General features: G+C 41.7%; 2 protein-coding genes and 88 non-coding genes across 90 annotated transcripts; 89 read left to right on the top strand and 1 right to left on the bottom strand.

The window, feature by feature from the left end:
• Window positions 1–10,633: 10,633 nt before the first annotated feature.
• LOC110527619 (uncharacterized) lies at window positions 10,634–47,320 on the bottom strand. Its single transcript, XM_036983121.2, is given in 7 exon segments — window positions 10,634–12,917; window positions 12,919–12,975; window positions 12,977–13,817; window positions 16,659–16,995; window positions 36,629–36,898; window positions 42,473–43,773; window positions 46,746–47,320. Coding segments are annotated over 7 exon segments (3,315 nt in total). The 5' UTR covers window positions 47,071–47,320; the 3' UTR covers window positions 10,634–12,733.
• Window positions 47,321–91,713: 44,393 nt separating this feature from the next.
• On the top strand, window positions 91,714–98,812 carry LOC110527632 (uncharacterized). The gene is made up of 2 exons (XM_021609036.3): window positions 91,714–94,927; window positions 97,459–98,812. Exons 1-2 carry the CDS (start codon window positions 94,612–94,614, stop codon window positions 98,574–98,576), a joined length of 1,434 nt encoding a protein of 477 aa, XP_021464711.2. The 5' UTR covers window positions 91,714–94,611; the 3' UTR covers window positions 98,577–98,812.
• A 2,803-nt stretch (window positions 98,813–101,615) lies between these two features.
• Window positions 101,616–101,688, top strand: trnar-ccu (transfer RNA arginine (anticodon CCU)). The gene has a single exon. It is a non-coding gene; the product is annotated as a tRNA-Arg (tRNA).
• Window positions 101,689–103,940: 2,252 nt separating this feature from the next.
• trnar-ccu (transfer RNA arginine (anticodon CCU)) lies at window positions 103,941–104,013 on the top strand. Its single transcript has one exon. It is a non-coding gene; the product is annotated as a tRNA-Arg (tRNA).
• Window positions 104,014–106,007: 1,994 nt separating this feature from the next.
• On the top strand, window positions 106,008–106,080 carry trnar-ccu (transfer RNA arginine (anticodon CCU)). Its single transcript has one exon. It is a non-coding gene; the product is annotated as a tRNA-Arg (tRNA).
• Window positions 106,081–109,188: 3,108 nt separating this feature from the next.
• trnar-ccu (transfer RNA arginine (anticodon CCU)) lies at window positions 109,189–109,261 on the top strand. The gene has a single exon. It is a non-coding gene; the product is annotated as a tRNA-Arg (tRNA).
• Window positions 109,262–112,647: 3,386 nt separating this feature from the next.
• Window positions 112,648–112,720, top strand: trnar-ccu (transfer RNA arginine (anticodon CCU)). Its single transcript has one exon. It is a non-coding gene; the product is annotated as a tRNA-Arg (tRNA).
• Window positions 112,721–113,880: 1,160 nt separating this feature from the next.
• Window positions 113,881–113,953, top strand: trnar-ccu (transfer RNA arginine (anticodon CCU)). Its single transcript has one exon. It is a non-coding gene; the product is annotated as a tRNA-Arg (tRNA).
• A 1,716-nt stretch (window positions 113,954–115,669) lies between these two features.
• On the top strand, window positions 115,670–115,742 carry trnar-ccu (transfer RNA arginine (anticodon CCU)). The gene has a single exon. It is a non-coding gene; the product is annotated as a tRNA-Arg (tRNA).
• A 2,273-nt stretch (window positions 115,743–118,015) lies between these two features.
• On the top strand, window positions 118,016–118,088 carry trnar-ccu (transfer RNA arginine (anticodon CCU)). Its single transcript has one exon. It is a non-coding gene; the product is annotated as a tRNA-Arg (tRNA).
• Window positions 118,089–120,918: 2,830 nt separating this feature from the next.
• On the top strand, window positions 120,919–120,991 carry trnar-ccu (transfer RNA arginine (anticodon CCU)). The gene has a single exon. It is a non-coding gene; the product is annotated as a tRNA-Arg (tRNA).
• Window positions 120,992–125,210: 4,219 nt separating this feature from the next.
• On the top strand, window positions 125,211–125,283 carry trnar-ccu (transfer RNA arginine (anticodon CCU)). The gene has a single exon. It is a non-coding gene; the product is annotated as a tRNA-Arg (tRNA).
• Window positions 125,284–126,720: 1,437 nt separating this feature from the next.
• On the top strand, window positions 126,721–126,793 carry trnar-ccu (transfer RNA arginine (anticodon CCU)). The gene has a single exon. It is a non-coding gene; the product is annotated as a tRNA-Arg (tRNA).
• Window positions 126,794–128,508: 1,715 nt separating this feature from the next.
• On the top strand, window positions 128,509–128,581 carry trnar-ccu (transfer RNA arginine (anticodon CCU)). The gene has a single exon. It is a non-coding gene; the product is annotated as a tRNA-Arg (tRNA).
• Window positions 128,582–129,740: 1,159 nt separating this feature from the next.
• On the top strand, window positions 129,741–129,813 carry trnar-ccu (transfer RNA arginine (anticodon CCU)). The gene has a single exon. It is a non-coding gene; the product is annotated as a tRNA-Arg (tRNA).
• A 1,437-nt stretch (window positions 129,814–131,250) lies between these two features.
• On the top strand, window positions 131,251–131,323 carry trnar-ccu (transfer RNA arginine (anticodon CCU)). Its single transcript has one exon. It is a non-coding gene; the product is annotated as a tRNA-Arg (tRNA).
• A 3,728-nt stretch (window positions 131,324–135,051) lies between these two features.
• trnar-ccu (transfer RNA arginine (anticodon CCU)) lies at window positions 135,052–135,124 on the top strand. The gene has a single exon. It is a non-coding gene; the product is annotated as a tRNA-Arg (tRNA).
• A 5,372-nt stretch (window positions 135,125–140,496) lies between these two features.
• trnar-ccu (transfer RNA arginine (anticodon CCU)) lies at window positions 140,497–140,569 on the top strand. The gene has a single exon. It is a non-coding gene; the product is annotated as a tRNA-Arg (tRNA).
• A 6,609-nt stretch (window positions 140,570–147,178) lies between these two features.
• On the top strand, window positions 147,179–147,251 carry trnar-ccu (transfer RNA arginine (anticodon CCU)). Its single transcript has one exon. It is a non-coding gene; the product is annotated as a tRNA-Arg (tRNA).
• Window positions 147,252–148,132: 881 nt separating this feature from the next.
• trnar-ccu (transfer RNA arginine (anticodon CCU)) lies at window positions 148,133–148,205 on the top strand. The gene has a single exon. It is a non-coding gene; the product is annotated as a tRNA-Arg (tRNA).
• Window positions 148,206–149,086: 881 nt separating this feature from the next.
• trnar-ccu (transfer RNA arginine (anticodon CCU)) lies at window positions 149,087–149,159 on the top strand. Its single transcript has one exon. It is a non-coding gene; the product is annotated as a tRNA-Arg (tRNA).
• A 1,159-nt stretch (window positions 149,160–150,318) lies between these two features.
• Window positions 150,319–150,391, top strand: trnar-ccu (transfer RNA arginine (anticodon CCU)). The gene has a single exon. It is a non-coding gene; the product is annotated as a tRNA-Arg (tRNA).
• A 1,158-nt stretch (window positions 150,392–151,549) lies between these two features.
• trnar-ccu (transfer RNA arginine (anticodon CCU)) lies at window positions 151,550–151,622 on the top strand. The gene has a single exon. It is a non-coding gene; the product is annotated as a tRNA-Arg (tRNA).
• Window positions 151,623–152,778: 1,156 nt separating this feature from the next.
• Window positions 152,779–152,851, top strand: trnar-ccu (transfer RNA arginine (anticodon CCU)). The gene has a single exon. It is a non-coding gene; the product is annotated as a tRNA-Arg (tRNA).
• Window positions 152,852–154,009: 1,158 nt separating this feature from the next.
• On the top strand, window positions 154,010–154,082 carry trnar-ccu (transfer RNA arginine (anticodon CCU)). The gene has a single exon. It is a non-coding gene; the product is annotated as a tRNA-Arg (tRNA).
• Window positions 154,083–154,682: 600 nt separating this feature from the next.
• trnar-ccu (transfer RNA arginine (anticodon CCU)) lies at window positions 154,683–154,755 on the top strand. The gene has a single exon. It is a non-coding gene; the product is annotated as a tRNA-Arg (tRNA).
• A 1,159-nt stretch (window positions 154,756–155,914) lies between these two features.
• Window positions 155,915–155,987, top strand: trnar-ccu (transfer RNA arginine (anticodon CCU)). Its single transcript has one exon. It is a non-coding gene; the product is annotated as a tRNA-Arg (tRNA).
• Window positions 155,988–156,868: 881 nt separating this feature from the next.
• Window positions 156,869–156,941, top strand: trnar-ccu (transfer RNA arginine (anticodon CCU)). Its single transcript has one exon. It is a non-coding gene; the product is annotated as a tRNA-Arg (tRNA).
• A 1,390-nt stretch (window positions 156,942–158,331) lies between these two features.
• trnar-ccu (transfer RNA arginine (anticodon CCU)) lies at window positions 158,332–158,404 on the top strand. Its single transcript has one exon. It is a non-coding gene; the product is annotated as a tRNA-Arg (tRNA).
• A 1,980-nt stretch (window positions 158,405–160,384) lies between these two features.
• Window positions 160,385–160,457, top strand: trnar-ccu (transfer RNA arginine (anticodon CCU)). Its single transcript has one exon. It is a non-coding gene; the product is annotated as a tRNA-Arg (tRNA).
• A 1,159-nt stretch (window positions 160,458–161,616) lies between these two features.
• Window positions 161,617–161,689, top strand: trnar-ccu (transfer RNA arginine (anticodon CCU)). The gene has a single exon. It is a non-coding gene; the product is annotated as a tRNA-Arg (tRNA).
• A 1,390-nt stretch (window positions 161,690–163,079) lies between these two features.
• Window positions 163,080–163,152, top strand: trnar-ccu (transfer RNA arginine (anticodon CCU)). The gene has a single exon. It is a non-coding gene; the product is annotated as a tRNA-Arg (tRNA).
• Window positions 163,153–164,866: 1,714 nt separating this feature from the next.
• On the top strand, window positions 164,867–164,939 carry trnar-ccu (transfer RNA arginine (anticodon CCU)). Its single transcript has one exon. It is a non-coding gene; the product is annotated as a tRNA-Arg (tRNA).
• A 1,159-nt stretch (window positions 164,940–166,098) lies between these two features.
• Window positions 166,099–166,171, top strand: trnar-ccu (transfer RNA arginine (anticodon CCU)). The gene has a single exon. It is a non-coding gene; the product is annotated as a tRNA-Arg (tRNA).
• Window positions 166,172–167,608: 1,437 nt separating this feature from the next.
• On the top strand, window positions 167,609–167,681 carry trnar-ccu (transfer RNA arginine (anticodon CCU)). Its single transcript has one exon. It is a non-coding gene; the product is annotated as a tRNA-Arg (tRNA).
• Window positions 167,682–171,410: 3,729 nt separating this feature from the next.
• On the top strand, window positions 171,411–171,483 carry trnar-ccu (transfer RNA arginine (anticodon CCU)). Its single transcript has one exon. It is a non-coding gene; the product is annotated as a tRNA-Arg (tRNA).
• Window positions 171,484–176,855: 5,372 nt separating this feature from the next.
• trnar-ccu (transfer RNA arginine (anticodon CCU)) lies at window positions 176,856–176,928 on the top strand. The gene has a single exon. It is a non-coding gene; the product is annotated as a tRNA-Arg (tRNA).
• A 6,609-nt stretch (window positions 176,929–183,537) lies between these two features.
• Window positions 183,538–183,610, top strand: trnar-ccu (transfer RNA arginine (anticodon CCU)). Its single transcript has one exon. It is a non-coding gene; the product is annotated as a tRNA-Arg (tRNA).
• Window positions 183,611–184,491: 881 nt separating this feature from the next.
• Window positions 184,492–184,564, top strand: trnar-ccu (transfer RNA arginine (anticodon CCU)). The gene has a single exon. It is a non-coding gene; the product is annotated as a tRNA-Arg (tRNA).
• Window positions 184,565–185,445: 881 nt separating this feature from the next.
• On the top strand, window positions 185,446–185,518 carry trnar-ccu (transfer RNA arginine (anticodon CCU)). Its single transcript has one exon. It is a non-coding gene; the product is annotated as a tRNA-Arg (tRNA).
• Window positions 185,519–186,677: 1,159 nt separating this feature from the next.
• trnar-ccu (transfer RNA arginine (anticodon CCU)) lies at window positions 186,678–186,750 on the top strand. The gene has a single exon. It is a non-coding gene; the product is annotated as a tRNA-Arg (tRNA).
• A 1,158-nt stretch (window positions 186,751–187,908) lies between these two features.
• Window positions 187,909–187,981, top strand: trnar-ccu (transfer RNA arginine (anticodon CCU)). Its single transcript has one exon. It is a non-coding gene; the product is annotated as a tRNA-Arg (tRNA).
• A 1,156-nt stretch (window positions 187,982–189,137) lies between these two features.
• Window positions 189,138–189,210, top strand: trnar-ccu (transfer RNA arginine (anticodon CCU)). The gene has a single exon. It is a non-coding gene; the product is annotated as a tRNA-Arg (tRNA).
• Window positions 189,211–190,368: 1,158 nt separating this feature from the next.
• Window positions 190,369–190,441, top strand: trnar-ccu (transfer RNA arginine (anticodon CCU)). Its single transcript has one exon. It is a non-coding gene; the product is annotated as a tRNA-Arg (tRNA).
• A 600-nt stretch (window positions 190,442–191,041) lies between these two features.
• On the top strand, window positions 191,042–191,114 carry trnar-ccu (transfer RNA arginine (anticodon CCU)). Its single transcript has one exon. It is a non-coding gene; the product is annotated as a tRNA-Arg (tRNA).
• A 1,159-nt stretch (window positions 191,115–192,273) lies between these two features.
• Window positions 192,274–192,346, top strand: trnar-ccu (transfer RNA arginine (anticodon CCU)). Its single transcript has one exon. It is a non-coding gene; the product is annotated as a tRNA-Arg (tRNA).
• A 3,342-nt stretch (window positions 192,347–195,688) lies between these two features.
• On the top strand, window positions 195,689–195,761 carry trnar-ccu (transfer RNA arginine (anticodon CCU)). Its single transcript has one exon. It is a non-coding gene; the product is annotated as a tRNA-Arg (tRNA).
• Window positions 195,762–197,742: 1,981 nt separating this feature from the next.
• trnar-ccu (transfer RNA arginine (anticodon CCU)) lies at window positions 197,743–197,815 on the top strand. The gene has a single exon. It is a non-coding gene; the product is annotated as a tRNA-Arg (tRNA).
• Window positions 197,816–199,796: 1,981 nt separating this feature from the next.
• Window positions 199,797–199,869, top strand: trnar-ccu (transfer RNA arginine (anticodon CCU)). Its single transcript has one exon. It is a non-coding gene; the product is annotated as a tRNA-Arg (tRNA).
• Window positions 199,870–201,028: 1,159 nt separating this feature from the next.
• Window positions 201,029–201,101, top strand: trnar-ccu (transfer RNA arginine (anticodon CCU)). The gene has a single exon. It is a non-coding gene; the product is annotated as a tRNA-Arg (tRNA).
• A 1,390-nt stretch (window positions 201,102–202,491) lies between these two features.
• trnar-ccu (transfer RNA arginine (anticodon CCU)) lies at window positions 202,492–202,564 on the top strand. Its single transcript has one exon. It is a non-coding gene; the product is annotated as a tRNA-Arg (tRNA).
• A 1,158-nt stretch (window positions 202,565–203,722) lies between these two features.
• trnar-ccu (transfer RNA arginine (anticodon CCU)) lies at window positions 203,723–203,795 on the top strand. The gene has a single exon. It is a non-coding gene; the product is annotated as a tRNA-Arg (tRNA).
• Window positions 203,796–204,692: 897 nt separating this feature from the next.
• trnar-ccu (transfer RNA arginine (anticodon CCU)) lies at window positions 204,693–204,765 on the top strand. The gene has a single exon. It is a non-coding gene; the product is annotated as a tRNA-Arg (tRNA).
• An 881-nt stretch (window positions 204,766–205,646) lies between these two features.
• On the top strand, window positions 205,647–205,719 carry trnar-ccu (transfer RNA arginine (anticodon CCU)). Its single transcript has one exon. It is a non-coding gene; the product is annotated as a tRNA-Arg (tRNA).
• An 881-nt stretch (window positions 205,720–206,600) lies between these two features.
• trnar-ccu (transfer RNA arginine (anticodon CCU)) lies at window positions 206,601–206,673 on the top strand. The gene has a single exon. It is a non-coding gene; the product is annotated as a tRNA-Arg (tRNA).
• Window positions 206,674–207,276: 603 nt separating this feature from the next.
• On the top strand, window positions 207,277–207,349 carry trnar-ccu (transfer RNA arginine (anticodon CCU)). The gene has a single exon. It is a non-coding gene; the product is annotated as a tRNA-Arg (tRNA).
• Window positions 207,350–208,223: 874 nt separating this feature from the next.
• trnar-ccu (transfer RNA arginine (anticodon CCU)) lies at window positions 208,224–208,296 on the top strand. Its single transcript has one exon. It is a non-coding gene; the product is annotated as a tRNA-Arg (tRNA).
• A 1,776-nt stretch (window positions 208,297–210,072) lies between these two features.
• trnar-ccu (transfer RNA arginine (anticodon CCU)) lies at window positions 210,073–210,145 on the top strand. The gene has a single exon. It is a non-coding gene; the product is annotated as a tRNA-Arg (tRNA).
• A 1,776-nt stretch (window positions 210,146–211,921) lies between these two features.
• trnar-ccu (transfer RNA arginine (anticodon CCU)) lies at window positions 211,922–211,994 on the top strand. Its single transcript has one exon. It is a non-coding gene; the product is annotated as a tRNA-Arg (tRNA).
• A 1,776-nt stretch (window positions 211,995–213,770) lies between these two features.
• On the top strand, window positions 213,771–213,843 carry trnar-ccu (transfer RNA arginine (anticodon CCU)). Its single transcript has one exon. It is a non-coding gene; the product is annotated as a tRNA-Arg (tRNA).
• A 3,091-nt stretch (window positions 213,844–216,934) lies between these two features.
• On the top strand, window positions 216,935–217,007 carry trnar-ccu (transfer RNA arginine (anticodon CCU)). Its single transcript has one exon. It is a non-coding gene; the product is annotated as a tRNA-Arg (tRNA).
• Window positions 217,008–220,005: 2,998 nt separating this feature from the next.
• On the top strand, window positions 220,006–220,078 carry trnar-ccu (transfer RNA arginine (anticodon CCU)). Its single transcript has one exon. It is a non-coding gene; the product is annotated as a tRNA-Arg (tRNA).
• Window positions 220,079–220,431: 353 nt separating this feature from the next.
• Window positions 220,432–220,504, top strand: trnar-ccu (transfer RNA arginine (anticodon CCU)). The gene has a single exon. It is a non-coding gene; the product is annotated as a tRNA-Arg (tRNA).
• Window positions 220,505–221,441: 937 nt separating this feature from the next.
• trnar-ccu (transfer RNA arginine (anticodon CCU)) lies at window positions 221,442–221,514 on the top strand. Its single transcript has one exon. It is a non-coding gene; the product is annotated as a tRNA-Arg (tRNA).
• Window positions 221,515–223,064: 1,550 nt separating this feature from the next.
• Window positions 223,065–223,137, top strand: trnar-ccu (transfer RNA arginine (anticodon CCU)). Its single transcript has one exon. It is a non-coding gene; the product is annotated as a tRNA-Arg (tRNA).
• Window positions 223,138–224,074: 937 nt separating this feature from the next.
• On the top strand, window positions 224,075–224,147 carry trnar-ccu (transfer RNA arginine (anticodon CCU)). The gene has a single exon. It is a non-coding gene; the product is annotated as a tRNA-Arg (tRNA).
• Window positions 224,148–225,697: 1,550 nt separating this feature from the next.
• On the top strand, window positions 225,698–225,770 carry trnar-ccu (transfer RNA arginine (anticodon CCU)). Its single transcript has one exon. It is a non-coding gene; the product is annotated as a tRNA-Arg (tRNA).
• A 927-nt stretch (window positions 225,771–226,697) lies between these two features.
• Window positions 226,698–226,770, top strand: trnar-ccu (transfer RNA arginine (anticodon CCU)). The gene has a single exon. It is a non-coding gene; the product is annotated as a tRNA-Arg (tRNA).
• Window positions 226,771–228,267: 1,497 nt separating this feature from the next.
• trnar-ccu (transfer RNA arginine (anticodon CCU)) lies at window positions 228,268–228,340 on the top strand. The gene has a single exon. It is a non-coding gene; the product is annotated as a tRNA-Arg (tRNA).
• A 336-nt stretch (window positions 228,341–228,676) lies between these two features.
• On the top strand, window positions 228,677–228,749 carry trnar-ccu (transfer RNA arginine (anticodon CCU)). The gene has a single exon. It is a non-coding gene; the product is annotated as a tRNA-Arg (tRNA).
• A 2,802-nt stretch (window positions 228,750–231,551) lies between these two features.
• trnar-ccu (transfer RNA arginine (anticodon CCU)) lies at window positions 231,552–231,624 on the top strand. Its single transcript has one exon. It is a non-coding gene; the product is annotated as a tRNA-Arg (tRNA).
• Window positions 231,625–239,755: 8,131 nt separating this feature from the next.
• On the top strand, window positions 239,756–239,828 carry trnar-ccu (transfer RNA arginine (anticodon CCU)). The gene has a single exon. It is a non-coding gene; the product is annotated as a tRNA-Arg (tRNA).
• Window positions 239,829–245,680: 5,852 nt separating this feature from the next.
• trnar-ccu (transfer RNA arginine (anticodon CCU)) lies at window positions 245,681–245,753 on the top strand. Its single transcript has one exon. It is a non-coding gene; the product is annotated as a tRNA-Arg (tRNA).
• A 2,792-nt stretch (window positions 245,754–248,545) lies between these two features.
• trnar-ccu (transfer RNA arginine (anticodon CCU)) lies at window positions 248,546–248,618 on the top strand. Its single transcript has one exon. It is a non-coding gene; the product is annotated as a tRNA-Arg (tRNA).
• An 883-nt stretch (window positions 248,619–249,501) lies between these two features.
• Window positions 249,502–249,574, top strand: trnar-ccu (transfer RNA arginine (anticodon CCU)). Its single transcript has one exon. It is a non-coding gene; the product is annotated as a tRNA-Arg (tRNA).
• Window positions 249,575–250,457: 883 nt separating this feature from the next.
• On the top strand, window positions 250,458–250,530 carry trnar-ccu (transfer RNA arginine (anticodon CCU)). The gene has a single exon. It is a non-coding gene; the product is annotated as a tRNA-Arg (tRNA).
• Window positions 250,531–251,413: 883 nt separating this feature from the next.
• On the top strand, window positions 251,414–251,486 carry trnar-ccu (transfer RNA arginine (anticodon CCU)). Its single transcript has one exon. It is a non-coding gene; the product is annotated as a tRNA-Arg (tRNA).
• Window positions 251,487–252,368: 882 nt separating this feature from the next.
• Window positions 252,369–252,441, top strand: trnar-ccu (transfer RNA arginine (anticodon CCU)). Its single transcript has one exon. It is a non-coding gene; the product is annotated as a tRNA-Arg (tRNA).
• An 883-nt stretch (window positions 252,442–253,324) lies between these two features.
• Window positions 253,325–253,397, top strand: trnar-ccu (transfer RNA arginine (anticodon CCU)). Its single transcript has one exon. It is a non-coding gene; the product is annotated as a tRNA-Arg (tRNA).
• A 1,836-nt stretch (window positions 253,398–255,233) lies between these two features.
• On the top strand, window positions 255,234–255,306 carry trnar-ccu (transfer RNA arginine (anticodon CCU)). Its single transcript has one exon. It is a non-coding gene; the product is annotated as a tRNA-Arg (tRNA).
• Window positions 255,307–256,466: 1,160 nt separating this feature from the next.
• Window positions 256,467–256,539, top strand: trnar-ccu (transfer RNA arginine (anticodon CCU)). Its single transcript has one exon. It is a non-coding gene; the product is annotated as a tRNA-Arg (tRNA).
• A 1,973-nt stretch (window positions 256,540–258,512) lies between these two features.
• On the top strand, window positions 258,513–258,585 carry trnar-ccu (transfer RNA arginine (anticodon CCU)). The gene has a single exon. It is a non-coding gene; the product is annotated as a tRNA-Arg (tRNA).
• Window positions 258,586–260,002: 1,417 nt separating this feature from the next.
• On the top strand, window positions 260,003–260,075 carry trnar-ccu (transfer RNA arginine (anticodon CCU)). Its single transcript has one exon. It is a non-coding gene; the product is annotated as a tRNA-Arg (tRNA).
• A 2,252-nt stretch (window positions 260,076–262,327) lies between these two features.
• trnar-ccu (transfer RNA arginine (anticodon CCU)) lies at window positions 262,328–262,400 on the top strand. Its single transcript has one exon. It is a non-coding gene; the product is annotated as a tRNA-Arg (tRNA).
• Window positions 262,401–264,352: 1,952 nt separating this feature from the next.
• trnar-ccu (transfer RNA arginine (anticodon CCU)) lies at window positions 264,353–264,425 on the top strand. Its single transcript has one exon. It is a non-coding gene; the product is annotated as a tRNA-Arg (tRNA).
• Window positions 264,426–266,120: 1,695 nt separating this feature from the next.
• trnar-ccu (transfer RNA arginine (anticodon CCU)) lies at window positions 266,121–266,193 on the top strand. The gene has a single exon. It is a non-coding gene; the product is annotated as a tRNA-Arg (tRNA).
• A 1,695-nt stretch (window positions 266,194–267,888) lies between these two features.
• trnar-ccu (transfer RNA arginine (anticodon CCU)) lies at window positions 267,889–267,961 on the top strand. Its single transcript has one exon. It is a non-coding gene; the product is annotated as a tRNA-Arg (tRNA).
• Window positions 267,962–270,469: 2,508 nt separating this feature from the next.
• trnar-ccu (transfer RNA arginine (anticodon CCU)) lies at window positions 270,470–270,542 on the top strand. Its single transcript has one exon. It is a non-coding gene; the product is annotated as a tRNA-Arg (tRNA).
• Window positions 270,543–271,958: 1,416 nt separating this feature from the next.
• Window positions 271,959–272,031, top strand: trnar-ccu (transfer RNA arginine (anticodon CCU)). Its single transcript has one exon. It is a non-coding gene; the product is annotated as a tRNA-Arg (tRNA).
• Window positions 272,032–278,969: 6,938 nt separating this feature from the next.
• On the top strand, window positions 278,970–279,042 carry trnar-ccu (transfer RNA arginine (anticodon CCU)). The gene has a single exon. It is a non-coding gene; the product is annotated as a tRNA-Arg (tRNA).
• The last annotated feature ends 3,051 nt before the right edge of the window (window positions 279,043–282,093 follow it).

The raw sequence follows: 282,093 nt of genomic DNA, 5'->3' as shown, positions 1-282,093 counted from the left end.
TGTATTGAGACATACAAAGACCTGAATGTGTTGATTGATTAGTGCGAATAAAAATGTTTACTACAGCACATTTAAGGCAGCTTCATTAAGTCAAACTAAATCTAAATAAGTAGCCAGCTACTGGTCAGTTCTATACTGCTCCTACATGGTGTAACAATACATCATGTAGATAGATGTATACTACGGTTCAAAAGTTTGGGGTCACTTAGAAATGTCCTTGCTGTTAAAGAAAGCACTTTTTTTTGTCCATTATAATAACATAAAAATGATCAGAAATACTGTGTAGACATTGTTAAGGTTGTAAAAAAAAAAAAAGTTTAAATATAAAAAAATTAACCTGTATTTGGCCAGGTGGCCATGATGTCATAATGATAGTTTAACCAGGTGGCCATGATGTCATAATGATAGTTTAACAAAAATATTTGTGTGAGCCTTCTTGTTCTTTATCAAAGCTTTTGTAAACAGTGTTGTTGCATAACAATCAGGCAGTAGAACAACAATAATCATCACCCTCTTCACCAATCTTCCCTCCCCTTAACATTGGGTTTGATTCAGACCCTGCCAGTATGGCCAGAAATGTATTCCAAGGTCAGAAACTTATAACCACAGAACCTTTCATGCATGACTAAAAACACATAAGAAATTAAATATACTGCCATGGTCTAGTTTGTCACTGCCTCAGACACCATTCACAATGCTGGCTGAGGTATGAGTAAAACATGACATTATTTCCTAACCATTCACAATGCTGGCTGAGGTACGTAAAACATGACATATTATTTCCTAACCATTCACAATGCTGGCTGAGGTACCAGTAAAACATGACATTATTTCCTAACCATTCACAATGCTGGCTGAGGTACGAGTAAAACATGACATATTATTTCCTAATTGTAAAATAATCCCCACTCCTTTAGTCCATAATCAACTAGTCTCTCACTGTTTAACCAGAATAACATGAGTTGTGTCCTTCAAACTGTTAGACTGTTAGTCCATAATCATATTCAGCTACTTAGATATAATGTATTGTCAGGTTATGTTCTCTATAATGAAACATCTCCAAGTGAAATAAAGTTGATAAGACTAAATATTTCACAATCATTACCACTGCTGATATTCACAGAGAATAATTACAAGGATCATATTTCTCAGTTGCATTGACCTGCAGACATCAGACACCACCTCTCTCTTATGCACATGTGACTGAAATGGAACCAATCACAAAAACCCCGGAGACAGAGCTAATAGCCCAATAAAAAAACAGCACGTTACTGCCAGTCATTGAAAATAATTGCAAGGAACATATTTGCATATTGCACAGTGACCGTAAGAAATCCTGAATGTATTGAAATACCTGGGCTCGCAGGGGATGTGCTAATTCTTAACACATCATTTATACCTGTTAATTCATAACCCATCATTTATACCTGTTAGTTCATAACCCATCATTTATACCAGTTAATTCATAACCCATCATTTATACCTGTTAGTTCATAACCCATCATGTATACCTGTTAATTCATAACCCATCATTTATACCTGTTAATTCATAACCCATCATTTATACCTTTTGCTTGAAAGGGGCGGTTCAGGCAGGCTGGCACGCTCCCTGACCTTACTTCTTACTAGGCAGGAACAAATGGGGATCCACAATAAACCCCAGGAAGAGTAGCTGCTGCCTTGGCAGGAACTAATGGGAATCCATCATAAACCCCAGGAAGAGTAGCTGCTGCCTTGGCAGGAACTAATGGGGATCCATCATAAACCCCAGGAAGAGTAGCTGTTGCCTTGGCAGGAACTAATGGGGATACATAAAAAAACAGGAAGAGTTGCTGCTGCCTTGGCAGGAACTAATGGGGATCCATCATAAACCCCAGGAAGAGTAGCTGCTGCCTTGGCAGGAACTAATGGGGATCCATCATAAACGCCAGGAAGAGTAGCTGCTGCCTTGGCAGGTACTAATGGGGATCCATAATAAACCCCAGCAAGAGTAGCTGCTGCCTTGTCAGGAACTAATGGGGATCCTTAATAAACCCCAGGAAGAGTAGCTGCTGCCTTGGCAGGATAATAGGATATAGGATAATAATAGGATAATAGGATAATAAATACAAATACTTTATCAATATATTTGTCTCTCTTTACTCTCGGATTCGAAAATGATAATTAGCAGCAAAGTAGACTACAAATCCCTGCAAGCTCCTGCATGTCATCTCTAGCCGACACCTTTCACAGAACAGTTCACAGAATTGTCAATTGAAATACATTTAGTCAATTTAATCAATGCTACATAAAGGTCTGATTGATGGAGTGCTGCAGAGATGGTTGTCCTCCTGGAAGGTTCTCCCATCTGTAACGTTCGTCGTCTTCCTCTGATGAGGAGTCAGAGAGGTCGGACCAATTTGCAGTGTGGTATGTGTCCATTTTAATAAGACAAACTGAACACTACAAAAATACAAAATAACAAAGTGAAACAAACGAAACGGTCCCGTCTGGTAACAAACACTAACACGGAAAATAATCATCCACAACTCAGAAGTGAAATCAGGCTACCTAATTATGGTTCTCAATCAGGGACAACAATAAACAGCTGCCTCTGATTGAGAACCATACCAGGCCAAACACAGAAATCCCAAAACATAGAAAAAGGAACATAGACAACCCACCCACCTCACGCCCTGACCATACTAAAACAAAGACATAATAAAAGAACTAGGTCAGAACGTGACACCATCTCCGCAGAGGAAATCTGGAGCTCTGTCAGAGTGAACATCGGGTTCTGGTCACCTCCCTGACCAAGGCCCTTCTCCCCCGGGTGGCCAGCTCAAGAAAGTCTTGGTGGTTCCAAACTTCTTCCATTTAAGAATGATGGAGGCCACTGTGTTTTTGGGGACCTTCAAAGCTGAAGACATTTTTTGGTACCTTTCCCCAGATCTGTGCCTCGACACAATCATTTCTCAGAGCTTTATGGACAATTCCTTTGACCTCATGGCTTGGTTTTTGCTCTGACATGCACTGTAAACTGTGGGACTTTATATAGACAGGAGTGTGCCTTTCCAAATCATATCTAATCAATTGAATTTACCACAAGTGGACTCCAATCAAGTTGTAGAAACCACTCAAGTATGATCAATGGAATCATGATGCATCTGAGCTCAATTTCGAGTCTCATAGCAAAGGTTCTGAATTTTAGAATAAGGTTGTAACGTAACAACATGTGGAAAAGGTGTAGGGGTCTGAATACTTAACGAATGCACTGTATTCCGCTGGCAGAGTATTCTACCACTGGCAGAGTTTTCTACCGCTGGCAGTTTTGTACATGGTCACTTGATACATGGTATAGAAAAGTCCAATCATAGGAGAGTACATGGGAGGCACTATACTGTGTGTCTTCAGGTGTCTATCTGGTCAAAACCACTGATACAGGTGCCCCTCCACCCTCTGGTGGGATGGATCATGTCTACAGAGAAACCTAGATTCAAATACTTAGATGTGTGTGTATTGGGTATTTGTTGTAAAATTGTGAGATATTACTTGTTAGATATTACTGCACGGTCGGAGCTAGAGCCACAAGCATTTCACTACACCCGCAATAACATCCGCTAAACACGTGTATGTGACCAATAAAATGTGATTAGATTTTGATTTGAAATAAACGTCCTATTTATCGAAGGTGCTTTTGGCTGGGGTCAAAATGACCCCAAAGGATTTGAATTTTTTAAAAGTCCATATTGATACAGAAACACTAAACAATGATTTAGATTTATTAAGAACAAGTTGATTGACAAAGTCATGAAAAATTGGAAGAATTGAATAAATCACATTTTGGCTATGATAAAAGATATGCCTCTGGGGTCAAAATGATCCAGGTCAGAAGTATGGTTCAATGAAAATATGTAGTGGGTGTAAAGTTTGTTTTAAATTCTCACTCATTAAAAACGAATCAATCAACACATGCTTCTCTTTGAATGACTTAATATAATATTAAACTTTTATGAAATAAATGGAAAATAAACTTTTGGCTCCTCAACTGCGTTGCCCACTCAAGTCAGCAGATGGCAATGTGCGTCTTTTAGGTTCCGGCGACGCTGCTAGTGTGACGTATAATCTAGTGGACGGGACGCTCCTTCAACAACAACAGCTAGTCAGACACCTCGGTAGCTTTCTAGCAAACATAGCTACAACATTCACGCTTTTTACACTGTTTTTGGTGTATATTAGTCTGACTTCTTGTCGTATGTACTTGTTGGCCTATTTAATGATATATTTACGTTGTTTGTCAGTTAGCTTAGAGCTAGGCTAGTCGCTAATGCTAGCTAGCTAACATCCCCGACCATGAGTTCAGTAAGCTACTCTCCGTCTGCTGGATGGAGAAAGGAGCTCTTGTGAAAGAGGAGGAGGAAGAGAAAGATGTACCAATACAAAAACAAGTAAAGGGTGAGGCTGTTACAGTGAAAGAAGAGGAAAATGCGTTCAGTGAAAGAGGAGGGGGATACTTCAGTAAAAGAAGAGGAGGATGCAGTTTTTGGAGTGAACGAGGAGGAGGGGGAGATGACTGTCACATTGGAGGAAGAGGAGGGGGTTGGAGATCTGTTTAACATCAGTAAGTAGCGTCTCTGCAGTCGTTGAACCAATATGCAGTAAAGGGGTTCTACACTTTAATGTTGTTCTGTAGGATTGGCTGAAGCCACACTGTAAAGTGTTGAACATCAAGAGTGGACCATCAACAAAACATTAACAATTGATCAAAATGCATCCAATTACAATTCCTGAAATACTGTAGTCCTCAATATCTCCTATTAGATTAGCCCAAAATGTAGTCTTAAAGGGGCAAAAAACACTGGTTCCAACCAGCGCAACAGGACTACAAAATATCTAATAAATTACATGTAATCTTTGTATAAACATAACAACTTTCCTAATACACCTTTAGGTATTTTTTTACGTAAATAATCGATAAAATTTAAGACGGGATAAACTGCGTTCAAAAGGGGATAAAAAAAAAGTGGAGCGAGCTTTCAGGTCACGTGCCCCAACCACAACAGTACACTAGACTCGACCCTCGTTCTGGACAGGGCTACTTCTTCATTTCTCAAAGGAAAAACATCATCCAATTTCTAAACACTGTTGACATCCAGTGGAAGCGATAGGAACTGCATGCAAGTGCCTTAGAAATCTAGATCCCCATAGAAAACCCATTGAAAAGAGTGACCTCAAAAAAAGATATTCCTGGATGGTTTTCCCTCGGGTTTCGCCTGCCAAATAAGTTCTGTTATACTCACAGACATAATTCAAACAGTTTTAGAAACTTCAGAGTGTTTTCTATCCAAATAGAGTTGGATAGATTTGGGGTAGCCAGGAGGAAAGCATGGCCAGCCATAGAGAAAGGCTTATTGAAATACTTGATTATCGTGTATTTATTGGTGGTGTTTCCTAGCCTCAGTGCAGTGTGCAGCTGGGAGGAGGTGCTCTCATTCTCCATAGACTTTACAGTGTCCCAAAAACTTTTTGGAGTTCGAGCTACAGGATGCAAATTTCTGTTTGAAAAAGCTAGCCTTTGCTTTCCTAACTGACTGTGTGTATTGATTCCTGAATTCTTTGAAAAGTTGCATATCGCGGGGACTATTCGATGCTAGTGCAGTACGCCACCAACATTTTTGTGCTGGTCGAGGGCAGTCAGGTCTGGAGTGAACCAAGGGCTATATCTGTTCTTAGTTCTAAATTTTTTGAAAGGGGCATGCTTATTTATTAACTGTTGTTGTCTTACCCATTGTTGTCTTAGCTAGCTCTCCCAATCAAGACCTGTGATTGCTTTATGCCTCGCTTTATGTCTCTCTAATGTCAATATGCCTTGTATACTGTTGTTTAAGGTAGTTATCATTGTTTTATTTTACTGCGGAGCCCCTAGTCCCACTCAACATGCCTCAGAAAACTATTTTGTCCCACCTCCCACACATACGCTGACCTCACCTAGCATAACTAATGCCTCCAGAGATGCAACCTCTCTTATCGTCACTCAATGCTTAGGTTTAAGTCCACTGTACCCGCACCCTACCATACCCGTCTGTACTTTATGCCTTGAATCTATCCTTCCACACCCAGAAATCTGCTCCTTTTATTCTCTGTTCACAACGCACTAGACGACCAGTTCTGATAGCCTATAGCCGTACCCTCATCCTACTCCTCTGTTCCTCGGGTGATGTAGAGGTTAACTTCTCTAGGGTAGGGGGCAGCATTCAGAATTTTGGATGAAAAGCATGCCCAAATTAAACTGCCTGCTTCTCGGGCCCAGAAGATATGATATGCATATGACTAGTAGATTTGGATAGAAAACACTCTAAAGTTTCCAAAACTGTTAAAATAGTGTCAGTGAGTATAACATAACTGATTTGGCAGGCGAATGCCTGAGACAAATCCATTCGGGAAGTGGTTTGTTTTGTTGGTTTTGTCATTTTCTATTCAATGCCATTACAGTATCCATTGACTTAGGACTCAAATTGCAGTTTCTATGCCTTCCACTAGATGTCAACAGTCATTAGAAATTGTTTCAGGCTTGTATTCTGAAAAATGAGGAAGTAAGAGCAGTCTGAATGAGTGGACCCTAAAGTGTCACAGAGCTTTTTCATGCGCGCGACCGAGAGAGTGCCTTCCTTGTTTACCTTTCATATTGACGACGTTATTGTCCGGTTGAAATATTATCAATTATTTAGGAAAAAAAAAAAAAAAGAGGATTGAACATAAACATCGTTTGACATGTTTCTATGAACTTTAAGGATACAATTTAGATTTTTTTGTCTGCCTGTTTTGACTGCATTTGAGCCTGTGGATTACTGAAGAAAACGCACAAACAAAACGGAGGTTTTCTGATATAAAGAGACTTTACGAACAAAAGGAACATTTACTGAGTAAATTCATGTCTGCTGAGTGCAACCATATGAAGATCATCAAAGGTAAGGGATTAATTTTATCTCTATTTCTGACTAACTCTTGGCTGGTTACTGTTTGTAATGATTTGTCTGCTGGGCTATATTTTCAAATAATCGTAAGGTATGCTTTCGCCGTAAAGTATTTTTAAAATCTGACACCGTGGTTGGATTCACAAGATTTATCTTTAAACCTATGTAAAATATGTTTTCTGGATTTTTATAATTAGTATTTCTGTATTTGAATTTGGTGCCCAGCTGTTTCACTGGCTGTTGAAGAGGTGGGACGCTAACGTCTCACGTACCCAAGAGAGGTTAACCCAGGCCCTGTGTGTCCCCAGGCACTCTCATTTGTTAAATTCTGTAACCACAAAAGCCTTGGTTTCGTGCATGTTAACATCAGAAGCCTCCTCCCTAAGTCTGTTTTTCTCGCTGCTTTAGCACACTCGGCCTACCTTCATGTCCTTGCCGTGTCTGAATCCTGGCTTTGGAAGGACTCCAAAAATTCTGAAATTTCCATCCCCAACTACAACATTATCCGTCAAGATAGAACTGCCAAAGGGGGAGGAGTTGCAATCTACTGCAGAGATGGCCTGCAAAGTTCTATCATACTTTCCAGGTCCATGCCCAAACAATTCGAGCTTCTAATTTTAAAAATTAATCTCTCCAGAAATAAGTCTCTCACTGTTGCCACTTGTTATAGACCCCCCTCAGCTCCCAGCTGAGCCCTGGACACCATATGTGAATTGATTGCCCCCCCATCTATCTTCAGAGTTTGTTCTGTTAGGTGACCAAACTGGAATATGCTTAACACCCTGGCCGTCCTACAATCCAAGCTGAAATCCCTCAATCTCACACAAATCATCAAGGAACCCACCAGGTACAACCCTAGATCCGTAAACATGGGCACCCTCATAGATATTACCTTGACCAACTTGGCCTCCAAATACACCTCTGCTGTTTTCAATCAGGATCTCAGCGGTCACTGCCACATTGCCTGCATCCGTTATGGGTCCGCGGTCAAACAACCACCCCTCATCACTGTCAAACACTTCTGCGAGCAGGCCTTTCTAATCGACCTGGCCCGGGTATCCTGGAAGGATATTGACCTCATCCCATCAGTAGAGGATGCCTGGTTGTTCTTTAAAAGTAATTTCCTCACCATCTTAATCAGCTAAGACAACAACAGGTAAAATGGCGATGAATGGGCAGAGAGGGTCAGTTAACTACACACAGGGCCTGAGTTCGAGGCTGGGGCCGACATATGAACAAAATAGAGTATCGTGATTAATGAACAGTCCAACATGCATCAGCTACTTTGGGGAGAACAAGTATTTGATACACTGCCGATTTTGCAGGTTTCCCTACTTACAAAGCATGTAGAGGTCTGAAAGTTTTACCAGCGACAGCCCCGAAACCTGAAGGATCTGGAGAAGGTCTGTATGGAGGAGTGGGCCAAAATCCCTGCTGCATTGTGTGCAAACCTGGTCAAGAACTACAGGAAACGTATGATCTCTGTAATTGCAAACAAAGGTTTGTGTACCAAATATTAAGTTCCGCTTTTCTGATGTATCAAATACTTATGTCATGCAATAAAATGCAAATTAATTACTTAAAAATCATACAATGTGATTTTCTGGATTTTTGTTTTAAATTCTGTCTCTCACAGTTGAAGTGTACCTATGATAAAAAATTACAGACCTCTACATGCTTTGTAAGAAGGAAAACCTGCAAAATCGGCAGTGTATCAAATACTTGTTCTCCCCACTGTATATAGTGTTATAAGATAAACCGTTTTTTTTACAAATCCGTCAAGACACCAACTTAGACTTTACCGTGAAATGCTTTACTTACAAGCCCTTAACCAACAGAGCAGTTCAAGAAGAAGAAAAAATTTACCAAGTAGACTAAAATAAAAAGTAATAATAAAAAGTAACACAATGAGAATAACGAGGCTATATACAGGGGGCACCGGAACCAAGTCAGTGTGCGGGGGTACAGGCTAGTTGAGGTAATCTGTACATGAATGTGGGGGCGTAGTGGCTATGCATAGGTAACAAACAACCAGCGAGTAGCAGCAGTGTACAAAAGGGAGGGGGGTGGGGGTCAAAGTAAATTGTCTAGTGGCGATTTTATGAATTGTTCAGCAGTTGTATGGCTTGGGGGTAGAAGCTGTTGAGGAGGCTTTTGGTCCTAGACTTGGCGCTCCGGCACCGCTTGCTGTGCGGTAGCAGAGAAAACTGTTTAAAACTTGGGTGACTGGAGTCTCTGACAATTTTGTGGGCTTTCCTCAGATGGCAGGAAGCTTGGCCACAGTGATGTACTGGGCTGTTCGCACTACCCTCTGTAGTGCCTTACCCTCTGTAGATGCCTCTGTAGATGCCGAGCAGTTGCCATACCAGGTGGAGATGCAACCGGTCAGGATGCTCTCGGTGGTGCAGCTGCATTACCTTTTGACGGGGGCAGCAATCAGCAGTAGAAACAATAACAAAGCGTACTCCCTGCCCATTTCGGTAAAAATCTGAGAGATGGGGCTGGAAAAATGCAACCCTCCATGATATCAACATTCTAGTTTTAACCATGTTTTGAGGATATACAGTGTTTGTTTATATTTAATGACAAACATTTTTAAAAAAGCTTATATTCTGGGTTCTGGTGGGGTACGACAGTTGATCTAAGCTCCTGAGGCATTTCTAAGTGAATTCTTCAAGAAACAGATGGGTACATGTCATTAAGCTGCAAAATGGATGTAACAACTGCTGATTGCCCCTCTAAGAGTACATCTTGGGCTAATCTAATATGAGATATTGAGGACTACAGTATTTCAGGCATTGTCATTAGATGCATTTAATCAATTGTTAACATTTTGTTGATGGTCCACTCTTGATGTTCTACACATTACAGTGTAGCTTCAGCCATTCCTACAGAACAACATTAAAGTGTAGAACCGCTTTACTGCATATTGGTTCAATGACTGCAGAGACGGTCCTTACTGGTGTTAAACAGATATCCAACCTCCTCTTCTTCTTTCAATGTGACAGTCATCTCCCCCTCCTCCTCTTTCACTCCCAAAACTGCATCCTCTTTCTCTTCCTCCTCTTCTTTTAATGTAACATCCTCCTCCTCTTTCACTCTGAACGCGTCTTCCTCGTCTTTCACTGAAACGTCTTTCTCTTCTTTTACAGTAACAGCCTCACCCTCTACTTGTTTTTGTATTGTAACAGCCTCCTCTTCCTCCTCCTCTTTGACCAGAGCTTCTTTCTCCGTCCAGCAGACTGCCTCTACTTTATCAGGAGGAGAGTAGCTTAGTGAACTCATGGTCGGGGATGTTAGCTAGCTAGCATTAGCGACTAGCCTAGTTCTAAGCTAACCTAGCAAACCAGCTAGCTGACAAACAACGTAAATATATAATTACATGGGCCAACAAGTACATACGACAGAAGTGTGTTTAATTCACAGCGACTAAAATACACCAAAAACAGTGTAAAGAGCGTGAATGTTGTAGCTATGTTTGCTAAAAAGCTACCGAGGTGTCTGACTAGCTGTTGTTGTTGAAGGAGCGTCCCGTCCACTAGATTATACGTCACACACGTCGCCTGAACCTAAAAGACGCACCTCGCCATTTGCTGACTGTTGTGGGCAACGCAGTTGAGGAACCAAAAGTTTATTTTTCATTTATTAAGTTTATTAAGTCGTTCAAAGAGAAGCATGTGTTGATTGATTCGTGTTTAATGAGTGAGAATTTAAAACAAACTTTACACCCACTACATATTTGCATTGAACCATACTTCTGACATGGATCATTTTGACACCAGAGGCATATATTTTATCATAGCCAAAATGTGGTTTATTCAATTCTTCAATTTTTTCATGACTTTGTCAATCAACTTGTTCTTAATAAATCAAAATAATGGTTTAGTGTTTCTGTATAAATATGGACTTTTAACAAATTCAAATCCTTTGGAGTCATTTTGACCCCAGCCAAAAGCACCTTTGATAAATAGGACGTTAATTTCAAATCAAAATCAAATCACATTTTACTGGTCACATACATGTGTTTAGAAGATATAATTGTGGGTGTAGAGAAATGCTTGTGGTTCTAGAGTCGATATTACTGAACTATCTAACAAGTAATATCTAACAATTTCACAACAAATACCCAATACACACAAATCTAAGTATTTGAATCTAGGTTTCTCTGTAGACATGATCCATCCCACCAGAGGGTGGAGGGGCAACTGTATCAGTGGTTTTGACCAGAGACACCTGCAGACACACAGTATTGTGCCTCCCATGTACCCTCCTAAGATTGGACTTTTCTATACCAAGTATCACATGACTGTGTACAAAACGGCCAGGGGTAGAAAACTTTGACAACACTCTGCCAGCGGTAGAAAACTGCCAAAGGTATACAGTGCATTTGTAATGTATTCAGACCCCTTCATTTTTCCCGCATTTTTTTTAACGTTACAGCCTTATTCTAAACTTGAAGATTTTTTCCCCCACATCAAATCTACACACAATACCCCATAATGACATCACAATACCCAATAATGACATCACAAAACCCCATAATGACAAACCAAAAATACATTTGTAGACATTTTTGCACATTTATTAACTTAAGTATTCAGACCCTTTACTATGAGACTATGGAGCTCAGATGCATCCTGATTCCATTGATCATCCTTGAGATGTTTCTTCAACTTGTTTGGAGTCCACCTGTGGTAAATTCAATTGATTGGACATGATTTGGAAAGGCACACACCTGTCTATATAAGGTCCCACAGGTAACAGTGGATGTCAGAGCAAAAACCAAGCCATGAGGTCAAATAAATTATCCGTTGAGCTCTGAGACAGGATTGCGTCGAGGCACAGATCTGGGGAAGGGTACCAAAACATTTCTGCAGCATTGAAGGTCCCCAAGAACACAGCGGCCTCCATAATTCTTAATTGGAGGAAGTTTGGAACCACCAAGACTCTTCCAAGAGCTGGCCACCCGGCCAAACTAAGAAATCGGAGGAGAAAGGCCTTCATCAGGGAAGGGAACAAGAACCCAATGGTCACCCTGACAGAGCTACAGATTTCCTCTGTGGAGATGGGAGAACCTTCCGGAAGGACAACAATCTCAGCAGCACTCCACAGATCAGGACTTAATGGAAGAGTGGGCAGACGGAATCCACTCCACAGTAAAGGCACATGACTGCCAGCTTGGAGGTTGCCGAAAGGCATTCAGGCCAAAGAGTTCAATCTTGGTTTCATCAGACCAGAGAATCTTGTTTCTCATGGTCTGAGAGTCTTTAGGTGCCTTTTGGCAAACTCTAAGCAGGCTGTAATGTGCCTTTTACTGAGGAGCGGCCTCCGTCTGGCCACTCTACCAAAAAGGCCTGATTGGTGGAGTGCTGCAGAGATGGTTGTCTTTCTGGAAGGTTCTCCCATCCCTACAGAGTAACTCTAGAGCTGTCAGAGTGACCATCGGGTTCTTAGTCACCTCCCTGACAAAGGCCCTTCTCCCCCGATTGCGCAGTCTGGCCGGGTGGCCAGCTCTAGGAAGAGTCTTCCAAACGTCTTCCATTAAAAAATGATGGTGGCCACTGTGTTTTTGGGGACCAATGCTGCAAACATTTTTTGGTACCATTCCCCAGATCTGTGCCTCGACACAATCCTGTCTCGGAGCTCTAAGGACAATTTATTCGACCTCATTGCTTGGTGTTTGATCTGACATGCATTGTCAACTGTGAGACCTTATATAGACAGGTGTAACCATACACAATATGATTTCATGTGGCCTAAACAAAAACACAAATTCTCAGTCAAAAATATAAGTCAGAATACACTCTTTCTATTCTCTCATTTGATTTCAGGTTCTCTGAATTCCACACAGACAGCAGTGGTAGGACTTTTACCGTGTTTATCCTCTTATGCTCCTTCAGGCTACTTGACCAGGTAAAATTCTTTCTAGACTGGGAGCATTGGAAAGGGTTTTCTCTTCTGTATCCTCTCATGAGCTTTAAGTTCTGCCATTCGTGAGAATCTATTTTTACACTGGGAGCAGAAAATGCTTTTCTCCTCTATGTATTCTCTCATGCCTTTTCAGGTTAGTTAACATGGTAAAACTCTTTTCACACTGGGAACATTGGAAAGGCTTTTCTCCTGTGTGTATCCTCTCGTGAGCTTTCAGGTGCCCTATCTGAGTAAAACTCTTTCCACACTGGGAACATTGGAAAGGCTTTTCTCCTGTGTGTATCCTCTCATGAGCTTGAAGGTCCCATAACTGAGTAAAACTCATTCCACAGTGGGAACAGTGATGAGGCTTTTCTCCTGTGTGTATTCTCTCATGCCTTTTCAGGTTAGCTAACACAGCAAAACTCTTTCCACACTGGGAGCATTGGTAAGGCTTTTCTCCTGTGTGTAGTCTCGCATGCTTTTTTAGGTTTCCTATCCGAGTAAAACTCTTCCCACAATGGGAACATTGGAATGGCTTTTCTCCTTTGTGTATTCTCTCATGTTCTTTTAATTGCCCTATCTTAGTAAAACTCTTTCCACACTGGGAACATTGGAAAGGCTTTTCTCCTGTGTGTTTCCTCTTATGAGCTTTTAGGTCTCCATCCTGATTAAAACTCATTCCACATTGGGAACAGTGATAAGGCTTTTCTCCTGTGTGTATTCTCTCGTGTCTTTTCAGGTTAGCTAACACAGCAAAACTCTTTCCACACTGGGAGCATTGGAAAGGCTTTTCTCCTGTGTGTGTCCTCTCATGCAGTTTTAGGTTCCCTAACCAGCAAAAACTCTTTTCACAGTGGGAGCAGTGGTGTTGTCTGGCTGGTTTGGGCATCTCTGGGTCTGGTTCCCCTGAAGGACTCTTCCCACTGTCAGAGTGAGAGTCTGGTTTCTCTCCTGCCAAAGACAAACAGAGTATCTAGTTAAACAGAGACCTGCATGAAACCTCCACATGATTAAACTGTCTTCCTATGAGGTTTAATCTAGACTAGATCCCTCAATAAAAGAGCAGAACTGGTCATCACAGAGTTGCTGTAGTGCTTTGTAGACTGGGTAAATCCATTTCAATTCCTTACATTTTTGACAGCATCCCTTTTGATTTAAAAAAACCTTTCCTTACATGTTTGCCTTTGGAAGAAGTGGTAAAAACATTAATGAGATATACAGTACCAGTCAAATGTTGACACACCTACTCATTCCAGGGGTTTTCTTAATATTTACTATTTTTTACATTGTAGAATAATAGTGAAGACATGAAATCCATGAAATAACACATATGGAATCAAGTAGTAACCAAAAAAGTGGTAAACAAATCCAAATATATTTTAGAATATTCAAAGTAGCCACCCTTTGCCTTCATGACAACTTTGCACACTCTCAACCAGCTTCACCTGGAATGCTTTTCCAACAGTCTTGAAGGAGTTCCCACATATGCTGCGCAATTGTTGGCTGCTTTTCCTTCACTCTGCGGTCCAACTCATCCCAAACCATCTCAATTGGGTTGAGGTCGGGTGATTGTGGTGGCCAGGTCATCTGATGCAGCACTCCATCACTCTCCTTCTTGGTCAAATAGTCCTTACACAGCCTGGAGATGTGTTGGGAGATTGTCCTACTGAGAAACAAATGATAGTCCCACTAAGCTCAAACCAGATGGGATGGTGTATCGCTTCAGAATGCTGTGGTAGCCAGACAGGTGTGTGCCTTTCCAAATCATGTCCAATCAACTTAATTTACCACAGGTGGACTCCAATCAAGTTGTAGAAACATCTCAACGATGATCAATGGAAACAGTATGCACCTGAGCTCAATTTCAAGTCTCATAGTAAAAGGTTTGAATACTTATGTACATAATAATATTAAATAAGTAAATAATAAATAATAATGTTTTTTCTTAAAATAAATGTAGATTTTTTTCTAAAAACCTATTTATGCCTTTTCATTATTGGGTATTGTGTGTAGATTTATGAGGATTTTTATTTATTGTAGAATAAGGCTGTAACGTAACAAAATGTGGAAAGACTTTAGTGACAAATAAAAATAGTTTTTTATATATATATATATATATATATATATATATATTTGTTATTATATCGCTCAGATACAGGACAGACACCTCAGAACAAACTTCGTTTACATTTTTTGGGGGAAACAATGTTACTATGGTTATTGTTGTTCCATGTTGTGAATGTTGTCCAATGTGTTACTATGGTTACTGTTGTTCCATGTTGTGAATGTTATCCAATGTGTTACTATGGTTACTGTTGTTCCATATTGTGAATGTTCTCCAATGTGTTACAGCAGTATGAACAAATATTTTATTGACAAAACAATTTAAAAATATTTTTTGCTGATACTTACAATTCAAAATTAAATAGCAAAATTATCCATGGTATAACCTTAAAACATTTCTCATTCCGTTGTCGTTGGAGTGAGGCCTAGCCGACTGGTGAAGGGGGTCTCATTCACATTGGGAAATTATTTGGCAATCCTTTCTTTGGGGAAATTATATCATTTGGGAAAATGTATTTCAATTTATTTACCTGTTGGACCCACCACTATGTCATTTCTCTCCTGTTCTGTTAGACCCACCACTATGTCATTTCTCTCCTGTTCTATTGGATCCACCACTGTCATTTCTCTCCTGTTCTGTTAGACCCACCACTGTCATTTCTCTCCTGTTCTATTAGACCCACCACTATGTAATTTCTCTCCTGTTATATTAGACCCACCGCGCTATGTAATTTCTCTCCTGTTCTATTGGATCCACCACTATGCCATTTCTCTCTTGTTCTATTAGACCCACCACTATGTCATTTCTCTCATGTTCTATTGGACACACCACTGTGTCATTTCTCTCCTGTTCTATTAGTTTTCATATCAAAAGTATTTCGTTGTCCAGAAACCAAAATCCTAGTTGTTGCAGCTTTAGACTCCGCCTCTTTCTAAGTTTCTAAAAGAGGTTTTCATCTGTCAGATATGAACCTCTACCAGATGGACTGTATAGAACGGTGTGTTCATCTCTGTCAGATATGAACCTCTACCAGGTGGACTGTATAGAACAGTGTGTACATCTCTGTCAGATATGAACCTCTACCAGGTGGACTGTATAGAACAGTGTGTTCATCTCTGTCAGATATGAACCTCTACCAGGTGGACTGTATAGAACAGTGTGTACATCTCTGTCAGATATGAACCTCTACCAGGTGGACTGTATAGAACAGTGTGTTCATCTCTGTCAGATATGAACCTCTACCAGGTGGACTGTATAGAACAGTGTGTACATCTCTGTCAGATATGAACCTCTATCAGATGGACTGTATAGAACGGAATGTTCTAATAAAACACTATAGGAGTGGTCTCCAGATGCATATTCATGCCATGAGGCTAGTAGCTTAGCATTTCTCTCCATTGAATACAGGCGGTTGACGTCAACAACCCTCAGACTGGGGGCATTGTGTGTAGTAAATTGTGGGCATTGTGAGTAGTAAATCATCACAACACAAAAATCACTACATGTCGTGCCCCCAGTCTGCGGTCAGCATTTAGACCCTTCTCAAATATGTATGTTAAGTCACTTTTTGGAAACGGAACGGAGAAAACAAGGGGTAGCTTGCTCTCTACGTCGTCTGATGATTCTAGACATATCAGATATCATCCCAGGGCCCTCCGTTGAAGAGGTATTGACAAGCCAACTCCGAATATCCAAAGTGAACAAAAACTATTTAAGGCGGAACTTACTGGTGTTAATCAGATCTCCTATCTCCACCTCTTCATCTTTCAATGTGACAGTAATCTCCCCTTCCTTCTTCACTCCAAAAACTGCATCATCATCTTTCTCTTCCTCCTCCTCTTTCACTCTGAACTCGTCTTCCTCTTCTTTCACTGAAACGTCCTTCTCTTCTTCTTTCACTGTAACAGCCTCACCCTCTACTTCTTGTTTAACTGTAACATCCTCCCATTCCTTCTCCTCTTTCACGACAACGTTCAGCCCCAGAGCTTCTTTCTCCGTCCAGCAGATCTCCTCTTCTTTAACAGGAGGAGAGTAGTTTAGGGAGCTCATGGTCGGGGATGTTAACTAGCTAGCTATAATTAGCGACTAGTCTAGTGCTAACTTAACCAGCCAGCTACTATAGCTGACGAATAAAGAATACCGAAATATTAAATTAAATAAGTTAACAAGTAGATACGACAGAACTGTGTCTAAAACAGGGTAGCTAATATACTTCGAAAGCGTAGAAATAGCTTGAATCTATCGGCTATGTTGTCTAGCAAGCTACCGAGGTGGTTGACGAGCTGTTTCTGAAGAACCGTCCACTAGATTATACGTCACGTTGGCAGCGTCGCCTGAAGGACGCACATCGCCGTCTGCTGACTGGAGGGGAAACGCAGTTAAGGATCATATTTTATTTTCAGATCAAGTTCATTTTAAATGTATTTAACTTTTTAAATATTTTTAACTTTAGTTTACAGCGCATTCTGAAAGTATTCAGACCCCTTTACTTTTTCCACATTTTGTTACCTTACAGCCGTATTCTAAATTGGATTAAATAGAAAATGTCCCTTATCAATCTACACACAATATTTTTTATTTAACTAGGCAAGTCAGCTAAGAACAAATTCTTATTTACAATGACGGCCTACCAAACCTGGACGATGCTGGTCCAATTGTGCATCCCTATGGGACTCACGGCCAGATGTGATTCAGTGCCTTAGACCGTTGCGCCACTCGGGAGCCCGTAAAGCAAAAGTAACTGAACTAAATGACTACTAGTAGCACTTACTTCCGTCATCATGAAATGCTTTGAGAGACTAGTCAAGGATCATATCACCTCCTCCTTACCTGTCGCCCTAGACCCACTTCAATTTGCTTACTGCCCCAATAGATCCACACACGATGCAATCACCATCGCACTGCCCATCTGGACAAGAGGAATACCTACGTAAGAATGCTGTTCATTGACTATAGCTCAGCATTCAACACCATAGTACCCTCCAAACTCTTCATTAAGCTTGAGGCCCTGGGTCTGAACCCCGCCCTGTGTAACTGGGTCGTGGACTTCCTGACGGGCCTCCCCCAGGTGGTGATACCCACAAGGATGGGTGCTCAGCCCCCTCCTGTACTTCCTGTTCACCCATGACTGCGTGGCCACGGAAGCCTCAATCATCAAGTTTGCAGATGACACAACAGTAGTAGGCCTGATTACCAGCAATGATGAGACAGCCTACAGGGCGGAAGTGAGGGCCCTGGGAGTGTGGTGCCAGGAAAATAACCTCTCACCAAACATCAACAAAACAAAGGAGATGATCGTGGACTTCAGGAAACAGCAGAGGGAGCACCCCCCTATCCACATCGATGGGACCGCAGTGGAGAAGGTGGAAAACTTCAGGTTCCTCGGCATACACATCACTGACAAACTGAAATGGTCCACCAAACACAGACAGTGTGTTGCCCCCCCCCCCCCCCCAGTGGGGCAAAAAAGTATTTAGTCAGCCACCAATTGTGCAAGTTCTCCCACTTAAAAAGATGAGAGAGGCCTGTAATTTTCATCATAGGTACGCTTCAACTATGACAGACAAAATGAGAAGAAGAAAATCCAGAAAATCACATTGTAGGATTTTTTATGAATTTATTTGCAAATTATGGTGGAAAATAAGTATTTGGTCACCTACAAACAAGCAACATTTCTGGCTCTCACAGACCTGTAACTTCTTCTTTAAGAGGCTCCTCTGTCCTCCACTCGTTACCTGTATTAATGGCACCTGTTTGAACTTGTTATCAGTAAAAAAGACACCTGTCCACAACCTCAAACAGTCACACTCCAAACTCCACTATGGCCAAGACCAAAAAGCTGTCAAAGGACACCAGAAACCACATTTTAGACCTGCACCAGGCTGTGAAGACTGAATCTGCAATAGGTAAGCAGCTTGGTTTGAAGAAATCAACTGTGGGAGCAATTATTAGGAAATGGAAGACATACAAGACCACTGATAATCTCCCTCGATCTGGGGCTCCACGCAAGATCTCACCCCGTGGGGTCAAAATGATCACAATAACAGTGAGCAAAAATCCCAGAACCACACGGGGGGACCTAGTGAATGACCTGCAGAGAGCTGGGACCAAAGTAACAAAGCCTACCATCAGCAACACATTACGCCGCCTGGGACTCAAATCCTGCATTGCCAGACGTGTCCCCCTGCTTAAGCCAGTACATGTCCAGGCCTGTCTGAAGTTTGCTAGAGAGCATTTGGATGATCCAGAAGAAGATTGGGAGAATGTCATATGGTCAGATTAAACCAAAATAGAACTTATTGGTAAAAACTCAACTCGTCGTATTTGGAGGACAAAGAATGCTGAGTTGCATCCAGAGAACACCATACCTACTGTGAAGCATGGGGGTGGAAACATCATTCTTTGGGGCTGTTTTTCTGCAAAGGGACCAGGACGACTGATCCGGGTAAAGGAAAGAATGAATGGGGCCATGTATCATGAGATTTTGAGTGAAAACCTCCTTCCATCAGCAAGGCAATTGAAAATGAAACGTGGCTGGGTCTTTCAGCATGACAATGATCCCAAACACACCTCCCGGGCAACGAAGGAGTGGCTTCGTAAGAAGCATTTCAAGGTCCTGGAGTGGCCTAGCCAGTCTCCAGATCTCAACCCCATAGAACATCTTTGGAGGGAGTTGAAAGTCTGTTGCCCAGCAACAGCCACAAAACATCACTGCTCTAAAGGAGATCTGCATGGAGGAATGGGCCAAAATACCAGCAACAGTGTGTGAAAACCTTGTGAAGACTTACAGAAAACGTTTGACCTCTGTCATTGCCAACAAAGGGTATATAACAAAGTATTGAGATAAACTTTTGTTATTGACGACCAAATACTTATTTTCCACCATCATTTGCAAATAAATTCATTAAAAATTCTACAATGTGATTTTCTGGATTTTTTTTCTCATTTTGTCTGTCATAGTTGAAGTGTACCAATGATGAAAATTACAGGCCTCTCATGTTTTTAAGTGGGAGAACTTGCACAATTTGTGGCTGACTAAATACTTTTTTGCCCCACTGTAGGTGTGCATGCGTATATAAAACTTCAGCTGACAATTTGTTATGTTCTTTGTTAATTGTATGTGTATTCATCTTTTCTTTCTTTTGTTGACACAGATTTCACTGCTCTTCACTCCTTTACTGCACATCGGCGGAAATCCATTTCACCGTCAGAGTGAAATCCCGCTGGCCTTTGATGGGGAGAAAATCCACACCCTCGAGGACGTCCCCATGGGACTGTATTTTTTTACTTTCCCTTAAATTTCCGAAACATGTCAGAAAAACACTTATGTTACTGTGTTCTTTGGGACAAGAGAAGTTGGGGTGAAGTTACCAGGGCCGGTCATAAAGATGGCAAACTTCCTAACATAACAAAGTGGATACGATATACACACTAAAGCTGAAAAATCTGTATTTAGCATCAAGTCTACAATATTGTTAGTTTACCAATGATTCATTTTTAATGTATGTTGTTTTTATTGTACATCATTATTTATATATATTTGAAATGTCATGAAAAGCACTACACAAAGTAAATGTATTATTTATTATGGTCTGACATGTCTGTCGAAATGTTTTGTAATGTGTTTTGTTTGGTAATATGTTTTGTAAATATGAATTCACATTTGTGGTGCCACTAAATAAACAATTAATGATTTAAGTCAATATTGTTATTAAAATATGTTTTTATAATGGAGGGAGGGTGGACAGGGAGTTTAAAAAAAATGAACCCCAAAAGGTTCTTAGAGGAACCATGATAATGGGTTCTTCATATAACTTTTAGGGGTTCCCCCATTTTCAATTTGAAGAACCCCTACAGCATACTCCAGGAACCTTTAGTTTTTAGAGTGTATATTGATAAAAGTCACCTTGTCCGAGAGACATTTACATAGTTATAAACAGCCAAATTTGGGATGAGTATTTTGGGGCGAAATAGCGGCCACAACAAACAGACCTGATATCGGCCATAATTCGACATCATTGGACGTTACAGTGCCTTGCGAAAGTATTCGGCCCCCTTGAACTTTGCGACCTTTTGCCACATTTCAGGCTTCAAACATAAAGATATAAAACTGTATTTTTTTTGTGAAGAATCAACAACAAGTGTGACACAATCATGAAGTGGAACGACATTTATTGGATATTTCAAAGTTTTTTAACAAATCAAAAACTGAAAAATTGGCTGTGCAAAATTATTCAGACCCCTTAAGTTAATACTTTGTGGCTCCACCTTATGCTGCGATTACAGCTGTAAGTCGCTTGGGGTATGTCTCTATCAGTTTTGCACATCGAGAGACTGAATTTTTTCCCCATTCCTCCTTGCATAACAGCTCGAGCTCAGTGAGGTTGGATGGAGAGCATTTGTGAACAGCAGTTTTCAGTTCTTTCCACAGATTCTCGATTGGATTCAGGTCTGGACTTTAACTTGGCCATTCTAACACCTGTATATGTTTATTTTTGAACCATTCCATTGTAGATTTTGCTTTATGTTTTGGATCATTGTCTTGTTGGAAGACAAATCTCCGTCCCAGTCTCAGGTCTTTTGCAGACTGCATCAGGTTTTCTTCCAGAATGGTCCTGTATTTGGCTCCATCCATCTTCCCATCAATTTTAACCATCTTCCCTGTCCCTGCTGAAGTTTGACAGTGGGGTAGGTCTGTTCAGGGTTATGAGCTGTGTTGCTTTTACGCCAAGTTTTGCATTGTTGCCAAAAAGTTCAATTTTGGTTTCATCTGACCAGAGCACCTTCTTCCACATGTTTGGTGTGTCTCCCAGGTGGCTTGTGGCAAACTTTAAACGACACTTTTTATGGATATCTTTAAGAAATGGCTTTCTTCTTGCCACTCTTCCGTAAAGGCCAGATTTGTGCAATATACGACTAATTGTTGTCCTATGGACAGAGTCTCCCACCTCAGCTGTAGATCTCTGCAGTTCATCCAGAGTGATCATGGGCCTCTTGGCTGCATCTCTGATCAGTCTTCTCCTTGTATGAGCTGAAAGTTTAGAGGGACGGCCAGGTCTTGGTAGATTTGCAGTGGTCTGATACTCCTTCCATTTCAATATTATTGCTTGCACAGTGCTCCTTGGGATGTTTAAAGCTTGGGAAATCTTTTTGTATCCAAATCCGGCTTTAAACTTCTTCACAACAGTATCTCGGACCTGCCTGGTGTGTTCCTTGTTCTTCATGATGCTCTCTGCGCTTTTAACGGACCTCTGAGACTATCACAGTGCAGGTGCATTTATACGGAGACTTGATTACACACAGGTGGATTGTATTTATCATCATTAGTCATTTAAGTCAACATTGGATCATTCAGAGATCCTCACTGAACTTCTGGAGAGAGTTTGCTGCACTGAAAGTAAAGGGGCTGAATAATTTTGCACGGACAATTTTTCAGTTTTTGATTTGTTAAAAAAGTTTGAAATATCCAATAAATGTCGTTCCACTTCATGATTGTGTCCCACTTGTTGATTCTTCACAAAAAAATACAGTTTTATATCTTTATGTTTGAAGCCTGAAATGTGGCAAAAGGTCGCAAAGTTCAAGGGGGCCGAATACTTTCGCAAGGCACTGTACGTGCTGACTGGATATGACCAAAGTTATTCTGTTTAGCTACACTTTGTAGTATATTCTTACACTATAATAAATGTTTCTGATGCCACATAGCCCGTTTTCAAAGGGAGTCAATGGTTTTTAGGGGCAGTCGCTTTTTAGCTTTTTGTCTGAAAGTATTTTCTCAACTGCGATACCAACTCCAGTGAGCAGATGGTGATGTGCATTTTTCAGGTGATTCTGCCACTGTGACATATAATCTAGTGTACGGGAGGCTTCTTCAACATCAACAGCTAGTCAGCCACCTTGGTTCATTCTAACTTTATGGAAAAATACATCTAGCAACTCCACTCATACTGGGAAAATACAGGAATACAAACTCAGAGCCTACGAGGCTTTTCTAAAAACTACACTTTGCGTCTTTCGCTCACCTCTTTTTTTAAAAACTACATTTGAGATTTGGTATCCACTCGGCTCACTGCCTCTCAGATCTGCTCCCTTCCCAAAGTGTGGTCTCCCTGAGATCCCAAGTTTGAGGGATCCCTGGTGCACCATTTACCCAGGTCGTCAAGAGCGGTCACCAAATGAAGATTAACATCCCCAAATGTGGTTCATTTCTTTCATATCAAATGAGACAAACTTATCACACAAGACATAATGTTGCAGTTTTGCTCTCAGTGTCCACTGAAAGTTGCCTAGTAACAACAACTGGGACATGAAAGACACCCACTATGAGACCCACTAAATCTGCCCAAGAAGAGGCAAACAAAAAGAAAAACCCACACCAAACTTAAAGACAGGATGTGGAGCAACTAAAGGTGTTGACTCTCCACATCTATCAAGACAACTGGAGCACTGGGCCAGACACTCTTAAATAGAACCTGGACCAGCTCAGGTGAAACACCTTCCCACTAACGAGATGGACAAGCCAGCACAGGTGTAATACATCCTGACTAACAGAAATGGAAAAACCAAAAGACTAACACCTTAAGAGAATGCTTACCACCAACAGAAAACAACTTACATTTCACATTATAATCAACTACATTGCTTCACCAATATAAACATGGGGTCTACTGGCTGTGAACAATTAAAAACAAGGAAAAAAAACATTTTCTTCCTAAAACTCACTATCTTCTAGAACTCTCATCCCCTTGGAACGAGCCCAAACAAAAAAACAAAAAATCTCCAATACGGAAAAACGTGCAGTCAAAGTAAATGGAAACGCACTGGCTAAATGCAAAACACAGAACTTTTTGACTGCCCACCCTTGAGACAAACAGCAACCAAGTTGTCCTCACCACGGACATGTCTAATTTCAAGAGGAAACTCCTGCAATATCCATAATAACTTTCAACCTCACCGCGGAGCTTCTCTCTCTTTTCAGGTTTCACTAGATAGGTATGTTGTTGGATCGGAGCCCAGTCCCCAATGTCATGCTCTAGTACATTTGGGTTGGCACATCTGAGAATTAACCTTGATATTCTAAAATCAGGGCAACAATGTCAATATAATTTTACCCAAAAATCTGTCAGTTGGTTGCATGAATAATTATCATTACTAAATGTTTCATGAAATGTAAATATGAAATATTTGATTGCATAGTCAAATTTTCAACATCTTTTCAATTACATTTTCTAGGTGGAATAGCCTAGGAATAACATGTCCAAATCAATAACCAATGTGCAGAAACAGTTTGGGATAAATTGAAAACCTAAACATAACATGTGCAATGTACACAAATATCTGTATTTTTTAAAACAAGTACCTTATAAACTGCATAAGCACCAAAAACCAAGTTGTCCTCACCATGGACACAAGCACCAGAAATGCTGTTGTTTTGACAAGTAGCAATAAATCACTGATATCAATTAGGGGGGAAATCAGATTGTTCGTGCTTTTGAAACTAACACAACTAAAAAAAAACACATGGAAATGGAAGATATCTTTTACCTCACTGGTTAGAGGACAACCTGTAGAAGACAGTCAGCTACATTTTGGAGTGATGCATTTAAATTTAGGGGTCACTAAACAAAGGAACGCAACACTTATTTGTCATCACTCAACGAAATCATGTTGAAATCAATTGTGCCAAGAGGAGGGAGATGAGGTTGCAAGTCCTGTTAAAACTAACAGCTCAAAAACCACACGGAATCTGGGAGTAATGTGTACATCACTGGTTAGATGACAACTTGTATAAAAAAGCTAGCTACATTTTGAAGTGTTGCATTGATTCAAGTGGGTCACCAACGGGGTAAGTGTAAGACAGCTCTTTTTGTGTTATACACTTTTTGTTAAATCACATAAACAGTAACTCTTTCATTTCAGAGCCTGGATTTTTCCCAAGGCTAATATCCATAATCACGCTGAAATCAATTGAATGGGGCAAACGTTCAGGATTCTACATTGTGAAATACATTAAAATACTCAAACTACAATGTTAAAAACATTCTAAATTGTGAAATTATTTCATTGATAGCATGAAACAACTCCATGTATTTTCTGACGTTTGATCAGAGATATTTTATTAGAGTATCTCTTGTCACACTGAACACAGCTATAAGGTTTTATGAGTTTTACTCATTTAGCTGAGTAAAACTCTTCCCACATTGATTACAGCTGTAAGATTTCTCTCCTGTGTGTGTTCTCTGGTGTTGAGTCAGATAGCCAGTTCTACCAAAATTCTTCCCACATTGAACACATCTATAAGATTTATCTCCTGTGTGTGTTCTCTGGTGTAGATTCAGAGTGCTAGATGCAGCAAAACTCTTCCCACATTGACCACAGCTAGAAGATTCCTCTCCTGTGTGTGTTCTCTGGTGTAGATTCAGAGTGCTAGATGCAGCAAAACTCTTCCCACATTGACCACAGCTACAAGGTTTCTCTCCTGTGTGGATTCTCTGATGAATTTTAATGCCTGATGTGGAGGTGAATCTCTTCCCACAGTCAGAGCAGCAGTGAGTTCTCTTCCCTGTGGATCTCTGCAGGCGTTTCTTGAGGTGTTTTGATATGTGGAGACTCTTCTCTGCCTCTTCTCTGCCATCATGAGGTTGTTGAGGCTCCCCATAGGATCCACGGTAGTCCTGTCTCTCCTGTGTGAACAACAAAGTCAGACAGATGGTTAAAGGCCCACAACAGCGGTAATTCACTGTAAAAGGTGATGCCAACAGCATAGCCATGATGTTGTACAATAATTGACATCTGTAATGATTGTTAAAATTATTTGACATTTGCCTTAAAATGAGCAAGAATAGTCATATTTTTTTCTTGTTTTCACATTAGTAGTAACATCTAAGATTGTAGACTAGACATAAGTTATTCATGTTGTTGAAACTCTAAGCAGTGTGCCAGACAACTTTTTGTCTCCAATATAGGCCCCTTTCTGTGTTTGCTAAAATTGCGGCACGAGGGCAATGCACATGCAATTTAGTCGTAGAAACTCCTCCCAACTAATGAGGAAACCGATAGTTATGGATGTAGTATATCTGCGTGGAGCAAAAATGGTGAGCAAAGATTTTAGTTTTCACAATGTATTCTGAATGTGAATGGGGGAAACTCAGGGGAGAAACCTCCATTTACAGGTTGCTTATGAGTGCATTTCACACTACTTTGGATTATAATTGTAAGGCTGGTTTGAATGTCCTGTTTAATATAATGTTTGCTACAATATTAAGAATTATGTGTAATTATTGAAGAACTGCATTAATGACACTATCAATTTGGGTGTTGTCAATAAAGTTAAGATTGTATTTTATTTTTATTTTTTTAAATTTCACCTTTATTTAACCAGGTAGGCCAGTTGAGAACAAGTTCTCATTTACAACTGCGACCTGTCCAAGATAAAGCAAAGCAGTGAGACAAATAAACAACAGAGTTACACAAGGGATAAACAATAGTACAGTCAATAACACAATAGAAAGTCTATATACGGTGTGTGCAAACGGAGTAAGGAGGTAAGGCAATAAATAGGCCATAGTAGTGAAGTAATTACAATTTAGCAGATTAACACTGGAGTGATAGATGTGCAGATGATGATGTGCAAGTAGAAATACTGGTGTGCAAAAGAGCAAAAAAAGTAAATAAAAACATGGGGATGAGGTAGGTAGTTGGATGGGCTGTTTACAGATGGGCTGTGTACAGCTGCAGCGATCGTTAAGCTGCTCAGATAGCTAATGCTTAAAGTTAGTGAGGGAGATATAAGTCTCCAACTTCAGCGATTTAAGCAATTCGTTCCAGTCATTGCCTGCAGAGTCCTGGAAGCAAAGGCGGCCAAAGGAGGTGTTGGCTTTGGGGATGACCAGTGAGATATACCTGCTGGAGCGCGTGCTACAGGTGGGTGTTGCTATGCTGACAAGTGAGCTGAGTTAAGGCGGAGCTTTACCTAGCAAAGACTTACAGATGACCTGGAGCCAGTGGGTTTGGCAATGAATATGTAGCCAGGGCCAGCCGACGAGAGCATACAGGTCGCAGTGGAAGGTGGTATATGGGGTATTGGTGACAAAACGGATGGGACTGTGATAGATTCCATCCAGTTTGCTGAGTGGAGTGTTGGAGGTTATTTTGTATATGACATCGCCGAAGTCAAGGATCGGTAGGATAGTCAGTTTTGCGAGGGTATGTTTGGCAGCGTGAGTGAAGGAGGCATTGTTGTGAAATAGGAAGCCGATTCTAGATTTAATTTTGGATTGGAGATGCTTAATATGAGTCTGTAAGGACAGTTTACAGTCTAACCAGACACCTAGTTATTTGAAGTTGTCCACATATTCTATGTCAGAACTGTCCAGAGTAGTGATGCTAGTCGGGCGAGCGGGTGTGGGCAGCGATCAGTTGAAGAGCATGCATTTAGTTTTACTTGCGTTTAAGAGCAGTTGGAGGTCACAGAAGGAGTGTTGTATGGCATTGAAGCTCGTTTGGAGGTTTGTTAACACAGTGTCCAAAGGGCCAGATGTATACAGAATGCTTTCCAATCTTTAGGAATCTTGAACGATGCGAAAGAGGTTGAACAGACTAGTAATAGGGGTTGCAACAATGGCTGCGGATAATTTTAGAAAGAGAGGGTCCAGATTGTCTAGCCCAGCTGATTTGTACGGGTCCATGTTTTGCAGCTCTTTCAGAACATCAGCTATCTGGATTTGGGTGAAGGAGAAGCTGGGGAGGCTTGGGCAAGTATCTGCAGGGGGTGTGGAGCTGTTTGCCATGGTTGGGGTAGACAGGAGGCAGCCGTAGAAAAAAGCTTATTGAATTTCTCGATTATCATGGATTTATCGGTGGTGACAGTGTTTCCTAGCCTCAGTGCAGTGGCCAACTGGGAAGAGGTGCTCTTATTCTCCATGGACTTTACTGTGTCCCAAAACTTTTTGGAGTTAGAGCTACAGGATGCAAATTTCTGTTTGAAAAAGCTAGCCTTTGCTTTCCTAACTGACTGTGTGTATTGGTTCCTGACTTCTCTGAAACATTGCATATCACGGAGACTATTCGATGCTAGTGCAGTACGCCACAGGATGATTTTGAGCTGGTCAAGGGAATTCAGGTCTGGAGTGAACCAAGGGCTATATCTGTTCTTAGTTCAACATTTTTTGAAATTTGAAATTTGTGTGAGATTGAGGGCATCTAGCTTGGATTGTTGGACGGCGTTAGCCACAGCTACAGTTAAGCATATTCCAGTATAGGTCACCTAACAGAACGAACTCTGAAGATAGATGGGGAGCAATCAATTCACATATGGTGTCCAGGGAACAGCTGGGAGCTGAGGGGGTTCTATAACAGGGGGCAAAAGTGAGACTTGTTTCTGGAGATTCATTTTTAAAATTAGAAGCTCGAATTGTTTTGGCATGGACCTGGAAAGTATGATAGAACTATGCAGGCCATCTCTGCAGTAGATTGCAACTCATCCCCCTTTGACAGTTCTATCTGGATCGAAAATGTTGTAGTTGGGGATGGAAATGTCAGAATTTTTGGTGGCCTTCCAAAGCCAGGATTCAGACGCGGCAAGGACATCAAGATTGGCGGAGTGTGCTAAAGCAGCGAGTAAAACAAACTTAGGGAGGAGGCTTCTGATGTTAACATGCATGAAACCAAGGCTTTTACGGTTACAGAAGTCAACAAATGAGAGTGCATGGGGACACGCAGGGCCTGGGTAAACCTCTACATCACCCGAGGAACAGAGGAGTAGGATGAGGGTACTGCTAAAGGCTATCAGAACTGGTCGTCTAGTGTGTTGTGAACAGAGAATTAAAGGAGCAGATATCTGGGCGTGGTAGGATAGATTCAAGGCATAATGTACAGACAGGGGTATGGCAGGGTGCGGGTACAGTGGAGGTAAACCTAGGCATTGAGTGACGATAAGAGAGGTAGAACCTCTGGAGGCACCGGTTATGATAGGTGAGGTCACCGCATGTGTGGGAGGTGGGACAAAAGAGAACTCTGAGCCATGTTGAGTGGGACTAGGGGCTCCGCAGTAAAATAAAACAATGATAACTACCCTAAACAACAGTATACAAGTTATATTGACAGAGAGAGACATAAAGCCAGGCATAAAGCAATCACAGGTGTTGACTGGGAGAGCTAGCTCAGACAACAACAGGTAAGACAACAACAACAGGTAAAATGGCAATGAATGGGCAGAGAGGGTCAGTTAACTACACACAGGGCCTGAGTTCGAGGCTGTGGCCGACAGATAAACAAATAAACAAAATCGAGACCCGTGATTAATGAACAATCCAGCAGGCATCAGCTACAGTATGTAGCCAAGTGATCATAGGGTCCAGTGAACAGGAATATATGAAACAGGGAAGCCGTTAGGTAGTCGTTACTATGCTAGCAGGGAAATGCTCCTGGCTCGAGGCTAACTGGTGCTAGCTCCGGGACAAGGGCGTCACGACGTCCTGCAAAGGGCGGTTGAGGGCACATCGGGCGGAATTACGTCGGCAGACCAGTCATGATGGATTGGCGGGGTTCCATGTTGACAAAGGGTCCAGGCCAATTGGCAAAAGAGGTATTGTAGCTGGAGTAATTTTGTTTGCTAGCCGGGAGATGCACCTGGCTCGGGGCTAACTGGTGCTAGCTTCGGGACAAGGGCGTTAGCCACTATAGCCACTCCGGTGCAAAGGTCCAGAGCTCACGGCAGGAATCCGGTGATGAAGTGGCTTCTAGTCGTCTTGGTGAAGTGTCTGGGAGGCATCAGCTGTGTAGCCGAGTGATCAGGCTGGGAGATGGGCCTGGCTCAAGGCTAGTTCGAGGCTGGGCCACTCGGTAGCAGCTAGCTAGCTGTGATTATCCGGGGTAATGGTCCAGAGCTTACGGCAGGAATATGGTGATGTAGTGGAGAAAAATAGTCCGATATGCTCAGGGTTGATATTGCGCTGTGCAGACTGGCAGGTATTATCCAGGCCAAAAGCGGCTGGTGTCTGAGCTAAAAAGGCAAAGGCCTCTAGCAGTGGCTAACAATGACTAAATAGCTAGTAGCTAATTAGCTGGTTAGCTTCTGATGGCTAGGTTCTGATGGAGGTTCTAGCTATAAGGTCTAAAAAAATAGCAGATCCGTATCACATTGGGTGAGCCGTGTTGCCGGAAGGTATATTTAATTTAAACATGGAAAAAGATATATACAAAAAATGACAGATTTTTTTTTACCATTTACAACTACTAACACGTCATACTGCTACGCCATCTTGGATTGCAAGATGACTCCGTTAAAAAACATTGGATATATCAAACTCTGAAATGATTTAGTATTTCTGTGCCCACAAACTGTTTTCCCAGCGTAACTTAATTAAGGAGCACTAAATGATACGCAGGTCGATTGCATTTCAGAATAGAAAAAAACTGTCCCACAGCAAGATCCGTATTTAAGTTGAAGTTCATCATATGACAAGCGTACCGTTATGACTATGACTACTGTTCACTGAAGGAGGGAAACTAGGTACAACATACTATGAAATCCACATGTTATGACTATAACTACTGCTCCCTGAAGGATGGAAACTAGGTACAACATACTATTAAATACACACGTTATGACTATAACTACTGTTCCCTGAAGGAGAGAAACTAGGTACAACATACTATTAAATACACACGTTATGACAATAACTACTGTTCCCTGAAGGAGGGAAACTAGGTACAACATACTATTAAATCCACACGTTATGAATATAACTACTGTTCCTTGAAGGAGGGAAACTAGATACAACATACTATTACAATTCACGCCTCGCTGGAAGCCCCGCCTTCCACAGGTGATGAGCGTGAGGCTCGGATTTATTCCTTACATTTAATACCGTTCTTCACCGACCCAGGAAGGGGTTGGGCCAAACAGGTGTTCTACCCCGTTTCCCTCCTTCAGGGAACAGTAATTATAGTGTTAGGTTCTAATTTTTCAGAGTAAATAATTCACGGACACTAGAGAACCTTAACCAAGTTTTAAAAATCCCAAAGGGTCGTTACAGCTGTAATTCAGACAAAAACATGTTCTCACCATCACAAGTATATATACCCCACTTTGGACACTCCTTCTCTCCAATTCTTACATCTTCTGGTTCGACAGGAAGAGGGTAACAGGATTCTAAACCCTTATTACTCCCTTCAGGGGATCTGACCTGACCTCCTGACCTCAACCCCTCCTTCTCTGCAATCCTTACATCTTCTGGTTCGACAGGAAGAGGGTAACAGGATACTAAACCCTTATTACTCCCTTCAGGAGATCTGACCTGGCCTCCTGACCTCAACCCCTCCTCTGCCCAATCCACAGACGTCCATCCACTTCCCCTATAGCAATCCTGTTATCTCCTCCCGTCCACCCAGTACATTCCACAGCCACACTGTCTTTCTACAGATCTCAGTCCTTTATTTACTATGCGTCTGATCTATCATGTCTTTAATATCTCAATGTTCAAAGTTTAGAATCCAACAGTCATAAAGTTACACTCCCTTTCAGTCGGTCAACTTCGGTAAAACATACTATGGGAAAATACAATCATTCCCCATGCCGACCCAAACGGATACTAAATGAAACGGCCCAATGGCAGACCACCCAGACCTGACCCCGCAAGATGCGTCAGTTTTGTCAATGTATTCATTGTCTTTTGTTTGAAATACTCCTGTCAATGTTGAGTAAGGACGCACACCTAACTACGCATATAGAAGTAGGACTAGTCTACCTGGCCTGCGCGCAAATGTAGGCCTATAAATGTGCCCAGTTGGTGATGTCTGACAGTATTTCTCATTGTCTTAACGCACCTCCACTAATGAGCTGTGGAGCTTCTTAAAGTAATGTTTTATTCACCTCAAACAGCAAGTAAACAAAGTCTAATCAAAATCAATTGCGTACGACAATAGTTCCTCAAAGTATTTTTGTAAAATATTTCCACTCGGCATGAAAGGAAAAAGTGTAATTATCTGATCCAGTGGAAATGTCATAAAATACCTGTTACTTCTTAACCTTTGCACAACTAGTCGACAGCTGCGTCTGTCCCGAACTCACTGGCGCAGGGAACTCTGAGGGCCCAGAATATTTCATACAATGTTGCAAGCTTGCTATCACAAGTTTCGGAGGACCCAGTTGAAAGTTGATATGTTTCAAGTTTGTTGTAGACAGGCCATGAGCAGCCAAAGTGATTTATTTTTATCAGGATATTTTCTACCTGCAGGCTGCAATGTTTTTATTTGTAATGTAGGTTATTATTTTACATAGTTGGCAATAGCAATAAGTTACTTTTAGATTTGTATAATTTTCATTTAGATTTAGATAGAATGTAGATTAATCACAGACAATGATTTTGAGATACTATTATAAATTAAACTGTTCCACAAAAATGTGCATATGAAAATCATAACTGGCACGCAGATCGATAGAAATGGTAAGATACATTGTCACTCTAAATGGAAAAGTTTGATGACCGCTGGTGTAGTTAACTACTGAACACTTTAGGAGCTTAACGGCAGAATTTACAGCAGCGGGGGGAGGGAAGAGTTTTTCTCGGTTATATTGATGACTGGCTCCCTCGAGTAACTTGTGTATCTGTAATTATTTAATCAAACAGCATGCTTAAAGCATCAGACAAGTTACGTACATATAGGTGATTTTATTAAAACACATGGAGCGATTGGTAGAAAGAACAGATAAGAATTTGTTCTTAACGACCTGCCTAGTTAAATAAAGGTTACGTTTAAATAAATAAAATAGTATTTTTTGACAAACCGTTTTTACAAATCCGTCAAGGCAACAACTTTGAGAAGGGTTTAAAACAAAGGTTTCAAACCAATTCATGAATGTAATTGAATCTAGGTATGTTTCACCTTTAAAGTAATGGCATTAAATAAGTTGGCTGAATATTATACAATGACTTATCAACAGCTCTAATAATTTGACCCCCACAGGAAATTCTAGAATATACTATATATCCAAGACACCTGGTTAAACTATCATTATGACATCATGGATGAATTCTAGAATATACTATATATCCTAGAAACCTGGTTAAACTATCATTATGACATCATGGATGAATATACTATATAGCCTAGAAACCTGGTTAAACTACCATTATGACATCATGGATGAATTCTAGAATAAACTATATAACCTATAATTATTTTTAAAACAATAATTTTGACCTCATGGATGGCCAGTCTTTGTATTCATAGTGTAGTGAACTCAGGGGATAGCCTGAAGGTTGCGACAATAGCTTTCTCTATGAATTTGAGAGTGGTTACATTTCTCCAGCCCCATCCCTCAGCTGTTTACCAAACCAAGTTTCTGAGCAGCCATTTTGTTGCGGTTTTTAAAAAATCAACACATCAATCAATCTGCAGTTCAAACACTGTTTTGGTAATAAGATGATGGGGTTGGAGAAATGTAACTACAGACAGACAGACCCACGGATGCAAGGACTGAACATCCATGATATCAACATTATAGTTTTAACCATGTTGATGCTATACAGTATTGGTTTACATTTACATTGTTTCTAGACATTGGATTAAAAAAAGCTTATTTGGGGTTCTGATAGGGTACAACAGTTGAACTAAGCTCATGAGCCATGTGTTATATTCTTCAAGAATCAATGGCTATATTTAAATCATTTAAAAGTCCAAAAATGGATTTAGCAATTGCATATTTTCCCTTTAACACCACACATCAGTTCAACAACTGCTGAGTTTGGTATTTAAGACAGCACTTATTAGTATTAATCAGGACGCGGTTTCTCAAAAACATCTTACGGCTAATTTCATCGTTGGATGCATTTGGGAAACCGGCCTCAGACATCCAGTTTCCTCGTTCTACTTTTTAGATGTGACAGTCATCTCCCCATCTCCCCTTCCGAGGTGTCTGACTAACTGTTGCTGCTGTTGAAAGAAGCGTTCCGTCCACTAAATTACACGTCACACCAACAGCATTGCCTTTAATTCCCACACCGCCATCTACTGACTGGAGTGGGTAACGCAGTTGAATAAAACGTATATTTAATTTTCAGACAAAAAGTTAAAGGGGAGGAATCAGAGACGACGCTAGCCCTAAAATATTAATTAGCCTCCCTAAATTAATCAATATTAGTCTATATATTTTTCTGTGATTTATTTTTTCGTCAACCGTTCCATCGTATCTTAAACTTCCTACCGGTCCGGCACTAGGACCTGGGGAGGCTGCTGCACTATTGACTGTTAGACTTTCTTCAGCAAAGACGGCTGAAAGATACTTCGAGAGAGGGGTACCACTACACAGAACGGAACTGGATCAAAGATGGTGGACAGAAATACTAGGAGAGAGGGGTACGCCTACACAGAACTGAACTGGATCAAAGATGGCGGACAGAAATACTAAGATGCAAATGTAAGGGATTGTAATGTCAAAACGAATCATGCAAAAACATGCACAGTTGCCAGGAATGTTAGTTAATAAGGTAGAGACTAACGATTATGCATTTTTTAAATCATAAAGATCATTTCCAAAAATCGTGATTTAGCAAGCTAGCTGACTAGCTAACATTAGCCAGCTAGCTGACTAGCTTTATGGATGTTGTGACATGATTATGACATGACATTGTAATTCAGCGAACCAGGCTGTCATTTTGTGAAACAGTGGATGTATAGAATCTAGCTAGCTGAAGAATTTACTGCAAATTGAATGTACAATTGCGTAAGCTTGCCTTGCTGATAGTTGCCATGCAGATAGATGAAATAACGTAGCTAGCTATGTTTTTGCTTATTGTGCAGTGAATGATTAAAATCCCTGTATGCCCATGGATGTTTAGCTAGCTACCTAGCCGATCTGTGTATGGACCCAAACGTTTGGTATACATATTAGTTAAGAACCTAGCTATGAACCTCAGCTATCATAGCCAGTTGTATCAACTTCAAAACAGCCTGAATGACATTAATGAAGCCTATGGATTGAGTAGGATATAATATCATGTTGTGCCAAGGATGCAAGTCGTATATACATGTAGTTATTACGATGCATGAGATCCCCACATTGTAGCCTGTACATTTAATATATTCACTGATCATGTACTCTACCTTGGCAAATAAAAGTGCAGTTTAGGTATGCATGTCTTTGAGATTGTTTTTCAGTCATATCCAATACCAGGAGCATCAAATTCCAGTCTTTGAATGACACTGTGTCTGCATGTATGTATTACACTTCAACAGTGTTTACCAATCTTGGTACTAGGACATCAATGGTTACACATTATAACTAATAGACTAGAAACAAGATTTAACTAGTTAATTCATACATACAGAAATATAATGTTAAAAATCTGAACATTACACTTCCTATGCATCATGTAAATACTCTAACACCGGTTCATCTCAACATCTAATGACCTTCATCTGCATTGATCTGATAAACACAGGATAGGTGGAGTATTTCATCACATTACACTTCATTTCAACCAGTAGAGAATGTGAAACGCTTTATTGAAAAGGTCATTATCCAAGTGTTATAAATACAAGTTCAATCTGTACTTCAATGCACATCTGTTGTGAATTATAAAAACAGAGGAAGAAAGAGGAGGTGGAAAGAGAGGTGTAAAAGACAAAGGGAAAGAGGTAAACATAGGAGCAGGGAAGGCAGCACATGATTAATTAATCACAGTGTTACATAAATATTCTCTCAGTTCATCACAATTACATAACAGTGTCTCACGTCGGCACAAAGGTCATCTTAAAAGCAGGTGAGGTGGCGATGATGAGACTGGGGGTTGGCATCCTCTCACATCAAAACATATCTGCAGACGAGAGACAGATAGAGAGAGAGCATGTTTAAGCCTTGTGTTTTTATTTTTTATTCTAACATTGTTAGTCATCAATCAGGAGGTGAAATGCAAAACTGACCTTGGATCATTAACTCTGGGACTATTGCATCTATCTGTATTTCAATTTAAAGCATCTCTTTAATAATACTTCCTGTTGTCCTGACCAAGTGACCTCTCACATCTGATCATGCTGTGCCCTCTATGTGGCCAGTTTAGTTGCAGGATGGGTTCACCGATACAGCTGATATAACCTAGAGGATTTAGGGAGAAGGGGAAAGAGGGATGAAGTGAAGGAGAGACTGTTATTTAGAAAATAAGGTAGTTAAAGCGACTGTTCAACAGGAATCTGTGTGTGGCCTCACCTGGTGTCCACACCACACTAAGTGGCTGCAGAGTACTTTATGCTGAAAAACATGAACGGACACACAAGGACAAATAATATAGCGTAGTAAAATAAATAATTAAGTGTCTTACTATTCTCCATGGTTGGCCCTCTTGCCTATTCTTTGAAGGTGGAAGGAGCCACAGTTATACACCTGAGCCTGCTTACTGCACAACACAATCCATCAATCAGATTGATACATGAGTGTGTAGGTGTGGGTTATAGGGTGTCTTTAATTGTTCTACAATTTTTCAATATTAGTGATTTAAAATAGCCTGTTTTGTTTTTGCACAGACATCACACCCTTACCTAAACAGCACCCTCATATGAGAAGTAGAAATCAAAGGGAGAGAAACTAGGAATTGAATAACTGCAGTTGACATAGCTAAGTAAATGGAAGAATACTCTTATTGCAATGTGAATGGCTCTTTGGTTGTGCATAGTGTAGTCTATGGTGTTTCCAGGGAACAGCACCCTCTTTGAAGAAGTAGGAGGTGAGGACCTCCTGCACACGGATTGCCTCTCTTGCTGCGTTGTTGGACCCCTTCCTTGAAACATCCTGCAGAGCAGCAGACTTCTCCTCTGGCATACGACGGCGAGCTGCAGATCCCCTCCTGGTCCTCGTGCCAATCCTCATGAAGTTATGCAGGACACAGGTAGTCTTCACACACCTGAATTCCTCCAGGAGGCAGTCCCAGATGACCCTGGTCACCCAACCTTGTAGTGCCCTACACGGTAACTATAGGCAATCGTTTAGAAGGAATCTCCAGTTACAAGGTATCTGTAGGAATATGGAAGACAATGTAATTATTAGACTGTTACATCACCAGGTCATTGTGGATTACTAAAGTATAATATCCCTGATAACATTGTATTGATAGATGCATGGGCACACATATGTGCATGTGTAGCGTGTGACAATAACAGGATCATATCAAGGATGGCATCACAAATTAACATACTCATTACTCATTGATAATGAGTTGATCATTTGAATCAGCTGTGCAAAAACAACAATGTGCCTCTTTCAGTCCCCAGGACTGAGAACCACTGCTCTTCATTGGGACCTCTTTATATGCAGACTGGCTTTCATAGAGCTCTTTATCTGAGGACAGAAAACCTCACAAGAAACAGACTTCATTATAGTCAAATTACACCACACTGAATATTATGTTACTATTATCTCCGTCCTCACTTCTAGGAACAGGAACTACACAAAAGTACCTGCCCTATCCAGAATAGCTTCCTCTCTCACTGACAGTTGGGGCTGCTATCCTTTCACCCTCCATGGCTGTTAGCTAGCTACCTACAAATGCATTTGGAGTTTGTTTTTTACAGTGATAAATACATCAAGATAGCTAGCTAATATGAATTTAGGTAGCTGGAGATATCTAATTCACTTAGCTATCTATCTATACAGTATTTGAAGTTGGTTAGCTATCTCATTTAGCAGCTCATTTAAGTTAGCCTGCACTGTAGCTAATTAGCTAATAATACATTTTTTTTTTTACATTTTCAAAATCTATTTACTTACTTACTTAGGTTCTCCCAGCCATGTGGGCAATTGGAAACAGGGCAGCAAAGTTTGTCACCAGAGCGTTTTAGAGGATTTTACTATTGAACTATGTACCCATTTGATAACCAGACCTTCATACAAACTTGCTCTGCTGAATTCTTGCCGGAGTCACAACGGGCGGCCTAAGCGGCACACATCAATTTAACGCTATTTATCTACATTCACCCTCAGTCACCTTGTCCTTGTCCTAGAGAGATTTTGTTATCAAAACATCACACCACGGTGAGCCTAAACAAAACACAGCCCTGTGGGAAAAATGAATGGTGGAAAAACGATGTGAACCATTTCCCTGTTTGACCTGTAGTTGTTATGGATATTATGACTCTACAGCGCCCCACAGTGGACGGGTCACAATATGTTACATTGATAAAGCACACTTTATTTAACCTCCATGTCATCTTGTTTTTACATGTTATTGTAGATTGTAGCGGTATACAGGATGTATTCTGGATGTTTTCAGTGTATTTTTAACCCTTTCAAACAATGGATTAATCGATTAATTAACATTACAAAAAGTAAACTCAAATCTGACAGTCCAAACAAAAACACACATTTTCAGTCAAAAACACAAGTCAGAACACAGCCTCTCTATTCTCTCATGTGATTTCAGGTCCTCTGACTGGGAAAATGTATTTTCACAATGAGAGCAGTGGTATGTCTTCTCCTCCTGTGTATTAGTATGTTGGAAAGGCTTTTATCTTGTGTGTATTCTCTCATGCGTTTTCAGGCTCACTAACCACCTAAAACTCTTTCCACAGTGGGAGCAGTGATAAGGCTTCTCTCCTGTGTGAGTTCTCTCATGCCCAACCAGGGCCCCTAACTGAGTAAAATTATTTCCACAGTGGGAACAGTGGTAGGGCTTTTCTCGTGTATGTATTCTCTTGTGCATTTTCAGGCTCCCTAACCACCTAAAACTCTTTCCACAGTGGGAGCAGTGGTGTTGGTTAGGCGTCTCCGGGTCTGTTTCCTCTGAGGAACTCTTCCCGCTGTCAGTCTGGTCTCTCTCCTGCCAAAGACAAACATATTATTTAGTTAAACAGAGAGACCTGAATGACATCTGCATTAAATAAAAATTGCCTTCCTATGAGGTTTAATCTAGACTAGATCCCTCAATAACCTGAGGTCAGTCTTCACAACATTACATCATTAAAAATAAACTTGGTGACGGTGAGATTTAAAAACAAATGACGTAGAGCTCCAAATCTAATTCCTCAGGGAATGTCTTGATGTCATAATAAGAGCTCTATAATACTAGATAATGTCATGTTTATAGGTAATGTTTTAGGCTGAGCAGAGCTATAATATTAGATCATGTCATGTTTATAGGCTGAGCAGAGCTCTATAATAATAGATAATGTCATGTTTATAGGCTGAGCAGAGCTCTATAATAATAGATCATGTCATGTTTTAGGCTGAGCAGAGCTCTATAATAATAGATCATGTCATGTTTATAGGCTGAGCTCTATAATAATAGATAATGTCGTGTTTACAAGCTGAACAGAGCTCTATAATAATAGATAATGTTGTGTTTATAGGTGTAACAGATGTGAAACGGCTAGCTTAGTTAGCGTGGGCGCTAAATAGCGTTTCAATCAGTGACGTCACTTGCTCTGAGACCTTGAAGTAGTAGTTCCCCTTGCTCTGCAAGGGCCGCGGCTTTTGTGGCGCGATGGGTAACGATGCTTCGAGGGTGACTGTTGATGTGTGCAGAAGGTCCCTAGTTCGCGCCCGGGTATGGGCGAGGGGACGGTCTAAATTTGTACTGTTACATAGGCTGAACTCTATAATAATAGATAATGTCGTGTTTACAGGCTGAGCTCTATTATCTATCTATAGCGTGACAACGTTCAGCTGTTTTTGTGATATGTATTATCTAACACTTACCATTTCTTTCCTTTTTGGTTACTAAGCAGTTCTATCAACATTTAGCAACTACGTTAAACTAGCAACACTAGCAAACCCATTAGCTATATTTCAGAGGATAAAAGTTGGATATTAAATTAAATGTGTCATGCAGTCGAATTTTACAATATACAGAATGTCACACAAAATGTGTACATATTACTCTTTTGAAAACTCATCTCAAAACCTAACTTAACTACAACCTAACTTAACTACAACCTAACTTAACTACAACCTAACTTAACTACAACCTAACTTGACTACAACCTAAATTGACTACAACCTAAATTGACTACAACCTAACATGACTAAAACCTAACTTGACTAAAACCTAACTTGACTAAAACCTAACTTGACTAAAACCTAACTTAACTAAAACCTAACTTAACTTACATGAATTACAATGAAAAGGGACTGGTTAGGAAGAACACTTCTACAGCCAGAGAGGTGAGAGGTCACACATGGTTTAGATGGTAAATATTTATGTCCCCTTAGTTGTTCTTTGTTATTATGAAGGTAATTTGTGTCAAATGTACTTTTCCCCACATCGCTTACATTGCTTATGCATATTCAGAGGCCAGACTCAAATTCCGAACACAATGCGCATCCTGGCAGATCTACACCTAACGCAAACACATTGTGATTTTTGTGCATCCAGACCAAATGCAGCTTGGAGTGATCAGATGACAGAAAGTCACATTTAGGCGCCAGGTGTAACTGAGGCCACAGATGCTCCATATCCATTACTTTGAGTGTTTTATTTAATGACTAAATGTTTCTTTCAGTGTTGCAGGGGCAGTCAAGAAATGGAACAGCAAGGCCACAGAACGACATAAGCAGAGCTGTGGGAGACCACCTCAAGCCCCTGGTAGAGCCGGGGGTGGTGTTTACCACTCGTTCAGCAGGCTGGAAAAGTGTAATTGATTCTGTTTTTCATACTAAGATGGACCAAGAGTCTGTTGATTAGTCGGTCATTGGGTTAATTTGTTTCGCAATATGTTCAAATCAAATCAAGCTTTATTTCCACAGCACATTTCAGACATGGATCCAACACAATGGCTTCATTAGAAAAAACTATGAGAAACAGAAATATATAGTACACAAACATAAGAGGATAAAAAACAGAATAACAACTGAAAGACTTGAGCATTCTAAGGAAATGCCATTGATTAAAATATGACCAATTGGATTTTAATATCCAACCTAAAATATAAGCTTGTTTTTAAAGGAGGGGTCCTGAAAGACTATGGGGGTGTCCACTGAAAGTTGACTAGTAACAACAACTGGGACCTAAAAGACACCCACCATGAGACCCATCAAATCTGCCCAAGAAGAGGCAAACAAAAGAAAAACCCACACCAAACTTTAAGACAGGAAGTAAACCAAAAAGCTGTTGACTCTCAACATCTATCAAGACCACTGTAGCACTGGGCCAGACACTCTTAAATAGAACCTGGACCAGCTCAGGTGAAACACCTTCCCACTAACAAGATGGACAAGCCAGCACAGGTGTAACACATACTGACTAACGAGGTGACACCAATCAGTGCGTCCTACGGGCTGACGAGCTTTATGTCCTAAAGTCCAACCTCAAAACGTAAATGGAAAAACCAAAGCCTGTAACACCATCCCCCTCACGACAACAAATATAACCTATATTTTTGTTGGACAAGTTTGCTTACCACCAACAGAAAACAACTTACAATTCACATTATAATCTACTACAATGCTTCACCTTCTACAATATAAACATGGTGTCTACTGGCTGTCAACAATTAAAAACAAGAAAAAACATGTACTTCTAAATGATACTATACAATCATATTTTTTTTCTCCTTTTTCTTCCTATAGAATCGAAGAACTCACTAGCTTCTAGAACTCTCATCCCCTTGAAACGAGCCCAAAGAAAACTCAAATCAAATTGTATTAGTCATGTCTGATTTCAAGAGCAAACTCCTGCAATTTCTTGATAGGCATGTTGTTGGATCGGGGCCCAGTCCCCAATGTCATGCTCTAGTACATTTGGGTTGGAACATCTGAGAATGATCCCTGCTATTCTAAAAGCAGGACAACAATTCCAATATAATTGTACACAAAAAATAGTCATTTGGTTGCATGAAAAATTATGATTACTAAATATGTTACATGAATTGTAAATATGAAATATCAAAACAAATGGACACCCCTTTGTAAACATGGACTGATAAAAAATGTATATTTTGTCAGGCTGGATGTTTGAAATATGAGGTGATTTGCATCACTCTTCTTCAGTTGTGGAATAAAGACATTTGGCACTTGGATGTAAAGAAATGCTGGAGTGATGTAAGATTGCTAATAAAATTGATTATAGACCAATTTATTATATTGCGTCCATGTGTATAGGCTGCATGTATGTTGAATTTAAGTTGTTTTCAAGTCATTGAAAAAAAGACCCAAAGACATCGTATCAACTTTCACTTTCAGTTTTCAACGTCTTTTGAATTACCTTTTGCTAAATGGGAATAGCCAAGTTAGACAATTTTTGTTAAATCTCATAAATAGTACTCTTTCAATTCAGAGCAAACGTTTAGGGTTCTACATTCTGACATTCCTTAAAATACTGCTCCTACAATGTTAAAACATTCTACATTGTGACATCATTAGAATACTGCTCCTACAATGTTTAAACATTCTACATTGTGACATCATTAGAATACTGCTCCTACAATGTTTAAACATTCTACATTGTGACATCATTAGAATACTGCTCCTACAATGTTTAAACATTCTATATTGTGACATGACTAAAATACTTCGACAATATTGAAAACATTCTACATTATTTCATTGATATCATGAAACAACATGTATTTTCTGATGTTTGATCAGAGATCTTTTATCAGAGTATCTCTTCCCACATTGATTACAGCTATGTGGTTTCTCTCCTGTGTGTGTTCTCTGGTGAGATACCAGGCTGCTTAGCTGAGTAAAACTTCTCCCACATTGATCACAGCAATAAGGTTTCTCTCCTGTGTGTATTCTCTGGTGTACAGTCAGAAGGCCAGATGAAGCAAAACTCTTCCCACATTGATTACAGCTATATGGTTTCTCCCCTGTGTGTGTTCTCTGGTGTGATATCAGGCTGGTTGAATGAGTATAACTCTTCCCACATTGAGTACAGCTATAAGGTTTCTCTCCTGTGTGTGTTCGCCTGTGTTTTGTCAGACAGCCAGATGTACCAAAACTCTTCCCACATTGATCACAGCTATAAGGTTTCTCTCCTGTATGTGTTCTCTGGTGTGATGTCAGGCTGGTTGACTGAGTAAAACTCTTCCCACATTGACCACAGGTATAAGGTTCCTCTCCTGTGTGTGTTCTCCGGTGTGTTGCCAGACGGCCAGATGAACAAAAACTCTTCCCACATTGGTCACAGCTATAAGCTTTATCTCCTGTGTGTGTTCTCTGGTGTGATGTCAGGCTGGTAGACTGAGTAAAACTCTTTCCACATTGATCACAGCTATAAGGTTTCTCTCCTGTGTGTGTTCTCTGGTGTTTTGTCAGACAGCCAGATGTACCGAAACCCTTACCACATTGATCACAGCTATATGGCTTCTCTCCTGTATGTGTTCTCTGGTGTATAGTTAGATAGCTAGATGTAGTAAAACTCTTCCCACATTGATCACAGCTATAAGGTTTATCTCCTGTGTGTGTACGCTGGTGTACTATCAGGCTGTTTAGCAGAGTAAATCTCTTCCCACATTGATCACAGATATAAGATTTCTCTCCTGTGTGTGTTCTCTGGTGTTTTGTCAGACCGCGAGATGTGCCAAAACCCTTTCCACATTGATCACAGCTATATGGTTTCTCTCCTGTGTGTATTCGCTGATGAATAGTGAGACAGCTTGACCCAGTAAAACTGTTCACACATTGATCAAAGCCATAAGGTTTCTCTCCAGTGGGAATTCTTTGATGTATTTTAAGGTCTGATGAAGAGTTGAATATTTTCCCACAATCAGAGCAGCAGTGAGATTTCTTCCCTGTGGGTCTCTGCTGTTGTTTTTTGAGGTGTTCTGATCTGTTGAGACTCTTCTCTGCCGCATCAGCATCATAATGTTGTTGAGGCTCCACAGAGGATCCACGATAGTCCCGTCTCTCTCCTGTGTGAATGACAAAGTCAGACAGATGGTTAACCTGTTGACTGTATGGGGCAGTATTTTCATTTTTGGATGAAAAACGTACCTAAATTAAACTGCTTATTTCGCAGGGCCAGAATCTAGAATATGCATATAATTGTCAGATTAGGATAGAAAACACTCTAAAGTTTCCAAAACTGTCAAAATGTTGTCTGTGAGTATAACAGAACTGATATTGCAGGCAAAAACCTGAGGAAAATTCAACCAGGAAATGGCTTCTATTTTGAAAGCTCCAAGTTCCATTGAATGCCTTCCCTCCATTTAAAGGGATATCAACCAGATTCATTTTCCTATGGTTTCCCCATGTTGTGAATAGTCTTTAGACATAGTTTCAGGCTTTTATTTTGAAAAATGAGCGAGAAAGATCACATCGCGTCAGTGTATAGCTGGGTGTCCCCAGAGTTTTGGCTGCTTGGAGCAGCCATTTTCTCTCTCTCTCTCCTATTGAAGAAGCTACAGTCCCGGTTGAAATATTATCGATTATATATTGTAAAAACAACTTATTGATTATAAAAAACGTTTGACATGTTTCTGTGAACATTACGGATACTATTTGGAATTTTCGTCTGCGATGTCGTGATCGCTCGAGCCTGTGGATTTCTGAACATAACGCGCCAACCAAAAGGAGGAATTTTGGATATAAAAATAATCTTCATGGAACAAAAGGAACATTTATTGTGTAACTGGGAGTCTCGTGAGTGCAAATATCCGAAGATCTTCAAAGGTAAGCGATTTAATATATTGCTTTTCTGACTTTCGTGACCAATCTACTTGGCTGCTAGCTGTTTGTAATATTATGTCTACTGAGAGAGATGTCCTTAAATAAACGCTTGGTATGCTTTCGCTGAAAAGCTTTATTGAAATATGACACGCCAGGTGGATTAACCACCACCTAAGCTGTGTTTTGCTATATCGCACTTGTGATTTCATTAAATATTTTTAGTAATTTAATTTTAATTTAGCGCTCTGCAATTTAGCAGATGTTGACGAAAATGATCCCGCAAAAGGGATGGGTGCATCAAGAAGTTAAAGGCCCACAACAGCAGAAATCCACTGTTTATTGAGATAAAAGATGATGCCCAGAGCATACTCATGAGTTCTACAACAATTGACGTCTGTTAAATTATTTGACAATGAAGACAGTCAAGTTAGCAACAAGTCATATTTTGTCTTGTGGTAACTAGAAATAAGTTATTCAAGTTGTTGAAACTCTAAGCAGTGTGCCAGACAACTATTGGTCTCCAATGTAGACCTTTTCTGTGTTTGCTAAAATTGCAGATATATTCCTTAAATGTAATACTGCTCTTCACCGACCCAGGAAGTGGCGGGGCCAAACAGGTGTTGTAACTTGTTCATAACTGGCACACAGATCGGTAGTAATGGTCAGATAAATTGGCTCTCTAAAAAAAAAAGTTTGCCGATTTTACAGGAAACTTCATGAGCATAACGTCAGAATTTAGGAAGGCCAGCAGCAGGTCGGTTGGTTATTTTCTTCTGGTTATATTGATCTCTGGCTTCCTCAAGTCATTTGTGTTAATTATTTAATCAAACGCTTGAAGCATCAGTTCAGTTCAAGTTCTATATGGTTCTATGTGGAAAAATACATCATAACATAAGTTCCGCACAAACAGTTGATTTGATTCAACACATACAGTTGATTTGATTAAACACATACAGATGATTTGATTCAACACATACAGTTGATGTAGTTGATTTGATTCAACACAAACAGTTGATTTGATTCAACACAGGGGGTGTGTCTATATGGAAAAATACACATCATAACATTCAACCAATCAATTGGTAGAAAGAGAGCAGTATGTTTTTGTTATCTGGGACACACTAGAACATACAGTGCATTCAGACCCCTTCCTTTTGACACATTTTGTTACGTTACATTCTATTCTGAAATTGATGATTTATTACATTAGATTACATATACATACATTTATTAATGATCAATCTACAGACAATAACTCATAATGACATCACAATACCCCATAAAAGTGAGATTTTTTTTTTTAGAAATGCTTGCATACCAGTGGTTGTATCTCTGTAGGACATGCCAGTAGGTTACAGCAGGTTGTAACTCTCTGTCATGCCAGTAGGCTACAGTAGGTTGTATCTCTAGGTCATGCCAGTCGGTTACAGTAGGTTGTAACTCTCTAGGTCATGCCAGTAGGCTACAGTAGGTGGTATCTCTCTAAGTCATATCCAAGTGGAAACAATTATCAACCCGAATGTGGAAAATGTTGAATTTGGTCAACAACAAAAATTAATGGCATATTTGCTACGTGAGGTCTACTTGAACCCACAGAAGTTTCGTAATGGGTAAGTTGTTATGTGGACACGTGATATACCGACAACTTTGATAAAAACATTATAGAAGTTGTCTCCAGATCGCTATGCATATTCATGCCATGAGGCTAGTAGCTTAGCATCTCTCTCCATTGAATACAGGCGGGTGACGACAACAACCCTCATAGAATATAAACAATAGATTACAATAATAAGATGTATCCACCAATCCAAAGAAATGACAGGCAGGAGAAAGACAACCCGCAGTGTCGCTTTGTGGACAATGACTCCCCTTGTTAGGGCAGAGAGACATCTTGTCAGTATATCCATATTCTTTGGTGTAGCCAACCCAACTCTCACATGGCACTATTGGGGGGCACGGTGTGTAGTAAAACATCACTACATGAAAATCACTATATGCCGTGCCCCCCAGTCTGCGGTCAGCAGATAGACCCTTCTCAAATATATATGTTAAGTCACTTTGTGGAAACGGAATGGAGAAAAGAAGGGGTAGCTTGTTCTCTACGTCGTCTGATTCTAGACATATCAGTCATCATCCCAGGGCCCTCCGTTGAAGAGGTATTGACGAGCTAACTCCGAATATCCAAATTTAAAAACACATTTAAGGCGGTACTTACTGGTGATAATCAGATCTCCTATCTCCACCTCTTCATCTTTCAATGTGACAGTAATCTCCCCTTCCTTCTTCACTCCAAAAACTGCATCCTCCTCTTCTTTTACTGTAACATCATCCTCTTTCACTCTGAACGAGTCTTCCTCTTCTTTCACTGAAACGTCTTTCTCTTCTTCTTTCACTGTAACAGCATCACCCTCTACTTGTTTTACTGTAACATCCTCCTCTTCCTTTTCATCTTTCACAACAATGATCTGCCACAGACCCTCTTTCTCCGTCCAGCAGACCTCCTCTTCTTTAACCGGAGGAGAGTAGTTTAGGGAGCTCATGGTCGGGGATGTTAGCTAGCTATCATTAGCAACTAGGCTAGTGGTAACTTAACCAGCCAGCTACTATAGCTGACTAATACAAAATAACGCAATATTAAATTAAATAGGTTAACAAGTAGATACGACAGAAGTGTGTCTAAAACACAGTAGTTAACGTACACCGAAAGCGTCTAAATAGCTTGAATCTTTCGGCTATGTTGACTAGCAAGCTACCGAGGTGGTTGACGAGCAGTTTCTGAAGAACCGTCCACTAGATTATACGTCACGCTGGCAGCGTCGCCTGAAAGACGTACACGTCGTCTGCTGACTGGAGGGGAAACGCAGTTGAGGATCATATTTTATTTTCAGACAAAGATTATTTTAAATGGATTTAATTAAATAATACTATTATATTGAGACATACAGAGACCTGAATGTGTTGATTTATTAGTGCGAATAAAAAAATGTTTACTACAGAACATTTAAGGCAGTTTCATTTAAGTCATACTAAATCTAAATAAGTAGCTAGTTACTGTAGGTCTATACTGTTCCTACATGGTGTAACAATACATCATGTAGATGTATATAATGAACAGACTAGGTCTATACTGCTCCTACATGGTGTAACAATACATCATGTAGATAGATGTACACTACCGTTCAAAAGTTTGGGGTCACTTAGAAGTATCCTTGCTTTTGAAAGAAAATCACATTTTTTTGTCAATTAAAATATAGAATTGATCAGAAATACAGCCTAGACATTGTTAATGTTGTAAATGACTATTGTAGCTGGAAATTATTTATGGAATATCTACATAGGCGTACAGAGGCCCATTATCAGCAACCATCAATCCTTGGTTCCAATGGCACATTGTGTTAGCTAATCCAAGTTTTTCATTTTAAAAGGCTGATTAAACATTAGAAAACCCTTTTGCAATTATGTTAGCACAGCTGAAAGCTGTTGTGCTGATTTAACAAAGCTTTTGTAAACAGTGGTGTTGCATAACAATCAGGCAGTAGAACAACAATAATCATCACCCTTTTCACCAATCTTCCCTGCCCTTAACATTGGGTTTGATTCAGATCCTGCCAGTATGACCAGAAATGAATTCCAAGGTCATTAACTTATAACCACAGAACCACCACAGACCTTTCATGCATGAATAAAAACACCTAAGTATTAGATTTACTGCCATGGTCTAGTATGTCACTGCATCAGACACCATTCACAATGCTGGCTGAGGTACGAGTAAAACATGACATATTGTTTCCTAACCCTCGCAAGGCTGCAGGCCCAGGCGGCATTCCCAGCCGTGCCCTCAGAGCATGCGCAGACCAGCTGGCTGGTGTGTTTACGGACATATTCAATCAATCCTTATCCCAGTCTGCTGTTCCCACATGCTTCAAGAGGGACACCATTGTCCCTGTTCCCAAGAAAGCTAAGGTAACTGAGCTAAACGACTACCGCCCCGTAGCACTTACCGTCATCATGAAGTGCTTTGAGAGACTAGTCAAGGACCATATCACCTCCACCCTACCTGAAACCCTAGACCCACTCCAATTTGCTTACCGCCCAAATAGGTCCACAGACGACACAATCTCAATCACAGTGCACACTGCCCTAACCCATCTGGACAAGAGGAATACCTATGTGAGAATGCTGTTCATCGACTACAGCTCAGCATTTAACACCATAGTACCCTCCAAACTCGTCATCAAGCTCGAGACTCTGGGTCTCGACCCCGCACTGTGCATCTGGGTACTGGACTTCTTGACGGGCCGCCCCCAGGTGGTGAGGGTAGGTAACAACATCTCCACCCCGCTGATCCTCAACACTGGGGCCCCACAAGGGTGCATTCTGAGCCCTCTCTTGTACTCCCTGTTCACCCACGACTGCGTGGCCATGCACGCCTCCAACTCAATCATCAAGTTTGCGGATTACACTACAGTGGTAGGCTTGATTACCAACAACAACGAGACGGCCTACAGGGAGGAGGTAAGGGCCCTCGGAGTGTGGTGTCAGGAAAATAACCTCACACTTAACGTCAACAAAACAAAGGAGATGATCGTGGACATCAGGAAATCGCAGAGGGAGCACCCCCCTATCCACATCGATAGGACAGTAGTGGAGAGGGTAGTAAGTTTTAAGTTCCTCGGCGTACACATCACGGACAAACTGAATTGGTCCACCCACACAGACAGCGTTGTGAAGAAGGCGCTACTCCCTTTTTGGATCAATAAACATCTAAGACTCCAACCATCTGCCTCCTGTGTCTGCATCTGGTTCTCACCTTGTGCCCTGATACATATGCCTACTTGATTAGGAGACTCTCCTGTGAGCGATGCAGAGAAGCCCCTGTATTGTCCCTGAATATTCACTGCTCCGTCTGTTGCATTACCAACACACTGTTTGATATCTATGTCCATCTTCTCAAGGGGTCTGTTTCACAAGGTCCACAAATTACTGTCCAGTCTATGACTCACAGTTAATGACCGCAATCAGTGTCTCGTGGACAACATCAGTGACATATCGCAGAACTACTGCACACTGGTCTTTGGATGCTAAATCCTGTGTTGTGTCCATTCATATTGAGAACATCCCTGCCTTTCTCACTACAACAACAATTGTCTGATGAATCATCATTCTGATGGCTTCAATAACTTTATTTGCTGTTGTTTTGGACATCATAGTTACCAAGGACCCTCTTCCTTTACTTTCCATCTGCTTCTTGCTCTTCTCAATGCTCCACCAACATGCTCTTGTAGGCAGACATATTTGCTTAGCAACAATATAAGCTCAAGAAACGTGTCATGATTGACGGCCATGTTTTCCAAGTTTCCAAATATAGTATATTCTAGAATGACCAGTGTAGATTTCTTGTGGGGGTTGTTGATTATTGTCATTGTATAATATTCAGCCAATTTATTTTCATGCCATTACATCAATATCGTCCAACCAGAAGAGAGGAAACTCTTTCTGAACCACGACCTCCTGCTGGCCTTCATACATTCTGACGTTGCTGCTAATAGGCTACACAAGCAGTCGGCAACCTACGTTTGGACTGCACATTTATCTGAGCATTTCTACTGATCTGTGTGCCAGTTATGATTTTCATATGCACATTTTACTGTAACAGTTTAATTTATAATAGTATCCAAAATCATTGTCTGTGATTAATCTACAGTTAATCTAAATCTAAATAAAAATTATACAAATGTAAATGTAACTTTTATTGCCAACTATGTAAAAAAAAAATGTTTTGCATCTGAGCTTCTAGAGTGTGCGGCTCTCTTCTATTTTCAAGTCTTCTACTCCGCTAGCCAGCACCTCGCCTAAATAGGTTTGTTTCTTTTTCTTCTAGATTATCAGGTACTTTATTACATTTCCACTGGATCAGAGCATTACATTTTTCCATTTTGTGCCGAGAGGTTATCGAAAGGGCGAGAGCTGGAAATATGTGTCAAATACTTGAAGGAACTATTCTCATTTGCAATTGATTTTGATTAGACTTTATTTACTTGCTGTTTGAGGTGAAGAGAAATTTGCTTTGAGAAGCTCCACAACTCATTAGTGGTGGTGCGTTGAGACAAACAGAAATACTATCAGACGTCCCCAAATGGGCACATTTATAGGCCTGCATTTGTGTGCAGGTCAAGTAGATTAATCCTCCTCCTATATGCGTAATCAGGTGTGCGTCCTTACTCAACATTGACAGGAGTGTTTCAAATGAAAGACGACAAATAAATTGACAAAATTGATGCATCTTGTGTCTCCCCATGTTACACAGGGAAAACAGTTTTCATGGGCACATATATCCTAAATCATTTCAGAGTTTGGTAAATCCAATGGTTCTAACTGAGAGTCACCTTAACTTTATTGACAACACCCAAATGGATACTGTCATTAACGCGGTTCTTCAATAATTACACATAATTCTTAATACTGAAGCTATTTAGTTAGTCACGTTTTCAACTATCATCAGCTGATCCAGGAAATCATTTTCTGATTGCCAGTCAAATGACAAACATCGGCCTCCCGGGTGGCGCAGTGGTTAAGGGCGCTGTACTGCAGCGCCAGCTGTGCCATCAGAGTCCCTGGGTTCGCGCCAGGCTCTGTCGTAACCGGCCGCGACCGGGAGGTCCGTGGGGTGACGCACAATTGGCCTAGCGTCGTCCGGGTTAGGGAGGGCTTGGTCGGTAGGGATGTCCTTGTCTCATCGCGCACCAGCGACTCCTGTGGCAGGCCGGGCGCAGTGCGCACTAACCAAGGTTGCCAGGTGCACGGTGTAGCCTCCGACACATTGGTGCTGCTGGCTTCCGGGTTGGAGGCGCGCTGTGTTAAGAAGCAGTACGGCTGGTTGGGTTGTGTATCGGAGGACGCATGACTTTCAACCTTCGTCTCTCCCGAGCCTGTACGGGAGTTGTAGCGATGAGACAAGATAGTAGCTACTACAACAATTGGATACCACGAAATTGGGGAGAAAAAGGGGTAAAATAAAAAATTAAAAAAAAGACAATCACGACATGCAGCAACAACCAAAGTGCTTCTTCATTCATTACTCTGGTAAAGACAGTTATAGAATGACAACACATTATAGAGTAGCCTAGTGGGATTATTCACAAAATTATCTGGTGGTCAGGTTATGAAATGTCATGACAAAGACATTTTAGTTTCCATGTTTCACCTGAAATATTAAATGATTTATAGTCCTCGGTCAATGTTGTTAGGTGAATTTACGGGTCGTACAGTAGGTCTACGTTATTGTTTGGGGAAGTTATGGGTCTGTTGTTGTTGTGGGTCCTACAGTAGGTCTATGTTATTGTTAGGTGAAGTTATGGGTCCTACAGTGATATGCAACTTTTCAGGGAAATTAGGAACCAATACAGGCAGTTAGGAAAGCCAAGGCTAGCTTTTTCAAACAGAAATGTGCATCCTGTTGGACAAACTCAAAAAAGTTCTGGGACACTAAAGTCCTTGGAGAATAAGAGCACCTCCTCCCAGCTGCCCACTGCACTGAGGCTAGGAAACACTGTCACCACAGATAAATCCACTATAATTGAAAATTTCAATAAGCATTTTTCTACAGCTGGCATGCTTTCCATCTGGCTACCCCTGCCCCGGTCAACTGCCCGGCACCCGCCACAGCAACTCGCCCAAGCCCCCGCCATTTCTCCTTCACCCAAATCCAGATAGCAGATGTTCTGAAAGAGCTGCAAAATCTGGACCCCTTCAAATCAGCGGGCTAGACAATCTGGACCCTTTCTTTCTAATATGATCTGCCTAAATTGTTGCAACCCCTATTTCTATCCTGTTCAACCCCTCTTTCGTATCACCTGAGATTCCCAAAGATTGGAAAGCTGCCGCGATCATCCCCCTCTTCAAAGGGGGATACTCTAGACCCAATCTGCTACAGACCTATATCTATCCTACCCTGCCTTTCTAAGGTCTCCGAAAGCCAAGTTAACAAGCAGATTACCGACCATTTCGAATCCCACCGTACCTTCTCTGCTATGCAATCTGGTTTCAGAGCTGGTCATGGGTGCTCCTCAGCCACGCTCAAGGTCCTAAACGATATCATAACCGCCATCGATAAGAGACATTACTGTGCAGCTGTTTTTATTGACCTGGCCAAGGCCTTCGACTCTGTCAATCACCACATTCTTATTGGCAGACTAAACAGCCTTGGTTTCTCAAATGACTGCCTCGCCTGGTTCACCAACTACCTCTCTGATAGAGTTCAGTGTGTCAAATCGGAGGGCCTGTTGTCCGGACCTCTGGCAGACTCTATGGGGGTGCCACAGGGTTCAATTCTCAGGCCGACTCTCTTCTCTGTATACATCAATGATGTCGCTCTTGCTGCTGGTGAGTCTCTGATCCACCTCTACGCAGACGACACCATTATGTATACATCTGGCATTTTCCAGCCAAAGAGAGGAGTCACAAAAAGCAGAAATATAGATAAAATTGATCACTAACCTTTGATGATCTTCATCAGATGACACTCATAGGACATCATGTTACACAATACATGTATGTTTTGTTTGATAATGTGCATATCTATATCCAAAAATCTTAGTTTACATTGATGCGTTACGTGCAGTAATATTTTGATTCCAAAACATCCGGTGATTTTCCCAGAAATACTTATAAAACATTGATAAAAGACGCAAGTGTTATTCACAGAATTAAAGATAAATGTATCCACTATGCAACCGCTGTGCCAGATTTCAATTTTTTTAACGGAAAAAGCATAATCTGAGAACGGCGCTCCGTACCTGCTTATAAACAATTAGACAATTCCGCCATCTTGGAGTCAACATTAGTTAGAAAAAACACTAAATATTCACTTACCTTTGATGATCTTCATCAGAAGGCACTCCCAGGAATCCCAGTTCGAAAATAAATGACTGATTTGTTCCGTGAAATTCCATAAAGCCCATAATTTAGCCACTTGTTGTTCGCGTGTTCAGCCCAGTAATCCATCTTCATGGAGGCGCGACCATTTCCTCCATGACACAAACTCACACAGTTCCGTTACAGGTCGTAGAAACATGTCAAAACATGTCTGCAATCAATCTTGAGGATGTTTTTAACATATATCATCAATAAGGTTCCAACCGGAGAATGTCATTGTCTGAATAAAAGCCCTGGAACGAGAGAACACTCTCGGGAGCGTGCTTCATGAGACTGAGGCGCTCTGCCAGACCACTCACGAAAAGGGGTCTCATGAGCCCCTCTTTTATAGTATAATCTTAAAACTAGGATATAAAGACGGTGACATCTAGTGGAAGCCCTGGGAAGTGCATGCACATCCATAACTATCAGGGCTCTGTTTTGAAATTCGACTTCTCACTTCCTGTTTCGATTTCTTCTCAGGTTTTTGCTTTCCATATGAGTTCTGTTATACTCACATGTCCAAATAGCCACTTGTTGTTAGCGTGTTCAGCCCAGTAATCCATCTTCATGAGGCGCAGGCACTTCGTCCATACGTAAACTCAAAGTTCCGTTACAATCCTTTAGAAACATGTCAAACGATGTATGGAATCAATCTTTAGGATGTTTTTAACATAAAACATCAATAATGTTCCAACCGGAGAATTCATTTGTCTGATGAAAAGCACTGGAACGAGAGGTAACTCTGTCGGGAGGGCGCGTCATGAGACCAAGGCACTCTGCCAGACCACTGACTCAGAGGTCTCATGAGCCCCTCCTTTATAGTAGAAGCCTCATTCAAGTTTCTAAAGACAGTTGGCATCTAGTAGAAGCCGTAGGAAGTGCAACTTTATCCATATCTCAATGTGTATTTCGTAAGACAAGCTTTAAAAAACTACAAACCTGGTTGGATTTTTCTCAGGTTTTTGCCTGCCATATGAGTTCTGTCTGTTATACTCACAGACATCATTCAAACAGTTTTAGAAACTCCAGAGTGTTTTCCATCCAATACGAATAATAATATGCATATATTAGTATCTGGGACAGAGTAGGAGGCAGTTCACTCTGGGCACGCTATTCATCCAAAAGTGAAAATACGGCCCCCTATCCCAAAAAGGTTGACACACCTCCAAACGAGCTTCAATGCTATACAACACTCCTTCCGTGGCCTCCAACTGCTCTTAAACGCTAGTAAAACTAAATGTATGCTTTTCAACCGATCGCTGCCTGTACCTGCCCGTCCAGCATCACTACTCTGGACGGTTCTGGACAACTATAAATACCTAGGTGTCTTGCTAGACTGTAAACTCTACTTATATACTAAATTGGCTTCCTATTTTGCAACAAAGCCTCCTTCACTCACGCTGCCAAACATACCCTCGTATGACTATCCTACCAATCCTTGACTTCAGCGATGTCATTTTCAAAATAGCCTCCAACACTCTACACAGCAAACTGGATGCAGTCTATCACAGTGCCATCTGTTTTGTCACCAAAGCTTCATATACCACCGCTCTCGTCGGCTGGCCCTCGCTACATATTAGTCTCCAAACCCACTGGCTCCAGGTCATCTATAAGTCTTTGCTTTAACCGCCTTAACTCAGCTCACTGGTCACTATAGCAACACCCACCCATAGCACGTGCTCCAGGAAGTATATCTCACTGGTCATCCCCAAAGCCAACACCTACATTGGCCACCTTTCCTTCCAGTTCTCTGCTGCCAATGACTGGAACGAATTGCAAAAATCACTGAAGCTGGAGACTCTCCCTCACTAACTTTAAGCATCAGCTATCTGAGCAGCTTACCGATCGATGCAGCTGTACACAGCCCATCCAACTGCCTACCTCATCGCCATGTTTTTATTTACTTTTTTTGCTCTTTTGCACACCAGTATTTCTACTTCCACATCATCATCTGCACATCCATCACACCAGTGTTAATTTGTAATTACTTCGCTACTATGGCCTATTTATTGCCTTATCTCCTTACTCCATTTGCATACACTGTATATAGACTTTCTATTGTGTTATTGACTGTACGTCAATCCCAACTGTATGTAACTCTGTTGTTTTTTTGTCGCACTGCTTTGCTTTATTTTGACCAGGTTGCAGTTGTAAATGAGAACTTGTTCTCGACTGGCCTACCTGGTTAAATAAAGGTGAAATACAAAAAAAATCTTAAATTTATTAGCAACACCCAAATGTATACTGTCATTAACGCGGTTCTTCAATAATTACACATAGTTCTTAATACTGTAGCAAACATTATATTCAGCAGGACATTCAAACAAGCCTTACAATTATAATCCAAAGAATTGTGAAATGTACTCATTAGCAACCTGGAAATGAAGGTTACTCCCCTGCATTTCCCCCATATTCACATTCAGAATACATTGTGAAAAACTAAAATCTTTGCTCCAGGCAGATATATTATTGACCTTTATTTAACTAGGCAAGTCAGTTAAGAACAAATTATTATTTTCAATGACTGCCTGTTCAGGGGCAGAACGACAGATTTGTACATTGTCAGCTCTGGGATTTGAACTTGCAACCTTCCAGTTACTAGTCCAATGCTCTAACCACTAGGCTACCCTCATTAGCAGGGAGGTGTTTCTGCAATCAACTTGTGTGCTCATCGCCCTCGTGCCGCAATTTTATTAACCACAGAAAGGGACCTGTATTGGAGACCAAAAGTCCTCTGGCACACTGCTTAGAATTTCAACAACATGAATAACTTATTTCTAGTCTACAATCATCAATGTTACAACTAATGGGAAAACAAGACAAAATGTGACTATTCTTGCTCATTTTAAGACAATTGTCAAATAATTTTAACATTCATTACAGACGTCAATTGTTGTACAACATCATGGCTATGCTGTTGGCATCATCTTTTACAGTGGATTACCGCTGTTGTGGGCCTTTAATAATCTGTCTGACTTTGTTGTTCACACAGGAGAGAAACGGAACTATCGTGGATCCTCTGGGGATCCTTAACAACCTCATGATGCTGACAAGGTAGAGAAGAGTCTCTCCAGATCAGAACACCTCAAGAAACACCAGCAGAGACCCACAGGGAGGAGAATTCACTGCTGCTCTGACTGTGGGAAGAGATTCATCTCCTCATCAGGTATTAAAATTCATAAGAGACTACACACAGGAGAGAAACCTTATAGCTGTGGTCAATGTGGGAAGAGTTTTGGTCAATCTGGCAGTCTGACTGTACACAAGAGAACACACACAGGAGAGAAATCTTATAGCTGTGACAATCGATCTCTAATCAAATATCAGAAAATACATACATGGAGTTGTTTCATGATATCAATTAATTAATGTCACAATGTAGAACCCTAGATGACGTCCCCATGGGACTTGGGTCTCTACTACGGCTGTATTTTCCCTTAAATTTCTCAAAAATGTCAGAAAAACACTTAAGTTACTGTGTTTTGGGGTGAAGTTACCAGGGCCGATCATAAAGATGACAAACCTCATAACATAACTAAGTGAATATGATATACACACTAAAGCTGAAAAATCTGCATTTAGCATCAAGTCTACAATAGTTAGTTTACCTATGATTCATTTTTAATTAGTTGTTTTTATTGTACATCATTATTTATTTATTTTTTAAATGTAATGAAAAGCACTATACAAAGTAAATGTAAATGTAAATGCAGAAATGTTGCAATTTTGTAGTGTGTTTTTGGTAAATTGCTTTGTAAATATTAATTCACATTTGTGGTGCCACTGAATAAACAATGATTTAAGTCAATATCGTTATATAATAATATTGGATAATTTGATAAAGATGAGGTTTATATATTATTAAAAAGTCTGGGCAATTGTCTCAGAAACTGTTGGGAGTGTGTCCACTTTAGGGCAAGTTACCCTAACGAGGGGGGGGGGGGGGCTCAGAGCTCTCTGAATAAAGAATTAACATTTTGCAGTAACTGAGAATTTGCCTAATTCTTATTTTGAAACCAGGATTTACAACCTCGGGTGAATTCGTCAAAGCTATAAAATTGTTCGGTTAGAACATTGGGAGAAAATTGTCATGACGAGCCTACGAGGCTTTTCTAGAAACTCCACTTGTTTCACTCACCTTTCTTTTTTAAAAACTACGCTTGAGATGTGGTATCCACTCTGCTCGCTGCCTCTCAGATCAAAGGTGGGTCCATTTGCTCCGTTCCCGAAGTGTCTCCCTGGGACACCAAATTAGAGGAATCCCTCGCGCACCATTTACCAGGTCGTCAGTCACCAAGTGAAGAATAACATCCCCATCGCCAAATGTGGTTGTTATATTCTTTAATATCAAATGAGGAGAGAAACTTAACGAAGAAGTCAGAGTTATTCTTAAACTAAATCTTTATTCACTTAATATGGGAGCAGGGCAATAAAACGCACACATATAAAGTGAATCAATTGAGTGCTCTACGATAATGATGGCTGGTCGACAAATCACCCCAGATGAAAGTACAAAGGCCTTTTATAACCAAGATGCACCCCTTTCAACCAACACAAACAACACATGTATAGAACGAGTCACAAGGTTAAGATTTGTATGAAAGAAACTTAGAATTCTCAGCAGACAGTATCAGCTGTAAAAAACAGTACTCTGTGTAGAGACCAGGGTCTGGCCCTGGGGTCATCTCTCCCTGGTACCATATAGAACAAACATTAACTCATGATCTGGAATGCGGTCTCTTCAGGTTTTATCACCGAAAAGACATTGTAAATCTCCTGTCAGTGTTATCTCTAGAGGCCCATCCTCAGTAGAACACACAGACACAATAGTTATAAGAACCCTCTATTCTGTTGCATAAAACCACCATTTGATGCAATAAAAATATTATAATATAATCTTGCAATTTTGCTCAGTGTCCATTGAAAGATGACTAGTAACAACAACTGGGACCTAAAAGACAGCCACCATGAGATCCACTAAATCTGCCCAAAAAGTGAAAAAAAAAACTAAATAAAAACCCACACCACAAACTTAAAGACAGGAAGCAAACCAAAAAAGCGGAACAACTAAAGATGTTGACTCTCCACATCTATCAAGACAACTGGAGCACTGGGCCAGACATGCTTAAATAAAACCTGGACCAGCTCAGGTGAAACACCTTCCCACTAAGGAGATGGACAAGCCAGCACAGGTGTAAGACATACTGACTAACGAGGTGACCCCAATCAGTGCGTCCTACGTGCTAACGAGCTAGACGTGCTAACGAGCTAGACGAGCTAGACGTGCTAAAGTCCAACCTCAAAACATGGAATAGAAAAACTAAAGCCTGGAACACCTGGCTGACAAAAGAAAAATGTAATTCTAATTCTAAACTATTTTTCTAATTTTAATGTAATTTTTTGCTTCTTGAACTTCTAGATCTCTCGTCTTCTTAAAACTCACTCTCTTCTAGAACTCTCGTCCCCTTGGAACGAGCCCAAACAAAACTAATCCCCAATACGGAAAAACATAGTCAAAATAAATTGTGATCCATGGCAACGCACTGGCTAAACGCAAACCTTTTTGACGCCCACCCTTGAGACAATCAGCATCCAAGTTGTCTTTGCCACAGACATGTCTGATTTCAAGAGGAAACTCCTGCAATATCTGTAGTAACTTTCCACCTCACTGCGGAGCTTCTCTCTCTTGTTAGGGTTCACTGGATAGGCATGTTGTTGGATCGGGGCCAATTCCCCAATGTCATGCTCTGGTTGCATAAATCATTTTCATTACTAAATGTTACATGAAATGTAAATATGAAATATTTGGTTGCATAGTCTTATTTTCAACGTCTTTCCAATGACATTTTGCTAGGTGGGATAGCCCAATGTCAAAATAGTTTTAACGTGTCCAAATCAATAACCAAAAAATAAACATAAAATATTTACACAAACATTCTGCCACAATAAATCATATTACGTGGATTTTTTTTTAAACAAGCACCTTATAAAACTGCACAAGCAGCAATAAATTACTGATATCGATTAGGGGGTAAGTCAGGTTGTACGTGCTGTTGAAACTAACACAACTAAAAAAACACATGGAAATGGGAGATATCTTTTACCTCACTGGTTAGAGGACAACCTGCAGAAGACAGTCGGCTACATTTCGGAGAGATGCATTTAAATTTAGGGGTCAGACAATGGAACACTTATTTGTCATAACTCATCGATATCATGTTGAAATCAATTGTGCCGAGAGGAGGGAGAGGAGGTTGCACGTCCTGTTAAAACTAACAGCTCAAAAACCACACAGAATCTGGGAGTAATGTGTACATCACTGGTTAGAGGACAATTTGTAGAAAACGGCTAACTACATTTTGAAGTGTTGCAGTGTTGCATTTTGATTCAAGTGGGTCACCAACGTGTTAAGTGTAACACAACTATTTTTTTGTTAGTCACTAATATCCATATCATGTTGAAATCAAATCATAATCAGGGAAAACGTTTAGGCTTCTACAATTATCATATTACATGTATTTTTTTCAACTTGTAGAAAACAGCTAGCCACATTTTGAAGTGCCGCATTTTGATAAAAGTGGGTCACCAACACAGTAAGTGTAACACAGCTCTTTTTTGGGGGTCACTTTTTGTCAAATAATACTCTTTCAATTCAGAGCCTGGATTTTCCCCTGAGGCTAATATCTATATCATGCTGCAATCAATTGAACAGGGCCATACATCTGAGGGCGGTTTCCAGCTCTTGATTCATCCTCTCTGTTTGGCTGTTGGACTCCGGGTGGTACCCTGAAGATAGACTGGCAGTGGCCCCTATGAGTTGGCAGAAGGCCTTCCAAAACCTTGAGGCGAACTGGGGACCTCTGTCGGAAACCATATCTTGAGGAATGCCGAAGACTCCGAACACATGGTTAATTACCAACTCAGCCATTTCCTTGGCAGAAGGTAACTTAGTCAGGGGGACGAACCTGGCCGCCTTAGAAAACCTGTCGATGATGACTAGGATAGTAGTATTACCATGGGACGGAGGAAAGCCAGTAATAAAGTCCAACGAGATATGGGACCAGGGTCTGTGGGGAACAGGTAAAGGGTCCTTGAGGGCGGAGGTGAGAAGATTTGCCCTGGCAGGCCTTGACGAAAGTGGCAACATCTTCTTTTATGGTGGGCCACCAGAACTTTCGCTGGATGAACTCCAAGGTGCGACCTACGCCCGGGTGACAGGTGAGGCGAGAGGAGTGCCCCCACAGAAGGACCTGGGTCCTCGCTGCCTTGGGGACCGATTGGCAGGACACGGTTCGATAGCTTGAGCTCGTCTCACGGTATCCTCAACTTGCCACGAGATCAGGGCCACGATCATAGCAGCAGGAAGGACATGCATGTCAGTGTCGTCTCGAATGGCAGGAGCGTAGACAAGGCGGTTTGAGAATCTTCGACCCGGGCCGATAGGTGAAGATAAACTGGAATTGATTGAAAAAAAGAGACCATCGAGCTTGTCTGGAGTTCAACCGCTTCGCCTGCTGGATATACTCCAGATTTTTGTGGTCCGTAAGCACTTGAAACGGGTGAGAAGCCCCCTCGAGCCAGTGTCTCCATTCCTTCAATGCCATCTTAACCGCTAGGAGTTCACGATCCCCCACATCGTAGTTCCTCTCGGCCGGGGTAAGCCGGTGTGAGAAGAAAGCGCAAGGGTGGAGCTTCTTGTCTTCACCCCTCTGAGACAGGACAGCTCCAACACCAACCTCTGATGCGTCTACCTCCACCACAAAAGGTTAATCCGCAGTCGGTAGTGTCAGGATGGGAGCAGAGAGGATGCGCTGCTTGAGTCCTTGGAATGCCATCTCAGCTTCTTTTCCCCACAAAAACCTTGCGTTGCCACCCTTGGTTAAAGCTGAGAGAGGGGCTGCCACCAAGCTGAAGTTCTTGATGAACTTGCCGTAAAAGTTTGTGAAGCCTAGGAAATGCTGAAATTCCTTAACGGACTTGGGGGTGGGCCAATCCGCTACCGCCCCTACCTTCCTGGAGTCCATTTGGACTCGACCGGGTTCCACTACAAATCCCAGGAATTGTACTCGGGATGAATGGAATTCACATTTTTCCGGCTTAATGTACAAATGGCTGTCTAGGAGGCGTTTGAGTACTTGTCTGACTTGCTTTGTGTGTTCTTGAAGGGAGCTTGAAAAGATGAGGATGTCATCCAAGTAAACAAACACGAATATGTTAAGCATATCCCTAAGCACATCGTTTATGAGCGCTTGGAACACAGCCGGGGCTTGGTCAGGCCGAAGGGCATCACCAAGTATTCGTAGTGACCAGTAGGCGTGTTGAAAGCGGTCTTCCACTCGTCACCGGGTCTGATCCGCACAAGATGGTATGCGTTCCGCAGGTCAAGCTTAGTGAAGACAACTGCTTCCTGGAGCAGCTCAAAGACTGTGGCCATAAGGGGTAGCGGGTAGCGGTTACGGATGGTTATGGCATTGAGTCCCCCCGGTAGTCGATGCAAGGACGTAATCCACCGTCTTTTTTTGGCCAAACCCTGCTCCCGCCGGCGAGGTGGATGGACGCATGAGGCCTGCTGCCAGAGCGTCCTTGATGTAGGTATCCATAGCAGCTCGTTCGGGAGGAGATAGGGAAAAGATTCGACCCCTGGGGGGGCAGGTGCCCGGAAACAGGTCGATGGGGCAATCGTAAGGTCTATGGGGTGGTAGCATGGTGGCCCTCTGTTTGCTAAATACCGGTTTGAGGTCATGGTAACACTCGAGAACTCGGGACAGGTCGATGGATTCTAGAGACTCGGGAGGAGAACTCGGGGAACTCGGGAAGATACAAGTGACTTGGCACGTAGGACCCCACGGCTTGATAGTGCCCACAGACCAGTCGATGTGAGGGTTATGGCTGTGAAGCCAGGGGTATCCAAGGACGAGAGGGAACTCGGAACAGGAGATCAGATGAAAGGTCATCACTTCCTGGTGTTGGGAAACTGAAAGTCACAAGGGGGTAGTGACACGAGTGACATGTCCAGATCCCAAAGGGCTTCCATCCAATGTAGTAACCCTCATAGGGTCACTTAGAGGTTCAGAGGGAACGCCATTCTCCTTCGCCCAGTGTTGGTAAAATTATGATTAAAATGACTGAACAAATCATTTTAAATGGAACTGTAACTAAGTAAACTTATACTCTGTTTTTTTATATCTGATTAACTATATGAGTTCATAAGGTGGGATTGTGAGACACGGACAAGGAGTAATAAAAGTTAATGAACACCATTCCAACTAGGAATAAAACGAATGGGTTGTGGACTGTGAAAACAGATAAGGTCGTTAGCCTATGGTTGACCCTACAGAAACTTAGCTCTGGGGTTTTTAGATAAGGCAGTGAGTGCATTCCTAGGTTTTCTGTTAATCAGAACTGTCAGTTCAGTGGTGATCGATAATGTTGTCGATAAAAGTTCTGGGAGTGTGTTAGTAAGTTAGAATTAACTTTTCACCTCACTTTGTAATGGTCAAGAGGAGGGGATTCTGTTAAAGCAATGAAATGACGTCATGATCTGTATATAAACTGTTGCTCGTGATTAAGTGAGAGCGCGCTCCGAGAATAAATTATATTACCTATTATTGAAAGACTGGTCTGCGTCTATTTAATGCAAACAAGAAATCTTAGAAATTCTCATAAAATAGATTAAGGGTTTTCAATTGATGAAAGCACATTGGCATAATTCAATTACACTAACAATTTGTCCTTTAAGTGGATTCCACAAACTTCTCTGTCGTCCGAAGGGAAAAGCCGAATACCGTGCACGGACGAGTCTGGACTCGTTATTTAAAGACCTGGCCTCAGGCTGAGGTTTAATAATAACAGGCCGGTATACAGATCTACGGGCGACAGAGAAGGTGACGGAATCGAACCGGCATGGCTTTTTCCAGTCTACAGGATGAAGGTAAATAGTCTTTATTCTCAAATTTGGGAGGAATAATTTAAGATATTTTTGATTGAATGTGCTAAAGGAGTTTGGATTTAATCAATGATAGTTGCTTGAATATTTTGAACAAATACAATGGGTTTCTACTTTGTGTATAACCGAAATCGATAGGAAGGAAGGAAACGGGTCTGAAATGACTCGTGGTAAGGTGCACTACCGAAACTAAACTAGGACTTAATAAATCTTGGCCTTGCAAGCCGAAAGATTTTTTAAGGGTGAGATATAGTACGTATTGTTAGATGGGACGGTCGTTCTGTACAAATAGGATAGCCATTAATTCAAAAAACATACCTAAATAAAGTTTTTACCTAGTAGTCTATGGGAAGTATATGGGAAGTAGTCTGACTATAAAAAGTAGCAGATAGGTATATTGAAACAGGTGAGGATAAATTAGGCTTGGTGAGAAGGCAGGGCAATTCTAGGCGAACATAATAACTGAACCCATTCAATACTGAAAGAGATTAATATCTAAGGGGAGGAGAGGGAAGCCAATTCTAGAGTAGTGAGATATGAGATATTAACGTTGAAAGTCCCAAGGAACAATAGTTTATAATGAGCTTATACTTGTATACGAGTGAAATGTAATGTCCAATCAAAAGTCATCTATAGATGAGGTTTCCAGAAAGGAGAAATACATACGGATTATCATTAAAGAGACACACACATAGTCAGACAGAAAAGCAACTAAAGTAACTAAGTAACGGTAAATAGCAGATTCATAGAAATACACGCACATAGAAGGTAAAATTAAATATAGAAAGGCATAGATAAGTGATTAAATACCATAGCTACTAGTAACAGTAAGTATTAAAGATTGGTAGAAATTCCTCAAAGGAGGTGCCGGAACTAACGGGAGACGAGAGTTATAAAGTCGAGAAAAGTGGATAAGGTGAGTCAAAAGAAAAAGATCAAATGTTTTAATTGTAACGAAATTGGACATTTCGCCCGGGAGTGTAACACTCCCTGCAAACGTCACCATCAATATTGTAATTTAACTGAGGGGAAGGTCAGAGGCGACAATCGGGTAAAAAAAAGAAGGGTCAGATACAAAGAGAGCGAGATTAATGAGAATCCTAACTGAGGGAAAACTTTGGGTTGTTAAATTAGGGCTATTTTCTGTTGTCTAGATGCCGGAGCTACAAATACAGACAACTATAAAATGGGTCTATTTGTGGAGAATCTCAGTCAGTTTCATAGTGTTGGTGGTATAGTGGTGAGCGTAGCAGTCTTACAAACTGCAGTCCAGGGTTTGGTTCCCAGCCGAGGCGTTAACTATAAAAATATATATGATTTTTTGTTGTAATTAAACTAATTGTTTTGCAGAGAAAGTTATAGTCACTAGTATTGGTATAAGATATAAACTGACATTTTAAATAGTTTGTTTGGTTCAAATTGAAAGATTAATTCATTCAACTTAAAATAAGGACGAAGCGAATTTTGATGCAAGACGATGTCTGTTCACTAAATGATCTGTTGGAATAATGTATTGGGAATAGAGTTGTAAATTAAAATGCTAAATCAAAGACGAGACAGTAACTTAAATCAAATGAATTCTGAATAATAACGGGGAAACAATTACGATAGATTTGTGCCCATCAAAATGTTCTTATAAATTTAGCGAATTGAGAGATGAGAGATGTTGATTGATGTTGTAAACTCTAATTCAGGATTCAACAGATGTGATAAATTAGGTTTGGTTTATCGATCCCGTACTACTGTTGCTGCAGACAGCCAACAATTATTTACAATTCATTGAAAGTCGTTGCGGATAGGGTCGAGGTTGAGCGCTTGTTGATGACATCACTCGCAAGGCACTTTTGTCGCCACGGAAATGATGTCGTGACTGGGGGTAACGGAGAAAATTGTTTGTGTATTTTAGAAGGAAAATGCGTGCATTATTGTTTTGAGTCACTTTTCAGAAGTTGATAAAAATTTCCAAATACATTTTTAAAAGTAGTTTGTAAGTCGTCAGGAAAGATGCTAAAAACTAGCCGCTGATTCGCTATGTGGGCATCATTGATTTGTGGCGTTGATTTGGACTGTATTAGGCTATGAGAAAGGGAGATTGAATGTCTGAATCGTAAAACATCGTGGTAATGGATTCTGATAGTTATTGATTCCTGGTTTGATTGTTTATGTAACATCCGTGAATTTGAGCACTGTTTCCACTATGTGGAACAATGTTAGGGTATTAATGTTGAAAAGCAACCTCTATAGTAAAACATAATTGCATATGTTTCGGGAAACTAGCTAGGTTGAATTTGGTTATTTGAGCTTTTCCCCTGATATGTAGACATCTGTAACAGGGGCAAGTTGTTTATTCTTGAGGAACATGCAGATTATGTTTTGTTTTATTGAGATGTAAACGTGAGTCTGAGTAATTTTGTCATCTGAAGCATTATAGTAGTGAGTTTTTGTATAGTTTGTTTTCTGCTGATAAAAGTGGTTTGTTTATTTGGTTACTGATGATAGTTTATTCTAGGAGTTGATTTAACTTAATTAAGCATTTGTTCTGGTGTGTTTAAGTAGGATTCTTTATACCGGGACAGATGGAAGTTGTCTAAAATATGTGAGTTGAAGGAGCCATGGGAAAATACGTTTACATTTTTATTAAATATCTGGGATTAAATTATGGATTTCTTACACTGAGAAATGTACGACATTTGCGGCAGAGGGAAAAAGTAATACATTGGATAATAATGTTATCAGGTTAATTGTAGCATGTTCATTTAAGTAAACATATACAGTGCCTTGCGAAAGTATTCTGGCCCTCTTGAACTTTGCGACCTTTTGCCACATTTCAGGCTTCAAACATAAAGATATAAAACTGTATTTTTTTGTGAAGAATCAACAACAAGTGGGACACAATCATGAAGTGGAACGACATTTATTGGATATTTCAAACTTTAACAAATCAAAAACTGAAAAATTGGGCGTGCAAAATTATTCAGCCCTCTTAAATTAATACTTTGTAGCGCCACCTTTTGCTGCGATTACAGCTGTAAGTCGCTTGGGGTATGTCTCTATCAGTTTTGCACATCGAGAGACTGAAATTTTTTCCCATTCCTCCTTGCAAAACAGCTCGAGCTCAGTGAGGTTGGATGGAGAGCATTTGTGAACAGCAGTTTTCAGTTCTTTCCACAAATTCTCGATTGGATTCAGGTCTGGACTTTGACTTGGCCATTCTAACACCTGGATATGTTTATTTTTGAACCATTCCATTGTAGATTTTGCTTTATGTTTTGGATCATTGTCTTGTTGGAAGACAAATCTCCGTCCCAGTCTCAGGTCTTTTGCAGACTCCATCAGGTTTTCCTCCAGAATGGTCCTGTATTTGGCTCCATCCATCTTCCCATCAATTTTAACCATCTTCCCTGTCCCTGCTGAAGAAAAGCAGGCCCAAACCATGACGCTGCCACCACCATGTTTGACAGTGGGGATGGTGTGTTCAGGGTGATGAGCTGTGTTGCTTTTACGCCAAACATTTTGCATTGTTGCCAAAAAGTTCAATTTTGGTTTCATCTGACCAGAGCACCTTCTTCCACATGTTTGGTGTGTCTCCCAGGTGGCTTGTGGCAAACTTTAAACAGATTTGTGCAATATACGACTGATTGTTGTCCTATGGACAGAGTCTCCCACCTCAGCTGTAGATCTCTGCAGTTCATCCAGAGTGATCATGGGCCTCTTGGCTGCATCTCTGATCAGTCTTCTCCTTGTATGAGCTGAAAGTTTAGAGGGACGGCCAGGTCTTGGTAGATTTGCAGTGGTCTGATACTCCTTCCATTTCAATATTATCACTTGCACAGTGCTCCTTGGGATGTTTAAAGCCTGGGAAATCTTTTTGTATCCAAATCCGGCTTTAAACTTCTTCACAACAGTATCTCGGACCTGCCTGGTGTGTTCCTTGTTCTTCATGATGCTCTCTGCGCTTTTAACGGGACCTCTGAGACTATCACAGTGCAGGTGCATTTATACGGAGACTTGATTACACACAGGTGGATTGTATTTATCATCATTAGTCATTTAGGTCAACATTGGATCATTCAGAGATCCTCACTGAACTTCTGGAGAGAGTTTGCTGCACTGAAAGTAAAGGGGCTGAATAATTTTGCACGCCCAATTTTTCAGTTTTTGATTTGTTAAAAAAGTTTGAAATATCCAATAAATGTCGTTCCACTTCATGATTGTGTCCCACTTGTTGTTGATTCTTCACAAAAAAATACAGTTTTATATCTTTATGTTTGAAGCCTGAAATGTGGCAAAAGGTCGCAAAGTTCAAGGGGGCCGAATACTTTCGCAAGGCACTGTACATTGATGTTGTTTAAAACTTATGATTAATGATTTGAGGTAAAGGGGAATTATCATTAAGGTTTGCAAATATATACACATAAAACATTTGTTAGGACTATTTGTTTTAGTGCAAAGGTATTTTAAAGAGGCACGCTCACATATGGAACTTTAAGAGTTTTTATTTTCTGAGTTTTAATTACACAAGTTTATTTAATTTAATTTTAAGGATAAAGGGTTCTTTAATACGTCTAATGTAGTATGGAACATGACTATAAAAGGGTGGTATGACCTATTGACCTTGTAGCGGTATTTATTAGAGAGGGGTAAAGAAAGCTTTTGTTCGGGCGCCAGGCAGGTATTAACCATGCCGAAAGGAAAAGAGTAGAATAGAGAGAACCACTACCAGACCCACACACATCAGCAGAAGAGACTGCCTAGAGTGTAGCCTGTTTACCAGATAGCCAGTGGAGAGAAAAAAGAATACACACCATATAAAACCCACATCACAGCACCGGGGTAACCCAAACAAGAATACCTCATACAATAATACTAATACTAATAATGGCAGAGCAATTCAACAGCAACTTCATACAAGAACGAACCCAGTCATCAACATAGGATTTGCAATAATCTGTATTATTTTCTAGTAGATGAGTGCAGAGGGTATGAATGTGGGGGGTGTTCATCGACACAACAAAGGCCTTAAAAATGTCCAGTCTTCTCGGCCACATGTCATTAGTACATCTCAATACAGTTCACATAACAATACACAATTTGCAAGCAACCTCCCTTTAAACTGAAATGTCCAAATACTTCTGGCAGGGCAATAATAGTCCAGCTCTAATGAACTTCAATAGGAAGTGCATTGGAAAAATAGAGAGTCTGTTGCAGGGTAAAGCACTGGAACGATAGAGGGAAGAGAAAAAGAGAAAGAGAACAAGAGAGATCTTAGCTGTGGTCTTCAGGCGTGCAGGTGTACTGTCTGACTGTCCGATGGTTTGTATGTTAACGCTTCGCAACAATGTTGCTACTAATCCATGCGATCCATAACGGGCGCGGTCCCAAACGAAAACAACCACGACCTAGAGCGATTACACCGATGATTGAGTTAAACACTCTATAAACTACACACGCTGAAACCAAACAAAACTTCTGCAGCACAGCACACACAATCAAACTGTCGCGCCACCAAAGAGCCCCTCCCCAAAGAGCTGAACGAGCTCTCTTTATTTTCTTCTTCCTTACTGCTCATGTGCTCTTAAAGTGGCAGTGCACGGTGAAGGCTCTGTGCAGATTTCGCCACACTCCTCCCCCCATGAAAAAAACAATGCCTGTAGAAACAGAGAGGATGCAGGCTTTGACAGGTTCATGTTCCTGCTACACAAAACCAGGGAAGTCCTCCTCATCAGAGTCCTCCACGAAGAGGTCCTGCAGGTGTTGCTTTTGCCTGCGATCCAGCTCTTCTGCCGTAGGGTAGCAGGGCTTTAGGTCAACAACATGCACTGTCCTGACATCTTCCCCAGTGTCCTCCAAACAGACCAAGTAGTTCACTGGTCCCAACTGCTGCACTACACGGTATGGACCTTTCCATCTCGAAGCTAGCTTGGCAGTGAACTTCTTAGATGCCTTTGACAGATGATGTGAACGTACCCAGACACGAGACTGGGGTGGAAAACACACGTCTCGTCTATGTTTGTCATAGTTTCTCAGCTGTCGTTGTTTGGCTTTGGTTTTGCTGGCCTCCACTCTGGCTAGCAAGGTGTGATGGTGTTGTACGGCATCAAACGCTGGGCAGTCAGGTGAAACATTCGAACTTTGCAAGACCCTGTCCATCGGTCCTTTTAGTGGTCTTCCCAGGTGGAGTTCGGCGGGAGTGACCCCAGAAGTCTCCTGCACGGCAGAGTTCAGTGCAAAGCGAAATTCTGGAAGATGCTGATCCCACCTTGTGTGCTGATCCCCCACGAATGAAGCAATCATCCCCTTCAGGGTTCGGTTTACCCTCTCGGTCAGGTTGGTCTGAGGATGGTAGGCTGTGGTCAACTTGGCAATTACACCCCAGTAGGTACAGAGCTCTTTGTATATTCCTGATATGAACTGCGGACCTCGGTCAGAGAGGATTTGGTCCGGAATTCCGAATCTGGTAAAAACCTCCCTTCGCAGAATTAGAGCAATGGCTGATGCAGTGGCTTTGCGGAGGGGAAACAACTCCACCCAGTGTGTGTAGTAGTCCACTACCACCAATAAAAATTCATTCCGTGTCCCCCGGCTGGGAGGAAAAGGTCCCATGAGGTCAATTCCCAACATTTCATTTGGATGGTTCACCACGGTCTGCTGCATTTTCCCGGCAGGTCTGCCAATGTCTGGTTTGTATTTCTGGCAGACTTCACACTGCTGTACAAACTTCCGGGTATCAACCCACATGCCTGGCCAGTAAACCACCTCTTGTAGTCTTCGATAAGTTTTAAAAACTCCAAGATGGCCACTCATGGGATTGGCATGATAAGCTTGGATTATCTGGTCACACAATGTAGAGGGAATGAAGACGCGATAATGGGTGCTGTGTATTCCATCCCCTCTTGGAGTTTTTCGATACACTTTATCCTGAATTATGCTATACTTATCATTGAAGCGACTCTTGGAGTCTTCTTCAGACAGACTCTTGTGGATCGCCATGATGGCAGCATCCTTCTGCTGTGCTCTCCATACACTCTCATCATCCAGAGGAAAGGAATCATCCAGACATTTAGCGGTAGTATAGGTACTGCACAAGGGAGGACAAACATTGGCAGTCTCTGTAATCCGAGAAAGGGCATCTGGTACAACGTTCAGTTTTCCTTTGCGATACTCAATGATGAAGTCAAACTTCTGCAGTCTGATAGACCAGCGAATAAGACGGCTGTTGGTCTTGCCTGATGCCAGAACCCACTGCAGAGCAGCGTGGTCTGTGACAACGGTGAAGATCTTTGCCTCCAAGTAGTAGCTCCATTTCTCCAAAGCCCAGACCACAGCGAGGCATTCCCTTTCAGTCGTTGAATAATTCCTCTTGGCTGAATTAAGGGTGCGACTTGCATAGGCAAGAACTTCTTCTGTTCCAAGTCCTGTTTGTTGAGCCAAGACTGCTCCAAGTCCTGTTTGACTTGCATCCGTGTACACAATGAAATGAGCATTCAGGTTAGGATGTCCAAGCACTGGAGGAGTAATTAGACTGTTTTTGAGTGCTTCAAATGCACCTTGGCATGCAGGGGTCCATTGGAATTTCACACCTTTCTTCTTAAGGTGATTGAGGGGTTCGGCTACCTTTGAAAAGTCAGGCACAAACCTGTGGTACCATCCAGCCATACCCAGAAACCGCTGAACAGCCTTGAGGGATGTGGGAATTGGGAATTCCTGCACGGCTGCAACTTTGTCTGGATCTGCATGGATACCTTCAGCATTAACCACATGACCAAGGAACTTGAGTTCTGGCAGACAGAAACGACACTTCTTCAAGTTCAAGGTCAAACCTGCAGCCTTTAGTCTGTCGAAGACGGACTGAATGTCTTGCAGATGTTCCGCGACAGAGGAGGAGTAGATTATGATGTCATCCAGATACACAAGACAATTTCTACCCCTCAGATCTCCCAGGACAGTCTCCATCAACCTTTGGAAGGTTGCTGGAGCATTCTTCAAACCAAAAGGCATGACTTTGAAGGAGTACAAACCAGCAGGGGTGACAAAGGCAGTCTTGTCCTGACTAGCGGGATCCATTGACACCTGCCAATAGCCACTGTTCAGATCCAGATTACTAAAGATGGATGCTCCTGCCAGAGATTCCAGTATGTCATTTATGTTTGGTAGAGGGTAGGCATCACTTTCTGTTATGGCATTCGGCTTCCTGTAGTCCACACAGAATCGATATCCACCATCTTTCTTAGGAATCAGGACAACCGGAGAAGCCCATCCGGAAAAAGAAGGTTCCACAATTCCATTCTCCAACATGCTTTTGAGCTGTTCATTGAGAATGGCCAGTTTGGCGGGGGACAGCCTGTAGGGACGCTGCTTAATAGGGACCTCATGCCGGGTATAGATTTTGTGTTTGAAGACGGTTGTACGGCCGAGTGTAAGAGTACAGACCTCACTGTTCACGTCCAACATCTGGGATAGCTGCCACCTTTCATCATCCGACAGACATGCCTGTTGCACCGCTTGTTTGATGTAGAAATCAGCATCAGGTTTGCTTTTGCTCTCTGATAGAAGGGGGGGGTACGGCGGTAATCAGGGTGATAGTTGGGTTCTCAGACTTCACTGATGGAACATGTTTTTGTCTTTGTCTCTTTATATTTTCTCTGTCTCTGACTTGACCTTGTCCGGACTCTTCAGGTTGGAGCCTGCTACATTATGCAATCAGTGCATTACCAGGTTGACATGGATGAGGCTGAGAATAGTCAGAGTGCAGCCGATAGGAGGGTTCGGACATCGAGATGGTCAGTCCACTGAAGAACAGGAAGTCTAGGCCAAGGACTACAGCAAATGCAAGGCTTGAATCTGCAAGAATTGCCACAGGAAGGTTAATAGTCTCACCATGCAGTTGTATTATTATACTAATCCAGCCCAAGGGAGTGGTAGGTTCTCCATTGGCCAAGTACAATGGTCCCTCCTCCCATGTTCGTAGCTCCTCATGAGGTAATGCCATGTTCTGCCACAGGGCCTCTTGCATCAGGGTGTAAGATGCCCCTGTGTCGATTATGGCCTTCCCTCTCCAGTTCCTAACAGTCAGAGGAACCAATAGTTGTTGCGGAATAGGAATAAGACCGCTAGCTGTGCTGTCTAAAGGCTTCATGGTGGGCATTAAGGCTGACCCAATTGTATGCAAGCCACCACGCCTGTCTAGACTTTCAGTCTTCGGTCCTTTCCGACCTTTTCCTGAATCCTGACGCTGGACATAGAGCGGGCAAGAATCTGGAGGATGTTGGACTTTACACCTCCAACACATAACTGGACTTTTGTCCTGGATCTTGGGTACAAATATCTGAGACGGTTTAGCCCCAGGAGAGTTATTGGTATACTGGGATGAGGGAACTGGGTTTTTAGTTTGGAGGTGGCGCTTCCAGTCCTTCTCAAACTGAGTCCCAAGCCGCACCAGATCATCCACATTTTGCACACGTTCTCGAAGTTGACTAGCAAGGCGGGGAACCATGTTCTTAAGAAGGAGTTTGACCATCTCCTGCTCAGTAATGTCAGCCTTCCATCTTCTACATAGAACTCGATAGGAGAAGGCAAAGTCCCGTATTGGCTCTGCTTCACCCTGGACTCTGTTACGAACGCGTTCCGCCAGTTCATCCCCATAGTCCTCTGAGAGGAAGGCTAAGAGGAATATTTTTTGAAACTCCTCCCAGGTTGACACATGTTCACGGGCTATCTCCCACCAGTCTCTTGCTGTACCATGGAGAACACTGCGGAGGGTGGCCAGAACCTCCAAGTCAGTAAGGGGCCGGATAGAAAGAAAATCATTACACTTAGATAAGAAAAACAGTGGATCAACATCATCTTCTGGGCTGCCAAAAGTGGGGAAAAGTAGTTTGATAGGGAGGGAGCGCTCTAGAGGAGGCATGACAGTGGCAGCGGGAGTTCTGTTGTTTAACAGTATCTTCAGAGGGGTTTTTGTAGTACTACCTGTTCCTATTACCTTACTGGCCAAGCCAGTGGCAGAGGTAAAACCTGAGGGCGGTGCAGAAGATTTGTCCAGAAGGGAAAAGCACTGCATTACCTCCTGGTGCAGCCCTTCCAGTTGAAGGTCTGTGGCCTTCTGTGCTTTTTCCATCTCATTAACGGTGTCCTTTTGAGTCTGTTCAATCAAAAATCGTAGTTCCCCTGTGAGAGAGTTCTTCATGTCCTCCATAACTTCCTTCAGATAAGAACACACTCCCTTCACAACAGAGGCTGACTCCTCTGCTCTCCGTTTTTGTTCGTCCTCAAGAAAGAGTATGACTTGATGATGGTTAGTTTCCATTTGTGTTTTGAACCGGTGCAGTTTTCCTTGAATATCCTGCTTCAGAGAATCTTGTAAATATTTCTGTCTCTGAACAATTTGTTGTTGGTTTTCCTCCATTTGACAGGGAAGGTAATCCAACCTCCTCTGCATATCTGTCTGATGAGCCTCCACACATTCACTGAGTTTGCGAATGGCATTCTCCTGCATTGTCAAACTATGATTGGTGTGTGTCCATTGATGTTCCAGTTGTCCAGGGATCACAGAGACACCTCTCCCAGTCTCTCTGGACAGGGTAACCGGAAGGGTTTGAGGGGAGGGTAATGGTGGAGATGTTATAGGTGAGCCAGAAACCTGGGGATTAGGGTCAGTGCTATCCAACTCCATTAGTTCATTAAGTCCTTCCACAATGAAAGAATCCCGAACATGATTACCATCAGGTGTGTCCACATTGACACAGTATGGGGTTCCAACAAAAGACATGATTCAACCTTGTGTGGATGGTGTCATGGGTGTTTCTCTTCAAGTCCCTGTTCGGGCGCCAATTCTGTAGCGGTATTTATTAGAGAGGGGTAAAGAAAGCTTTTGTTCGGGCGCCAGGCAGGTATTAACCATGCCGAAAGGAAAAGAGTAGACTAGAGAGAACCCCTACCAGACCCACACACATCAGCAGAAGAGACTGCCTAGAGTGTAGCCTGTTTACCAGATAGCCAGTGGAGAGAAAAGAGAATACACACCATATAAAACCCACATCACAGCACAGGGGTAACCCAAACAAGAATACCTCATACAATAATACTAATACTAATAATGGCATAGCAATTCAACAGCAACTTCATACAAGAATGAACCCAGTCATCAACATAGGATTTGCAATAATCTGTATTATTTTCTAGTGGATGAGTGCAGAGGGTATGAATGTGGGGGGGTGTTCATCGACACAACAAAGGCCTTAAAAATGTCCACAGTCTTCTCGGCCACATGTCATTAGTACACCTCAATACAGTTCACATAACAATACACAATTTGCAAGCAACCTCCCTTTTAACTGAAATGTCCAAATACTTCTGGCAGGGCAATAATAGTCCAGCTCTAATGAACTTCAATGGGAAGTGCATTGGAAAAATAGAGAGTCTGTTTCAGGGTAAAGCACTGGAACGATAGAGGGAAGAGAAAAAGAGAAAGAGAACAAGAGAGATCTTAGCTGTGGTCTTCAGGCGTGCAGGTGTACTGTCTGACTGTCCGATGGTTTGTATGTTAAAGCTTCGCAACAATGTTGCTACTAATCCATGCGATCCATAACGGGCGCGGTCCCAAACGAAAACAACCACGACCTAGAGCGATTACACCGATGATTGAGTTAAATACTCTATAAACTACACACGCTGAAAACAAACAAAACTTCTGCAGCACAGCACACACAATCAAACTGTCGCGCCACCAAAGAGCCCCTCCCCAAAGAGCTGAACGAGCTCTCTTTATATTCTTCTTCCTTACTGCTCATGCGCTCTTAAAGTGGCAGTGCACGGTGAAGGCTCTGTGCAGATTTCGCCACAACCTTATCATGGCTATCTTTTGGGGTCTGATCAGCCTCAGGGGAGAGTCATTTGTATAATGAATTTGTGTTAGTTAGTTTTAAGGTAAATTAATTATAATGGAGTTTTAGTTTGGGGTTTAGAATTATTGTTTGAATCACTGAAGAGAAAGTGTTTCGGGATTCTGTTTTAAAATACTAGCTGGGAAGTTTTTGAATTGGCTATTATTGATTTGGTATTACAACAGATAAGAATCTTATTTATCATTGAGAATAAATAGGGGAAGATAAAACATGGTCCTTTGAGGTTTGGAAAGGACACCGTATTAAGGCAATAGGGCAGGAAATTACATCGAAAAATACGTTTCAGTTCTTAGGGGTGATAAATTACTGTAGATAAGGTATTCCACACTATGCAACATATATTCAATTCATGTTATTGTCAGATAGAATACTGAGGATCTCTGAAGGAAAGAGCTTGTAAGTGTAGGAAGGATTTTGAATATGGTTAGCATTTGTTTCTGCTTTGTTTGACTATTAGGAGTTTTTTTTTAAATAGTATTACATTTAACAAGAATATAGGACATCTGTGATGATTTAGAATTATTGTAAGAATTAAGATAGATTGATTAAGGAAATGTAAGGACTTTAGAGATTGCCACTTATAGACATGTTTTTTCTAAAATCAATGATTTTAGATAATCAAACAGTGAGACGCTTAGTGGCATTTGAGAGATAGGAGAGAAAGGAATTACTGTTTAAATCGGTAAATATACATATTTAAGAACATATATAAATAGCACAGATACTTCTTAAACTAGCTAAGACACTTGACAGAGAATTTATACAGGATTGATATGAATGGATGCCCAAGGGAGAATTGGACAAACATGATAATGTCAGAATATAAGGAAAATTTACTAATTCTACCTAAGTCATTATTTAGGTATATAAGGTTGTTACCTGGGCAGAGCCAGGTATCAAAGGGGGGATGGGTAAGTTAGTGGCCTATTGGATAATAAACTAATAATAAAATAAAAACATTAAAAAATGTGTTTAGCTAACAAATAGGCATATACAGTGCCTTGCGAAAGTATTCGGCCCCCTTGAACTTTGCGACCTTTTGCCACATTTCAGGCCTCAAACATAAAGATATAAAACTGTATTTTTTTGTGAAGAATTAACAACAAGTGGGACACAATCATGAAGTGGAACGACATTTATTGGATATTTCAAACTTTTTTAACAAATCAAAAACTGAAAAATTGGGCGTGCAAAATTATTCAGCCCCTTTACTTTCAGTGCAGCAAACTCTCTCCAGAAGTTCAGTGAGGATCTCTGAATGATCCAATGTTGACCTAAATGACTAATGATGATAAATACAATCCACCTGTGTGTAATCAAGTCTCCGTATAAATGCACCTGCACTGTGATAGTCTCAGAGGTCCGTTAAAAGCGCAGAGAGCATCATGAAGAACAAGGAACACACCAGGCAGGTTCGAGATACTGTTGTGAAGAAGTTTAAAGCCGGATTTGGATACAAAAAGATTTCCCAAGCTTTAAACATCCCAAGGAGCACTGTGCAAGCGATAATATTGAAATGGAAGGAGTATCAGACCACTGCAAATCTACCAAGACCTGGCCGTCCCTCTAAACTTTCAGCTCATACAAGGAGAAGACTGATCAGAGATGCAGCCAAGAGGCCCATGATCACTCTGGATGAACTGCAGAGATCTACAGCTGAGGTGGGAGACTCTGTCCATAGGACAACAATCAGTCGTATATTGCACAAATCTGGCCTTTATGGAAGAGTGGCAAGAAGAAAGCCATTTCTTAAAGATATCCATAAAAAGTGTTGTTTAAAGTTTGCCACAAGCCACCTGGGAGACACACCAAACATGTGGAAGAAGGTGCTCTGGTCAGATGAAACCAAAATTGAACTTTTTGGCAACAATGCAAAACGTTATGTTTGGCGTAAAAGCAACACAGCTGAACACACCATCCCCACTGTCAAACATGGTGGTGGCAGCATCATGGTTTGGGCCTGCTTTTCTTCAGCAGGGACAGGGAAGATGGTTAAAATTGATGGGAAGATGGATGGAGCCAAATACAGGACCATTCTGGAAGAAAACCTGATGGAGTCTGCAAAAGACCTGAGACTGGGATGGAGATTTGTCTTCCAACAAGACAATGATCCAAAACATAAAGCAAAATCTACAATGGAATGGTTCAAAAATAAACATATCCAGCTGTTAGAATGGCCAAGTCAAAGTCCAGACCTGAATCCAATCGAGAATCTGTGGAAAGAACTGAAGACTGCTGTTCACAAATGCTCTCCATCCAACCTCACTGAGCTCGAGCTGTTTTGCAAGGAGGAATGGGAAAAAATTTCAGTCTCTCGATGTGCAAAACTGATAGAGACATACCCCAAGCGACTTACAGCTGTAATCGCAGCAAAAGGTGGCGCTACAAAGTATTAACTTAAGGGGGCTGAATAATTTTGCACGCCCAATTTTTCAGTTTTTGATTTGTTAAAAAAGTTTGAAATATCCAATAAATGTCGTTCCACTTCATGATTGTGTCCCACTTGTTGTTGATTCTTCACAAAAAAATACAGTTTTATATCTTTATGTTTGAAGCCTGAAATGTGGCAAAAGGTCGCAAAGTTCAAGGGGGCCGAATACTTTCGCAAGGCACTGTAAGTTCAAGATATAATCAGATAAAACATGAAAAATTGTTTTTTTAACCAACCCTGTATGTCCAGGATTTTATGCATTGCAGGTGTACTACAGGTGAAGTCACTCAATCCAGTCCCCGAGGCTTGTTGGGGGGACCATAACAAGGACTCCTGGTGACAGATAACTGAAAGAGCTACCCGGATTCATATCACACGGCGGGAGGGTAAGACACACTGACACTGTCGAACAATAAACAGTGTTCGAGAGGAGAACTGGAATTACAGAATTCCGGGGGCCATCTCTCGAATGAAGAAAATCCTTCCTGTCTTTTCACCCCTGTTTTTGTTGATAGAAGTGAAGGTGTGTCTGGCTCTTGCTAGTGATGTGTTCTCGGGGAGAGGGTGGGGCTTCACATGGGCGCTGTTCGTCTGAGCTGTCTTATCGTGGGTGCCATATTCCTGATACAGCATGTCCTACCTGAGTATGCGGAGAGTGGTAATTTGACCCATGGTTTAGACGATGAGGATTTTGTTCCAAAACAAGCATAAGAGATCCCTAGATCTGGGTAGACAGGAAGTTAGAGTAAAGGTTGGGAAGGATCTCTCAATGGAGTTTTATGTAGACCAAATGGGGTCTCTAACTACATGGCAGTCTAGGACTCTGAGCCATTATGGTATATATCGGTGCAGGTCCCCATATTGATCGTGGACACAGGTCATAGCTCATTTGGAGAGAGAGGGCTATATGAATCCACTCACCCGGTATGGAAGGAGGTGGAGTATAGTGAAGGTGAGAGTTTTTGACTGTAATCCGGAGAGAGGGATGTATTGCATAAAGATACGCCTTACCCTTTAAACAGTAATGAAGGAGGATCTAGGGTTGTGGTATGATGGATATGACCAGTTTTTTGTCGACACCCTAGTACGGTTCCGGGTAGAGGAGGTTAGGCCAGTATGGTAAAGCTGTTCACGAAAGCAGGAATGACAGATAATGACAGTTGCATTGATTTGCACTATTTATATCCACAGTTTCCTCCCTTTACAGTGACCGGAGGAGTTTATTACCGTTTGGCCTGGTACAGTACTCTTGGGAAATTATGTCAGGGCGAGATTTTTACCGGCAGATTGGACAGGATTATGCTCCCTTGTACATTTGAGAATGCCTTTCACACTCATTCAACATCAAGACATGAAGTTTTAGCCAAACGGGGGAAAGAGCTACTCCATCTGGGTCTTTTGATGACAAAGTATACATTGATAACATTGGGGTTCCACGGGGGGTGCCAGATGAGTTCAAAGCAAGAAATCAGATCCTAGCAGGATTAGAGTTAAGCATTTCCAGGTGGTCTACTCTCAATAAGAACGTGGACTCGATTAATTATATTTATTATAATCAACAGCGTTTTACCAATTGTACCAGAGATGCTATTTAAGGTTTTGCAGAACAGACTGAAGCAACCAGCCTGATGGCTTGGCAGAATATAATTGCATTAGATATGTTATTGGCTGAAAAGGGAGAAGTATGCATGATTTTCGGGACCATGTTTGTGCTTACATCCCAAATAACACAGCTCTGGACGAATCAGTGCCCGAAGCCTCAGCTGGTTTGACCACCCTGGCTCACGGTTTGGCAGAAAACTCTGGGGTGGATACTTCTCTGACTAATTGGTTTGATAGTATGTTTGGAAAATTGAAAAATATTTTGATCATGGGCTACATTCACCTGTGTGACTGTTTTAGTTTTATGGGGCTGTTGTCTAATTCCCTGTGTACGAGGCCTTATTTCCAGGACTCTGGAGAAATCGATCGCGAGGTACCAGCGGATTCCAGGTTCTGACCCGTGGAGTGCTGAATGCATGTCTACAGAACAAGTGGACGAATCTGGATCCTTCATTTGCGGGGAATTTATATTTGATGAAACCATTTTTGATGTTTAGGGAGGTTAGGTTGTATCTTGTTTCAATATTAAACTGTTGTTTTATGAAGATTGTAACGAAAAGCCTGATAAGAAGAATTATGATTCTGATGTAGGCCTAAGAAACAGTCAATGCGAATGCAAGTAGTGGGTTATGTTTAGGTGATGTTTTGATGACAAGAAATATTTCTAATAAAAATAGAAATAGGCTTTTTAATATTACAATATAACTACATGTGTGATTGGATGTATAATATTTAATCAAAGGGTGGATATGTTAAGGGCATTTTTTTTAATCAATAATGACTAATTATGTATACATTTCAATCAGGACTGACTAATCAGAATACTATTATGTTACTGTATATGTATGAATTTTCTTTTTAATCTTAGTACTGAATATAATGTGTGCAAATATAATCAAGAATTAGAACAATGACTGTCTGTACCATGGTAGAAATGAATGAACTCATAGCCAGACTGGCTAGAATGCTTATCTACACCAGCTGTCCTGAGCTCAAGTCATATATCATCTTAATAGGGAAAGACGATGTGAGAACCATACAGCCTTTGTATTAGAGCGGAGATGGCACGGGTTGGTGCTGAAACTAATGACGTCATTTTCAGTTTATAACCTGTGGTAAAATGTGTAAGGAGGAGTACTCTCGTGAATAAAATCTGCTGTTTGACTTTAAGACTGGGCTCTGTCCATTACTATAAAATAAGGGTCTTACAAATCCTTATGAATTGACAGTGTTTAATTTTAATTGGGTGTTAAAACATAGAGCAATTTAATTCCTGCTACAGAGATTTACAATGTCTTTTGGGTGATTAAAACCTAAAGAGAGCACATTCCAGAGCATGAGTTAATGTTTCTGTTCTGTATGGTACCAGGGAGAGATGACCCCAGGTTCTCTACACAAAGAGTACTGTTTTTACAGCAGATACCTATAATTCTCAGCAGACAGTATCTTTCATACAAATCTTAATCTTGTGACCCATTCTATACATCTGTTGTTCGTCATATATGGTTGAAAGGGGTGTATCTTGGATGTAAAATACCTTTGTACTTTCGTCTCGGGGCTCTCAACAAATCATCTGGGGGTGATTCGTCGACCAGCCATCATTTATCATAGATCACTCAATTGATTCACTTTATATATGTTTGTTGTATTGCCCTGCTCCCTTATTAAGTGAATAAAGATTTAATTTAAGAATGACTCTGACTGTGACAACTCTGACTTGTGCGATAAGTTTGTCTCATTTGATATTAAAGAAATGAACAAACCACATTTGGCGATGGGGACGTGAATCTTGACTTGGTGACTGACCTGACCTGGGTAAATGACCTGGCTCCAGACAACCTGGCTAAATGGAGCACGAGAGATCCCTCTAACTTGGGATCTCAGGGAGACCACACTTCGGGAACTGAGCAATTGAACCCACCTTTGATCTGAGTGGATACCACAACTCAAACCTAGTTTAAAAAAAGAACGAGGTGATCGAAACACACAAAGTGTAGTTTTTAGAAAAGCCTCCTAGGCTCTGAGTGTGTATTCCTGTGTGAGGGGGGCACCTTGGAGGTGTAAACAGGGCCGAGCCAGCTATCTGTGTTTACTAGTGGAGACCATTTATGATATAGTATAAGCTAGTAAAGTGCACCTGTAATTGTTTTAAACCTGTGCCCCATTTTAGAAGTATTGAAAGATGTAAATGTATGAGTTGCATTATCCTAGGAATTAACCATGACATAGAAATGTGAAAATATTCCTGCAGGTTAAAATATTGTTGAAAAACAACTAATTGATTAGGTACGTTTGGAAATAGCATTGCATGACTGTGATATGAGAGTTGTGTGACTGCGATATGAGAGTTGTGTGACTGAGTCTTAATCTGAAGTTTGGATAGTAACATAGATCTATAGTTCCTCACAGAGATCTATAGTTCCTCACAGAGATCTATAGTTCCTCACAGAGATCTATAGTTCCTCACAGAGATCTATAGTTCCTCACAGAGATCTATAGTTCCTCGCAGAGATCTTTACTGTCAAAATAGCAGGATGATGTCCTCACCTCTACCTCGGCTAGGCCTTATTCTCTTTTTGTCTATATCCATTCCATGGACTTGATTCATTTCTGAGAAGATAATTTGCACACATTTGTATGCTAATATTTTTCAGTTTGAATTGATTGCCATGTAGGTTTGAGTTTGAGTTTATTTTATTTTTACAGGGACAGTGCACATTAATCAACGTTTCAGTAAAAGTGCCGGTTTTAGCCATCCGGCTAATTTTCAACCGCAGTCCCTGGGCAGGTTATTAAAAACTATTACAATATAGACGATCATTGAGCAGGGAGCACACGCAGAGCAACATAGGACAAGCAATCCATAGCATACAAACAGAGCAACATAGAACAAAAATCAGCAAGACAAAATTCTTAAAAGCAACAAAGTGTTTCCACACCTCACAAGCTACAGACAACATGGAAAGCGTCAATACACAGCTAGGGATTATGATCACAAATCTGATTGACCTTTAGCCATGTCTTCATGTTTTTTGTGAAGGTGTGATATGTGGTGCAGTTACAGTGGGGAGAACAAGTATTTGATACACTGCCGCCGATTTTGCAGGTTTTCATACTTACAAAGCATGTAGAGGTCTGTAATTTTTATCATAGGAACACTTCAACTGTGAGAGACGGAATCTAAAACAAAAATCCAGAAAATCACATTGTATGCTTTTTAAATAATTAATTATCATTTTATATTATTTTCATTTAATACATCAGAAAAGCAGAACTTAATATTTGGTACAGAAACCTTTGTTTGCAATTACAGAGATCATACGTGGTAGAAAATGCCTACTACTAATGCCAAATACTAAATACTGGAATTATCCCTTTACACATGTACTGCACTGGAATTATCCCACTATACATGTACTGCACTGGAATTATCCCTCTACACATGTCCTGTACTGGAATTATCCCTCTACACATGTACTGTACTGGAATTATCCCTCTACACATGTACTGTACTGGAATTATCCCTCTACACATATACTGTACTGGAATAATCATTCTGCACTCCATACATGTACTGCACTATAATTAGCATTCTGCACGCTTTACACATGTACTGTACTGGAAATATCCCTCTACAATGTACTGTACTGGATTTATCCCTCTACACCCTTTACACATGTAATGTACTGGAATTATCCCTCTACACCCTTTACACATGTACTGTACTGGAATTATCCCTCTACACCCTTTACACATGTACTGTACTGGAATTATCCCTCAACACTCTGTACACATGTAATGTACTGTAATTATCCATCTACGCATGTACTGTACTGGAATTATCCCTCTACACCCTTTACACTTGTAATGTATTGGAATTATCCTTCTACACCATTTACACATGTACTGTACTGGAATTATCCCTCTACACCCTTTACACATGTACTGTACTGGAATTATCCCTCTACACCCTTTACACATGTACTGTACTGGAATTATCTCTCTACACATGTACTGCACTGGAATTATCCCTCAACCCCCTTTACACATGTAATGTACTGTAATTATCCATCTACACATGTACTGCACTGGAATTATCCCACTATACATGTACTGCACTGGAATTATCCCTCTACACATGTACTGTACTGGAATTATCCCTCTACACATGTACTGTACTGGGATTATCCCTCTACACCCTTTACACAAGTACTGTACTGGAATTATCCCTCAACACCCTTTACACATGTAATGTACTGTAATTATCCATCTACACATGTACTGAACTGGAATTATCCCTCTACACCCTTTACACATGTAATGTACTGGAATTATCCCTCTACACATGTACTGTACTGGGATTATCCCTCTACACATGTACTGTACTGGGATTATCCCTCTACACCCTTTACACGTGTACTCTACTGGAATTATCCCTCTACACATGTACTGTACTGGGATTATCCCTCTACACATGTACTGTACTGGGATTATCTCTCTACACGTGTACTGCACTGGAATTATCCCTTAACACCCTTTACACATGTAATGTACTGTAATTATCCATCTACAAATGTACTATACTGGAATTATCCCTCTACATCCTTTACACATGTAATGTACTGGAATTATCCCTCTACACCCTTTACACATGTACTGTACTGGAATTATCCGTCTACACCCTTTACACATGTACTGTACTGGAATTATCCCTCTACACCCTTTACACATGTACTGTACTGAAATGATCCCTTTACACATGTACTGCACTGGAATTATCCCCCTACACATGTACTGCACTGGAATTATCCATCTACACATGTACTGTACTGGAATTATCCCTCTACACACGTACTGTACTGGAATTATCCCTCTACACATGTACCTGAATTATCCCTCTACACATGTACTGTGCTGGAATTATCCCTCTACACATATTCTGTACTGGAATAATCATTCTGCACTCTATACATGTACTGCACTATAATTATCATTCTGCACGCTTTACACATGTGTAACAGTACTCGTCTTGCGTTGTGTACAATCAGTCATCGACACGGAACTCCAACATGTAGCACCAGTCATGTAGCTTTATTCTGATAAGAACGACACAAAATTGCACGTCATGCAATGCACGTCTCACCATCCAACTCTGCACTCACGCACGCTGGTTTGGTGCTTGTTCACTGGGACGATTCTAACTGGAACATCCCCCCTCGTAAGCAAGCTACGCAAACCAGCCAATAAGATGCCATGTTGAGTAGGTGAAGACAAAACAAACTCAAACCAAAAACCCATTGGCTTAACAATAAAGTGGCAAGTGGAATCACCAATATAACCCTGTTACACTCCCCCCTACTGAATTCCACTTGCCAAGAAAAATAACAAAATACAAAACGGCACTGTGCAAACATACCAGATACAGAGACACTCAACATATGTACAGAATAATCCAGAGAAAAAAATATATATATATACACTACCTAATAGAGAGAACTAAAAGGTAAAGCTGTGTATATCAAGGATGCAGACCCTGCTTTAAATCAGTCACTAAATATTCCAGTCATTAGACTATTCTCCTTGAGAATTAGAGTGAAAAGCAGTTGATCAAACCCCTTAGCCCTCATAGGTAAACATGCCTGTCACATGTTAAGTACACTCGGTGACTTTAAAACATCCAAGTAATAAAATAAACCACCATAAGAGACTATCATATCCGTCACATTACCATCCTGCAACCTCTAATCATGGTCACAATGATGTAAAAGCAAAACAAATAAAAGATGTCAATACCATTGACCCTCTATTCACATATTTAACCTTCAAGAGCTAACTTTCTGCTGATTCATAATCTCAATCAGTCTTGACACTGGTTTAAATAGCCTTCCTGCCCTTGACCTAATATGACCCCGACTACCTTCAACTGCATAAGGGGTAACAGTGTTGTGTACTGTTGCAATAGTGTGTCCGTCAACACAATCAGTACGTAACTGATCAGGTAAGGAATGGTCCGTGTTTGGTAGGTCAGTACGGATATCGTAAGCAGACTGGTCAATTAGCTCACTCACTACACTGTTACGGTCTCGGTCAGATTCTTGAAGACTCTCTGATCGAGGCAGACCTTCCAGCTGCAGTATATCATCCACGGAATCCAAAGGTGAAATATCCTGAGCATCCAAGGATCGCACATCACCCTCCAGGCTTGTGTCACCTGTTCCTTCAGAAGACAACTCTGACACCCACACTCTGGTTCTGTACTCAGCACCATCATCCACTGCAGTGTCCATGGCAGCTGAGACCACAAGGCTGTCATTCATGTCCTCAGACTCTGTTAATCCAGACATGTCTGTTCTCTCCTCAACAGCAGCATGGGGAAGAGGAAGAAAGTTGACTGGCATTATCAGGTTGCGATGTACCGTCTTCTCCCGTCCAGTGGAGCTGTTCTGAATCTTAAAAGTGTGACAGCATTCAATCCAGTGACAAGGTAGACAGTATCCTCCCAACGGTCAGCGAGCTTCCGCTTTCCCCGCTCCCCCTTGTTAGCCAGCAATACTCGATCCCCAATCTCCACTGGTGCTCCTCTGACTCTTCTGTCATAAAGGTCAGCATGCCTCTTCAACTGCTTCGCTGCAGATGCCTGTGCTGCATTCATGGCTTCTTTCAGATCTCTCCTCAAAGACTGAACAAACTGGTCATAGTCGACAACTTCTGGGTTCTCTATGACAGAGCCAAAGACTATGTCAACAGGCAGTCTTGGCGTCCTCCCAAACATTAGCAGGAAAGGGGCAAAGCCTGTGGTCTCGTGGATTGTACAATTGTATGCAAACGTAAGGGACTTCAGCGCCTGAGGCCATCTGTGCTTTGCTCTCGTTGGCAGGGCCCGGATCATATTTCCCAAAGTCCTATTCATCCTTTCGCAGGACCCGTTCCCCATCGGATGGTATGGCGTGGTGTGAGACTTCTGAACGCCTGCAACACTCAACAGTTTGGCTATTAAAGCGCTCTCAAAGTTGGCTCCCTGGTCTGAGTGTATACGGCGAGGCATCCCGTAGACACAGAAATAGTTGTTCCACAACTGATGAGCTACTGACTTAGCAGACTGGTTCGGACACAAGAAAGCATGAGACAATTTGGTAAAGTGGTCAGTAACAACGAGCACATCCAAGGATTTGTTTGAAGAATCTTCTGCAGACCAGAAGTCTATGCACACTAGTTCAAGAGGCTCAGTTGTTATTATGCTCTCAAGAGGAGCTCTTGCTTCCGGATCAGGAGTCTTGCTCACCACGCATCTCCTGCAGCACTTCACATAAGCTTTTACCTCCCTCTCCAGGCCATGCCAGAAGAACCTCTGTCTTGTCAGGTAGACTGTTCTCTGTTGGCCCTGGTGGCCAGCTTCATCATGGACACCCTTCAACACCATTGCTTTCATGGAGGCTGGAACCACATACAGATACATTTTCCTCTTTGTAACCACATTCTTCGAAACACGATACAGTACACCCATCTTCATGGTCAACTTGTCCCAACTTCTGAGAAGTGTTAATCACTCTAACAGGGAGCCACCCATCCCCCCGCAATAGAGCTACTGTCCTCCCTACGAGTATTGACCTTGGTGTTGACCTTGAACTGCTGGGCTCAATGACAACAGCACTGCCAGCTGATAGATTCTGAGTGTTTCGTAGTCTGCCCCAGACTAAGTGCTCCTGCATAGGCTCTAGAGTCACAGCCCCTTTTAGTCTCACAGTTCCAACTTTGTCAGGTACTTCACTGTCTCTCCATCTCTCCACATTAGCCATCATATCGATTAGCTTGCTCTCCTCACCCCCGTCACACACAGGAGTATAAACCCTCTTCCAGAGATCTCCATCCGTCTTCAGGTGGCGAATCAAGTGCTTTAGGAGATTGCTGCCCAAGATGAGGTCATCACTCTGGCCTTCCACCACCAGTGTAGGCACAGCAACTCTACATCCGTACACCTCCATCTCCAGCTCACATACTCCCAAAGGCCTCGTCTTCAACCCACCACAACCAACCAAGACTACCTCTGTTGGACTCAATGATGGACTTTTCAACACTCCTGCATGCAACAGTTCAGGTAAGACCCTAGAGCTCAAGGTACAAGCCATGGATCCACTGTCAAGCATAGCTCTCACTTCTACTTCTCCTCCTATTAACACCTTGGCATAGAATAAATCGTCATACGGGGTAAGTCTCTGTGTGTTCTGCATTATGATACTCTTCTCAGTTTCCATTTCGTCACAAACACTTTTATATACAGACTCCAAATCAACAGCTCTCACTGATGGGGACTCTACAAAAGGCCCAACACTCTCCCCTTCTACATGCAGGCCTACTAGTTTTCCGGAAGCTGAGCAGTGATTACTGTAGGGACTCCACTAGCTGTGCTCAGAACTGCGGCCTTGGGGCACTGAGAGCGTGCGTGGCCAGCTACATGACAAAGAAAGCAGAGGTGATTGGCCCTGCAGTGAAAGTAAGTATCATGTCCAGCATCCCCGCACACGTTACATGGCCCATTAGACTTCACTTTGCTCCTATTCCCTTTTTGGAACTTATGGTCAGACTGTTGTGGCCTCTGCTCCAGCACACGCTCCAGCATGGCAAGGATACGTTCCATCGGCTCAGCTGAGCCCTGAATAGTCTGGGCTGGGCAAGGCAACGTATTGGGTACTTCCATGTGGGTTCTCACAGCAGGCATGGTGATCGGCATGACAGCACCAACTTCCTGCTTCATTGTTGCGATGGCTGGGGTCAACTTAGGTAAGTGAGAGTACCTCCGCTCCCTCCTGTATTCATCCAGCCTCTCATGAACATCTGCAGCAGTCCACTGCTGTAATGGCTTGCACTTAAAGATAAGCGACAGTTCAGCATTAGGGCAATGTCTGATAAACATGACTGTGAGCTCACGAGATGGGTCTTCAACACTTTTTCCCTGTCTCTTTAGACAATCTTCAGCAACCTCCATAGCCCTGTTCAGTCTGAGCCAATATTCAAATGGTTGTTCATCAGTCAGAGGTAATGTGGCATAAAAGTCAGCAAGGGGCATGCTTGAAAAAACAGTGTCACTAAAATGTTGTTTCAGTATGTCAAAGATGGGACTCGGGCCTTTAGATAAATCAATGGAGGGATTGCTGCGTATGCCAACTTTAACAACATCGCGGGCCCTTCTCATTAACCTGCCCATAACCTCAACTGCTTGGTCCATCACAGACACGCCCCTCTTACGCATGTAAACCCTTACCATATCCTCCCACTCATGCACTGTGCACTTTTCAGAGCCATCCCCCCGAAAGTACACCGGTTCCCTGATATCAGACTTCAATACCAGGTTCAGGCCTGACACATCCATACCCCTCGAGCTGCATACACTCCCCATAACATTGTCCCCAACATGCCCAACAATTGCCTTTGACTCCAAACAGGAGGCAATGTTCTCCCCAATGGAATGACCAATCTGCTGTACTATGTCTGCTATCAAATCCATGGAGACCTCCCCACTCCCTGTATTTGGCAAAACTCTTTCATACACATCCTTGGGCGTGTCCATGGGTAACCTATCATCAAAACCCTCCAGTTTGGGCATAGGTGTAGAAGTAACTGGAATTTTGGCTGAACCCCTACCAACAGATGGTGACATATTAAATGACAGGAAACCCCTACCTCTCCCAACACCTTCCATTTTAACAATGGGAAATCAACACCCTAATAAAAATGTAAATAGCAAAACATGTATATATATATATATTTTAAACCTCACGTCAAAATCTAACCTATATCTAGTACACTGGTAAAACTCACCCTACTTATATCAGATATACATTAGAATTGCAATTAAACAAGTAACACAAAAGTTCATCAATTTCGATAATAAAATGTTCTAGTGGCGCCCTCTTGTGGCGAAATATGATATCGCCATAAACTGCACCAGCAACGTCTTATCTGATTCTTCAACAGCAACCACGGCGAAGTTCTGAGATGGAAATCCAGCGAAGGATGATCCGATCCAGAAGAACGGTAACGGCACCACTGTAACAGTACTCGTCTTGCGTTGTGTACAATCAGTCATCGACACGGAACTCCAACATGTAGCACCAGTCATGTAGCTTTATTCTGATAAGAACGACACAAAATTGCACGTCATGCAATGCACGTCTCACCATCCAACTCTGCACTCACGCACGCTGGTTTGGTGCTTGTTCACTGGGACGATTCTAACTGGAACATCCCCCCTCGTAAGCAAGCTATGCAAACCAGCCAATAAGATGCCATGTTGAGTAGGTGAAGACAAAACAAACTCAAACCAAAAACCCATTGGCTTAACAATAAAGTGGCAAGTGGAATCACCAATATAACCCTGTTACACATGTACTGTACTGGAAATAACCTTCTACAATGTACTGTACTGGAATTATCCCTCTACACCCTTTACACATGTAATGTGCTGGAATTATCCCTCTACACCCTTTACACATGTACTGTACTGGAATTATCCCTCTACACCCTTTACACATGTACTGTACTGGAATTATCCCTCTACACCCTTTACACATGTACTGTACTGGAATGATCCCTCTACACCCTTTACACATGTACTGTACTGGTATTATCCCTCTACATATATTATGTACTGTAATTATCCATCTACGCATGTACTGTACTGGAATTATCCCTCTACAACCTTTACACGTGTAATGTACTGGAATTATCCCTCTACACCCTTTACACATGTAATGTACTGGAATTATCCCTCTACACATGTACTGTACTGGGATTATCTCTCTACACATGTACTATACTGGGATTATCCCTCTACACATGTACTGTACTGGAATTATCCCTCTACACCCTTTACACATGTAATGTACTGGAATTATCCCTCTACACATGTACTGTACTGGGATTATCCCTCTACACATGTACTGTACTGGGATTATCCCTCTACACCCTTTACACATGTACTGTACTGGAATTATCCCTCTACACCCTATACACATGTACTGTACTGGAATTATCCCTATACACCCTCTGCACATGTACTGTACTGGGATTATCTCTCTACACATGTACTGCACTGAAATTATCCCTCAACACCCTTTACACATGTAATGTACTGTAATTATCCATCTACACATGTACTATACTGGAATTATCCCTCTACACCCTTTACACATGTACTGTACTGGAATTATCCCTCTACCCATGTACTGTACTGGTATTTTCATTCTGCACTCTTTATACATGTACTCCACTATAATTATCATTCTGCACGCTTTACACATGTACTGTACTGGAAATATCCCTCTACAATGTACTGGGATTATCCCTCTACACATGTACTGTACTGGAAATATCCCTCTACAATGTACTGTACTGGAATTATCCCTCTACACCCTTTACACATGTAATGTGCTGGAATTATCCCTCTACACCCTTTACACATGTACTGTACTGGAATTATTCCTCTACACCCTTTACACATGTACTGTACTGGAATTATGGTATTGGACACCGTGTATATGGTTTGTCCAATGCCAATGTTTTGCCATTCATTTTTTGTCCATTTCAGGGGGGTATTCCCTTACAATAACGAGGCTATATACAGTCAGTGTGCGGGGGTTCAGGCTAGTTGAGGTAATCTGTACATGAAGGTGGGGGCGTAGTGACTATGCATAGGTAACAAACAACCAGCGAGTAGCAGCAGTGCACAAAAGGGTAGGGGGTGGGGGGGGTTTGGTCCTTTTGAGTATCTGGGGACCCATGCCAAATCTTTTCAGTCTCCTGAGGGGGAAAAGGTTTTGTTGTGCCCTCTTAATGACTGTCTTGGTATATACCCACGTGGGTGATTGAAAAATGAAATGAGGTCCACACTTAGACGTGTTTAGCAGATGTTATTGCGGGTGTAGTGAAATGCTTGTGTTTCTAGCTCCAATGGTGCAGAAATATCTAACAAGTTATATCTAACAATTTCACAACATATACCCAATACACACACATCTAAGTATTTGAATCTAGGTTTCTCTGTAGACATGATCCACCCCACCAGAAGGTGGAGGGGCACCTGTATCAGGGGTTTTGACCAGATAGACACACAGTATAGTGCCTCATGTACTCTCCTAAGATTAGACTTTTCTATACCACGTATCACATGACTGTGTTCCTGCCAAGGCAGCAGCTATTCTTCCTGGTGTTTATTATGGATCCCCATTAGTTCCTGCCGAGTAAGAAGTAAGGTCAGGGAGCGTGCCACCATGCCTGAACCGCCCCTTTCGAGCAAAAGGTATAAATGATTGATTAAAAATGTACAGGTATAAATTATGGGTTATGAATTAACAGGTATAAACGATGGGTTATGAATTAACAGGTATAAATGATGGGTTATGAACTAACATGTATAAATGATGGGTTATGAATTTACAGGTATAAATGATGGGTTATGAATTAACAGGTATAAATGATAGGTTAACAGGTATAAATGATGGTTTAAGAACTAACAGGTATAAATTATGGGTTATGAATTAACAGGTATAAATGATGGGTTATGAACTAACATGTATAAATGATGGGTTATGAATTAACAGGTATAAATGATGGCTTATGAATTAACAGGTATAAATGATGGGTTATGAACTAACATGTATAAATGATGGGTTATGAATTAACAGGTATAAATGATGGGTTATGAACTAAGATGTATAAACGATGGGTTATGAACTAACAGGTATAAATGATGGGTTATGTATTAACAGGTATAAATGATGGGTTATGTATTAACAGGTATAAATGATGGGTTATGAATTAACAGGTATAAATGATGGGTTATGAACTAACATGTATAAATGATGGGTTATGAACTAACAGGTATAAATGATGGGTTATGAACTAACATGTATAAATGATGGGTTATGAACTAACAGGTATAAATGATGGGTTATGTATTAACAGGTATAAATGATGTGTTATGAATTAACAGGTTTAAATGATGGGTTATGAATTAACAGGTATAAATGATGGGTTATGAATTAACAGGTTTAAATGATGGGTTATGAATTAACAGGTATAAATGATGGGTTATGAATTAACAGGTTTAAATGATGGGTTATGAATTAACAGGTATAAATTATGGGTTATGAATTAACAAGTATAAATGATGGTTATGAATTAACAGGTATAAATTATGGCTTATGAACTAACACATCCCCCCCCAGGGGTTTCAGTAGATTCAGGATTTCTTATAGTGAGCATAACATGACAATACATGACATCTAAGTAGCTGAATATGATTATGTACTAACAGTCTAACAGTTTGAAGGACACAACTCATGTTATTCTGGTTAAACACTGGGAGACTAGTTGATTAAGGATTGGGGATTTTTTGACAATTAGGAAATAATATTTCATGTTTTACTCGTACCTCAGCCAGCATTGTGAATGATTAGTAAATAATATGTCATGTTTTACTCATACCTCAGCCAGCATTGTGAATGGTTAGGAAATAATACGTCATGTTTTACTCATACCTCAGCCAGCATTGTGAATGGTTAGCAAATAATATGTCATGTTTTACTCATACCTCAGCCAGCATTGTGAATGGTTAGGAAATAATATGTCATGTTTTACTCGTACACCAGCCAGCATTGTGAATGGTGTCTGAGGCGGTGACATACTAGACCATGGCAGTAAATCTAATACGTATGTGTTTTTAGTCACTCATGTGGTTCTGTGGCTATACATTTCTGGCCATGCTGGCAGGGTCTGATTCAAACCTAATGTTCACCTGACACATTGACAGGTTCTGAAACAAACCCAATGACCACCTTGCACACTGGCAGGTCTGAATCAAACCCAATGTCCACCTGGTACACTGGCAGGGTCTGAATCAAACCCAATGTTAAGGGGAGGGAAGATTGGTCAAGAGGATGATGATTATTGTTGTTCTACTGCTTGATTGTTATGCAACAACACAAAAGCTTTGATAAAGAACAAGAAGGCCCACACATTGTTTACAAAAGCTCTGTTAAATGAGCATAACAGTTTTCAGCTGTGCTAAAATAATTGCTGAAGGGTTTTATACTGACCAATTAACCTTTTAAAATGCCATTGGAACACAGGAGTTATGGTTGCTGATAATGGGCCTCTGTACACCTATGTAGATATTCCATTTAAAAAATCTGCATTTTCCAGCTACAATAGTAATTTACAACATTAACAATGTCTACACTATATTTCTGATAAATTTGATGTTATTTTAATGGACTTCTTTTTTTTTCTTTCAAAAACAAGGACATTTCTAAGTGACCCCAATCTTTTGTTACACCATGTAGGAGCAGTCTAGACCTAGTGTGTTCATTATATACATCTATCTACATGACGTATTGTTACACCATGTAGGAGCAGAATAGACCTACAGTAGCTAGCTGCTGTAATGGCTGTTGGAAGGAGTTGAGGACCAAGATGCAGCGTTGTACGTGTTCATCTTTATTATTTGAACTGAACACTGATTAACAAAAAACCGAAACAGTTCTGTCTGGTGCAGAAAGACACAAAACAGAAACCAACTACCCACAAAACCCATGTGGGAAAAAGCTACCTAAGTATGGTTCTCAATCAGAGACAACGATAGACAGCTGCCTCTGATTGAGAACCACACCCGCTAAACAACAAAGAAATACAAAACATAGAAAATGAATATAGGATGCCCACCCTTGTCACACCCTGGCCTAACCAGAATGGAGAATAAAAGCCTCTCAATGGCCAGGGCATGACAGCTACTTATTTAGTTTTAGTTTGACTTAAATTAAACTGCCTTAAATGTGCTTTAGTAAACATTTTTTTATTCGCACTAATCAATCAACACATTCCAGTCTTTGTATGTCTCAATATAATCGTTTTATTTAATTAAATCCATTTAAAATAATCTTTGCCTGAAAATAAAATATGATCGTTTCCCTTCCAGTCAGCAGACGGCGATGTGCGTCTTTCAGGCAACGCTGTCAGCGTGACGTATAATCTAGTGGACGGTTCTTCAGAAACAGCTCGTCAACCTCCTCGGTAGCTTGCTAGCCAACATAGCCGAAAGATTCAAGCTATTTTTACGCTTTCGGTCTATATTAGCTACTGTGTTTTAGACACACTTCTGTCGTTTCAACTTGTTAACCTATTTAATTTAATATTACGTTATTTTGTATTAGTCAGCTATAGTATCTGGCTGGTTAAGTTACCACTAGCCTAGTCGCTAATGATAGCTAGCTAGCTAACATCCCCGACCATGAGCTTCCTAAACTACTCCCCTCCTGTTAAAGAAGAGGGGTTCTGCTGGACGGAGAAAGAAGCTCTGGGGCTGAACATTGTCGTGAAAGAGGATGTCACAGTAAAACAAGAAGTAGAGGGTGAGGCTGTTACAGTGAAAGTAGAAGAGAAAGACGTTTCAGTGAAAGAAGAGGAAGACGCGTTCAGAGTTAAAGAGGAGGAGGATGTTACAGTAAAAGAAGAGGGGGATGTAGTTTTTGGAGTGAAGAAGGAAGGGGAGATTACTGTTACATTGAACGATGAAGAGGAGGAGATAGGAGATCTGATTAACACCAGTAAGTACCGGCTACAATTTGTTTTTAACTTTGGATATTCGGAGTTGGCTCGTCAATAGCTCAACGGAGGGCCCTAGGATGATGGCTGATATGTCTAGAATCAGACGACGTAGAGAGCAAGCTACCCTTTGTTTTCTCCGTTCCGTTTCCAAAAAGTGACTTAACATATATTTGAGAAGGGTCTATCTGCTGACCGCAGACTGGGGGGCACGGCATGTAGTGATTGTTATGTAGTGATTTACTACACACCTTGCCCCCCAGTAGTGCCATGCGAGAGTTGGGTTGGCTACACCAAAGATTATGGATATACTGACAAGATGTCTCTCCGCCCTAACAAGGGGAGTCGTTGTCCACAAAGCGGCACTGCGGGTTGTCTAGCTCCCGACTATCCTTTCTTTGGATTGGTGGATACATCTTATTATTGTAATGTATTGTTTATATTCTATGAGGTTTGTTGACGTCAACCGCCTGTTTTCAATGGAAAGAGATGCTAAGCTACTAGCATGAATATGCATAGCGATCTGATAACAACTCCTATAGTGTATTTATCAAAGTTGTCGGTATGTCACTTGTCCACATAACTTAATCATTACGAAACTTCTGTTGGATCAAGTAAACCTCACGTAGCAAATAAGCCATTCACTTTGTTGTTGACCAATTTCGACACTTTCCACATTGGGTTGATAATTGTTTCCACTTGGATACAACCTACTGTAGCCTACTGGCATGACCTAGAGAGATACAACCTACTGTAACCTACTGGCATTTCCTACAGAGATACAACCACTGGTATGCAAGCATTTCTAAACTTTTTTTCTCACTTTTATGAGGTATTGTCTGAAGATTGATCATTTAAAATAAATGTAATCCGTTTTAGAATAGAATATAACGTAACAAAATGTGTAAAAAGGGAAGGGGTCTGAATGCATGTATGTTGTATGTTCTAGGGGCGTCCCAGATTTTATTTTATTTTTTATTTTCTTTCTACCAATTGCTTGGTTGAAATTTTATGATGTGCATTTTTTCATATAGACACACCACATGTGTTTAATAAAATCAACTGTATGTGCAGAACTTGAACTGATGCTTCAAGCTTTTGATTAAATAATTAAGACACACAAATGACTTGAGGAAGCCAGAGATCAATATAACCAGAATAAAATGACCAATTCCCGACCTGCTGCTGGCCTTCGTACATTCTGACGTTAAGCTTGTGAAGTTTCCGGTAAAATTGACCAACTTTTTCCATTTGGAGTGCCAATTTATGACCATTTCTACCGATCTGTGTGCCAGTTATGAACGAGGTACAACACCTGTTTGGCCCCGCCCCTTCCAGGGTCGGTGAAGAGTGGTGTTAAATTTAAGGAATAAATCCGAGTCTCACGCTCATCACCTGTGGAAGGCGGGGCTTCCAGCGAGGCATGGATTTAATAGTATGTTGTACCAAGATTCCCTCCTTCCGGGAACAGTATTTATTGTCATAACATGTGGATTTAATAGTATGTTGCACCTCATTTCCCTCCTTCAGGGAACAGTAGTTATTGTCATGTGGATTTAATAGTATGTTGTACCTAGTTTCCCTCCTTCATGGAACAGTAGTTATAGTCATAACGTTAAGCTTGTCATATGGTGAACTTAAATAGTGGATCTTGCTGTCGGACAGTTTGTTGTATTCAGATCTCTCTACGTAACATTTTGTGGCTCTTTATATTATGCTGGGAAAACAGTTGATGGGCACATAAATCCTAAATCAATTCAGAGTTTGCTAAATCCAATGTTTCTACCTGAGAGTCACCTTAACTTTATTGACAACACCCACATGGATACTGTCATTAATGTGGTTCTTCAATAATTACACATAATACTGTAGCTGTTTAGTTAGTCACATGTTCAACTATCATCAGCTGATCCAGGAAATCATTTTCTGAATGACAATCACATGACAATCATCACGACATGCAACAACAACCAAAGTGCTTCTTCATTCATTACTCTGGTAAAGACAGTTATGCCGTGCTCCATGTTGGATCCAACATCCCTAACAAATTGATGTGTATAATGTGTTATTGTCTGTCTGTTGTTGTTAGGTGGGTCCTACAGTAGGCCTATGTTGTTAGGTGAAGTATGTTGTATGGGTCCTACTATAGGTCTATGGTATTTGTATAACTAGTGGTTTCCTCATTAGCATGGAGGCGTTTCTGCAACCAAATTGTGTGTGCATCGCCCTCATACTCCAATTTTAGCTAACACAGAAAGGGACCTATATTGGAGACCAAAAGTAATCTGGCTTTCAACAACTTTAAATTATGTCTAGCCTACAATCATCGATGTTACTACTAATATGTGAACAAGACTAAATATGACTATTGTTGCTCACTTGACTGTCTAAAGTCAATTGTCAAATAATTTGAACATACATTACAGACGTCAATTGTTGTACAACTTTAGGGCTACGCTGTTGGCATCACCCTTTTCAATGGATTTCTGCTGTTGTGGCCCTTAACCATCTGTCTGACTTGTTGTTCACACAGGAGAGAGAGGGTCCTCTGGGGAGCCTCAACAACATCATGATGCTGATGAGGCAGAGAAGAGTGTCTCCACATCAGAACTCCTCAAGAAACACCATAGGAGACCCACAGGGAAGAAATCTCATTGCTGCTCTGACTGTGGGAAACGTTGCAAATCTTCATCAGAACTTAAAATACACCAGCGAGTACACACTGGAGAGAAATCTCACCACTGTTTTGATTGTGGGAAGAGTTACTTAAGATTAAAATCACTAAAAGTACACATGAGAATTCACACTGGAGAGAAACTTTACAGCTGTGATCAATGTGGGAAGAGTTTTACTATGTCTAGTCATCTGATGATACACCAGAGAACACACACAGGAGAGAAACCGTACAGCTGTACTCAATGTGGGAAGAGTTTTACTCAGTCAAGCAACCTGTTATCACACCAGAGAAAACACACAGGAGATAAACCTTATAGCTGTGATCAATGTGGGAGGAGTTTTACTACATCTAGTCATAGGATTGTACACCAGAGAACACACACAGGAAAGAAACCGTACAGCTGTACTCTATGTGGGAAGAGTTTTACTCAGTCAAGCAACCTGTTATCACACCAGAGAAAACACACAGGAGAGAAATCGTATAGCTGTAATCAATGTGGGATGAGTTTTATTCAGTCATGCACCCTGTTATCACACCAGAGAACACACACAGGAGATAAACCTTATAGCTGTGATCAATGTGGGAAGAGTTTTACTACATCTCGTCATCGGATCGTACACCAGAGAAAACACACAGGAGATAAATCTTATAGCTGTAATCAATGTGGGAAGAGTTTTACTCGGTCAAGCAACCTGGTATCACACCAGAGAACACACACAGGAGAGAAACCTTATAGCTGTGATCAATGTCGGAAGAGTTTTACTTCATCTAGCAGTCTTATTGTACACCAGAGAACACACACAGGAGAGAAACCTTATAGCTGTGATCAATGTGAGAAGAGTTTTGTTACATCTAGCCGTCTTATTGTACACCAGAGAACACACACAGGAGAGAAACCTCATAGCTGTAATCAATGTGACAAGAGATACTCTGATAAAAGATCTCTGATCAAACATCAGAAAATACATACATGAAGGGGTTGTTTCATGAAATCAATGAAATGTCATAATGTAGAAAGTTTTAACATTGTAGAAGGAGTATTTTAATGATGTCACAATGTAGAAGCCTAAATGTTTGTCCCCTGTTCTATTGATTTCAGCCAGATATGGATATTAGCATCAGGGAGAAAATCCAGGCTCTTAATTGAAAGAGTACTATTTATGTTATTTAACAAAAAGTGACTAACAAATAAAGAGCTGTGTTGCACTTATAACATTGGTGACCCACTTTAATCAAAATGTAGCTAGATGTTTTCTACAAATGGTCCTCTAACCAGGGATGTACACATTACTCCCAGATTCCGTGTGGTTTTTAGCTCAAAAACCACACGGAATCTGGGAGTAATGTGTACATCCCTGGTTAGAGGACCATTTGTAGAAAACGTTAGTTTTAACAGGACGTGCTACCTCCTCTCACGCAATTGATTTCTACATGATATCTATGAGTTATGACAAATAAGTGTTGCGTTCCTTTGTTTAGCGACCCCTTAATTTAAATGTATCACTCCAAAATGTAGCTGACTGTCTTCTGCAGGTTGTCCTCTAATCAGTGAGGTAAAAGATATCTCCCATTTCCATGTTTTGTTTTTAGTTGTGTTAGTTTCAACATCACATACAACCTGATTTCCCCCCTAATCGATATCAGTGATGTATTGCTACTTGTCAAAACAACAGCGTTTCTGGTGCTTGTGCAGTTTATAAGGTGCTTGTTTAAAAAAATACAAGTAATATGATTGTTGCAGATGTTTGTATTAAGTGAATTATTGCCAAAACATTAATGTACATTTGGTTTTGATATTTCATATTTACAATTCAGGTAACATTTAGTAATCATAATTATTTATGCAACCAGCTGACCATTTTGGGTACAATTATATTGACATTTTTGCCCGGCTTTTAGAATATCAGGGTTCATTCTCAGATGTGCCAATACAAAGGTACTAGAGCATGACTTTGGGGACTGGGCCCCGATCCAACAACATGCCTATGGAGTGAACCCTGAAAAGAGAGAGAAGCTCCGCAGTGAGGTGGGAAGTTACTATGGATATTGCAGGAGTTTCCTCTTCAAATCAGATATGTTCGTTTTAAGGAAAACTTGCTGATTTTCTCAAGGGTGGGCACTCAAAATGTTTGTGTTTTGCGTTTAGCCAGTGCTTTGCCATGGATCACAATTTATTATGACTGCAGGTTTTTCCGTATTGAGATGAGTTTTGTTTGGGCTCGTTCCAAGGGGACGAGAGTTCTAGAAGCTAGTGAGTTTTAGGAAGATGTGAATTCTAGTAGCTAGTGGGGGAAAACATTTTTAAAAATGTGTTTTTAATTGTTGACAGCCAGTAGACACAATGTTTATATTAGTGAAGGTGAAGCATTGTAATTGATTATAATTTCAAAATTAGTTTTAGGATTCTAGAAAGAGAGAACTAATACGATTGTATATTATTATTTAGAAATACTTGTTTTTTCTTGTTTTTAATTGTTACCAGGAGGTGAAGCATTTTAGTTAATTTTAATATGAAATGGAAGTTATTTTCTGTTGGTGGTGAGAACTTGTCCAACAAAAATATAGGATATATTTGTTGTCTTAAGGGGGATGTGTTTCAGGCTTTGGTTTTTGCAGGCCTTTACTTATGACTTAAACAGATTCATTTTCTACCCATCTTATTCATTGATGCTGTGGGATAAATCAGGTGTTTCTTGGTGGGCTTAAAAAAATCTACTGTGAAACAAAAGTGTACAATCTACACACATGTTTATTGACTTTTATAAAGACCACAGTAACATGACAGATTTTGTATTTTCCAAAGCCTGTCTGGATGTGAACTACTTTATGCCAGGGTTTAGCTTTAAATTGATTGATTATCCCATATTCATAACCCTTATGAATAAACTTGACAGTCGTTTCCAAAAGCGTGAACAATTCCGGAGCTGGCCGCGTCTATCCTTAAGACATACCCAGGACCCACATGCCCGGCTGATGATCTACCCCCGGAGTGAAAACTAACTGAGCTTTGATTAAGCGTGCAAGAATGTCATGGCGATGGTGAATTGGATACGGATAATGGTCAGGGCTAACCAGGAAGATTATGCTATTCTACGTTTTTGTACTAACGGCCTTACCCTAACTCCAAACACCAGGCAGCAGTCCCAGGACAGGTAAAACGATAATCGGGGAATCGTTCCTTCCTCATGGAACTTTTTTGAAGGGGAGTGGAATATTCAAGGTGATGTTTGTATATAGATATATATTATTTAAGAATGATAGGTCTTAATTCTAGGCATTTGCATGTATGTTTTTTTTTTAATGAATGCTATTTATACAATGAACCTTTGTTTTTATTCATACTGTTTGTAAACAATAGCTTCTGCCCTCTTAGGGTCTACTTGACCCGCTTATTGATTAGAAAGTATGATTAGAAACCAAGGCCAACTATATTCAATCTGTGATTAGAAACGATAATTAGAAGCTATGACAAAACTATGATAATAAACTATGATAACCAGTTCCAGTGCGTAGTTTCATTCCATGTGTAAGTGCCATTATACATTTTTTTTTACCTCTTCCATCAGTTCGTATTGGTCATATTGATTACAAAGATCCCCAGTGGCCTAAGACACTGGCCTCCTAAGCCATGGATTGTGAGGTTTAGTCTTTGCTGAAGTGGCTGAAAGCAGAGTTGTGCAGCGGATGCGTGCTGGGCCCATAACCCAGAGGTTGATGGATCGAAAACATTTTCTGCTAACCAGCTTTTTATAGCATTCAAGTGCAAACAAATATTTTTTTTAAATGCGTAGTTTCATTCCATGTGTAAGTGCCATTATACATTTTTTTTTACCTCTTCCATCAGTTCGTATTGGTCATATTGATTACAAAGATCCCCAGTGGCCTAAGACACTGGCCTCCTAAGCCATGGATTGTGAGGTTTAGTCTTTGCTGAAGTGGCTGAAAGCAGAGTTGTGCAGCGGATGCGTGCTGGGCCCATAACCAGTTCGTACTGGTTGTGAAAGGTAGACATTGCCCCAGTGGCCTAATGGATAAGGCACTGGCCTCCTAAGCCAGGAATTGTGGGTTCAAGTCCCATCTGGGGTGGTCGGAAACTTTGTGGCCCAGCAGAAGCGTGCTAGGTCCATTACCCAGTGGTCGATGGATCGAAAACATTTTCTGCTAACCATAGCATTTAAGTGCCAAATTTTTTTTTTTTTTAAATGCGTAGTTTCATTCCATGTGTAAGTGCCATTATACATTTTTGTTTACCTCTTCCATCAGTTCGTATTGGTCATATCGATTAGACACTGGCCTCCTAAGCCATGGATTGTGAGGTTTAGTCTTTGCTGAAGTGGCTGAAAGCAGAGTTGTGCAGCGGATGCGTGCTGGGCCCATAACCCAGAGGTTGATGGATCGAAAACATTTTCTGCTAACCAGCTTTTTATAGCATTGAAGTGCAAACAAATATTTTTTTTAAATGCGTAGTTTCATTCCATGTGTAAGTGCCATTATACATTTTTTTTTTACCTCTTCCATCAGTTCGTATTGGTCATATTGATTACAAAGATCCCCAGTGGCCTAAGACACTGGCCTCCTAAGCCATGGATTGTGAGGTTTAGTCTTTGCTGAAGTGGCTGAAAGCAGAGTTGTGCAGCGGATGCGTGCTGGGCCCATAACCCAGAGGTTGATGGATCAAAAACATTTTCTGCTAACCAGCTTTTTATAGCATTTAAGTGCGAACAAATATTTTTTTTAAATGCGTAGTTTCATTCCATGTGTAAGTGCCATTATACATTTTTTTTTACCTCTTCCATCAGTTCGTATTGGTCATATTGATTACAAAGATCCCCAGTGGCCTAAGACACTGGCCTCCTAAGCCATGGATTGTGAGGTTTAGTCTTTGCTGAAGTGGCTGAAAGCAGAGTTGTGCAGCGGATGCGTGCTGGGCCCATAACCCAGAGGTTGATGGATCGAAAACATTTTCTGCTAACCAGCTTTTTATAGCATTCAAGTGCAAACAAATATTTTTTTTAAATGCGTAGTTTCATTCCATGTGTAAGTGCCATTATACATTTTTTTTTACCTCTTCCATCAGTTCGTATTGGTCATATTGATTACAAAGATCCCCAGTGGCCTAAGACACTGGCCTCCTAAGCCATGGATTGTGAGGTTTAGTCTTTGCTGAAGTGGCTGAAAGCAGAGTTGTGCAGCGGATGCGTGCTGGGCCCATAACCCAGAGGTTGATGGATCAAAAACATTTTCTGCTAACCAGCTTTTTATAGCATTTAAGTGCCAAATTTTTTTTTTTTTTAAATGCGTAGTTTCATTCCATGTGTAAGTGCCATTATACATTTTTGTTTACCTCTTCCATCAGTTCGTATTGGTCATATCGATTAGACACTGGCCTCCTAAGCCATGGATTGTGAGGTTTAGTCTTTGCTGAAGTGGCTGAAAGCAGAGTTGTGCAGCGGATGCGTGCTGGGCCCATAACCCAGAGGTTGATGGATCGAAAACATTTTCTGCTAACCAGCTTTTTATAGCATTCAAGTGCAAACAAATATTTTTTTTAAATGCGTAGTTTCATTCCATGTGTAAGTGCCATTATACATTTTTTTTTACCTCTTCCATCAGTTCGTATTGGTCATATTGATTACAAAGATCCCCAGTGGCCTAAGACACTGGCCTCCTAAGCCATGGATTGTGAGGTTTAGTCTTTGCTGAAGTGGCTGAAAGCAGAGTTGTGCAGCGGATGCGTGCTGGGCCCATAACCCAGAGGTTGATGGATCAAAAACATTTTCTGCTAACCAGCTTTTTATAGCATTTAAGTGCGAACAAATATTTTTTTTAAATGCGTAGTTTCATTCCATGTGTAAGTGCCATTATACATTTTTTTTTACCTCTTCCATCAGTTCGTATTGGTCATATTGATTACAAAGATCCCCAGTGGCCTAAGACACTGGCCTCCTAAGCCATGGATTGTGAGGTTTAGTCTTTGCTGAAGTGGCTGAAAGCAGAGTTGTGCAGCGGATGCGTGCTGGGCCCATAACCCAGAGGTTGATGGATCGAAAACATTTTCTGCTAACCAGCTTTTTATAGCATTCAAGTGCAAACAAATATTTTTTTTAAATGCGTAGTTTCATTCCATGTGTAAGTGCCATTATACATTTTTTTTTACCTCTTCCATCAGTTCGTATTGGTCATATTGATTACAAAGATCCCCAGTGGCCTAAGACACTGGCCTCCTAAGCCATGGATTGTGAGGTTTAGTCTTTGCTGAAGTGGCTGAAAGCAGAGTTGTGCAGCGGATGCGTGCTGGGCCCATAACCAGTTCGTACTGGTTGTGAAAGGTAGACATTGCCCCAGTGGCCTAATGGATAAGGCACTGGCCTCCTAAGCCAGGAATTGTGGGTTCAAGTCCCATCTGGGGTGGTCGGAAACTTTGTGGCCCAGCAGAAGCGTGCTAGGTCCATTACCCAGTGGTCGATGGATCGAAAACATTTTCTGCTAACCATAGCATTTAAGTGCCAAATTTTTTTTTTTTTTTAAATGCGTAGTTTCATTCCATGTGTAAGTGCCATTATACATTTTTGTTTACCTCTTCCATCAGTTCGTATTGGTCATATCGATTAGACACTGGCCTCCTAAGCCATGGATTGTGAGGTTTAGTCTTTGCTGAAGTGGCTGAAAGCAGAGTTGTGCAGCGGATGCGTGCTGGGCCCATAACCCAGAGGTTGATGGATCGAAAACATTTTCTGCTAACCAGCTTTTTATAGCATTGAAGTGCAAACAAATATTTTTTTTAAATGCGTAGTTTCATTCCATGTGTAAGTGCCATTATACATTTTTTTTTTACCTCTTCCATCAGTTCGTATTGGTCATATTGATTACAAAGATCCCCAGTGGCCTAAGACACTGGCCTCCTAAGCCATGGATTGTGAGGTTTAGTCTTTGCTGAAGTGGCTGAAAGCAGAGTTGTGCAGCGGATGCGTGCTGGGCCCATAACCCAGAGGTTGATGGATCAAAAACATTTTCTGCTAACCAGCTTTTTATAGCATTTAAGTGCGATAAATATTTTTTTTAAATGCGTAGTTTCATTCCATGTGTAAGTGCCATTATACATTTTTTTTTACCTCTTCCATCAGTTCGTATTGGTCATATTGATTACAAAGATCCCCAGTGGCCTAAGACACTGGCCTCCTAAGCCATGGATTGTGAGGTTTAGTCTTTGCTGAAGTGGCTGAAAGCAGAGTTGTGCAGCGGATGCGTGCTGGGCCCATAACCCAGAGGTTGATGGATCGAAAACATTTTCTGCTAACCAGCTTTTTATAGCATTCAAGTGCAAACAAATATTTTTTTTAAATGCGTAGTTTCATTCCATGTGTAAGTGCCATTATACATTTTTTTTTACCTCTTCCATCAGTTCGTATTGGTCATATTGATTACAAAGATCCCCAGTGGCCTAAGACACTGGCCTCCTAAGCCATGGATTGTGAGGTTTAGTCTTTGCTGAAGTGGCTGAAAGCAGAGTTGTGCAGCGGATGCGTGCTGGGCCCATAACCCAGAGGTTGATGGATCAAAAACATTTTCTGCTAACCAGCTTTTTATAGCATTTAAGTGCGAACAAATATTTTTTTTAAATGCGTAGTTTCATTCCATGTGTAAGTGCCATTATACATTTTTTTTTACCTCTTCCATCAGTTCGTATTGGTCATATTGATTACAAAGATCCCCAGTGGCCTAAGACACTGGCCTCCTAAGCCATGGATTGTGAGGTTTAGTCTTTGCTGAAGTGGCTGAAAGCAGAGTTGTGCAGCGGATGCGTGCTGGGCCCATAACCCAGAGGTTGATGGATCAAAAACATTTTCTGCTAACCAGCTTTTTATAGCATTTAAGTGCGAACAAATATTTTTTTTAAATGCGTAGTTTCATTCCATGTGTAAGTGCCATTATACATTTTTTTTTACCTCTTCCATCAGTTCGTATTGGTCATATTGATTACAAAGATCCCCAGTGGCCTAAGACACTGGCCTCCTAAGCCATGGATTGTGAGGTTTAGTCTTTGCTGAAGTGGCTGAAAGCAGAGTTGTGCAGCGGATGCGTGCTGGGCCCATAACCCAGAGGTTGATGGATCGAAAACATTTTCTGCTAACCAGCTTTTTATAGCATTCAAGTGCAAACAAATATTTTTTTTAAATGCGTAGTTTCATTCCATGTGTAAGTGCCATTATACATTTTTTTTTACCTCTTCCATCAGTTCGTATTGGTCATATTGATTACAAAGATCCCCAGTGGCCTAAGACACTGGCCTCCTAAGCCATGGATTGTGAGGTTTAGTCTTTGCTGAAGTGGCTGAAAGCAGAGTTGTGCAGCGGATGCGTGCTGGGCCCATAACCAGTTCGTACTGGTTGTGAAAGGTAGACATTGCCCCAGTGGCCTAATGGATAAGGCACTGGCCTCCTAAGCCAGGAATTGTGGGTTCAAGTCCCATCTGGGGTGGTCGGAAACTTTGTGGCCCAGCAGAAGCGTGCTAGGTCCATTACCCAGTGGTCGATGGATCGAAAACATTTTCTGCTAACCATAGCATTTAAGTGCCAAATTTTTTTTTTTTTTAAATGCGTAGTTTCATTCCATGTGTAAGTGCCATTATACATTTTTGTTTACCTCTTCCATCAGTTCGTATTGGTCATATCGATTAGACACTGGCCTCCTAAGCCATGGATTGTGAGGTTTAGTCTTTGCTGAAGTGGCTGAAAGCAGAGTTGTGCAGCGGATGCGTGCTGGGCCCATAACCCAGAGGTTGATGGATCGAAAACATTTTCTGCTAACCAGCTTTTTATAGCATTGAAGTGCAAACAAATATTTTTTTTAAATGCGTAGTTTCATTCCATGTGTAAGTGCCATTATACATTTTTTTTTTACCTCTTCCATCAGTTCGTATTGGTCATATTGATTACAAAGATCCCCAGTGGCCTAAGACACTGGCCTCCTAAGCCATGGATTGTGAGGTTTAGTCTTTGCTGAAGTGGCTGAAAGCAGAGTTGTGCAGCGGATGCGTGCTGGGCCCATAACCCAGAGGTTGATGGATCAAAAACATTTTCTGCTAACCAGCTTTTTATAGCATTTAAGTGCGAACAAATATTTTTTTTAAATGCGTAGTTTCATTCCATGTGTAAGTGCCATTATACATTTTTTTTTACCTCTTCCATCAGTTCGTATTGGTCATATTGATTACAAAGATCCCCAGTGGCCTAAGACACTGGCCTCCTAAGCCATGGATTGTGAGGTTTAGTCTTTGCTGAAGTGGCTGAAAGCAGAGTTGTGCAGCGGATGCGTGCTGGGCCCATAACCCAGAGGTTGATGGATCGAAAACATTTTCTGCTAACCAGCTTTTTATAGCATTCAAGTGCAAACAAATATTTTTTTTAAATGCGTAGTTTCATTCCATGTGTAAGTGCCATTATACATTTTTTTTTACCTCTTCCATCAGTTCGTATTGGTCATATTGATTACAAAGATCCCCAGTGGCCTAAGACACTGGCCTCCTAAGCCATGGATTGTGAGGTTTAGTCTTTGCTGAAGTGGCTGAAAGCAGAGTTGTGCAGCGGATGCGTGCTGGGCCCATAACCCAGAGGTTGATGGATCAAAAACATTTTCTGCTAACCAGCTTTTTATAGCATTTAAGTGCGAACAAATATTTTTTTTAAATGCGTAGTTTCATTCCATGTGTAAGTGCCATTATACATTTTTTTTTACCTCTTCCATCAGTTCGTATTGGTCATATTGATTACAAAGATCCCCAGTGGCCTAAGACACTGGCCTCCTAAGCCATGGATTGTGAGGTTTAGTCTTTGCTGAAGTGGCTGAAAGCAGAGTTGTGCAGCGGATGCGTGCTGGGCCCATAACCCAGAGGTTGATGGATCGAAAACATTTTCTGCTAACCAGCTTTTTATAGCATTCAAGTGCAAACAAATATTTTTTTTAAATGCGTAGTTTCATTCCATGTGTAAGTGCCATTATACATTTTTTTTTTACCTCTTCCATCAGTTCGTATTGGTCATATTGATTACAAAGATCCCCAGTGGCCTAAGACACTGGCCTCCTAAGCCATGGATTGTGAGGTTTAGTCTTTGCTGAAGTGGCTGAAAGCAGAGTTGTGCAGCGGATGCGTGCTGGGCCCATAACCCAGAGGTTGATGGATCAAAAACATTTTCTGCTAACCAGCTTTTTATAGCATTTAAGTGCGAACAAATATTTTTTTTAAATGCGTAGTTTCATTCCATGTGTAAGTGCCATTATACATTTTTTTTTACCTCTTCCATCAGTTCGTATTGGTCATATTGATTACAAAGATCCCCAGTGGCCTAAGACACTGGCCTCCTAAGCCATGGATTGTGAGGTTTAGTCTTTGCTGAAGTGGCTGAAAGCAGAGTTGTGCAGCGGATGCGTGCTGGGCCCATAACCCAGAGGTTGATGGATCGAAAACATTTTCTGCTAACCAGCTTTTTATAGCATTCAAGTGCAAACAAATATTTTTTTTAAATGCGTAGTTTCATTCCATGTGTAAGTGCCATTATACATTTTTTTTTACCTCTTCCATCAGTTCGTATTGGTCATATTGATTACAAAGATCCCCAGTGGCCTAAGACACTGGCCTCCTAAGCCATGGATTGTGAGGTTTAGTCTTTGCTGAAGTGGCTGAAAGCAGAGTTGTGCAGCGGATGCGTGCTGGGCCCATAACCCAGAGGTTGATGGATCAAAAACATTTTCTGCTAACCAGCTTTTTATAGCATTTAAGTGCGAACAAATATTTTTTTTAAATGCGTAGTTTCATTCCATGTGTAAGTGCCATTATACATTTTTTTTTTACCTCTTCCATCAGTTCGTATTGGTCATATTGATTACAAAGATCCCCAGTGGCCTAAGACACTGGCCTCCTAAGCCATGGATTGGGAGGTTTAGTCTTTGCTGAAGTGGCTGAAAGCAGAGTTGTGCAGCGGATGCGTGCTGGGCCCATAACCCAGAGGTTGATGGATCGAAAACATTTTCTGCTAACCAGCTTTTTATAGCATTCAAGTGCAAACAAATATTTTTTTTAAATGCGTAGTTTCATTCCATGTGTAAGTGCCATTATACATTTTTTTTTACCTCTTCCATCAGTTCGTATTGGTCATATTGATTACAAAGATCCCCAGTGGCCTAAGACACTGGCCTCCTAAGCCATGGATTGTGAGGTTTAGTCTTTGCTGAAGTGGCTGAAAGCAGAGTTGTGCAGCGGATGCGTGCTGGGCCCATAACCCAGAGGTTGATGGATCGAAAACATTTTCTGCTAACCAGCTTTTTATAGCATTCAAGTGCAAACAAATATTTTTTTTAAATGCGTAGTTTCATTCCATGTGTAAGTGCCATTATACATTTTTTTTTACCTCTTCCATCAGTTCGTATTGGTCATATTGATTACAAAGATCCCCAGTGGCCTAAGACACTGGCCTCCTAAGCCATGGATTGTGAGGTTTAGTCTTTGCTGAAGTGGCTGAAAGCAGAGTTGTGCAGCGGATGCGTGCTGGGCCCATAACCAGTTCGTACTGGTTGTGAAAGGTAAACATTGCCCCAGTGGCCTAATGGATAAGGCACTGGCCTCCTAAGCCAGGAATTGTGGGTTCAAGTCCCATCTGGGGTGGTCGGAAACTTTGTGGCCCAGCAGAAGCGTGCTAGGTCCATTACCCAGTTGTCGATGGATCGAAAACATTTTCTGCTAACCATAGCATTTAAGTGCCAAATTGTTTTTTTTTTTAAATGCGTAGTTTCATTCCATGTGTAAGTGCCATTATACATTTTTGTTTACCTCTTCCATCAGTTCGTATTGGTCATATCGATTAGACACTGGCCTCCTAAGCCATGGATTGTGAGGTTTAGTCTTTGCTGAAGTGGCTGAAAGCAGAGTTGTGCAGCGGATGCGTGCTGGGCCCATAACCCAGAGGTTGATGGATCGAAAACATTTTCTGCTAACCAGCTTTTTATAGCATTGAAGTGCAAACAAATATTTTTTTTAAATGCGTAGTTTCATTCCATGTGTAAGTGCCATTATACATTTTTTTTTTACCTCTTCCATCAGTTCGTATTGGTCATATTGATTACAAAGATCCCCAGTGGCCTAAGACACTGGCCTCCTAAGCCATGGATTGTGAGGTTTAGTCTTTGCTGAAGTGGCTGAAAGCAGAGTTGTGCAGCGGATGCGTGCTGGGCCCATAACCCAGAGGTTGATGGATCAAAAACATTTTCTGCTAACCAGCTTTTTATAGCATTTAAGTGCGAACAAATATTTTTTTTAAATGCGTAGTTTCATTCCATGTGTAAGTGCCATTATACATTTTTTTTTACCTCTTCCATCAGTTCGTATTGGTCATATTGATTACAAAGATCCCCAGTGGCCTAAGACACTGGCCTCCTAAGCCATGGATTGTGAGGTTTAGTCTTTGCTGAAGTGGCTGAAAGCAGAGTTGTGCAGCGGATGCGTGCTGGGCCCATAACCCAGAGGTTGATGGATCGAAAACATTTTCTGCTAACCAGCTTTTTATAGCATTCAAGTGCAAACAAATATTTTTTTTAAATGCGTAGTTTCATTCCATGTGTAAGTGCCATTATACATTTTTTTTTACCTCTTCCATCAGTTCGTATTGGTCATATTGATTACAAAGATCCCCAGTGGCCTAAGACACTGGCCTCCTAAGCCATGGATTGTGAGGTTTAGTCTTTGCTGAAGTGGCTGAAAGCAGAGTTGTGCAGCGGATGCGTGCTGGGCCCATAACCCAGAGGTTGATGGATCAAAAACATTTTCTGCTAACCAGCTTTTTATAGCATTTAAGTGCGAACAAATATTTTTTTTAAATGCGTAGTTTCATTCCATGTGTAAGTGCCATTATACATTTTTTTTTACCTCTTCCATCAGTTCGTATTGGTCATATTGATTACAAAGATCCCCAGTGGCCTAAGACACTGGCCTCCTAAGCCATGGATTGTGAGGTTTAGTCTTTGCTGAAGTGGCTGAAAGCAGAGTTGTGCAGCGGATGCGTGCTGGGCCCATAACCCAGAGGTTGATGGATCGAAAACATTTTCTGCTAACCAGCTTTTTATAGCATTCAAGTGCAAACAAATATTTTTTTTAAATGCGTAGTTTCATTCCATGTGTAAGTGCCATTATACATTTTTTTTTTACCTCTTCCATCAGTTCGTATTGGTCATATTGATTACAAAGATCCCCAGTGGCCTAAGACACTGGCCTCCTAAGCCATGGATTGTGAGGTTTAGTCTTTGCTGAAGTGGCTGAAAGCAGAGTTGTGCAGCGGATGCGTGCTGGGCCCATAACCCAGAGGTTGATGGATCAAAAACATTTTCTGCTAACCAGCTTTTTATAGCATTTAAGTGCGAACAAATATTTTTTTTAAATGCGTAGTTTCATTCCATGTGTAAGTGCCATTATACATTTTTTTTTACCTCTTCCATCAGTTCGTATTGGTCATATTGATTACAAAGATCCCCAGTGGCCTAAGACACTGGCCTCCTAAGCCATGGATTGTGAGGTTTAGTCTTTGCTGAAGTGGCTGAAAGCAGAGTTGTGCAGCGGATGCGTGCTGGGCCCATAACCCAGAGGTTGATGGATCGAAAACATTTTCTGCTAACCAGCTTTTTATAGCATTCAAGTGCAAACAAATATTTTTTTTAAATGCGTAGTTTCATTCCATGTGTAAGTGCCATTATACATTTTTTTTTACCTCTTCCATCAGTTCGTATTGGTCATATTGATTACAAAGATCCCCAGTGGCCTAAGACACTGGCCTCCTAAGCCATGGATTGTGAGGTTTAGTCTTTGCTGAAGTGGCTGAAAGCAGAGTTGTGCAGCGGATGCGTGCTGGGCCCATAACCCAGAGGTTGATGGATCAAAAACATTTTCTGCTAACCAGCTTTTTATAGCATTTAAGTGCGAACAAATATTTTTTTTAAATGCGTAGTTTCATTCCATGTGTAAGTGCCATTATACATTTTTTTTTTACCTCTTCCATCAGTTCGTATTGGTCATATTGATTACAAAGATCCCCAGTGGCCTAAGACACTGGCCTCCTAAGCCATGGATTGGGAGGTTTAGTCTTTGCTGAAGTGGCTGAAAGCAGAGTTGTGCAGCGGATGCGTGCTGGGCCCATAACCCAGAGGTTGATGGATCGAAAACATTTTCTGCTAACCAGCTTTTTATAGCATTCAAGTGCAAACAAATATTTTTTTTAAATGCGTAGTTTCATTCCATGTGTAAGTGCCATTATACATTTTTTTTTACCTCTTCCATCAGTTCGTATTGGTCATATTGATTACAAAGATCCCCAGTGGCCTAAGACACTGGCCTCCTAAGCCATGGATTGTGAGGTTTAGTCTTTGCTGAAGTGGCTGAAAGCAGAGTTGTGCAGCGGATGCGTGCTGGGCCCATAACCCAGAGGTTGATGGATCAAAAACATTTTCTGCTAACCAGCTTTTTATAGCATTTAAGTGCGAACAAATATTTTTTTAAAATGCGTAGTTTCATTCCATGTGTAAGTGCCATTATACATTTTTTTTTACCTCTTCCATCAGTTCGTATTGGTCATATTGATTACAAAGATCCCCAGTGGCCTAAGACACTGGCCTCCTAAGCCATGGATTGTGAGGTTTAGTCTTTGCTGAAGTGGCTGAAAGCAGAGTTGTGCAGCGGATGCGTGCTGGGCCCATAACCCAGAGGTTGATGGATCGAAAACATTTTCTGCTAACCAGCTTTTTATAGCATTCAAGTGCAAACAAATATTTTTTTTAAATGCGTAGTTTCATTCCATGTGTAAGTGCCATTATACATTTTTTTTTACCTCTTCCATCAGTTCGTATTGGTCATATTGATTACAAAGATCCCCAGTGGCCTAAGACACTGGCCTCCTAAGCCATGGATTGTGAGGTTTAGTCTTTGCTGAAGTGGCTGAAAGCAGAGTTGTGCAGCGGATGCGTGCTGGGCCCATAACCAGTTCGTACTGGTTGTGAAAGGTAGACATTGCCCCAGTGGCCTAATGGATAAGGCACTGGCCTCCTAAGCCAGGAATTGTGGGTTCAAGTCCCATCTGGGGTGGTCGGAAACTTTGTGGCCCAGCAGAAGCGTGCTAGGTCCATTACCCAGTGGTCGATGGATTGAAAACATTTTCTGCTAACCATAGCATTTAAGTGCCAAATTTTTTTTTTTTTTAAATGCGTAGTTTCATTCCATGTGTAAGTGCCATTATACATTTTTGTTTACCTCTTCCATCAGTTCGTATTGGTCATATCGATTAGACACTGGCCTCCTAAGCCATGGATTGTGAGGTTTAGTCTTTGCTGAAGTGGCTGAAAGCAGAGTTGTGCAGCGGATGCGTGCTGGGCCCATAACCCAGAGGTTGATGGATCGAAAACATTTTCTGCTAACCAGCTTTTTATAGCATTGAAGTGCAAACAAATATTTTTTTTAAATGCGTAGTTTCATTCCATGTGTAAGTGCCATTATACATTTTTTTTTTACCTCTTCCATCAGTTCGTATTGGTCATATTGATTACAAAGATCCCCAGTGGCCTAAGACACTGGCCTCCTAAGCCATGGATTGTGAGGTTTAGTCTTTGCTGAAGTGGCTGAAAGCAGAGTTGTGCAGCGGATGCGTGCTGGGCCCATAACCCAGAGGTTGATGGATCAAAAACATTTTCTGCTAACCAGCTTTTTATAGCATTTAAGTGCGAACAAATATTTTTTTTAAATGCGTAGTTTCATTCCATGTGTAAGTGCCATTATACATTTTTTTTTACCTCTTCCATCAGTTCGTATTGGTCATATTGATTACAAAGATCCCCAGTGGCCTAAGACACTGGCCTCCTAAGCCATGGATTGTGAGGTTTAGTCTTTGCTGAAGTGGCTGAAAGCAGAGTTGTGCAGCGGATGCGTGCTGGGCCCATAACCCAGAGGTTGATGGATCGAAAACATTTTCTGCTAACCAGCTTTTTATAGCATTCAAGTGCAAACAAATATTTTTTTTAAATGCGTAGTTTCATTCCATGTGTAAGTGCCATTATACATTTTTTTTTACCTCTTCCATCAGTTCGTATTGGTCATATTGATTACAAAGATCCCCAGTGGCCTAAGACACTGGCCTCCTAAGCCATGGATTGTGAGGTTTAGTCTTTGCTGAAGTGGCTGAAAGCAGAGTTGTGCAGCGGATGCGTGCTGGGCCCATAACCAGTTCGTACTGGTTGTGAAAGGTAGACATTGCCCCAGTGGCCTAATGGATAAGGCACTGGCCTCCTAAGCCAGGAATTGTGGGTTCAAGTCCCATCTGGGGTGGTCGGAAACTTTGTGGCCCAGCAGAAGCGTGCTAGGTCCATTACCCAGTGGTCGATGGATTGAAAACATTTTCTGCTAACCATAGCATTTAAGTGCCAAATTTTTTTTTTTTTTAAATGCGTAGTTTCATTCCATGTGTAAGTGCCATTATACATTTTTGTTTACCTCTTCCATCAGTTCGTATTGGTCATATCGATTAGACACTGGCCTCCTAAGCCATGGATTGTGAGGTTTAGTCTTTGCTGAAGTGGCTGAAAGCAGAGTTGTGCAGCGGATGCGTGCTGGGCCCATAACCCAGAGGTTGATGGATCGAAAACATTTTCTGCTAACCAGCTTTTTATAGCATTGAAGTGCAAACAAATATTTTTTTTAAATGCGTAGTTTCATTCCATGTGTAAGTGCCATTATACATTTTTTTTTTACCTCTTCCATCAGTTCGTATTGGTCATATTGATTACAAAGATCCCCAGTGGCCTAAGACACTGGCCTCCTAAGCCATGGATTGTGAGGTTTAGTCTTTGCTGAAGTGGCTGAAAGCAGAGTTGTGCAGCGGATGCGTGCTGGGCCCATAACCCAGAGGTTGATGGATCAAAAACATTTTCTGCTAACCAGCTTTTTATAGCATTTAAGTGCGAACAAATATTTTTTTTAAATGCGTAGTTTCATTCCATGTGTAAGTGCCATTATACATTTTTTTTTACCTCTTCCATCAGTTCGTATTGGTCATATTGATTACAAAGATCCCCAGTGGCCTAAGACACTGGCCTCCTAAGCCATGGATTGTGAGGTTTAGTCTTTGCTGAAGTGGCTGAAAGCAGAGTTGTGCAGCGGATGCGTGCTGGGCCCATAACCCAGAGGTTGATGGATCGAAAACATTTTCTGCTAACCAGCTTTTTATAGCATTCAAGTGCAAACAAATATTTTTTTTAAATGCGTAGTTTCATTCCATGTGTAAGTGCCATTATACATTTTTTTTTACCTCTTCCATCAGTTCGTATTGGTCATATTGATTACAAAGATCCCCAGTGGCCTAAGACACTGGCCTCCTAAGCCATGGATTGTGAGGTTTAGTCTTTGCTGAAGTGGCTGAAAGCAGAGTTGTGCAGCGGATGCGTGCTGGGCCCATAACCCAGAGGTTGATGGATCAAAAACATTTTCTGCTAACCAGCTTTTTATAGCATTTAAGTGCGAACAAATATTTTTTTTAAATGCGTAGTTTCATTCCATGTGTAAGTGCCATTATACATTTTTTTTTACCTCTTCCATCAGTTCGTATTGGTCATATTGATTACAAAGATCCCCAGTGGCCTAAGACACTGGCCTCCTAAGCCATGGATTGTGAGGTTTAGTCTTTGCTGAAGTGGCTGAAAGCAGAGTTGTGCAGCGGATGCGTGCTGGGCCCATAACCCAGAGGTTGATGGATCGAAAACATTTTCTGCTAACCAGCTTTTTATAGCATTCAAGTGCAAACAAATATTTTTTTTAAATGCGTAGTTTCATTCCATGTGTAAGTGCCATTATACATTTTTTTTTACCTCTTCCATCAGTTCGTATTGGTCATATTGATTACAAAGATCCCCAGTGGCCTAAGACACTGGCCTCCTAAGCCATGGATTGTGAGGTTTAGTCTTTGCTGAAGTGGCTGAAAGCAGAGTTGTGCAGCGGATGCGTGCTGGGCCCATAACCAGTTCGTACTGGTTGTGAAAGGTAGACATTGCCCCAGTGGCCTAATGGATAAGGCACTGGCCTCCTAAGCCAGGAATTGTGGGTTCAAGTCCCATCTGGGGTGGTCGGAAACTTTGTGGCCCAGCAGAAGCGTGCTAGGTCCATTACCCAGTGGTCGATGGATCGAAAACATTTTCTGCTAACCATAGCATTTAAGTGCCAAATTTTTTTTTTTTTTAAATGCGTAGTTTCATTCCATGTGTAAGTGCCATTATACATTTTTGTTTACCTCTTCCATCAGTTCGTATTGGTCATATCGATTAGACACTGGCCTCCTAAGCCATGGATTGTGAGGTTTAGTCTTTGCTGAAGTGGCTGAAAGCAGAGTTGTGCAGCGGATGCATGCTGGGCCCATAACCCAGAGGTTGATGGATCGAAAACATTTTCTGCTAACCAGCTTTTTATAGCATTGAAGTGCAAACAAATATTTTTTTTAAATGCGTAGTTTCATTCCATGTGTAAGTGCCATTATACATTTTTTTTTTACCTCTTCCATCAGTTCGTATTGGTCATATTGATTACAAAGATCCCCAGTGGCCTAAGACACTGGCCTCCTAAGCCATGGATTGTGAGGTTTAGTCTTTGCTGAAGTGGCTGAAAGCAGAGTTGTGCAGCGGATGCGTGCTGGGCCCATAACCCAGAGGTTGATGGATCAAAAACATTTTCTGCTAACCAGCTTTTTATAGCATTTAAGTGCGAACAAATATTTTTTTTAAATGCGTAGTTTCATTCCATGTGTAAGTGCCATTATACATTTTTTTTTACCTCTTCCATCAGTTCGTATTGGTCATATTGATTACAAAGATCCCCAGTGGCCTAAGACACTGGCCTCCTAAGCCATGGATTGTGAGGTTTAGTCTTTGCTGAAGTGGCTGAAAGCAGAGTTGTGCAGCGGATGCGTGCTGGGCCCATAACCCAGAGGTTGATGGATCGAAAACATTTTCTGCTAACCAGCTTTTTATAGCATTCAAGTGCAAACAAATATTTTTTTTAAATGCGTAGTTTCATTCCATGTGTAAGTGCCATTATACATTTTTTTTTTACCTCTTCCATCAGTTCGTATTGGTCATATTGATTACAAAGATCCCCAGTGGCCTAAGACACTGGCCTCCTAAGCCATGGATTGTGAGGTTTAGTCTTTGCTGAAGTGGCTGAAAGCAGAGTTGTGCAGCGGATGCGTGCTGGGCCCATAACCCAGAGGTTGATGGATCAAAAACATTTTCTGCTAACCAGCTTTTTATAGCATTTAAGTGCGAACAAATATTTTTTTTAAATGCGTAGTTTCATTCCATGTGTAAGTGCCATTATACATTTTTTTTTACCTCTTCCATCAGTTCGTATTGGTCATATTGATTACAAAGATCCCCAGTGGCCTAAGACACTGGCCTCCTAAGCCATGGATTGTGAGGTTTAGTCTTTGCTGAAGTGGCTGAAAGCAGAGTTGTGCAGCGGATGCGTGCTGGGCCCATAACCCAGAGGTTGATGGATCGAAAACATTTTCTGCTAACCAGCTTTTTATAGCATTCAAGTGCAAACAAATATTTTTTTTAAATGCGTAGTTTCATTCCATGTGTAAGTGCCATTATACATTTTTTTTTACCTCTTCCATCAGTTCGTATTGGTCATATTGATTACAAAGATCCCCAGTGGCCTAAGACACTGGCCTCCTAAGCCATGGATTGTGAGGTTTAGTCTTTGCTGAAGTGGCTGAAAGCAGAGTTGTGCAGCGGATGCGTGCTGGGCCCATAACCCAGAGGTTGATGGATCAAAAACATTTTCTGCTAACCAGCTTTTTATAGCATTTAAGTGCGAACAAATATTTTTTTTAAATGCGTAGTTTCATTCCATGTGTAAGTGCCATTATACATTTTTTTTTACCTCTTCCATCAGTTCGTATTGGTCATATTGATTACAAAGATCCCCAGTGGCCTAAGACACTGGCCTCCTAAGCCATGGATTGTGAGGTTTAGTCTTTGCTGAAGTGGCTGAAAGCAGAGTTGTGCAGCGGATGCGTGCTGGGCCCATAACCCAGAGGTTGATGGATCGAAAACATTTTCTGCTAACCAGCTTTTTATAGCATTCAAGTGCAAACAAATATTTTTTTTAAATGCGTAGTTTCATTCCATGTGTAAGTGCCATTATACATTTTTTTTTACCTCTTCCATCAGTTCGTATTGGTCATATTGATTACAAAGATCCCCAGTGGCCTAAGACACTGGCCTCCTAAGCCATGGATTGTGAGGTTTAGTCTTTGCTGAAGTGGCTGAAAGCAGAGTTGTGCAGCGGATGCGTGCTGGGCCCATAACCAGTTCGTACTGGTTGTGAAAGGTAGACATTGCCCCAGTGGCCTAATGGATAAGGCACTGGCCTCCTAAGCCAGGAATTGTGGGTTCAAGTCCCATCTGGGGTGGTCGGAAACTTTGTGGCCCAGCAGAAGCGTGCTAGGTCCATTACCCAGTGGTCGATGGATCGAAAACATTTTCTGCTAACCATAGCATTTAAGTGCCAAATTTTTTTTTTTTTAAATGCGTAGTTTCATTCCATGTGTATGTGCCATTATACATTTTTGTTTACCTCTTCCATCAGTTCGTATTGGTCATATCGATTAGACACTGGCCTCCTAAGCCATGGATTGTGAGGTTTAGTCTTTGCTGAAGTGGCTGAAAGCAGAGTTGTGCAGCGGATGCGTGCTGGGCCCATAACCCAGAGGTTGATGGATCGAAAACATTTTCTGCTAACCAGCTTTTTATAGCATTGAAGTGCAAACAAATATTTTTTTTAAATGCGTAGTTTCATTCCATGTGTAAGTGCCATTATACATTTTTTTTTTACCTCTTCCATCAGTTCGTATTGGTCATATTGATTACAAAGATCCCCAGTGGCCTAAGACACTGGCCTCCTAAGCCATGGATTGTGAGGTTTAGTCTTTGCTGAAGTGGCTGAAAGCAGAGTTGTGCAGCGGATGCGTGCTGGGCCCATAACCCAGAGGTTGATGGATCGAAAACATTTTCTGCTAACCAGCTTTTTATAGCATTGAAGTGCAAACAAATATTTTTTTTAAATGCGTAGTTTCATTCCATGTGTAAGTGCCATTATACATTTTTTTTTTACCTCTTCCATCAGTTCGTATTGGTCATATTGATTACAAAGATCCCCAGTGGCCTAAGACACTGGCCTCCTAAGCCATGGATTGTGAGGTTTAGTCTTTGCTGAAGTGGCTGAAAGCAGAGTTGTGCAGCGGATGCGTGCTGGGCCCATAACCCAGAGGTTGATGGATCAAAAACATTTTCTGCTAACCAGCTTTTTATAGCATTTAAGTGCGAACAAATATTTTTTTTAAATGCGTAGTTTCATTCCATGTGTAAGTGCCATTATACATTTTTTTTTACCTCTTCCATCAGTTCGTATTGGTCATATTGATTACAAAGATCCCCAGTGGCCTAAGACACTGGCCTCCTAAGCCATGGATTGTGAGGTTTAGTCTTTGCTGAAGTGGCTGAAAGCAGAGTTGTGCAGCGGATGCGTGCTGGGCCCATAACCCAGAGGTTGATGGATCGAAAACATTTTCTGCTAACCAGCTTTTTATAGCATTCAAGTGCAAACAAATATTTTTTTTAAATGCGTAGTTTCATTCCATGTGTAAGTGCCATTATACATTTTTTTTTTACCTCTTCCATCAGTTCGTATTGGTCATATTGATTACAAAGATCCCCAGTGGCCTAAGACACTGGCCTCCTAAGCCATGGATTGTGAGGTTTAGTCTTTGCTGAAGTGGCTGAAAGCAGAGTTGTGCAGCGGATGCGTGCTGGGCCCATAACCCAGAGGTTGATGGATCGAAAACATTTTCTGCTAACCAGCTTTTTATAGCATTGAAGTGCAAACAAATATTTTTTTTAAATGCGTAGTTTCATTCCATGTGTAAGTGCCATTATACATTTTTTTTTTACCTCTTCCATCAGTTCGTATTGGTCATAATGATTACAAAGATCCCCAGTGGCCTAAGACACTGGCCTCCTAAGCCATGGATTGTGAGGTTTAGTCTTTGCTGAAGTGGCTGAAAGCAGAGTTGTGCAGCGGATGCGTGCTGGGCCCATAACCCAGAGGTTGATGGATCAAAAACATTTTCTGCTAACCAGCTTTTTATAGCATTTAAGTGCGAACAAATATTTTTTTTAAATGCGTAGTTTCATTCCATGTGTAAGTGCCATTATACATTTTTTTTTACCTCTTCCATCAGTTCGTATTGGTCATATTGATTACAAAGATCCCCAGTGGCCTAAGACACTGGCCTCCTAAGCCATGGATTGTGAGGTTTAGTCTTTGCTGAAGTGGCTGAAAGCAGAGTTGTGCAGCGGATGCGTGCTGGGCCCATAACCCAGAGGTTGATGGATCGAAAACATTTTCTGCTAACCAGCTTTTTATAGCATTCAAGTGCAAACAAATATTTTTTTTAAATGCGTAGTTTCATTCCATGTGTAAGTGCCATTATACATTTTTTTTTACCTCTTCCATCAGTTCGTATTGGTCATATTGATTACAAAGATCCCCAGTGGCCTAAGACACTGGCCTCCTAAGCCATGGATTGTGAGGTTTAGTCTTTGCTGAAGTGGCTGAAAGCAGAGTTGTGCAGCGGATGCGTGCTGGGCCCATAACCCAGAGGTTGATGGATCAAAAACATTTTCTGCTAACCAGCTTTTTATAGCATTTAAGTGCGAACAAATATTTTTTTTAAATGCGTAGTTTCATTCCATGTGTAAGTGCCATTATACATTTTTTTTTACCTCTTCCATCAGTTCGTATTGGTCATATTGATTACAAAGATCCCCAGTGGCCTAAGACACTGGCCTCCTAAGCCATGGATTGTGAGGTTTAGTCTTTGCTGAAGTGGCTGAAAGCAGAGTTGTGCAGCGGATGCGTGCTGGGCCCATAACCCAGAGGTTGATGGATCGAAAACATTTTCTGCTAACCAGCTTTTTATAGCATTCAAGTGCAAACAAATATTTTTTTTAAATGCGTAGTTTCATTCCATGTGTAAGTGCCATTATACATTTTTTTTTACCTCTTCCATCAGTTCGTATTGGTCATATTGATTACAAAGATCCCCAGTGGCCTAAGACACTGGCCTCCTAAGCCATGGATTGTGAGGTTTAGTCTTTGCTGAAGTGGCTGAAAGCAGAGTTGTGCAGCGGATGCGTGCTGGGCCCATAACCAGTTCGTACTGGTTGTGAAAGGTAGACATTGCCCCAGTGGCCTAATGGATAAGGCACTGGCCTCCTAAGCCAGGAATTGTGGGTTCAAGTCCCATCTGGGGTGGTCGGAAACTTTGTGGCCCAGCAGAAGTGTGCTAGGTCCATTACCCAGTGGTCGATGGATCGAAAACATTTTCTGCTAACCATAGCATTTAAGTGCCAAATTTTTTTTTTTTTAAATGCGTAGTTTCATTCCATGTGTAAGTGCCATTATACATTTTTGTTTACCTCTTCCATCAGTTCGTATTGGTCATATCGATTAGACACTGGCCTCCTAAGCCATGGATTGTGAGGTTTAGTCTTTGCTGAAGTGGCTGAAAGCAGAGTTGTGCAGCGGATGCGTGCTGGGCCCATAACCCAGAGGTTGATGGATCGAAAACATTTTCTGCTAACCAGCTTTTTATAGCATTGAAGTGCAAACAAATATTTTTTTTAAATGCGTAGTTTCATTCCATGTGTAAGTGCCATTATACATTTTTTTTTTACCTCTTCCATCAGTTCGTATTGGTCATATTGATTACAAAGATCCCCAGTGGCCTAAGACACTGGCCTCCTAAGCCATGGATTGTGAGGTTTAGTCTTTGCTGAAGTGGCTGAAAGCAGAGTTGTGCAGCGGATGCGTGCTGGGCCCATAACCCAGAGGTTGATGGATCGAAAACATTTTCTGCTAACCAGCTTTTTATAGCATTGAAGTGCAAACAAATATTTTTTTTAAATGCGTAGTTTCATTCCATGTGTAAGTGCCATTATACATTTTTTTTTTACCTCTTCCATCAGTTCGTATTGGTCATATTGATTACAAAGATCCCCAGTGGCCTAAGACACTGGCCTCCTAAGCCATGGATTGTGAGGTTTAGTCTTTGCTGAAGTGGCTGAAAGCAGAGTTGTGCAGCGGATGCGTGCTGGGCCCATAACCCAGAGGTTGATGGATCAAAAACATTTTCTGCTAACCAGCTTTTTATAGCATTTAAGTGCGAACAAATATTTTTTTTAAATGCGTAGTTTCATTCCATGTGTAAGTGCCATTATAAATTTTTTTTTACCTCTTCCATCAGTTCGTATTGGTCATATTGATTACAAAGATCCCCAGTGGCCTAAGACACTGGCCTCCTAAGCCATGGATTGTGAGGTTTAGTCTTTGCTGAAGTGGCTGAAAGCAGAGTTGTGCAGCGGATGCGTGCTGGGCCCATAACCCAGAGGTTGATGGATCAAAAACATTTTCTGCTAACCAGCTTTTTATAGCATTTAAGTGCGAACAAATATTTTTTTTAAATGCGTAGTTTCATTCCATGTGTAAGTGCCATTATACATTTTTTTTTACCTCTTCCATCAGTTCGTATTGGTCATATTGATTACAAAGATCCCCAGTGGCCTAAGACACTGGCCTCCTAAGCCATGGATTGTGAGGTTTAGTCTTTGCTGAAGTGGCTGAAAGCAGAGTTGTGCAGCGGATGCGTGCTGGGCCCATAACCCAGAGGTTGATGGATCGAAAACATTTTCTGCTAACCAGCTTTTTATAGCATTCAAGTGCAAACAAATATTTTTTTTAAATGCGTAGTTTCATTCCATGTGTAAGTGCCATTATACATTTTTTTTTACCTCTTCCATCAGTTCGTATTGGTCATATTGATTACAAAGATCCCCAGTGGCCTAAGACACTGGCCTCCTAAGCCATGGATTGTGAGGTTTAGTCTTTGCTGAAGTGGCTGAAAGCAGAGTTGTGCAGCGGATGCGTGCTGGGCCCATAACCCAGAGGTTGATGGATCAAAAACATTTTCTGCTAACCAGCTTTTTATAGCATTTAAGTGCGAACAAATATTTTTTTTAAATGCGTAGTTTCATTCCATGTGTAAGTGCCATTATACATTTTTTTTTACCTCTTCCATCAGTTCGTATTGGTCATATTGATTACAAAGATCCCCAGTGGCCTAAGACACTGGCCTCCTAAGCCATGGATTGTGAGGTTTAGTCTTTGCTGAAGTGGCTGAAAGCAGAGTTGTGCAGCGGATGCGTGCTGGGCCCATAACCCAGAGGTTGATGGATCGAAAACATTTTCTGCTAACCAGCTTTTTATAGCATTCAAGTGCAAACAAATATTTTTTTTAAATGCGTAGTTTCATTCCATGTGTAAGTGCCATTATACATTTTTTTTTACCTCTTCCATCAGTTCGTATTGGTCATATTGATTACAAAGATCCCCAGTGGCCTAAGACACTGGCCTCCTAAGCCATGGATTGTGAGGTTTAGTCTTTGCTGAAGTGGCTGAAAGCAGAGTTGTGCAGCGGATGCGTGCTGGGCCCATAACCCAGAGGTTGATGGATCAAAAACATTTTCTGCTAACCAGCTTTTTATAGCATTTAAGTGCGAACAAATATTTTTTTTAAATGCGTAGTTTCATTCCATGTGTAAGTGCCATTATACATTTTTTTTTTACCTCTTCCATCAGTTCGTATTGGTCATATTGATTACAAAGATCCCCAGTGGCCTAAGACACTGGCCTCCTAAGCCATGGATTGTGAGGTTTAGTCTTTGCTGAAGTGGCTGAAAGCAGAGTTGTGCAGCGGATGCGTGCTGGGCCCATAACCCAGAGGTTGATGGATCAAAAACATTTTCTGCTAACCAGCTTTTTATAGCATTTAAGTGCGAACAAATATTTTTTTTAAATGCGTAGTTTCATTCCATGTGTAAGTGCCATTATACATTTTTTTTTACCTCTTCCATCAGTTCGTATTGGTCATATTGATTACAAAGATCCCCAGTGGCCTAAGACACTGGCCTCCTAAGCCATGGATTGTGAGGTTTAGTCTTTGCTGAAGTGGCTGAAAGCAGAGTTGTGCAGCGGATGCGTGCTGGGCCCATAACCCAGAGGTTGATGGATCGAAAACATTTTCTGCTAACCAGCTTTTTATAGCATTCAAGTGCAAACAAATATTTTTTTTAAATGCGTAGTTTCATTCCATGTGTAAGTGCCATTATACATTTTTTTTTACCTCTTCCATCAGTTCGTATTGGTCATATTGATTACAAAGATCCCCAGTGGCCTAAGACACTGGCCTCCTAAGCCATGGATTGTGAGGTTTAGTCTTTGCTGAAGTGGCTGAAAGCAGAGTTGTGCAGCGGATGCGTGCTGGGCCCATAACCCAGAGGTTGATGGATCAAAAACATTTTCTGCTAACCAGCTTTTTATAGCATTTAAGTGCGAACAAATATTTTTTTTAAATGCGTAGTTTCATTCCATGTGTAAGTGCCATTATACATTTTTTTTTACCTCTTCCATCAGTTCGTATTGGTCATATTGATTACAAAGATCCCCAGTGGCCTAAGACACTGGCCTCCTAAGCCATGGATTGTGAGGTTTAGTCTTTGCTGAAGTGGCTGAAAGCAGAGTTGTGCAGCGGATGCGTGCTGGGCCCATAACCCAGAGGTTGATGGATCGAAAACATTTTCTGCTAACCAGCTTTTTATAGCATTCAAGTGCAAACAAATATTTTTTTTAAATGCGTAGTTTCATTCCATGTGTAAGTGCCATTATACATTTTTTTTTACCTCTTCCATCAGTTCGTATTGGTCATATTGATTACAAAGATCCCCAGTGGCCTAAGACACTGGCCTCCTAAGCCATGGATTGTGAGGTTTAGTCTTTGCTGAAGTGGCTGAAAGCAGAGTTGTGCAGCGGATGCGTGCTGGGCCCATAACCCAGAGGTTGATGGATCGAAAACATTTTCTGCTAACCAGCTTTTTATAGCATTTAAGTGCGAACAAATATTTTTTAAAAATGCGTAGTTTCATTCCATGTGTAAGTGCCATTATACATTTTTTTTTACCTCTTCCATCAGTTCGTATTGGTCATATTGATTACAAAGATCCCCAGTGGCCTAAGACACTGGCCTCCTAAGCCATGGATTGTGAGGTTTAGTCTTTGCTGAAGTGGCTGAAAGCAGAGTTGTGCAGCGGATGCGTGCTGGGCCCATAACCCAGAGGTTGATGGATCAAAAACATTTTCTGCTAACCAGCTTTTTATAGCATTTAAGTGCGAACAAATATTTTTTTAAAATGCGTAGTTTCATTCCATGTGTAAGTGCCATTATACATTTTTTTTTACCTCTTCCATCAGTTCGTATTGGTCATATTGATTACAAAGATCCCCAGTGGCCTAAGACACTGGCCTCCTAAGCCATGGATTGTGAGGTTTAGTCTTTGCTGAAGTGGCTGAAAGCAGAGTTGTGCAGCGGATGCGTGCTGGGCCCATAACCAGTTCGTACTGGTTGTGAAAGATAGACATTGCCCCAGTGGCCTAATGGATAAGGCACTGGCCTCCTAAGCCAGGAATTGTGGGTTCAAGTCCCATCTGGGGTGGTCGGAAACATTGTGGCCCAGCAGAAGCGTGCTAGGTCCATTACCCAGTGGTCGATGGATCGAAAACATTTTCTGCAAACCATAGCATTTAAGTGCCAAATTTTTTTTTTTTTTAAATGCGTAGTTTCATTCCATGTGTAAGTGCCATTATACATTTTTGTTTACCTCTTCCATCAGTTCGTATTGGTCATATCGATTAGACACTGGCCTCCTAAGCCATGGATTGTGAGGTTTAGTCTTTGCTGAAGTGGCTGAAAGCAGAGTTGTGCAGCGGATGCGTGCTGGGCCCATAACCCAGAGGTTGATGGATCGAAAACATTTTCTGCTAACCAGCTTTTTATAGCATTCAAGTGCAAACAAATATTTTTTTTAAATGCGTAGTTTCATTCCATGTGTAAGTGCCATTATACATTTTTTTTTACCTCTTCCATCAGTTCGTATTGGTCATATTGATTACAAAGATCCCCAGTGGCCTAAGACACTGGCCTCCTAAGCCATGGATTGTGAGGTTTAGTCTTTGCTGAAGTGGCTGAAAGCAGAGTTGTGCAGCGGATGCGTGCTGGGCCCATAACCCAGAGGTTGATGGATCAAAAACATTTTCTGCTAACCAGCTTTTTATAGCATTTAAGTGCGAACAAATATTTTTTTTAAATGCGTAGTTTCATTCCATGTGTAAGTGCCATTATACATTTTTTGTTACCTCTTCCATCAGTTCGTATTGGTCATATTGATTACAAAGATCCCCAGTGGCCTAAGACACTGGCCTCCTAAGCCATGGATTGTGAGGTTTAGTCTTTGCTGAAGTGGCTGAAAGCAGAGTTGTGCAGCGGATGCGTGCTGGGCCCATAACCCAGAGGTTGATGGATCGAAAACATTTTCTGCTAACCAGCTTTTTATAGCATTCAAGTGCAAACAAATGTTTTTTTTAAATGCGTAGTTTCATTCCATGTGTAAGTGCCATTATACATTTTTTTTTACCTCTTCCATCAGTTCGTATTGGTCATATTGATTACAAAGATCCCCAGTGGCCTAAGACACTGGCCTCCTAAGCCATGGATTTTGAGGTTTAGTCTTTGCTGAAGTGGCTGAAAGCAGAGTTGTGCAGCGGATGCGTGCTGGGCCCATAACCCAGAGGTTGATGGATCAAAAACATTTTCTGCTAACCAGCTTTTTATAGCATTTAAGTGCGAACAAATATTTTTTTAAAATGCGTAGTTTCATTCCATGTGTAAGTGCCATTATACATTTTTTTTTACCTCTTCCATCAGTTCGTATTGGTCATATTGATTACAAAGATCCCCAGTGGCCTAAGACACTGGCCTCCTAAGCCATGGATTGTGAGGTTTAGTCTTTGCTGAAGTGGCTGAAAGCAGAGTTGTGCAGCGGATGCGTGCTGGGCCCATAACCAGTTCGTACTGGTTGTGAAAGGTAGACATTGCCCCAGTGGCCTAATGGATAAGGCACTGGCCTCCTAAGCCAGGAATTGTGGGTTCAAGTCCCATCTGGGGTGGTCGGAAACATTGTGGCCCAGCAGAAGCGTGCTAGGTCCATTACCCAGTGGTCGATGGATCGAAAAAATTTTCTGCTAACCATAGCATTTAAGTGCCAAATTTTTTATTTTTTTAAATGCGTAGTTTCATTCCATGTGTAAGTGCCATTATACATTTTTGTTTACCTCTTCCATCAGTTCGTATTGGTCATATCGATTAGACACTGGCCTCCTAAGCCATGGATTGTGAGGTTTAGTCTTTGCTGAAGTGGCTGAAAGCAGAGTTGTGCAGCGGATGCGTGCTGGGCCCATAACCCAGAGGTTGATGGATCGAAAACATTTTCTGCTAACCAGCTTTTTATAGCATTCAAGTGCAAACAAATATTTTTTTTAAATGCGTAGTTTCATTCCATGTGTAAGTGCCATTATACATTTTTTTTTACCTCTTCCATCAGTTCGTATTGGTCATATTGATTACAAAGATCCCCAGTGGCCTAAGACACTGGCCTCCTAAGCCATGGATTGTGAGGTTTAGTCTTTGCTGAAGTGGCTGAAAGCAGAGTTGTGCAGCGGATGCGTGCTGGGCCCATAACCCAGAGGTTGATGGATCGAAAACATTTTCTGCTAACCAGCTTTTTATAGCATTTAAGTGCGAACAAATATTTTTTAAAAATGCGTAGTTTCATTCCATGTGTAAGTGCCATTATACATTTTTTTTTACCTCTTCCATCAGTTCGTATTGGTCATATTGATTACAAAGATCCCCAGTGGCCTAAGACACTGGCCTCCTAAGCCATGGATTGTGAGGTTTAGTCTTTGCTGAAGTGGCTGAAAGCAGAGTTGTGCAGCGGATGCGTGCTGGGCCCATAACCCAGAGGTTGATGGATCAAAAACATTTTCTGCTAACCAGCTTTTTATAGCATTTAAGTGCGAACAAATATTTTTTTAAAATGCGTAGTTTCATTCCATGTGTAAGTGCCATTATACATTTTTTTTTACCTCTTCCATCAGTTCGTATTGGTCATATTGATTACAAAGATCCCCAGTGGCCTAAGACACTGGCCTCCTAAGCCATGGATTGTGAGGTTTAGTCTTTGCTGAAGTGGCTGAAAGCAGAGTTGTGCAGCGGATGCGTGCTGGGCCCATAACCCAGAGGTTGATGGATCGAAAACATTTTCTGCTAACCAGCTTTTTATAGCATTTAAGTGCGAACAAATATTTTTTAAAAATGCGTAGTTTCATTCCATGTGTAAGTGCCATTATACATTTTTTTTTACCTCTTCCATCAGTTCGTATTGGTCATATTGATTACAAAGATCCCCAGTGGCCTAAGACACTGGCCTCCTAAGCCATGGATTGTGAGGTTTAGTCTTTGCTGAAGTGGCTGAAAGCAGAGTTGTGCAGCGGATGCGTGCTGGGCCCATAACCCAGAGGTTGATGGATCAAAAACATTTTCTGCTAACCAGCTTTTTATAGCATTTAAGTGCGAACAAATATTTTTTTAAAATGCGTAGTTTCATTCCATGTGTAAGTGCCATTATACATTTTTTTTTACCTCTTCCATCAGTTCGTATTGGTCATATTGATTACAAAGATCCCCAGTGGCCTAAGACACTGGCCTCCTAAGCCATGGATTGTGAGGTTTAGTCTTTGCTGAAGTGGCTGAAAGCAGAGTTGTGCAGCGGATGCGTGCTGGGCCCATAACCAGTTCGTACTGGTTGTGAAAGATAGACATTGCCCCAGTGGCCTAATGGATAAGGCACTGGCCTCCTAAGCCAGGAATTGTGGGTTCAAGTCCCATCTGGGGTGGTCGGAAACATTGTGGCCCAGCAGAAGCGTGCTAGGTCCATTACCCAGTGGTCGATGGATCGAAAAAATTTTCTGCTAACCATAGCATTTAAGTGCCAAATTTTTTATTTTTTTAAATGCGTAGTTTCATTCCATGTGTAAGTGCCATTATACATTTTTGTTTACCTCTTCCATCAGTTCGTATTGGTCATATCGATTAGACACTGGCCTCCTAAGCCATGGATTGTGAGGTTTAGTCTTTGCTGAAGTGGCTGAAAGCAGAGTTGTGCAGCGGATGCGTGCTGGGCCCATAACCCAGAGGTTGATGGATCGAAAACATTTTCTGCTAACCAGCTTTTTATAGCATTCAAGTGCAAACAAATATTTTTTTTAAATGCGTAGTTTCATTCCATGTGTAAGTGCCATTATACATTTTTTTTTACCTCTTCCATCAGTTCGTATTGGTCATATTGATTACAAAGATCCCCAGTGGCCTAAGACACTGGCCTCCTAAGCCATGGATTGTGAGGTTTAGTCTTTGCTGAAGTGGCTGAAAGCAGAGTTGTGCAGCGGATGCGTGCTGGGCCCATAACCCAGAGGTTGATGGATCGAAAACATTTTCTGCTAACCAGCTTTTTATAGCATTTAAGTGCGAACAAATATTTTTTAAAAATGCGTAGTTTCATTCCATGTGTAAGTGCCATTATACATTTTTTTTTACCTCTTCCATCAGTTCGTATTGGTCATATTGATTACAAAGATCCCCAGTGGCCTAAGACACTGGCCTCCTAAGCCATGGATTGTGAGGTTTAGTCTTTGCTGAAGTGGCTGAAAGCAGAGTTGTGCAGCGGATGCGTGCTGGGCCCATAACCCAGAGGTTGATGGATCAAAAACATTTTCTGCTAACCAGCTTTTTATAGCATTTAAGTGCGAACAAATATTTTTTTAAAATGCGTAGTTTCATTCCATGTGTAAGTGCCATTATACATTTTTTTTTACCTCTTCCATCAGTTCGTATTGGTCATATTGATTACAAAGATCCCCAGTGGCCTAAGACACTGGCCTCCTAAGCCATGGATTGTGAGGTTTAGTCTTTGCTGAAGTGGCTGAAAGCAGAGTTGTGCAGCGGATGCGTGCTGGGCCCATAACCAGTTCGTACTGGTTGTGAAAGATAGACATTGCCCCAGTGGCCTAATGGATAAGGCACTGGCCTCCTAAGCCAGGAATTGTGGGTTCAAGTCCCATCTGGGGTGGTCGGAAACATTGTGGCCCAGCAGAAGCGTGCTAGGTCCATTACCCAGTGGTCGATGGATCGAAAACATTTTCTGCAAACCATAGCATTTAAGTGCCAAATTTTTTTTTTTTTTAAATGCGTAGTTTCATTCCATGTGTAAGTGCCATTATACATTTTTGTTTACCTCTTCCATCAGTTCGTATTGGTCATATCGATTAGACACTGGCCTCCTAAGCCATGGATTGTGAGGTTTAGTCTTTGCTGAAGTGGCTGAAAGCAGAGTTGTGCAGCGGATGCGTGCTGGGCCCATAACCCAGAGGTTGATGGATCGAAAACATTTTCTGCTAACCAGCTTTTTATAGCATTCAAGTGCAAACAAATATTTTTTTTAAATGCGTAGTTTCATTCCATGTGTAAGTGCCATTATACATTTTTTTTTACCTCTTCCATCAGTTCGTATTGGTCATATTGATTACAAAGATCCCCAGTGGCCTAAGACACTGGCCTCCTAAGCCATGGATTGTGAGGTTTAGTCTTTGCTGAAGTGGCTGAAAGCAGAGTTGTGCAGCGGATGCGTGCTGGGCCCATAACCCAGAGGTTGATGGATCAAAAACATTTTCTGCTAACCAGCTTTTTATAGCATTTAAGTGCGAACAAATATTTTTTTTAAATGCGTAGTTTCATTCCATGTGTAAGTGCCATTATACATTTTTTGTTACCTCTTCCATCAGTTCGTATTGGTCATATTGATTACAAAGATCCCCAGTGGCCTAAGACACTGGCCTCCTAAGCCATGGATTGTGAGGTTTAGTCTTTGCTGAAGTGGCTGAAAGCAGAGTTGTGCAGCGGATGCGTGCTGGGCCCATAACCCAGAGGTTGATGGATCGAAAACATTTTCTGCTAACCAGCTTTTTATAGCATTCAAGTGCAAACAAATGTTTTTTTTAAATGCGTAGTTTCATTCCATGTGTAAGTGCCATTATACATTTTTTTTTACCTCTTCCATCAGTTCGTATTGGTCATATTGATTACAAAGATCCCCAGTGGCCTAAGACACTGGCCTCCTAAGCCATGGATTTTGAGGTTTAGTCTTTGCTGAAGTGGCTGAAAGCAGAGTTGTGCAGCGGATGCGTGCTGGGCCCATAACCCAGAGGTTGATGGATCAAAAACATTTTCTGCTAACCAGCTTTTTATAGCATTTAAGTGCGAACAAATATTTTTTTAAAATGCGTAGTTTCATTCCATGTGTAAGTGCCATTATACATTTTTTTTTACCTCTTCCATCAGTTCGTATTGGTCATATTGATTACAAAGATCCCCAGTGGCCTAAGACACTGGCCTCCTAAGCCATGGATTGTGAGGTTTAGTCTTTGCTGAAGTGGCTGAAAGCAGAGTTGTGCAGCGGATGCGTGCTGGGCCCATAACCAGTTCGTACTGGTTGTGAAAGGTAGACATTGCCCCAGTGGCCTAATGGATAAGGCACTGGCCTCCTAAGCCAGGAATTGTGGGTTCAAGTCCCATCTGGGGTGGTCGGAAACATTGTGGCCCAGCAGAAGCGTGCTAGGTCCATTACCCAGTGGTCGATGGATCGAAAACATTTTCTGCTAACCATAGCATTTAAGTGCCAAATTTTTTTTTTTTTTTAAATGCGTAGTTTCATTCCATGTGTAAGTGCCATTATACATTTTTGTTTACCTCTTCCATCAGTTCGTATTGGTCATATCGATTAGACACTGGCCTCCTAAGCCATGGATTGTGAGGTTTAGTCTTTGCTGAAGTGGCTGAAAGCAGAGTTGTGCAGCGGATGCGTGCTGGGCCCATAACCCAGAGGTTGATGGATCGAAAACATTTTCTGCTAACCAGCTTTTTATAGCATTCAAGTGCAAACAAATGTTTTTTTTAAATGCGTAGTTTCATTCCATGTGTAAGTGCCATTATACATTTTTTTTTACCTCTTCCATCAGTTCGTATTGGTCATATTGATTACAAAGATCCCCAGTGGCCTAAGACACTGGCCTCCTAAGCCATGGATTGTGAGGTTTAGTCTTTGCTGAAGTGGCTGAAAGCAGAGTTGTGCAGCGGATGCGTGCTGGGCCCATAACCCAGAGGTTGATGGATCAAAAACATTTTCTGCTAACCAGCTTTTTATAGCATTTAAGTGCGAACAAATATTTTTTTAAAATGCGTAGTTTCATTCCATGTGTAAGTGCCATTATACATTTTTTTTTACCTCTTCCATCAGTTCGTATTGGTCATATTGATTACAAAGATCCCCAGTGGCCTAAGACACTGGCCTCCTAAGCCATGGATTGTGAGGTTTAGTCTTTGCTGAAGTGGCTGAAAGCAGAGTTGTGCAGCGGATGCGTGCTGGGCCCATAACCAGTTCGTACTGGATGTAAAAGGTAGACATTGCCCCAGTGGCCTAATGGATAAGGCACTGTCCTCCTAAGCCAGGAATTGTGGGTTCAAGTCCCATCTGGGGTGGTCGGAAACATTGTGGCCCAGCAGAAGCGTGCTAGGTCCAGTGGTCGATGGATCGAAAACATTTTCTGCTAACCATAGCATTTAAGTGCCAAAATTTTTTTTTTTTTAAATGCGTAGTTTCATTCCATGTGTAAGTGCCATTATACATTTTTGTTTACCTCTTCCATCAGTTCGTATTGGTCATATTGATTAGACACTGGCCTCCTAAGCCATGGATTGTGAGGTTTAGTCTTTGCTGAAGTGGCTGAAAGCAGAGTTGTGCAGCGGATGCGTGCTGGGCCCATAACCCAGAGGTTGATGGATCGAAAACATTTTCTGCTAACCAGCTTTTTATAGCATTCAAGTGCAAACAAATATTTTTTTTAAATGCGTAGTTTCATTCCATGTGTAAGTGCCATTATACATTTTTTTTTTACCTCTTCCATCAGTTCGTATTGGTCATATTGATTACAAAGATCCCCAGCGGCCTAAGACACTGGCCTCCTAAGCCATGGATTGTGAGGTTTAGTCTTTGCTGAAGTGGCTGAAAGCAGAGTTGTGCAGCGGATGCGTGCTTGGCCCATAACCAGTTCGTACTGGTTGTGAAAGGTAGACATTGCCCCAGTGGCCTAATGGATAAGTCACTGTCTTCCTAAGCCAGGAATTGTGGGTTCAAGTCCCATCTGGGGTGGTCGGAAACATTGTGGCCCAGCAGAAGCGTGCTAGGTCCATTACCCAGTGGTCGATGGATCGAAAACATTTTCTGCTAACCATAGCATTTAAGTGCCCAAAATTATTTTTTTTTAAATGCGTAGTTTCATTCCATGTGTAAGTGCCATTATACATTTTTTTTACCTCTTCCATCAGTTCGTATTGGTCATATCGATTAGACACTGGCCTCCTAAGCCATGGATTGTGAGGTTTAGTCTTTGCTGAAGTGGCTGAAAGCAGAGTTGTGCAGCGGATGCGTGCTGGGCCCATAACCCAGAGGTTGATGGATCGAAAACATTTTCTGCTAACCAGCTTTTTATAGCATTCAAGTGCAAACAAATATTTTTTTTAAATGCGTAGTTCCATTCCATGTGTAAGTGCCATTATACATTTTTTTTTACCTCTTCCATCAGTTCGTATTGGTCATATTGATTACAAAGATCCCCAGTGGCCTAAGACACTGGCCTCCTAAGCCATGGATTGTGAGGTTTAGTCTTTGCTGAAGTGGCTGAAAGCAGAGTTGTGCAGCGGATGCGTGCTGGGCCCATAACCCAGAGGTTGATGGATCAAAAACATTTTCTGCTAACCAGCTTTTTATAGCATTTAAGTGCGAACAAATATTTTTTTAAAATGCGTAGTTTCATTCCATGTGTAAGTGCCATTATACATTTTTTTTTACCTCTTCCATCAGTTCGTATTGGTCATATTGATTACAAAGATCCCCAGTGGCCTAAGACACTGGCCTCCTAAGCCATGGATTGTGAGGTTTAGTCTTTGCTGAAGTGGCTGAAAGCAGAGTTGTGCAGCGGATGCGTGCTTGGCCCATAACCAGTTCGTACTGGTTGTGAAAGGTAGACATTGCCCCAGTGGCCTAATGGATATGTCACTGTCCTCTAAGCCAGGAATTGTGGGTTCAAGTCCCATCTGGGGTGGTCGGAAACATTGTGGCGCAGCAGAAGCGTGCTAGGTCCAGTGGTCGATGGATCGAAAACATTTTCTGCTAACCATAGCATTTAAGTGCCCCAAATTTTTTTTTTTAAATGCGTAGTTTCATTCCATGTGTAAGTGCCATTATACATTTTTGTTTACCTCTTCCATCAGTTCGTATTGGTCATATCGATTAGACACTGGCCTCCTAAGCCATGGATTGTGAGGTTTAGTCTTTGCTGAAGTGGCTGAAAGCAGAGTTGTGCAGCGGATGCGTGCTGGGCCCATAACCCAGAGGTTGATGGATCGAAAACATTTTCTGCTAACCAGCTTTTTATAGCATTCAAGTGCAAACAAATATTTTTTTTAAATGCATAGTTCCATTCCATGTGTAAGTGCCATTATACATTTTTTTTTACCTCTTCCATCAGTTCGTATTGGTCATATTGATTACAAAGATCCCCAGTGGCCCAAGACACTGGCCTCCTAAGCCATGGATTGTGAGGTTTAGTCTTTGCTGAAGTGGCTGAAAGCAGAGTTGTGCAGCGGATGCGTGCTGGGCCCATAACCCAGAGGTTGATGGATCGAAAACATTTTCTGCTAACCAGCTTTTTATAGCATTCAAGTGCAAACAAATATTTTTTTTAAATGCGTAGTTTCATTCCATGTGTAAGTGCCATTATACATTTTTTTTTACCTCTTCCATCAGTTCGTATTGGTCATATTGATTACAAAGATCCCCAGTGGCCTAAGACACTGGCCTCCTAAGCCATGGATTGTGAGGTTTAGTCTTTGCTGAAGTGGCTGAAAGCAGAGTTGTGCAGCGGATGCGTGCTGGGCCCATAACCCAGAGGTTGATGGATCAAAAACATTTTCTGCTAACCAGCTTTTTATAGCATTTAAGTGCGGACAAATATTTTTTTTAAATGCGTAGTTTCATTCCATGTGTAAGTGCCATTATACATTTTTTTTTACCTCTTCCATCAGTTCGTATTGGTCATATTGATTACAAAGATCCCCAGTGGCCTAAGACACTGGCCTCCTAAGCCATGGATTGTGAGGTTTAGTCTTTGCTGAAGTGGCTGAAAGCAGAGTTGTGCAGCGGATGCGTGCTGGGCCCATAACCAGTTCGTACTGGTTGTGAAAGGTAGACATTGCCCCAGTGGCCTAATGGATAAGGCACTGGCCTCCTAAGCCAGGAATTGTGGGTTCAAGTCCCATCTGGGGTGGTTGGAAACATTGTGGCCCAGCAGAAGCGTGCTAGGTCCATTACCCAGTGGTTGATGGATCGAAAACATTTTCTGCTAACCATAGCATTTAAGTGCCAACATTTTTTTTTTTTTAAATGCGTAGTTTCATTCCATGTGTAAGTGCCATTATACATTTTTGTTTACCTCTTCCATCAGTTCGTATTGGTCATATCGATTAGACACTGGCCTCCTAAGCCATGGATTGTGAGGTTTAGTCTTTGCTGAAGTGGCTGAAAGCAGAGTTGTGCAGCGGATGCGTGCTGGGCCCATAACCCAGAGATGGATCGAAAACATTTTCTGCTAACCAGCTTTTTATAGCATTTAAGTGCAAACAAATATTTTTTTTAAATGCGTAGTTTCATTCCATGTGTAAGTGCCATTATACATTTTTTTTTACCTCTTCCATCAGTTCGTATTGGTCATATTGATTACAAAGATCCCCAGTGGCCTAAGACACTGGCCTCCTAAGCCATGGATTGTGAGGTTTAGTCTTTGCTGAAGTGGCTGAAAGCAGAGTTGTGCAGCGGATGCGTGCTGGGCCCATAACCCAGAGGTTGATGGATCAAAAACATTTTCTGCTAACCAGCTTTTTATAGCATTTAAGTGCGAACAAATATTTTTTTAAAATGCGTAGTTTCATTCCATGTGTAAGTGCCATTATACATTTTTTTTTACCTCTTCCATCAGTTCGTATTGGTCATATTGATTACAAAGATCCCCAGTGGCCTAAGACACTGGCCTCCTAAGCCATGGATTGTGAGGTTTAGTCTTTGCTGAAGTGGCTGAAAGCAGAGTTGTGCAGCGGATGCGTGCTTGGCCCATAACCAGTTCGTACTGGTTGTGAAAGGTAGACATTGCCCCAGTGGCCTAATGGATAAGTCACTGTCCTCCTAAGCCAGGAATTGTGGGTTCAAGTCCCATCTGGGGTGGTCGGAAACATTGTGGCGCAGCAGAAGCGTGCTAGGTCCAGTGGTCGATGGATCGAAAACATTTTCTGCTAACCATAGCATTTAAGTGCCCCAAATTTTTTTTTTTTAAATGCGTAGTTTCATTCCATGTGTAAGTGCCATTATACATTTTTGTTTACCTCTTCCATCAGTTCGTATTGGTCATATCGATTAGACACTGGCCTCCTAAGCCATGGATTGTGAGGTTTAGTCTTTGCTGAAGTGGCTGAAAGCAGAGTTGTGCAGCGGATGCGTGCTGGGCCCATAACCCAGAGGTTGATGGATCGAAAACATTTTCTGCTAACCAGCTTTTTATAGCATTCAAGTGCAAACAAATATTTTTTTTAAATGCATAGTTCCATTCCATGTGTAAGTGCCATTATACATTTTTTTTTACCTCTTCCATCAGTTCGTATTGGTCATATTGATTACAAAGATCCCCAGTGGCCTAAGACACTGGCCTCCTAAGCCATGGATTGTGAGGTTTAGTCTTTGCTGAAGTGGCTGAAAGCAGAGTTGTGCAGCGGATGCGTGCTGGGCCCATAACCCAGAGGTTGATGGATCGAAAACATTTTCTGCTAACCAGCTTTTTATAGCATTCAAGTGCAAACAAATATTTTTTTTAAATGCGTAGTTTCATTCCATGTGTAAGTGCCATTATACATTTTTGTTTACCTCTTCCATCAGTTCGTATTGGTCATATCGATTAGACACTGGCCTCCTAAGCCATGGATTGTGAGGTTTAGTCTTTGCTGAAGTGGCTGAAAGCAGAGTTGTGCAGCGGATGCGTGCTGGGCCCATAACCCAGAGGTTGATGGATCGAAAACATTTTCTGCTAACCAGCTTTTTATAGCATTCAAGTGCAAACAAATATTTTTTTTAAATGCGTAGTTTCATTCCATGTGTAAGTGCCATTATACATTTTTTTTTTACCTCTTCCATCAGTTCGTATTGGTCATATTGATTACAAAGATCCCCAGCGGCCTAAGACACTGGCCTCCTAAGCCATGGATTGTGAGGTTTAGTCTTTGCTGAAGTGGCTGAAAGCAGAGTTGTGCAGCGGATGCGTGCTTGGCCCATAACCAGTTCGTACTGGTTGTGAAAGGTAGACATTGCCCCAGTGGCCTAATGGATAAGTCACTGTCCTCCTAAGCCAGGAATTGTGGGTTCAAGTCCCATCTGGGGTGGTCGGAAACATTGTGGCCCAGCAGAAGCGTGCTAGGTCCATTACCCAGTGGTCGATGGATCGAAAACATTTTCTGCTAACCATAGCATTTAAGTGCCCAAAATTTTTTTTTTTTAAATGCGTAGTTTCATTCCATGTGTAAGTGCCATTATACATTTTTTTTACCTCTTCCATCAGTTCGTATTGGTCATATCGATTACAAAGATCCCCAGTGGCCTAAGACACTGGCCTCCTAAGCCATGGATTGTGAGGTTTAGTCTTTGCTGAAGTGGCTGAAAGCAGAGTTGTGCAGCGGATGCGTGCTGGGCCCATAACCCAGAGGTTGATGGATCAAAAACATTTTCTGCTAACCAGCTTTTTATAGCATTTAAGTGCGAACAAATATTTTTTTAAAATGCGTAGTTTCATTCCATGTGTAAGTGCCATTATACATTTTTTTTTACCTCTTCCATCAGTTCGTATTGGTCATATTGATTACAAAGATCCCCAGTGGCCTAAGACACTGGCCTCCTAAGCCATGGATTGTGAGGTTTAGTCTTTGCTGAAGTGGCTGAAAGCAGAGTTGTGCAGCGGATGCGTGCTTGGCCCATAACCAGTTCGTACTGGTTGTGAAAGGTAGACATTGCCCCAGTGGCCTAATGGATATGTCACTGTCCTCCTAAGCCAAGAATTGTGGGTTCAAGTCCCATCTGGGGTGGTTGGAAACATTGTGGCGCAGCAGAAGCGTGCTAGGTCCAGTGGTCGATGGATCGAAAACATTTTCTGCTAACCATAGCATTTAAGTGCCCCAAATTTTTTTTTTTAAAATGCGTAGTTTCATTCCATGTGTAAGTGCCATTATACATTTTTGTTTACCTCTTCCATCAGTTCGTATTGGTCATATCGATTAGACACTGGCCTCCTAAGCCATGGATTGTGAGGTTTAGTCTTTGCTGAAGTGGCTGAAAGCAGAGTTGTGCAGCGGATGCGTGCTGGGCCCATAACCCAGAGGTTGATGGATCGAAAACATTTTCTGCTAACCAGCTTTTTATAGCATTCAAGTGCAAACAAATATTTTTTTTAAATGCATAGTTCCATTCCATGTGTAAGTGCCATTATACATTTTTTTTTACCTCTTCCATCAGTTCGTATTGGTCATATTGATTACAAAGATCCCCAGTGGCCTAAGACACTGGCCTCCTAAGCCATGGATTGTGAGGTTTAATCTTTGCTGAAGTGGCTGAAAGCAGAGTTGTGCAGCGGATGCGTGCTGGGCCCATAACCCAGAGGTTGATGGATCGAAAACATTTTCTGCTAACCAGCTTTTTATAGCATTCAAGTGCAAACAAATATTTTTTTTAAATGCGTAGTTTCATTCCATGTGTAAGTGCCATTATACATTTTTTTTTACCTCTTCCATCAGTTCGTATTGGTCATATTGATTACAAAGATCCCCAGTGGCCTAAGACACTGGCCTCCTAAGCCATGGATTGTGAGGTTTAGTCTTTGCTGAAGTGGCTGAAAGCAGAGTTGTGCAGCGGATGCGTGCTGGGCCCATAACCCAGAGGTTGATGGATCGAAAACATTTTCTGCTAACCAGCTTTTTATAGCATTCAAGTGCAAACAAATATTTTTTTTAAATGCATAGTTCCATTCCATGTGTAAGTGCCATTATACATTTTTTTTTACCTCTTCCATCAGTTCGTATTGGTCATATTGATTACAAAGATCCCCAGTGGCCTAAGACACTGGCCTCCTAAGCCATGGATTGTGAGGTTTAGTCTTTGCTGAAGTGGCTGAAAGCAGAGTTGTGCAGCGGATGCGTGCTGGGCCCATAACCCAGAGGTTGATGGATCGAAAACATTTTCTGCTAACCAGCTTTTTATAGCATTCAAGTGCAAACAAATATTTTTTTTAAATGCGTAGTTTCATTCCATGTGTAAGTGCCATTATACATTTTTGTTTACCTCTTCCATCAGTTCGTATTGGTCATATCGATTAGACACTGGCCTCCTAAGCCATGGATTGTGAGGTTTAGTCTTTGCTGAAGTGGCTGAAAGCAGAGTTGTGCAGCGGATGCGTGCTGGGCCCATAACCCAGAGGTTGATGGATCGAAAACATTTTCTGCTAACCAGCTTTTTATAGCATTCAAGTGCAAACAAATATTTTTTTTAAATGCGTAGTTTCATTCCATGTGTAAGTGCCATTATACATTTTTTTTTACCTCTTCCATCAGTTCGTATTGGTCATATTGATTACAAAGATCCCCAGTGGCCTAAGACACTGGCCTCCTAAGCCATGGATTGTGAGGTTTAGTCTTTGCTGAAGTGGCTGAAAGCAGAGTTGTGCAGCGGATGCGTGCTGGGCCCATAACCCAGAGGTTGATGGATCAAAAACATTTTCTGCTAACCAGCTTTTTATAGCATTTAAGTGCGAACAAATATTTTTTTTAAATGCGTAGTTTCATTCCATGTGTAAGTGCCATTATACATTTTTTTTTACCTCTTCCATCAGTTCGTATTGGTCATATTGATTACAAAGATCCCCAGTGGCCTAAGACACTGGCCTCCTAAGCCATGGATTGTGAGGTTTAGTCTTTGCTGAAGTGGCTGAAAGCAGAGTTGTGCAGCGGATGCGTGCTGGGCCCATAACCCAGAGGTTGATGGATCGAAAACATTTTCTGCTAACCAGCTTTTTATAGCATTCAAGTGCAAACAAATATTTTTTTTAAATGCGTAGTTTCATTCCATGTGTAAGTGCCATTATACATTTTTTTTTACCTCTTCCATCAGTTCGTATTGGTCATATTGATTACAAAGATCCCCAGTGGCCTAAGACACTGGCCTCCTAAGCCATGGATTGTGAGGTTTAGTCTTTGCTGAAGTGGCTGAAAGCAGAGTTGTGCAGCGGATGCGTGCTGGGCCCATAACCCAGAGGTTGATGGATCAAAAACATTTTCTGCTAACCAGCTTTTTATAGCATTTAAGTGCGAACAAATATTTTTTTTAAATGCGTAGTTTCATTCCATGTGTAAGTGCCATTATACATTTTTTTTTACCTCTTCCATCAGTTCGTATTGGTCATATTGATTACAAAGATCCCCAGTGGCCTAAGACACTGGCCTCCTAAGCCATGGATTGTGAGGTTTAGTCTTTGCTGAAGTGGCTGAAAGCAGAGTTGTGCAGCGGATGCGTGCTGGGCCCATAACCAGTTCGTACTGGTTGTGAAAGGTAGACATTGCCCCAGTGGCCTAATGGATAAGGCACTGGCCTCCTAAGCCAGGAATTGTGGGTTCAAGTCCCATCTGGGGTGGTCGGAAACATTGTGGCCCAGCAGAAGCGTGCTAGGTCCAGTGGTCGATGGATCGAAAACATTTTCTGCTAACCATAGCATTTAAGTGCCAAAAAATTTTTTTTTTTAAATGCGTAGTTTCATTCCATGTGTAAGTGCCATTATACATTTTTGTTTACCTCTTCCATCAGTTCGTATTGGTCATATTGATTAGACACTGGCCTCCTAAGCCATGGATTGTGAGGTTTAGTCTTTGCTGAAGTGGCTGAAAGCAGAGTTGTGCAGCGGATGCGTGCTGGGCCCATAACCCAGAGGTTGATGGATCGAAAACATTTTCTGCTAACCAGCTTTTTATAGCATTCAAGTGCAAACAAATATTTTTTTTAAATGCGTAGTTTCATTCCATGTGTAAGTGCCATTATACATTTTTTTTTTACCTCTTCCATCAGTTCGTATTGGTCATATTGATTACAAAGATCCCCAGCGGCCTAAGACACTGGCCTCCTAAGCCATGGATTGTGAGGTTTAGTCTTTGCTGAAGTGGCTGAAAGCAGAGTTGTGCAGCGGATGCGTGCTTGGCCCATAACCAGTTCGTACTGGTTATGAAAGGTAGACATTGCCCCAGTGGCCTAATGGATAAGTCACTGTCCTCCTAAGCCAGGAATTGTGGGTTCAAGTCCCATCTGGGGTGGTCGGAAACATTGTGGCCCAGCAGAAGCGTGCTAGGTCCATTACCCAGTGGTCGATGGATCGAAAACATTTTCTGCTAACCATAGCATTTAAGTGCCCAAAATTATTTTTTTTTAAATGCGTAGTTTCATTCCATGTGTAAGTGCCATTATACATTTTTTTTACCTCTTCCATCAGTTCGTATTGGTCATATCGATTAGACACTGGCCTCCTAAGCCATGGATTGTGAGGTTTAGTCTTTGCTGAAGTGGCTGAAAGCAGAGTTGTGCAGCGGATGCGTGCTGGGCCCATAACCCAGAGGTTGATGGATCGAAAACATTTTCTGCTAACCAGCTTTTTATAGCATTCAAGTGCAAACAAATATTTTTTTTAAATGCGTAGTTCCATTCCATGTGTAAGTGCCATTATACATTTTTTTTTACCTCTTCCATCAGTTCGTATTGGTCATATTGATTACAAAGATCCCCAGTGGCCTAAGACACTGGCCTCCTAAGCCATGGATTGTGAGGTTTAGTCTTTGCTGAAGTGGCTGAAAGCAGAGTTGTGCAGCGGATGCGTGCTGGGCCCATAACCCAGAGGTTGATGGATCAAAAACATTTTCTGCTAACCAGCTTTTTATAGCATTTAAGTGCGAACAAATATTTTTTTAAAATGCGTAGTTTCATTCCATGTGTAAGTGCCATTATACATTTTTTTTTACCTCTTCCATCAGTTCGTATTGGTCATATCGATTAGACACTGGCCTCCTAAGCCATGGATTGTGAGGTTTAGTCTTTGCTGAAGTGGCTGAAAGCAGAGTTGTGCAGCGGATGCGTGCTGGGCCCATAACCCAGAGGTTGATGGATCGAAAACATTTTCTGCTAACCAGCTTTTTATAGCATTCAAGTGCAAACAAATATTTTTTTTAAATGCGTAGTTTCATTCCATGTGTAAGTGCCATTATACATTTTTTTTTACCTCTTCCATCAGTTCGTATTGGTCATATTGATTACAAAGATCCCCAGTGGCCTAAGACACTGGCCTCCTAAGCCATGGATTGTGAGGTTTAGTCTTTGCTGAAGTGGCTGAAAGCAGAGTTGTGCAGCGGATGCGTGCTGGGCCCATAACCCAGAGGTTGATGGATCAAAAACATTTTCTGCTAACCAGCTTTTTATAGCATTTAAGTGCGAACAAATATTTTTTTTAAATGCGTAGTTTCATTCCATGTGTAAGTGCCATTATACATTTTTTTTTACCTCTTCCATCAGTTCGTATTGGTCATATTGATTACAAAGATCCCCAGTGGCCTAAGACACTGGCCTCCTAAGCCATGGATTGTGAGGTTTAGTCTTTGCTGAAGTGGCTGAAAGCAGAGTTGTGCAGCGGATGCGTGCTGGGCCCATAACCCAGAGGTTGATGGATCGAAAACATTTTCTGCTAACCAGCTTTTTATAGCATTCAAGTGCAAACAAATATTTTTTTTAAATGCGTAGTTTCATTCCATGTGTAAGTGCCATTATACATTTTTTTTTACCTCTTCCATCAGTTCGTATTGGTCATATTGATTACAAAGATCCCCAGTGGCCTAAGACACTGGCCTCCTAAGCCATGGATTGTGAGGTTTAGTCTTTGCTGAAGTGGCTGAAAGCAGAGTTGTGCAGCGGATGCGTGCTGGGCCCATAACCCAGAGGTTGATGGATCAAAAACATTTTCTGCTAACCAGCTTTTTATAGCATTTAAGTGCGGACAAATATTTTTTTTAAATGCGTAGTTTCATTCCATGTGTAAGTGCCATTATACATTTTTTTTTACCTCTTCCATCAGTTCGTATTGGTCATATTGATTACAAAGATCCCCAGTGGCCTAAGACACTGGCCTCCTAAGCCATGGATTGTGAGGTTTAGTCTTTGCTGAAGTGGCTGAAAGCAGAGTTGTGCAGCGGATGCGTGCTGGGCCCATAACCAGTTCGTACTGGTTGTGAAAGGTAGACATTGCCCCAGTGGCCTAATGGATAAGGCACTGTCCTCCTAAGCCAGGAATTGTGGGTTCAAGTCCCATCTGGGGTGGTTGGAAACATTGTGGCCCAGCAGAAGCGTGCTAGGTCCATTACCCAGTGGTCGATGGATCGAAAACATTTTCTGCTAACCATAGCATTTAAGTGCCAAAATTTGTTTTTTTTTAAATGCGTAGTTTCATTCCATGTGTAAGTGCCATTATACATTTTTGTTTACCTCTTCCATCAGTTCGTATTGGTCATATCGATTAGACACTGGCCTCCTAAGCCATGGATTGTGAGGTTTAGTCTTTGCTGAAGTGGCTGAAAGCAGAGTTGTGCAGCGGATGCGTGCTGGGCCCATAACCCAGAGGTTGATGGATCGAAAACATTTTCTGCTAACCAGCTTTTTATAGCATTCAAGTGCAAACAAATATTTTTTTTAAATGCGTAGTTTCATTCCATGTGTAAGTGCCATTATACATTTTTTTTTACCTCTTCCATCAGTTCGTATTGGTCATATTGATTACAAAGATCCCCAGTGGCCTAAGACACTGGCCTCCTAAGCCATGGATTGTGAGGTTTAGTCTTTGCTGAAGTGGCTGAAAGCAGAGTTGTGCAGCGGATGCGTGCTGGGCCCATAACCCAGAGGTTGATGGATCGAAAACATTTTCTGCTAACCAGCTTTTTATAGCATTCAAGTGCAAACAAATATTTTTTTTAAATGCGTAGTTTCATTCCATGTGTAAGTGCCATTATACATTTTTTTTTACCTCTTCCATCAGTTCGTATTGGTCATATTGATTACAAAGATCCCCAGTGGCCTAAGACACTGGCCTCCTAAGCCATGGATTGTGAGGTTTAGTCTTTGCTGAAGTGGCTGAAAGCAGAGTTGTGCAGCGGATGCGTGCTGGGCCCATAACCAGTTCGTACTGGTTGTGAAAGGTAGACATTGCCCCAGTGGCCTAATGGATAAGGCACTGTCCTCCTAAGCCAGGAATTGTGGGTTCAAGTACCATCTGGGGTGGTTGGAAACATTGTGGCCCAGCAGAAGCGTGCTAGGTCCATTACCCAGTGGTCGATGGATCGAAAATATTTTCTGCTAACCATAGCATTTAAGTGCCAAAATTTGTTTTTTTTTAAATGCGTAGTTTCATTCCATGTGTAAGTGCCATTATACATTTTTGTTTACCTCTTCCATCAGTTCGTATTGGTCATATCGATTAGACACTGGCCTCCTAAGCCATGGATTGTGAGGTTTAGTCTTTGCTGAAGTGGCTGAAAGCAGAGTTGTGCAGCGGATGCGTGCTGGGCCCATAACCCAGAGGTTGATGGATCGAAAACATTTTCTGCTAACCAGCTTTTTATAGCATTCAAGTGCAAACAAATATTTTTTTTAAATGCGTAGTTTCATTCCATGTGTAAGTGCCATTATACATTTTTTTTTACCTCTTCCATCAGTTCGTATTGGTCATATTGATTACAAAGATCCCCAGTGGCCTAAGACACTGGCCTCCTAAGCCATGGATTGTGAGGTTTAGTCTTTGCTGAAGTGGCTGAAAGCAGAGTTGTGCAGCGGATGCGTGCTGGGCCCATAACCCAGAGGTTGATGGATCGAAAACATTTTCTGCTAACCAGCTTTTTATAGCATTCAAGTGCAAACAAATATTTTTTTTAAATGCGTAGTTTCATTCCATGTGTAAGTGCCATTATACATTTTTTTTTACCTCTTCCATCAGTTCGTATTGGTCATATTGATTACAAAGATCCCCAGTGGCCTAAGACACTGGCCTCCTAAGCCATGGATTGTGAGGTTTAGTCTTTGCTGAAGTGGCTGAAAGCAGAGTTGTGCAGCGGATGCGTGCTGGGCCCATAACCCAGAGGTTGATGGATCAAAAACATTTTCTGCTAACCAGCTTTTTATAGCATTTAAGTGCGAACAAATATTTTTTTTAAATGCGTAGTTTCATTCCATGTGTAAGTGCCATTATACATTTTTGTTTACCTCTTCCATCAGTTCGTATTGGTCATATTGATTACAAAGATCCCCAGTGGCCTAAGACACTGGCCTCCTAAGCCATGGATTGTGAGGTTTAGTCTTTGCTGAAGTGGCTGAAAGCAGAGTTGTGCAGCGGATGCGTGCTGGGCCCATAACCCAGAGGTTGATGGATCGAAAACATTTTCTGCTAACCAGCTTTTTATAGCATTCAAGTGCAAACAAATATTTTTTTTAAATGCGTAGTTTCATTCCGTGTGTAAGTGCCATTATACATTTTTTTTTTACCTCTTCCATCAGTTCGTATTGGTCATATTGATTACAAAGATCCCCAGCGGCCTAAGACACTGGCCTCCTAAGCCATGGATTGTGAGGTTTAGTCTTTGCTGAAGTGGCTGAAAGCAGAGTTGTGCAGCGGATGCGTGCTGGGCCCATAACCCAGAGGTTGATGGATCAAAAACATTTTCTGCTAACCAGCTTTTTATAGCATTTAAGTGCGAACAAATATTTTTTTAAAATGCGTAGTTTCATTCCATGTGTAAGTGCCATTATACATTTTTTTTTACCTCTTCCATCAGTTCGTATTGGTCATATTGATTACAAAGATCCCCAGTGGCCTAAGACACTGGCCTCCTAAGCCATGGATTGTGAGGTTTAGTCTTTGCTGAAGTGGCTGAAAGCAGAGTTGTGCAGCGGATGCGTGCTTGGCCCATAACCAGTTCGTACTGGTTGTGAAAGGTAGACATTGCCCCAGTGGCCTAATGGATAAGTCACTGTCCTCCTAAGCCAGGAATTGTGGGTTCAAGTCCCATCTGGGGTGGTCGGAAACATTGTGGCGCAGCAGAAGCGTGCTAGGTCCAGTGGTCGATGGATCGAAAACATTTTCTGCTAACCATAGCATTTAAGTGCCGCAAATTATTTTTTTTTAAATGCGTAGTTTCATTCCATGTGTAAGTGCCATTATACATTTTTGTTTACCTCTTCCATCAGTTCGTATTGGTCATATCGATTAGACACTGGCCTCCTAAGCCATGGATTGTGAGGTTTAGTCTTTGCTGAAGTGGCTGAAAGCAGAGTTGTGCAGCGGATGCGTGCTGGGCCCATAACCCAGAGGTTGATGGATCGAAAACATTTTCTGCTAACCAGCTTTTTATAGCATTCAAGTGCAAACAAATATTTTTTTTAAATGCATAGTTCCATTCCATGTGTAAGTGCCATTATACATTTTTTTTTACCTCTTCCATCAGTTCGTATTGGTCATATTGATTACAAAGATCCCCAGTGGCCTAAGACACTGGCCTCCTAAGCCATGGATTGTGAGGTTTAGTCTTTGCTGAAGTGGCTGAAAGCAGAGTTGTGCAGCGGATGCGTGCTGGGCCCATAACCCAGAGGTTGATGGATCGAAAACATTTTCTGCTAACCAGCTTTTTATAGCATTCAAGTGCAAACAAATATTTTTTTTAAATGCGTAGTTTCATTCCATGTGTAAGTGCCATTATACATTTTTTTTTACCTCTTCCATCAGTTCGTATTGGTCATATTGATTACAAAGATCCCCAGTGGCCTAAGACACTGGCCTCCTAAGCCATGGATTGTGAGGTTTAGTCTTTGCTGAAGTGGCTGAAAGCAGAGTTGTGCAGCGGATGCGTGCTGGGCCCATAACCCAGAGGTTGATGGATCAAAAACATTTTCTGCTAACCAGCTTTTTATAGCATTTAAGTGCGGACAAATATTTTTTTTAAATGCGTAGTTTCATTCCATGTGTAAGTGCCATTATACATTTTTTTTTACCTCTTCCATCAGTTCGTATTGGTCATATTGATTACAAAGATCCCCAGTGGCCTAAGACACTGGCCTCCTAAGCCATGGATTGTGAGGTTTAGTCTTTGCTGAAGTGGCTGAAAGCAGAGTTGTGCAGCGGATGCGTGCTGGGCCCATAACCAGTTCGTACTGGTTGTGAAAGGTAGACATTGCCCCAGTGGCCTAATGGATAAGGCACTGGCCTCCTAAGCCAGGAATTGTGGGTTCAAGTCCCATCTGGGGTGGTTGGAAACATTGTGGCCCAGCAGAAGCGTGCTAGGTCCATTACCCAGTGGTCGATGGATCGAAAACATTTTCTGCTAACCATAGCATTTAAGTGCCAACATTTTTTTTTTTTTAAATGCGTAGTTTCATTCCATGTGTAAGTGCCATTATACATTTTTGTTTACCTCTTCCATCAGTTCGTATTGGTCATATCGATTAGACACTGGCCTCCTAAGCCATGGATTGTGAGGTTTAGTCTTTGCTGAAGTGGCTGAAAGCAGAGTTATGCAGCGGATGCGTGCTGGGCCCATAACCCAGAGGTTGATGGATCGAAAACATTTTCTGCTAACCAGCTTTTTATAGCATTCAAGTGCAAACAAATATTTTTTTTAAATGCGTAGTTTCATTCCATGTGTAAGTGCCATTATACATTTTTTTTTACCTCTTCCATCAGTTCGTATTGGTCATATTGATTACAAAGATCCCCAGTGGCCTAAGACACTGGCCTCCTAAGCCATGGATTGTGAGGTTTAGTCTTTGCTGAAGTGGCTGAAAGCAGAGTTGTGCAGCGGATGCGTGCTGGGCCCATAACCCAGAGGTTGATGGATCAAAAACATTTTCTGCTAACCAGCTTTTTATAGCATTTAAGTGCGAACAAATATTTTTTTTAAATGCGTAGTTCCATTCCATGTGTAAGTGCCATTATACATTTTTTTTTACCTCTTCCATCAGTTCGTATTGGTCATATTGATTACAAAGATCCCCAGTGGCCTAAGACACTGGCCTCCTAAGCCATGGATTGTGAGGTTTAGTCTTTGCTGAAGTGGCTGAAAGCAGAGTTGTGCAGCGGATGCGTGCTGGGCCCATAACCAGTTCGTACTGGTTGTGAAAGGTAGACATTGCCCCAGTGGCCTAATGGATAAGGCACTGGCCTCCTAAGCCAGGAATTGTGGGTTCAAGTCCCATCTGGGGTGGTCGGAAACATTGTGGCCCAGCAGAAGCGTGCTAGGTCCATTACCCAGTGGTCGATGGATCGAAAACATTTTCTGCTAACCATAGCATTTAAGTGCCAAAATTTTTTTTTTTTTAAATGCGTAGTTTCATTCCATGTGTAAGTGCCATTATACATTTTTGTTTACCTCTTCCATCAGTTCGTATTGGTCATATCGATTAGACACTGGCCTCCTAAGCCATGGATTGTGAGGTTTAGTCTTTGCTGAAGTGGCTGAAAGCAGAGTTGTGCAGCGGATGCGTGCTGCGCCCATAACCCAGAGGTTGATGGATCGAAAACATTTTCTGCTAACCAGCTTTTTATAGCATTCAAGTGCAAACAAATATTTTTTTTAAATGCGTAGTTTCATTCCATGTGTAAGTGCCATTATACATTTTTTTTTACCTCTTCCATCAGTTCGTATTGGTCATATTGATTACAAAGATCCCCAGTGGCCTAAGACACTGGCCTCCTAAGCCATGGATTGTGAGGTTTAGTCTTTGCTGAAGTGGCTGAAAGCAGAGTTGTGCAGCGGATGCGTGCTGGGCCCATAACCCAGAGGTTGATGGATCAAAAACATTTTCTGCTAACCAGCTTTTTATAGCATTTAAGTGCGAACAAATATTTTTTTTAAATGCGTAGTTCCATTCCATGTGTAAGTGCCATTATACATTTTTTTTTACCTCTTCCATCAGTTCGTATTGGTCATATTGATTACAAAGATCCCCAGTGGCCTAAGACACTGGCCTCCTAAGCCATGGATTGTGAGGTTTAGTCTTTGCTGAAGTGGCTGAAAGCAGAGTTGTGCAGCGGATGCGTGCTGGGCCCATAACCAGTTCGTACTGGTTGTGAAAGGTAGACATTGCCCCAGTGGCCTAATGGATAAGGCACTGGCCTCCTAAGCCAGGAATTGTGGGTTCAAGTCCCATCTGGGGTGGTCGGAAACATTGTGGCCCAGCAGAAGCGTGCTAGGTCCATTACCCAGTGGTCGATGGATCGAAAACATTTTCTGCTAACCATAGCATTTAAGTGCCAAAATTTATTTTTTTTTAAATGCGTAGTTTCATTCCATGTGTAAGTGCCATTATACATTTTTGTTTACCTCTTCCATCAGTTCGTATTGGTTATATCGATTAGACACTGGCCTCCTAAGCCATGGATTGTGAGGTTTAGTCTTTGCTGAAGTGGCTGAAAGCAGAGTTGTGCAGCGGATGCGTGCTGCGCCCATAACCCAGAGGTTGATGGATCGAAAACATTTTCTGCTAACCAGCTTTTTATAGCATTCAAGTGCAAACAAATATTTTTTTTAAATGCGTAGTTTCATTCCATGTGTAAGTGCCATTATACATTTTTTTTTACCTCTTCCATCAGTTCGTATTGGTCATATTGATTACAAAGATCCCCAGTGGCCTAAGACACTGGCCTCCTAAGCCATGGATTGTGAGGTTTAGTCTTTGCTGAAGTGGCTGAAAGCAGAGTTGTGCAGCGGATGCGTGCTGGGCCCATAACCCAGAGGTTGATGGATCGAAAACATTTTCTGCTAACCAGCTTTTTATAGCATTCAAGTGCAAACAAATATTTTTTTTAAATGCGTAGTTTCATTCCATGTGTAAGTGCCATTATACATTTTTTTTTACCTCTTCCATCAGTTCGTATTGGTCATATTGATTACAAAGATCCCCAGTGGCCTAAGACACTGGCCTCCTAAGCCATGGATTGTGAGGTTTAGTCTTTGCTGAAGTGGCTGAAAGCAGAGTTGTGCAGCGGATGCGTGCTGGGCCCATAACCCAGAGGTTGATGGATCAAAAACATTTTCTGCTAACCAGCTTTTTATAGCATTTAAGTGCGAACAAATATTTTTTTTAAATGCGTAGTTTCATTCCATGTGTAAGTGCCATTATACATTTTTTTTTACCTCTTCCATCAGTTCGTATTGGTCATATTGATTACAAAGATCCCCAGTGGCCTAAGACACTGGCCTCCTAAGCCATGGATTGTAAGGTTTAGTCTTTGCTGAAGTGGCTGAAAGCAGAGTTGTGCAGCGGATGCGTGCTGGGCCCATAACCAGTTCGTACTGGTTGTGAAAGGTAGACATTGCCCCAGTGGCCTAATGGATAAGGCACTGGCCTCCTAAGCCAGGAATTGTGGGTTCAAGTCCCATCTGGGGTGGTCGGAAACATTGTGGCCCAGCAGAAGCGTGAGAGGTCCATTACCCAGTGGTCGATGGATCGAAAACATTTTCTGCTAACCATAGCATTTAAGTGCCAAATTTTTTTTTATTTTTAAATGCGTAGTTTCATTCCATGTGTAAGTGCCATTATACATTTTTGTTTACCTCTTCCATCAGTTCGTATTGGTCATATCGATTAGACACTGGCCTCCTAAGCCATGGATTGTGAGGTTTAGTCTTTGCTGAAGTGGCTGAAAGCAGAGTTGTGCAGCGGATGCGTGCTGGATGCGTGTCCATTACCCAGTGGTCGATGGATCGAAAACATTTTCTGCTAACCATAGCATTCAAGTGCAAACAAATATTTTTTTTAAATGCGTAGTTTCATTCCATGTGTAAGTGCCATTATACATTTTTTTTTACCTCTTCCATCAGTTCGTATTGGTCATATTGATTACAAAGATCCCCAGTGGCCTAAGACACTGGCCTCCTAAGCCATGGATTGTGAGGTTTAGTCTTTGCTGAAGTGGCTGAAAGCAGAGTTGTGCAGCGGATGCGTGCTGGGCCCATAACCCAGAGGTTGATGGATCGAAAACATTTTCTGCTAACCAGCTTTTTATAGCATTCAAGTGCAAACAAATATTTTTTTTAAATGCGTAGTTTCATTCCATGTGTAAGTGCCATTATACATTTTTTTTTACCTCTTCCATCAGTTCGTATTGGTCATATTGATTACAAAGATCCCCAGTGGCCTAAGACACTGGCCTCCTAAGCCATGGATTGTGAGGTTTAGTCTTTGCTGAAGTGGCTGAAAGCAGAGTTGTGCAGCGGATGCGTGCTGGGCCCATAACCCAGAGGTTGATGGATCAAAAACATTTTCTGCTAACCAGCTTTTTATAGCATTTAAGTGCGAACAAATATTTTTTTAAAATGCGTAGTTTCATTCCATGTGTAAGTGCCATTATACATTTTTTTTTACCTCTTCCATCAGTTCGTATTGGTCATATTGATTACAAAGATCCCCAGTGGCCTAAGACACTGGCCTCCTAAGCCATGGATTGTAAGGTTTAGTCTTTGCTGAAGTGGCTGAAAGCAGAGTTGTGCAGCGGATGCGTGCTGGGCCCATAACCAGTTCGTACTGGTTGTGAAAGGTAGACATTGCCCCAGTGGCCTAATGGATAAGGCACTGGCCTCCTAAGCCAGGAATTGTGGGTTCAAGTCCCATCTGGGGTGGTCGGAAACATTGTGGCCCAGCAGAAGCGTGAGAGGTCCATCCAGTGGTCGATGGATCGAAAACATTTTCTGCTAACCATAGCATTTAAGTGCCAAATTTTTTTTTTTTTTAAATGCGTAGTTTCATTCCATGTGTAAGTGCCATTATACATTTTTGTTTACCTCTTCCATCAGTTCGTATTGGTTATATCGATTAGACACTGGCCTCCTAAGCCATGGATTGTGAGGTTTAGTCTTTGCTGAAGTGGCTGAAAGCAGAGTTGTGCAGCGGATGCGTGCTGCGCCCATAACCCAGAGGTTGATGGATCGAAAACATTTTCTGCTAACCAGCTTTTTATAGCATTCAAGTGCAAACAAATATTTTTTTTAAATGCGTAGTTTCATTCCATGTGTAAGTGCCATTATACATTTTTTTTTACCTCTTCCATCAGTTCGTATTGGTCATATTGATTACAAAGATCCCCAGTGGCCTAAGACACTGGCCTCCTAAGCCATGGATTGTGAGGTTTAGTCTTTGCTGAAGTGGCTGAAAGCAGAGTTGTGCAGCGGATGCGTGCTGGGCCCATAACCCAGAGGTTGATGGATCGAAAACATTTTCTGCTAACCAGCTTTTTATAGCATTCAAGTGCAAACAAATATTTTTTTTAAATGCGTAGTTTCATTCCATGTGTAAGTGCCATTATACATTTTTTTTTACCTCTTCCATCAGTTCGTATTGGTCATATTGATTACAAAGATCCCCAGTGGCCTAAGACACTGGCCTCCTAAGCCATGGATTGTGAGGTTTAGTCTTTGCTGAAGTGGCTGAAAGCAGAGTTGTGCAGCGGATGCGTGCTGGGCCCATAACCCAGAGGTTGATGGATCAAAAACATTTTCTGCTAACCAGCTTTTTATAGCATTTAAGTGCGAACAAATATTTTTTTTAAATGCGTAGTTTCATTCCATGTGTAAGTGCCATTATACATTTTTTTTTACCTCTTCCATCAGTTCGTATTGGTCATATTGATTACAAAGATCCCCAGTGGCCTAAGACACTGGCCTCCTAAGCCATGGATTGTAAGGTTTAGTCTTTGCTGAAGTGGCTGAAAGCAGAGTTGTGCAGCGGATGCGTGCTGGGCCCATAACCAGTTCGTACTGGTTGTGAAAGGTAGACATTGCCCCAGTGGCCTAATGGATAAGGCACTGGCCTCCTAAGCCAGGAATTGTGGGTTCAAGTCCCATCTGGGGTGGTCGGAAACATTGTGGCCCAGCAGAAGCGTGAGAGGTCCATTACCCAGTGGTCGATGGATCGAAAACATTTTCTGCTAACCATAGCATTTAAGTGCCAAATTTTTTTTTATTTTTAAATGCGTAGTTTCATTCCATGTGTAAGTGCCATTATACATTTTTGTTTACCTCTTCCATCAGTTCGTATTGGTCATATCGATTAGACACTGGCCTCCTAAGCCATGGATTGTGAGGTTTAGTCTTTGCTGAAGTGGCTGAAAGCAGAGTTGTGCAGCGGATGCGTGCTGGATGCGTGTCCATTACCCAGTGGTCGATGGATCGAAAACATTTTCTGCTAACCATAGCATTCAAGTGCAAACAAATATTTTTTTTAAATGCGTAGTTTCATTCCATGTGTAAGTGCCATTATACATTTTTTTTTACCTCTTCCATCAGTTCGTATTGGTCATATTGATTACAAAGATCCCCAGTGGCCTAAGACACTGGCCTCCTAAGCCATGGATTGTGAGGTTTAGTCTTTGCTGAAGTGGCTGAAAGCAGAGTTGTGCAGCGGATGCGTGCTGGGCCCATAACCCAGAGGTTGATGGATCGAAAACATTTTCTGCTAACCAGCTTTTTATAGCATTCAAGTGCAAACAAATATTTTTTTTAAATGCGTAGTTTCATTCCATGTGTAAGTGCCATTATACATTTTTTTTTACCTCTTCCATCAGTTCGTATTGGTCATATTGATTACAAAGATCCCCAGTGGCCTAAGACACTGGCCTCCTAAGCCATGGATTGTGAGGTTTAGTCTTTGCTGAAGTGGCTGAAAGCAGAGTTGTGCAGCGGATGCGTGCTGGGCCCATAACCCAGAGGTTGATGGATCAAAAACATTTTCTGCTAACCAGCTTTTTATAGCATTTAAGTGCGAACAAATATTTTTTTAAAATGCGTAGTTTCATTCCATGTGTAAGTGCCATTATACATTTTTTTTTACCTCTTCCATCAGTTCGTATTGGTCATATTGATTACAAAGATCCCCAGTGGCCTAAGACACTGGCCTCCTAAGCCATGGATTGTAAGGTTTAGTCTTTGCTGAAGTGGCTGAAAGCAGAGTTGTGCAGCGGATGCGTGCTGGGCCCATAACCAGTTCGTACTGGTTGTGAAAGGTAGACATTGCCCCAGTGGCCTAATGGATAAGGCACTGGCCTCCTAAGCCAGGAATTGTGGGTTCAAGTCCCATCTGGGGTGGTCGGAAACATTGTGGCCCAGCAGAAGCGTGAGAGGTCCATCCAGTGGTCGATGGATCGAAAACATTTTCTGCTAACCATAGCATTTAAGTGCCAAATTTTTTTTTTTTTTAAATGCGTAGTTTCATTCCATGTGTAAGTGCCATTATACGTTTTTGTTTACCTCTTCCATCAGTTCGTATTGGTCATATCGATTAGACACTGGCCTCCTAAGCCATGGATTGTGAGGTTTAGTCTTTGCTGAAGTGGCTGAAAGCAGAGTTGTGCAGCGGATGCGTGCTGGGCCCATAACCCAGAGGTTGATGGATCAAAAACATTTTCTGCTAACCAGCTTTTTATAGCATTTAAGTGCGAACAAATATTTTTTTGAAATGCGTAGTTTCATTCCATGTGTAAGTGCCATTATACATTTTTTTTTACCTCTTCCATCAGTTCGTATTGGTCATATTGATTACAAAGATCCCCAGTGGCCTAAGACACTGGCCTCCTAACCCATGGATTGTAAGGTTTAGTCTTTGCTGAAGTGGCTGAAAGCAGAGTTGTGCAGCGGATGCGTGCTGGGCCCATAACCAGTTCGTACTGGTTGTGAAAGGTAGACATTGCCCCAGTGGCCTAATGGATAAGGCACTGGCCTCCTAAGCCAGGAATTGTGGGTTCAAGTCCCATCTGGGGTGGTCGGAAACATTGTGGCCCAGCAGAAGCGTGAGAGGTCCATTACCCAGTGGTCGATGGATCGAAAACATTTTCTGCTAACCATAGCATTTAAGTGCCAAATTTTTTTTTTTTTTTAAATGCGTAGTTTCATTCCATGTGTAAGTGCCATTATACATTTTTGTTTACCTCTTCCATCAGTTCGTATTGGTCATATCGATTAGACACTGGCCTCCTAAGCCATGGATTGTGAGGTTTAGTCTTTGCTGAAGTGGCTGAAAGCAGAGTTGTGCAGCGGATGCGTGCTGGATGCGTGTCCATTACCCAGTGGTCGATGGATCGAAAACATTTTCTGCTAACCATAGCATTTAAGTGCCAAATTTTTTTTTTTTTTAAATGCGTAGTTTCATTCCATGTGTAAGTGCCATTATACATTTTTTTTTACCTCTTCCATCAGTTCGTATTGGTCATATTGATTACAAAGATCCCCAGTGGCCTAAGACACTGGCCTCCTAAGCCATGGATTGTGAGGTTTAGTCTTTGCTGAAGTGGCTGAAAGCAGAGTTGTGCAGCGGATGCGTGCTGGGCCCATAACCCAGAGGTTGATGGATCGAAAACATTTTCTGCTAACCAGCTTTTTATAGCATTCAAGTGCAAACAAATATTTTTTTTAAATGCGTAGTTTCATTCCATGTGTAAGTGCCATTATACATTTTTTTTTACCTCTTCCATCAGTTCGTATTGGTCATATTGATTACAAAGATCCCCAGTGGCCTAAGACACTGGCCTCCTAAGCCATGGATTGTGAGGTTTAGTCTTTGCTGAAGTGGCTGAAAGCAGAGTTGTGCAGCGGATGCGTGCTGGGCCCATAACCCAGAGGTTGATGGATCAAAAACATTTTCTGCTAACCAGCTTTTTATAGCATTTAAGTGCGAACAAATATTTTTTTTAAATGCGTAGTTTCATTCCATGTGTAAGTGCCATTATACATTTTTTTTTACCTCTTCCATCAGTTCGTATTGGTCATATTGATTACAAAGATCCCCAGTGGCCTAAGACACTGGCCTCCTAAGCCATGGATTGTAAGGTTTAGTCTTTGCTGAAGTGGCTGAAAGCAGAGTTGTGCAGCGGATGCGTGCTGGGCCCATAACCAGTTCGTACTGGTTGTGAAAGGTAGACATTGCCCCAGTGGCCTAATGGATAAGGCACTGGCCTCCTAAGCCAGGAATTGTGGGTTCAAGTCCCATCTGGGGTGGTCGGAAACATTGTGGCCCAGCAGAAGCGTGAGAGGTCCATTACCCAGTGGTCGATGGATCGAAAACATTTTCTGCTAACCATAGCATTTAAGTGCCAAATTTTTTTTTTTTTTTAAATGCGTAGTTTCATTCCATGTGTAAGTGCCATTATACATTTTTGTTTACCTCTTCCATCAGTTCGTATTGGTCATATCGATTAGACACTGGCCTCCTAAGCCATGGATTGTGAGGTTTAGTCTTTGCTGAAGTGGCTGAAAGCAGAGTTGTGCAGCGGATGCGTGCTGGATGCGTGTCCATTACCCAGTGGTCGATGGATCGAAAACATTTTCTGCTAACCATAGCATTTAAGTGCCAAATTTTTTTTTTTTTTAAATGCGTAGTTTCATTCCATGTGTAAGTGCCATTATACATTTTTTTTTACCTCTTCCATCAGTTCGTATTGGTCATATTGATTACAAAGATCCCCAGTGGCCTAAGACACTGGCCTCCTAAGCCATGGATTGTGAGGTTTAGTCTTTGCTGAAGTGGCTGAAAGCAGAGTTGTGCAGCGGATGCGTGCTGGGCCCATAACCCAGAGGTTGATGGATCAAAAACATTTTCTGCTAACCAGCTTTTTATAGCATTTAAGTGCGAACAAATATTTTTTTAAAATGCGTAGTTTCATTCCATGTGTAAGTGCCATTATACATTTTTTTTTACCTCTTCCATCAGTTCGTATTGGTCATATTGATTACAAAGATCCCCAGTGGCCTAAGACACTGGCCTCCTAAGCCATGGATTGTGAGGTTTAGTCTTTGCTGAAGTGGCTGAAAGCAGAGTTGTGCAGCGGATGCGTGCTGGGCCCATAACCAGTTCGTACTGGTTGTGAACGGTAGACATTGCCCCAGTGGCCTAATGGATAAGGCACTGGCCTCCTAAGCCAGGAATTGTGGGTTCAAGTCCCATCTGGGGTGGTCGGAAACATTGTGGCCCAGCAGAAGCGTGCTAGGTCCATTACCCAGTGGTCGATGGATCGAAAACATTTAAGTGCCAAATTTTTTTTTTTTTTAAATGCGTAGTTTCATTTCTTGTGTAAGTGCCATTATACATTTTTGTTTACCTCTTCCATCAGTTCGTATTGGTCATATCGATTAGACACTGGCCTCCTAAGCCATGGATTGTGAGGTTTAGTCTTTGCTGAAGTGGCTGAAAGCAGAGTTGTGCAGCGGATGCGTGCTGGGCCCATAACCCAGAGGTTGATGGATCGAAAACATTTTCTGCTAACCAGCTTTTTATAGCATTCAAGTGCAAACAAATATTTTTTTTAAATGCGTAGTTTCATTCCATGTGTAAGTGCCATTATAAATTTTTTTTTACCTCTTCCATCAGTTCGTATTGGTCATATTGATTACAAAGATCCCCAGTGGCCTAAGACACTGGCCTCCTAAGCCATGGATTGTGAGGTTTAGTCTTTGCTGAAGTGGCTGAAAGCAGAGTTGTGCAGCGGATGCGTGCTGGGCCCATAACCCAGAGGTTGATGGATCGAAAACATTTTCTGCTAACCATAGCATTTAAGTGCCAAATTTTTTATTTTTTTAAATGCGTAGTTTCATTCCATGTGTAAGTGCCATTATACATTTTTGTTTACCTCTTCCATCAGTTCGTATTGGTCATATCGATTAGACACTGGCCTCCTAAGCCATGGATTGTGAGGTTTAGTCTTTGCTGAAGTGGCTGAAAGCAGAGTTGTGCAGCGGATGCGTGCTGGGCCCATAACCCAGAGGTTGATGGATCAAAAAAAAATTCTGCTAACCAGCTTTTTATAGCATTTAAGTGCGAACAAATATTTTTTTAAAATGCGTAGTTTCATTCCATGTGTAAGTGCCATTATACATTTTTTTTTACCTCTTCCATCAGTTCGTATTGGTCATATTGATTACAAAGATCCCCAGTGGCCTAAGACACTGGCCTCCTAAGCCATGGATTGTGAGGTTTAGTCTTTGCTGAAGTGGCTGAAAGCAGAGTTGTGCAGCGGATGCGTGCTGGGCCCATAACCCAGAGGTTGATGGATCAAAAACATTTTCTGCTAACCAGCTTTTTATAGCATTTAAGTGCGAACAAATATTTTTTTAAAATGCGTAGTTTCATTCCATGTGTAAGTGCCATTATACATTTTTTTTTACCTCTTCCATCAGTTCGTATTGGTCATATTGATTACAAAGATCCCCAGTGGCCTAAGACACTGGCCTCCTAAGCCATGGATTGTGAGGTTTAGTCTTTGCTGAAGTGGCTGAAAGCAGAGTTGTGCAGCGGATGCGTGCTGGGCCCATAACCAGTTCGTACTGGTTGTGAACGGTAGACATTGCCCCAGTGGCCTAATGGATAAGGCACTGGCCTCCTAAGCCAGGAATTGTGGGTTCAAGTCCCATCTGGGGTGGTCGGAAACATTGTGGCCCAGCAGAAGCGTGCTAGGTCCATTACCCAGTGGTCGATGGATCGAAAACATTTTCTGCTAACCATAGCATTTAAGTGCCCAATTTTTTTTTTTTTAAATGCGTAGTTTCATTCCATGTGTAAGTGCCATTATACATTTTTGTTTACCTCTTCCATCAGTTCGTATTGGTCATATCGATTAGACACTGGCCTCCTAAGCCATGGATTGTGAGGTTTAGTCTTTGCTGAAGTGGCTGAAAGCAGAGTTGTGCAGCGGATGCGTGCTGGGCCCATAACCCAGAGGTTGATGGATCGAAAACATTTTCTGCTAACCAGCTTTTTATAGCATTCAAGTGCAAACAAATATTTTTTTTAAATGCGTAGTTTCATTCCATGTGTAAGTGCCATTATACATTTTTTTTTACCTCTTCCATCAGTTCGTATTGGTCATATTGATTACAAAGATCCCCAGTGGCCTAAGACACTGGCCTCCTAAGCCATGGATTGTGAGGTTTAGTCTTTGCTGAAGTGGCTGGAAGCAGAGTTGTGCAGCGGATGCGTGCTGGGCCCATAACCCAGAGGTTGATGGATCGAAAACATTTTCTGCTAACCAGCTTTTTATAGCATTCAAGTGCAAACAAATATTTTTTTTAAATGCGTAGTTTCATTCCATGTGTAAGTGCCATTATACATTTTTTTTTACCTCTTCCATCAGTTCGTATTGGTCATATTGATTACAAAGATCCCCAGTGGCCTAAGACACTGGCCTCCTAAGCCATGGATTGTGAGGTTTAGTCTTTGCTGAAGTGGCTGAAAGCAGAGTTGTGCAGCGGATGCGTGCTGGGCCCATAACCCAGAGGTTGATGGATCAAAAACATTTTCTGCTAACCAGCTTTTTATAGCATTTAAGTGCGAACAAATATTTTTTTTAAATGCGTAGTTTCATTCCATGTGTAAGTGCCATTATACATTTTTTTTTACCTCTTCCATCAGTTCGTATTGGTCATATTGATTACAAAGATCCCCAGTGGCCTAAGACACTGGCCTCCTAAGCCATGGATTGTGAGGTTTAGTCTTTGCTGAAGTGGCTGAAAGCAGAGTTGTGCAGCGGATGCGTGCTGGGCCCATAACCCAGAGGTTGATGGATCGAAAACATTTTCTGCTAACCATAGCATTTAAGTGCCAAAATTTTTTTTTTTTTAAATGCGTAGTTTCATTCCATGTGTAAGTGCCATTATACATTTTTGTTTACCTCTTCCATCAGTTCGTATTGGTCATATCGATTAGACACTGGCCTCCTAAGCCATGGATTGTGAGGTTTAGTCTTTGCTGAAGTGGCTGAAAGCAGAGTTGTGCAGCGGATGCGTGCTGGGCCCATAACCCAGAGGTTGATGGATCAAAAAAAATTTCTGCTAACCAGCTTTTTATAGCATTTAAGTGCGAACAAATATTTTTTTAAAATGCGTAGTTTCATTCCATGTGTAAGTGCCATTATACATTTTTTTTTACCTCTTCCATCAGTTCGTATTGGTCATATTGATTACAAAGATCCCCAGTGGCCTAAGACACTGGCCTCCTAAGCCATGGATTGTGAGGTTTAGTCTTTGCTGAAGTGGCTGAAAGCAGAGTTGTGCAGCGGATGCGTGCTGGGCCCATAACCCAGAGGTTGATGGATCAAAAACATTTTCTGCTAACCAGCTTTTTATAGCATTTAAGTGCGAACAAATATTTTTTTAAAATGCGTAGTTTCATTCCATGTGTAAGTGCCATTATACATTTTTTTTTACCTCTTCCATCAGTTCGTATTGGTCATATTGATTACAAAGATCCCCAGTTGCCTAAGACACTGGCCTCCTAAGCCACTGGCCTCCTAAGCCATGGATTGTGAGGTTTAGTCTTTGCTGAAGTGGCTGAAAGCAGAGTTGTGCAGCGGATGCGTGCTGGGCCCATAACCAGTTCGTACTGGTTGTGAACGGTAGACATTGCCCCAGTGGCCTAATGGATAAGGCACTGGCCTCCTAAGCCAGGAATTGTGGGTTCAAGTCCCATCTGGGGTGGTCGGAAACATTGTGGCCCAGCAGAAGCGTGCTAGGTCCATTACCCAGTGGTCGATGGATCGAAAACATTTTCTGCTAACCATAGCATTTAAGTGCCAAATTGTTTTTTTTTTTAAATGCGTAGTTTCATTCCATGTGTAAGTGCCATTATACATTTTTGTTTACCTCTTCCATCAGTTCGTATTGGTCATATCGATTAGACACTGGCCTCCTAAGCCATGGATTGTGAGGTTTAGTCTTTGCTGAAGTGGCTGAAAGCAGAGTTGTGCAGCGGATGCGTGCTGGGCCCATAACCCAGAGGTTGATGGATCGAAAACATTTTCTGCTAACCAGCTTTTTATAGCATTCAAGTGCAAACAAATATTTTTTTTAAATGCGTAGTTTCATTCCATGTGTAAGTGCCATTATACATTTTTTTTTACCTCTTCCATCAGTTCGTATTGGTCATATTGATTACAAAGATCCCCAGTGGCCTAAGACACTGGCCTCCTAAGCCATGGATTGTGAGGTTTAGTCTTTGCTGAAGTGGCTGAAAGCAGAGTTGTGCAGCGGATGCGTGCTGGGCCCATAACCCAGAGGTTGATGGATCGAAAACATTTTCTGCTAACCAGCTTTTTATAGCATTTAAGTGCGAACAAATATTTTTTTTAAATGCGTAGTTTCATTCCATGTGTAAGTGCCATTATACATTTTTTTTTACCTCTTCCATCAGTTCGTATTGGTCATATTGATTACAAAGATCCCCAGTGGCCTAAGACACTGGCCTCCTAAGCCATGGATTGTGAGGTTTAGTCTTTGCTGAAGTGGCTGAAAGCAGAGTTGTGCAGCGGATGCGTGCTGGGCCCATAACCCAGAGGTTGATGGATCAAAAACATTTTCTGCTAACCAGCTTTTTATAGCATTTAAGTGCGAACAAATATTTTTTTAAAATGCGTAGTTTCATTCCATGTGTAAGTGCCATTATACATTTTTTTTTACCTCTTCCATCAGTTCGTATTGGTCATATTGATTACAAAGATCCCCAGTGGCCTAAGACACTGGCCTCCTAAGCCATGGATTGTGAGGTTTAGTCTTTGCTGAAGTGGCTGAAAGCAGAGTTGTGCAGCGGATGCGTGCTGGGCCCATAACCAGTTCGTACTGGTTGTGAACGGTAGACATTGCCCCAGTGGCCTAATGGATAAGGCACTGGCCTCCTAAGCCAGGAATTGTGGGTTCAAGTCCCATCTGGGGTGGTCGGAAACATTGTGGCCCAGCAGAAGCGTGCTAGGTCCATTACCCAGTGGTCGATGGATCGAAAACATTTAAGTGCCAAATTTTTTTTTTTTTTAAATGCGTAGTTTCATTTCTTGTGTAAGTGCCATTATACATTTTTGTTTACCTCTTCCATCAGTTCGTATTGGTCATATCGATTAGACACTGGCCTCCTAAGCCATGGATTGTGAGGTTTAGTCTTTGCTGAAGTGGCTGAAAGCAGAGTTGTGCAGCGGATGCGTGCTGGGCCCATAACCCAGAGGTTGATGGATCGAAAACATTTTCTGCTAACCAGCTTTTTATAGCATTCAAGTGCAAACAAATATTTTTTTTAAATGCGTAGTTTCATTCCATGTGTAAGTGCCATTATAAATTTTTTTTTACCTCTTCCATCAGTTCGTATTGGTCATATTGATTACAAAGATCCCCAGTGGCCTAAGACACTGGCCTCCTAAGCCATGGATTGTGAGGTTTAGTCTTTGCTGAAGTGGCTGAAAGCAGAGTTGTGCAGCGGATGCGTGCTGGGCCCATAACCCAGAGGTTGATGGATCGAAAACATTTTCTGCTAACCATAGCATTTAAGTGCCAAATTTTTTATTTTTTTAAATGCGTAGTTTCATTCCATGTGTAAGTGCCATTATACATTTTTGTTTACCTCTTCCATCAGTTCGTATTGGTCATATCGATTAGACACTGGCCTCCTAAGCCATGGATTGTGAGGTTTAGTCTTTGCTGAAGTGGCTGAAAGCAGAGTTGTGCAGCGGATGCGTGCTGGGCCCATAACCCAGAGGTTGATGGATCAAAAAAAAATTCTGCTAACCAGCTTTTTATAGCATTTAAGTGCGAACAAATATTTTTTTAAAATGCGTAGTTTCATTCCATGTGTAAGTGCCATTATACATTTTTTTTTACCTCTTCCATCAGTTCGTATTGGTCATATTGATTACAAAGATCCCCAGTGGCCTAAGACACTGGCCTCCTAAGCCATGGATTGTGAGGTTTAGTCTTTGCTGAAGTGGCTGAAAGCAGAGTTGTGCAGCGGATGCGTGCTGGGCCCATAACCCAGAGGTTGATGGATCAAAAACATTTTCTGCTAACCAGCTTTTTATAGCATTTAAGTGCGAACAAATATTTTTTTAAAATGCGTAGTTTCATTCCATGTGTAAGTGCCATTATACATTTTTTTTTACCTCTTCCATCAGTTCGTATTGGTCATATTGATTACAAAGATCCCCAGTGGCCTAAGACACTGGCCTCCTAAGCCATGGATTGTGAGGTTTAGTCTTTGCTGAAGTGGCTGAAAGCAGAGTTGTGCAGCGGATGCGTGCTGGGCCCATAACCAGTTCGTACTGGTTGTGAACGGTAGACATTGCCCCAGTGGCCTAATGGATAAGGCACTGGCCTCCTAAGCCAGGAATTGTGGGTTCAAGTCCCATCTGGGGTGGTCGGAAACATTGTGGCCCAGCAGAAGCGTGCTAGGTCCATTACCCAGTGGTCGATGGATCGAAAACATTTTCTGCTAACCATAGCATTTAAGTGCCCAATTTTTTTTTTTTTAAATGCGTAGTTTCATTCCATGTGTAAGTGCCATTATACATTTTTGTTTACCTCTTCCATCAGTTCGTATTGGTCATATCGATTAGACACTGGCCTCCTAAGCCATGGATTGTGAGGTTTAGTCTTTGCTGAAGTGGCTGAAAGCAGAGTTGTGCAGCGGATGCGTGCTGGGCCCATAACCCAGAGGTTGATGGATCGAAAACATTTTCTGCTAACCAGCTTTTTATAGCATTCAAGTGCAAACAAATATTTTTTTTAAATGCGTAGTTTCATTCCATGTGTAAGTGCCATTATACATTTTTTTTTACCTCTTCCATCAGTTCGTATTGGTCATATTGATTACAAAGATCCCCAGTGGCCTAAGACACTGGCCTCCTAAGCCATGGATTGTGAGGTTTAGTCTTTGCTGAAGTGGCTGAAAGCAGAGTTGTGCAGCGGATGCGTGCTGGGCCCATAACCCAGAGGTTGATGGATCGAAAACATTTTCTGCTAACCAGCTTTTTATAGCATTCAAGTGCAAACAAATATTTTTTTTAAATGCGTAGTTTCATTCCATGTGTAAGTGCCATTATACATTTTTTTTTACCTCTTCCATCAGTTCGTATTGGTCATATTGATTACAAAGATCCCCAGTGGCCTAAGACACTGGCCTCCTAAGCCATGGATTGTGAGGTTTAGTCTTTGCTGAAGTGGCTGAAAGCAGAGTTGTGCAGCGGATGCGTGCTGGGCCCATAACCCAGAGGTTGATGGATCAAAAACATTTTCTGCTAACCAGCTTTTTATAGCATTTAAGTGCGAACAAATATTTTTTTAAAATGCGTAGTTTCATTCCATGTGTAAGTGCCATTATACATTTTTTTTTACCTCTTCCATCAGTTCGTATTGGTCATATTGATTACAAAGATCCCCAGTGGCCTAAGACACTGGCCTCCTAAGCCATGGATTGTGAGGTTTAGTCTTTGCTGAAGTGGCTGAAAGCAGAGTTGTGCAGCGGATGCGTGCTGGGCCCATAACCCAGAGGTTGATGGATCGAAAACATTTTCTGCTAACCAGCTTTTTATAGCATTTAAGTGCGAACAAATATTTTTTAAAAATGCGTAGTTTCATTCCATGTGTAAGTGCCATTATACATTTTTTTTTACCTCTTCCATCAGTTCGTATTGGTCATATTGATTACAAAGATCCCCAGTGGCCTAAGACACTGGCCTCCTAAGCCATGGATTGTGAGGTTTAGTCTTTGCTGAAGTGGCTGAAAGCAGAGTTGTGCAGCGGATGCGTGCTGGGCCCATAACCCAGAGGTTGATGGATCAAAAACATTTTCTGCTAACCAGCTTTTTATAGCATTTAAGTGCGAACAAATATTTTTTTAAAATGCGTAGTTTCATTCCATGTGTAAGTGCCATTATACATTTTTTTTTACCTCTTCCATCAGTTCGTATTGGTCATATTGATTACAAAGATCCCCAGTGGCCTAAGACACTGGCCTCCTAAGCCATGGATTGTGAGGTTTAGTCTTTGCTGAAGTGGCTGAAAGCAGAGTTGTGCAGCGGATGCGTGCTGGGCCCATAACCAGTTCGTACTGGTTGTGAAAGATAGACATTGCCCCAGTGGCCTAATGGATAAGGCACTGGCCTCCTAAGCCAGGAATTGTGGGTTCAAGTCCCATCTGGGGTGGTCGGAAACATTGTGGCCCAGCAGAAGCGTGCTAGGTCCATTACCCAGTGGTCGATGGATCGAAAAAATTTTCTGCTAACCATAGCATTTAAGTGCCAAATTTTTTATTTTTTTAAATGCGTAGTTTCATTCCATGTGTAAGTGCCATTATACATTTTTGTTTACCTCTTCCATCAGTTCGTATTGGTCATATCGATTAGACACTGGCCTCCTAAGCCATGGATTGTGAGGTTTAGTCTTTGCTGAAGTGGCTGAAAGCAGAGTTGTGCAGCGGATGCGTGCTGGGCCCATAACCCAGAGGTTGATGGATCGAAAACATTTTCTGCTAACCAGCTTTTTATAGCATTCAAGTGCAAACAAATATTTTTTTTAAATGCGTAGTTTCATTCCATGTGTAAGTGCCATTATACATTTTTTTTTACCTCTTCCATCAGTTCGTATTGGTCATATTGATTACAAAGATCCCCAGTGGCCTAAGACACTGGCCTCCTAAGCCATGGATTGTGAGGTTTAGTCTTTGCTGAAGTGGCTGAAAGCAGAGTTGTGCAGCGGATGCGTGCTGGGCCCATAACCCAGAGGTTGATGGATCGAAAACATTTTCTGCTAACCAGCTTTTTATAGCATTTAAGTGCGAACAAATATTTTTTAAAAATGCGTAGTTTCATTCCATGTGTAAGTGCCATTATACATTTTTTTTTACCTCTTCCATCAGTTCGTATTGGTCATATTGATTACAAAGATCCCCAGTGGCCTAAGACACTGGCCTCCTAAGCCATGGATTGTGAGGTTTAGTCTTTGCTGAAGTGGCTGAAAGCAGAGTTGTGCAGCGGATGCGTGCTGGGCCCATAACCCAGAGGTTGATGGATCAAAAACATTTTCTGCTAACCAGCTTTTTATAGCATTTAAGTGCGAACAAATATTTTTTTAAAATGCGTAGTTTCATTCCATGTGTAAGTGCCATTATACATTTTTTTTTACCTCTTCCATCAGTTCGTATTGGTCATATTGATTACAAAGATCCCCAGTGGCCTAAGACACTGGCCTCCTAAGCCATGGATTGTGAGGTTTAGTCTTTGCTGAAGTGGCTGAAAGCAGAGTTGTGCAGCGGATGCGTGCTGGGCCCATAACCAGTTCGTACTGGTTGTGAAAGATAGACATTGCCCCAGTGGCCTAATGGATAAGGCACTGGCCTCCTAAGCCAGGAATTGTGGGTTCAAGTCCCATCTGGGGTGGTCGGAAACATTGTGGCCCAGCAGAAGCGTGCTAGGTCCATTACCCAGTGGTCGATGGATCGAAAACATTTTCTGCAAACCATAGCATTTAAGTGCCAAATTTTTTTTTTTTTTAAATGCGTAGTTTCATTCCATGTGTAAGTGCCATTATACATTTTTGTTTACCTCTTCCATCAGTTCGTATTGGTCATATCGATTAGACACTGGCCTCCTAAGCCATGGATTGTGAGGTTTAGTCTTTGCTGAAGTGGCTGAAAGCAGAGTTGTGCAGCGGATGCGTGCTGGGCCCATAACCCAGAGGTTGATGGATCGAAAACATTTTCTGCTAACCAGCTTTTTATAGCATTCAAGTGCAAACAAATATTTTTTTTAAATGCGTAGTTTCATTCCATGTGTAAGTGCCATTATACATTTTTTTTTACCTCTTCCATCAGTTCGTATTGGTCATATTGATTACAAAGATCCCCAGTGGCCTAAGACACTGGCCTCCTAAGCCATGGATTGTGAGGTTTAGTCTTTGCTGAAGTGGCTGAAAGCAGAGTTGTGCAGCGGATGCGTGCTGGGCCCATAACCCAGAGGTTGATGGATCAAAAACATTTTCTGCTAACCAGCTTTTTATAGCATTTAAGTGCGAACAAATATTTTTTTTAAATGCGTAGTTTCATTCCATGTGTAAGTGCCATTATACATTTTTTGTTACCTCTTCCATCAGTTCGTATTGGTCATATTGATTACAAAGATCCCCAGTGGCCTAAGACACTGGCCTCCTAAGCCATGGATTGTGAGGTTTAGTCTTTGCTGAAGTGGCTGAAAGCAGAGTTGTGCAGCGGATGCGTGCTGGGCCCATAACCCAGAGGTTGATGGATCGAAAACATTTTCTGCTAACCAGCTTTTTATAGCATTCAAGTGCAAACAAATGTTTTTTTTAAATGCGTAGTTTCATTCCATGTGTAAGTGCCATTATACATTTTTTTTTACCTCTTCCATCAGTTCGTATTGGTCATATTGATTACAAAGATCCCCAGTGGCCTAAGACACTGGCCTCCTAAGCCATGGATTTTGAGGTTTAGTCTTTGCTGAAGTGGCTGAAAGCAGAGTTGTGCAGCGGATGCGTGCTGGGCCCATAACCCAGAGGTTGATGGATCAAAAACATTTTCTGCTAACCAGCTTTTTATAGCATTTAAGTGCGAACAAATATTTTTTTAAAATGCGTAGTTTCATTCCATGTGTAAGTGCCATTATACATTTTTTTTTACCTCTTCCATCAGTTCGTATTGGTCATATTGATTACAAAGATCCCCAGTGGCCTAAGACACTGGCCTCCTAAGCCATGGATTGTGAGGTTTAGTCTTTGCTGAAGTGGCTGAAAGCAGAGTTGTGCAGCGGATGCGTGCTGGGCCCATAACCAGTTCGTACTGGTTGTGAAAGGTAGACATTGCCCCAGTGGCCTAATGGATAAGGCACTGGCCTCCTAAGCCAGGAATTGTGGGTTCAAGTCCCATCTGGGGTGGTCGGAAACATTGTGGCCCAGCAGAAGCGTGCTAGGTCCATTACCCAGTGGTCGATGGATCGAAAACATTTTCTGCTAACCATAGCATTTAAGTGCCAAATTTTTTTTTTTTTTTAAATGCGTAGTTTCATTCCATGTGTAAGTGCCATTATACATTTTTGTTTACCTCTTCCATCAGTTCGTATTGGTCATATCGATTAGACACTGGCCTCCTAAGCCATGGATTGTGAGGTTTAGTCTTTGCTGAAGTGGCTGAAAGCAGAGTTGTGCAGCGGATGCGTGCTGGGCCCATAACCCAGAGGTTGATGGATCGAAAACATTTTCTGCTAACCAGCTTTTTATAGCATTCAAGTGCAAACAAATGTTTTTTTTAAATGCGTAGTTTCATTCCATGTGTAAGTGCCATTATACATTTTTTTTTACCTCTTCCATCAGTTCGTATTGGTCATATTGATTACAAAGATCCCCAGTGGCCTAAGACACTGGCCTCCTAAGCCATGGATTGTGAGGTTTAGTCTTTGCTGAAGTGGCTGAAAGCAGAGTTGTGCAGCGGATGCGTGCTGGGCCCATAACCCAGAGGTTGATGGATCAAAAACATTTTCTGCTAACCAGCTTTTTATAGCATTTAAGTGCGAACAAATATTTTTTTAAAATGCGTAGTTTCATTCCATGTGTAAGTGCCATTATACATTTTTTTTTACCTCTTCCATCAGTTCGTATTGGTCATATTGATTACAAAGATCCCCAGTGGCCTAAGACACTGGCCTCCTAAGCCATGGATTGTGAGGTTTAGTCTTTGCTGAAGTGGCTGAAAGCAGAGTTGTGCAGCGGATGCGTGCTGGGCCCATAACCAGTTCGTACTGGATGTAAAAGGTAGACATTGCCCCAGTGGCCTAATGGATAAGGCACTGTCCTCCTAAGCCAGGAATTGTGGGTTCAAGTCCCATCTGGGGTGGTCGGAAACATTGTGGCCCAGCAGAAGCGTGCTAGGTCCAGTGGTCGATGGATCGAAAACATTTTCTGCTAACCATAGCATTTAAGTGCCAAAATTTTTTTTTTTTTAAATGCGTAGTTTCATTCCATGTGTAAGTGCCATTATACATTTTTGTTTACCTCTTCCATCAGTTCGTATTGGTCATATTGATTAGACACTGGCCTCCTAAGCCATGGATTGTGAGGTTTAGTCTTTGCTGAAGTGGCTGAAAGCAGAGTTGTGCAGCGGATGCGTGCTGGGCCCATAACCCAGAGGTTGATGGATCGAAAACATTTTCTGCTAACCAGCTTTTTATAGCATTCAAGTGCAAACAAATATTTTTTTTAAATGCGTAGTTTCATTCCATGTGTAAGTGCCATTATACATTTTTTTTTTACCTCTTCCATCAGTTCGTATTGGTCATATTGATTACAAAGATCCCCAGCGGCCTAAGACACTGGCCTCCTAAGCCATGGATTGTGAGGTTTAGTCTTTGCTGAAGTGGCTGAAAGCAGAGTTGTGCAGCGGATGCGTGCTTGGCCCATAACCAGTTCGTACTGGTTGTGAAAGGTAGACATTGCCCCAGTGGCCTAATGGATAAGTCACTGTCTTCCTAAGCCAGGAATTGTGGGTTCAAGTCCCATCTGGGGTGGTCGGAAACATTGTGGCCCAGCAGAAGCGTGCTAGGTCCATTACCCAGTGGTCGATGGATCGAAAACATTTTCTGCTAACCATAGCATTTAAGTGCCCAAAATTATTTTTTTTTAAATGCGTAGTTTCATTCCATGTGTAAGTGCCATTATACATTTTTTTTACCTCTTCCATCAGTTCGTATTGGTCATATCGATTAGACACTGGCCTCCTAAGCCATGGATTGTGAGGTTTAGTCTTTGCTGAAGTGGCTGAAAGCAGAGTTGTGCAGCGGATGCGTGCTGGGCCCATAACCCAGAGGTTGATGGATCGAAAACATTTTCTGCTAACCAGCTTTTTATAGCATTCAAGTGCAAACAAATATTTTTTTTAAATGCGTAGTTCCATTCCATGTGTAAGTGCCATTATACATTTTTTTTTACCTCTTCCATCAGTTCGTATTGGTCATATTGATTACAAAGATCCCCAGTGGCCTAAGACACTGGCCTCCTAAGCCATGGATTGTGAGGTTTAGTCTTTGCTGAAGTGGCTGAAAGCAGAGTTGTGCAGCGGATGCGTGCTGGGCCCATAACCCAGAGGTTGATGGATCAAAAACATTTTCTGCTAACCAGCTTTTTATAGCATTTAAGTGCGAACAAATATTTTTTTAAAATGCGTAGTTTCATTCCATGTGTAAGTGCCATTATACATTTTTTTTTACCTCTTCCATCAGTTCGTATTGGTCATATTGATTACAAAGATCCCCAGTGGCCTAAGACACTGGCCTCCTAAGCCATGGATTGTGAGGTTTAGTCTTTGCTGAAGTGGCTGAAAGCAGAGTTGTGCAGCGGATGCGTGCTTGGCCCATAACCAGTTCGTACTGGTTGTGAAAGGTAGACATTGCCCCAGTGGCCTAATGGATATGTCACTGTCCTCCTAAGCCAGGAATTGTGGGTTCAAGTCCCATCTGGGGTGGTCGGAAACATTGTGGCGCAGCAGAAGCGTGCTAGGTCCAGTGGTCGATGGATCGAAAACATTTTCTGCTAACCATAGCATTTAAGTGCCCCAAATTTTTTTTTTTAAATGCGTAGTTTCATTCCATGTGTAAGTGCCATTATACATTTTTGTTTACCTCTTCCATCAGTTCGTATTGGTCATATCGATTAGACACTGGCCTCCTAAGCCATGGATTGTGAGGTTTAGTCTTTGCTGAAGTGGCTGAAAGCAGAGTTGTGCAGCGGATGCGTGCTGGGCCCATAACCCAGAGGTTGATGGATCGAAAACATTTTCTGCTAACCAGCTTTTTATAGCATTCAAGTGCAAACAAATATTTTTTTTAAATGCATAGTTCCATTCCATGTGTAAGTGCCATTATACATTTTTTTTTACCTCTTCCATCAGTTCGTATTGGTCATATTGATTACAAAGATCCCCAGTGGCCCAAGACACTGGCCTCCTAAGCCATGGATTGTGAGGTTTAGTCTTTGCTGAAGTGGCTGAAAGCAGAGTTGTGCAGCGGATGCGTGCTGGGCCCATAACCCAGAGGTTGATGGATCGAAAACATTTTCTGCTAACCAGCTTTTTATAGCATTCAAGTGCAAACAAATATTTTTTTTAAATGCGTAGTTTCATTCCATGTGTAAGTGCCATTATACATTTTTTTTTACCTCTTCCATCAGTTCGTATTGGTCATATTGATTACAAAGATCCCCAGTGGCCTAAGACACTGGCCTCCTAAGCCATGGATTGTGAGGTTTAGTCTTTGCTGAAGTGGCTGAAAGCAGAGTTGTGCAGCGGATGCGTGCTGGGCCCATAACCCAGAGGTTGATGGATCAAAAACATTTTCTGCTAACCAGCTTTTTATAGCATTTAAGTGCGGACAAATATTTTTTTTAAATGCGTAGTTTCATTCCATGTGTAAGTGCCATTATACATTTTTTTTTACCTCTTCCATCAGTTCGTATTGGTCATATTGATTACAAAGATCCCCAGTGGCCTAAGACACTGGCCTCCTAAGCCATGGATTGTGAGGTTTAGTCTTTGCTGAAGTGGCTGAAAGCAGAGTTGTGCAGCGGATGCGTGCTGGGCCCATAACCAGTTCGTACTGGTTGTGAAAGGTAGACATTGCCCCAGTGGCCTAATGGATAAGGCACTGGCCTCCTAAGCCAGGAATTGTGGGTTCAAGTCCCATCTGGGGTGGTTGGAAACATTGTGGCCCAGCAGAAGCGTGCTAGGTCCATTACCCAGTGGTTGATGGATCGAAAACATTTTCTGCTAACCATAGCATTTAAGTGCCAACATTTTTTTTTTTTTAAATGCGTAGTTTCATTCCATGTGTAAGTGCCATTATACATTTTTGTTTACCTCTTCCATCAGTTCGTATTGGTCATATCGATTAGACACTGGCCTCCTAAGCCATGGATTGTGAGGTTTAGTCTTTGCTGAAGTGGCTGAAAGCAGAGTTGTGCAGCGGATGCGTGCTGGGCCCATAACCCAGAGATGGATCGAAAACATTTTCTGCTAACCAGCTTTTTATAGCATTTAAGTGCAAACAAATATTTTTTTTAAATGCGTAGTTTCATTCCATGTGTAAGTGCCATTATACATTTTTTTTTACCTCTTCCATCAGTTCGTATTGGTCATATTGATTACAAAGATCCCCAGTGGCCTAAGACACTGGCCTCCTAAGCCATGGATTGTGAGGTTTAGTCTTTGCTGAAGTGGCTGAAAGCAGAGTTGTGCAGCGGATGCGTGCTGGGCCCATAACCCAGAGGTTGATGGATCAAAAACATTTTCTGCTAACCAGCTTTTTATAGCATTTAAGTGCGAACAAATATTTTTTTAAAATGCGTAGTTTCATTCCATGTGTAAGTGCCATTATACATTTTTTTTTACCTCTTCCATCAGTTCGTATTGGTCATATTGATTACAAAGATCCCCAGTGGCCTAAGACACTGGCCTCCTAAGCCATGGATTGTGAGGTTTAGTCTTTGCTGAAGTGGCTGAAAGCAGAGTTGTGCAGCGGATGCGTGCTTGGCCCATAACCAGTTCGTACTGGTTGTGAAAGGTAGACATTGCCCCAGTGGCCTAATGGATAAGTCACTGTCCTCCTAAGCCAGGAATTGTGGGTTCAAGTCCCATCTGGGGTGGTCGGAAACATTGTGGCGCAGCAGAAGCGTGCTAGGTCCAGTGGTCGATGGATCGAAAACATTTTCTGCTAACCATAGCATTTAAGTGCCCCAAATTTTTTTTTTTTAAATGCGTAGTTTCATTCCATGTGTAAGTGCCATTATACATTTTTGTTTACCTCTTCCATCAGTTCGTATTGGTCATATCGATTAGACACTGGCCTCCTAAGCCATGGATTGTGAGGTTTAGTCTTTGCTGAAGTGGCTGAAAGCAGAGTTGTGCAGCGGATGCGTGCTGGGCCCATAACCCAGAGGTTGATGGATCGAAAACATTTTCTGCTAACCAGCTTTTTATAGCATTCAAGTGCAAACAAATATTTTTTTTAAATGCATAGTTCCATTCCATGTGTAAGTGCCATTATACATTTTTTTTTACCTCTTCCATCAGTTCGTATTGGTCATATTGATTACAAAGATCCCCAGTGGCCTAAGACACTGGCCTCCTAAGCCATGGATTGTGAGGTTTAGTCTTTGCTGAAGTGGCTGAAAGCAGAGTTGTGCAGCGGATGCGTGCTGGGCCCATAACCCAGAGGTTGATGGATCGAAAACATTTTCTGCTAACCAGCTTTTTATAGCATTCAAGTGCAAACAAATATTTTTTTTAAATGCGTAGTTTCATTCCATGTGTAAGTGCCATTATACATTTTTGTTTACCTCTTCCATCAGTTCGTATTGGTCATATCGATTAGACACTGGCCTCCTAAGCCATGGATTGTGAGGTTTAGTCTTTGCTGAAGTGGCTGAAAGCAGAGTTGTGCAGCGGATGCGTGCTGGGCCCATAACCCAGAGGTTGATGGATCGAAAACATTTTCTGCTAACCAGCTTTTTATAGCATTCAAGTGCAAACAAATATTTTTTTTAAATGCGTAGTTTCATTCCATGTGTAAGTGCCATTATACATTTTTTTTTTACCTCTTCCATCAGTTCGTATTGGTCATATTGATTACAAAGATCCCCAGCGGCCTAAGACACTGGCCTCCTAAGCCATGGATTGTGAGGTTTAGTCTTTGCTGAAGTGGCTGAAAGCAGAGTTGTGCAGCGGATGCGTGCTTGGCCCATAACCAGTTCGTACTGGTTGTGAAAGGTAGACATTGCCCCAGTGGCCTAATGGATAAGTCACTGTCCTCCTAAGCCAGGAATTGTGGGTTCAAGTCCCATCTGGGGTGGTCGGAAACATTGTGGCCCAGCAGAAGCGTGCTAGGTCCATTACCCAGTGGTCGATGGATCGAAAACATTTTCTGCTAACCATAGCATTTAAGTGCCCAAAATTTTTTTTTTTTAAATGCGTAGTTTCATTCCATGTGTAAGTGCCATTATACATTTTTTTTACCTCTTCCATCAGTTCGTATTGGTCATATCGATTACAAAGATCCCCAGTGGCCTAAGACACTGGCCTCCTAAGCCATGGATTGTGAGGTTTAGTCTTTGCTGAAGTGGCTGAAAGCAGAGTTGTGCAGCGGATGCGTGCTGGGCCCATAACCCAGAGGTTGATGGATCAAAAACATTTTCTGCTAACCAGCTTTTTATAGCATTTAAGTGCGAACAAATATTTTTTTAAAATGCGTAGTTTCATTCCATGTGTAAGTGCCATTATACATTTTTTTTTACCTCTTCCATCAGTTCGTATTGGTCATATTGATTACAAAGATCCCCAGTGGCCTAAGACACTGGCCTCCTAAGCCATGGATTGTGAGGTTTAGTCTTTGCTGAAGTGGCTGAAAGCAGAGTTGTGCAGCGGATGCGTGCTTGGCCCATAACCAGTTCGTACTGGTTGTGAAAGGTAGACATTGCCCCAGTGGCCTAATGGATATGTCACTGTCCTCCTAAGCCAAGAATTGTGGGTTCAAGTCCCATCTGGGGTGGTCGGAAACATTGTGGCGCAGCAGAAGCGTGCTAGGTCCAGTGGTCGATGGATCGAAAACATTTTCTGCTAACCATAGCATTTAAGTGCCCCAAATTTTTTTTTTTAAAATGCGTAGTTTCATTCCATGTGTAAGTGCCATTATACATTTTTGTTTACCTCTTCCATCAGTTCGTATTGGTCATATCGATTAGACACTGGCCTCCTAAGCCATGGATTGTGAGGTTTAGTCTTTGCTGAAGTGGCTGAAAGCAGAGTTGTGCAGCGGATGCGTGCTGGGCCCATAACCCAGAGGTTGATGGATCGAAAACATTTTCTGCTAACCAGCTTTTTATAGCATTCAAGTGCAAACAAATATTTTTTTTAAATGCATAGTTCCATTCCATGTGTAAGTGCCATTATACATTTTTTTTTACCTCTTCCATCAGTTCGTATTGGTCATATTGATTACAAAGATCCCCAGTGGCCTAAGACACTGGCCTCCTAAGCCATGGATTGTGAGGTTTAATCTTTGCTGAAGTGGCTGAAAGCAGAGTTGTGCAGCGGATGCGTGCTGGGCCCATAACCCAGAGGTTGATGGATCGAAAACATTTTCTGCTAACCAGCTTTTTATAGCATTCAAGTGCAAACAAATATTTTTTTTAAATGCGTAGTTTCATTCCATGTGTAAGTGCCATTATACATTTTTTTTTACCTCTTCCATCAGTTCGTATTGGTCATATTGATTACAAAGATCCCCAGTGGCCTAAGACACTGGCCTCCTAAGCCATGGATTGTGAGGTTTAGTCTTTGCTGAAGTGGCTGAAAGCAGAGTTGTGCAGCGGATGCGTGCTGGGCCCATAACCCAGAGGTTGATGGATCGAAAACATTTTCTGCTAACCAGCTTTTTATAGCATTCAAGTGCAAACAAATATTTTTTTTAAATGCATAGTTCCATTCCATGTGTAAGTGCCATTATACATTTTTTTTTACCTCTTCCATCAGTTCGTATTGGTCATATTGATTACAAAGATCCCCAGTGGCCTAAGACACTGGCCTCCTAAGCCATGGATTGTGAGGTTTAGTCTTTGCTGAAGTGGCTGAAAGCAGAGTTGTGCAGCGGATGCGTGCTGGGCCCATAACCCAGAGGTTGATGGATCGAAAACATTTTCTGCTAACCAGCTTTTTATAGCATTCAAGTGCAAACAAATATTTTTTTTAAATGCGTAGTTTCATTCCATGTGTAAGTGCCATTATACATTTTTGTTTACCTCTTCCATCAGTTCGTATTGGTCATATCGATTAGACACTGGCCTCCTAAGCCATGGATTGTGAGGTTTAGTCTTTGCTGAAGTGGCTGAAAGCAGAGTTGTGCAGCGGATGCGTGCTGGGCCCATAACCCAGAGGTTGATGGATCGAAAACATTTTCTGCTAACCAGCTTTTTATAGCATTCAAGTGCAAACAAATATTTTTTTTAAATGCGTAGTTTCATTCCATGTGTAAGTGCCATTATACATTTTTTTTTACCTCTTCCATCAGTTCGTATTGGTCATATTGATTACAAAGATCCCCAGTGGCCTAAGACACTGGCCTCCTAAGCCATGGATTGTGAGGTTTAGTCTTTGCTGAAGTGGCTGAAAGCAGAGTTGTGCAGCGGATGCGTGCTGGGCCCATAACCCAGAGGTTGATGGATCAAAAACATTTTCTGCTAACCAGCTTTTTATAGCATTTAAGTGCGAACAAATATTTTTTTTAAATGCGTAGTTTCATTCCATGTGTAAGTGCCATTATACATTTTTTTTTACCTCTTCCATCAGTTCGTATTGGTCATATTGATTACAAAGATCCCCAGTGGCCTAAGACACTGGCCTCCTAAGCCATGGATTGTGAGGTTTAGTCTTTGCTGAAGTGGCTGAAAGCAGAGTTGTGCAGCGGATGCGTGCTGGGCCCATAACCCAGAGGTTGATGGATCGAAAACATTTTCTGCTAACCAGCTTTTTATAGCATTCAAGTGCAAACAAATATTTTTTTTAAATGCGTAGTTTCATTCCATGTGTAAGTGCCATTATACATTTTTTTTTACCTCTTCCATCAGTTCGTATTGGTCATATTGATTACAAAGATCCCCAGTGGCCTAAGACACTGGCCTCCTAAGCCATGGATTGTGAGGTTTAGTCTTTGCTGAAGTGGCTGAAAGCAGAGTTGTGCAGCGGATGCGTGCTGGGCCCATAACCCAGAGGTTGATGGATCAAAAACATTTTCTGCTAACCAGCTTTTTATAGCATTTAAGTGCGAACAAATATTTTTTTTAAATGCGTAGTTTCATTCCATGTGTAAGTGCCATTATACATTTTTTTTTACCTCTTCCATCAGTTCGTATTGGTCATATTGATTACAAAGATCCCCAGTGGCCTAAGACACTGGCCTCCTAAGCCATGGATTGTGAGGTTTAGTCTTTGCTGAAGTGGCTGAAAGCAGAGTTGTGCAGCGGATGCGTGCTGGGCCCATAACCAGTTCGTACTGGTTGTGAAAGGTAGACATTGCCCCAGTGGCCTAATGGATAAGGCACTGGCCTCCTAAGCCAGGAATTGTGGGTTCAAGTCCCATCTGGGGTGGTCGGAAACATTGTGGCCCAGCAGAAGCGTGCTAGGTCCAGTGGTCGATGGATCGAAAACATTTTCTGCTAACCATAGCATTTAAGTGCCAAAAAATTTTTTTTTTTAAATGCGTAGTTTCATTCCATGTGTAAGTGCCATTATACATTTTTGTTTACCTCTTCCATCAGTTCGTATTGGTCATATTGATTAGACACTGGCCTCCTAAGCCATGGATTGTGAGGTTTAGTCTTTGCTGAAGTGGCTGAAAGCAGAGTTGTGCAGCGGATGCGTGCTGGGCCCATAACCCAGAGGTTGATGGATCGAAAACATTTTCTGCTAACCAGCTTTTTATAGCATTCAAGTGCAAACAAATATTTTTTTTAAATGCGTAGTTTCATTCCATGTGTAAGTGCCATTATACATTTTTTTTTTACCTCTTCCATCAGTTCGTATTGGTCATATTGATTACAAAGATCCCCAGCGGCCTAAGACACTGGCCTCCTAAGCCATGGATTGTGAGGTTTAGTCTTTGCTGAAGTGGCTGAAAGCAGAGTTGTGCAGCGGATGCGTGCTTGGCCCATAACCAGTTCGTACTGGTTATGAAAGGTAGACATTGCCCCAGTGGCCTAATGGATAAGTCACTGTCCTCCTAAGCCAGGAATTGTGGGTTCAAGTCCCATCTGGGGTGGTCGGAAACATTGTGGCCCAGCAGAAGCGTGCTAGGTCCATTACCCAGTGGTCGATGGATCGAAAACATTTTCTGCTAACCATAGCATTTAAGTGCCCAAAATTATTTTTTTTTAAATGCGTAGTTTCATTCCATGTGTAAGTGCCATTATACATTTTTTTTACCTCTTCCATCAGTTCGTATTGGTCATATCGATTAGACACTGGCCTCCTAAGCCATGGATTGTGAGGTTTAGTCTTTGCTGAAGTGGCTGAAAGCAGAGTTGTGCAGCGGATGCGTGCTGGGCCCATAACCCAGAGGTTGATGGATCGAAAACATTTTCTGCTAACCAGCTTTTTATAGCATTCAAGTGCAAACAAATATTTTTTTTAAATGCGTAGTTCCATTCCATGTGTAAGTGCCATTATACATTTTTTTTTACCTCTTCCATCAGTTCGTATTGGTCATATTGATTACAAAGATCCCCAGTGGCCTAAGACACTGGCCTCCTAAGCCATGGATTGTGAGGTTTAGTCTTTGCTGAAGTGGCTGAAAGCAGAGTTGTGCAGCGGATGCGTGCTGGGCCCATAACCCAGAGGTTGATGGATCAAAAACATTTTCTGCTAACCAGCTTTTTATAGCATTTAAGTGCGAACAAATATTTTTTTAAAATGCGTAGTTTCATTCCATGTGTAAGTGCCATTATACATTTTTTTTTACCTCTTCCATCAGTTCGTATTGGTCATATCGATTAGACACTGGCCTCCTAAGCCATGGATTGTGAGGTTTAGTCTTTGCTGAAGTGGCTGAAAGCAGAGTTGTGCAGCGGATGCGTGCTGGGCCCATAACCCAGAGGTTGATGGATCGAAAACATTTTCTGCTAACCAGCTTTTTATAGCATTCAAGTGCAAACAAATATTTTTTTTAAATGCGTAGTTTCATTCCATGTGTAAGTGCCATTATACATTTTTTTTTACCTCTTCCATCAGTTCGTATTGGTCATATTGATTACAAAGATCCCCAGTGGCCTAAGACACTGGCCTCCTAAGCCATGGATTGTGAGGTTTAGTCTTTGCTGAAGTGGCTGAAAGCAGAGTTGTGCAGCGGATGCGTGCTGGGCCCATAACCCAGAGGTTGATGGATCAAAAACATTTTCTGCTAACCAGCTTTTTATAGCATTTAAGTGCGAACAAATATTTTTTTTAAATGCGTAGTTTCATTCCATGTGTAAGTGCCATTATACATTTTTTTTTACCTCTTCCATCAGTTCGTATTGGTCATATTGATTACAAAGATCCCCAGTGGCCTAAGACACTGGCCTCCTAAGCCATGGATTGTGAGGTTTAGTCTTTGCTGAAGTGGCTGAAAGCAGAGTTGTGCAGCGGATGCGTGCTGGGCCCATAACCCAGAGGTTGATGGATCGAAAACATTTTCTGCTAACCAGCTTTTTATAGCATTCAAGTGCAAACAAATATTTTTTTTAAATGCGTAGTTTCATTCCATGTGTAAGTGCCATTATACATTTTTTTTTACCTCTTCCATCAGTTCGTATTGGTCATATTGATTACAAAGATCCCCAGTGGCCTAAGACACTGGCCTCCTAAGCCATGGATTGTGAGGTTTAGTCTTTGCTGAAGTGGCTGAAAGCAGAGTTGTGCAGCGGATGCGTGCTGGGCCCATAACCCAGAGGTTGATGGATCAAAAACATTTTCTGCTAACCAGCTTTTTATAGCATTTAAGTGCGGACAAATATTTTTTTTAAATGCGTAGTTTCATTCCATGTGTAAGTGCCATTATACATTTTTTTTTACCTCTTCCATCAGTTCGTATTGGTCATATTGATTACAAAGATCCCCAGTGGCCTAAGACACTGGCCTCCTAAGCCATGGATTGTGAGGTTTAGTCTTTGCTGAAGTGGCTGAAAGCAGAGTTGTGCAGCGGATGCGTGCTGGGCCCATAACCAGTTCGTACTGGTTGTGAAAGGTAGACATTGCCCCAGTGGCCTAATGGATAAGGCACTGTCCTCCTAAGCCAGGAATTGTGGGTTCAAGTCCCATCTGGGGTGGTTGGAAACATTGTGGCCCAGCAGAAGCGTGCTAGGTCCATTACCCAGTGGTCGATGGATCGAAAACATTTTCTGCTAACCATAGCATTTAAGTGCCAAAATTTGTTTTTTTTTAAATGCGTAGTTTCATTCCATGTGTAAGTGCCATTATACATTTTTGTTTACCTCTTCCATCAGTTCGTATTGGTCATATCGATTAGACACTGGCCTCCTAAGCCATGGATTGTGAGGTTTAGTCTTTGCTGAAGTGGCTGAAAGCAGAGTTGTGCAGCGGATGCGTGCTGGGCCCATAACCCAGAGGTTGATGGATCGAAAACATTTTCTGCTAACCAGCTTTTTATAGCATTCAAGTGCAAACAAATATTTTTTTTAAATGCGTAGTTTCATTCCATGTGTAAGTGCCATTATACATTTTTTTTTACCTCTTCCATCAGTTCGTATTGGTCATATTGATTACAAAGATCCCCAGTGGCCTAAGACACTGGCCTCCTAAGCCATGGATTGTGAGGTTTAGTCTTTGCTGAAGTGGCTGAAAGCAGAGTTGTGCAGCGGATGCGTGCTGGGCCCATAACCCAGAGGTTGATGGATCGAAAACATTTTCTGCTAACCAGCTTTTTATAGCATTCAAGTGCAAACAAATATTTTTTTTAAATGCGTAGTTTCATTCCATGTGTAAGTGCCATTATACATTTTTTTTTACCTCTTCCATCAGTTCGTATTGGTCATATTGATTACAAAGATCCCCAGTGGCCTAAGACACTGGCCTCCTAAGCCATGGATTGTGAGGTTTAGTCTTTGCTGAAGTGGCTGAAAGCAGAGTTGTGCAGCGGATGCGTGCTGGGCCCATAACCAGTTCGTACTGGTTGTGAAAGGTAGACATTGCCCCAGTGGCCTAATGGATAAGGCACTGTCCTCCTAAGCCAGGAATTGTGGGTTCAAGTACCATCTGGGGTGGTTGGAAACATTGTGGCCCAGCAGAAGCGTGCTAGGTCCATTACCCAGTGGTCGATGGATCGAAAATATTTTCTGCTAACCATAGCATTTAAGTGCCAAAATTTGTTTTTTTTTAAATGCGTAGTTTCATTCCATGTGTAAGTGCCATTATACATTTTTGTTTACCTCTTCCATCAGTTCGTATTGGTCATATCGATTAGACACTGGCCTCCTAAGCCATGGATTGTGAGGTTTAGTCTTTGCTGAAGTGGCTGAAAGCAGAGTTGTGCAGCGGATGCGTGCTGGGCCCATAACCCAGAGGTTGATGGATCGAAAACATTTTCTGCTAACCAGCTTTTTATAGCATTCAAGTGCAAACAAATATTTTTTTTAAATGCGTAGTTTCATTCCATGTGTAAGTGCCATTATACATTTTTTTTTACCTCTTCCATCAGTTCGTATTGGTCATATTGATTACAAAGATCCCCAGTGGCCTAAGACACTGGCCTCCTAAGCCATGGATTGTGAGGTTTAGTCTTTGCTGAAGTGGCTGAAAGCAGAGTTGTGCAGCGGATGCGTGCTGGGCCCATAACCCAGAGGTTGATGGATCGAAAACATTTTCTGCTAACCAGCTTTTTATAGCATTCAAGTGCAAACAAATATTTTTTTTAAATGCGTAGTTTCATTCCATGTGTAAGTGCCATTATACATTTTTTTTTACCTCTTCCATCAGTTCGTATTGGTCATATTGATTACAAAGATCCCCAGTGGCCTAAGACACTGGCCTCCTAAGCCATGGATTGTGAGGTTTAGTCTTTGCTGAAGTGGCTGAAAGCAGAGTTGTGCAGCGGATGCGTGCTGGGCCCATAACCCAGAGGTTGATGGATCAAAAACATTTTCTGCTAACCAGCTTTTTATAGCATTTAAGTGCGAACAAATATTTTTTTTAAATGCGTAGTTTCATTCCATGTGTAAGTGCCATTATACATTTTTTTTTACCTCTTCCATCAGTTCGTATTGGTCATATTGATTACAAAGATCCCCAGTGGCCTAAGACACTGGCCTCCTAAGCCATGGATTGTGAGGTTTAGTCTTTGCTGAAGTGGCTGAAAGCAGAGTTGTGCAGCGGATGCGTGCTGGGCCCATAACCCAGAGGTTGATGGATCGAAAACATTTTCTGCTAACCAGCTTTTTATAGCATTCAAGTGCAAACAAATATTTTTTTTAAATGCGTAGTTTCATTCCGTGTGTAAGTGCCATTATACATTTTTTTTTTACCTCTTCCATCAGTTCGTATTGGTCATATTGATTACAAAGATCCCCAGCGGCCTAAGACACTGGCCTCCTAAGCCATGGATTGTGAGGTTTAGTCTTTGCTGAAGTGGCTGAAAGCAGAGTTGTGCAGCGGATGCGTGCTGGGCCCATAACCCAGAGGTTGATGGATCAAAAACATTTTCTGCTAACCAGCTTTTTATAGCATTTAAGTGCGAACAAATATTTTTTTAAAATGCGTAGTTTCATTCCATGTGTAAGTGCCATTATACATTTTTTTTTACCTCTTCCATCAGTTCGTATTGGTCATATTGATTACAAAGATCCCCAGTGGCCTAAGACACTGGCCTCCTAAGCCATGGATTGTGAGGTTTAGTCTTTGCTGAAGTGGCTGAAAGCAGAGTTGTGCAGCGGATGCGTGCTTGGCCCATAACCAGTTCGTACTGGTTGTGAAAGGTAGACATTGCCCCAGTGGCCTAATGGATAAGTCACTGTCCTCCTAAGCCAGGAATTGTGGGTTCAAGTCCCATCTGGGGTGGTCGGAAACATTGTGGCGCAGCAGAAGCGTGCTAGGTCCAGTGGTCGATGGATCGAAAACATTTTCTGCTAACCATAGCATTTAAGTGCCGCAAATTTTTTTTTTTTAAATGCGTAGTTTCATTCCATGTGTAAGTGCCATTATACATTTTTGTTTACCTCTTCCATCAGTTCGTATTGGTCATATCGATTAGACACTGGCCTCCTAAGCCATGGATTGTGAGGTTTAGTCTTTGCTGAAGTGGCTGAAAGCAGAGTTGTGCAGCGGATGCGTGCTGGGCCCATAACCCAGAGGTTGATGGATCGAAAACATTTTCTGCTAACCAGCTTTTTATAGCATTCAAGTGCAAACAAATATTTTTTTTAAATGCATAGTTCCATTCCATGTGTAAGTGCCATTATACATTTTTTTTTACCTCTTCCATCAGTTCGTATTGGTCATATTGATTACAAAGATCCCCAGTGGCCTAAGACACTGGCCTCCTAAGCCATGGATTGTGAGGTTTAGTCTTTGCTGAAGTGGCTGAAAGCAGAGTTGTGCAGCGGATGCGTGCTGGGCCCATAACCCAGAGGTTGATGGATCGAAAACATTTTCTGCTAACCAGCTTTTTATAGCATTCAAGTGCAAACAAATATTTTTTTTAAATGCGTAGTTTCATTCCATGTGTAAGTGCCATTATACATTTTTTTTTACCTCTTCCATCAGTTCGTATTGGTCATATTGATTACAAAGATCCCCAGTGGCCTAAGACACTGGCCTCCTAAGCCATGGATTGTGAGGTTTAGTCTTTGCTGAAGTGGCTGAAAGCAGAGTTGTGCAGCGGATGCGTGCTGGGCCCATAACCCAGAGGTTGATGGATCAAAAACATTTTCTGCTAACCAGCTTTTTATAGCATTTAAGTGCGGACAAATATTTTTTTTAAATGCGTAGTTTCATTCCATGTGTAAGTGCCATTATACATTTTTTTTTACCTCTTCCATCAGTTCGTATTGGTCATATTGATTACAAAGATCCCCAGTGGCCTAAGACACTGGCCTCCTAAGCCATGGATTGTGAGGTTTAGTCTTTGCTGAAGTGGCTGAAAGCAGAGTTGTGCAGCGGATGCGTGCTGGGCCCATAACCAGTTCGTACTGGTTGTGAAAGGTAGACATTGCCCCAGTGGCCTAATGGATAAGGCACTGGCCTCCTAAGCCAGGAATTGTGGGTTCAAGTCCCATCTGGGGTGGTTGGAAACATTGTGGCCCAGCAGAAGCGTGCTAGGTCCATTACCCAGTGGTCGATGGATCGAAAACATTTTCTGCTAACCATAGCATTTAAGTGCCAACATTTTTTTTTTTTTAAATGCGTAGTTTCATTCCATGTGTAAGTGCCATTATACATTTTTGTTTACCTCTTCCATCAGTTCGTATTGGTCATATCGATTAGACACTGGCCTCCTAAGCCATGGATTGTGAGGTTTAGTCTTTGCTGAAGTGGCTGAAAGCAGAGTTATGCAGCGGATGCGTGCTGGGCCCATAACCCAGAGGTTGATGGATCGAAAACATTTTCTGCTAACCAGCTTTTTATAGCATTCAAGTGCAAACAAATATTTTTTTTAAATGCGTAGTTTCATTCCATGTGTAAGTGCCATTATACATTTTTTTTTACCTCTTCCATCAGTTCGTATTGGTCATATTGATTACAAAGATCCCCAGTGGCCTAAGACACTGGCCTCCTAAGCCATGGATTGTGAGGTTTAGTCTTTGCTGAAGTGGCTGAAAGCAGAGTTGTGCAGCGGATGCGTGCTGGGCCCATAACCCAGAGGTTGATGGATCAAAAACATTTTCTGCTAACCAGCTTTTTATAGCATTTAAGTGCGAACAAATATTTTTTTTAAATGCGTAGTTCCATTCCATGTGTAAGTGCCATTATACATTTTTTTTTACCTCTTCCATCAGTTCGTATTGGTCATATTGATTACAAAGATCCCCAGTGGCCTAAGACACTGGCCTCCTAAGCCATGGATTGTGAGGTTTAGTCTTTGCTGAAGTGGCTGAAAGCAGAGTTGTGCAGCGGATGCGTGCTGGGCCCATAACCAGTTCGTACTGGTTGTGAAAGGTAGACATTGCCCCAGTGGCCTAATGGATAAGGCACTGGCCTCCTAAGCCAGGAATTGTGGGTTCAAGTCCCATCTGGGGTGGTCGGAAACATTGTGGCCCAGCAGAAGCGTGCTAGGTCCATTACCCAGTGGTCGATGGATCGAAAACATTTTCTGCTAACCATAGCATTTAAGTGCCAAAATTTTTTTTTTTTTAAATGCGTAGTTTCATTCCATGTGTAAGTGCCATTATACATTTTTGTTTACCTCTTCCATCAGTTCGTATTGGTCATATCGATTAGACACTGGCCTCCTAAGCCATGGATTGTGAGGTTTAGTCTTTGCTGAAGTGGCTGAAAGCAGAGTTGTGCAGCGGATGCGTGCTGCGCCCATAACCCAGAGGTTGATGGATCGAAAACATTTTCTGCTAACCAGCTTTTTATAGCATTCAAGTGCAAACAAATATTTTTTTTAAATGCGTAGTTTCATTCCATGTGTAAGTGCCATTATACATTTTTTTTTACCTCTTCCATCAGTTCGTATTGGTCATATTGATTACAAAGATCCCCAGTGGCCTAAGACACTGGCCTCCTAAGCCATGGATTGTGAGGTTTAGTCTTTGCTGAAGTGGCTGAAAGCAGAGTTGTGCAGCGGATGCGTGCTGGGCCCATAACCCAGAGGTTGATGGATCAAAAACATTTTCTGCTAACCAGCTTTTTATAGCATTTAAGTGCGAACAAATATTTTTTTTAAATGCGTAGTTCCATTCCATGTGTAAGTGCCATTATACATTTTTTTTTACCTCTTCCATCAGTTCGTATTGGTCATATTGATTACAAAGATCCCCAGTGGCCTAAGACACTGGCCTCCTAAGCCATGGATTGTGAGGTTTAGTCTTTGCTGAAGTGGCTGAAAGCAGAGTTGTGCAGCGGATGCGTGCTGGGCCCATAACCAGTTCGTACTGGTTGTGAAAGGTAGACATTGCCCCAGTGGCCTAATGGATAAGGCACTGGCCTCCTAAGCCAGGAATTGTGGGTTCAAGTCCCATCTGGGGTGGTCGGAAACATTGTGGCCCAGCAGAAGCGTGCTAGGTCCATTACCCAGTGGTCGATGGATCGAAAACATTTTCTGCTAACCATAGCATTTAAGTGCCAAAATTTATTTTTTTTTAAATGCGTAGTTTCATTCCATGTGTAAGTGCCATTATACATTTTTGTTTACCTCTTCCATCAGTTCGTATTGGTTATATCGATTAGACACTGGCCTCCTAAGCCATGGATTGTGAGGTTTAGTCTTTGCTGAAGTGGCTGAAAGCAGAGTTGTGCAGCGGATGCGTGCTGCGCCCATAACCCAGAGGTTGATGGATCGAAAACATTTTCTGCTAACCAGCTTTTTATAGCATTCAAGTGCAAACAAATATTTTTTTTAAATGCGTAGTTTCATTCCATGTGTAAGTGCCATTATACATTTTTTTTTACCTCTTCCATCAGTTCGTATTGGTCATATTGATTACAAAGATCCCCAGTGGCCTAAGACACTGGCCTCCTAAGCCATGGATTGTGAGGTTTAGTCTTTGCTGAAGTGGCTGAAAGCAGAGTTGTGCAGCGGATGCGTGCTGGGCCCATAACCCAGAGGTTGATGGATCGAAAACATTTTCTGCTAACCAGCTTTTTATAGCATTCAAGTGCAAACAAATATTTTTTTTAAATGCGTAGTTTCATTCCATGTGTAAGTGCCATTATACATTTTTTTTTACCTCTTCCATCAGTTCGTATTGGTCATATTGATTACAAAGATCCCCAGTGGCCTAAGACACTGGCCTCCTAAGCCATGGATTGTGAGGTTTAGTCTTTGCTGAAGTGGCTGAAAGCAGAGTTGTGCAGCGGATGCGTGCTGGGCCCATAACCCAGAGGTTGATGGATCAAAAACATTTTCTGCTAACCAGCTTTTTATAGCATTTAAGTGCGAACAAATATTTTTTTTAAATGCGTAGTTTCATTCCATGTGTAAGTGCCATTATACATTTTTTTTTACCTCTTCCATCAGTTCGTATTGGTCATATTGATTACAAAGATCCCCAGTGGCCTAAGACACTGGCCTCCTAAGCCATGGATTGTAAGGTTTAGTCTTTGCTGAAGTGGCTGAAAGCAGAGTTGTGCAGCGGATGCGTGCTGGGCCCATAACCAGTTCGTACTGGTTGTGAAAGGTAGACATTGCCCCAGTGGCCTAATGGATAAGGCACTGGCCTCCTAAGCCAGGAATTGTGGGTTCAAGTCCCATCTGGGGTGGTCGGAAACATTGTGGCCCAGCAGAAGCGTGAGAGGTCCATTACCCAGTGGTCGATGGATCGAAAACATTTTCTGCTAACCATAGCATTTAAGTGCCAAATTTTTTTTTATTTTTAAATGCGTAGTTTCATTCCATGTGTAAGTGCCATTATACATTTTTGTTTACCTCTTCCATCAGTTCGTATTGGTCATATCGATTAGACACTGGCCTCCTAAGCCATGGATTGTGAGGTTTAGTCTTTGCTGAAGTGGCTGAAAGCAGAGTTGTGCAGCGGATGCGTGCTGGATGCGTGTCCATTACCCAGTGGTCGATGGATCGAAAACATTTTCTGCTAACCATAGCATTCAAGTGCAAACAAATATTTTTTTTAAATGCGTAGTTTCATTCCATGTGTAAGTGCCATTATACATTTTTTTTTACCTCTTCCATCAGTTCGTATTGGTCATATTGATTACAAAGATCCCCAGTGGCCTAAGACACTGGCCTCCTAAGCCATGGATTGTGAGGTTTAGTCTTTGCTGAAGTGGCTGAAAGCAGAGTTGTGCAGCGGATGCGTGCTGGGCCCATAACCCAGAGGTTGATGGATCGAAAACATTTTCTGCTAACCAGCTTTTTATAGCATTCAAGTGCAAACAAATATTTTTTTTAAATGCGTAGTTTCATTCCATGTGTAAGTGCCATTATACATTTTTTTTTACCTCTTCCATCAGTTCGTATTGGTCATATTGATTACAAAGATCCCCAGTGGCCTAAGACACTGGCCTCCTAAGCCATGGATTGTGAGGTTTAGTCTTTGCTGAAGTGGCTGAAAGCAGAGTTGTGCAGCGGATGCGTGCTGGGCCCATAACCCAGAGGTTGATGGATCAAAAACATTTTCTGCTAACCAGCTTTTTATAGCATTTAAGTGCGAACAAATATTTTTTTAAAATGCGTAGTTTCATTCCATGTGTAAGTGCCATTATACATTTTTTTTTACCTCTTCCATCAGTTCGTATTGGTCATATTGATTACAAAGATCCCCAGTGGCCTAAGACACTGGCCTCCTAAGCCATGGATTGTAAGGTTTAGTCTTTGCTGAAGTGGCTGAAAGCAGAGTTGTGCAGCGGATGCGTGCTGGGCCCATAACCAGTTCGTACTGGTTGTGAAAGGTAGACATTGCCCCAGTGGCCTAATGGATAAGGCACTGGCCTCCTAAGCCAGGAATTGTGGGTTCAAGTCCCATCTGGGGTGGTCGGAAACATTGTGGCCCAGCAGAAGCGTGAGAGGTCCATCCAGTGGTCGATGGATCGAAAACATTTTCTGCTAACCATAGCATTTAAGTGCCAAATTTTTTTTTTTTTTAAATGCGTAGTTTCATTCCATGTGTAAGTGCCATTATACATTTTTGTTTACCTCTTCCATCAGTTCGTATTGGTTATATCGATTAGACACTGGCCTCCTAAGCCATGGATTGTGAGGTTTAGTCTTTGCTGAAGTGGCTGAAAGCAGAGTTGTGCAGCGGATGCGTGCTGCGCCCATAACCCAGAGGTTGATGGATCGAAAACATTTTCTGCTAACCAGCTTTTTATAGCATTCAAGTGCAAACAAATATTTTTTTTAAATGCGTAGTTTCATTCCATGTGTAAGTGCCATTCTACATTTTTTTTTACCTCTTCCATCAGTTCGTATTGGTCATATTGATTACAAAGATCCCCAGTGGCCTAAGACACTGGCCTCCTAAGCCATGGATTGTGAGGTTTAGTCTTTGCTGAAGTGGCTGAAAGCAGAGTTGTGCAGCGGATGCGTGCTGGGCCCATAACCCAGAGGTTGATGGATCGAAAACATTTTCTGCTAACCAGCTTTTTATAGCATTCAAGTGCAAACAAATATTTTTTTTAAATGCGTAGTTTCATTCCATGTGTAAGTGCCATTATACATTTTTTTTTACCTCTTCCATCAGTTCGTATTGGTCATATTGATTACAAAGATCCCCAGTGGCCTAAGACACTGGCCTCCTAAGCCATGGATTGTGAGGTTTAGTCTTTGCTGAAGTGGCTGAAAGCAGAGTTGTGCAGCGGATGCGTGCTGGGCCCATAACCCAGAGGTTGATGGATCAAAAACATTTTCTGCTAACCAGCTTTTTATAGCATTTAAGTGCGAACAAATATTTTTTTTAAATGCGTAGTTTCATTCCATGTGTAAGTGCCATTATACATTTTTTTTTACCTCTTCCATCAGTTCGTATTGGTCATATTGATTACAAAGATCCCCAGTGGCCTAAGACACTGGCCTCCTAAGCCATGGATTGTAAGGTTTAGTCTTTGCTGAAGTGGCTGAAAGCAGAGTTGTGCAGCGGATGCGTGCTGGGCCCATAACCAGTTCGTACTGGTTGTGAAAGGTAGACATTGCCCCAGTGGCCTAATGGATAAGGCACTGGCCTCCTAAGCCAGGAATTGTGGGTTCAAGTCCCATCTGGGGTGGTCGGAAACATTGTGGCCCAGCAGAAGCGTGAGAGGTCCATTACCCAGTGGTCGATGGATCGAAAACATTTTCTGCTAACCATAGCATTTAAGTGCCAAATTTTTTTTTATTTTTAAATGCGTAGTTTCATTCCATGTGTAAGTGCCATTATACATTTTTGTTTACCTCTTCCATCAGTTCGTATTGGTCATATCGATTAGACACTGGCCTCCTAAGCCATGGATTGTGAGGTTTAGTCTTTGCTGAAGTGGCTGAAAGCAGAGTTGTGCAGCGGATGCGTGCTGGATGCGTGTCCATTACCCAGTGGTCGATGGATCGAAAACATTTTCTGCTAACCATAGCATTCAAGTGCAAACAAATATTTTTTTTAAATGCGTAGTTTCATTCCATGTGTAAGTGCCATTATACATTTTTTTTTACCTCTTCCATCAGTTCGTATTGGTCATATTGATTACAAAGATCCCCAGTGGCCTAAGACACTGGCCTCCTAAGCCATGGATTGTGAGGTTTAGTCTTTGCTGAAGTGGCTGAAAGCAGAGTTGTGCAGCGGATGCGTGCTGGGCCCATAACCCAGAGGTTGATGGATCGAAAACATTTTCTGCTAACCAGCTTTTTATAGCATTCAAGTGCAAACAAATATTTTTTTTAAATGCGTAGTTTCATTCCATGTGTAAGTGCCATTATACATTTTTTTTTACCTCTTCCATCAGTTCGTATTGGTCATATTGATTACAAAGATCCCCAGTGGCCTAAGACACTGGCCTCCTAAGCCATGGATTGTGAGGTTTAGTCTTTGCTGAAGTGGCTGAAAGCAGAGTTGTGCAGCGGATGCGTGCTGGGCCCATAACCCAGAGGTTGATGGATCAAAAACATTTTCTGCTAACCAGCTTTTTATAGCATTTAAGTGCGAACAAATATTTTTTTAAAATGCGTAGTTTCATTCCATGTGTAAGTGCCATTATACATTTTTTTTTACCTCTTCCATCAGTTCGTATTGGTCATATTGATTACAAAGATCCCCAGTGGCCTAAGACACTGGCCTCCTAAGCCATGGATTGTAAGGTTTAGTCTTTGCTGAAGTGGCTGAAAGCAGAGTTGTGCAGCGGATGCGTGCTGGGCCCATAACCAGTTCGTACTGGTTGTGAAAGGTAGACATTGCCCCAGTGGCCTAATGGATAAGGCACTGGCCTCCTAAGCCAGGAATTGTGGGTTCAAGTCCCATCTGGGGTGGTCGGAAACATTGTGGCCCAGCAGAAGCGTGAGAGGTCCATCCAGTGGTCGATGGATCGAAAACATTTTCTGCTAACCATAGCATTTAAGTGCCAAATTTTTTTTTTTTTTAAATGCGTAGTTTCATTCCATGTGTAAGTGCCATTATACGTTTTTGTTTACCTCTTCCATCAGTTCGTATTGGTCATATCGATTAGACACTGGCCTCCTAAGCCATGGATTGTGAGGTTTAGTCTTTGCTGAAGTGGCTGAAAGCAGAGTTGTGCAGCGGATGCGTGCTGGGCCCATAACCCAGAGGTTGATGGATCAAAAACATTTTCTGCTAACCAGCTTTTTATAGCATTTAAGTGCGAACAAATATTTTTTTGAAATGCGTAGTTTCATTCCATGTGTAAGTGCCATTATACATTTTTTTTTACCTCTTCCATCAGTTCGTATTGGTCATATTGATTACAAAGATCCCCAGTGGCCTAAGACACTGGCCTCCTAACCCATGGATTGTAAGGTTTAGTCTTTGCTGAAGTGGCTGAAAGCAGAGTTGTGCAGCGGATGCGTGCTGGGCCCATAACCAGTTCGTACTGGTTGTGAAAGGTAGACATTGCCCCAGTGGCCTAATGGATAAGGCACTGGCCTCCTAAGCCAGGAATTGTGGGTTCAAGTCCCATCTGGGGTGGTCGGAAACATTGTGGCCCAGCAGAAGCGTGAGAGGTCCATTACCCAGTGGTCGATGGATCGAAAACATTTTCTGCTAACCATAGCATTTAAGTGCCAAATTTTTTTTTTTTTTTAAATGCGTAGTTTCATTCCATGTGTAAGTGCCATTATACATTTTTGTTTACCTCTTCCATCAGTTCGTATTGGTCATATCGATTAGACACTGGCCTCCTAAGCCATGGATTGTGAGGTTTAGTCTTTGCTGAAGTGGCTGAAAGCAGAGTTGTGCAGCGGATGCGTGCTGGATGCGTGTCCATTACCCAGTGGTCGATGGATCGAAAACATTTTCTGCTAACCATAGCATTTAAGTGCCAAATTTTTTTTTTTTTTAAATGCGTAGTTTCATTCCATGTGTAAGTGCCATTATACATTTTTTTTTACCTCTTCCATCAGTTCGTATTGGTCATATTGATTACAAAGATCCCCAGTGGCCTAAGACACTGGCCTCCTAAGCCATGGATTGTGAGGTTTAGTCTTTGCTGAAGTGGCTGAAAGCAGAGTTGTGCAGCGGATGCGTGCTGGGCCCATAACCCAGAGGTTGATGGATCGAAAACATTTTCTGCTAACCAGCTTTTTATAGCATTCAAGTGCAAACAAATATTTTTTTTAAATGCGTAGTTTCATTCCATGTGTAAGTGCCATTATACATTTTTTTTTACCTCTTCCATCAGTTCGTATTGGTCATATTGATTACAAAGATCCCCAGTGGCCTAAGACACTGGCCTCCTAAGCCATGGATTGTGAGGTTTAGTCTTTGCTGAAGTGGCTGAAAGCAGAGTTGTGCAGCGGATGCGTGCTGGGCCCATAACCCAGAGGTTGATGGATCAAAAACATTTTCTGCTAACCAGCTTTTTATAGCATTTAAGTGCGAACAAATATTTTTTTTAAATGCGTAGTTTCATTCCATGTGTAAGTGCCATTATACATTTTTTTTTACCTCTTCCATCAGTTCGTATTGGTCATATTGATTACAAAGATCCCCAGTGGCCTAAGACACTGGCCTCCTAAGCCATGGATTGTAAGGTTTAGTCTTTGCTGAAGTGGCTGAAAGCAGAGTTGTGCAGCGGATGCGTGCTGGGCCCATAACCAGTTCGTACTGGTTGTGAAAGGTAGACATTGCCCCAGTGGCCTAATGGATAAGGCACTGGCCTCCTAAGCCAGGAATTGTGGGTTCAAGTCCCATCTGGGGTGGTCGGAAACATTGTGGCCCAGCAGAAGCGTGAGAGGTCCATTACCCAGTGGTCGATGGATCGAAAACATTTTCTGCTAACCATAGCATTTAAGTGCCAAATTTTTTTTTTTTTTTAAATGCGTAGTTTCATTCCATGTGTAAGTGCCATTATACATTTTTGTTTACCTCTTCCATCAGTTCGTATTGGTCATATCGATTAGACACTGGCCTCCTAAGCCATGGATTGTGAGGTTTAGTCTTTGCTGAAGTGGCTGAAAGCAGAGTTGTGCAGCGGATGCGTGCTGGATGCGTGTCCATTACCCAGTGGTCGATGGATCGAAAACATTTTCTGCTAACCATAGCATTTAAGTGCCAAATTTTTTTTTTTTTTAAATGCGTAGTTTCATTCCATGTGTAAGTGCCATTATACATTTTTTTTTACCTCTTCCATCAGTTCGTATTGGTCATATTGATTACAAAGATCCCCAGTGGCCTAAGACACTGGCCTCCTAAGCCATGGATTGTGAGGTTTAGTCTTTGCTGAAGTGGCTGAAAGCAGAGTTGTGCAGCGGATGCGTGCTGGGCCCATAACCCAGAGGTTGATGGATCGAAAACATTTTCTGCTAACCAGCTTTTTATAGCATTCAAGTGCAAACAAATATTTTTTTTAAATGCGTAGTTTCATTCCATGTGTAAGTGCCATTATACATTTTTTTTTACCTCTTCCATCAGTTCGTATTGGTCATATTGATTACAAAGATCCCCAGTGGCCTAAGACACTGGCCTCCTAAGCCATGGATTGTGAGGTTTAGTCTTTGCTGAAGTGGCTGAAAGCAGAGTTGTGCAGCGGATGCGTGCTGGGCCCATAACCCAGAGGTTGATGGATCAAAAACATTTTCTGCTAACCAGCTTTTTATAGCATTTAAGTGCGAACAAATATTTTTTTAAAATGCGTAGTTTCATTCCATGTGTAAGTGCCATTATACATTTTTTTTTACCTCTTCCATCAGTTCGTATTGGTCATATTGATTACAAAGATCCCCAGTGGCCTAAGACACTGGCCTCCTAAGCCATGGATTGTAAGGTTTAGTCTTTGCTGAAGTGGCTGAAAGCAGAGTTGTGCAGCGGATGCGTGCTGGGCCCATAACCAGTTCGTACTGGTTGTGAAAGGTAGACATTGCCCCAGTGGCCTAATGGATAAGGCACTGGCCTCCTAAGCCAGGAATTGTGGGTTCAAGTCCCATTTGGGGTGGTCGGAAACATTGTGGCCCAGCAGAAGCGTGCTAGGTCCATTACCCAGTGGTCGATGGATCGAAAACATTTTCTGCTAACCATAGCATTTAAGTGCCAAAATTTTTTTTTTTTTAAATGCGTAGTTTCATTCCATGTGTAAGTGCCATTATACATTTTTGTTTACCTCTTCCATCAGTTCGTATTGGTCATATCGATTAGACACTGGCCTCCTAAGCCATGGATTGTGAGGTTTAGTCTTTGCTGAAGTGGCTGAAAGCAGAGTTGTGCAGCGGATGCGTGCTGGGCCCATAACCCAGAGGTTGATGGATCGAAAACATTTTCTGCTAACCAGCTTTTTATAGCATTCAAGTGCAAACAAATATTTTTTTTAAATGCGTAGTTTCATTCCATGTGTAAGTGCCATTATACATTTTTTTTTACCTCTTCCATCAGTTCGTATTGGTCATATTGATTACAAAGATCCCCAGTGGCCTAAGACACTGGCCTCCTAAGCCATGGATTGTGAGGTTTAGTCTTTGCTGAAGTGGCTGAAAGCAGAGTTGTGCAGCGGATGCGTGCTGGGCCCATAACCCAGAGGTTGATGGATCGAAAACATTTTCTGCTAACCAGCTTTTTATAGCATTCAAGTGCAAACAAATATTTTTTTTAAATGCGTAGTTTCATTCCATGTGTAAGTGCCATTATACATTTTTTTTTACCTCTTCCATCAGTTCGTATTGGTCATATTGATTACAAAGATCCCCAGTGGCCTAAGACACTGGCCTCCTAAGCCATGGATTGTGAGGTTTAGTCTTTGCTGAAGTGGCTGAAAGCAGAGTTGTGCAGCGGATGCGTGCTGGGCCCATAACCCAGAGGTTGATGGATCAAAAACATTTTCTGCTAACCAGCTTTTTATAGCATTTAAGTGCGAACAAATATTTTTTTAAAATGCGTAGTTTCATTCCATGTGTAAGTGCCATTATACATTTTTTTTTACCTCTTCCATCAGTTCGTATTGGTCATATTGATTACAAAGATCCCCAGTGGCCTAAGACACTGGCCTCCTAAGCCATGGATTGTAAGGTTTAGTCTTTGCTGAAGTGGCTGAAAGCAGAGTTGTGCAGCGGATGCGTGCTGGGCCCATAACCAGTTCGTACTGGTTGTGAAAGGTAGACATTGCCCCAGTGGCCTAATGGATAAGGCACTGGCCTCCTAAGCCAGGAATTGTGGGTTCAAGTCCCATCTAGGGTGGTCGGAAACATTGTGGCCCAGCAGAAGCGTGAGAGGTCCATCCAGTGGTCGATGGATCGAAAACATTTTCTGCTAACCATAGCATTTAAGTGCCAAATTTTTTTTTTTTTTAAATGCGTAGTTTCATTCCATGTGTAAGTGCCATTATACATTTTTGTTTACCTCTTCCATCAGTTCGTATTGGTCATATCGATTAGACACTGGCCTCCTAAGCCATGGATTGTGAGGTTTAGTCTTTGCTGAAGTGGCTGAAAGCAGAGTTGTGCAGCGGATGCGTGCTGGGCCCATAACCCAGAGGTTGATGGATCGAAAACATTTTCTGCTAACCAGCTTTTTATAGCATTCAAGTGCAAACAAATATTTTTTTTAAATGCGTAGTTTCATTCCATGTGTAAGTGCCATTATACATTTTTTTTTACCTCTTCCATCAGTTCGTATTGGTCATATTGATTACAAAGATCCCCAGTGGCCTAAGACACTGGCCTCCTAAGCCATGGATTGTGAGGTTTAGTCTTTGCTGAAGTGGCTGAAAGCAGAGTTGTGCAGCGGATGCGTGCTGGGCCCATAACCCAGAGGTTGATGGATCGAAAACATTTTCTGCTAACCAGCTTTTTATAGCATTCAAGTGCAAACAAATATTTTTTTTAAATGCGTAGTTTCATTCCATGTGTAAGTGCCATTATACATTTTTTTTTACCTCTTCCATCAGTTCGTATTGGTCATATTGATTACAAAGATCCCCAGTGGCCTAAGACACTGGCCTCCTAAGCCATGGATTGTGAGGTTTAGTCTTTGCTGAAGTGGCTGAAAGCAGAGTTGTGCAGCGGATGCGTGCTGGGCCCATAACCAGTTCGTACTGGTTGTGAAAGGTAGACATTGCCCCAGTGGCCTAATGGATAAGGCACTGGCCTCCTAAGCCAGGAATTGTGGGTTCAAGTCCCATCTGGGGTGGTCGGAAACATTGTGGCCCAGCAGAAGCGTGCTAGGTCCATTACCCAGTGGTCGATGGATCGAAAACATTTTCTGCTAACCATAGCATTTAAGTGCCAACATTTTTTTTTTTTTAAATGCGTAGTTTCATTCCATGTGTAAGTGCCATTATACATTTTTGTTTACCTCTTCCATCAGTTCGTATTGGTCATATCGATTAGACACTGGCCTCCTAAGCCATGGATTGTGAGGTTTAGTCTTTGCTGAAGTGGCTGAAAGCAGAGTTGTGCAGCGGATGCGTGCTGGGCCCATAACCCAGAGGTTGATGGATCGAAAACATTTTCTGCTAACCAGCTTTTTATAGCATTCAAGTGCAAACAAATATTTTTTTTAAATGCGTAGTTTCATTCCATGTGTAAGTGCCATTATACATTTTTTTTTACCTCTTCCATCAGTTCGTATTGGTCATATTGATTACAAAGATCCCCAGTGGCCTAAGACACTGGCCTCCTAAGCCATGGATTGTGAGGTTTAGTCTTTGCTGAAGTGGCTGGAAGCAGAGTTGTGCAGCGGATGCGTGCTGGGCCCATAACCCAGAGGTTGATGGATCGAAAACATTTTCTGCTAACCAGCTTTTTATAGCATTCAAGTGCAAACAAATATTTTTTTTAAATGCGTAGTTTCATTCCATGTGTAAGTGCCATTATACATTTTTTTTTACCTCTTCCATCAGTTCGTATTGGTCATATTGATTACAAAGATCCCCAGTGGCCTAAGACACTGGCCTCCTAAGCCATGGATTGTGAGGTTTAGTCTTTGCTGAAGTGGCTGAAAGCAGAGTTGTGCAGCGGATGCGTGCTGGGCCCATAACCCAGAGGTTGATGGATCAAAAACATTTTCTGCTAACCAGCTTTTTATAGCATTTAAGTGCGAACAAATATTTTTTTTAAATGCGTAGTTTCATTCCATGTGTAAGTGCCATTATACATTTTTTTTTACCTCTTCCATCAGTTCGTATTGGTCATATTGATTACAAAGATCCCCAGTGGCCTAAGACACTGGCCTCCTAAGCCATGGATTGTGAGGTTTAGTCTTTGCTGAAGTGGCTGAAAGCAGAGTTGTGCAGCGGATGCGTGCTGGGCCCATAACCCAGAGGTTGATGGATCGAAAACATTTTCTGCTAACCATAGCATTTAAGTGCCAAAATTTTTTTTTTTTTAAATGCGTAGTTTCATTCCATGTGTAAGTGCCATTATACATTTTTGTTTACCTCTTCCATCAGTTCGTATTGGTCATATCGATTAGACACTGGCCTCCTAAGCCATGGATTGTGAGGTTTAGTCTTTGCTGAAGTGGCTGAAAGCAGAGTTGTGCAGCGGATGCGTGCTGGGCCCATAACCCAGAGGTTGATGGATCAAAAAAAATTTCTGCTAACCAGCTTTTTATAGCATTTAAGTGCGAACAAATATTTTTTTAAAATGCGTAGTTTCATTCCATGTGTAAGTGCCATTATACATTTTTTTTTACCTCTTCCATCAGTTCGTATTGGTCATATTGATTACAAAGATCCCCAGTGGCCTAAGACACTGGCCTCCTAAGCCATGGATTGTGAGGTTTAGTCTTTGCTGAAGTGGCTGAAAGCAGAGTTGTGCAGCGGATGCGTGCTGGGCCCATAACCCAGAGGTTGATGGATCAAAAACATTTTCTGCTAACCAGCTTTTTATAGCATTTAAGTGCGAACAAATATTTTTTTAAAATGCGTAGTTTCATTCCATGTGTAAGTGCCATTATACATTTTTTTTTACCTCTTCCATCAGTTCGTATTGGTCATATTGATTACAAAGATCCCCAGTTGCCTAAGACACTGGCCTCCTAAGCCACTGGCCTCCTAAGCCATGGATTGTGAGGTTTAGTCTTTGCTGAAGTGGCTGAAAGCAGAGTTGTGCAGCGGATGCGTGCTGGGCCCATAACCAGTTCGTACTGGTTGTGAACGGTAGACATTGCCCCAGTGGCCTAATGGATAAGGCACTGGCCTCCTAAGCCAGGAATTGTGGGTTCAAGTCCCATCTGGGGTGGTCGGAAACATTGTGGCCCAGCAGAAGCGTGCTAGGTCCATTACCCAGTGGTCGATGGATCGAAAACATTTTCTGCTAACCATAGCATTTAAGTGCCAAATTGTTTTTTTTTTTAAATGCGTAGTTTCATTCCATGTGTAAGTGCCATTATACATTTTTGTTTACCTCTTCCATCAGTTCGTATTGGTCATATCGATTAGACACTGGCCTCCTAAGCCATGGATTGTGAGGTTTAGTCTTTGCTGAAGTGGCTGAAAGCAGAGTTGTGCAGCGGATGCGTGCTGGGCCCATAACCCAGAGGTTGATGGATCGAAAACATTTTCTGCTAACCAGCTTTTTATAGCATTCAAGTGCAAACAAATATTTTTTTTAAATGCGTAGTTTCATTCCATGTGTAAGTGCCATTATACATTTTTTTTTACCTCTTCCATCAGTTCGTATTGGTCATATTGATTACAAAGATCCCCAGTGGCCTAAGACACTGGCCTCCTAAGCCATGGATTGTGAGGTTTAGTCTTTGCTGAAGTGGCTGAAAGCAGAGTTGTGCAGCGGATGCGTGCTGGGCCCATAACCCAGAGGTTGATGGATCGAAAACATTTTCTGCTAACCAGCTTTTTATAGCATTTAAGTGCGAACAAATATTTTTTTTAAATGCGTAGTTTCATTCCATGTGTAAGTGCCATTATACATTTTTTTTTACCTCTTCCATCAGTTCGTATTGGTCATATTGATTACAAAGATCCCCAGTGGCCTAAGACACTGGCCTCCTAAGCCATGGATTGTGAGGTTTAGTCTTTGCTGAAGTGGCTGAAAGCAGAGTTGTGCAGCGGATGCGTGCTGGGCCCATAACCCAGAGGTTGATGGATCAAAAACATTTTCTGCTAACCAGCTTTTTATAGCATTTAAGTGCGAACAAATATTTTTTTTAAATGCGTAGTTTCATTCCATGTGTAAGTGCCATTATACATTTTTTTTTACCTCTTCCATCAGTTCGTATTGGTCATATTGATTACAAAGATCCCCAGTGGCCTAAGACACTGGCCTCCTAAGCCATGGATTGTGAGGTTTAGTCTTTGCTGAAGTGGCTGAAAGCAGAGTTGTGCAGCGGATGCGTGCTGGGCCCATAACCCAGAGGTTGATGGATCGAAAACATTTTCTGCTAACCATAGCATTTAAGTGCCAAAATTTTTTTTTTTTTAAATGCGTAGTTTCATTCCATGTGTAAGTGCCATTATACATTTTTGTTTACCTCTTCCATCAGTTCGTATTGGTCATATCGATTAGACACTGGCCTCCTAAGCCATGGATTGTGAGGTTTAGTCTTTGCTGAAGTGGCTGAAAGCAGAGTTGTGCAGCGGATGCGTGCTGGGCCCATAACCCAGAGGTTGATGGATCAAAAAAAATTTCTGCTAACCAGCTTTTTATAGCATTTAAGTGCGAACAAATATTTTTTTAAAATGCGTAGTTTCATTCCATGTGTAAGTGCCATTATACATTTTTTTTTACCTCTTCCATCAGTTCGTATTGGTCATATTGATTACAAAGATCCCCAGTGGCCTAAGACACTGGCCTCCTAAGCCATGGATTGTGAGGTTTAGTCTTTGCTGAAGTGGCTGAAAGCAGAGTTGTGCAGCGGATGCGTGCTGGGCCCATAACCCAGAGGTTGATGGATCAAAAACATTTTCTGCTAACCAGCTTTTTATAGCATTTAAGTGCGAACAAATATTTTTTTAAAATGCGTAGTTTCATTCCATGTGTAAGTGCCATTATACATTTTTTTTTACCTCTTCCATCAGTTCGTATTGGTCATATTGATTACAAAGATCCCCAGTTGCCTAAGACACTGGCCTCCTAAGCCACTGGCCTCCTAAGCCATGGATTGTGAGGTTTAGTCTTTGCTGAAGTGGCTGAAAGCAGAGTTGTGCAGCGGATGCGTGCTGGGCCCATAACCAGTTCGTACTGGTTGTGAACGGTAGACATTGCCCCAGTGGCCTAATGGATAAGGCACTGGCCTCCTAAGCCAGGAATTGTGGGTTCAAGTCCCATCTGGGGTGGTCGGAAACATTGTGGCCCAGCAGAAGCGTGCTAGGTCCATTACCCAGTGGTCGATGGATCGAAAACATTTTCTGCTAACCATAGCATTTAAGTGCCAAATTGTTTTTTTTTTTAAATGCGTAGTTTCATTCCATGTGTAAGTGCCATTATACATTTTTGTTTACCTCTTCCATCAGTTCGTATTGGTCATATCGATTAGACACTGGCCTCCTAAGCCATGGATTGTGAGGTTTAGTCTTTGCTGAAGTGGCTGAAAGCAGAGTTGTGCAGCGGATGCGTGCTGGGCCCATAACCCAGAGGTTGATGGATCGAAAACATTTTCTGCTAACCAGCTTTTTATAGCATTCAAGTGCAAACAAATATTTTTTTTAAATGCGTAGTTTCATTCCATGTGTAAGTGCCATTATACATTTTTTTTTACCTCTTCCATCAGTTCGTATTGGTCATATTGATTACAAAGATCCCCAGTGGCCTAAGACACTGGCCTCCTAAGCCATGGATTGTGAGGTTTAGTCTTTGCTGAAGTGGCTGAAAGCAGAGTTGTGCAGCGGATGCGTGCTGGGCCCATAACCCAGAGGTTGATGGATCGAAAACATTTTCTGCTAACCAGCTTTTTATAGCATTTAAGTGCGAACAAATATTTTTTTTAAATGCGTAGTTTCATTCCATGTGTAAGTGCCATTATACATTTTTTTTTACCTCTTCCATCAGTTCGTATTGGTCATATTGATTACAAAGATCCCCAGTGGCCTAAGACACTGGCCTCCTAAGCCATGGATTGTGAGGTTTAGTCTTTGCTGAAGTGGCTGAAAGCAGAGTTGTGCAGCGGATGCGTGCTGGGCCCATAACCCAGAGGTTGATGGATCAAAAACATTTTCTGCTAACCAGCTTTTTATAGCATTTAAGTGCGAACAAATATTTTTTTAAAATGCGTAGTTTCATTCCATGTGTAAGTGCCATTATACATTTTTTTTTACCTCTTCCATCAGTTCGTATTGGTCATATTGATTACAAAGATCCCCAGTGGCCTAAGACACTGGCCTCCTAAGCCATGGATTGTGAGGTTTAGTCTTTGCTGAAGTGGCTGAAAGCAGAGTTGTGCAGCGGATGCGTGCTGGGCCCATAACCAGTTCGTACTGGTTGTGAACGGTAGACATTGCCCCAGTGGCCTAATGGATAAGGCACTGGCCTCCTAAGCCAGGAATTGTGGGTTCAAGTCCCATCTGGGGTGGTCGGAAACATTGTGGCCCAGCAGAAGCGTGCTAGGTCCATTACCCAGTGGTCGATGGATCGAAAACATTTAAGTGCCAAATTTTTTTTTTTTTTAAATGCGTAGTTTCATTTCTTGTGTAAGTGCCATTATACATTTTTGTTTACCTCTTCCATCAGTTCGTATTGGTCATATCGATTAGACACTGGCCTCCTAAGCCATGGATTGTGAGGTTTAGTCTTTGCTGAAGTGGCTGAAAGCAGAGTTGTGCAGCGGATGCGTGCTGGGCCCATAACCCAGAGGTTGATGGATCGAAAACATTTTCTGCTAACCAGCTTTTTATAGCATTCAAGTGCAAACAAATATTTTTTTTAAATGCGTAGTTTCATTCCATGTGTAAGTGCCATTATAAATTTTTTTTTACCTCTTCCATCAGTTCGTATTGGTCATATTGATTACAAAGATCCCCAGTGGCCTAAGACACTGGCCTCCTAAGCCATGGATTGTGAGGTTTAGTCTTTGCTGAAGTGGCTGAAAGCAGAGTTGTGCAGCGGATGCGTGCTGGGCCCATAACCCAGAGGTTGATGGATCGAAAACATTTTCTGCTAACCATAGCATTTAAGTGCCAAATTTTTTATTTTTTTAAATGCGTAGTTTCATTCCATGTGTAAGTGCCATTATACATTTTTGTTTACCTCTTCCATCAGTTCGTATTGGTCATATCGATTAGACACTGGCCTCCTAAGCCATGGATTGTGAGGTTTAGTCTTTGCTGAAGTGGCTGAAAGCAGAGTTGTGCAGCGGATGCGTGCTGGGCCCATAACCCAGAGGTTGATGGATCAAAAAAAAATTCTGCTAACCAGCTTTTTATAGCATTTAAGTGCGAACAAATATTTTTTTAAAATGCGTAGTTTCATTCCATGTGTAAGTGCCATTATACATTTTTTTTTACCTCTTCCATCAGTTCGTATTGGTCATATTGATTACAAAGATCCCCAGTGGCCTAAGACACTGGCCTCCTAAGCCATGGATTGTGAGGTTTAGTCTTTGCTGAAGTGGCTGAAAGCAGAGTTGTGCAGCGGATGCGTGCTGGGCCCATAACCCAGAGGTTGATGGATCAAAAACATTTTCTGCTAACCAGCTTTTTATAGCATTTAAGTGCGAACAAATATTTTTTTAAAATGCGTAGTTTCATTCCATGTGTAAGTGCCATTATACATTTTTTTTTACCTCTTCCATCAGTTCGTATTGGTCATATTGATTACAAAGATCCCCAGTGGCCTAAGACACTGGCCTCCTAAGCCATGGATTGTGAGGTTTAGTCTTTGCTGAAGTGGCTGAAAGCAGAGTTGTGCAGCGGATGCGTGCTGGGCCCATAACCAGTTCGTACTGGTTGTGAACGGTAGACATTGCCCCAGTGGCCTAATGGATAAGGCACTGGCCTCCTAAGCCAGGAATTGTGGGTTCAAGTCCCATCTGGGGTGGTCGGAAACATTGTGGCCCAGCAGAAGCGTGCTAGGTCCATTACCCAGTGGTCGATGGATCGAAAACATTTTCTGCTAACCATAGCATTTAAGTGCCCAATTTTTTTTTTTTTAAATGCGTAGTTTCATTCCATGTGTAAGTGCCATTATACATTTTTGTTTACCTCTTCCATCAGTTCGTATTGGTCATATCGATTAGACACTGGCCTCCTAAGCCATGGATTGTGAGGTTTAGTCTTTGCTGAAGTGGCTGAAAGCAGAGTTGTGCAGCGGATGCGTGCTGGGCCCATAACCCAGAGGTTGATGGATCGAAAACATTTTCTGCTAACCAGCTTTTTATAGCATTCAAGTGCAAACAAATATTTTTTTTAAATGCGTAGTTTCATTCCATGTGTAAGTGCCATTATACATTTTTTTTTACCTCTTCCATCAGTTCGTATTGGTCATATTGATTACAAAGATCCCCAGTGGCCTAAGACACTGGCCTCCTAAGCCATGGATTGTGAGGTTTAGTCTTTGCTGAAGTGGCTGAAAGCAGAGTTGTGCAGCGGATGCGTGCTGGGCCCATAACCCAGAGGTTGATGGATCGAAAACATTTTCTGCTAACCAGCTTTTTATAGCATTCAAGTGCAAACAAATATTTTTTTTAAATGCGTAGTTTCATTCCATGTGTAAGTGCCATTATACATTTTTTTTTACCTCTTCCATCAGTTCGTATTGGTCATATTGATTACAAAGATCCCCAGTGGCCTAAGACACTGGCCTCCTAAGCCATGGATTGTGAGGTTTAGTCTTTGCTGAAGTGGCTGAAAGCAGAGTTGTGCAGCGGATGCGTGCTGGGCCCATAACCCAGAGGTTGATGGATCAAAAACATTTTCTGCTAACCAGCTTTTTATAGCATTTAAGTGCGAACAAATATTTTTTTTAAATGCGTAGTTTCATTCCATGTGTAAGTGCCATTATACATTTTTTTTTACCTCTTCCATCAGTTCGTATTGGTCATATTGATTACAAAGATCCCCAGTGGCCTAAGACACTGGCCTCCTAAGCCATGGATTGTAAGGTTTAGTCTTTGCTGAAGTGGCTGAAAGCAGAGTTGTGCAGCGGATGCGTGCTGGGCCCATAAACAGTTCGTACTGGTTGTGAAAGGTAGACATTGCCCCAGTGGCCTAATGGATAAGGCACTGGCCTCCTAAGCCAGGAATTGTGGGTTCAAGTCCCATCTGGGGTGGTCGGAAACATTGTGGCCCAGCAGAAGCGTGCTAGGTCCATTACCCAGTGGTCGATGGATCGAAAACATTTTCTGCTAACCATAGCATTTAAGTGCCAAAAAATTTTTTTTTTTAAATGCGTAGTTTCATTCCATGTGTAAGTGCCATTATACATTTTTGTTTACCTCTTCCATCAGTTCGTATTGGTCATATCGATTAGACACTGGCCTCCTAAGCCATGGATTGTGAGGTTTAGTCTTTGCTGAAGTGGCTGAAAGCAGAGTTGTGCAGCGGATGCGTGCTGGGCCCATAACCCAGAGGTTGATGGATCAAAAAAAAATTCTGCTAACCAGCTTTTTATAGCATTTAAGTGCGAACAAATATTTTTTTAAAATGCGTAGTTTCATTCCATGTGTAAGTGCCATTATACATTTTTTTTTACCTCTTCCATCAGTTCGTATTGGTCATATTGATTACAAAGATCCCCAGTGGCCTAAGACACTGGCCTCCTAAGCCATGGATTGTGAGGTTTAGTCTTTGCTGAAGTGGCTGAAAGCAGAGTTGTGCAGCGGATGCGTGCTGGGCCCATAACCCAGAGGTTGATGGATCAAAAACATTTTCTGCTAACCAGCTTTTTATAGCATTTAAGTGCGAACAAATATTTTTTTAAAATGCGTAGTTTCATTCCATGTGTAAGTGCCATTATACATTTTTTTTTACCTCTTCCATCAGTTCGTATTGGTCATATTGATTACAAAGATCCCCAGTGGCCTAAGACACTGGCCTCCTAAGCCACTGGCCTCCTAAGCCATGGATTGTGAGGTTTAGTCTTTGCTGAAGTGGCTGAAAGCAGAGTTGTGCAGCGGATGCGTGCTGGGCCCATAACCAGTTCGTACTGGTTGTGAACAGTAGACATTGCCCCAGTGGCCTAATGGATAAGGCACTGGCCTCCTAAGCCAGGAATTGTGGGTTCAAGTCCCATCTGGGGTGGTCGGAAACATTGTGGCCCAGCAGAAGCGTGCTAGGTCCATTACCCAGTGGTCGATGGATCGAAAACATTTTCTGCTAACCATAGCATTTAAGTGCCAAATTGTTTTTTTTTTTAAATGCGTAGTTTCATTCCATGTGTAAGTGCCATTATACATTTTTGTTTACCTCTTCCATCAGTTCGTATTGGTCATATCGATTAGACACTGGCCTCCTAAGCCATGGATTGTGAGGTTTAGTCTTTGCTGAAGTGGCTGAAAGCAGAGTTGTGCAGCGGATGCGTGCTGGGCCCATAACCCAGAGGTTGATGGATCGAAAACATTTTCTGCTAACCAGCTTTTTATAGCATTTAAGTGCGAACAAATATTTTTTTAAAATGCGTAGTTTCATTCCATGTGTAAGTGCCATTATACATTTTTTTTTACCTCTTCCATCAGTTCGTATTGGTCATATTGATTACAAAGATCCCCAGTGGCCTAAGACACTGGCCTCCTAAGCCATGGATTGTGAGGTTTAGTCTTTGCTGAAGTGGCTGAAAGCAGAGTTGTGCAGCGGATGCGTGCTGGGCCCATAACCCAGAGGTTGATGGATCAAAAACATTTTCTGCTAACCAGCTTTTTATAGCATTTAAGTGCGAACAAATATTTTTTTAAAATGCGTAGTTTCATTCCATGTGTAAGTGCCATTATACATTTTTTTTTACCTCTTCCATCAGTTCGTATTGGTCATATTGATTACAAAGATCCCCAGTGGCCTAAGACACTGGCCTCCTAAGCCATGGATTGTGAGGTTTAGTCTTTGCTGAAGTGGCTGAAAGCAGAGTTGTGCAGCGGATGCGTGCTGGGCCCATAACCAGTTCGTACTGGTTGTGAACGGTAGACATTGCCCCAGTGGCCTAATGGATAAGGCACTGGCCTCCTAAGCCAGGAATTGTGGGTTCAAGTCCCATCTGGGGTGGTCGGAAACATTGTGGCCCAGCAGAAGCGTGCTAGGTCCATTACCCAGTGGTCGATGGATCGAAAACATTTTCTGCTAACCATAGCATTTAAGTGCCAAATTTTTTTTTTTTTTAAATGCGTAGTTTCATTCCATGTGTAAGTGCCATTATACATTTTTGTTTACCTCTTCCATCAGTTCGTATTGGTCATATCGATTAGACACTGGCCTCCTAAGCCATGGATTGTGAGGTTTAGTCTTTGCTGAAGTGGCTGAAAGCAGAGTTGTGCAGCGGATGCGTGCTGGGCCCATAACCCAGAGGTTGATGGATCGAAAACATTTTCTGCTAACCAGCTTTTTATAGCATTCAAGTGCAAACAAATATTTTTTTTAAATGCGTAGTTTCATTCCATGTGTAAGTGCCATTATACATTTTTTTTTACCTCTTCCATCAGTTCGTATTGGTCATATTGATTACAAAGATCCCCAGTGGCCTAAGACACTGGCCTCCTAAGCCATGGATTGTGAGGTTTAGTCTTTGCTGAAGTGGCTGAAAGCAGAGTTGTGCGGCGGATGCGTGCTGGGCCCATAACCCAGAGGTTGATGGATCAAAAACATTTTCTGCTAACCAGCTTTTTATAGCATTTAAGTGCGAACAAATATTTTTTTAAAATGCGTAGTTTCATTCCATGTGTAAGTGCCATTATACATTTTTTTTTACCTCTTCCATCAGTTCGTATTGGTCATATTGATTACAAAGATCCCCAGTGGCCTAAGACACTGGCCTCCTAAGCCATGGATTGTGAGGTTTAGTCTTTGCTGAAGTGGCTGAAAGCAGAGTTGTGCAGCGGATGCGTGCTGGGCCCATAACCAGTTCGTACTGGTTGTGAACGGTAGACATTGCCCCAGTGGCCTAATGGATAAGGCACTGGCCTCCTAAGCCAGGAATTGTGGGTTCAAGTCCCATCTGGGGTGGTCGGAAACATTGTGGCCCAGCAGAAGCGTGCTAGGTCCATTACCCAGTGGTCGATGGATCGAAAACATTTTCTGCTAACCATAGCATTTAAGTGCCAAATTTTTTTTTTTTTTAAATGCGTAGTTTCATTCCATGTGTAAGTGCCATTATACATTTTTGTTTACCTCTTCCATCAGTTCGTATTGGTCATATCGATTAGACACTGGCCTCCTAAGCCATGGATTGTGAGGTTTAGTCTTTGCTGAAGTGGCTGAAAGCAGAGTTGTGCAGCGGATGCGTGCTGGGCCCATAACCCAGAGGTTGATGGATCGAAAACATTTTCTGCTAACCAGCTTTTTATAGCATTCAAGTGCAAACAAATATTTTTTTTAAATGCGTAGTTTCATTCCATGTGTAAGTGCCATTATACATTTTTTTTTACCTCTTCCATCAGTTCGTATTGGTCATATTGATTACAAAGATCCCCAGTGGCCTAAGACACTGGCCTCCTAAGCCATGGATTGTGAGGTTTAGTCTTTGCTGAAGTGGCTGAAAGCAGAGTTGTGCAGCGGATGCGTGCTGGGCCCATAACCAGTTCGTACTGGTTGTGAAAGGTAGACATTGCCCCAGTGGCCTAATGGATAAGGCACTGGCCTCCTAAGCCAGGAATTGTGGGTTCAAGTCCCATCTGGGGTGGTCGGAAACATTGTGGCCCAGCAGAAGCGTGCTAGGTCCATTACCCAGTGGTCGATGGATCGAAAACATTTTCTGCTAACCATAGCATTTAAGTGCCAAAATTTTTTTTTTTTTAAATGCGTAGTTTCATTCCATGTGTAAGTGCCATTATACATTTTTGTTTACCTCTTCCATCAGTTCGTATTGGTCATATTGATTACAAAGATCCCCAGTGGCCTAAGACACTGGCCTCCTAAGCCATGGATTGTGAGGTTTAGTCTTTGCTGAAGTGGCTGAAAGCAGAGTTGTGCAGCGGATGCGTGCTGGGCCCATAACCCAGAGGTTGATGGATCGAAAACATTTTCTGCTAACCATAGCATTTAAGTGCCCAAATTTTTTTTTTTTTAAATGCGTAGTTTCATTCCATGTGTAAGTGCCATTATACATTTTTTTTTACCTCTTCCATCAGTTCGTATTGGTCATATCGATTAGACACTGGCCTCCTAAGCCATGGATTGTGAGGTTTAGTCTTTGCTGAAGTGGCTGAAAGCAGAGTTGTGCAGCGGATGCGTGCTGGGCCCATAACCCAGAGGTTGATGGATCGAAAACATTTTCTGCTAACCAGCTTTTTATAGCATTTAAGTGCAAACAAATATTTTTTTTAAATGCGTAGTTTCATTCCATGTGTAAGTGCCATTATACATTTTTTTTTACCTCTTCCATCAGTTCGTATTGGTCATATTGATTACAAAGATCCCCAGTGGCCTAAGACACTGGCCTCCTAAGCCATGGATTGTGAGGTTTAGTCTTTGCTGAAGTGGCTGAAAGCAGAGTTGTGCAGCGGATGCGTGCTGGGCCCATAACCAGTTCGTACTGGTTGTGAAAGGTAGACATTGCCCCAGTGGCCTAATGGATAAGGCACTGGCCTCCTAAGCCAGGAATTGTGGGTTCAAGTCCCATCTGGGGTGGTCGGAAACATTGTGGCCCAGCAGAAGCGTGCTAGGTCCATTACCCAGTGGTCGATGGATCGAAAACATTTTCTGCTAACCATAGCATTTAAGTGCCAAAAAATATTTTTTTTTAAATGCGTAGTTTCATTCCATGTGTAAGTGCCATTATACATTTTTGTTTACCTCTTCCATCAGTTCGTATTGGTCATATCGATTAGACACTGGCCTCCTAAGCCATGGATTGTGAGGTTTAGTCTTTGCTGAAGTGGCTGAAAGCAGAGTTGTGCAGCGGATGCGTGCTGGGCCCATAACCCAGAGGTTGATGGATCGAAAACATTTTCTGCTAACCAGCTTTTTATAGCATTTAAGTGCAAACAAATATTTTTTTTAAATGCGTAGTTTCATTCCATGTGTAAGTGCCATTATACATTTTTTTTTACCTCTTCCATCAGTTCGTATTGGTCATATTGATTACAAAGATCCCCAGTGGCCTAAGACACTGGCCTCCTAAGCCATGGATTGTGAGGTTTAGTCTTTGCTGAAGTGGCTGAAAGCAGAGTTGTGCAGCGGATGCGTGCTGGGCCCATAACCCAGAGGTTGATGGATCGAAAACATTTTCTGCTAACCATAGCATTTAAGTGCCAAAAAATATTTTTTTTTAAATGCGTAGTTTCATTCCATGTGTAAGTGCCATTATACATTTTTTTTTACCTCTTCCATCAGTTCGTATTGGTCATATCGATTAGACACTGGCCTCCTAAGCCATGGATTGTGAGGTTTAGTCTTTGCTGAAGTGGCTGAAAGCAGAGTTGTGCAGCGGATGCGTGCTGGGCCCATAACCAGTTCGTACTGGTTGTGAAAGGTAGACATTGCCCCAGTGGCCTAATGGATAAGGCACTGGCCTAAGCCAGGAATTGTGGGTTCAAGTCCTATCTGGGGTGGTCGGAAACATTGTGGCCCAGCAGAAGCGTGCTAGGTCCATTACCCAGTGGTCGATGGATCGAAAACATTTTCTGCTAACCATAGCATTTAAGTTCCAAAAAATATTTTTTTTTAAATGCGTAGTTTCATTCCATGTGTAAGTGCCATTATACATTTTTGTTTACCTCTTCCATCAGTTCGTATTGGTCATATCGATTAGACACTGGCCTCCTAAGCCATGGATTGTGAGGTTTAGGCTTTGCTGAAGTGGCTGAAAGCAGAGTTGTGCAGCGGATGCGTGCTGGGCCCATAACCCAGAGGTTGATGGATCGAAAACATTTTCTGCTAACCAGCTTTTTATAGCATTTAAGTGCAAACAAATATTTTTTTTAAATGCGTAGTTTCATTCCATGTGTAAGTGCCATTATACATTTTTTTTTACCTCTTCCATCAGTTCGTATTGGTCATATTGATTACAAAGATCCCCAGTGGCCTAAGACACTGGCCTCCTAAGCCATGGATTGTGAGGTTTAGTCTTTGCTGAAGTGGCTGAAAGCAGAGTTGTGCAGCGGATGCGTGCTGGGCCCATAACCCAGAGGTTGATGGATCGAAAAACATTTTCTGCTAACCATAGCATTTAAGTGCCAAATTTTTTTTTTTTTAAATGCGTAGTTTCATTCCATGTGTAAGTGCCATTATACATTTTTTTTTACCTCTTCCATCAGTTCGTATTGGTCATATCGATTAGACACTGGCCTCCTAAGCCATGGATTGTGAGGTTTAGTCTTTGCTGAAGTGGCTGAAAGCAGAGTTGTGCAGCGGATGCGTGCTGGGCCCATAACCAGTTCGTACTGGTTGTGAAAGGTAGACATTGCCCCAGTGGCCTAATGGATAAGGCACTGGCCTCCTAAGCCAGGAATTGTGGGTTCAAGTCCCATCTGGGGTGGTCGGAAACATTGTGGCCCAGCAGAAGCGTGCTAGGTCCATTACCCAGTGGTCGATGGATTGAAAACATATTCTGCCAACCATAGCATTTAAGTGCCAAAAAATATATTTTTTTAAATGCGTAGTTTCATTCCATGTGTAAGTGCCATTATACATTTTTGTTTACCTCTTCCATCAGTTCGTATTGGTCATATCGATTAGACACTGGCCTCCTAAGCCATGGATTGTGAGGTTTAGGCTTTGCTGAAGTGGCTGAAAGCAGAGTTGTGCAGCGGATGCGTGCTGGGCCCATAACCCAGAGGTTGATGGATCGAAAACATTTTCTGCTAACCAGCTTTTTATAGCATTTAAGTGCAAACAAATATTTTTTTTAAATGCGTAGTTTCATTCCATGTGTAAGTGCCATTATACATTTTTTTTTACCTCTTCCATCAGTTCGTATTGGTCATATTGATTACAAAGATCCCCAGTGGCCTAAGACACTGGCCTCCTAAGCCATGGATTGTGAGGTTTAGTCTTTGCTGAAGTGGCTGAAAGCAGAGTTGTGCAGCGGATGCGTGCTGGGCCCATAACCCAGAGGTTGATGGATCGAAAACATTTTCTGCTAACCATAGCATTTAAGTGCCAAAAAATATTTTTTTTTAAATGCGTAGTTTCATTCCATGTGTAAGTGCCATTATACATTTTTTTTTACCTCTTCCATCAGTTCGTATTGGTCATATCGATTAGACACTGGCCTCCTAAGCCATGGATTGTGAGGTTTAGTCTTTGCTGAAGTGGCTGAAAGCAGAGTTGTGCAGCGGATGCGTGCTGGGCCCATAACCAGTTCGTACTGGTTGTGAAAGGTAGACATTGCCCCAGTGGCCTAATGGATAAGGCACTGGCCTAAGCCAGGAATTGTGGGTTCAAGTCCCATCTGGGGTGGTCGGAAACATTGTGGCCCAGCAGAAGCGTGCTAGGTCCATTACCCAGTGGTCGATGGATCGAAAACATTTTCTGCTAACCATAGCATTTAAGTTCCAAAAAATATTTTTTTTTAAATGCGTAGTTTCATTCCATGTGTAAGTGCCATTATACATTTTTGTTTACCTCTTCCATCAGTTCGTATTGGTCATATCGATTAGACACTGGCCTCCTAAGCCATGGATTGTGAGGTTTAGGCTTTGCTGAAGTGGCTGAAAGCAGAGTTGTGCAGCGGATGCGTGCTGGGCCCATAACCCAGAGGTTGATGGATCGAAAACATTTTCTGCTAACCAGCTTTTTATAGCATTTAAGTGCAAACAAATATTTTTTTTAAATGCGTAGTTTCATTCCATGTGTAAGTGCCATTATACATTTTTTTTTACCTCTTCCATCAGTTCGTATTGGTCATATTGATTACAAAGATCCCCAGTGGCCTAAGACACTGGCCTCCTAAGCCATGGATTGTGAGGTTTAGTCTTTGCTGAAGTGGCTGAAAGCAGAGTTGTGCAGCGGATGCGTGCTGGGCCCATAACCCAGAGGTTGATGGATCGAAAAACATTTTCTGCTAACCATAGCATTTAAGTGCCAAATTTTTTTTTTTTTAAATGCGTAGTTTCATTCCATGTGTAAGTGCCATTATACATTTTTTTTTACCTCTTCCATCAGTTCGTATTGGTCATATCGATTAGACACTGGCCTCCTAAGCCATGGATTGTGAGGTTTAGTCTTTGCTGAAGTGGCTGAAAGCAGAGTTGTGCAGCGGATGCGTGCTGGGCCCATAACCAGTTCGTACTGGTTGTGAAAGGTAGACATTGCCCCAGTGGCCTAATGGATAAGGCACTGGCCTCCTAAGCCAGGAATTGTGGGTTCAAGTCCCATCTGGGGTGGTCGGAAACATTGTGGCCCAGCAGAAGCGTGCTAGGTCCATTACCCAGTGGTCGATGGATTGAAAACATATTCTGCCAACCATAGCATTTAAGTGCCAAAAAATATATTTTTTTAAATGCGTAGTTTCATTCCATGTGTAAGTGCCATTATACATTTTTGTTTACCTCTTCCATCAGTTCGTATTGGTCATATCGATTAGACACTGGCCTCCTAAGCCATGGATTGTGAGGTTTAGGCTTTGCTGAAGTGGCTGAAAGCAGAGTTGTGCAGCGGATGCGTGCTGGGCCCATAACCCAGAGGTTGATGGATCGAAAACATTTTCTGCTAACCAGCTTTTTATAGCATTTAAGTGCAAACAAATATTTTTTTTAAATGCGTAGTTTCATTCCATGTGTAAGTGCCATTATACATTTTTTTTTACCTCTTCCATCAGTTCGTATTGGTCATATTGATTACAAAGATCCCCAGTGGCCTAAGACACTGGCCTCCTAAGCCATGGATTGTGAGGTTTAGTCTTTGCTGAAGTGGCTGAAAGCAGAGTTGTGCAGCGGATGCGTGCTGGGCCCATAACCCAGAGGTTGATGGATCGAAAACATTTTCTGCTAACCATAGCATTTAAGTGCCAAAAAATATTTTTTTTTAAATGCGTAGTTTCATTCCATGTGTAAGTGCCATTATACATTTTTTTTTACCTCTTCCATCAGTTCGTATTGGTCATATCGATTAGACACTGGCCTCCTAAGCCATGGATTGTGAGGTTTAGTCTTTGCTGAAGTGGCTGAAAGCAGAGTTGTGCAGCGGATGCGTGCTGGGCCCATAACCAGTTCGTACTGGTTGTGAAAGGTAGACATTGCCCCAGTGGCCTAATGGATAAGGCACTGGCCTAAGCCAGGAATTGTGGGTTCAAGTCCCATCTGGGGTGGTCGGAAACATTGTGGCCCAGCAGAAGCGTGCTAGGTCCATTACCCAGTGGTCGATGGATCGAAAACATTTTCTGCTAACCATAGCATTTAAGTTCCAAAAAATATTTTTTTTTAAATGCGTAGTTTCATTCCATGTGTAAGTGCCATTATACATTTTTGTTTACCTCTTCCATCAGTTCGTATTGGTCATATCGATTAGACACTGGCCTCCTAAGCCATGGATTGTGAGGTTTAGGCTTTGCTGAAGTGGCTGAAAGCAGAGTTGTGCAGCGGATGCGTGCTGGGCCCATAACCCAGAGGTTGATGGATCGAAAACATTTTCTGCTAACCAGCTTTTTATAGCATTTAAGTGCAAACAAATATTTTTTTTAAATGCGTAGTTTCATTCCATGTGTAAGTGCCATTATACATTTTTTTTTACCTCTTCCATCAGTTCGTATTGGTCATATTGATTACAAAGATCCCCAGTGGCCTAAGACACTGGCCTCCTAAGCCATGGATTGTGAGGTTTAGTCTTTGCTGAAGTGGCTGAAAGCAGAGTTGTGCAGCGGATGCGTGCTGGGCCCATAACCCAGAGGTTGATGGATCGAAAAACATTTTCTGCTAACCATAGCATTTAAGTGCCAAATTTTTTTTTTTTTAAATGCGTAGTTTCATTCCATGTGTAAGTGCCATTATACATTTTTTTTTACCTCTTCCATCAGTTCGTATTGGTCATATCGATTAGACACTGGCCTCCTAAGCCATGGATTGTGAGGTTTAGTCTTTGCTGAAGTGGCTGAAAGCAGAGTTGTGCAGCGGATGCGTGCTGGGCCCATAACCAGTTCGTACTGGTTGTGAAAGGTAGACATTGCCCCAGTGGCCTAATGGATAAGGCACTGGCCTCCTAAGCCAGGAATTGTGGGTTCAAGTCCCATCTGGGGTGGTCGGAAACATTGTGGCCCAGCAGAAGCGTGCTAGGTCCATTACCCAGTGGTCGATGGATTGAAAACATATTCTGCCAACCATAGCATTTAAGTGCCAAAAAATATATTTTTTTAAATGCGTAGTTTCATTCCATGTGTAAGTGCCATTATACATTTTTGTTTACCTCTTCCATCAGTTCGTATTGGTCATATCGATTAGACACTGGCCTCCTAAGCCATGGATTGTGAGGTTTAGTCTTTGCTGAAGTGGCTGAAAGCAGAGTTGTGCAGCGGATGCGTGCTGGGCCCATAACCCAGAGGTTGATGGATCGAAAACATTTTCTGCTAACCAGCTTTTTATAGCATTTAAGTGCAAACAAATATTTTTTTTAAATGCGTAGTTTCATTCCATGTGTAAGTGCCATTATACATTTTTTTTTACCTCTTCCATCAGTTCGTATTGGTCATATTGATTACAAAGATCCCCAGTGGCCTAAGACACTGGCCTCCTAAGCCATGGATTGTGAGGTTTAGTCTTTGCTGAAGTGGCTGAAAGCAGAGTTGTGCAGCGGATGCGTGCTGGGCCCATAACCCAGAGGTTGATGGATCGAAAAACATTTTCTGCTAACCATAGCATTTAAGTGCCAAAATTATTATTTTTTTAAATGCGTAGTTTCATTCCATGTGTAAGTGCCATTATACATTTTTTTTTACCTCTTCCATCAGTTCGTATTGGTCATATCGATTAGACACTGGCCTCCTAAGCCATGGATTGTGAGGTTTAGTCTTTGCTGAAGTGGCTGAAAGCAGAGTTGTGCAGCGGATGCGTGCTGGGCCCATAACCCAGAGGTTGATGGATCGAAAACATTTTCTGCTAACCAGCTTTTTATAGCATTCAAGTGCAAACAAATATTTTTTTTAAATGCGTAGTTTCATTCCATGTGTAAGTGCCATTATACATTTTTTTTTACCTCTTCCATCAGTTCGTATTGGTCATATTGATTACAAAGATCCCCAGTGGCCTAAGACACTGGCCTCCTAAGCCATGGATTGTGAGGTTTAGTCTTTGCTGAAGTGGCTGAAAGCAGAGTTGTGCAGCGGATGCGTGCTGGGCCCATAACCCAGAGGTTGATGGATCAAAAACATTTTCTGCTAACCAGCTTTTTATAGCATTTAAGTGCAAACAAATATTTTTTTTAAATGCTTAGTTTCATTCCATGTGTAAGTGCCATTATACATTTTTGTTTACCTCTTCCATCAGTTCGTATTGGTCATATCGATTAGACACTGGCCTCCTAAGCCATGGATTGTGAGGTTTAGGCTTTGCTGAAGTGGCTGAAAGCAGAGTTGTGCAGCGGATGCGTGCTGGGCCCATAACCCAGAGGTTGATGGATCGAAAACATTTTCTGCTAACCAGCTTTTTATAGCATTTAAGTGCAAACAAATATTTTTTTTAAATGCGTAGTTTCATTCCATGTGTAAGTGCCATTATACATTTTTTTTTACCTCTTCCATCAGTTCGTATTGGTCATATTGATTACAAAGATCCCCAGTGGCCTAAGACACTGGCCTCCTAAGCCATGGATTGTGAGGTTTAGTCTTTGCTGAAGTGGCTGAAAGCAGAGTTGTGCAGCGGATGCGTGCTGGGCCCATAACCCAGAGGTTGATGGATCGAAAAACATTTTCTGCTAACCATAGCATTTAAGTGCCAAAATTTTTTTTTTTTTAAATGCGTAGTTTCATTCCATGTGTAAGTGCCATTATACATTTTTGTTTACCTCTTCCATCAGTTCGTATTGGTCATATCGATTAGACACTGGCCTCCTAAGCCATGGATTGTGAGGTTTAGTCTTTGCTGAAGTGGCTGAAAGCAGAGTTGTGCAGCGGATGCGTGCTGGGCCCATAACCCAGAGGTTGATGGATCGAAAACATTTTCTGCTAACCATAGCATTTAAGTGCCAAAAAATATTTTTTTTTAAATGCGTAGTTTCATTCCATGTGTAAGTGCCATTATACATTTTTTTTTACCTCTTCCATCAGTTCGTATTGGTCATATCGATTAGACACTGGCCTCCTAAGCCATGGATTGTGAGGTTTAGTCTTTGCTGAAGTGGCTGAAAGCAGAGTTGTGCAGCGGATGCGTGCTGGGCCCATAACCAGTTCGTACTGGTTGTGAAAGGTAGACATTGCCCCAGTGGCCTAATGGATAAGGCACTGGCCTAAGCCAGGAATTGTGGGTTCAAGTCCCATCTGGGGTGGTCGGAAACATTGTGGCCCAGCAGAAGCGTGCTAGGTCCATTACCCAGTGGTCGATGGATCGAAAACATTTTCTGCTAACCATAGCATTTAAGTTCCAAAAAATATTTTTTTTTAAATGCGTAGTTTCATTCCATGTGTAAGTGCCATTATACATTTTTGTTTACCTCTTCCATCAGTTCGTATTGGTCATATCGATTAGACACTGGCCTCCTAAGCCATGGATTGTGAGGTTTAGGCTTTGCTGAAGTGGCTGAAAGCAGAGTTGTGCAGCGGATGCGTGCTGGGCCCATAACCCAGAGGTTGATGGATCGAAAACATTTTCTGCTAACCAGCTTTTTATAGCATTTAAGTGCAAACAAATATTTTTTTTAAATGCGTAGTTTCATTCCATGTGTAAGTGCCATTATACATTTTTTTTTACCTCTTCCATCAGTTCGTATTGGTCATATTGATTACAAAGATCCCCAGTGGCCTAAGACACTGGCCTCCTAAGCCATGGATTGTGAGGTTTAGTCTTTGCTGAAGTGGCTGAAAGCAGAGTTGTGCAGCGGATGCGTGCTGGGCCCATAACCCAGAGGTTGATGGATCGAAAAACATTTTCTGCTAACCATAGCATTTAAGTGCCAAATTTTTTTTTTTTTAAATGCGTAGTTTCATTCCATGTGTAAGTGCCATTATACATTTTTTTTTACCTCTTCCATCAGTTCGTATTGGTCATATCGATTAGACACTGGCCTCCTAAGCCATGGATTGTGAGGTTTAGTCTTTGCTGAAGTGGCTGAAAGCAGAGTTGTGCAGCGGATGCGTGCTGGGCCCATAACCAGTTCGTACTGGTTGTGAAAGGTAGACATTGCCCCAGTGGCCTAATGGATAAGGCACTGGCCTCCTAAGCCAGGAATTGTGGGTTCAAGTCCCATCTGGGGTGGTCGGAAACATTGTGGCCCAGCAGAAGCGTGCTAGGTCCATTACCCAGTGGTCGATGGATTGAAAACATATTCTGCCAACCATAGCATTTAAGTGCCAAAAAATATATTTTTTTAAATGCGTAGTTTCATTCCATGTGTAAGTGCCATTATACATTTTTGTTTACCTCTTCCATCAGTTCGTATTGGTCATATCGATTAGACACTGGCCTCCTAAGCCATGGATTGTGAGGTTTAGTCTTTGCTGAAGTGGCTGAAAGCAGAGTTGTGCAGCGGATGCGTGCTGGGCCCATAACCCAGAGGTTGATGGATCGAAAACATTTTCTGCTAACCAGCTTTTTATAGCATTTAAGTGCAAACAAATATTTTTTTTAAATGCGTAGTTTCATTCCATGTGTAAGTGCCATTATACATTTTTTTTTACCTCTTCCATCAGTTCGTATTGGTCATATTGATTACAAAGATCCCCAGTGGCCTAAGACACTGGCCTCCTAAGCCATGGATTGTGAGGTTTAGTCTTTGCTGAAGTGGCTGAAAGCAGAGTTGTGCAGCGGATGCGTGCTGGGCCCATAACCCAGAGGTTGATGGATCGAAAAACATTTTCTGCTAACCATAGCATTTAAGTGCCAAAATTATTATTTTTTTAAATGCGTAGTTTCATTCCATGTGTAAGTGCCATTATACATTTTTTTTTACCTCTTCCATCAGTTCGTATTGGTCATATCGATTAGACACTGGCCTCCTAAGCCATGGATTGTGAGGTTTAGTCTTTGCTGAAGTGGCTGAAAGCAGAGTTGTGCAGCGGATGCGTGCTGGGCCCATAACCCAGAGGTTGATGGATCGAAAACATTTTCTGCTAACCAGCTTTTTATAGCATTCAAGTGCAAACAAATATTTTTTTTAAATGCGTAGTTTCATTCCATGTGTAAGTGCCATTATACATTTTTTTTTACCTCTTCCATCAGTTCGTATTGGTCATATTGATTACAAAGATCCCCAGTGGCCTAAGACACTGGCCTCCTAAGCCATGGATTGTGAGGTTTAGTCTTTGCTGAAGTGGCTGAAAGCAGAGTTGTGCAGCGGATGCGTGCTGGGCCCATAACCCAGAGGTTGATGGATCAAAAACATTTTCTGCTAACCAGCTTTTTATAGCATTTAAGTGCAAACAAATATTTTTTTTAAATGCTTAGTTTCATTCCATGTGTAAGTGCCATTATACATTTTTGTTTACCTCTTCCATCAGTTCGTATTGGTCATATCGATTAGACACTGGCCTCCTAAGCCATGGATTGTGAGGTTTAGGCTTTGCTGAAGTGGCTGAAAGCAGAGTTGTGCAGCGGATGCGTGCTGGGCCCATAACCCAGAGGTTGATGGATCGAAAACATTTTCTGCTAACCAGCTTTTTATAGCATTTAAGTGCAAACAAATATTTTTTTTAAATGCGTAGTTTCATTCCATGTGTAAGTGCCATTATACATTTTTTTTTACCTCTTCCATCAGTTCGTATTGGTCATATTGATTACAAAGATCCCCAGTGGCCTAAGACACTGGCCTCCTAAGCCATGGATTGTGAGGTTTAGTCTTTGCTGAAGTGGCTGAAAGCAGAGTTGTGCAGCGGATGCGTGCTGGGCCCATAACCCAGAGGTTGATGGATCGAAAAACATTTTCTGCTAACCATAGCATTTAAGTGCCAAAATTTTTTTTTTTTTAAATGCGTAGTTTCATTCCATGTGTAAGTGCCATTATACATTTTTGTTTACCTCTTCCATCAGTTCGTATTGGTCATATCGATTAGACACTGGCCTCCTAAGCCATGGATTGTGAGGTTTAGTCTTTGCTGAAGTGGCTGAAAGCAGAGTTGTGCAGCGGATGCGTGCTGGGCCCATAACCCAGAGATGGATCGAAAACATTTTCTGCTAACCAGCTTTTTATAGCATTTAAGTGCAAACAAATATTTTTTTTAAATGCGTAGTTTCATTCCATGTGTAAGTGCCATTATACATTTTTTTTTACCTCTTCCATCAGTTCGTATTGGTCATATTGATTACAAAGATCCCCAGTGGCCTAAGACACTGGCCTCCTAAGCCATGGATTGTGAGGTTTAGTCTTTGCTGAAGTGGCTGAAAGCAGAGTTGTGCAGCGGATGCGTGCTGGGCCCATAACCCAGAGGTTGATGGATCGAAAACATTTTCTGCTAACCATAGCATTTAAGTGCCAAAATTTTTTTTTTTTTAAATGCGTAGTTTCATTCCATGTGTAAGTGCCATTATACATTTTTTTTTACTTCTTCCATCAGTTCGTATTGGTCATATCGATTAGACACTGGCCTCCTAAGCCATGGATTGTGAGGTTTAGTCTTTGCTGAAGTGGCTGAAAGCAGAGTTGTGCAGCGGATGCGTGCTGGGCCCATAACCCAGAGGTTGATGGATCGAAAACATTTTCTGCTAACCAGCTTTTTATAGCATTTAAGTGCAAACAAATATTTTTTTTAAATGCGTAGTTTCATTCCATGTGTAAGTGCCATTATACATTTTTTTTTACCTCTTCCATCAGTTCGTATTGGTCATATTGATTACAAAGATCCCCAGTGGCCTAAGACACTGGCCTCCTAAGCCATGGATTGTGAGGTTTAGTCTTTGCTGAAGTGGCTGAAAGCAGAGTTGTGCAGCGGATGCGTGCTGGGCCCATAACCCAGAGGTTGATGGATCGAAAACATTTTCTGCTAACCAGCTTTTTATAGCATTTAAGTGCAAACAAATATTTTTTTTAAATGCGTAGTTTCATTCCATGTGTAAGTGCCATTATACATTTTTTTTTACCTCTTCCATCAGTTCGTATTGGTCATATTGATTACAAAGATCCCCAGTGGCCTAAGACACTGGCCTCCTAAGCCATGGATTGTGAGGTTTAGTCTTTGCTGAAGTGGCTGAAAGCAGAGTTGTGCAGCGGATGCGTGCTGGGCCCATAACCAGTTCGTATTGGTTGTGAAAGGTAGACATTGCCCCAGTGGCCTAATGGATAAGGCACTGGCCTCCTAAGCCAGGAATTGTGGGTTCAAGTCCCATCTGGGGTGGTCGGAAACATTGTGGCCCATCAGAAGCCTGCTGGGCCCATAACCCAGAGGTTGATGGATCGAAAACATTTTCTGCTAACCAGCTTTTTATAGCATTTAAGTGCAAACAAATATTTTTTTTAAATACGTAGTTTCATTCCATGTGTAAGTGCCATTATACATTTTTTTTTACCTCTTCCATCAGTTCGTATTGGTCATATTGATTACAAAGATCCCCAGTGGCCTAAGACACTGGCCTCCTAAGCCATGGATTGTGAGGTTTAGTCTTTGCTGAAGTGGCTGAAAGCAGAGTTGTGCAGCGGATGCGTGCTGGGCCCATAACCAGTTCGTATTGGTTGTGAAAGGTAGACATTGCCCCAGTGGCCTAATGGATAAGGCACTGGCCTCCTAAGCCAGGAATTGTGGGTTCAAGTCCCATCTGGGGTGGTCGGAAACATTGTGGCCCAGCAGAAGCGTGCTGGGCCCATAACCCAGAGGTTGATGGATCAAAAACATTTTCTGCTAACCAGCTTTTTATAGCATTTAAGTTCGAACAAATATTTTTTTTAAATGCGTAGTTTCATTCCATGTGTAAGTGCCATTATACATTTTTTTTTACCTCTTCCATCAGTTCGTACTGGTCATATTGATTACAAAGATCCCCAGTGGCCTAAGACACTGGCCTCCTAAGCCATGGATTGTGAGGTTTAGTCTTTGCTGAAGTGGATAAGGCACTAGCCTCTTAAGCCAGGAATTGTGGGTTCAAGTCCCATCTGGGGTGGTCGGAAACATGGTGGCCCAGCAGAAGCGTGCTAGGTCCATTACCCAGTGATCGATGGATCGAAAACATTTTCTGCTAACCATAGCATTTAAGTGCCAACAAATTTTTTTTTTTAAATGCGTAGTTTCATTCCATGTGTAAGTGCCATTATACATTTTTTTTTACCTCTTCCATCAGTTCGTATTGGTCATATCGATTAGACACTGGCCTCCTAAGCCATGGATTGTGAGGTTTAGTCTTTGCTGAAGTGGCTGAAAGCAGAGTTGTGCAGCGGATGCGTGCTGGGCCCATAACCCAGAGGTTGATGGATCAAAAACATTTTCTGCTAACCAGCTTTTTATAGCATTTAAGTGCAAACAAATATTTTTTTTAAATGCGTAGTTTCATTCCATGTGTAAGTGCCATTATACATTTTTTTTTACCTCTTCCATCAGTTCGTATTGGTCATATTGATTACAAAGATCCCCAGTGGCCTAAGACACTGGCCTCCTAAGCCATGGATTGTGAGGTTTAGTCTTTGCTGAAGTGGCTGAAAGCAGAGTTGTGCAGCGGATGCGTGCTGGGCCCATAACCAGTTCGTATTGGTTGTGAAAGGTAGACATTGCCCCAGTGGCCTAATGGATAAGGCACTGGCCTCCTAAGCCAGGAATTGTGGGTTCAAGTCCCATCTGGGGTGGTCGGAAACATTGTGGCCCAGCAGAAGCGTGCTGGGCCCATAACCCAGAGGTTGATGGATCGAAAACATTTTCTGCTAACCAGCTTTTTATAGCATTTAAGTTCAAACAAATATTTTTTTTAAATGCGTAGTTTCATTCCATGTGTAAGTGCCATTATACATTTTTTTTTACCTCTTCCATCAGTTCGTATTGGTCATATCGATTAGACACTGGCCTCCTAAGCCATGGATTGTGAGGTTTAGTCTTTGCTGAAGTGGCTGAAAGCAGAGTTGTGCAGCGGATGCGTGCTGGGCCCATAACCCAGAGGTTGATGGATCGAAAACATTTTCTGCTAACCAGCTTTTTATAGCATTTAAGTGCAAACAAATATTTTTTTTAAATACGTAGTTTCATTCCATGTGTAAGTGCCATTATACATTTTTTTTTACCTCTTCCATCAGTTCGTATTGCTCATATTGATTACAAAGATCCCCAGTGGCCTAAGACACTGGCCTCCTAAGCCATGGATTGTGAGGTTTAGTCTTTGCTGAAGTGGCTGAAAGCAGAGTTGTGCAGCGGATGCGTGCTGGGCCCATAACCAGTTCGTATTGGTTGTGAAAGGTAGACATTGCCCCAGTGGCATAATGGATAAGGCACTGGCCTCCTAAGCCAGGAATTGTGGGTTCAAGTCCCATCTGGGGTGGTCGGAAACATTGTGGCCCAGCAGAAGCATGCTGGGCCCATAACCCAGAGGTTGATGGATCAAAAACATTTTCTGCTAACCAGCTTTTTATAGCATTTAAGTGCAAACAAATATTTTTTTAAAATGCGTAGTTTCATTCCATGTGTAAGTGCCATTATACATTTTTTTTTACCTCTTCCATCAGTTCGTATTGGTCATATCGATTAGACACTGGCCTCCTAAGCCATGGATTGTGAGGTTTAGTCTTTGCTGAAGTGGCTGAAAGCAGAGTTGTGCAGCGGATGCGTGCTGGGCCCATAACCCAGAGGTTGATGGATCAAAAACATTTTCTGCTAACCAGCTTTTTATAGCATTTAAGTGCAAACAAATATTTTTTTTAAATGCGTAGTTTCATTCCATGTGTAAGTGCCATTATACATTTTTTTTTACCTCTTCCATCAGTTCGTATTGGTCATATCGATTAGACACTGGCCTCCTAAGCCATGGATTGTGAGGTTTAGTCTTTGCTGAAGTGGCTGAAAGCAGAGTTGTGCAGCGGATGCGTGCTGGGCCCATAACCCAGAGGTTGATGGATCGAAAACATTTTCTGCTAACCAGCTTTTTATAGCATTTAAGTGCAAACAAATATTTTTTTTAAATACGTAGTTTCATTCCATGTGTAAGTGCCATTATACATTTTTTTTTACCTCTTCCATCAGTTCGTATTGCTCATATTGATTACAAAGATCCCCAGTGGCCTAAGACACTGGCCTCCTAAGCCATGGATTGTGAGGTTTAGTCTTTGCTGAAGTGGCTGAAAGCAGAGTTGTGCAGCGGATGCGTGCTGGGCCCATAACCAGTTCGTATTGGTTGTGAAAGGTAGACATTGCCCCAGTGGCCTAATGGATAAGGCACTGGCCTCCTAAGCCAGGAATTGTGGGTTCAAGTCCCATCTGGGGTGGTCGGAAACATTGTGGCCCAGCAGAAGCATGCTGGGCCCATAACCCAGAGGTTGATGGATCAAAAACATTTTCTGCTAACCAGCTTTTTATAGCATTTAAGTTCGAACAAATATTTTTTTTAAATGCGTAGTTTCATTCCATGTGTAAGTGCCATTATACATTTTTTTTTACCTCTTCCATCAGTTCGTACTGGTCATATTGATTACAAAGATCCCCAGTGGCCTAAGACACTGGCCTCCTAAGCCATGGATTGTGAGGTTTAGTCTTTGCTGAAGTGGATAAGGCACTAGCCTCTTAAGCCAGGAATTGTGGGTTCAAGTCCCATCTGGGGTGGTCGGAAACATGGTGGCCCAGCAGAAGCGTGCTAGGTCCATTACCCAGTGATCGATGGATCGAAAACATTTTCTGCTAACCATAGCATTTAAGTGCCAACAAATTTTTTTTTTTAAATGCGTAGTTTCATTCCATGTGTAAGTGCCATTATACATTTTTTTTTACCTCTTCCATCAGTTCGTATTGGTCATATCGATTAGACACTGGCCTCCTAAGCCATGGATTGTGAGGTTTAGTCTTTGCTGAAGTGGCTGAAAGCAGAGTTGTGCAGCGGATGCGTGCTGGGCCCATAACCCAGAGGTTGATGGATCAAAAACATTTTCTGCTAACCAGCTTTTTATAGCATTTAAGTGCAAACAAATATTTTTTTTAAATGCGTAGTTTCATTCCATGTGTAAGTGCCATTATACATTTTTTTTTACCTCTTCCATCAGTTCGTATTGGTCATATTGATTACAAAGATCCCCAGTGGCCTAAGACACTGGCCTCCTAAGCCATGGATTGTGAGGTTTAGTCTTTGCTGAAGTGGCTGAAAGCAGAGTTGTGCAGCGGATGCGTGCTGGGCCCATAACCAGTTCGTATTGGTTGTGAAAGGTAGACATTGCCCCAGTGGCCTAATGGATAAGGCACTGGCCTCCTAAGCCAGGAATTGTGGGTTCAAGTCCCATCTGGGGTGGTCGGAAACATTGTGGCCCAGCAGAAGCGTGCTGGGCCCATAACCCAGAGGTTGATGGATCGAAAACATTTTCTGCTAACCAGCTTTTTATAGCATTTAAGTTCAAACAAATATTTTTTTTAAATGCGTAGTTTCATTCCATGTGTAAGTGCCATTATACATTTTTTTTTACCTCTTCCATCAGTTCGTATTGGTCATATCGATTAGACACTGGCCTCCTAAGCCATGGATTGTGAGGTTTAGTCTTTGCTGAAGTGGCTGAAAGCAGAGTTGTGCAGCGGATGCGTGCTGGGCCCATAACCCAGAGGTTGATGGATCGAAAACATTTTCTGCTAACCAGCTTTTTATAGCATTTAAGTGCAAACAAATATTTTTTTTAAATACGTAGTTTCATTCCATGTGTAAGTGCCATTATACATTTTTTTTTACCTCTTCCATCAGTTCGTATTGCTCATATTGATTACAAAGATCCCCAGTGGCCTAAGACACTGGCCTCCTAAGCCATGGATTGTGAGGTTTAGTCTTTGCTGAAGTGGCTGAAAGCAGAGTTGTGCAGCGGATGCGTGCTGGGCCCATAACCAGTTCGTATTGGTTGTGAAAGGTAGACATTGCCCCAGTGGCATAATGGATAAGGCACTGGCCTCCTAAGCCAGGAATTGTGGGTTCAAGTCCCATCTGGGGTGGTCGGAAACATTGTGGCCCAGCAGAAGCATGCTGGGCCCATAACCCAGAGGTTGATGGATCAAAAACATTTTCTGCTAACCAGCTTTTTATAGCATTTAAGTGCAAACAAATATTTTTTTAAAATGCGTAGTTTCATTCCATGTGTAAGTGCCATTATACATTTTTTTTTACCTCTTCCATCAGTTCGTATTGGTCATATCGATTAGACACTGGCCTCCTAAGCCATGGATTGTGAGGTTTAGTCTTTGCTGAAGTGGCTGAAAGCAGAGTTGTGCAGCGGATGCGTGCTGGGCCCATAACCCAGAGGTTGATGGATCAAAAACATTTTCTGCTAACCAGCTTTTTATAGCATTTAAGTGCAAACAAATATTTTTTTTAAATGCGTAGTTTCATTCCATGTGTAAGTGCCATTATACATTTTTTTTTACCTCTTCCATCAGTTCGTATTGGTCATATCGATTAGACACTGGCCTCCTAAGCCATGGATTGTGAGGTTTAGTCTTTGCTGAAGTGGCTGAAAGCAGAGTTGTGCAGCGGATGCGTGCTGGGCCCATAACCCAGAGGTTGATGGATCGAAAACATTTTCTGCTAACCAGCTTTTTATAGCATTTAAGTGCAAACAAATATTTTTTTTAAATACGTAGTTTCATTCCATGTGTAAGTGCCATTATACATTTTTTTTTACCTCTTCCATCAGTTCGTATTGCTCATATTGATTACAAAGATCCCCAGTGGCCTAAGACACTGGCCTCCTAAGCCATGGATTGTGAGGTTTAGTCTTTGCTGAAGTGGCTGAAAGCAGAGTTGTGCAGCGGATGCGTGCTGGGCCCATAACCAGTTCGTATTGGTTGTGAAAGGTAGACATTGCCCCAGTGGCCTAATGGATAAGGCACTGGCCTCCTAAGCCAGGAATTGTGGGTTCAAGTCCCATCTGGGGTGGTCGGAAACATTGTGGCCCAGCAGAAGCATGCTGGGCCCATAACCCAGAGGTTGATGGATCAAAAACATTTTCTGCTAACCAGCTTTTTATAGCATTTAAGTTCGAACAAATATTTTTTTTAAATGCGTAGTTTCATTCCATGTGTAAGTGCCATTATACATTTTTTTTTACCTCTTCCATCAGTTCGTACTGGTCATATTGATTACAAAGATCCCCAGTGGCCTAAGACACTGGCCTCCTAAGCCATGGATTGTGAGGTTTAGTCTTTGCTGAAGTGGATAAGGCACTAGCCTCTTAAGCCAGGAATTGTGGGTTCAAGTCCCATCTGGGGTGGTCGGAAACATTGTGGCCCAGCAGAAGTATGCTAGGTCCATTACCCAGTGATCGATGGATCGAAAACATTTTCTGCTAACCATAGCATTTAAGTGCCAACAAATTTATTTTTTTAAATGCGTAGTTTCATTCCATGTGTAAGTGCCATTATAATTTTTTTTTTACCTCTTCCATTGGTCATATTGATTACAAAGATCCCCAGTGGCCTAAGACACTGGCCTCCTAAGCCATGGATTGTGAGGTTTAGTCTTTGCTGAAGTGGCTGAAAGCAGAGTTGTGCAGCGGATGCGTGCTGGGCCCATAACCCAGAGGTTGATGGATCGAAAACATTTTCTGCTAACCAGCTTTTTATAGCATTTAAGTTCGAACAAATATTTTTTTTAAATGCGTAGTTTCATTCCATGTGTAAGTGCCATTATACATTTTTTTTTACCTCTCCCATCAGTTCGTATTGGTCATATCGATTAGACACTGGCCTCCTAAGCCATGGATTGTGAGGTTTAGTCTTTGCTGAAGTGGCTGAAAGCAGAGTTGTGCAGCGGATGCGTGCTGGGCCCATAACCAGTTCGTACTGGTTGTGAAAGGTAGACATTGCCCCAGTGGCCTAATGGATAAGGCACTGGCCTCCTAAGCCAGGAATTGTGGGTTCAAGTCCCATCTGGGGTGGTCGGAAACATTGTGGCCCAGCAGAAGCGTGCTAGGTCCATTACCCAGTGATCGATGGATCGAAAACATTTTCTGATAAAAATAGCATTTAAGTGCCAACAAATTTTTTTTTTTAAATGCGTAGTTTCATTCCATGTGTAAGTGCCATTATAATTTTTTTTTTTACCTCTTCCAATGGTCATATTGATTACAAAGATCCCCAGTGGCCTAAGACACTGGCCTCCTAAGCCATGGATTGTGAGGTTTAGTCTTTGCTGAAGTGGCTGAAAGCAGAGTTGTGCAGCGGATGCGTGCTGGGCCCATAACCCAGAGGTTGATGGATCGAAAACATTTTCTGCTAACCAGCTTTTTATAGCATTTAAGTTCGAACAAATATTTTTTTTAAATGCGTAGTTTCATTCCATGTGTAAGTGCCATTATACTTTTTTTTTTTTACCTCTTCCATCAGTTCGTATTGGTCATATTGATTACAAAGATCCCCAGTGGCCTAAGACACTGGCCTCCTAAGCCATGGATTGTGAGGTTTAGTCTTTGCTGAAGTGGCTGAAAGCAGAGTTGTGCAGCGGATGCGTGCTGGGCCCATAACCCAGAGGTTGATGGATCGAAAACATTTTCTGCTAACCAGCTTTTTATAGCATTTAAGTGCAAACAAATATTTTTTATAAATGCGTAGTTTCATTCCATGTGTAGGTGCCATTATACTTTTTTTTTTTACCTCTTCCATCAGTTCGTATTGGTCATATTGATTACAAATATCCCCAGTGGCCTAAGACACTGGCCTCCTAAACCATGGATTGTGAGGTTTAGTCTTTGCTGAAGTGGCTGAAAGCAGAGTTGTGCAGCGGATGCGTGCTGGGCCCATAACCCAGAGGTTGATGGATCGAAAACATTTTCTGCTAACCAGCTTTTTATAGCATTTAAGTTCGAACAAATATTTTTTTTAAATGCGTAGTTTCATTCCATGTGTAGGTGCCAAAATTTTTTTTTAAATGCGTAGTTTCATTCCATGTGTAAGTGCCATTATACATTTTTTTTTACCTCTTCCATCAGTTCGTATTGGTCATATTGATTACAAAGATCCCCAGTGGCCTAAGACACTGGCCTCCTAAGCCATGGATTGTGAGGTTTAGTCTTTGCTGAAGTGGCTGAAAGCAGAGTTGTGCAGCGGATGCGTGCTGGGCCCATAACCCAGAGGTTGATGGATCGAAAACATTTTCTGCTAACCAGCTTTTTATAGCATTTAAGTGCAAACAAATATTTTTAAAAAATGCGTAGTTTCATTCCATGTGTAAGTGCCATTATACATTTTTTTTTACCTCTTCCATCAGTTCGTATTGGTCATATTGATTACAAAGATCCCCAGTGGCGTAAGACACTGGCCTCCTAAGCCATGGATTGTGAGGTTTAGTCTTTGCTGAAGTGGCTGAAAGCAGAGTTGTGCAGCGGATGCGTGCTGGGCCCATAACCAGTTCGTACTGGTTGTGAAAGGTAGACATTGCCCCAGTGGCCTAATGGATAAGGCACTGGCCTCCTAAGCCAGGAATTATGGGTTCAAGTCCCATCTGGGGTGGTCGGAAACATTGTGGCCCAGCAGAAGTATGCTAGGTCCATTACCCAGTGATCGATGGATCGAAAACATTTTCTGCTAACCATAGCATTTAAGTGCCAACAAATTTATTTTTTTAAATGCGTAGTTTCATTCCATGTGTAAGTGCCATTATAATTTTTTTTTTACCTCTTCCATTGGTCATATTGATTACAAAGATCCCCAGTGGCCTAAGACACTGGCCTCCTAAGCCATGGATTGTGAGGTTTAGTCTTTGCTGAAGTGGCTGAAAGCAGAGTTGTGCAGCGGATGCGTGCTGGGCCCATAACCAGTTCGTACTGGTTGTGAAAGGTAGACATTGCCCCAGTGGCCTAATGGATAAGGCACTGGCCTCCTAAGCCAGGAATTATGGGTTCAAGTCCCATCTGGGGTGGTCGGAAACAATGTGGCCCAGCAGAAGCGTGCTAGGTCCATTACCCAGTGATCGATGGATGGAAAACAAACAAACAAATGCTAACCATAGCATTTAAGTGCCAACAAATGTATTTTTTTAAATGCGTAGTTTCATTCCATGTGTAAGTGCCATTATAAAAAATTTTTTACCTCTTCCATTGGTCATATTGATTACAAAGATCCCCAGTGGCCTAAGACACTGGCCTCCTAAGCCATGGATTGTGAGGTTTAGTCTTTGCTGAAGTGGCTGAAAGCAGAGTTGTGCAGCGGATGCGTGCTGGGCCCATAACCCAGAGGTTGATGGATCGAAAACATTTCCTGCTAACCAGCTTTTTATAGCATTTAAGTTCGAACAAATATTTTTTTTAAATGCGTAGTTTCATTCCATGTGTAGGTGCCATTATATATATATTTTTTTACCTCTTCCATCAGTTCGTATTGGTCATATTGATTACAAAGATCCCCAGTGGCCTAAGACACTGGCCTCCTAAGCCATGGATTGTGAGGTTTAGTCTTTGCTGAAGTGGCTGAAAGCAGAGTTGTGCAGCGGATGTGTGCTGGGCCCATAACCCAGAGGTTGATGGATCGAAAACATTTTCTGATAACCATAGCATTTAAGTGCCAACAAATGTATTTTTTTAAATGCGTAGTTTCATTCCATGTGTAAGTGCCATTATAATTTTTTTTTTACCTCTTCCATTGGTCATATTGATTACAAAGATCCCCAGTGGCCTAAGACACTGGCCTCCTAAGCCATGGATTGTGAGGTTTAGTCTTTGCTGAAGTAGCTGAAAGCAGAGTTGTGCAGCGGATGCGTGCTGGGCCCATAACCCAGAGGTTGATGGATCGAAAACATTTCCTGCTAACCAGCTTTTTATAGCATTTAAGTTCGAACAAATATTTTTTTTAAATGCGTAGTTTCATTCCATGTGTAGGTGCCATTATATATATTTTTTTTTACCTCTTCCATCAGTTCGTATTGGTCATATTGATTTGAAAGATCCCCAGTGGCCTAAGACACTGGCCTCCTAAGCCATGGATTGTGAGGTTTAGTCTTTGCTGAAGTGGCTGAAAGCAGAGTTGTGCAGCGGATGTGTGCTGGGCCCATAACCCAGAGGTTGATGGATCGAAAACATTTTCTGATAACCATAGCATTTAAGTGCCAACAAATATTTTTTTTTAAATGCGTAGTTTCATTCCATGTGTAAGTGCCATTATAATTTTTTTTTTTACCTCTTCCATTGGTCATATTGATTACAAAGATCCCCAGTGGCCTAAGACACTGGCCTCCTAAGCCATGGATTGTGAGGTTTAGTCTTTGCTGAAGTGGCTGAAAGCAGAATTGTGCAGCGGATGCGTGCTGGGCCCATAACCCAGAGGTTGATGGATCGAAAACATTTTCTGCTAACCAGCTTTTTATAGCATTTAAGTGCAAACAAATATTTTTTTTAAATGCGTAGTTTCATTCCATGTGTAAGTGCCATTATACATTTTTTTTTACCTCTTCCATCAGTTCGTATTGGTCATATTGATTACAAAGATCCCCAGTGGCCTAAGACACTGGCCTCCTAAGCCATGGATTGTGAGGTTTAGTCTTTGCTGAAGTAGCTGAAAGCAGAGTTGTGCAGCGGATGCGTGCTGGGCCCATAACCCAGAGGTTGATGGATCGAAAACATTTCCTGCTAACCAGCTTTTTATAGCATTTAAGTTCGAACAAATATTTTTTTTAAATGCGTAGTTTCATTCCATGTGTAGGTGCCATTATATATATATTTTTTTTACCTCTTCCATCAGTTCGTATTGGTCATATTGATTTGAAAGATCCCCAGTGGCCTAAGACACTGGCCTCCTAAGCCATGGATTGTGAGGTTTAGTCTTTGCTGAAGTGGCTGAAAGCAGAGTTGTGCAGCGGATGTGTGCTGGGCCCATAACCCAGAGGTTGATGGATCGAAAACATTTTCTGATAACCATAGCATTTAAGTGCCAACAAATATTTTTTTTTAAATGCGTAGTTTCATTCCATGTGTAAGTGCCATTATAATTTTTTTTTTTACCTCTTCCATTGGTCATATTGATTACAAAGATCCCCAGTGGCCTAAGACACTGGCCTCCTAAGCCATGGATTGTGAGGTTTAGTCTTTGCTGAAGTGGCTGAAAGCAGAATTGTGCAGCGGATGCGTGCTGGGCCCATAACCCAGAGGTTGATGGATCGAAAACATTTTCTGCTAACCAGCTTTTTATAGCATTTAAGTGCAAACAAATATTTTTTTTAAATGCGTAGTTTCATTCCATGTGTAAGTGCCATTATACATTTTTTTTTACCTCTTCCATCAGTTCGTATTGGTCATATTGATTACAAAGATCCCCAGTGGCCTAAGACACTGGCCTCCTAAGCCATGGATTGTGAGGTTTAGTCTTTGCTGAAGTGGCTGAAAGCAGAGTTGTGCAGCGGATGCGTGCTGGGCCCATAACCCAGAGGTTGATGGATCGAAAACATTTTCTGCTAACCAGCTTTTTATAGCATTTAAGTTCGAACAAATATTTTTTTAAAATGCGTAGTTTCATTCCATGTGTAAGTGCCATTATACTTTTTTTTTTTACCTCTTCCATCAGTTCGTATTGGTCATATTGATTACAAAGATCCCCAGTGGCCTAAGACACTGGCCTCCTAAGCCATGGATTGTGAGGTTTAGTCTTTGCTGAAGTGGCTGAAAGCAGAGTTGTGCAGCGGATGCGTGCTGGGCCCATAACCAGTTCGTACTGGTTGTGAAAGGTAGACATTGCCCCAGTGGCCTAATGGATAAGGCACTGGCCTCCTAAGCCAGGAATTGTGGGTTCAAGTCCCATCTGGGGTGGTCGGAAACAATGTGGCCCAGCAGAAGCGTGCTAGGTCCATTACCCAGTGATCGATGGATGGAAAACAAACAAACAAATGCTAACCATAGCATTTAAGTGCCAACAAATGTATTTTTTTAAATGCGTAGTTTCATTCCATGTGTAAGTGCCATTATAAAAATTTTTTTACCTCTTCCATTGGTCATATTGATTACAAAGATCCCCAGTGGCCTAAGACACTGGCCTCCTAAGCCATGGATTGTGAGGTTTAGTCTTTGCTGAAGTGGCTGAAAGCAGAGTTGTGCAGCGGATGCGTGCTGGGCCCATAACCCAGAGGTTGATGGTTCGAAAACATTTCCTGCTAACCAGCTTTTTATAGCATTTAAGTTCGAACAAATATTTTTTTTAAATGCGTAGTTTCATTCCATGTGTAGGTGCCATTATATATATATTTTTTTACCTCTTCCATCAGTTCGTATTGGTCATATTGATTACAAAGATCCCCAGTGGCCTAAGACACTGGCCTCCTAAGCCATGGATTGTGAGGTTTAGTCTTTGCTGAAGTGGCTGAAAGCAGAGTTGTGCAGCGGATGTGTGCTGGGCCCATAACCCAGAGGTTGATGGATCGAAAACATTTTCTGATAACCATAGCATTTAAGTGCCAACAAATGTATTTTTTTAAATGCGTAGTTTCATTCCATGTGTAAGTGCCATTATAATTTTTTTTTTACCTCTTCCATTGGTCATATTGATTACAAAGATCCCCAGTGGCCTAAGACACTGGCCTCCTAAGCCATGGATTGTGAGGTTTAGTCTTTGCTGAAGTAGCTGAAAGCAGAGTTGTGCAGCGGATGCGTGCTGGGCCCATAACCCAGAGGTTGATGGATCGAAAACATTTCCTGCTAACCAGCTTTTTATAGCATTTAAGTTCGAACAAATATTTTTTTTAAATGCGTAGTTTCATTCCATGTGTAGGTGCCATTATATATATATTTTTTTACCTCTTCCATCAGTTCGTATTGGTCATATTGATTTGAAAGATCCCCAGTGGCCTAAGACACTGGCCTCCTAAGCCATGGATTGTGAGGTTTAGTCTTTGCTGAAGTGGCTGAAAGCAGAGTTGTGCAGCGGATGTGTGCTGGGCCCATAACCCAGAGGTTGATGGATCGAAAACATTTTCTGATAACCATAGCATTTAAGTGCCAACAAATATTTTTTTTTAAATGCGTAGTTTCATTCCATGTGTAAGTGCCATTATAATTTTTTTTTTTACCTCTTCCATTGGTCATATTGATTACAAAGATCCCCAGTGGCCTAAGACACTGGCCTCCTAAGCCATGGATTGTGAGGTTTAGTCTTTGCTGAAGTGGCTGAAAGCAGAATTGTGCAGCGGATGCGTGCTGGGCCCATAACCCAGAGGTTGATGGATCGAAAACATTTTCTGCTAACCAGCTTTTTATAGCATTTAAGTGCAAACAAATATTTTTTTTAAATGCGTAGTTTCATTCCATGTGTAAGTGCCATTATACATTTTTTTTTACCTCTTCCATCAGTTCGTATTGGTCATATTGATTACAAAGATCCCCAGTGGCCTAAGACACTGGCCTCCTAAGCCATGGATTGTGAGGTTTAGTCTTTGCTGAAGTGGCTGAAAGCAGAGTTGTGCAGCGGATGCGTGCTGGGCCCATAACCCAGAGGTTGATGGATCGAAAACATTTTCTGCTAACCAGCTTTTTATAGCATTTAAGTGCAAACAAATATTTTTAAAAAATGCGTAGTTTCATTCCATGTGTAAGTGCCATTATACATTTTTTTTTACCTCTTCCATCAGTTCGTATTGGTCATATCGATTAGACACTGGCCTCCTAAGCCATGGATTGTGAGGTTTAGTCTTTGCTGAAGTGGCTGAAAGCAGAGTTGTGCAGCGGATGCGTGCTGGGCCCATAACCCAGAGGTTGATGGATCGAAAACATTTTCTGCTAACCAGCTTTTTATAGCATTTAAGTTCGAACAAATATTTTTTTTAAATGCGTAGTTTCATTCCATGTGTAAGTGCCATTATACTTTTTTTTTTTACCTCTTCCATCAGTTCGTATTGGTCATATTGATTACAAAGATCCCCAGTGGCCTAAGACACTGGCCTCCTAAGCCATGGATTGTGAGGTTTAGTCTTTGCTGAAGTGGCTGAAAGCAGAGTTGTGCAGCGGATGCGTGCTGGGCCCATAACCCAGAGGTTGATGGATCGAAAACATTTTCTGCTAACCAGCTTTTTATAGCATTTAAGTTCGAACAAATATTTTTTTTAAATGCGTAGTTTCATTCCATGTGTAGTTGCCATTATACTTTTTTTTTTTACCTCTTCCATCAGTTCGTATTGGTCATATTGATTACAAATATCCCCAGTGGCCTAAGACACTGGCCTCCTAAACCATGGATTGTGAGGTTTAGTCTTTGCTGAAGTGGCTGAAAGCAGAGTTGTGCAGCGGATGCGTGCTGGGCCCATAACCCAGAGGTTGATGGATCGAAAACATTTTCTGCTAACCAGCTTTTTATAGCATTTAAGTTCGAACAAATATTTTTTTTAAATGCGTAGTTTCATTCCATGTGTAGGTGCCATTATACTTTTTTTTTTTACCTCTTCCATCAGTTCGTATTGGTCATATTGATTACAAAGATCCCCAGTGGCCTAAGACACTGGCCTCCTAAGCCATGGATTGTGAGGTTTAGTCTTTGCTGAAGTGGCTGAAAGCAGAGTTGTGCAGCGAATGCGTGCTGGGCCCATAACCCAGAGGTTGATGGATCGAAAACATTTTCTGCTAACCAGCTTTTTATAGCATTTAAGTTCGAACAAATATTTTTTTTAAATGCGTAGTTTCATTCCATGTGTAAGTGCCATTATACTTTTTTTTTTACCTCTTCCATCAGTTCGTATTGGTCATATTGATTACAAAGATCCCCAGTGGCCTAAGACACTGGCCTCCTAAGCCATGGATTGTGAGGTTTAGTCTTTGCTGAAGTGGCTGAAAGCAGAGTTGTGCAGCGGATGCGTGCTGGGCCCATAACCCAGAGGTTGATGGATCGAAAACATTTTCTGCTAACCAGCTTTTTATAGCATTTAAGTTCGAACAAATATTTTTTTTAAATGCGTAGTTTCATTCCATGTGTAGTTGCCATTATACTTTTTTTTTTTACCTCTTCCATCAGTTCGTATTGGTCATATTGATTACAAATATCCCCAGTGGCCTAAGACACTGGCCTCCTAAACCATGGATTGTGAGGTTTAGTCTTTGCTGAAGTGGCTGAAAGCAGAGTTGTGCAGCGGATGCGTGCTGGGCCCATAACCCAGAGGTTGATGGATCGAAAACATTTTCTGCTAACCAGCTTTTTATAGCATTTAAGTTCGAACAAATATTTTTTTTAAATGCGTAGTTTCATTCCATGTGTAGGTGCCATTATACTTTTTTTTTTTACCTCTTCCATCAGTTCGTATTGGTCATATTGATTACAAAGATCCCCAGTGGCCTAAGACACTGGCCTCCTAAGCCATGGATTGTGAGGTTTAGTCTTTGCTGAAGTGGCTGAAAGCAGAGTTGTGCAGCGGATGCGTGCTGGGCCCATAACCCAGAGGTTGATGGATCGAAAACATTTTCTGCTAACCAGCTTTTTATAGCATTAAGTTCGAACAAATATTTTTTAAAAATGCGTAGTTTCATTCCATGTGTAAGTGCCATTATATATATTTTTTTTTACCTCTTCCATCAGTTCGTATTGGTCATATTGATTACAAAGATCCCCAGTGGCCTAAGACACTGGCCTCCTAAGCCATGGATTGTGAGGTTTAGTCTTTGCTGAAGTGGCTGAAAGCAGAGTTGTGCAGCGGATGCGTGCTGGGCCCATAACCAGTTCGTACTGGTTGTGAAAGGTAGACAGTGCCCCAGTGGCCTAATGGATAAGGCACTGGCCTCCTAAGCCAGGAGTTGTGGGTTCAAGTCATATCTGGGGTGGTCGGAAATATTGTGGCCCAGCAGAAGCGTGCTAAGTCCATTACCCAGTGATCGATGGATCGAAAACATTTTCTGCTAACCATAGCATTTAAGTGCCAACAAATTTATTTTTTTAAATGCGTACTTTCATTCCATGTGTAAGTGCCATTATAATTTTTTTTTTACCTCTTCCATTGGTCATATTGATTACAAAGATCCCCAGTGGCCTAAGACACTAGCCTCCTAAGCCATGGATTGTGAGGTTTAGTCTTTGCTGAAGTGGCTGAAAGCAGAGTTGTGCAGCGGATGCGTGCTGGGCCCATAACCCAGAGGTTGATGGATCTAAAACATTTTCTGCTAACCAGCTTTTTATAGCATTTAAGTTCGAACAAATATTTTTTTTAAATGCGTAGTTTCATTCCATGTGTAGGTGCCATTATACTTTTTTTTTTACCTCTTCCATCAGTTCGTATTGGTCATATTGATTACAAAGATCCCCAGTGGCCTAAGACACTGGCCTCCTAAGCCATGGATTGTGAGGTTTAGTCTTTGCTGAAGTGGCTGAAAGCAGAGTTGTGCAGCGGATGCGTGCTGGGCCCATAACCCAGAGGTTGATGGATCAAAAGCATTTTCTGCTAACCAGCTTTTTATAGCATTTAAGTTCGAACAAATATTTTTTAAAAATGCGTAGTTTCATTCCATGTGTAGGTGCCATTATATATATATTTTTTTTACCTCTTCCATCAGTTCATATTGGTCATATTGATTACAAAGATCCCCAGTGGCCTAAGACACTGGCCTCCTAAGCCATGGATTGTGAGGTTTAGTCTTTGCTGAAGTGGCTGAAAGCAGAGTTGTGCAGCGGATGCGTGCTGGGCCCATAACCCAGAGGTTGATGGATCGAAAACATTTTCTGCTAACCAGCTTTTTATAGCATTTAAGTTCGAACAAATATTTTTTTTAAATGCGTAGTTTCATTCCATGTGTAGGTGCCATTATACTTTTTTTTTTACCTCTTCCATCAGTTCGTATTGGTCATATTGATTACAAAGATCCCCAGTGGCCTAAGACACTGGCCTCCTAAGCCATGGATTGTGAGGTTTAGTCTTTGCTGAAGTGGCTGAAAGCAGAGTTGTGCAGCGGATGCGTGCTGGGCCCATAACCCAGAGGTTGATGGATCGAAAACATTTTCTGCTAACCAGCTTTTTATAGCATTTAAGTTCGAACAAATATTTTTTTTAAATGCGTAGTTTCATTCCATGTGTAGGTGCCATTATATATATTTTTTTTACCTCTTCCATCAGTTCGTATTGGTCATATTGATTACAAAGATCCCCAGTGGCCTAAGACACTGGCCTCCTAAGCCATGGATTGTGAGGTTTAGTCTTTGCTGAAGTGGCTGAAAGCAGAGTTGTGCAGCGGATGCATGCTGGGCCCATAACCAGTTCGTACTGGTTGTGAAAGGTAGACATTGCCCCAGTGGCCTAATGGATAAGGCACTGTCCTCCTAAGCCAGGAATTGTGTGTTCAAGTCCCATTTGGGGTGGTTGTAAACATTGTGGCCCAGCAGAAGCGTGCTGTGTCCATAACCCAGAGGTTGGTGGATCGAAAACATTTTCGGCTAACCAGCTTTTTATAGCATTTAAGTGCCAACAAATATTTTAAAAAAATGCGTAGTTTCATTCCATGTGTAAGTGCCATTATACATTTTTTTTTTACCTCTTCCATCAGTTCGTATTGGTCATATTGATTACAAATATCCCCAGTGGCCTAAGACACTGGCCTCCTAAGCCATGGATTGTGAGGTTTAGTCTTTGCTGAAGTGGCTGAAAGCAGAGTTGTGCAGCGGATGCGTGCTGGGCCCATAACCCAGAGGTTGATTGATCGAAAACATTTTCGGCTAACCAGCTTTTTATAGCATTTAAGTGTGAACAAATATTTTTTAAAAATGCGTCGTTTCATTCCATGTGTATGTGCCATTATACATTTTTTTTTTACATCTTCCATCAGTTCGTATTGGTCATATTGATTACAAAGATCCCCAGTGGCCTAAGACACTGGCCTCCTAAGCCATGGATTGTGAGGTTTAGTCTTTGCTGAAGTGGCTGAAAGCAGAGTTGTGCAGCGGATGCGTGCTGGGCCCATAACCCAGAGGTTGATGGATCGAAAAAATTTCTGCTAACCAGCTTTTTATAGCATTTAAGTTCGAACAAATATTTTTTTTAAATGCGTAGTTTCATTCCATGTGTAGGTGCCATTATACTTTTTTTTTTACCTCTTCCATCAGTTCGTATTGGTCATATTGATTACAAAGATCCCCAGTGGCCTAAGACACTGGCCTCCTAAGCCATGGATTGTGAGGTTTAGTCTTTGCTGAAGTGGCTGAAAGCAGAGTTGTGCAGCGGATGCGTGCTGGGCCCATAACCCAGAGGTTGATGGATCGAAAAAATTTCTGCTAACCAGCTTTTTATAGCATTTAAGTTCGAACAAATATTTTTTTTAAATGCGTAGTTTCATTCCATGTGTAGGTGCCATTATACTTTTTTTTTTACCTCTTCCATCAGTTCGTATTGGTCATATTGATTACAAAGATCCCCAGTGGCCTAAGACACTGGCCTCCTAAGCCATGGATTGTGAGGTTTAGTCTTTGCTGAAGTGGCTGAAAGCAGAGTTGTGCAGCGGATGCGTGCTGGGCCCATAACCCAGAGGTTGATGGATCGAAAACATTTTCTGCTAACCAGCTTTTTATAGCATTTAAGTTCGAACAAATATTTTTTTTAAATGCGTAGTTTCATTCCATGTGTAGGTGCCATTATATATATATTTTTTTACCTCTTCCATCAGTTCGTATTGGTCATATTGATTACAAAGATCCCCAGTGGCCTAAGACACTGGCCTCCTAAGCCATGGATTGTGAGGTTTAGTCTTTGCTGAAGTGGCTGAAAGCAGAGTTGTGCAGCGGATGCGTGCTGGGCCCATAACCCAGAGGTTGATGGATCGAAAACATTTTCTGCTAACCAGCTTTTTATAGCATTTAAGTGCCAACAAATATTTTTTTTAAATGCGTAGTTTCATTCCATGTGTAAGTGCCATTATACATTTTGTTTTTTACCTGTTACATCAGTTCGTATTGGTCATATTGATTACAAAGATCCCCCGTGGCTTAAGACACTGGCCTCCTAAGCCATGGATTGTGAGGTTTAGTCTTTGCTGAAGTGGCTGAAAGCAGAGTTTTGCAGCGGATGCGTGCTGGGCCCATAACCCAGAAGTTGATGGATCGAAAACATTTTCGGCTAACCAGCTTTTTATAGCATTTAAGTGCGAACAAATATTTTTAAAAAATGCGTAGTTTCATTCCATGTGTAAGTGCCATTATACATTTTTTTTTTACCTCTCATGTGTAAGTGCCATTATACATTTTTTTTTTACCTCTTCCATCAGTTCGTATTGGTCATATTGATTACAAATATCCCCAGTGGCCTAAGACACTGGCCTCCTAAACCATGGATTGTGAGGTTTAGTCTTTGCTGAAGTGGCTGAAAGCAGAGTTGTGCAGCGGATGCGTGCTGGGCCCATAACCCAGAGGTTGATGGATCGAAAACATTTTCTGCTAACCAGCTTTTTATAGCATTTAAGTGCCAACAAATATTTTTTTTAAATGCGTAGTTTCATTCCATGTGTAAGTGCCATTATACATTTTTTTTTTACCCCTTACATCAGTTCGTATTGGTCATATTGATTACAAAGACCCCCAGTGGCTTAAGACACTGGCCTCCTAAGCCATGGATTGTGAGGTTTAGTCTTTGCTGAAGTGGCTGAAAGCAGAGTTTTGCAGCGGATGCGTGCTGGGCCCATAACCCAGAAGTTGATGGATCGAAAACATTTTCGGCTAACCAGCTTTTTATAGCATTTAAGTGCGAACAAATATTTTTTAAAAATGCGTAGTTTCATTCCATGTGTAAGTGCCATTATACATTTTTTTTTTACCTCTTCCATCAGTTCGTATTGGTCATATTGATTACAAATATGCCCAGTGGCCTAAGACACTGGCCTCCTAAACCATGGATTGTGAGGTTTAGTCTTTGCTGAAGTGGCTGAAAGCAGAGTTGTGCAGCGGATGCGTGCTGGGCCCATAACCAGTTCGTACTGGTTGTGAAAGGTAGACATTGCCCCAGTGGCCTAATGGATAAGGCACTGGCCTCCTAAGCCAGGAATTGTGGGTTCAAGTCCCATCTGGGGTGGTCGGAAACATTGTGGCCCAGCAGAAGCGTGCTAGGTCCAGTGGTCGATGGATCGAAAACATTTTCTGCTAACCATAGCATTTAAGTGCCCCAAATTTTTTTTTTTTAAATGCGTAGTTTCATTCCATGTGTAAGTGCCATTATACATTTTTGTTTACCTCTTCCATCAGTTCGTATTGGTCATATCGATTAGACACTGGCCTCCTAAGCCATGGATTGTGAGGTTTAGTCTTTGCTGAAGTGGCTGAAAGCAGAGTTGTGCAGCGGATGCGTGCTGGGCCCATAACCCAGAGGTTGATGGATCAAAAACATTTTCTGCTAACCAGCTTTTTATAGCATTTAAGTGCGAACAAATATTTTTTTTAAATGCGTAGTTTCATTCCATGTGTAAGTGCCATTATACATTTTTTTTTACCTCTTCCATCAGTTCGTATTGGTCATATTGATTACAAAGATCCCCAGTGGCCTAAGACACTGGCCTCCTAAGCCATGGATTGTGAGGTTTAGTCTTTGCTGAAGTGGCTGAAAGCAGAGTTGTGCAGCGGATGCGTGCTGGGCCCATAACCAGTTCGTACTGGTTGTGAAAGGTAGACATTGCCCCAGTGGCCTAATGGATAAGGCACTGGCCTCCTAAGCCAGGAATTGTGGGTGGTTGGAAACATTGTGGCCCAGCAGAAGCGTGCTAGGTCCATTACCCAGTGGTCGATGGATCGAAAACATTTTCTGCTAACCATAGCATTTAAGTGCCAAAAAATTTTTTTTTTTAAATGCGTAGTTTCATTCCATGTGTAAGTGCCATTATACATTTTTGTTTACCTCTTCCATCAGTTCGTATTGGTCATATCGATTAGACACTGGCCTCCTAAGCCATGGATTGTGAGGTTTAGTCTTTGCTGAAGTGGCTGAAAGCAGAGTTGTGCAGCGGATGCGTGCTGGGCCCATAACCCAGAGGTTGATGGATCGAAAACATTTTCTGCTAACCAGCTTTTTATAGCATTCAAGTGCAAACAAATATTTTTTTTAAATGCGTAGTTTCATTCCATGTGTAAGTGCCATTATACATTTTTTTTTACCTCTTCCATCAGTTCGTATTGGTCATATTGATTACAAAGATCCCCAGTGGCCTAAGACACTGGCCTCCTAAGCCATGGATTGTGAGGTTTAGTCTTTGCTGAAGTGGCTGAAAGCAGAGTTGTGCAGCGGATGCGTGCTGGGCCCATAACCCAGAGGTTGATGGATCAAAAACATTTTCTGCTAACCAGCTTTTTATAGCATTTAAGTGCGAACAAATATTTTTTTTAAATGCGTAGTTTCATTCCATGTGTAAGTGCCATTATACATTTTTTTTTACCTCTTCCATCAGTTCGTATTGGTCATATTGATTACAAAGATCCCCAGTGGCCTAAGACACTGGCCTCCTAAGCCATGGATTGTGAGGTTTAGTCTTTGCTGAAGTGGCTGAAAGCAGAGTTGTGCAGCGGATGCGTGCTGGGCCCGTAACCAGTTCGTACTGGTTGTGAAAGGTAGACATTGCCCCAGTGGCCTAATGGATAAGGCACTGGCCTCCTAAGCCAGGAATTGTGGGTGGTTGGAAACATTGTGGCCCAGCAGAAGCGTGCTAGGTCCATTACCCAGTGGTCGATGGATCGAAAACATTTTCTGCTAACCATAGCATTTAAGTGCCAAATTTTTTTTTTTTTTAAATGCGTAGTTTCATTCCATGTGTAAGTGCCATTATACATTTTTGTTTACCTCTTCCATCAGTTCGTATTGGTCATATCGATTAGACACTGGCCTCCTAAGCCATGGATTGTGAGGTTTAGTCTTTGCTGAAGTGGCTGAAAGCAGAGTTGTGCAGCGGATGCGTGCTGGGCCCATAACCCAGAGGTTGATGGATCGAAAACATTTTCTGCTAACCAGCTTTTTATAGCATTCAAGTGCAAACAAATATTTTTTTTAAATGCGTAGTTTCATTCCATGTGTAAGTGCCATTATACATTTTTTTTTACCTCTTCCATCAGTTCGTATTGGTCATATTGATTACAAAGATCCCCAGTGGCCTAAGACACTGGCCTCCTAAGCCATGGATTGTGAGGTTTAGTCTTTGCTGAAGTGGCTGAAAGCAGAGTTGTGCAGCGGATGCGTGCTGGGCCCATAACCCAGAGGTTGATGGATCAAAAACATTTTCTGCTAACCAGCTTTTTATAGCATTTAAGTGCGAACAAATATTTTTTTTAAATGCGTAGTTTCATTCCATGTGTAAGTGCCATTATACATTTTTTTTTACCTCTTCCATCAGTTCGTATTGGTCATATTGATTACAAAGATCCCCAGTGGCCTAAGACACTGGCCTCCTAAGCCATGGATTGTGAGGTTTAGTCTTTGCTGAAGTGGCTGAAAGCAGAGTTGTGCAGCGGATGCGTGCTGGGCCCATAACCAGTTCGTACTGGTTGTGAAAGGTAGACATTGCCCCAGTGGCCTAATGGATAAGGCACTGGCCTCCTAAGCCAGGAATTGTGGGTGGTTGGAAACATTGTGGCCCAGCAGAAGCGTGCTAGGTCCATTACCCAGTGGTCGATGGATCGAAAACATTTTCTGCTAACCATAGCATTTAAGTGCCAAATTTTTTTTTTTTTTAAATGCGTAGTTTCATTCCATGTGTAAGTGCCATTATACATTTTTGTTTACCTCTTCCATCAGTTCGTATTGGTCATATCGATTAGACACTGGCCTCCTAAGCCATGGATTGTGAGGTTTAGTCTTTGCTGAAGTGGCTGAAAGCAGAGTTGTGCAGCGGATGCGTGCTGGGCCCATAACCCAGAGGTTGATGGATCGAAAACATTTTCTGCTAACCAGCTTTTTATAGCATTCAAGTGCAAACAAATATTTTTTTTAAATGCGTAGTTTCATTCCATGTGTAAGTGCCATTATACATTTTTTTTTACCTCTTCCATCAGTTCGTATTGGTCATATTGATTACAAAGATCCCCAGTGGCCTAAGACACTGGCCTCCTAAGCCATGGATTGTGAGGTTTAGTCTTTGCTGAAGTGGCTGAAAGCAGAGTTGTGCAGCGGATGCGTGCTGGGCCCATAACCCAGAGGTTGATGGATCAAAAACATTTTCTGCTAACCAGCTTTTTATAGCATTTAAGTGCAAACAAATATTTTTTTTAAATGCGTAGTTTCATTCCATGTGTAAGTGCCATTATACATTTTTTTTTACCTCTTCCATCAGTTCGTATTGGTCATATTGATTACAAAGATCCCCAGTGGCCTAAGACACTGGCCTCCTAAGCCATGGATTGTGAGGTTTAGTCTTTGCTGAAGTGGCTGAAAGCAGAGTTGTGCAGCGGATGCGTGCTGGGCCCATAACCCAGAGGTTGATGGATCAAAAACATTTTCTGCTAACCAGCTTTTTATAGCATTTAAGTGCGAACAAATATTTTTTTTAAATGCGTAGTTTCATTCCATGTGTAAGTGCCATTATACATTTTTTTTTACCTCTTCCATCAGTTCGTATTGGTCATATTGATTACAAAGATCCCCAGTGGCCTAAGACACTGGCCTCCTAAGCCATGGATTGTGAGGTTTAGTCTTTGCTGAAGTGGCTGAAAGCAGAGTTGTGCAGCGGATGCGTGCTGGGCCCATAACCAGTTCGTACTGGTTGTGAAAGGTAGACATTGCCCCAGTGGCCTAATGGATAAGGCACTGGCCTCCTAAGCCAGGAATTGTGGGTGGTTGGAAACATTGTGGCCCAGCAGAAGCGTGCTAGGTCCATTACCCAGTGGTCGATGGATCGAAAACATTTTCTGCTAACCATAGCATTTAAGTGCCAAAATTTTTTTTTTTTTTAAATGCGTAGTTTCATTCCATGTGTAAGTGCCATTATACATTTTTGTTTACCTCTTCCATCAGTTCGTATTGGTCATATCGATTAGACACTGGCCTCCTAAGCCATGGATTGTGAGGTTTAGTCTTTGCTGAAGTGGCTGAAAGCAGAGTTGTGCAGCGGATGGGTGCTGGGCCCATAACCCAGAGGTTGATGGATCGAAAACATTTTCTGCTAACCAGCTTTTTATAGCATTCAAGTGCAAACAAATATTTTTTTTAAATGCGTAGTTTCATTCCATGTGTAAGTGCCATTATACATTTTTTTTTACCTCTTCCATCAGTTCGTATTGGTCATATTGATTACAAAGATCCCCAGTGGCCTAAGACACTGGCCTCCTAAGCCATGGATTGTGAGGTTTAGTCTTTGCTGAAGTGGCTGAAAGCAGAGTTGTGCAGCGGATGCGTGCTGGGCCCATAACCCAGAGGTTGATGGATCAAAAACATTTTCTGCTAACCAGCTTTTTATAGCATTTAAGTGCGAACAAATATATTTTTTAAATGCGTAGTTTCATTCCATGTGTAAGTGCCATTATACATTTTTTTTTACCTCTTCCATCAGTTCGTATTGGTCATATTGATTACAAAGATCCCCAGTGGCCTAAGACACTGGCCTCCTAAGCCATGGATTGTGAGGTTTAGTCTTTGCTGAAGTGGCTGAAAGCAGAGTTGTGCAGCGGATGCGTGCTGGGCCCATAACCCAGAGGTTGATGGATCAAAAACATTTTCTGCTAACCAGCTTTTTATAGCATTTAAGTGCGAACAAATATTTTTTTTAAATGCGTAGTTTCATTCCATGTGTAAGTGCCATTATACATTTTTTTTTACCTCTTCCATCAGTTCGTATTGGTCATATTGATTACAAAGATCCCCAGTGGCCTAAGACACTGGCCTCCTAAGCCATGGATTGTGAGGTTTAGTCTTTGCTGAAGTGGCTGAAAGCAGAGTTGTGCAGCGGATGCGTGCTGGGCCCATAACCAGTTCGTACTGGTTGTGAAAGGTAGACATTGCCCCAGTGGCCTAATGGATAAGGCACTGGCCTCCTTAGCCAGGAATTGTGGTTTCAAGTCCCATCTGGGGTGGTCGGAAACGTTGTGGCCCAGCAGAAGCGTGCTAGGTCCATTACCCAGTGGTCGATGGATCGAAAACATTTTCTGCTAACCATAGCATTTAAGTGCCAACAAATTTTTTTTTTTTAAATGCGTAGTTTCATTCCATGTGTAAGTGCCATTATACATTTTTTTTTACCTCTTCCATCAGTTCGTATTGGTCATATCGATTAGACACTGGCCTCCTAAGCCATGGATTGTGAGGTTTAGTCTTTGCTGAAGTGGCTGAAAGCAGAGTTGTGCAGCGGATGCGTGCTGGGCCCATAACCCAGAGGTTGATGGATCGAAAACATTTTCTGCTAACCAGCTTTTTATAGCATTCAAGTGCAAACAAATATTTTTTTTAAATGCGTAGTTTCATTCCATGTGTAAGTGCCATTATACATTTTTTTTTACCTCTTCCATCAGTTCGTATTGGTCATATTGATTACAAAGATCCCCAGTGGCCTAAGACACTGGCCTCCTAAGCCATGGATTGTGAGGTTTAGTCTTTGCTGAAGTGGCTGAAAGCAGAGTTGTGCAGCGGATGCGTGCTGGGCCCATAACCCAGAGGTTGATGGATCGAAAACATTTTCTGCTAACCAGCTTTTTATAGCATTTAAGTGCGAACAAATATTTTTTTAAAATGCGTAGTTTCATTCCATGTGTAAGTGCCATTATACATTTTTTTTTACCTCTTCCATCAGTTCGTATTGGTCATATTGATTACAAAGATCCCCAGTGGCCTAAGACACTGGCCTCCTAAGCCATGGATTGTGAGGTTTAGTCTTTGCTGAAGTGGCTGAAAGCAGAGTTGTGCAGCGGATACGTGCTGGGCCCATAACCAGTTCGTACTGGTTGTGAAAGGTAGACATTGCCCCAGTGGCCTAATGGATAAGGCACTGGCCTCCTAAGCCAGGAATTGTGGGTTCAAGTCCCATCTGGGGTGGTCGGAAACATTGTGGCCCAGCAGAAGCGTGCTAGGTCCATTACCCAGTGGTCGATGGATCGAAAACATTTTCTGCTAACCATAGCATTTATGTGCCCCCAAATTTTTTTTTTTAAATGCGTAGTTTCATTCCATGTGTAAGTGCCATTATACATTTTTGTTTACCTCTTCCATCAGTTCGTATTGGTCATATTGATTACAAAGATCCCCAGTGGCCTAAGACACTGGCCTCCTAAGCCATGGATTGTAAGGTTTAGTCTTTGCTGAAGTGGCTGAAAGCAGAGTTGTGCAGCGGATGCGTGCTGGGCCCATAACCCAGAGGTTGATGGATCAAAAACATTTTCTGCTAACCAGCTTTTTATAGCATTTAAGTGCCCCAAATTTTTTTTTTTTAAATGCGTAGTTTCATTCCATGTGTAAGTGCCATTATACATTTTTGTTTACCTCTTCCATCAGTTCGTATTGGTCATATCGATTAGACACTGGCCTCCTAAGCCATGGATTGTGAGGTTTAGTCTTTGCTGAAGTGGCTGAAAGCAGAGTTGTGCAGCGGATGCGTGCTGGGCCCATAACCCAGAGGTTGATGGATCAAAAACATTTTCTGCTAACCAGCTTTTTATAGCATTTAAGTGCAAACAAATATTTTTTTAAAATGCGTAGTTTCATTCCATGTGTAAGTGCCATTATACATTTTTTTTTACCTCTTCCATCAGTTCGTATTGGTCATATTGATTACAAAGATCCCCAGTGGCCTAAGACACTGGCCTCCTAAGCCATGGATTGTGAGGTTTAGTCTTTGCTGAAGTGGCTGAAAGCAGAGTTGTGCAGCGGATGCGTGCTGGGCCCATAACCAGTTCGTACTGGTTGTGAAAGGTAGACATTGCCCCAGTGGCCTAATGGATAAGGCACTGGCCTCCTAAGCCAGGAATTGTGGGTTCAAGTCCCATATGGGGTGGTCGGAAACATTGTGGCCCAGCAGAAGCGTGCTAGGTCCATTACCCAGTGGTCGATGGATCGAAAACATTTTCTGCTAACCATAGCATTTATGTGCCCCAAATTTTTTTTTTTTAAATGCGTAGTTTCATTCCATGTGTAAGTGCCATTATACATTTTTGTTTACCTCTTCCATCAGTTCGTATTGGTCATATTGATTACAAAGATCCCCAGTGGCCTAAGACACTGGCCTCCTAAGCCATGGATTGTAAGGTTTAGTCTTTGCTGAAGTGGCTGAAAGCAGAGTTGTGCAGCGGATGCGTGCTGGGCCCATAACCCAGAGGTTGATGGATCAAAAACATTTTCTGCTAACCAGCTTTTTATAGCATTTAAGTGCCCCAAATTTTTTTTTTTTAAATGCGTAGTTTCATTCCATGTGTAAGTGCCATTATAGATTTTTGTTTACCTCTTCCATCAGTTCGTATTGGTCATATCGATTAGACACTGGCCTCCTAAGCCATGGATTGTGAGGTTTAGTCTTTGCTGAAGTGGCTGAAAGCAGAGTTGTGCAGCGGATGCGTGCTGGGCCCATAACCCAGAGGTTGATGGATCAAAAACATTTTCTGCTAACCAGCTTTTTATAGCATTTAAGTGCGAACAAATATTTTTTTTAAATGCGTAGTTTCATTCCATGTGTAAGTGCCATTATACATTTTTTTTTACCTCTTCCATCAGTTCGTATTGGTCATATTGATTACAAAGATCCCCAGTGGCCTAAGACACTGGCCTCCTAAGCCATGGATTGTGAGGTTTAGTCTTTGCTGAAATGGCTGAAAGCAGAGTTGTGCAGCGGATGCGTGCTGGGCCCATAACCAGTTCGTACTGGTTGTGAAAGGTAGACATTGCCCAAGTGGCCTAATGGATAAGGCACTGGCCTCCTAAGCCAGGAATTGTGGGTTCAAGTCCCATCTGGGGTGGTCGGAAACATTGTGGCCCAGCAGAAGCGTGCTAGGTCCATTACCCAGTGGTCGATGGATCGAAAACATTTTCTGCTAACCATAGCATTTATGTGCCCCAAATGTTTTTTTTTTAAATGCGTAGTTTCATTCCATGTGTAAGTGCCATTATACATTTTTGTTTACCTCTTCCATCAGTTCGTATTGGTCATATTGATTACAAAGATCCCCAGTGGCCTAAGACACTGGCCTCCTAAGCCATGGATTGTAAGGTTTAGTCTTTGCTGAAGTGGCTGAAAGCAGAGTTGTGCAGCGGATGCGTGCTGGGCCCATAACCCAGAGGTTGATGGATCAAAAACATTTTCTGCTAACCAGCTTTTTATAGCATTTAAGTGCCCCAAATTTTTTTTTTTTAAATGCGTAGTTTCATTCCATGTGTAAGTGCCATTATACATTTTTGTTTACCTCTTCCATCAGTTCGTATTGGTCATATCGATTAGACACTGGCCTCCTAAGCCATGGATTGTGAGGTTTAGTCTTTGCTGAAGTGGCTGAAAGCAGAGTTGTGCAGCGGATGCGTGCTGGGCCCATAACCCAGAGGTTGATGGATCAAAAACATTTTCTGCTAACCAGCTTTTTATAGCATTTAAGTGCGAACAAATATTTTTTTAAAATGCGTAGTTTCATTCCATGTGTAAGTGCCATTATACATTTTTTTTTACCTCTTCCATCAGTTCGTATTGGTCATATTGATTACAAAGATCCCCAGTGGCCTAAGACACTGGCCTCCTAAGCCATGGATTGTGAGGTTTAGTCTTTGCTGAAGTGGCTGAAAGCAGAGTTGTGCAGCGGATGCGTGCTGGGCCCATAACCAGTTCGTACTGGTTGTGAAAGGTAGACATTGCCCCAGTGGCCTAATGGATAAGGCACTGGCCTCCTAAGCCAGGAGTTGTGGGTTCAAGTCCCATCTGGGGTGGTCGGAAACATTGTGACCCAGCAGAAGCTTGCAAGGTCCATTACCCAGTGGTCGATGGATCGAAAACATTTTCTGCTAACCATAGCATTTATGTGCCCCAAATTTTTTTTTTTTAAATGCGTAGTTTCATTCCATGTGTAAGTGCCATTATACATTTTTGTTTACCTCTTCCATCAGTTCGTATTGGTCATATTGATTACAAAGATCCCCAGTGGCCTAAGACACTGGCCTCCTAAGCCATGGATTGTAAGGTTTAGTCTTTGCTGAAGTGGCTGAAAGCAGAGTTGTGCAGCGGATGCGTGCTGGGCCCATAACCCAGAGGTTGATGGATCGAAAACATTTTCTGCTAACCAGCTTTTTATAGCATTTAAGTGCCCCAAATTTTTTTTTTTTAAATGCGTAGTTTCATTCCATGTGTAAGTGCCATTATACATTTTTGTTTACCTCTTCCATCAGTTCGTATTGGTCATATCGATTAGACACTGGCCTCCTAAGCCATGGATTGTGAGGTTTAGTCTTTGCTGAAGTGGCTGAAAGCAGAGTTGTGCAGCGGATGCGTGCTGGGCCCATAACCCAGAGGTTGATGGATCAAAAACATTTTCTGCTAACCAGCTTTTTATAGCATTTAAGTGCGAACAAATATTTTTTTAAAATGCGTAGTTTCATTCCATGTGTAAGTGCCATTATACATTTTTTTTTTACCTCTTCCATCAGTTCGTATTGGTCATATTGATTACAAAGATCCCCAGTGGCCTAAGACACTGGCCTCCTAAGCCATGGATTGTGAGGTTTAGTCTTTGCTGAAGTGGCTGAAAGCAGAGTTGTGCAGCGGATGCGTGCTGGGCCCATAACCAGTTCGTACTGGTTGTGAAAGGTAGACATTGCCCCAGTGGCCTAATGGATAAGGCACTGGCCTCCTAAGCCAGGAATTGTGGGTTCAAGTCCCATCTGGGGTGGTCGGAAACATTGTGGCCCAGCAGAAGCGTGCTAGGTCCATTACCCAGTGGTCGATGGATCGAAAACATTTTCTGCTAACCATAGCATTTATGTGCCCCAAATTTTTTTTTTTTAAATGCGTAGTTTCATTCCATGTGTAAGTGCCATTATACATTTTTGTTTACCTCTTCCATCAGTTCGTATTGGTCATATTGATTACAAAGATCCCCAGTGGCCTAAGACACTGGCCTCCTAAGCCATGGATTGTAAGGTTTAGTCTTTGCTGAAGTGGCTGAAAGCAGAGTTGTGCAGCGGATGCGTGCTGGGCCCATAACCCAGAGGTTGATGGATCAAAAACATTTTCTGCTAACCAGCTTTTTATAGCATTTAAGTGCCCCAAATTTTTTTTTTTTAAATGCGTAGTTTCATTCCATGTGTAAGTGCCATTATACATTTTTGTTTACCTCTTCCATCAGTTCGTATTGGTCATATCGATTAGACACTGGCCTCCTAAGCCATGGATTGTGAGGTTTAGTCTTTGCTGAAGTGGCTGAAAGCAGAGTTGTGCAGCGGATGCGTGCTGGGCCCATAACCCAGAGGTTGATGGATCAAAAACATTTTCTGCTAACCAGCTTTTTATAGCATTTAAGTGCGAACAAATATTTTTTTAAAATGCGTAGTTTCATTCCATGTGTAAGTGCCATTATACATTTTTTTTTTACCTCTTCCATCAGTTCGTATTGGTCATATTGATTACAAAGATCCCCAGTGGCCTAAGACACTGGCCTCCTAAGCCATGGATTGTGAGGTTTAGTCTTTGCTGAAGTGGCTGAAAGCAGAGTTGTGCAGCGGATGCGTGCTGGGCCCATAACCAGTTCGTACTGGTTGTGAAAGGTAGACATTGCCCCAGTGGCCTAATGGATAAGGCACTGGCCTCCTAAGCCAGGAATTGTGGGTTCAAGTCCCATCTGGGGTGGTCGGAAACATTGTGGCCCAGCAGAAGCGTGCTAGGTCCATTACCCAGTGGTCGATGGATCGAAAACATTTTCTGCTAACCATAGCATTTATGTGCCCCCAATTTTTTTTTTTTAAATGCGTAGTTTCATTCCATGTGTAAGTGCCATTATACATTTTTGTTTACCTCTTCCATCAGTTCGTATTGGTCATATTGATTACAAAGATCCCCAGTGGCCTAAGACACTGGCCTCCTGAGCCATGGATTGTAAGGTTTAGTCTTTGCTGAAGTGGCTGAAAGCAGAGTTGTGCAGCGGATGCGTGCTGGGCCCATAACCCAGAGGTTGATGGATCAAAAACATTTTCTGCTAACCAGCTTTTTATAGCATTTAAGTGCCCCAAAATTTTTTTTTTTAAATGCGTAGTTTCATTCCATGTGTAAGTGCCATTATACATTTTTGTTTACCTCTTCCATCAGTTCGTATTTGTCATATCGATTAGACACTGGCCTCCTAAGCCATGGATTGTGAGGTTTAGTCTTTGCTGAAGTGGCTGAAAGCAGAGTTGTGCAGCGGATGCGTGCTGGGCCCATAACCCAGAGGTTGATGGATCAAAAACATTTTCTGCTAACCAGCTTTTTATAGCATTTAAGTGCGAACAAATATTTTTTTAAAATGCGTAGTTTCATTCCATGTGTAAGTGTCATTATACATTTTTTTTTTACCTCTTCCATCAGTTCGTATTGGTCATATTGATTACAAAGATCCCCAGTGGCCTAAGACACTGGCCTCCTAAGCCATGGATTGTGAGGTTTAGTCTTTGCTGAAGTGGCTGAAAGCAGAGTTGTGCAGCGGATGCGTGCTGGGCCCATAACCAGTTCGTACTGGTTGTGAAAGGTAGACATTGCCCCAGTGGCCTAATGGATAAGGCACTGGCCTCCTAAGCCAGGAATTGTGGGTTCAAGTCCCATCTGGGGTGGTCGGAGACATTGTGGCCCAGCAGAAGCGTGCTAGGTCCATTACCCAGTGGTCGATGGATCGAAAACATTTTCTGCTAACCATAGCATTTAAGTGCCAACATTTTTTTTTTTTTAAATGCGTAGTTTCATTCCATGTGTAAGTGCCATTATACATTTTTGTTTACCTCTTCCATCAGTTCGTATTGGTCATATCGATTAGACACTGGCCTCCTAAGCCATGGATTGTGAGGTTTAGTCTTTGCTGAAGTGGCTGAAAGCAGAGTTGTGCAGCGGATGCGTGCTGGGCCCATAACCCAGAGGTTGATGGATCGAAAACATTTTCTGCTAACCAGCTTTTTATAGCATTCAAGTGCAAACAAATATTTTTTTTAAATGCGTAGTTTCATTCCATGTGTAAGTGCCATTATACATTTTTTTTTACCTCTTCCATCAGTTCGTATTGGTCATATTGATTACAAAGATCCCCAGTGGCCTAAGACACTGGCCTCCTAAGCCATGGATTGTGAGGTTTAGTCTTTGCTGAAGTGGCTGAAAGCAGAGTTGTGCAGCGGATGCGTGCTGGGCCCATAACCCAGAGGTTGATGGATCAAAAACATTTTCTGCTAACCAGCTTTTTATAGCATTTAAGTGCGAACAAATATTTTTTTAAAATGCGTAGTTTCATTCCATGTGTAAGTGCCATTATACATTTTTTTTTTACCTCTTCCATCAGTTCGTATTGGTCATATTGATTACAAAGATCCCCAGTGGCCTAAGACACTGGCCTCCTAAGCCATGGATTGTGAGGTTTAGTCTTTGCTGAAGTGGCTGAAAGCAGAGTTGTGCAGCGGATGCGTGCTGGGCCCATAACCAGTTCGTACTGGTTGTGAAAGGTAGACATTGCCCCAGTGGCCTAATGGATAAGGCACTGGCCTCCTAAGCCAGGAATTGTGGGTTCAAGTCCCATCTGGGGTGGTCGGAAACATTGTGGCCCAGCAGAAGCGTGCTAGGTCCATTACCCAGTGGTCGATGGATCGAAAACATTTTCTGCTAACCATAGCATTTATGTGCCCCCAATTTTTTTTTTTTAAATGCGTAGTTTCATTCCATGTGTAAGTGCCATTATACATTTTTGTTTACCTCTTCCATCAGTTCGTATTGGTCATATTGATTACAAAGATCCCCAGTGGCCTAAGACACTGGCCTCCTGAGCCATGGATTGTAAGGTTTAGTCTTTGCTGAAGTGGCTGAAAGCAGAGTTGTGCAGCGGATGCGTGCTGGGCCCATAACCCAGAGGTTGATGGATCAAAAACATTTTCTGCTAACCAGCTTTTTATAGCATTTAAGTGCCCCAAAATTTTTTTTTTTAAATGCGTAGTTTCATTCCATGTGTAAGTGCCATTATACATTTTTGTTTACCTCTTCCATCAGTTCGTATTTGTCATATCGATTAGACACTGGCCTCCTAAGCCATGGATTGTGAGGTTTAGTCTTTGCTGAAGTGGCTGAAAGCAGAGTTGTGCAGCGGATGCGTGCTGGGCCCATAACCCAGAGGTTGATGGATCAAAAACATTTTCTGCTAACCAGCTTTTTATAGCATTTAAGTGCGAACAAATATTTTTTTAAAATGCGTAGTTTCATTCCATGTGTAAGTGTCATTATACATTTTTTTTTTACCTCTTCCATCAGTTCGTATTGGTCATATTGATTACAAAGATCCCCAGTGGCCTAAGACACTGGCCTCCTAAGCCATGGATTGTGAGGTTTAGTCTTTGCTGAAGTGGCTGAAAGCAGAGTTGTGCAGCGGATGCGTGCTGGGCCCATAACCAGTTCGTACTGGTTGTGAAAGGTAGACATTGCCCCAGTGGCCTAATGGATAAGGCACTGGCCTCCTAAGCCAGGAATTGTGGGTTCAAGTCCCATCTGGGGTGGTCGGAGACATTGTGGCCCAGCAGAAGCGTGCTAGGTCCATTACCCAGTGGTCGATGGATCGAAAACATTTTCTGCTAACCATAGCATTTAAGTGCCAACATTTTTTTTTTTTTAAATGCGTAGTTTCATTCCATGTGTAAGTGCCATTATACATTTTTGTTTACCTCTTCCATCAGTTCGTATTGGTCATATCGATTAGACACTGGCCTCCTAAGCCATGGATTGTGAGGTTTAGTCTTTGCTGAAGTGGCTGAAAGCAGAGTTGTGCAGCGGATGCGTGCTGGGCCCATAACCCAGAGGTTGATGGATCGAAAACATTTTCTGCTAACCAGCTTTTTATAGCATTCAAGTGCAAACAAATATTTTTTTTAAATGCGTAGTTTCATTCCATGTGTAAGTGCCATTATACATTTTTTTTTACCTCTTCCATCAGTTCGTATTGGTCATATTGATTACAAAGATCCCCAGTGGCCTAAGACACTGGCCTCCTAAGCCATGGATTGTGAGGTTTAGTCTTTGCTGAAGTGGCTGAAAGCAGAGTTGTGCAGCGGATGCGTGCTGGGCCCATAACCCAGAGGTTGATGGATCAAAAACATTTTCTGCTAACCAGCTTTTTATAGCATTTAAGTGCGAACAAATATTTTTTTAAAATGCGTAGTTTCATTCCATGTGTAAGTGCCATTATACATTTTTTTTTACCTCTTCCATCAGTTCGTATTGGTCATATTGATTACAAAGATCCCCAGTGGCCTAAGACACTGGCCTCCTAAGCCATGGATTGTGAGGTTTAGTCTTTGCTGAAGTGGCTGAAAGCAGAGTTGTGCAGCGGATGCGTGCTGGGCCCATAACCAGTTCGTACTGGATGTGAAAGGTAGACATTGCCCCAGTGACCTAATGGATAAGGCACTGGCCTCCTAAGCCAGGAATTGTGGGTTCAAGTCCCATCTGGGGTGGTCGGAAACATTGTGGCCCAGCAGAAGCGTGCTAGGTCCATTACCCAGTGGTCGATGGATCGAAAACATTTTCTGCTAACCATAGCATTTATGTGCCCCAAATGTTTTTTTTTTAAATGCGTAGTTTCATTCCATGTGTAAGTGCCATTATACATTTTTGTTTACCTCTTCCATCAGTTCGTATTGGTCATATTGATTACAAAGATCCCCAGTGGCCTAAGACACTGGCCTCCTAAGCCATGGATTGTAAGGTTTAGTCTTTGCTGAAGTGGCTGAAAGCAGAGTTGTGCAGCGGATGCGTGCTGGGCCCATAACCCAGAGGTTGATGGATCAAAAACATTTTCTGCTAACCAGCTTTTTATAGCATTTAAGTGCCCCAAATTTTTTTTTTTTAAATGCGTAGTTTCATTCCATGTGTAAGTGCCATTATACATTTTTGTTTACCTCTTCCATCAGTTCGTATTGGTCATATCGATTAGACACTGGCCTCCTAAGCCATGGATTGTGAGGTTTAGTCTTTGCTGAAGTGGCTGAAAGCAGAGTTGTGCAGCGGATGCGTGCTGGGCCCATAACCCAGAGGTTGATGGATCAAAAACATTTTCTGCTAACCAGCTTTTTATAGCATTTAAGTGCGAACAAATATTTTTTTAAAATGCGTAGTTTCATTCCATGTGTAAGTGCCATTATACATTTTTTTTTACCTCTTCCATCAGTTCGTATTGGTCATATTGATTACAAAGATCCCCAGTGGCCTAAGACACTGGCCTCCTAAGCCATGGATTGTGAGGTTTAGTCTTTGCTGAAGTGGCTGAAAGCAGAGTTGTGCAGCGGATGCGTGCTGGGCCCATAACCAGTTCGTACTGGTTGTGAAAGGTAGACATTGCCCCAGTGGCCTAATGGATAAGGCACTGGCCTCCTAAGCCAGGAATTGTGGGTTCAAGTCCCATCTGGGGTGGTTGGAAACATTGTGGCCCAGCAGAAGCGTGCTAGGTCCATTACCCAGTGGTCGATGGATCGAAAACATTTTCTGCTAACCATAGCATTTATGTGCCCCAAATTTTTTTTTTTTAAATGCGTAGTTTCATTCCATGTGTAAGTGCCATTATACATTTTTGTTTACCTCTTCCATCAGTTCGTATTGGTCATATTGATTACAAAGATCCCCAGTGGCCTAAGACACTGGCCTCCTAAGCCATGGATTGTAAGGTTTAGTCTTTGCTGAAGTGGCTGAAAGCAGAGTTGTGCAGCGGATGCGTGCTGGGCCCATAACCCAGAGGTTGATGGATCAAAAACATTTTCTGCTAACCAGCTTTTTATAGCATTTAAGTGCCCCAAATTTTTTTTTTTTAAATGCGTAGTTTCATTCCATGTGTAAGTGCCATTATACATTTTTGTTTACCTCTTCCATCAGTTCGTATTGGTCATATCGATTAGACACTGGCCTCCTAAGCCATGGATTGTGAGGTTTAGTCTTTGCTGAAGTGGCTGAAAGCAGAGTTGTGCAGCGGATGCGTGCTGGGCCCATAACCCAGAGGTTGATGGATCAAAAACATTTTCTGCTAACCAGCTTTTTATAGCATTCAAGTGCAAACAAATATTTTTTTTAAATGCGTAGTTTCATTCCATGTGTAAGTGCCATTATACATTTTTTTTTACCTCTTCCATCAGTTCGCATTGGTCATATTGATTACAAAGATCCCCAGTGGCCTAAGACACTGGCCTCCTAAGCCATGGATTGTAAGGTTTAGTCTTTGCTGAAGTGGCTGAAAGCAGAGTTGTGCAGCGGATGCGTGCTGGGCCCATAACCCAGAGGTTGATGGATCAAAAACATTTTCTGCTAACCAGCTTTTTATAGCATTTAAGTGCGAACAAATATTTTTTTTAAATGCGTAGTTTCATTCCATGTGTAAGTGCCATTATACATTTTTTTTTACCTCTTCCATCAGTTCGTATTGGTCATATTGATTACAAAGATCCCCAGTGGCCTAAGACACTGGCCTCCTAAGCCATGGATTGTGAGGTTTAGTCTTTGCTGAAGTGGCTGAAAGCAGAGTTGTGCAGCGGATGCGTGCTGGGCCCATAACCAGTTCGTACTGGTTGTGAAAGGTAGACATTGCCCCAGTGGCCTAATGGATAAGGCACTGGCCTCCTAAGCCAGGAATTGTGGGTTCAAGTCCCATCTGGGGTTGTCGGAAACATTGTGGCCCAGCAGAAGCGTGCTAGGTCCATTACCCAGTGGTCGATGGATCGAAAACATTTTCTGCTAACCATAGCATTTAAGTGCCAAATTTTTTTTTTTTTAAATGCGTAGTTTCATTCCATGTGTAAGTGCCATTATACATTTTTGTTTACCTCTTCCATCAGTTCGTATTGGTCATATCGATTAGACACTGGCCTCCTAAGCCATGGATTGTGAGGTTTAGTCTTTGCTGAAGTGGCTGAAAGCAGAGTTGTGCAGCGGATGCGTGCTGGGCCCATAACCCAGAGGTTGATGGATCGAAAACATTTTCTGCTAACCAGCTTTTTATAGCATTTAAGTGCAAACAAATATTTTTTTTAAATGCGTAGTTTCATTCCATGTGTAAGTGCCATTATACATTTTTTTTTACCTCTTCCATCAGTTCGTATTGGTCATATTGATTACAAAGATCCCCAGTGGCCTAAGACACTGGCCTCCTAAGCCATGGATTGTGAGGTTTAGTCTTTGCTGAAGTGGCTGAAAGCAGAGTTGTGCAGTGGATGCGTGCTGGGCCCATAACCCAGAGGTTGATGGATCAAAAACATTTTCTGCTAACCAGCTTTTTATAGCATTTAAGTGCAAACAAATATTTTTTTTAAATGCGTAGTTTCATTCCATGTGTAAGTGCCATTATACATTTTTTTTTTACGTCTTCCATCAGTTCGTATTGGTCATATTGATTACAAAGATCCCCAGTGGCCTAAGACACTGGCCTCCTAAGCCATGGCTTGTAAGGTTTAGTCTTTGCTGAAGTGGCTGAAAGCAGAGTTGTGCAGCGGATGCGTGCTGGGCCCATAACCCAGAGGTTGATGGATCAAAAACATTTTCTGCTAACCAGCTTTTTATAGCATTTAAGTGCCAACATTTTTTTTTTTTAAATGCGTAGTTTCATTCCATGTGTAAGTGCCATTATACATTTTTGTTTACCTCTTCCATCAGTTCGTATTGGTCATATTGATTACAAAGATCCCCAGTGGCCTAAGACACTGGCCTCCTAAGCCATGGATTGTAAGGTTTAGTCTTTGCTGAAGTGGCTGAAAGCAGAGTTGTGCAGCGGATGCGTGCTGGGCCCATAACCCAGAGGTTGATGGATCGAAAACATTTTCTGCTAACCAGCTTTTTATAGCATTTAAGTGCCCCAAATTTTTTTTTTTTAAATGCGTAGTTTCATTCCATGTGTAAGTGCCATTATACATTTTTGTTTACCTCTTCCATCAGTTCGTATTGGTCATATCGATTAGACACTGGCCTCCTAAGCCATGGATTGTGAGGTTTAGTCTTTGCTGAAGTGGCTGAAAGCAGAGTTGTGCAGCGGATGCGTGCTGGGCCCATAACCCAGAGGTTGATGGATCGAAAACATTTTCTGCTAACCAGCTTTTTATAGCATTCAAGTGCAAACAAATATTTTTTTTAAATGCGTAGTTTCATTCCATGTGTAAGTGCCATTATACATTTTTTTTTACCTCTTCCATCAGTTCGCATTGGTCATATTGATTACAAAGATCCCCAGTGGCCTAAGACACTGGCCTCCTAAGCCATGGATTGTAAGGTTTAGTCTTTGCTGAAGTGGCTGAAAGCAGAGTTGTGCAGCGGATGCGTGCTGGGCCCATAACCCAGAGGTTGATGGATCAAAAACATTTTCTGCTAACCAGCTTTTTATAGCATTTAAGTGCGAACAAATATTTTTTTTAAATGCGTAGTTTCATTCCATGTGTAAGTGCCATTATACATTTTTTTTTACCTCTTCCATCAGTTCGTATTGGTCATATTGATTACAAAGATCCCCAGTGGCCTAAGACACTGGCCTCCTAAGCCATGGATTGTGAGGTTTAGTCTTTGCTGAAGTGGCTGAAAGCAGAGTTGTGCAGCGGATGCGTGCTGGGCCCATAACCAGTTCGTACTGGTTGTGAAAGGTAGACTTTGCCCCAGTGGCCTAATGGATAAGGCACTGGCCTCCTAAGCCAGGAATTGTGGGTTCAAGTCCCATCTGGGGTTGTCGGAAACATTGTGGCCCAGCAGAAGCGTGCTAGGTCCATTACCCAGTGGTCGATGGATCGAAAACATTTTCTGCTAACCATAGCATTTAAGTGCCAATTTTTTTTTTTTTTAAATGCGTAGTTTCATTCCATGTGTAAGTGCCATTATACATTTTTGTTTACCTCTTCCATCAGTTCGTATTGGTCATATCGATTAGACACTGGCCTCCTAAGCCATGGATTGTGAGGTTTAGTCTTTGCTGAAGTGGCTGAAAGCAGAGTTGTGCAGTGGATGCGTGCTGGGCCCATAACCCAGAGGTTGATGGATCAAAATCATTTTCTGCTAACCAGCTTTTTATAGCATTTAAGTGCGAACAAATATTTTTTTTAAATGCGTAGTTTCATTCCATGTGTAAGTGCCATTATACATTTTTTTTTTACGTCTTCCATCAGTTCGTATTGGTCATATTGATTACAAAGATCCCCAGTGGCCTAAGACACTGGCCTCCTAAGCCATGGCTTGTAAGGTTTAGTCTTTGCTGAAGTGGCTGAAAGCAGAGTTGTGCAGCGGATGCGTGCTGGGCCCATAACCCAGAGGTTGATGGATCAAAAACATTTTCTGCTAACCAGCTTTTTATAGCATTTAAGTGCCAACATTTTTTTTTTTTAAATGCGTAGTTTCATTCCATGTGTAAGTGCCATTATACATTTTTGTTTACCTCTTCCATCAGTTCGTATTGGTCATATTGATTACAAAGATCCCCAGTGGCCTAAGACACTGGCCTCCTAAGCCATGGATTGTAAGGTTTAGTCTTTGCTGAAGTGGCTGAAAGCAGAGTTGTGCAGCGGATGCGTGCTGGGCCCATAACCCAGAGGTTGATGGATCGAAAACATTTTCTGCTAACCAGCTTTTTATAGCATTTAAGTGCCCCAAATTTTTTTTTTTTAAATGCGTAGTTTCATTCCATGTGTAAGTGCCATTATACATTTTTGTTTACCTCTTCCATCAGTTCGTATTGGTCATATCGATTAGACACTGGCCTCCTAAGCCATGGATTGTGAGGTTTAGTCTTTGCTGAAGTGGCTGAAAGCAGAGTTGTGCAGCGGATGCGTGCTGGGCCCATAACCCAGAGGTTGATGGATCAAAAACATTTTCTGCTAACCAGCTTTTTATAGCATTTAAGTGCGAACAAATATTTTTTTTAAATGCGTAGTTTCATTCCATGTGTAAGTGCCATTATACATTTTTTTTTACCTCTTCCATCAGTTCGTATTGGTCATATTGATTACAAAGATCCCCAGTGGCCTAAGACACTGGCCTCCTAAGCCATGGATTGTGAGGTTTAGTCTTTGCTGAAGTGGCTGAAAGCAGAGTTGTGCAGCGGATGCGTGCTGGGCCCATAACCAGTTCGTACTGGTTGTGAAAGGTAGACTTTGCCCCAGTGGCCTAATGGATAAGGCACTGGCCTCCTAAGCCAGGAATTGTGGGTTCAAGTCCCATCTGGGGTTGTCGGAAACATTGTGGCCCAGCAGAAGCGTGCTAGGTCCATTACCCAGTGGTCGATGGATCGAAAACATTTTCTGCTAACCATAGCATTTAAGTGCCAATTTTTTTTTTTTTTAAATGCGTAGTTTCATTCCATGTGTAAGTGCCATTATACATTTTTGTTTACCTCTTCCATCAGTTCGTATTGGTCATATCGATTAGACACTGGCCTCCTAAGCCATGGATTGTGAGGTTTAGTCTTTGCTGAAGTGGCTGAAAGCAGAGTTGTGCAGTGGATGCGTGCTGGGCCCATAACCCAGAGGTTGATGGATCAAAATCATTTTCTGCTAACCAGCTTTTTATAGCATTTAAGTGCGAACAAATATTTTTTTTAAATGCGTAGTTTCATTCCATGTGTAAGTGCCATTATACATTTTTTTTTTACGTCTTCCATCAGTTCGTATTGGTCATATTGATTACAAAGATCCCCAGTGGCCTAAGACACTGGCCTCCTAAGCCATGGCTTGTAAGGTTTAGTCTTTGCTGAAGTGGCTGAAAGCAGAGTTGTGCAGCGGATGCGTGCTGGGCCCATAACCCAGAGGTTGATGGATCAAAAACATTTTCTGCTAACCAGCTTTTTATAGCATTTAAGTGCCAACATTTTTTTTTTTTAAATGCGTAGTTTCATTCCATGTGTAAGTGCCATTATACATTTTTGTTTACCTCTTCCATCAGTTCGTATTGGTCATATTGATTACAAAGATCCCCAGTGGCCTAAGACACTGGCCTCCTAAGCCATGGATTGTAAGGTTTAGTCTTTGCTGAAGTGGCTGAAAGCAGAGTTGTGCAGCGGATGCGTGCTGGGCCCATAACCCAGAGGTTGATGGATCGAAAACATTTTCTGCTAACCAGCTTTTTATAGCATTTAAGTGCCCCAATTTTTTTTTTTTTAAATGCGTAGTTTCATTCCATGTGTAAGTGCCATTATACATTTTTGTTTACCTCTTCCATCAGTTCGTATTGGTCATATCGATTAGACACTGGCCTCCTAAGCCATGGATTGTGAGGTTTAGTCTTTGCTGAAGTGGCTGAAAGCAGAGTTGTGCAGCGGATGCGTGCTGGGCCCATAACCCAGTTGTTGATGGATCGAAAACATTTTCTGCTAACCAGCTTTTTATAGCATTCAAGTGCAAACAAATATTTTTTTTAAATGCGTAGTTTCATTCCATGTGTAAGTGCCATTATACATTTTTTTTTACCTCTTCCATCAGTTCGCATTGGTCATATTGATTACAAAGATCCCCAGTGGCCTAAGACACTGGCCTCCTAAGCCATGGATTGTAAGGTTTAGTCTTTGCTGAAGTGGCTGAAAGCAGAGTTGTGCAGCGGATGCGTGCTGGGCCCATAACCCAGAGGTTGATGGATCAAAAACATTTTCTGCTAACCAGCTTTTTATAGCATTTAAGTGCGAACAAATATTTTTTTTAAATGCGTAGTTTCATTCCATGTGTAAGTGCCATTATACATTTTTTTTTACCTCTTCCATCAGTTCGTATTGGTCATATTGATTACAAAGATCCCCAGTGGCCTAAGACACTGGCCTCCTAAGCCATGGATTGTGAGTTTTAGTCTTTGCTGAAGTGGCTGAAAGCAGAGTTGTGCAGTGGATGCGTGCTGGGCCCATAACCCAGAGGTTGATGGATCAAAAAAATTTTCTGCTAACCAGCTTTTTATAGCATTTAAGTGCGAACAAATATTTTTTTTAAATGCGTAGTTTCATTCCATGTGTAAGTGCCATTATACATTTTTTTTTTACGTCTTCCATCAGTTCGTATTTGTCATATTGATTACAAAGATCCCCAGTGGCCTAAGACACTGGCCTCCTAAGCCATGGATTGTAAGGTTTAGTCTTTGCTGAAGTGGCTGAAAGCAGAGTTGTGCAGCGGATGCGTGCTGGGCCCATAACCCAGAGGTTGATGGATCAAAAACATTTTCTGCTAACCAGCTTTTTATAGCATTTAAGTGCGAACAAATATTTTTTTTAAATGCGTAGTTTCATTCCATGTGTAAGTGCCATTATACATTTTTTTTTACCTCTTCCATCAGTTCGTATTGGTCATATTGATTACAAAGATCCCCAGTGGCCTAAGACACTGGCCTCCTAAGCCATGGATTGTGAGGTTTAGTCTTTGCTGAAGTGGCTGAAAGCAGAGTTGTGCAGCGGATGCGTGCTGGGCCCATAACCAGTTCGTACTGGTTGTGAAAGGTAGACTTTGCCCCAGTGGCCTAATGGATAAGGCACTGGCCTCCTAAGCCAGGAATTGTGGGTTCAAGTCCCATCTGGGGTTGTCGGAAACATTGTGGCCCAGCAGAAGCGTGCTAGGTCCATTACCCAGTGGTCGATGGATCGAAAACATTTTCTGCTAACCATAGCATTTAAGTGCCAAATTTTTTTTTTTTTAAATGCGTAGTTTCATTCCATGTGTAAGTGCCATTATACATTTTTGTTTACCTCTTCCATCAGTTCGTATTGGTCATATCGATTAGACACTGGCCTCCTAAGCCATGGATTGTGAGGTTTAGTCTTTGCTGAAGTGGCTGAAAGCAGAGTTGTGCAGTGGATGCGTGCTGGGCCCATAACCCAGAGGTTGATGGATCAAAAACATTTTCTGCTAACCAGCTTTTTATAGCATTTAAGTGCGAACAAATATTTTTTTTAAATGCGTAGTTTCATTCCATGTGTAAGTGCCATTATACATTTTTTTTTTACGTCTTCCATCAGTTCGTATTGGTCATATTGATTACAAAGATCCCCAGTGGCCTAAGACACTGGCCTCCTAAGCCATGGCTTGTAAGGTTTAGTCTTTGCTGAAGTGGCTGAAAGCAGAGTTGTGCAGCGGATGCGTGCTGGGCCCATAACCCAGAGGTTGATGGATCAAAAACATTTTCTGCTAACCAGCTTTTTATAGCATTTAAGTGCCAACATTTTTTTTTTTTAAATGCGTAGTTTCATTCCATGTGTAAGTGCCATTATACATTTTTGTTTACCTCTTCCATCAGTTCGTATTGGTCATATTGATTACAAAGATCCCCAGTGGCCTAAGACACTGGCCTCCTAAGCCATGGATTGTAAGGTTTAGTCTTTGCTGAAGTGGCTGAAAGCAGAGTTGTGCAGCGGATGCGTGCTGGGCCCATAACCCAGAGGTTGATGGATCGAAAACATTTTCTGCTAACCAGCTTTTTATAGCATTTAAGTGCCCCAAATTTTTTTTTTTTAAATGCGTAGTTTCATTCCATGTGTAAGTGCCATTATACATTTTTGTTTACCTCTTCCATCAGTTCGTATTGGTCATATCGATTAGACACTGGCCTCCTAAGCCATGGATTGTGAGGTTTAGTCTTTGCTGAAGTGGCTGAAAGCAGAGTTGTGCAGCGGATGTGTGCTGGGCCCATAACCCAGAGGTTGATGGATCGAAAACATTTTCTGCTAACCAGCTTTTTATAGCATTCAAGTGCAAACAAATATTTTTTTTAAATGCGTAGTTTCATTCCATGTGTAAGTGCCATTATACATTTTTGTTTACCTCTTCCATCAGTTCGTATTGGTCATATCGATTAGACACTGGCCTCCTAAGCCATGGATTGTGAGGTTTAGTCTTTGCTGAAGTGGCTGAAAGCAGAGTTGTGCAGCGGATGTGTGCTGGGCCCATAACCCAGAGGTTGATGGATCGAAAACATTTTCTGCTAACCAGCTTTTTATAGCATTCAAGTGCAAACAAATATTTTTTTTAAATGCGTAGTTTCATTCCATGTGTAAGTGCCATTATACATTTTTTTTTACCTCTTCCATCAGTTCGCATTGGTCATATTGATTACAAAGATCCCCAGTGGCCTAAGACACTGGCCTCCTAAGCCATGGATTGTAAGGTTTAGTCTTTGCTGAAGTGGCTGAAAGCAGAGTTGTGCAGCGGATGCGTGCTGGGCCCATAACCCAGAGGTTGATGGATCAAAAACATTTTCTGCTAACCAGCTTTTTATAGCATTTAAGTGCGAACAAATATTTTTTTTAAATGCGTAGTTTCATTCCATGTGTAAGTGCCATTATACATTTTTTTTTACCTCTTCCATCAGTTCGTATTGGTCATATTGATTACAAAGATCCCCAGTGGCCTAAGACACTGGCCTCCTAAGCCATGGATTGTGAGGTTTAGTCTTTGCTGAAGTGGCTGAAAGCAGAGTTGTGCAGCGGATGCGTGCTGGGCCCATAACCAGTTCGTACTGGTTGTGAAAGGTAGACTTTGCCCCAGTGGCCTAATGGATAAGGCACTGGCCTCCTAAGCCAGGAATTGTGGGTTCAAGTCCCATCTGGGGTTGTCGGAAACATTGTGGCCCAGCAGAAGCGTGCTAGGTCCATTACCCAGTGGTCGATGGATCGAAAACATTTTCTGCTAACCATAGCATTTAAGTGCCAATTTTTTTTTTTTTTAAATGCGTAGTTTCATTCCATGTGTAAGTGCCATTATACATTTTTGTTTACCTCTTCCATCAGTTCGTATTGGTCATATCGATTAGACACTGGCCTCCTAAGCCATGGATTGTGAGGTTTAGTCTTTGCTGAAGTGGCTGAAAGCAGAGTTGTGCAGCGGATGCGTGCTGGGCCCATAACCCAGAGGTTGATGGATCGAAAACATTTTCTGCTAACCAGCTTTTTATAGCATTTAAGTGCAAACAAATATTTTTTTTAAATGCGTAGTTTCATTCCATGTGTAAGTGCCATTATACATTTTTTTTTACCTCTTCCATCAGTTCGTATTGGTCATATTGATTACAAAGATCCCCAGTGGCCTAAGACACTGGCCTCCTAAGCCATGGATTGTGAGTTTTAGTCTTTGCTGAAGTGGCTGAAAGCAGAGTTGTGCAGTGGATGCGTGCTGGGCCCATAACCCAGAGGTTGATGGATCAAAAACATTTTCTGCTAACCAGCTTTTTATAGCATTTAAGTGCGAACAAATATTTTTTTTAAATGCGTAGTTTCATTCCATGTGTAAGTGCCATTATACATTTTTTTTTTACGTCTTCCATCAGTTCGTATTGGTCATATTGATTACAAAGATCCCCAGTGGCCTAAGACACTGGCCTCCTAAGCCATGGATTGTAAGGTTTAGTCTTTGCTGAAGTGGCTGAAAGCAGAGTTGTGCAGCGGATGCGTGCTGGGCCCATAACCCAGAGGTTGATGGATCAAAAACATTTTCTGCTAACCAGCTTTTTATAGCATTTAAGTGCCAAAATTTTTTTTTTTTAAATGCGTAGTTTCATTCCATGTGTAAGTGCCATTATACAGTTTTGTTTACCTCTTCCATCAGTTCGTATTGGTCATATCGATTAGACACTGGCCTCCTAAGCCATGGATTGTGAGGTTTAGTCTTTGCTGAAGTGGCTGAAAGCAGAGTTGTGCAGTGGATGCGTGCTGGGCCCATAACCCAGAGGTTGATGGATCAAAAACATTTTCTGCTAACCAGCTTTTTATAGCATTTAAGTGCGAACAAATATTTTTTTTAAATGCGTAGTTTCATTCCATGTGTAAGTGCCATTATACATTTTTTTTTTACGTCTTCCATCAGTTCGTATTGGTCATATTGATTACAAAGATCCCCAGTGGCCTAAGACACTGGCCTCCTAAGCCATGGCTTGTAAGGTTTAGTCTTTGCTGAAGTGGCTGAAAGCAGAGTTGTGCAGCGGATGCGTGCTGGGCCCATAACCCAGAGGTTGATGGATCAAAAACATTTTCTGCTAACCAGCTTTTTATAGCATTTAAGTGCGAACAAATATTTTTTTTAAATGCGTAGTTTCATTCCATGTGTAAGTGCCATTATACATTTTTTTTTACCTCTTCCATCAGTTCGTATTGGTCATATTGATTACAAAGATCCCCAGTGGCCTAAGACACTGGCCTCCTAAGCCATGGATTGTGAGGTTTAGTCTTTGCTGAAGTGGCTGAAAGCAGAGTTGTGCAGCGGATGCGTGCTGGGCCCATAACCAGTTCGTACTGGTTGTGAAAGGTAGACTTTGCCCCAGTGGCCTAATGGATAAGGCACTGGCCTCCTAAGCCAGGAATTGTGGGTTCAAGTCCCATCTGGGGTTGACGGAAACATTGTGGCCCAGCAGAAGCGTGCTAGGTCCATTACCCAGTGGTCGATGGATCGAAAACATTTTCTGCTAACCATAGCATTTAAGTGCCAATTTTTTTTTTTTTTAAATGCGTAGTTTCATTCCATGTGTAAGTGCCATTATACATTTTTGTTTACCTCTTCCATCAGTTCGTATTGGTCATATCGATTAGACACTGGCCTCCTAAGCCATGGATTGTGAGGTTTAGTCTTTGCTGAAGTGGCTGAAAGCAGAGTTGTGCAGCGGATGCGTGCTGGGCCCATAACCCAGAGGTTGATGGATCGAAAACATTTTCTGCTAACCAGCTTTTTATAGCATTTAAGTGCAAACAAATATTTTTTTTAAATGCGTAGTTTCATTCCATGTGTAAGTGCCATTATACATTTTTTTTTACCTCTTCCATCAGTTCGTATTGGTCATATTGATTACAAAGATCCCCAGTGGCCTAAGACACTGGCCTCCTAAGCCATGGATTGTGAGTTTTAGTCTTTGCTGAAGTGGCTGAAAGCAGAGTTGTGCAGTGGATGCGTGCTGGGCCCATAACCCAGAGGTTGATGGATCAAAAACATTTTCTGCTAACCAGCTTTTTATAGCATTTAAGTGCGAACAAATATTTTTTTTAAATGCGTAGTTTCATTCCATGTGTAAGTGCCATTATACATTTTTTTTTTACGTCTTCCATCAGTTCGTATTGGTCATATTGATTACAAAGATCCCCAGTGGCCTAAGACACTGGCCTCCTAAGCCATGGATTGTAAGGTTTAGTCTTTGCTGAAGTGGCTGAAAGCAGAGTTGTGCAGCGGATGCGTGCTGGGCCCATAACCCAGAGGTTGATGGATCAAAAACATTTTCTGCTAACCAGCTTTTTATAGCATTTAAGTGCCAAAATTTTTTTTTTTTAAATGCGTAGTTTCATTCCATGTGTAAGTGCCATTATACAGTTTTGTTTACCTCTTCCATCAGTTCGTATTGGTCATATCGATTAGACACTGGCCTCCTAAGCCATGGATTGTGAGGTTTAGTCTTTGCTGAAGTGGCTGAAAGCAGAGTTGTGCAGTGGATGCGTGCTGGGCCCATAACCCAGAGGTTGATGGATCAAAAACATTTTCTGCTAACCAGCTTTTTATAGCATTTAAGTGCGAACAAATATTTTTTTTAAATGCGTAGTTTCATTCCATGTGTAAGTGCCATTATACATTTTTTTTTTACGTCTTCCATCAGTTCGTATTGGTCATATTGATTACAAAGATCCCCAGTGGCCTAAGACACTGGCCTCCTAAGCCATGGCTTGTAAGGTTTAGTCTTTGCTGAAGTGGCTGAAAGCAGAGTTGTGCAGCGGATGCGTGCTGGGCCCATAACCCAGAGGTTGATGGATCAAAAACATTTTCTGCTAACCAGCTTTTTATAGCATTTAAGTGCGAACAAATATTTTTTTTAAATGCGTAGTTTCATTCCATGTGTAAGTGCCATTATACATTTTTTTTTACCTCTTCCATCAGTTCGTATTGGTCATATTGATTACAAAGATCCCCAGTGGCCTAAGACACTGGCCTCCTAAGCCATGGATTGTGAGGTTTAGTCTTTGCTGAAGTGGCTGAAAGCAGAGTTGTGCAGCGGATGCGTGCTGGGCCCATAACCAGTTCGTACTGGTTGTGAAAGGTAGACTTTGCCCCAGTGGCCTAATGGATAAGGCACTGGCCTCCTAAGCCAGGAATTGTGGGTTCAAGTCCCATCTGGGGTTGACGGAAACATTGTGGCCCAGCAGAAGCGTGCTAGGTCCATTACCCAGTGGTCGATGGATCGAAAACATTTTCTGCTAACCATAGCATTTAAGTGCCAATTTTTTTTTTTTTTAAATGCGTAGTTTCATTCCATGTGTAAGTGCCATTATACATTTTTGTTTACCTCTTCCATCAGTTCGTATTGGTCATATCGATTAGACACTGGCCTCCTAAGCCATGGATTGTGAGGTTTAGTCTTTGCTGAAGTGGCTGAAAGCAGAGTTGTGCAGCGGATGCGTGCTGGGCCCATAACCCAGAGGTTGATGGATCGAAAACATTTTCTGCTAACCAGCTTTTTATAGCATTTAAGTGCAAACAAATATTTTTTTTAAATGCGTAGTTTCATTCCATGTGTAAGTGCCATTATACATTTTTTTTTACCTCTTCCATCAGTTCGTATTGGTCATATTGATTACAAAGATCCCCAGTGGCCTAAGACACTGGCCTCCTAAGCCATGGATTGTGAGTTTTAGTCTTTGCTGAAGTGGCTGAAAGCAGAGTTGTGCAGTGGATGCGTGCTGGGCCCATAACCCAGAGGTTGATGGATCAAAAACATTTTCTGCTAACAAGCTTTTTATAGCATTTAAGTGCGAACAAATATTTTTTTTAAATGCGTAGTTTCATTCCATGTGTAAGTGCCATTATACATTTTTTTTTTACGTCTTCCATCAGTTCGTATTGGTCATATTGATTACAAAGATCCCCAGTGGCCTAAGACACTGGCCTCCTAAGCCATGGATTGTAAGGTTTAGTCTTTGCTGAAGTGGCTGAAAGCAGAGTTGTGCAGCGGATGCGTGCTGGGCCCATAACCCAGAGGTTGATGGATCAAAAACATTTTCTGCTAACCAGCTTTTTATAGCATTTAAGTGCCAAAATTTTTTTTTTTTAAATGCGTAGTTTCATTCCATGTGTAAGTGCCATTATACAGTTTTGTTTACCTCTTCCATCAGTTCGTATTGGTCATATCGATTAGACACTGGCCTCCTAAGCCATGGATTGTGAGGTTTAGTCTTTGCTGAAGTGGCTGAAAGCAGAGTTGTGCAGTGGATGCGTGCTGGGCCCATAACCCAGAGGTTGATGGATCAAAAACATTTTCTGCTAACCAGCTTTTTATAGCATTTAAGTGCGAACAAATATTTTTTTTAAATGCGTAGTTTCATTCCATGTGTAAGTGCCATTATACATTTTTTTTTTACGTCTTCCATCAGTTCGTATTGGTCATATTGATTACAAAGATCCCCAGTGGCCTAAGACACTGGCCTCCTAAGCCATGGCTTGTAAGGTTTAGTCTTTGCTGAAGTGGCTGAAAGCAGAGTTGTGCAGCGGATGCGTGCTGGGCCCATAACCCAGAGGTTGATGGATCAAAAACATTTTCTGCTAACCAGCTTTTTATAGCATTTAAGTGCCAACATTTTTTTTTTTTAAATGCGTAGTTTCATTCCATGTGTAAGTGCCATTATACATTTTTGTTTACCTCTTCCATCAGTTCGTATTGGTCATATTGATTACAAAGATCCCCAGTGGCCTAAGACACTGGCCTCCTAAGCCATGGATTGTAAGGTTTAGTCTTTGCTGAAGTGGCTGAAAGCAGAGTTGTGCAGCGGATGCGTGCTGGGCCCATAACCCAGAGGTTGATGGATCGAAAACATTTTCTGCTAACCAGCTTTTTATAGCATTTAAGTGCCCCAAATTTTTTTTTTTAAATGCGTAGTTTCATTCCATGTGTAAGTGCCATTATACATTTTTGTTTACCTCTTCCATCAGTTCGTATTGGTCATATCGATTAGACACTGGCCTCCTAAGCCATGGATTGTGAGGTTTAGTCTTTGCTGAAGTGGCTGAAAGCAGAGTTGTGCAGCGGATGCGTGCTGGGCCCATAACCCAGAGGTTGATGGATCGAAAACATTTTCTGCTAACCAGCTTTTTATAGCATTCAAGTGCAAACAAATATTTTTTTTAAATGCGTAGTTTCATTCCATGTGTAAGTGCCATTATACATTTTTTTTTACCTCTTCCATCAGTTCGCATTGGTCATATTGATTACAAAGATCCCCAGTGGCCTAAGACACTGGCCTCCTAAGCCATGGATTGTAAGGTTTAGTCTTTGCTGAAGTGGCTGAAAGCAGAGTTGTGCAGCGGATGCGTGCTGGGCCCATAACCCAGAGGTTGATGGATCAAAAACATTTTCTGCTAACCAGCTTTTTATAGCATTTAAGTGCGAACAAATATTTTTTTTAAATGCGTAGTTTCATTCCATGTGTAAGTGCCATTATACATTTTTTTTTACCTCTTCCATCAGTTCGTATTGGTCATATTGATTACAAAGATCCCCAGTGGCCTAAGACACTGGCCTCCTAAGCCATGGATTGTGAGGTTTAGTCTTTGCTGAAGTGGCTGAAAGCAGAGTTGTGCAGCGGATGCGTGCTGGGCCCATAACCAGTTCGTACTGGTTGTGAAAGGTTGACTTTGCCCCAGTGGCCTAATGGATAAGGCACTGGCCTCCTAAGCCAGGAATTGTGGGTTCAAGTCCCATCTGGGGTTGTCGGAAACATTGTGGCCCAGCAGAAGCGTGCTAGGTCCATTACCCAGTGGTCGATGGATCGAAAACATTTTCTGCTAACCATAGCATTTAAGTGCCCAATTTTTTTTTTTTTAAATGCGTAGTTTCATTCCATGTGTAAGTGCCATTATACATTTTTGTTTACCTCTTCCATCAGTTCGTATTGGTCATATCGATTAGACACTGGCCTCCTAAGCCATGGATTGTGAGGTTTAGTCTTTGCTGAAGTGGCTGAAAGCAGAGTTGTGCAGCGGATGCGTGCTGGGCCCATAACCCAGAGGTTGATGGATCGAAAACATTTTCTGCTAACCAGCTTTTTATAGCATTTAAGTGCAAACAAATATTTTTTTTAAATGCGTAGTTTCATTCCATGTGTAAGTGCCATTATACATTTTTTTTTACCTCTTCCATCAGTTCGTATTGGTCATATTGATTACAAAGATCCCCAGTGGCCTAAGACACTGGCCTCCTAAGCCATGGATTGTGAGTTTTAGTCTTTGCTGAAGTGGCTGAAAGCAGAGTTGTGCAGTGGATGCGTGCTGGGCCCATAACCCAGAGGTTGATGGATCAAAAACATTTTCTGCTAACCAGCTTTTTATAGCATTTAAGTGCGAACAAATATTTTTTTTAAATGCGTAGTTTCATTCCATGTGTAAGTGCCATTATACATTTTTTTTTTACGTCTTCCATCAGTTCGTATTGGTCATATTGATTACAAAGATCCCCAGTGGCCTAAGACACTGGCCTCCTAAGCCATGGATTGTAAGGTTTAGTCTTTGCTGAAGTGGCTGAAAGCAGAGTTGTGCAGCGGATGCGTGCTGGGCCCATAACCCAGAGGTTGATGGATCAAAAACATTTTCTGCTAACCAGCTTTTTATAGCATTTAAGTGCCAAAATTTATTTTTTTTAAATGCGTAGTTTCATTCCATGTGTAAGTGCCATTATACATTTTTGTTTACCTCTTCCATCAGTTCGTATTGGTCATATCGATTAGACACTGGCCTCCTAAGCCATGGATTGTGAGGTTTAGTCTTTGCTGAAGTGGCTGAAAGCAGAGTTGTGCAGCGGATGCGTGCTGGGCCCATAACCCAGAGGTTGATGGATCGAAAACATTTTCTGCTAACCAGCTTTTTATAGCATTTAAGTGCAAACAAATATTTTTTTTAAATGCGTAGTTTCATTCCATGTGTAAGTGCCATTATACATTTTTTTTTACCTCTTCCATCAGTTCGTATTGGTCATATTGATTACAAAGATCCCCAGTGGCCTAAGACACTGGCCTCCTAAGCCATGGATTGTGAGGTTTAGTCTTTGCTGAAGTGGCTGAAAGCAGAGTTGTGCAGCGGATGCGTGCTGGGCCCATAACCAGTTCGTACTGGTTGTGAAAGGTAGACATTGCCCCAGTGGCCTAATGGATAAGGCACTGGCCTCCTAAGCCAGGAATTGTGGGTTCAAGTCCCATCTGGGGTGGTCGGAAACATTGTGGCCCAGCAGAAGCGTGCTAGGTCCATTACCCAGTGGTCGATGGATCGAAAACATTTTCTGCTAACCATAGCATTTAAGTGCCAAAAAATATATTTTTTTAAATGCGTAGTTTCATTCCATGTGTAAGTGCCATTATACATTTTTGTTTACCTCTTCCATCAGTTCGTATTGGTCATATCGATTAGACACTGGCCTCCTAAGCCATGGATTGTGAGGTTTAGTCTTTGCTGAAGTGGCTGAAAGCAGAGTTGTGCAGCGGATGCGTGCTGGGTCCATAACCCAGAGGTTGATGGATCAAAAACATTTTCTGCTAACCAGCTTTTTATAGCATTTAAGTGCGAACAAATATTTTTTTTAAATGCGTAGTTTCATTCCATGTGTAAGTGCCATTATACATTTTTTTTTACCTCTTCCATCAGTTCGTATTGGTCATATCGATTAGACACTGGCCTCCTAAGCCATGGATTGTGAGGTTTAGTCTTTGCTGAAGTGGCTGAAAGCAGAGTTGTGCAGCGGATGCGTGCTGGGCCCATAACCCAGAGGTTGATGGATCGAAAACATTTTCTGCTAACCAGCTTTTTATAGCATTTAAGTGCAAACAAATATTTTTTTTAAATGCGTAGTTTCATTCCATGTGTAAGTGCCATTATACATTTTTTTTTACCTCTTCCATCAGTTCTTATTGGTCATATTGATTACAAAGATCCCCAGTGGCCTAAGACACTGGCCTCCTAAGCCATGGATTGTGAGGTTTAGTCTTTGCTGAAGTGGCTGAAAGCAGAGTTGTGCAGCGGATGCGTGCTGGGCCCATAACCCAGAGGTTGATGGATCGAAAACATTTTCTGCTAACCAGCTTTTTATAGCATTTAAGTGCAAACAAATATTTTTTTTAAATGCGTAGTTTCATTCCATGTGTAAGTGCCATTATACATTTTTTTTTACCTCTTCCATCAGTTCTTATTGGTCATATTGATTACAAAGATCCCCAGTGGCCTAAGACACTGGCCTCCTAAGCCATGGATTGTGAGGTTTAGTCTTTGCTGAAGTGGCTGAAAGCAGAGTTGTGCAGCGGATGCGTGCTGGGCCCATAACCAGTTCGTACTGGTTGGGAAAGGTAGACATTGCTCCAGTGGCCTAATGGATAAGGCACTGGCTTCCTAAGCCAGAAATTGTGGGTTCAAGTCCCATCTGGGGTTGTCGGAAACATTGTGGCTCAGCAGAAGCGTGCCTGGTCCATTACCCAGTGGTCGATGGATCAAAAACATTTTCTGCTAACCATAGCATTTAAGTGCCAAAATTTTTTTTTTTTTAAAAGCGTAGTTTCATTCCATGTGTAAGTGCCATTATACATTTTTTTTTACCTCTTCCATCAGTTCGTATTGGTCATATCGATTAGACACTGGCCTCCTAAGCCATGGATTGTGAGGTTTAGTCTTTGCTGAAGTGGCTGAAAGCAGAGTTGTGCAGCGGATGCGTGCTGGGTCCATAACCCAGAGGTTGATGGATCAAAAACATTTTCTGCTAACCAGCTTTTTATAGCATTTAAGTGCGAACAAATATTTTTTTTAAATGCGTAGTTTCATTCCATGTGTAAGTGCCATTATACATTTTTTTTTACCTCTTCCATCAGTTCGTATTGGTCATATCGATTAGACACTGGCCTCCTAAGCCATGGATTGTGAGGTTTAGTCTTTGCTGAAGTGGCTGAAAGCAGAGTTGTGCAGCGGATGCGTGCTGGGCCCATAACCCAGAGGTTGATGGATCGAAAACATTTTCTGCTAACCAGCTTTTTATAGCATTTAAGTGCAAACAAATATTTTTTTTAAATGCGTAGTTTCATTCCATGTGTAAGTGCCATTATACATTTTTTTTTACCTCTTCCATCAGTTCTTATTGGTCATATTGATTACAAAGATCCCCAGTGGCCTAAGACACTGGCCTCCTAAGCCATGGATTGTGAGGTTTAGTCTTTGCTGAAGTGGCTGAAAGCAGAGTTGTGCAGCGGATGCGTGCTGGGCCCATAACCCAGAGGTTGATGGATCGAAAACATTTTCTGCTAACCAGCTTTTTATAGCATTTAAGTGCAAACAAATATTTTTTTTAAATGCGTAGTTTCATTCCATGTGTAAGTGCCATTATACATTTTTTTTTACCTCTTCCATCAGTTCTTATTGGTCATATTGATTACAAAGATCCCCAGTGGCCTAAGACACTGGCCTCCTAAGCCATGGATTGTGAGGTTTAGTCTTTGCTGAAGTGGCTGAAAGCAGAGTTGTGCAGCGGATGCGTGCTGGGCCCATAACCAGTTCGTACTGGTTGGGAAAGGTAGACATTGCTCCAGTGGCCTAATGGATAAGGCACTGGCTTCCTAAGCCAGAAATTGTGGGTTCAAGTCCCATCTGGGGTTGTCGGAAACATTGTGGCTCAGCAGAAGCGTGCCTGGTCCATTACCCAGTGGTCGATGGATCAAAAACATTTTCTGCTAACCATAGCATTTAAGTGCCAAAATTTTTTTTTTTTTAAAAGCGTAGTTTCATTCCATGTGTAAGTGCCATTATACATTTTTTTTTACCTCTTCCATCAGTTCGTATTGGTCATATCGATTAGACACTGGCCTCCTAAGCCATGGATTGTGAGGTTTAGTCTTTGCTGAAGTGGCTGAAAGCAGAGTTGTGCAGCGGATGCGTGCTGGGTCCATAACCCAGAGGTTGATGGATCAAAAACATTTTCTGCTAACCAGCTTTTTATAGCATTTAAGTGCGAACAAATATTTTTTTTAAATGCGTAGTTTCATTCCATGTGTAAGTGCCATTATACATTTTTTTTTACCTCTTCCATCAGTTCGTATTGGTCATATCGATTAGACACTGGCCTCCTAAGCCATGGATTGTGAGGTTTAGTCTTTGCTGAAGTGGCTGAAAGCAGAGTTGTGCAGCGGATGCGTGCTGGGCCCATAACCCAGAGGTTGATGGATCGAAAACATTTTCTGCTAACCAGCTTTTTATAGCATTTAAGTGCAAACAAATATTTTTTTTAAATGCGTAGTTTCATTCCATGTGTAAGTGCCATTATACATTTTTTTTTACCTCTTCCATCAGTTCTTATTGGTCATATTGATTACAAAGATCCCCAGTGGCCTAAGACACTGGCCTCCTAAGCCATGGATTGTGAGGTTTAGTCTTTGCTGAAGTGGCTGAAAGCAGAGTTGTGCAGCGGATGCGTGCTGGGCCCATAACCCAGAGGTTGATGGATCGAAAACATTTTCTGCTAACCAGCTTTTTATAGCATTTAAGTGCAAACAAATATTTTTTTTAAATGCGTAGTTTCATTCCATGTGTAAGTGCCATTATACATTTTTTTTTACCTCTTCCATCAGTTCTTATTGGTCATATTGATTACAAAGATCCCCAGTGGCCTAAGACACTGGCCTCCTAAGCCATGGATTGTGAGGTTTAGTCTTTGCTGAAGTGGCTGAAAGCAGAGTTGTGCAGCGGATGCGTGCTGGGCCCATAACCCAGAGGTTGATGGATCGAAAACATTTTCTGCTAACCAGCTTTTTATAGCATTTAAGTGCAAACAAATATTTTTTTTAAATGCGTAGTTTCATTCCATGTGTAAGTGCCATTATACATTTTTTTTTACCTCTTCCATCAGTTCGTATTGGTCATATCGATTAGACACTGGCCTCCTAAGCCATGGATTGTGAGGTTTAGTCTTTGCTGAAGTGGCTGAAAGCAGAGTTGTGCAGCGGATGCGTGCTGGGCCCATAACCCAGAGGTTGATGGATCGAAAACATTTTCTGCTAACCAGCTTTTTATAGCATTTAAGTGCAAACAAATATTTTTTTTAAATGCGTAGTTTCATTCCATGTGTAAGTGCCATTATACATTTTTTTTTACCTCTTCCATCAGTTCGTATTGGTCATATCGATTAGACACTGGCCTCCTAAGCCATGGATTGTGAGGTTTAGTCTTTGCTGAAGTGGCTGAAAGCAGAGTTGTGCAGCGGATGCGTGCTGGGCCCATAACCCAGAGGTTGATGGATCGAAAACATTTTCTGCTAACCAGCTTTTTATAGCATTTAAGTGCAAACAAATATTTTTTTTAAATGCGTAGTTTCATTCCATGTGTAAGTGCCATTATACATTTTTTTTTACCTCTTCCATCAGTTCTTATTGGTCATATTGATTACAAAGATCCCCAGTGGCCTAAGACACTGGCCTCCTAAGCCATGGATTGTGAGGTTTAGTCTTTGCTGAAGTGGCTGAAAGCAGAGTTGTGCAGCGGATGCGTGCTGGGCCCATAACCAGTTCGTACTGGTTGGGAAAGGTAGACATTGCTCCAGTGGCCTAATGGATAAGGCACTGGCCTCCTAAGCCAGAAATTGTGGGTTCAAGTCCCATCTGGGGTGGTCGGAAACATTGTGGCCCAGCAGAAGCGTGCTAGGTCCATTACCCAGTGGTCGATGGATCGAAAACATTTTCTGCTAACCATAGCATTTAAGTGCCAACAAATAATTTTTTTTAAATGCGTAGTTTCATTCCATGTGTAAGTGCCATTATACATTTTTTTTTACCTCTTCCATCAGTTCGTATTGGTCATATTGATTACAAAGATCCCCAGTGGCCTAAGACACTGGCCTCCTAAGCCATGGATTGTGAGGTTTAGTCTTTGCTGAAGTGGCTGAAAGCAGAGTTGTGCAGCGGATGCGTGCTGGGCCCATAACCAGTTCGTACTGGTTGGGAAAGGTAGACATTGCCCCAGTGTCCTAATGGATAAGGCACTGGCCTCCTAAGCCAGGAATTGTGGGTTCAAGTCCCATCTGGGGTTGTCGGAAACATTGTGGCTCAGCAGAAGCGTGCTTGGTCCATTGCCCAGTGGTCGATGGATCAAAAACATTTTCTGCTAACCATAGCATTTAAGTGCCAAAATTTTTTTTTTTTTAAAAGCGTAGTTTCATTCCATGTGTAAGTGCCATTATACATTTTTTTTTACCTCTTCCATCAGTTCGTATTGGTCATATCGATTAGACACTGGCCTCCTAAGCCATGGATTGTGAGGTTTAGTCTTTGCTGAAGTGGCTGAAAGCAGAGTTGTGCAGCGGATGCCTGCTGGGTCCATAACCCAGAGGTTGATGGATCAAAAACATTTTCTGCTAACCAGCTTTTTATAGCATTTAAGTGCGAACAAATATTTTTTTAAAATGCGTAGTTTCATTCCATGTGTAAGTGCCATTATACATTTTTTTTTACCTCTTCCATCAGTTCGTATTGGTCATATCGATTAGACACTGGCCTCCTAAGCCATGGATTGTGAGGTTTAGTCTTTGCTGAAGTGGCTGAAAGCAGAGTTGTGCAGCGGATGCGTGCTGGGCCCATAACCCAGAGGTTGATGGATCGAAAACATTTTCTGCTAACCAGCTTTTTATAGCATTTAAGTGCAAACAAATATTTTTTTTAAATGCGTAGTTTCATTCCATGTGTAAGTGCCATTATAAAAAAATTTTTTACCTCTTCCATCAGTTCGTATTGGTCATATTGATTACAAAGATCCCCAGTGGCCTAAGACACTGGCCTCCTAAGCCATGGATTGTGAGGTTTAGTCTTTGCTGAAGTGGCTGAAAGCAGAGTTGTGCAGCGGATGCGTGCTGGGCCCATAACCCAGAGGTTGATGGATCGAAAACATTTTCTGCTAACCAGCTTTTTATAGCATTTAAGTGCAAACAAATATTTTTTTAAAATGCGTAGTTTCATTCCATGTGTAAGTGCCATTATACATTTTTTTTTACCTCTTCCATCAGTTCGTATTGGTCATATCGATTAGACACTGGCCTCCTAAGCCATGGATTGTGAGGTTTAGTCTTTGCTGAAGTGGCTGAAAGCAGAGTTGTGCAGCGGATGCGTGCTGGGCCCATAACCCAGAGGTTGATGGATCGAAAACATTTTCTGCTAACCAGCTTTTTATAGCATTTAAGTGCAAACAAATATTTTTTTTAAATGCGTAGTTTCATTCCATGTGTAAGTGCCATTATAAAAAATTTTTTTACCTCTTCCATCAGTTCGTATTGGTCATATTGATTACAAAGATCCCCAGTGGCCTAAGACACTGGCCTCCTAAGCCATGGATTGTGAGGTTTAGTCTTTGCTGAAGTGGCTGAAAGCAGAGTTGTGCAGCGGATGCGTGCTGGGCCCATAACCCAGAGGTTGATGGATCGAAAACATTTTCTGCTAACCAGCTTTTTATAGCATTTAAGTGCAAACAAATATTTTTTTTAAATGCGTAGTTTCATTCCATGTGTAAGTGCCATTATACATTTTTTTTTACCTCTTCCATCAGTTCTTATTGGTCATATTGATTACAAAGATCCCCAGTGGCCTAAGACACTGGCCTCCTAAGCCATGGATTGTGAGGTTTAGTCTTTGCTGAAGTGGCTGAAAGCAGAGTTGTGCAGCGGATGCGTGCTGGGCCCATAACCAGTTCGTACTGGTTGGGAAAGGTAGACATTGCTCCAGTGGCCTAATGGATTAGGCACTGGCCTCCTAAGCCAGAAATTGTGGGTTCAAGTCCCATCTGGGGTCGTCGGAAACATTGTGGCCCAGCAGAAGCGTGCTAGGTCCATTACCCAGTGGTCGATGGATCGAAAACATTTTCTGCTAACCATAGCATTTAAGTGCCAACAAATATTTTTTTTTAAATGCGTAGTTTCATTCCATGTGTAAGTGCCATTATACATTTTTTTTTACCTCTTCCATCAGTTTGTATTGGTCATATTGATTACAAAGATCCCCAGTGGCCTAAGACACTGGCCTCCTAAGCCATGGATTGTGAGGTTTAGTCTTTGCTGAAGTGGCTGAAAGCAGAGTTGTGCAGCGGATGCGTGCTGGGCTCATAACCAGTTCGTACTGGTTGGGAAAGGTAGACATTGCCCCAGTGGCCTAATGGATAAGGCACTGGCCTCCTAAGCCAGGAATTGTGGGTTCAAGTCCCATCTGGGGTTGTTGGAAACATTGTGGCTCAGCAGAAGCGTGCTTGGTCCATTACCCAGTGGTCGATGGATCAAAAACATTTTCTGCTAACCATAGCATTTAAGTGCCAAATTTTTTTTTTTTTTAAAAGCGTAGTTTCATTCCATGTGTAAGTGCCATTATACATTTTTTTTTACCTCTTCCATCAGTTCGTATTGGTCATATCGATTAGACACTGGCCTCCTAAGCCATGGATTGTGAGGTTTAGTCTTTGCTGAAGTGGCTGAAAGCAGAGTTGTGCAGCGGATGCCTGCTGGGTCCATAACCCAGAGGTTGATGGATCAAAAACATTTTCTGCTAACCAGCTTTTTATAGCATTTAAGTGCAAACAAATATTTTTTTTAAATGCGTAGTTTCATTCCATGTGTAAGTGCCATTATAAAAAAAATTTTTACCTCTTCCATCAGTTCGTATTGGTCATATTGATTACAAAGATCCCCAGTGGCCTAAGACACTGGCCTCCTAAGCCATGGATTGTGAGGTTTAGTCTTTGCTGAAGTGGCTGAAAGCAGAGTTGTGCAGCGGATGCGTGCTGGGCCCATAACCCAGAGGTTGATGGATCGAAAACATTTTCTGCTAACCAGCTTTTTATAGCATTTAAGTGCAAACAAATATTTTTTTTAAATGCGTAGTTTCATTCCATGTGTAAGTGCCATTATACATTTTTTTTTACCTCTTCCATCAGTTCGTATTGGTCATATCGATTAGACACTGGCCTCCTAAGCCATGGATTGTGAGGTTTAGTCTTTGCTGAAGTGGCTGAAAGCAGAGTTGTGCAGCGGATGCGTGCTGGGCCCATAACCCAGAGGTTGATGGATCGAAAACATTTTCTGCTAACCAGCTTTTTATAGCATTTAAGTGCAAACAAATATTTTTTTTAAATGCGTAGTTTCATTCCATGTGTAAGTGCCATTATAAAAAAATTTTTTACCTCTTCCATCAGTTCGTATTGGTCATATTGATTACAAAGATCCCCAGTGGCCTAAGACACTGGCCTCCTAAGCCATGGATTGTGAGGTTTAGTCTTTGCTGAAGTGGCTGAAAGCAGAGTTGTGCAGCGGATGCGTGCTGGGCCCATAACCCAGAGGTTGATGGATCGAAAACATTTTCTGCTAACCAGCTTTTTATAGCATTTAAGTGCAAACAAATATTTTTTTTAAATGCGTAGTTTCATTCCATGTGTAAGTGCCATTATACATTTTTTTTTACCTCTTCCATCAATTCGTATTGGTCATATCGATTAGACACTGGCCTCCTAAGCCATGGATTGTGAGGTTTAGTCTTTGCTGAAGTGGCTGAAAGCAGAGTTGTGCAGCGGATGCGTGCTGGGCCCATAACCCAGAGGTTGATGGATCGAAAACATTTTCTGCTAACCAGCTTTTTATAGCATTTAAGTGCAAACAAATATTTTTTTTAAATGCGTAGTTTCATTCCATGTGTAAGTGCCATTATACATTTTTTTTTACCTCTTCCATCAGTTCTTATTGGTCATATTGATTACAAAGATCCCCAGTGGCCTAAGACACTGGCCTCCTAAGCCATGGATTGTGAGGTTTAGTCTTTGCTGAAGTGGCTGAAAGCAGAGTTGTGCAGCGGATGCGTGCTGGGCCCATAACCAGTTCGTACTGGTTGGGAAAGGTAGACATTGCTCCAGTGGCCTAATGGATTAGGCACTGGCCTCCTAAGCCAGAAATTGTGGGTTCAAGTCCCATCTGGGGTCGTCGGAAACATTGTGGCCCAGCAGAAGCGTGCTAGGTCCATTACCCAGTGGTCGATGGATCGAAAACATTTTCTGCTAACCATAGCATTTAAGTGCCAACAAATATTTTTTTTTAAATGCGTAGTTTCATTCCATGTGTAAGTGCCATTATACATTTTTTTTTACCTCTTCCATCAGTTTGTATTGGTCATATTGATTACAAAGATCCCCAGTGGCCTAAGACACTGGCCTCCTAAGCCATGGATTGTGAGGTTTAGTCTTTGCTGAAGTGGCTGAAAGCAGAGTTGTGCAGCGGATGCGTGCTGGGCTCATAACCAGTTCGTACTGGTTGGGAAAGGTAGACATTGCCCCAGTGGCCTAATGGATAAGGCACTGGCCTCCTAAGCCAGGAATTGTGGGTTCAAGTCCCATCTTTGGTTGTTGGAAACATTGTGGCTCAGCAGAAGCGTGCTTGGTCCATTACCCAGTGGTCGATGGATCAAAAACATTTTCTGCTAACCATAGCATTTAAGTGCCAAATTTTTTTTTTTTTTAAAAGCGTAGTTTCATTCCATGTGTAAGTGCCATTATACATTTTTTTTTACCTCTTCCATCAGTTCGTATTGGTCATATCGATTAGACACTGGCCTCCTAAGCCATGGATTGTGAGGTTTAGTCTTTGCTGAAGTGGCTGAAAGCAGAGTTGTGCAGCGGATGCCTGCTGGGTCCATAACCCAGAGGTTGATGGATCAAAAACATTTTCTGCTAACCAGCTTTTTATAGCATTTAAGTGCAAACAAATATTTTTTTTAAATGCGTAGTTTCATTCCATGTGTAAGTGCCATTATAAAAAAATTTTTTACCTCTTCCATCAGTTCGTATTGGTCATATTGATTACAAAGATCCCCAGTGGCCTAAGACACTGGCCTCCTAAGCCATGGATTGTGAGGTTTAGTCTTTGCTGAAGTGGCTGAAAGCAGAGTTGTGCAGCGGATGCGTGCTGGGCCCATAACCCAGAGGTTGATGGATCGAAAACATTTTCTGCTAACCAGCTTTTTATAGCATTTAAGTGCAAACAAATATTTTTTTTAAATGCGTAGTTTCATTCCATGTGTAAGTGCCATTATACATTTTTTTTTACCTCTTCCATCAGTTCGTATTGGTCATATCGATTAGACACTGGCCTCCTAAGCCATGGATTGTGAGGTTTAGTCTTTGCTGAAGTGGCTGAAAGCAGAGTTGTGCAGCGGATGCCTGCTGGGTCCATAACCCAGAGGTTGATGGATCAAAAACATTTTCTGCTAACCAGCTTTTTATAGCATTT

The sequence above is a fragment of the Oncorhynchus mykiss genome, chromosome 7, assembly GCF_057628025.1.
Source record: "Oncorhynchus mykiss isolate SJ-2025 chromosome 7, ASM5762802v1, whole genome shotgun sequence".
Lineage (NCBI taxonomy): Eukaryota > Metazoa > Chordata > Actinopteri > Salmoniformes > Salmonidae > Oncorhynchus > Oncorhynchus mykiss.
The sequence above is the reverse complement of the archived record's forward strand: the minus strand, read 5'-3'. Positions and strand labels throughout refer to the sequence as shown.

Bases quoted from the DNA above. Each gene is read 5' to 3' on its own strand.
- LOC110527632 (XM_021609036.3), top strand. From the start codon at position 94,612: ATGAGCTTCCTAAACTACTCCCCTCCTGTTAAAGAAGAGGGGTTCTGC. The intron at 94,928-97,458 runs GTAAGTACCGGC...TTGTTCACACAG, and splicing joins AGGAGATCTGATTAACACCA to GAGAGAGAGGGTCCTCTGGG.